The sequence below is a fragment of the Oncorhynchus clarkii genome, chromosome 19, assembly GCF_045791955.1.
Source record: "Oncorhynchus clarkii lewisi isolate Uvic-CL-2024 chromosome 19, UVic_Ocla_1.0, whole genome shotgun sequence".
Lineage (NCBI taxonomy): Eukaryota > Metazoa > Chordata > Actinopteri > Salmoniformes > Salmonidae > Oncorhynchus > Oncorhynchus clarkii.
Window position 1 is genome coordinate 57,945,709 of NC_092165.1, and position 288,358 is coordinate 58,234,066.

General features: G+C 41.7%; 1 protein-coding gene across 1 annotated transcript; it reads left to right on the forward strand.

The window, feature by feature from the left end:
* The first annotated feature begins 182,619 nt into the window (after positions 1-182,619).
* On the forward strand, positions 182,620-188,394 carry LOC139375425 (retinol dehydrogenase 14a). Its single transcript, XM_071117202.1, has 2 exons — positions 182,620-183,404; positions 187,521-188,394. Exons 1-2 carry the CDS (start codon positions 183,165-183,167, stop codon positions 188,136-188,138), a joined length of 858 nt encoding a protein of 285 aa, XP_070973303.1. The 5' UTR covers positions 182,620-183,164; the 3' UTR covers positions 188,139-188,394.
* The last annotated feature ends 99,964 nt before the right edge of the window (positions 188,395-288,358 follow it).

Sequence of the window (288,358 nt, forward strand, 5' to 3'; positions counted from 1 at the left end):
ATCGACCACGATAAACCCGCCAGGTGATGAGATATGAACAAGATGAGAGATTATGCGCTTGGATTCAATTAATGAATTCCTACAGTCCTACATAAAATAATGTTCCTTGTATAAGACACGATCAGTCAGTAAAATGAACTCACAAATGAAATGGCTAAGGATTTCATCCAATTTTATGCTATGGCAAGGGAATCAAGGATGCAAAAGACAATATGAAAAACATGTTGAAATACCTTTTAAGTATATTGTCTTCCAAATGATTTTGAACAAGTCAGTAACCAAGCGCTTTATGATGATATCCACAGTGGAACGAAACACACACAGTGAGGTTTCAGCTCTGGATCTTTTACAAGATTGCTGCCGACGGGCATTCTCTAATTGTGTCCTTTGGCTCCTCAGTTCCACATTGTCCTGCCATGCTTTGTCGAGGTCGAACTGGATTGGCCAATAACTCTCCTCTCCTCCTGCTGAGGATATCATGAGAAATATAATGGAGGAAAAAGGCTTTCCAGGGTCCATGGTTGAAGAACACTGCAAAACTTGCAATTCTTCTCATACCCATTTGTGGGTTGTTCCTGCCAAACTGTTCTAATTTTCTTGGCGTTCAGGCTTACCAAGCTAAAGGGCCATGCAATGGTGACTTTGGATACTTCCGAAGCCATTTTGGTTCCTAATGGCCTTTCTGGCGTGGAAAACCGGAGCGTTACGCCTTCACTCAAACTTCCTCTGGGAGCTCGTGGGTTGGTAGTTGATTAGTTTAAAGTTATGTAAATGCTGCTTTAATTATAACTCAAGATTACGGTATCGCTCTAACATTGCTTGCATGACTCCACATTTCACTGCCCTAGCATTACAACGTTTTCCGTTCCCTACTGTGTGTGATAACTCAGCCATGTAGTTTATCATAACGCAGGATTGGTTGAAATGATGTCATTGCAACCTGAAGCTGGTTGAAATGACGTCGATATGTGACCATTTCAATAACTTTTGCCTGCTGGATAGATTATTTGTTAAAATAACAATAGGTCAAACTTAATGCAAATCTGGGAGCAATAAGAAAGAGTAGAGCAGCATCGGAGAGAAATGCCACGTAAAGCTACAGGTGCAGTCCTGTTGTTAGTGTAGCAACTGTAGTCATACCACTTGACTAAATCAAACTTTGCCTGCTCAAAAACATAAACTTAATGGCTTCCGTATGTTAATTGGTTTGAACCTCCGGGACACCGTAGTCTGCACCTGGTGGACCCATTGAAAGTAGCACTAATGGTACTGGGAACATGTTCCGTAGATGATTTAAACAACAGATCTGTACTGAGGTCCTTGCAGACATCAGAAGTGTTCACTGAAAGGTTTCATCAACCTTTCCTCTTTCTGTTCTTCCCAAAATGACACAACGGGTCAAAGGTGCTCTTAGAATAGAAACATGGGATCATGTGTTTTTGTATATGTGTGTGTGTGTGTGTGTGTGTGTGTGTGTGTGTGTGTGTGTGTGTGTGTGTGTGTGTGTGTGCGTGCGTCCGTGCGTGTGCGTGTGTGTGTGCGTGCGTATGTGCGTGTGTGTGTGTGTGTGTGCGTTCGTGCGTGCGTGCGTGTGCGTGTGTGTGTGCGTGCGTATGTGCGTGTGTGTGTGTGTGTGTGTGTGTGCGTGCGTGCGTGTGTGAATGCATGACGGTGTGTGTGTGTGTGTGCATGTTCAAGTTGTTGGTGGGTTAATGCGACTGTGATGTGGGAACATTTCAATAATATTACTGTTCCCTTTTTCTGACCAATGTTTAGGGAGACATGTTAGACCCGCAAGGAGAATTCTCCAAGTTCAATATGTCACGTAAACTCAGTTTCATATGGGATTGCTATAAAAATAGATCATGTCACAAGGAGGAATGTAAACTCTAACAGGGGAGCAAATTAGCCGCCCGCAAATTATTGCTAAGAGTATGAAGTTTTCCACCAAAAGTCCCAGTCGAATACTTTTGCCAAGGGCATGGAATCAGAGTTACACATGTTTCTATTTTGAACAGACCGTAACCATGGTTATGTTATGCTTTCAGAGGATCTAGAGGAGAACAAGACTTGGCACTGTGTGATTGAACTCAACAGATCAGAAATGTCTTCCGCTTTCTTTTAGACACATTTAATAAGCAGGATATCTTAATTCAGTGTGTGTGTGTGTCCTAGGCGAAATTGCCACAGGGGATGGGGGAACATCGCCCACCCCCCTAATATTCAGAACAGGTCCACTCTTTCTACAGTTTTCAACAGAAATGGGGTGTGCCTTTGGTGGTTCATCGATGTGTCATTCTAATCATGTGCTCTGCGATGACGTAGCTAGTTCGTTAGCTAAGCGTGCCACTGAAGCTAGTTCGTTAGCTAAGCTAACCACTGAAGCTAGTTCGTTAGCTAAGCTAGCCACTAACTCTTCCAGTGTGTGTTGATGTCATTTCACAGGATTTGTTTTTAGACGGAAGCTGTAGAGATCTGTAAGAAATGGCACTTCTGTGACCAAACATCTTATTAATCTGTTTTTAGGTGTTTTTAAGCTTTTGGTGAATTGGGATGATGGTACATTGATTAGTTATACAGTTTAAAGGCGTCAATTTATTTTTGTTGCCCAAAATTTACCTTTAAAGTAACTATCCAGTGTTTCCAGATTTCTATGAAATGTGACCTATAATTAATTTAATTATTAAAAAATAAAAAATATTTGTATTAAAGTACAGTGGATTCAGAAAGTATTCAGACCCTTTGAATGTTTCTACATTTTGTGACATCACAGACTTATTCTAAAAAAATATATATTTTTAAAACCTCTACACATAATGCCTAGAAGGACAGCATCCCAGAGTTGCCTCTTCACTGTTGACGTTGAGGCTGGTGTTTTGCGTGTACTATTTAATGAAGATGCCTGTTGAGGACTTGCAAGGCAAACTCCAAGAGGGGCTGTCATGTACCCCGCGGGGGGTGGGGGGGCCTTTTGCCTTTTGGTAGGCCGTTATTGTAAATAATAATTTGTTCTTATCTGACTTGCCTAGTTAAATAAAGGTTAAATAAAAAATGAAATAAAAAATACATTTGGGACTGAAGTTGATGAGGATGTTGGGTCGGGCTAGTTTTGAATGGTGGCATTCTTTGGCGATCTTCAAAGTGTTGACCGTATGTGTGTCAATATGAAGGAATGAGACAGGACATCATTATTGTAAAAACAATTCAGGGGAATTCCTCTTGGTGAGACTAAACCAGAGTTTATTAACTGAAGGATGAAAGCATGTTTCAGTCAGGAAACGTGTAATTACATATGCTTTGGTAATCTCAGGAAACACTGTTGTATTGCATCTGGAACAAGCTTAACACAACCAGAGACCGGCATGCCAATCAATGGGTTAGGTTGTTGTGCAAAGCCAGATGCCTTTAAGCAAAGCAAGGAGGGCAATAACAAGGTCTGAGTACAGTGCTTTCAGAAAGTATTCATTCCCCTTGACTTATTCCACATTTTGTTGTGTTACGGTCTGAATTCAAAATTGATTAAATATCTTTTTTTTTTACCCAGCTACACACAATACCCCATGATGACAGTGAAAACATGTTTTTAGGCATTTTTCAATCTCTGTCAAATTGGTTGTTAATTATTGCTAGACAACAATTTTCAGGTATTTCCATAGATTTTTAAGTAGATTTAAGTCAAACCTGTAACTCAGCCACTCAGGAACATTCACTGTCTTCTTGGTAAGTAACTCCAGTGTAGATTTGGCCTTGTCTTTAAGGTTATTGTCCTGCTGAAAGGTGAATTAACCTCCCAGTATCTGGTGGAAGGCAGACTGAATCAAGTTTTCCTCTAGGATTTTGTCTGTACTTAGCTCCATTCTGTTTATTTTTCATCTTGAAAACACCCCACTCTTAACGATTAAATTCCCATAACATGATGCAGCAAACACTATGCCTGAAAATATGGAGAGTGGTCCTCAGTAATGTGTTGTATTGGATGGTGAAATCCTTGAGTGGTTTACTATCTTTCTGCCATCTGAGTTAGGAAGGACGCCTTTATCTTTGTAGGTACTGGGTGATACACCTTCCAAAGTGTAATTAATAACTTCACCAGGCTCAAAGGGATATTCAATGTCTGCTTTTTTTTTTACCCATCTACCAATAGGTGCCCTTCTTTGTGAGATATTGGAAAACCTTACTGGAGTTTGTCGTTGATCTGTAAAATTCACTGCTCGACTAAGGGACATTACAGATTATTATGTTAAACACTATCATTACACACGAGTGCATGCAACATAAGCACATTTTTACTCTTGAACTTATTTAGCCTTGCCATAACAAAGGGGTTGAATACATTATCTTTTCATTTCTAATTAGTTAGTAAACATTTTGAAAAGCAATTCAAATCAAATTTTATTAGTTACATTCGACGAATACAATTGTGTAGACCTTACAGTGAAATGCCTACTTATGAGCCCCTAACCGACAGTGCAGTTTAAAAAAAATACAGATAAGAATAAGAGATAAAAGTAACAAGTAATTAAAGAGGAGCAGTAGAAAATAACAATATATACACTTTGATATTATGGGGTATTGTGTGTAGGCCAGCGTAAATTCAGGCTTTAACATAAAAGCCAAGGGGTGTGAAAATGTTTGGATGTCACTGTACTTGTCACGTCCTGACCTTAGTTCCTTTTTTATGTCTCTGTTTCAGTTTGGTTAGGGCGTGAGTCGGGGTGGGCATTCTATGTGTTGTTCTATGTTTTTTGTATTTCTGTGTTTGGCCTGGTATGGTTCTCGATCAGAGGCAGCTGTAATATCGTTGTCTCTGATTGAGAGCCATGCTCAGGTAGCCTGTTTTCCGTTTCTGTGTTTGGCCTGGTATGGTTCTCGATCAGAGGCAGCTGTAATATCGTTGTCTCTGATTGAGAGCCATACTCAGGTAGCCTGTTTTCCGTTTCTGTGTTTGGCCTGGTATGGTTCTCGATCAGAGGCAGCTGTAATATCGTTGTCTCTGATTGAGAGCCATGCTCAGGTAGCCTGTTTTCCGTTTCTGTGTTTGGCCTGGTATGGTTCTCGATCAGAGGCAGCTGTAATATCGTTGTCTCTGATTGAGAGCCATGCTCAGGTAGCCTGTTTTCCGTTTCTGTGTTTGGCCTGGTATGGTTCTCGATCAGAGGCAGCTGTAATATCGTTGTCTCTGATTGAGAGCCATGCTCAGGTAGCCTGTTTTCCGTTTCTGTGTTTGCACCATACGGGAGACTGTTTCTGTGTTTGCACCATACGGGACTGTTTAGATTTTCATTTCTTTCCTGCACTTTGTTCTTTTGGTGTTTTCTCGTGTTCTGAGTTATTAAAGTTATTAAAGTTATTAAAGTTATTAAAGTTATCATGGACACGTACCACGCTGCGCTTTGGTCCGATCCTTCTTTATTCCTCATCGGAAGAGGAAGACAATCGTTACAGTACTGTATATGAGGTAGAACATTTTCTGGATCAATGTACGCTGTAGTCGCTGGCACACACCACACCCGCCCCTCGCCAGCCCGCACCTCCAGCCCACTCCCAGATAGCACATGAACATGTCATAAGCCATGGCAACAACAACAAAAATAAACTCTCAGGCTCATGGCAAAATGTGTAGAATAGTAGGACATGTGCTATAAAATATCAACAATTTCTCTCAGCCTCATGGCATATGTGTACCTAGAATTGCAGGAAGTTAGCTTTGGGGGTACGGCAGTATGTTGAGGTAAGTGGAATTTATCATCATTTTGTGTTTTATGTATGTGTGGAACAGGGATAATATGTTAAATGTGAATGCACTCAAACTCCCTTTAACAAATGTAAAGACTGGGAATAGTGGTCCCTATACAACGCCATGTGAAATAATCGAAGGGAGAGATATTGGGGGTGTTGTAGGTATCTGTCAAGCATGATTAATGTGGAGGTTTAGGGGCCCACTGCTCTGTCAATTTGTGAGTGGCAAAGGCAGAGATATTCCTTCCCCTGCTGTTCTGCTGCTGAAGCTGAATGGTTAGGATTGGTTGACATTGTGGTTAGGTGTGTGGCTTGGATGAGGGGCTGATCACACATGTAATGAAGACTGGGGAAAGCCTCTGGGAAACCACATAGACTAGAGGCTTCCGGAAGTGACCGCAGTCAGAGAGAGCCCACGAAAAGCTGTACCACCAAGAGTGTGTGGGAGAGAGCGAGAGGAGATTTTAAATAAAAACCAAGAGATCTTGAAATAGTGAGACATATTTCTTATTTTTATATCTTGTGTGTTTTTGTTCTACCTTGTTATTTTTACTGATACATTTGTTATTGATTATTGCATTGTTGGGGTTAGAGCTAGCAAGAAAGGCATTTCACTGTACTAGTGCTTGTGACATTAAAACTTGAAACATAAATTGAGCTCACAGTTTGTCCCCTTTGGATCATCCATCCATCCATCCATCCATCCTTCCTTCCTTCCTTCCTTCCTTCCTTCCTTCCTTCCTTCCTTCCTTCCTTCCTTCCTTCCTTCCTTCCTTCCTTCCTTCCTTCCTTCCTTCCTTCCTTCCTTCCATCCTTCCTTCCTTCCTTCCTTCCTTCCATCCATCCTTCCTTCTTTCAACCCTTCCTTCCTTCCATCCATCCATCCTTCCTTCCTTCCTTCCTTCCTTCCTTCCTTCCTTCCTTCCATCATCCATCCATCCTTCCTTCCTTCCTTCCTTCCTTCCTTCCATCCATCCTTCCTTCTTTCAACCCTTCCTTCCATCCTTTCATCCATCCATCCTTCCTTTCATCCTTTCATTCATCCATCCATCCTTCCTTTCATCCTTTCATTCATCCATCCTTCTTTCCATCCATCCACCCTTCCTTCCTTCCTTCCTTCCTTCCTTCCTTCCTTCCTTCCTTCCTTCCTTCCTTCCTTCCTTCCTTCCTTCCTTCCTTCCATACATCCTTCCTTCTTTCAACCCTTCCTTCCATCCTTTCATCCATCCATCCTTCCTTTCATTCTTTCATCCATCCATCCTTCTTTCCATCCACCCACCCACCCATCCATCCATCCATCCTCCCTTTAGGGTAGCCCAAAGGCTGGTTTCATCTTACCATTAAAAGGCATTGCATGCAGCCGGCTATAAACTCGTATATCCCATGGACCGGTTCATACATAAAATATTCTCCATTTAAGGGCGAGAAGTTGAAACATTTTTGAAAATAGGCATGTTTTCTTTATGAAACACAATTTCCCACCATCAAGCGAGAGGGGTTAATTTCAAGGAATGCTTGTCCCGGATGTTGCGTATCGTGTTCAGCCAATCAGGTTACAGCAGTCTGTTGTTTACCCCTGGCTGAACGCGGGGGCGCAACATCAGGAATTAACGTTATCTAGTATGGTACACCACTAGTATGGTGGTGGAAAATGGTGTTTCATAGAGAAAGTATGCATATTTGTATCTGTTTTCCGTCTTCACACCAGGCGGTGTCAGAGGAAATCCCCAGAAATTGACATTTACTTGACTAGCCTCCACATTGACTCTGTACCGGTACCCCCTGTATATAGCCTCCACATTGACTCTGTACCGTAATACCCTGTATATAGCCTCCACATTGACTCTGTACCGGTACCCCCTGTATATAGCCTCCACATTGACTCTGTACCAGTACCCCCTGTATATAGCCTCCACATTGACTCTGTACCGGTACCCCCTGTATATAGCCTCCACATTGACTCTGTACCGGTACCCCCTGTATATAGCCTCCACATTGACTCTGTACCGGTACCCCCTGTATATAGCCTCCACATTGACTCTGTACCGGTACCCCCTGTATATAGCCTCCACAGTGACTCTGTACCAGTACCCCCTGTATATAGCCTCCACATTGACTCTGTACCGGTACCCCCTGTATATAGCCTCCACATTGACTCTAGTACCGTACCAGTACCCCCTGTATATAGCCTCCACATTGACTCTGTACCAGTACCCCCTGTATATAGCCTCCACATTGACTCTGTACCGGTACCCCCTGTATATAGCCTCCACATTGACTCTGTACCGGTACCCCCTGTATATAGCCTCCACATTGACTCTGTACCGGTACCCCCTGTATATAGCCTCCACATTGACTCTGTACCGGTACCCCCTGTATATAGCCTCCACATTGACTCTGTTCCAGTACCCCCTGTATATAGCCTCCACATTGACTCTGTACCGTAACACCCTGTATATAGCCTCCACATTGACTCTGTACCAGTACCCCCTGTATATAGTCTCCACATTGACTCTGTACCGGTACCCCCTGTATATAGCCTCCACATTGACTCTGTACCGGTACCCCCTGTATATAGCCTCCACATTGACTCTGTACCGGTACCCCCTGTATATAGCCTCCACATTGACTCTGTACCGGTACCCCCTGTATATAGCCTCCACATTGACTCTGTACCGGTACCCCCTGTATATAGCCTCCACAGTGACTCTGTACCAGTACCCCCTGTATATAGCCTCCACATTGACTCTGTACCGGTACCCCCTGTATATAGCCTCCACATTGACTCTGTACCGGTACCCCCTGTATATAGCCTCCACATTGACTCTGTACCAGTACCCCCTGTATATAGCCTCCACATTGACTCTGTACCAGTACCCCCTGTATATAGCCTCCACATTGACTCTGTACCGGTACCCCCTGTATATAGCCTCCACATTGACTCTGTACCGGTACCCCCTGTATATAGCCTCCACATTGACTCTGTACCGGTACCCCCTGTATATAGCCTCCACATTGACTCTGTACCGGTACCCCCTGTATATAGCCTCCACATTGACTCTGTACCAGTACCCCCTGTATATAGCCTCCACATTGACTCTGTACCGTAACACCCTGTATATAGCCTCCACATTGACTCTGTACCAGTACACCCTGTATGTAGCCTCCACATTGTTATTTTATTGTGTTACTTTTCTTTTCTTTTTTACTTTAGTATATTTAGTAAATATTTATTGAACTGCATTGTTGCTTAAGGGCTTGTAAGTAAGCATTTCACGGAAACCTGTTGTATTCGGCGCATGTGATTTTTTTGTTGTTGATTTGATTTGATTTGATTAACTAGAGTTAAGGAGGAAATCGAAGCCTTTGCAGCCTGAATGGAGAATGTTTTATGTACGAACCGTTCCACGTGGGACACGAGCATATAGCCGTCTACATGTTCCCTTTCGACGGTAAGATGAAATGACTCAATATCGCCACCTGCTGGCCGTTGGGCTTCCTTTAGAGGCAAGCCAACAGTGTGATGGAGATGAAGTGAATGGAGGGTGATATGGTTGCTGGCAATAAACCGGTTAACCACAATTTTGTTTTTGAAGCCATGGGTAAACGTATATTTGCCAAAATAAAACCGTCCTATAGTGGTGTCAAAATTTTATTTTGCATAATTAAAAACTAAACAGAAATATTGTATGCAGCATAAACTTTAGTTTTAACCCATATCACTCTCAACATAATCACCACTTAGTTTATTGAGACGACGGAGAACACAGAGATAAAGTTTGTTCTGTCCATAAAAATATTTGGTCGTTCTCCCAAAGATCCTGTACTCTGTGCCAAAGTCCACTCATGTCGGCAGAGATGTCAGTAGACTGCACAGATGGATTCATTACAACAAGACAGTTGAAGCTTTCCAGACCAAGAAACAGGACCCAAATAGAAGGTTAGGAACTAATAAGGAGCAGTACATTTTAGAGGCTCGGATAAGCCTGAGTTTGTATTTAGCTTGATTGTTGGCCATCGCTGCATAATCCCGAAAATATTTAAAAGTGAATGTGGAGCCAGACAGAGCAATAATTAATTGCTTATGAAAACTTTTACCTGCCAAAGACCATAACAGAAACCTTTGTTAAATTAAGCATCATAATCTAGGAATTCCAAAACATAAAATATATCAGATTGAGCTACTTGACTCTGGTGGGGCCCTTTACTCATAAAGAAACCATTTGTTGGACTTGGACCGACGTTCCGTTTACTCTTGGCTGGTGCCCTGCTTCATACGGTGGTTAATTTGATTAAACTATGTTAACAAAAATAAACAGATTATCTATTTTTATGTACTCATTTCGTACCAATCTGTGTCTAACGGTCAAGGGTTTTTGATACAGAAACTTCATTGAATTACTTCATGATTGCACAGGAATTATTATAGATCTACTTATTTTTGACAATGGATCACCGAATGTCTTAGACGTCATATCCAGCAGAAGTAGTGATGTTTGAAGGGTAGGTGAAGAAGTGCTGTTGGCAAGCAGCGGTTTTTCCAGCTCCCTGAGTAGAAAAACTCCTGCCCTGCATAGCTGTTTTGAGAGATCAAAACCCTTGTCTGTCAGTAAGTTTGGATGTGGAACAACACAAACCTCCATAGATTGCTGAATTAAACAAACAAACCCACCCGTAACTTAACAAGAGATTTCAATGGGGAAAACATTTGGTATGCATACCATAAAAGACCATTACTCTTTCAGTGTCAGACAAGCACGGTTTCTCTAATATACTGTACGTGCCGAATCTAACTGTCAACTAGAACCGGGCTATTTCACAGAGAACTGTCAACTAGAACCGGGCTATTTCACAGTGAACTGTCAACTAGAACCGGGCTATTTCACAGTGAACTGGCAGCTAGAACCGGGCTATTTCACAGTGAACTGGCAGCTATAACCGGGCTATTTCACAGTGAACTGTCAACTAGAACCGGGCTATTTCACAGTGAACTGTCAACTAGAACCGGGCTATTTCACAGTGAACTGTCAACTAGAACCGGGCTATTTCACAGTGAACTGTCAACTAGAACCGGGCTATTTCACAGTGAACTGTCAACTAGAACCGGGCTATTTCACAGTGAACTGGCAGCTATAACCGGGCTATTTCACAGTGAACTGTCAACTAGAACCGGGCTATTTCACAGTGAACTGTCAACTACAACCGGGCTATTTCACAGTGAACTGTCAACTAGAACCGGGCTATTTCACAGTGAACTGGCAGCTAGAACCGGGCTATTTCACAGTGAACTGGCAGCTATAACCGGGCTATTTCACAGTGAACTGTCAACTAGAACCGGGCTATTTCACAGTGAACTGTCAACTAGAACCGGGCTATTTCACAGTGAACTGTCAACTAGAACCGGGCTATTTCACAGTGAACTGTCAACTAGAACCGGGCTATTTCACAGTGAACTGTCAACTAGAACCGGACTATTTCACAGTGAACTGTCAACTAGAACCGGGCTATTTCACAGTGAACTGGCAGCTATAACCGGGCTATTTCACAGTGAACTGTCAACTAGAACCGGGCTATTTCACAGTGAACTGTCAACTAGAACCGGGCTATTTCACAGTGAACTGTCAACTAGAACCGGGCTATTTCACAGTGAACTGTCAACTAGAACCGGACTATTTCACAGTGAACTGTCAACTAGAACCGGGCTATTTCACAGTGAACTGTCAACTAGAACCGGGCTATTTCACAGTGAACTGTCAACTAGAACCGGACTATTTCACAGTGAACTGTCAACTAGAACCGGGCTATTTCACAGTGAACTGTCAACTAGAACCGGACTATTTCACAGTGAACTGTCAACTAGAACCGGGCTATTTCACAGTGAACTGTCAACTAGAACCGGACTATTTCACAGTGAACTGTCAACTAGAACCGGGCTATTTCACAGTGAACTGTCAACTAGAACCGGGCTATTTCACAGTGAACTGTCAACTAGAACCGGGCTATTTCACAGTGAACTGTCAACTAGAACCGGGCTATTTCACAGTGAACTGTCAACTAGAACCGGGCTATTAAGGGTATATACTGTCAGCTATGACCAGGCTATTTCAAAGTATACTGTCAGCTATGACCAGACTATTTCAAAGTATACTGGCAGCTACAACCAGGCTATTTCGGGGTATACTGGCAGCTACAACCATGCTATTTCGGGGTATACTGGCAACTACAACCAGGCTATTTCGGGGTATACTGGCAGGAATTTGTTTCTGTGGAATACCATTATTAAGTAAAGTCCTCTTTTGCAACCCTTTCTCCTGCAAAAGCTGCCATTCTAAATAAAACTAAGGAGTTGCAAATGTAAAATAGCTGTCAATGGTAGCAACAGGCATAGACCGAGGCAGAGAACGGTAGCCGTATACAGTGCATTTTGGGAAGTATTCAAATCTCTTGACTTTTTCCACATTTTGATAGGTTACAGCCTATCCGTTTTTCCCCCTCATCAATCTACACACAATAACCTATAATGACTAAGCAAAAACATTTGTATTTCTTTGCTAATTTATATATATACAAAAAAATACATTTACATAAGTATTCATACCCTTTACTCAGTACTTTGTTTAAGCACCTTTGGCAGCAATTACAGCCTCGAGTCTTCTTGGGTATGAAGCTTGGCAAACCTGTATTTGGGGAGTTTCTCCTATTCTTCTCTGCAGATCCTCTCAAGCTCTGTCAGGTTGGATGGGAAGCGTTGCTGCACAGCTATTTTCAGGTCTCTCCAGAGATCGGGTTCAAATCCGGGCTCTGGCTGGGCCACTCCAGTACATTCAGAGACTTGTCCCGAAGCCACTCCTGCATTGTCTTGGCCGTGTGCTTAGGGTCCTTGTCCTGTTGGAAGGTGAAACTTCGCCCCAGTCCGAGGTCCTGAGCGCTCTGGAGCAGGTTTTCATCAATGATCTCTCTATACTTTGCTCCGTTCATCTTTGCCTTGATCCTGACTAGTCTCCCAGTCCCTGCCGCTGAACAACATCCCCACAGCATGATGCTGCCACCACCATGCTTCACCGTGGGGATGTTACCACCACCATGCTTCACCGTAAGGATGGTGCCAGGTTTCCTCCAGATGTGATGCTTGGCATTCAGGCCAAAGAGTTGAATCTTGGTTTCATCAGACCAGAGACTATTGTTTCTCATGGTCTGAGAGTCTTTAGGTGTTTTTTGGCAAACTCCATGCGGCTGTCATGTGCCTTTTACTGAGGAGTGGCTTCCAACTGGCCACTCTACCATAAATGCCTGATTTGTGGAGTGCTGCAGAGATGGTTGTCCTTCTGGAAGGTTCTCCCACTCTACCATAAATGCCTGATTGGTGGAGTGCTGCAGAGATCGTTGTCGTTCTGGAAGGTTCCCCCATCTCCACAGAGGAACTCTAGAGCTCTGTCAGACTGACCACCGGGTTCTTGGTCACATAGAGCAGACGCCCAGCTCTAGGAAGAGTCTTGGTGGTTCCGAACTTCTTTCATTTAAGAATGATGGAGGAAACTGTGTTTTTGGGGACTTTCAATGCTGCATAAATGTTTTGGTACCCTTCCCCAGATCTGTGCCTCGACTTAATCCTGTCTCGGAGCTGAACGGACAATTTCTTTGACCTCATGTCTTGGTTTTTGTTCTGACATGCATTGTCAACTGTGTGACCTTATATAGAAAGGTGTGTTCCTTTCCAAATCATGTCCAATCAATTGAATTTACCACAGGTGGACTCCAATCAAGTTGTATGTAGGATATCTCAAGAATGATCAATGGAAACAGTATGCACCTGAGCTCAATTTCGAATCTCATAGCAAAGGGTCTGAATACTTATGTAATTAAGGTATTTCTGTTTTAAATTTGTTATAAATTTGCAAACATTTCTAAAAACCTGTTTTTGCTTTGTCATTTAAGGGTATTGTGTGCAAAATGCTGAGTTTAAAAAAAAATCCATTATAGAAAAGGCTGTTAATCAACAAAATATGGAAAAAGTCAAGGGGTCTGAATAATATCCGAAGACACTTGTAGAGCGAGCTAATCATCATAACTAGATGAGTGGGGCAGTGTACTCCAGGTATAGCACTGCAGAAACAGTACCAAACAGTTCACTAGGAGTGCTATAAAGGTGTAATAGCACTTTTGTTTCTGGCCATGCTCATCTCTTCAGAATGCCAAATGTCAACTGAAATAAATACATGCCAAAGCCGTGTTTTTCGTGGGCCAATAGAGTTAATGCCATACGGGAAACACTGTTGCAGAAACTATCGGAACAGGACTGTACATACAGCAGCTGTCAAGCAGGAGTCTAACAGCGCTGAAGGACTCTGCCATGCTGGACTGATTATGTCCCCAACCTCATTTTTAGCATTGACTGACAGAGCTGGAGAGAGCTGTTTTCGGTGAGGTAACCCATTTTACACGCATGGATGCGTAAGTGTTTTGCAGTCTGTGGTAGTCCCTGTATTTTCCAGTAAAGGTTTTCAATGAATTTCAACGTTTTCTCTTTCAATCAGACCAAATGAGTTCCAAAATGCTGCACATCTGTAGTGAAGTTGTAACCCTGTGACTTCACCAAAGGAGAAAGAGGGTTTGTTCATTCAGGAACAGGGACAACAATGCAGACATACCACCTGTTTTTACAGTGTCCTGATGTAACCAGAATGACATGTCTATACGTGTGTATGTGTGTGTGTGTGTGCGTGCATGTGCATGTACGTGTGAGAGGAGTGATAGAGATGTCGCTGGTTGACAAGAGGGGAAATTTACCAAAATACATAGGATCATCTCATGTTTACACAGTCACCTCAATTCTAATGTGTCTTTTGACTCATCAGATCAGCTTTTTGCCAATAATTGGGCAAGAGATCAGAATTGGGCTGCCTGTGTAAACACAGTCTTACATATTATTTTTGGACAAGCCACAGTCACTGGGTTGCCACTTCAGTGGTTTCTTGACATAGAAACTTGCGTGACATACCACTTCAACCAGAAAAGTTCTCTAACTTAAATTTGCAGGAATAATTTACAACTCAAAATATCTGAGACATGAATGCATAATCAAACCAACTGCCAACTAGATTATGAAATATCTTAACAACAGTTGCAAAGTTATTGATGATAAAAAAAAAAAAATCCCCACAGATTTCCATTGGCTCTGCTTGACTCTCTCTATCTTCCAATGCTGTAACAGTTGTGGTAGTGGTGGTGGAAGTGGATGTGTAGGTGATGGGGGTAGTGGTGGAAGGCGTGGTGGATGTGGTAGAGGTGATGGTGGAGGTGATGGTGGTAGTGGTGGAGGTGATTGTGGTAGTAGTGGTGGTGGGTGTGGTGGTGGAGGTAGTGGTGAAAGGCGTGGTGGATGTGGTGGAGGTGATGGTGGAGGTGACGAGGGTAGTGGTGGTGGAGGTAGTGGTGGAGGTGGTGGAGGTGGTGATGGTGGGGGTGGAGGTGGTGATGGAGGTGGTGGGGGTGGTGGTGGTGGTGGTAGTGGAGGTGGTGATGGTGAGGGTGGAGGTGGTGATGGTGGAGGTGGAGGTGGTGGTGGAGGTGGTGGGGGTGTAGGTGGTGGTAGTGGAGGTGGTGATGGTGAAGGTGGTTGGGGTGGTGATGGTGATGGTGGTGGGGGTGTAGGTGGTGGGGGTAGTGGTGGTGGTAGTGGAGGTGGTGGTGGTGGGGGTGTAGGTGGTGGGGGTTGGGGTGTAGGTGGTGGGGGTAGTGGTGGTGGTAGTGGAGGTGGTGGTGGTGGGGGTGTAGGTGGTGGGGGTAGTGGTGGTGGTAGTGGAGGTGGTGGTGGTGGGGGTGTAGGTGGTGGGGGCTGGGGTGTAGGTGGTGGTAGTAGAGGTGGTGATGGTTAGGGTGGAGGTGGTGATGGTGGAGGTGGTTGGGGTGGTGGTGGTGGTGGGGGTGTAGGTGGTGGGGGTAGTGGTGGTGGTAGTGGAGGTGGTGATGGTTAGGGTGGAGGTGGTGATGGTGGAGGTGGTTGGGGTGGTGGTGGTGGGGGTGGATTAGAATGAAAGGAATGTTATGTGTGCCGAGGAATTTCTTCCTTTGTGGCAGCAGCAGCCAGCTGCCAATTTTTTAACAATGCATGCTGTCAGAGATGCATACTGTCAGAGATGCACTGTCAGAGATGTACTGTCAGAGATGCACTGTCAGAGATGCATACTGTCAGAGATGCATACTGTCAGAGATGCATACTGTCAGAGATGTACTGTCAGAGATGCATACTGTCAGAGATGTACTGTCAGAGATGCATACTGTCAGAGATGCATACTGTCAGAGATGCACTGTCAGAGATGCATACTGTCAGAGATGTACTGTCAGAGATGTACTGTCAGAGATGCATACTGTCAGAGATGCATACTGTCAGAGATGCACTGTCAGAGATGCATACTGTCAGAGATGCATACTGTCAGAGATGCATACTGTCAGAGATGTACTGTCAGAGATGCACTGTCAGAGATGCACTGTCAGAGATGCATACTGTCAGAGATGCACTGTCAGAGATGTACTGTCAGAGATGCATACTGTCAGAGATGCATACTGTCAGAGATGCACTGTCAGAGATGCATACTGTCAGAGATGCATACTGTCAGAGATGTACTGTCAGAGATGCATACTGTCAGAGATGCATACTGTCAGAGATGTACTGTCAGAGATGCATACTGTCAGAGATGCATACTGTCAGAGATGCACTGTCAGAGATGCATACTGTCAGAGATGTACTGTCAGAGATGCATACTGTCAGATATGTACTGTCAGAGATGTACTGTCAGAGATGCATACTGTCAGAGATGCATACTGTCAGAGATGCACTGTCAGAGATGCATACTGTCAGAGATGTACTGTCAGAGATGCATACTGTCAGAGATGCATACTGTCAGAGATGTACTGTCAGAGATGCATACTGTCAGAGATGCATACTGTCAGAGATGCACTGTCAGAGATGCATACTGTCAGAGATGTACTGTCAGAGATGCATACTGTCAGATATGTACTGTCAGAGATGCATACTGTCAGAGATGCATACTGTCAGAGATGTACTGTCAGAGATGCATACTGTCAGAGATGCATACTGTCAGAGATGTACTGTCAGAGATGCATACTGTCAGAGATGTACTGTCAGAGATGCATACTGTCAGAGATGCATACTGTCAGAGATGCATACTGTCAGAGATGCATACTGTCAGAGATGTACTGTCAGAGATGCACTGTCAGAGATGTACTGTCAGAGATGCATACTGTCAGAGATGCATACTGTCAGAGATGCACTGTCAGAGATGCATACTGTCAGAGATGCATACTGTCAGAGATGCATACTGTCAGAGATGCATACTGTCAGAGATGCACTGTCAGAGATGCATACTGTCAGAGATGTACTGTCAGAGATGCATACTGTCAGAGATGTACTGTCAGAGATGCATACTGTCAGAGATGTACTGTCAGAGATGCATACTGTCAGAGATGCATACTGTCAGAGATGCATACTGTCAGAGATGCATACTGTCAGAGATGTACTGTCAGAGATGCACTGTCAGAGATGTACTGTCAGAGATGCATACTGTCAGAGATGCATACTGTCAGAGATGCACTGTCAGAGATGCATACTGTCAGAGATGCATACTGTCAGAGATGCATACTGTCAGAGATGCATACTGTCAGAGATGCACTGTCAGAGATGCATACTGTCAGAGATGCATACTGTCAGAGATGCATACTGTCAGAGATGCATACTGTCAGAGATGCATACTGTCAGAGATGTACTGTCAGAGATGCATACTGTCAGAGATGTACTGTCAGAGATGTACTGTCAGAGATGTACTGTCAGAGATGTATACTGTCAGAGATGCATACTGTCAGAGATGTACTGTCAGAGATGTACTGTCAGAGATGCATACTGTCAGAGATGCATACTGTCAGAGATGTACTGTCAGAGATGTACTGTCAGAGATGTACTGTCAGAGATGTATACTGTCAGAGATGCATACTGTCAGAGATGCATACTGTCAGAGATGTACTGTCAGAGATGTACTGTCAGAGATGTATACTGTCAGAGATGCACTTGGAAAACACCTTCCATTCTTACTTGACTACTTTGGGATCGCTGTCTGCCACAAGCATGGACAACGTGGCTTTTGTCTTTGCAGCGTCAGCCATTCACGGTGCGCACGCGGTGTATAAAGGCTTTAAAGGGAAGAGCTAACCAAGAGATCCTAAATATCTAATGTATTCGAAAACAGTTTGGATGAAACTGAAAAGGAAGCTTTACTTTAAAAAAAAGTGAACAACACTTTTAAGTACCAGAACCCTGTTGGATACACTAGGCAAGTGAGCTGCTGACACAGACAGTAAGTTTATTTGACCTGTCAATCATTTTAGTCAAACAACATAGAGACACACCCTGATAAGAGCTACAGTTTATTTTTTCGAAATGAATACAAAAGGACTACTGTTTAGACTGTAGACAATTATTAGTACTGGCACTGGTGCCCACTACAGGTCCCAGAGTGGTGTGGCGGGAAAAACTATTCTGGGGCCTGTATCTTTTCCTGATCTGGTAACCTAACCAGGTAGAACTCTGGACCTCATACCGTATGATCTGATTCTTCTGTTATAAAAAAATGTGTTTTACGGGCTATGATGGGACCAGAGTATTTCTAATCAGGTCATGTGTCTCGTTTTTTTTTTATTCCTGGGGGAAAAAATCCTTGAGGAGGATGAAAACTCAAACTGCAGCAACCTTGTAGTTGTTCATATTAATTATGCTTTAAAGAACGGGTGTTTCTTATACACAGACACAGAGAAAGCAACATGATTGGACAATAAAACTCACAGGGCTCTTGCATCGTGTAGTCCTGTCTGTCGGGTGTGCCAAAATTGTAGCGTCATACCCAAGAAGACTCAAGGCTGTAATCACTGCCAAAGGTGCATCAACAAAGTACTAAGTAAAGGGTCTGAATACTTCTGAGAATGCCATTTTTTCCCGTGTTTTATTTGTAATACATTTGCAAAAATGTCTAAAAACCTTTTTTGGGGGGTTTTGGGGTTTTACTTGTAGATTCAAGATATAATTGAAACAATTTGTGAAGAAGGCTGTAAAGTAACAACATTTAGAAAAATTCAAGGGGATTGAATACATTCCGAATGAACTGTAGTTCCTTAACTGGCTAATTTGACCAAAAAATCTACCAAACAATTTCTCAATGACGAATTGAAGCTGTTGTGAACTCAATATTAGAAAGGTGTTCTTAATGTTTTGTGCACTTAGGAAGGACCTGGTACCAGAGTTTAATACCTAAAAGTGTTCATTTTGTACAGTGGGGATCCCCGTAAAAAAAGCAATAAAATAAATAGCAAAGTAAATAGTCCCCAATGAAACTCATGGTACGGAATTCAGGACAGCTGCATGTGACTGATGAGAAGTGCACGAGTGGAAACAGTCCAAAGAGCCTGTCACTCAGAGCTCAGTCTCTCACAAACACCAAAGAGCAAGCAATGCAGATGTGGAAGTACGCAGGTTAGGTAAAAACTCCCGTGAAAAGCCGGAACCTAGGAAGGGAACTAGGCTCTGAAGGGTGGCCAGTCCTCTGCTGGCTCTGCCCGATGGAGATTATAAGAGTACATTTCCAATAAGGCCAGATTGTTCTTCAAGATGTTCAAACTTTCATAGATGAACAGCAGGGTCAAATAAAAATCACAGGGGTTGTAGAGGGTTGTAGAGGGTTGTAGAGGGTTGTAGATGGTTGTAGAGGGTTGTAGAGGGTTGTAGAGGGTTGTAGATGGTTATAGAGGGTTGTAGAGGGTTGTAGAGGGTTGTAGAGGGTGCAACAGGTCACTTTCTCAGGAGTAGTTAGTTTTTCATAGCCGAGTATTCAGAGGTTGAGACTTCAGGTGCAGTAGAGAGAGAGAGAGAGAGAGAGAGAGAGAGAGAGAGAGAGAGAGAGAGAGAGAGAGAGAGAGAGAGAGATGAGAGGGAGATATATCATGTTAACGTGGCATAACTCGAAGCAAAAATGTGAAGAATTGCTGGAAATTCGCTTTTAGATTTGGAAATCCTTCTCTCCACCACCTAATGGTAAAATGTGTAGAATTGCAGGAAATGTACTTTCAAAAGTAAATTCTTTCTCTCCACTGTCAAGAGGGGGGGCAACTCAAATGTCTTTCCAGTGAGGTGTGGGACCTGTGACGATGTGGATTTATGCCCACTCGTCACAAACGCGCACGCGGTCTAATCTGCCATTAGGCCCTAGTTTAGAATAGTCTGTAAATAGTCTGTTTAATTTCACTTATGCATTTAGCCATTTCTCTCTAGAAGCATTACACTACACAAGACTATATTACTCTATATCTCCTGTGTTAGCAGTAAATGACTGTTTATAGGTCATGCCCATTTCGGTAGGAAAATGCTTGTAAGGAAAGGTATTTTTACATAATAATTAGGAGGAAGCCAGTTACATTTGTATACATGTTATGTGGTTATTTGTCATTGGACATGGGTATGACCCAGGGAGGGGCTTAGAGGATATAAGCATCTGTTTTGGGGTTTCTGGGTAGATTGAGTTTGGTGATAGAGTGGGGTACACCCCCAACAATGGAAGCTACAGGGCAAGCCTGGTTTTAGGCTTAGTGGAGTTTATTTTGTTTGAGAAGTAAGTTTATTGGCTACCTGTTTGTCTTGTAAATATTAATTTCATGGCTATCACTATTGAACACTGAAATGTGATAACACTGTATGTAAACCTTTTGCACCAGATCCATCTGCATCCTTCTGAATATCTGCCCTTAAGACTGCATCTCTAGCTGTCTCACAGTCTCAAATACCGATCGTCAGAATCTCTTGTTAAGTGTCAAGTTATATGGCTACGGTTTTTATTCATGTTTGATGAGTCATTTTATGTTTACTTTCAAAAAGGCTATTGTTTCAAAACCCTAAAAAGCTATAGTTTACATGTAATATTTTTAAATAGATTATGTCTATTTGTGCGGACCGCGGCCTACCAATTACATTATATTTTGGCCCTTAAGCTCTTGACAGCTGACACAAATATCTGTCGCCAGGTATTCTATAAGTCTTTGCTAGGTCAATCCCTGCCTTATCTCAGCTCAATGGTCACTATAGCAACACCCACTCGTAGCATGCGCTCCAGCAGGTATATTTCACTGGTCATCCCCAAAGCCAACACTTCCTTTGGCCGCCTTTCCTTCCAGTTCTCTGCTGCCATTGACTTGAACGATTGCAAAAATCGTCTTATAGTCTTATATCTCCCTCTCTAACTTTAAGCATCAGCTGTCAGACCAGTTTACTGATCACTGTATCACTCCAATCTGTAAATAACACACCTCATCCCCATATTATTACTCCATCTTGCTCTTTTGCACCCCAGTATCTCTACTTGCACATCATCATTCAGTATTAAGGCTAAATTGTAATTATTTTCACCTCTATTTATTTCCTACCTCCCTACTCTTCTACATTTGCACACACTGTAATTAGATTTTTCTATTTTTCTTTTGTGTTATTGAATGTACGTTTGTTCATCTGTAACTCTGTGTTGTTGTTTTTGTTGCACTGCTTTCCTTTATCTCGGGCCAGGTCACAGTTAAATAAAGGTGAAATAAAAAATAAATAAAAAATGTTATTTAGGTAATGTTGGTTTATACTGTACTGTATATACAAAGGTATGTGGACACCCCTTTAAATTAGTGGATTTGGCTATTTCAGCCACACCCATTTCTGACAGGTGTACAAAATTGAGCACACAGCCATGCAATCTCCATAGACAAACATTGGCATTAGAATGGTCTTACTGAAGAGCTCAGTGACTTTCAACGTGGCACAGTCATAGGATGCCACCTTTCCAACAAATCAGATTGTCAAATTTCTGCCCTGCTAGAGCTGCCCCGATCAAAGTGATGTTACTGAGAAGTGGAAACGTCTATCAGCAATAATGGCTCAGCTGCGAAGTGGTAGGGCACACAAGCTCACAGAACAGGACCGCCGATTGCTGAAGCAATGTCAGCACAAGAACTGTTAGTCGGGAGCTTCATGAAATGGGTTTCCCTGGCCGAGCAGCCACACACAAGCCTAAGATCACCGTGCACAATACCAAGCGTTGGCTAGAGTGGTGTAAAGCTCACCTCCATTGGAATCTGGAGCAGTGGAAATGTGTTCTCTGGACAGCAGTCCGTTCTCTAGCAGTCCGTCGGATGAATCTGGGTTTGGCGGATGCCAAAAGAACACTACCTGCCCGAATGTATAGTGCCAATTGTAAAGTTTGGAGGAGGATTAGGCCCCTTAGTTCCAGTGAAGGGAAAACTTAACGCTACAGCATACAATGACATTCTAGACGATTCTGTGCTTATAACTTTGTGGGAACCGTTTGGGGAAGGCCTTTTCCTGTTTCAGAGTGACAATGCCCCCCCGCTCAAAGTCGAGGTCCATACAGAAATGGTTTGTCGAGATCGGTGTGGAAGAACTTGACTGGCCTGCACAGAGCCCTGACCCTATCAAACACCTCTGGCATGAATTGGAACGCCGACTGTGATCCAGGCCTAATCGCCCAACATCAGTGCCCAACCTCACTAATGCTCTTGTGGCTGAATGGAAGAGAGTCCCTGCAGCAATGTTCCAACATCTAGTGGAAAGCCTTCCCAAAAGAGTGGAGGCTGTTGTAGCAACAAAGGGGGGACCAACTTCGTATTAATGCCTATGATTTTGGAATGAGATGGTCAACGAGCAGTTGTCCACGTACTTTTGGTCATGTAGTGTAACTGTTTATGTTATCTGTTACATCATTGTGCAATATGAGGGACATGGCGTAACGTCCAAGTGAAATGCTACCAAAACGTCTGTAAACTGCCTCTCTGGCAATGTGCCGTAATGCTCATGTAAACGCTCCGTGATAACCTTCTCTTCGATAGCCATTTAAATGCATGTCTGAATTAAATTCTTCAGATGATGTGAATACCTTAATGAATGCTGAAAATGTGACTCCCACCTCAGAAAAACACAGCTGGTTCGGGACAATACGTTTCGCTCTGCTGATGGCATTTCTATTGGCAGTGGAAAGTGCTTCATTGTCTCAGGGATTTGAGCAACAGGAAACAGTAGCTCAGAAGTATGGAAACAGATCAACGATAGTATCAGAGGCCTTCTTGGTGAGGAATGATAGGGATGAATACGTGTTAATGTAGGATCTGACAGTTTTGACATAAAAAAATGCACATTTAAAAAATTGCGCAGAATGAAGACTTGATTGAATGTGGAGAAATATAGATCGTCATGGTAATTCAATACATGTACAAGGGCAGTGTAGTCATTTAATTTTCTTTGGTGGATAATAGTTCTTTGTATAAACCCCAAAAATATATATGTTTTCTTGGATTCATTCATTCATTGGGCAGTCACTCACAACGGTTCCTATTTTCCCTTTTTGGAAAACACCCTGTACATGTTATAAACTCGAAGAGAGGGCGAACATGTTCAGTCGTGCGTATCTCTGTCAAGAGGCGAATACGAACCCAATAAAAAAAAAACATGGTTTTAAACTCCCTTGCATGGTGGTTGAACAAATCCCGATGTTTGTTATTGTAGAAGACTTGTCTTCGCCAGACATCCCCTTGTCAGGAGGTGCGGTCAGTTATTCGCAACGCTACAATCCACAAAGGTCTTCCCTTCTTCTTTCTACTGCTCTTGTTGACTCCACAATATGGGGTGTGTCTCCCCACTCGCTTGCCCTCGTTTACTCCGCCTTATGGGGGTGTGTCTTCCCTCTCATCTGCCCTCATTGACTCCGCCTTATGGGGTGTGTCTTCCCTAATGTCTGCCCTCGTTGACTTCGCCTTAGTGTCTTCCCACTCGCCTGCCCTCGTTGACTCCGCCTTATGGGGTGTGTCTTCCCACTCGCCTGCCCTCGTTGACTCCGCCTTATGGGGTGTGTCTTCCCTATCGTCTGCTCTCGTTGACTCCCCCTTGCGGCGAGTGTCTTCTCGCGTCTCGCCTCATTGACTCCCCCTTGTGTGGAGTGTGTGGTGAGACAGGATAGGACAGGTGCAAACAATATGGCCGACACCCCCAACCAACTCCACATACCTAGCATCATTTGAAGGATCGTTCAAGAAATTGAAATTTTGTCTTAAATGTATTTAGCTGTATTGGAGTCAACAGTGGGAAGGGCACGTGTTTCCAAGATGACGACACAGCCTCAGACTGGGTTTCCTGACGTTGTTTTCCCCTCAGGCAACAATGTGACATTCCGCTGTCACTTCCAGCCGGCTGTCTGTCAGGGAGAGTGTTTATTCAGTTCCACCTCTCACTGTGCTCAGATCAGGGCCCGTATTCACATAGTGTTTCAGAGTACAAGTGCTGATCTAGGATCAGGTCCAGGCCTCTTATTCATTAGGATTAAAAAGGCTAAATGAATCCTAGATCAGCACTCCTGCTATGAGAAGCTTCATGACTACAGGCCCAGGATAACATTCAAGTACTGATCCCTGACACCAACTGCCAAACATTTGTAATAAACCATATTTATTGTCAGAATCAAGCATGACTACCAACTGTGTGGCAATGACAGCTTGACTTGAAGAACCGGTAGCTCTTTCACAATGCAATTCTCTTATCCAGACATATTTGCATATGGGCTATGTAAACACTAACTGTACGTCAACTGCATGAAAAATTCCCTCCAGGCAGTTCAAACTTCCCTGAAAGACAGATAGCACAAACCTCCTTTGTTCATTAGCAGAGCAGAAGTTATATTGTGGTTAAGCTGTTTCGCACCAATGGAATGTCCTGTTGAGAGATCTCAATTGAAAAAAATCACACATTTTTTTCACTGCTGATGTTATTTTTAATTTCACAGGTATTGATGATGACTTGCTAATTAGAGTGGGCAAATAAATGTCTGAGTACAATTTTGGGGCCCGCAAGTTTTCACGAGATACATTCACATGAAAGAATGTTCTGTACTAATTACTAAGGATAAAGTTTTAAAGAGGCTATACAGAAGTTTTGTCTCTGTGCTCTTGAACGAAAGGGTTTTCAACAAAATGGACAGAAATATTGGACAGAATAGTGTCATTGGACAGAAAGGGTCCCATCCATAAATCCTCTCATCTTACCAATCACTGTATGTACAATTAGTACTTCCTTGAATTCTTGCGTGGCTGCATACCTTCTGAAAGTCAGTGTTGATCTTTCACCTGGACTTTTATTGTTAATATAGGTAATTATTTCATAGCAGTAATACTGGTGCAAAGCAACACTTAATGTCAGCCTATTGTCACCCCTCACCCCCTCCTGGACAAGGCTATGTCTTTATTAATGCATGCCTTGCGCCATGTGATCCTGATAATGAGGAGTCACACATAAAGTATTTGAGCCTGTCAGAGGAAATCATGCTGATTAAGACCATTATTGTTGCCGGCAACCCCCGCAGCCATTGGAAATGGCGTCTCCCACCCCAGCCGCTCAGCAGGCATACCCCGCACATCAGAGAGTAGTGAACTCATCCTCTCAACATGCCACCAAGAACGTGGCTGAGGACATTATTGTTACAAATAATATTGACTCAACTTTGTGTTCATCGGCTATAAAAGTAATGTCCAAGAGTGATGGGAGAATTGGAGTCATTAGATTAAACTTCAGATAAAAAAATAAAAAATTCTCAAAAGACAGCAGATTCACTGTAAATGCTCCTAACTGGTTTGGCCTTCGTGGGAGGTAGAAGACACTGATCTTAGTGCTCTTCTGATGAAAAATCCCCCTCCAGCTAAACATGGAAAATGCGTAATGGAGAATGCTATTTGTTTATGATATCTGAAACAGCAGGATAGGTGAAAGAGACATGACTGCCAATCAAATCTACTATCTACACTGAAATGTATCGTTCATAGAATGACATATCAATGGAGGAGGAGAGAGTAACATACCGTGTTAATAAGACACTGCTCCTCCCTCCATCCCTTCCAAAAATCCCACCGCATTTATCTTCTCCCATCGGTCCCTTGCCGCGCTGCATTCACGGCGTGACGCGCTTGGCCCTCGGATCCATGCTGCATACCTCAGGCCCTTGTCTAAACAGGAAAAGTAGTTTGAATCAGTACCCCTTTGTAGTGGATCATTTTTTTTAGGGCGGGCTGCCTTCCAACCCGTCTTGGTGTAACCACTCCACAGTGAGATGAAGAGAGGAAAGAGAGAGAGAGAGAGAGAGAGAGAGAGAGAGAGAGAGAGAGAGAGAGAGAGATAAAGAGAGAGAAAGAGAGAGAAAGAGAGAGAAACAGAGAGAGAGAGAGAGAGAGAGATAAAGAGAGAGAAACAGAGAGAGAGAGAGAAACAGAGAGAGAAACAGGGAGAGAGAGAGAGAGAGAAACAGAGAGAAACAGAGAGAGAAACAGAGAGAGAGAGAGAAACAGAGAGAGAGAAACAGAGAGAGAAACAGAGAGAGAGAGAGAGAGAGAAACAGAGAGAGAGAGAGAGAGAGAAACAGAGAGAGAGAGAGAGAGAGAGAAACAGAGAGAGAGAGAGAAACAGAGAGAGAGAGAGAAAAATAAAAAGCTGAGATTTAAAATTCATCCTCTGGAGCTTGATCTCCTGACTGCTGCGTGGTGTTCTGCTGTGTACAGTAGGGCCTGCCTTAGATCTCCCGCACACAGCTTCTGACAAAGGAAGACTCTCAGGGAACGTCCGGTAGTTCTATGGCAGGAGCCCCCTGTATTTTGACAAGGAAATTCCTTAATAGAAAGAGCCACTGTTGGGATGCTTCCATTGGAAATATACCACTGTGTATACAGTACCGTGTGCGAATGCTGCAGGGAGAGCCTGGAGAGCACTTATCATTTACACATACACTGAGTGTACAAAATATTAAGAATACCTTCCTACTATTGAAAGCATTATTTTGTGATAATGGCTTTGTTTCTATTACAGCGTATCGGATGACTGACATTCATATTCCATTCATCCAGTTCAATGTAACATCGATAGGTTTAGCCTACCACATGATACAAAAATGTTTGCTGTACCCATCACGAGGTTGCTACAACCTAGCCTATGAATTCAACGTAGGTGCCCACAGGTAGAGAGAAATATTTGAGATGACAGGCAGTGACACACTCTTGCCTACATCTAGCTGACCTAGGGTGTACTCATTAGTCTAACAGTTACAAACAAGAGTTTCTATTGGACAAATTCAGGTATGTTTATTCCTATTTCTTTCCATTTGCTCTGTTTAAGAAACGTTTTTCAACAGAATCAGTGGAATGAATACACCCCTGATCACAAGCAAACAGTTCACTTTCACAGCTACATACAAACAGCTTGTTGTATAATTCCTTCTCATCTCCTCCTCTTACCTTTTTCCTTCGCTTGTGGACTTCAAAGTTTTGTTTAGTGATCAATAATGACAAACCTCCTGGAATTGACAACTTAGATGGAAATCTACTGAGGATGGTAGCTGACTCTATAGCCACTCCTATCTGTCATATTTTTAATCTGAGCCCATAGGAAAGTCTTTGTCCTCGGGCCTGGAGGGAAGCCAAAGTAATTCCGCTACCCAAGAGTGGTAAAGCAGCCTTTACTGGTTCTAACAGCAGACCTATAAAAATAAAATTGTGTTTGACCAAATACAATGCTATTTCTCTGTAAACAAATTAACAAATTGACTTCCAGCATGATTATAAAGAAGGGCACTCAAAATGTACTGCACTGACACAAATTATTGGTTGAAAGAAATTGATAATAAGAAGATTGTGGGACCTGTAGTTAGATTTCAGTGCAGCCTTTGAAATTATTGACCATAACTTGTTGTTGAAAAAACGTAAGTGCTATGGCTTTTCAACCTCCGTATCGTGGATTCAGTGCAATCTCTCTAAAACAACTCAAAGGGCTTTCTTTAACCTTTTGAAGCTAGGGGGCACTATTTTTATGTTTGGAAAAATAACGTCCTATTTCTCAGGACCAGATGCTAGAATATGAATAGAATTGACAGATTAGGGTAGAGAAAACACTCTAAAGTTTCCAAAACTGTCAAAATATTGTCTGTAAGTATAACAGAACTGATATTGCAGGCGAAACCCTGAGGAAAATCCAATCAGGAAGTGCCTCTTATTTTGAAACCCTTCTGTTCCTATGCATGCCTATCCTCCATTTAAAGGGATATTAACCAGATTCCTTTTTCTGTGGCTTTCCTAAGGTGTCACCAGTCTTTAGACATAGTTTCAGGCTTTTATTTTGAAAAATGAGCGTGAAAGATCACATTGCGTAAGTGGATAGGTGGGGTCCCTCAGAGTGAGTTTTTGCGCTACAGAGTAAAGCAGCCATTGTTTCTCCCGCTGTTATTGAAAAACCTACACACTCGGTTGATATATTATCGAATATATATTTTAAAAACTACCTGAGGAATGATTATAAAAAACATTTGACATGTTTCTGTGGACATTATGGAGACTATTTGGAATTTCCGTCTGCGTTGTCGTGACCGCTCTTTCCTGTGGATTTCTGAACATAATGCGACAATTAAATGGAGGTATTTTGGGTATAAAAATAATCTTTATGGAACAAAAGGAACATTTGTTGTGTAACTGGAAGTCTCGTGAGTGAAAACATCCGAAGATCATCAAAGGTAAACGGTTAATTTGATTGCTTTTCTGATTTTCGTGACTAAGCTTCCTGATGCTAAGTGTACATAATGCTATGCTAGGCTATCGATAAATTTACACAAACGCTTGGATTGCTTTTGCTGTAAAGCATAATTTCAAAATCTGAGATGACAGGTGGATTAATAAAAGGCTAAACTGTGTTTTGCAATATTGCACTTGTGATTTCATGAATATGAATATTTTTTTGTGATATTATTTGACTGTTGCGCTATGCTATTCAGCGGTTGCCGACGAAAATGATCCTGCGACAGGGATGGGTAGCGTCAAGAAGTTCATGGAAGCGTCTCTAATGTCAGACATTTAAAGTGTGGTGTACCGCAGGGCAGCTCTTTAGGTCCTCTACTCTTTTCTATTTTTACCAATGACCTGCCTCTGGCATTAAACAAAGCATGTGTGTCCATGTATGCTGATGATTCAACCATATACACATCAGCAACCACAGCTAATTAACCTCTTGATCCTACTTGGGACGCAGACGTCTCAAGTAGGCACCTGGAAATGCCTGGAAATGCAAATGCGCTACGCTAAATGCTAAATGTACTCGTTAAAACTCAAACGTTCATTCAAATACACATGCAGGGTATTGAATTAAAGCTACACTCGTTGTGAATCTAGCCAACAAGTCAGATTTTTAAAATGCTTTTCGGCGAAAGCATGAGACGCTATTATCTGATAGCATGCAACACCCCAAAATGCCTGAAGGTGACATAAACAAAATAATTAGCGTAGCCGGCGCTACACAAAAACGCAGAAATAAAATATAAAACATTCATTACCTTTGATGATATTCTTTGTTGGCACTCCTATATGTCCCATAAACATCACAAATTGGTCTTTTTCCCGATTAAATCCGTCCATGAATGCCCAAAATATCCATTTGTATAGCCTTTCTGCATCAGGAAAAAGCTCTCTTCCAACACGCAACGTCATGTTTAAAAATTATATAAGTTGCCTATATTCTTTGACAAAACACTTCAACCTACTTTTATAACCCAACTTTAGGTATTTGTAAACGTTAATAAGCGATCAAATTGATCACTGGGCGATCTGTATTCAATAGCAGCTACTGAAGAAAACAGTGTCCATTTTTCAATCTTCCAAAATCGATTGAGGTAGGCTGGATGGAATCACGGATCTATTGGTAATGTCTCAAAGGATTTATGTCAATGAAAATGACGTTTTTGGCGACATCGTGTGGAAGCTGTAGGAATTGCATCCATGGTTTCCTTTAAACAACACATGAAAGGGGCGCATGGATACTTTTTTCAGCTTTTAGTGACCAGTTTTTCTTGCGCTTTTCGATGAAACACACGCTCTGTTATAGTCACAGCCGTGATTTAACCAGTTTTAGAAACTTCAGAGTGTTTTCTATCCACACATACTAATCATATGCATATACTATATTCCTGGCATGAGTAGCAGGACGCTGAAATGTTGCGCGATTTTTAACAGAATGTTTGAAAAAGGAGGGGGTAGGATGAAGCTGAAACCCTTAAGAAGGAGTTGCAGTCTGTTTTGGAATGGGTGGCCAGTAATAAGCTGGTCCTGAATATCTCTAAAACTAAGAGCATTGTATTTGGTACAAATCATTCCTTAAGTGCCAGACCTCAGCTGAATCTGGTAATGAATGGTGTGGCTGTTGAACATGTTGGCCCTTGAATGTCTTAGTACACCGAATGGAGATCTCTTCTTTGTCTACACCCATTCAGCATTAATAACCCTTTCTTAAGCCTTAGCCCCACCCATCTCTTTAAGGATTCACATGTTAGGCCATGTGCTAAACAGAGTGAGTATGGTAGAGTACTAAACAACCAAAGATCGTAAGACTAACGGCTGGTTTATACTACTACCGATATGTCTGTATACAGTTGTTGCAGTGACATCACTCTATTGTCGTCAGACATCAAACTTGTCGTTGTCGTAATGAAAAAGCATAAACACAAAAACAACAAGCTGCATGACGTCAGCAGCCTGGTGGTCCAAAATAACATAACTGGTGTATTTTAACAACAAGAAAACCATCCATTTAAATATGCATTTTGAATGTGTCATTCTTGAAAACCAGGCAACTAAAAGCAACTTTCTAAACAATGTTTTGGTTAGTTTCTAGCTTGTTAGCTAGCTAGCTAGCTAGAATTAAATTAACTGGCTAGCCAGTTCAAATAATGACCATATTATATAGCTGACAATGTCTTAACTTTGGCTAATTTGTATTCATTATTACAGAAAAAATAAACTCAAAACAAGATCATTATTTACAAGTCAAAGCTAATTACAGAAAATCGCGAATGGTTCTGAGTGAGACTAAATTTAAGTAGGGCATTCTACCGGAGAATTTTAGAACTTGAACACTGTCTTGCTGGTGTAACGCTATATCCTAATTTGACTTTGTTGCAGGTCGTGTTGTTCTTCACATTGCCGTATCTTGTAAACACACACTATGTCAAATAAAATCAATACTTATTTGTCATTTAATGCACAGAATACAGAAGGTGTAAACGGTACAGTGAAGTGGTTACTTGCATAGTGGATTATTTTGTTTGAAAATGTACCAAGCTAGCTAGCTGAACAATAAATTATAATTCCAACTTATAACATTACTACCCTGAATGAATATACAGTATACGGTAAAGCTAACCAACTAGGCTCAACGTTAGCTAGCTACCTAACATAAGGCTACAACTAGCAATGCAAATGGCTCTGAGATAAAAAAAAATAATAATAATGATATTACTACACAGATCATACATGTAACGTTAGCTAGCGAGCTAGCTTTTACTTGCAATGAAAACGGCTTTCTGACAAAATTAGAAACATGTAATATCTGAAAATGTAGCTAACTTGACTCTCTTACCCGTATACATGGATGAACGCTTCTCCCTCTCTGTCACGGATGCCATGGTTGCGCTTAGTTTTAAGATGTAATCCAGAGACAGGTGTTTTATACAATGTGTTCTCTTTTCGATTCCCTCTTTTCGATTCCATATTTGTAATCAAACGCCTGCGTTTACTCCATCTCCTTAGCTATCATACTCTGATTCCACCTGGCATTCCACTGATTTCAAAACTTGGTCCTCCAGAAAGTGGAGAGCATTAAAAACACTTATGCAGTTTTTTTGTGATATCTTTACAAAAAAGCTGCGTGAGAAAGGATAACAGGTAAGACAATCGACACGTACTGAGTAGCTAACGTTCTAGACAGAAGCATGGTACATGGCAGACCAATCCGAACTCATCGCTTGGCATGTCCAGCCCATCCATTATCTCAGCCAATCATAGCTAGCGGGAAGTTATCTGTGTTTTTCCATGGTTAAACCAACTAGGCTTGCATTTACAGATGGCATACCATTTTGTTAATCAGGCAGATGAAAGTTCACAGGTTCAACAAGGGATTTCTGCCTCCAAAAATTAATAACTACATTCAAATGTCTCTCCTGTGAAGTCCCCGGTATGACATACTCCTAGTTTCCTGAAACGAGTCACATTTGCTTATGAATGATTTCTGAAGTGTATATAGGTTCATAAAGTGTATATAAAGGCATCCTTTTTAGTACAGGAGAAGGGTCTGGTGAACAGGCCCTGACTCCAAACAATTCATATGAATATGAACCCAAAGCATCCAATATGGCCGCCCTAGCTGGTGGCAGCTGGGATTGTTTATGTCCCCAGTACGCTGATGATGAGAGAGTCGGATGTCTGAAACTGATTAGGGACATTTTATTATTCAATGAGTCACAATATTTTATTGATACAGTCTAGGGCTGACATTTGACTGTTTTATTAGGCCTCTGTTTGTGTCACTTCCACAGAGTTTGTGTCTTAGTCTGAAAAAAATGCCTGTCTTTGCCAACTCTGACCTGTAACTCCTTGCCTCTGCTACATGTTGGAGAGCTTCATGTGCTGCGTATCTGAACAGAACAACCCTTGTTTCTGATCAAAGCGGGAGCTTTCCTTTTTTAGGTGTTGGTGGTGGGGTGTTACCGTACATGTTGGTGTGACTCTTTTTGATGAACTATACTGAATCATAACAGATTTATGCTGCCTTTAACCGAATTGTCGAGCCGCTGAGCTACATCCATCCGTTACAAAAATGGAGGAACAATTTTAAAAGCGGCCACGAAATATAATAGTCCTATCGATCAGTAAACTTCTTTAGAGGAACACCTCACATATTCACAGCACACTGAAGAGTCACTGGCTAGTGGAAGCCAGTTGCAGGTTGCAGGTTTATTGCACAAGAACGATATGAAACAGGATGGGAATGCATCCGTAGTTTACAACCATACCCAGATGCCTCCCTCACTGTAACCAATTTGTCAGACTTTTTTCAAACTGATTATTGGCCATAAAATACGATTCTGGGTTATTTTTTAAATACATTCCAAATCCACAGCATTACAGGACAATGTTAAATAAAGGTTAAATAAAAATATAATACTTTTTTTTTAAAATGAATGTGATTTTAATGGATCTTCTTGTGGAATATGAGGATGGATTATAAATGAATCCTGGGTAAATACATTTTGTTGGTAATTACTGAGCAATAGAAACAGAGAGGACAGTTACAGCACAGTACAGTACAAAACATTTTTTTTTACTACCTCCACAGGAGGAACATTGCAGCCATAATTGTCTGTGATATTCAGTATTACATTATGTGGTCTATTATACAATGACTTGAACATCCCACAGTAACTATTTGATGAATCTTGCAGTAGAAGAATTAAGCAATAAGGCCCCTAGGGGGCACAACACAATGCGGAGTGCCTGGATACAGCCCTTAACCGTGGTATATTGGCCATATACCACAAACCCCAGAGATGTCTTATAGCTATTAGAAACTGGTGAACAACGTAACTAGAGCAGTAAAAATAAAAAAAAATGTCATACCCGTGGTACACTAGTCTGATATACCACGGCTGTCAGCCAATCAGCATTCAGTGCTTGAATCACCCAGTTTATAATATCAAATATTCCAACCTCATCTCCACGCAGTGGCCAAACTTTGTCCACAAATCAGCATTCAGCACCATGCAGTCATGGAGCATTATGAAAATGAATGCAGAACACCCAGGTACTGCAAACAGCTTCCTTGTTAGTATCTAATAAATCAGTTCCATTTCCATGCATATGTAATTAGGATATGACAGTGGTGTCCCAATTACCTAGCAAATCTCTTGAAATCAGAAGGTTGAAGAGAGAGTGTCCACACCCCATCTGGTAGAATATTGCTTATTCATTCGAATAGAAGACCTTGGTAAGCAGTGTGGGAACTAACAACTCTGCAAGTTCCCTCTGCTGCAATACTGGCACACCAGACCGCCGACAGCAGTCAAAGGGCGAAACTTACAAATTGTTTTGGAGGTACATTCATTTAAAAAAATATATATATTTCCACATTACAACTGCTGTAATTTCTTTGTTTGTTTTTGTTGGTGCATGATATGGTTCCCTCAAGATAAACTGGGGCCTGAAGGCCTTGTTAGGGGAGTTGGGGTTTGAGTGTCGAATTGTGTTTTCGGACGCCCTGCAGTGCCGCACAGTGAGTGTGGGTGTACCAATTGATGGTTGAACTTAAAGATTTCCACTCCCAGGCCTGTCCGAATCATTTGCCTTTTATTGTTGTCACTGTGGCAAAAGTGTAGTACAATAAGGTTTGCGATTATAATAATGCACATAAAGTGTACAAGAACATCCCCCTGCAGTACATTTACATGTTAGTCATTTAGCAGACAATCTTGTCCAGAGTGATTTTCAGTAGTGAATGCGTACATTTTTCATACTGTTCCCCCATGGGAATTGAACCCAAAAATCCTGCCATTGCAAGCGCCAGGCTCTACCCACTGTGCTTACACGAGACCTTGCCTGCTCCTAGGCTGGGTTGGTGTGTTCACTTCCAATGTTAACACTGTTATTGTTTTTTTGGTGGGAAGATTAAGAACAGGTGTACCATTTCAGAGACCTTCTCTCTGTCCAGGTATGACATCAGTGGTGCTTTGATTAACATTTAAGCAGACAGGAACTGTTGTGAAATGAACTTCCCTAAATGGTGGTTATAGAAATGGTGCTCTTGACATTCATTTTGGATGGCATGTGTTCTACTGTCAACCTGCGTTTCCATGGTGGGCTATCATCGTACACAATTTGCCTGCAGAGTTTGCTCTCAGGTGTTGGGGTATATTCCTTGATAACATACGCAAATCAGGGGAGCATTGAAATTACATTTATGAATTGACAAACATTTATTGAAAATAATAGACAATATCTTAATATATTGAATTTCAAATGAATTTCCTGAATTTCCTGATTGAAATAAGATTGCCCCTCCAACCCTGGGCTGTGGCTTATAGAACCATATTAGTATGTGTGCCTGTGAAAGTACAGATGGAAAAATCTATTTCCACAAGCCAACAGTCATGGTGCATGCAAATTACCTGGGAGTGGACACCTTTAAGTTCAACAATCAATTGGTACACCCACACCCACTTCCAACCCTAACAAGTTCACATGAAGTACCTCACATGAAATAGGAGAAAGTGATTCCGCGGGCTAACAGTATTTGTGCCCAGTTCCATGCAGAGTGCCCATGTTCTTTCTTGTTAACTCAGTTTAAGACTTTTTTTTCTCCCTTCATTTTTCCAGCAGTAATGTCCGTACCAGCCCTGAACAATGATTAATGCCATTATTAATAACATTTGTGATATTGCTGATTGTTTCTCCAGTTTGCTTCTACGTCGTTGGGCGGCTTCAATGCTGGGAAGCGATGTTTCTGCTCTGCTTTCCCCTCATTACGACCAAAGGTTAAGATCTAGAGGACCCTTCGTTATGACCAGAGGTTAAGACCTAGAGGACCCATTGTTTCTTTGAATTCCAAAGTGGTTACGTTTCTCCAGGTCCATACCCCATGCTTTTTCTCGAAATAGTGGCAGGGCCTGGGGTTTGTTATTGTTTCAACTGCTGATTGCCATTTTAAGACCTAGAGGACGCCAAGACAGCAAAGAAACGCTGACAGTGCAACCCTGAGGTTGGCTGAACCCCTGAAGGCTCATTATTTCCTGAGAGCCTATCCCCGGCATGTGATAGATGCCAGCAACAACGACATCGATTCTCCTGCCAGTTGAAAAGTAAAAAACAACGCCCTGTAGGCCCTTGATTTCATGGCCTTTCTAACCTTGTTTGAGTGAAATCCCTTTTCAAGGGACGCCGTTTTGAATGACTTGCCCTTGTTGAGTCACCCCAGATCAAAATGGCCAGGCGTCATTGGGGTGTGGATGGGCGAGTTGAACTCGCACTTCACTCTGTTCTTGATGTTTGAGTTTCAGTGGCAAAGAGTAAACAGTGTGCTTCACCAGCAACAAACTACTTGTGATCACTTACACTTGAGCTCAAAGGGAGAGATTGGACATATTGATCTGGTGACAGGAGTGTCTCTGGCTCCTCTTGGGAAGGTCAGGGGTCACAGTAAAGTAAGAAGGCCACAACATCAAAAAGAAGCAACATCAGTGTTATAATTTTCAGATAATACAACTTAATTGAACACATTTATTAAAAAGCCATTATAAGTCATTACAAAGGTGTACAACTGCCTATAAATACCTTAGAAGTCGTTAGAAAGCTCTTCAGCATTGTTATCTTCTTAATAATCAAAAACTTTTCTACTCCGTTTATTACTTGCTGCACACATGAACTCCATAGCAGCAACCGCACTTATGGAAGTACGCAGACAGCTGTGTGTCGCCAAATGCTTTAATTAAGAACCAGACGAGTTAACCGAAGGTTGTTGGCCCTAAATGTCCAAGTTTGGAACAGCAACAATAATAATCACGGTCATAAAACTAGGAGCTGAGTGGATTGAGAACGAAAGCTTCTGTTCCCTCTCATCTTTGTCTGGCATTTGTTGGCGGACGCTGAGAAAACGCATGCCGCCTCTAGACCGAGGGAGGACCGCATGTCTGCCTCCTGTCTTGTCGCTAGTGGATTGGAAACAGGGAGCAGGGAGGAAACAATCGCTGATTAGTGGTTCAGCGGGACTGATAACGGGGTGCTGTCTAGACGAGGGGGGACCCTGGGAGGAAGAGGAGGAGGAGAAGCAGCAGGTCAGCTTTGTAATTCCTACTCTCCCTCGTTCCCTCGCTCCCTACTTCACCTCGACTGACCAGGGCTGTGTTTCATTGCACAAGCCTGTTCCCTCCTCCCTTCTGGCCTTGTTGGATCCCCTTCATGGATTTGATGGAAATGAATCTCTGACAGGATGAGAATGTAACTGGACAATAGAGATAAGTTCTGAAGGACTCATACCTATCCAGTTGTGCTTCAGATTTGTGAAATGACTTGAACAACGGTTGCAACCGCAGCTCAGACCTCGTTTTCACGACTCCCCATGTACCTCCCGTTTTCTTATTGCCAAACTTGTGGATTGTAGAGAGGCATGGTGACAAAGGCTGTTGAAGTCAGTGCAGATGAGAAGCAGACAGTGGAGGTTACAGATGGAGACCAGCTCCTGATAAGCCAGTATAGAAAGTTGGAAACATTTACTGTAGACTTATTTTAACAGGGCCAGGGGAGGGAGGGAGGGAGGGAGGGAGGGAGTAGTGAAGTCCTAAGCCAGTGTCAGTGCTGGAATGAATTGATTAATTAAAGAAAAATGTGGGAATGCAACTAGAACGTGCTCTCTTCAAAACAACACTGAATAGAGGACGTTTTTCTAAAAGTATCAGTGGAACGCTTACAGGTCCCTCCCTATATGTCCTGCAACTCCCTAGATTATCTTATTTAGCATGGATTTCTAACCTCATCAGTCACCAAGCATCGCAGCCCATTGATAATGTCAACACAGACCACAAACAGTTTTACTATTAGCACTGATGATATATACAGTGGGGCAAAAAAGTATTTAGTCAGCCACCAATTGTGCATGTTCTCCCACTTAAAAAGATGAGAGAGGCCTGTAATGTTCATCATAGGTACACTTCAACTATGACAGACAAAATGAGAAAAAAAATCCAGAAAATCACATTGTAGGATTTTTTATGAATTTATTTGCAAATTATGGTGGAAAATAAGTATTTGGTCAATAACAAAAGATTACCTCAATACTTTGTTATATACCCTTTGTTGGCAATGACAGAGGTCAAACATTTTCTGTACGTCTTCACAAGGTTTTCACACACTGTTGCTGGTATTTTGGCCCATTCCTCCATGCAGATCTCCTCTAGAGCAGTGATGTTTTGGGGCTGTTGCTGGGCAACATGGACTTTCAACTCCCTCCAAAGATTTGGGGTTGAAAATGGGGTTGAGATCTGGAGACTGGCTAGGCCATTCCAGGACCTTGAAATGCTTTTTACGAAGCCACTCCTTCGTTGCCCGGGCGGTGTGTTTGGGATCATTGTCATGCTGAAAGACCCAGCCACGTTTCATCTTCAATGCCCTTGCTGATGGAAGGAGGTTTTCACTCAAAATCTCACGATACATGGTCCCATTCATTCTTTCCTTTACACAGATCAGTCGTCCTGGTCCCTTTGCAGAAAAACAGCCCCAAAGCTTTCCACCCCCATGCTTCACAGTAGGTATGGTGTTCTTTGGATGCAACTCAGCATTCTTTGTCCTCCAAACACGACGAGTTGAGTTTTTACCAAAAAGTTTTATTTTGGTTTCATCTGACCATAAAACATTCTCCCAATCTTCTTCTGGATCATCCAAATGCTCTCTAGCAAACTGCAGACGGGCCTGGACATGTACTGGCTTAAGCGGGGGGACACGTCTGGCACTGCAGGATTTGAGTCCCTGGCGGCGTAGTGTGTTACTGATGGTAGGCTTTGTTACTTTGGTCCCAGCTCTCTGCAGGTCATTCACTAGGTCCCCCCGTGTGGTTCTGTGATTTTTGCTCAGCGTTCTTGTGATCATTTTGACCCCACGGGGTGAGATCTTGCGTCCTGAGTTAGCTGAAGTTGGCTAGTTAGCAGACAAAAATGTTATCCAGCCTTGATAGAAACCATTTTGTTTAGAACTGATGACCAGTCCTTTTGCAGCAGCTATGCAAAAAATAATTAAGACTGTATGTATCTTTCATGTGGATAACCAAAGACAGAGAAAGTAGAGAGATTGAACTCATTGGAAGGCTTTGGTTTAAATCACCTTCCTTATCTTGTCACGTGACTCTGTTTTTAGATTGTGGGTAACTCAACACTTTTAGACTTTGTGATTTCACACGTATGCATGTTTGAAGAAAAAAAAAGTATATTTCTATATTAGCACATTGTTGTGTAATGAAATGGTGTAATGGATCATGATGAACGGACATCAAAACCGTCAGGCACATTGACATTCAATGAGGACAGCACCCATTCCCAGTTCATGATAGTCATTGGATGAGAATGCAGAATTCTTGAGTAGAACCTCCAGTTAGTGCTGGTGGTTTGAATACGGTGTTGCACAACACATGATTAAGTGTTTTTACAACAGGGGTAAAACTTTGGTTTTAGAAGTGGGGGTGACATAACTTGGCGTAGAGTCTGGGTGTCCTCCCATTTTTGGGGGGGTATCTTAAGCTTATTTCCTGCATTTCTACACAATCTAATATGGCCCATGGCCCTTCTAGCCGTCTCTATGTAGAACAACTAAAGTAAGGAAGAATGCCCACAGTCATCAAGCTAGGTAAGAGATCGATATTAAATATGTTTAAGTGGGTTGATAAGACTGAACTACTGTAGATACAGTGGGGCAAAAAAGTATTTAGTCAGCCACCAATTGTGCAAGTTCTCCCACTTAAAAAGATGTGAGAGGCCTGTAATTTTCATCATAGGTACACTTCAACTATGACAGACAAAATGAGAAGAAAAAAAATCCAGAAAGTCACATTGTAGGATTGGTGGCTGACTAAATACTTTTTTGCCCCACTGTATATGATAATTCAATAATCAATTTTGTGTTGCAACTTTAAACAATAGCCTAACAAATGAACAACTCTTACAAATAAAGTACAAAGACAACTTTTGATTGTTTTTATTAAGACATCATCTGTATCAAATTTCCACCCATCCGCCCAGCCAGGCTGAGCTGCCTGCACGCCAGGCTGAGCTGCCTGCACGCCAGGCTGAGCTGCCTGCACGCCAGGCTGAGCTGCCTGCAGGTCCGACCCCCACCGGCCTAGTCAATAACTCAACTCTTGTCCACAACACAACTTACTTCCCTTTTTTTTCTAAAGGGAAAGTTTTGGGAAACAAAAAGTTAATAAAAACACACCTACACATTAACACACAGAAACATTACACGCGCCATATAATTCACATCATAGGCTTAATAAAAAATCAAATCAAATCAAACTTTATTTGTCACATGCGCCGAATACAACACGTGTAGACTTCACCGTGAAAACCTTACTTACAAGCCCTTAATTAACCAACAGTGCAGTTTAAGAACAGTGCATTGGGGCGGCAGGTAGCCTAGTGGTTAGAGCATTGGGCCAGTAACCGAAAGGTTGATAAAATCGAATCCCTGAGCTGACAAGGTATAGATAGATCTGTCGTTCTGCCTCTGAACAAGGCAGTTAACCAACTGTTCCTAGGCCGTCATTGTAAATACGAATTTGTTCTTAAATGACTTGCCTGGTTAAGTAGAAGAAAATAATTACTAAGTAGACTAAAATAAAAAGTAACACAATAATGAGGCTATATACAGGGGGCACTGGTACTGAGTTAGTGTGGGGGTGAAGTGACTAAACATAGGTAACAAACAAACAGTGAGTAGCAGCAGTGTAAAAGGGGAGGGGGTCAATGTAATTTGTCCGGTGGTGATTTAATGAATTGTTCAGCAGTCTTATGGCTTGTGGGTAGAAGCTATTGAGGAGCCTTTTGATCCTAGACTTGGCGCTCCGGTACCGGTAGCAGAGAAAACAGTCTATAACTTGGGTGGCTGGAGTCTCTGACAATTTTATGGCCTTTCCTCTGACACAGCCTATTATATAGGTCCTGGATGACAGAAAGCTTGGCCCCAGTGATGTACTGGGCCGTTCGCACTACCCTCTGTAGCGCCTTACATTCAGATGCCGAGCAGTTGCCATACCATGCAGTGATGCAACCGGTAAGGATGCTCTCGATGGTGCAGCTGTAGATCCTTTTGAAGATCTGGGGACCCATGACAAATCTTTTCAGTCTTCTGAGGGGGAAAAGGTTTTGATGTGCCCTCGTCACAACCGTCTTGGTATGTTTGGACAATGATAGTTCGTTGGTCAAATCAAATCAAATGTATTTATATAGCCCTTCGTACATCAGCTGATATCTCAAAGTGCTGTACAGAAACCCAGCCTAAAACCCCAAACAGCAAGCAATGCAGGTGTAGAAGCACGGTGGCTAGGAAAAACTCCATAGAAAGGCCAAAACCTAGGAAGAAACCTAGAGAGGAACCAGGCTATGTGGGGTGGCCAGTCCTCTTCTGGCTGTGCCGGGTGGAGATTATAACAGAACATGGCCAAGATGTTCAAATGTTCATAAATGACCAGCATGGTCAAATAATAATAAGGCAGAACAGTTGAAACTGGAGCAGCAGCACGGTCAGGTGGACTGGGGACAGCAAGGAGTCATCATGTCAGGTAGTCCTGGGGCATGGTCCTAGGACTCAGGTCCTCCGAGAGAGAGAAAGAAAGAGAGAAGGAGAGAATTAGAGAACGCACACTTAGATTCACACAGGACGCCGAATAGGACAGGAGAAGTACTCCAGATATAACAAACTGACCCTAGCCCCCCGACACAAACTACTGCAGCATAAATACTGGAGGCTGAGACAGGAGCAGTTGGTGATGTGGACACCAAGGAACTTGAAACTCTCGAACCTCTAAAACTACAGCCCCGTCAATGTTAATGGGGGCCTGTTCAGGCCCACCCTTCCTGTAGTCCACGATCAGCTTTGGCTTGATCACATTGAGGGAGAGGTTGTTGTCCTGGCACCACACTGCCTGTTCTCTGACCTCCTCCCTATTTTTTGCCAGTTATCACTATTGTGTCAGCAAACTTAAGGATGGTGTTGGAGACGTGTTTGGCCATACAGTCATGGGTCAACAGGGAATACAGAAGGGGACTAAGTACAAACCCCTGAGGGGCCCCAGTGTTAACAATCAGCGTGGCAGACGTGCTGTTGCATACTCTCACCAAGTGGGGGATCCAGCTGCAGAGCGAGGTGGTTAGTCCCAGAGTCCTTAGCTTGGTGATGAGCTTCGTGGGCACTATGGTGTTCCTTTTGTTCAGGTGAGAAAGGGCAGTGTGGAGTGCGATTGTGATTGCGTCATCTGTGGATCTGTTGGGGCGGAATGCGAATTGGAGTGGGTCTAAGGTGTCCGGGAGGATGCGGTTGATGTGAGCCATGACCAGTCTTTCAAAGCATGTGAGTGCCACGCGCCGGTAATCATTTAGGCAGGTTACCTTTGCTTCCTTGGGCACAGGGACTATTGTGGTCTGCTTGAAATATGTAGGTATTACAGACTCGGTCAGGGAGAGGTTGAAAATGTCAGTGAAGACACTTGACAGTTGTTCCGCGTATACTTTGAGTGCATGTCCTGGTAATCCATCTTGCCTAGCGGCTTTGTGTATGTTGACTTGTTAAAAGGTTTTGTTCACATCGGCTACCGAGAGAGTTATCACACAGTCATCCAGAACAGCTGGTGCTCTCGTGCATGCTTCAGTGTTGCTTGCCTCGATGCGAGCATAAAAGGCATTTATCTCATCTGGTAGGTTCGCTTCACTGGGCAGCTCGCGTCTGGGTTTTCCTTTGTAATCCGTAATAGTTTTCAAGCCCTGCCACATCTGACAAGCATCAGAGCCAGTGCAGTAGGATTATATCTTAATCCTGTATTGATGCTTTGCTTGTATTATGGTTAGTCTAAGGGCATAGTGGGATTTCTTATAAGCGTCTGGATTAGTCTCCCGCTCTGTGAAAGCGGCAGCTCTATCCTTTAGCTCATTGCGGATGTTGCCTTTAATCCATGGCTTCTAGTTGGGATATGTACGTACAATCACTGTGGGGATGACGCCATCGATGCACTTATTGATGAAGCTGATGACTGAGGTGGTGTATTCCTCAATGCCATTGGATGAATCCCGGAACATATTCCAGTCTGTGCTAGCAAAACAGTCCTGTAGTGTAACATCCGCGTCATCTGACCACTTCCGTATTGAGTCACTGGTACTTCCTGCTTTAGTTTTTGCTTGTATGCAGGAATCAGGAGGATATAATTATGGTCAGATTTACCAAATGGAGGGCGGGGGAGAGCTTTGTGTGCATCTCTGTGTGTGGAGTAAAGGTGGTCTAGGATTTTTTTCCCCCCCTGGTTGCACATGCTGGTAAAGATTTGGTAAAACTGATTTAAGCTTGCCTGTATTAAAGTCCCCGGCCACTAGGAGTGCCGCTTCTGAGTGAGCATTTTCTTCTTTGCTTATGGCCTTATATAGTTGGTTGGGAGCGGTCTTAGTGCCAGCTTCATTTTGTGGTGGTGAATAGATGGCTACGAATAATACAGATGAGAATTCTCTTGGTATAAAGTGCTGTCTACAGCTTATCATAAGGTACTCTACCTCAGGCGAGCAATGCCTCGAGACTTCTTTAATATTTAACATTGCGCACCAGATGTTATTGACATAAAGACACCCCCCACCACCCCTCGTCTTACCAGAGGTAGCGTCTCTGTTCTGCTGGTGCATGGAAAATCCCGCTAGCTCTATATGGTCTGTATCTTCATTCAGCCACGTCTCGGTGAAACATAAGATGTTACAGTTTTTAATGTCCCTTTAGTAAGATAATCTTAATCGTAGATCATCAATTTTATTTTCCAATGATTGCACGTTAGCCAGAAGAATGGAAGACAGTGGGAGTTTACTCAATCGCCTCCAGGTCCTCAGAAAGATTCCCGATCTACGGCCCCTTTTCCGGCATCTTTTCTTCATGTAAAAGGCGTGGGATCTGGGCCTGTTCCAGTGAAAGCAGGATATCCTTCTCGTCGGACTCGTGAAAGGAAAAGGTTTCTTCCAGTCCGTGGTGAGTAATTGCTTTTTTGATGTCCAGAAGTTATTTTCGGTCATAAGAGACAGTAGCAGCAGCAATATGTACACAATAAGATATAAAAAAAGTTACACAAAATGTAAAAATAAATACATTAAATAGTACAATTGAATAGCACAATTGGCTGGTTACCTTTGCTTCCTTGGGCACAGGGACTATGGCGCCATCTTCAAGAACCATTAATAGTAATGTAGAGTAATAGTACTGTAGAGCTCAGTAATAGTAATAGTAATACTACTGTAGAGCTCTTTTTACTTGCACACAATGTAGCTGGGTCACTAATCCTGTCCCTAGGGGTCCACGACCCTGCAGCACCCCAACCAAACAAACCCCGCTCAGCTTTAGGATCTTAGTGAAACATTAATTATTGGTTTCAGGTGTGTTAGGCCAAGGCCAGAGTGACAATAGTACAGCAGACCCCTAGGGCCAGTACTGAGCAGCCCAGCAGCTAGGGATTGCCTAAATAGGTATCTCCCATGACGTTGGCATGTTTTCCTGCTCTTAATATTGTAGTAAATCAAATCTAGTGATACATAACTTGACATTTCTTCCATCCATTGTGGGAAGATAACCAACTTTCCAATTAATGGCAATGCATTTCTTAGCTACTATAAATTCTAGGTTACACAGTTTCTTCTCATAACAGTCTCCAGTATCAACATTTCCAAGCAAACTGTAGACATGCTGAGATAAAAGAACATACTCTTTGCCAAAATTCAGCAAGTCTTCACAAGACCAAAACATATGCAAATATGTTCCCTTTTGTGTTTTACACCTCCAACAGAGGAATTACATTTCTGAGTGCATGATATTCAGTTTCACTGGCATATATTATTTTCTATGGATTGTCTTAAAATGAAGTAATTTATGTCTTTGATTATTTGAACATGACTGGGCATTCTAACAGATCTGTATCCATTCATCATCAATAGCGTCTCCCAGGTCTTCCTCACATTTTTGTTTTACATGTTCTGTGTCACCGGAAAAATACTTTATCAGCAGTTGGGAAATTAACTTCAGAGGTCTGTCAGACTGACTTAAAATAGTTTCAATCTTTGAGGCGTCTTGCTTCTCCGGTGTTTACTGCACAGAGAGAATAAAGGGTTGTATCTGCAAAAGTTCACCACTGCGCTGTCACAGACTGGTCTTCCCTGGCTCTCTGACCCTGCCGTGAGACCTGTCACCATCTGATCCTGCTAAGACATGATGAGCATAGTGTTGTGTGCAGACTGTGCATCATGGCAGTGAAGCCTGTAGAGCTGTTTATATTGCGTCAATAAAAAGTAGGGAATTAGCTCAGATCAATAACTTTAAATTTGATATACTGACTTATAACTGCCATTGTGCCAGAAAAATATTAGAATATCGTTATTTGTTATCGTTTGGCCTCTGGTTTCATCGTTTGATTCGGGTCTAGTGTGATTGAGATAAATATAATAGCTACAGATAGTGAGCTAGCTCGATAATGTTAGCCAACTTATGGCTAGCTCTAGCTAATGGTACATCATCAAATTAACTTCTGTTGAAACCGGACAAAACAAAGGCTACAAATCATTTCCATACACACAAAAGCTTTTAGATACTGTTACCTGACAGATAGCTAGAGGCTAGCGTGAGCTGAACTGGCTGTGGTAGCTACTATTTAGCTAACTAGCTGCTAGTAGTTATTTTACTTCAGTCGAGAGAGGATGAAACATTAGCGAACATAATATGTCAGTTACACTACTAGCTTAGAACTGGGAATAAATACTTTTTTTTCTGTCAAACAGTAGTTACCTTGGCAGCTAGATCAGTCAACTAAAGAATAGCCAGTTTCTGCTCTGCATGCTTTTACAACTCGGAGAAAAAGCTCAACACAGACAGCAGTTGATCATCTCTCCTGTGCTGGTCCTATACTCCAGCCTTTCAGAAGCTTTGCCTTCACACAGCCTGTCCGCATGCTCTGGTGTACGTGTGGTCCTAAATCCACCCCACGGCTGAAACTGGAAAACAGCCTACCCAACTGTTCTGAGGAGTACACATGGTCCAAAAGCAAAGCGACGGGGTGGGGTGGGGGGGTTTATGACGTTTATGACATACAGCACATCTAACAGTTGATAGGGTTTGCCAATCGGAGTGGATGTAAACGCAGACCATACTTTCCCTTTGATTCATACCATATTGTGGAGCCTGACACATCAATGTAAATTGCAGATGGAGTGTCACTTAGATGTTCTTATATCGGTGCTTTGTGGTCCAACCCAGTACATGTACGTGAAATAGCTTACAAGACTATGACAAAAAAGACTTGTCCATGACCTATTTTTCCTCAGTGAAACTATGACCATAACGAGACGAGATGAAAAATACAATAACTAGGCCTACTGCCAATTACTTTTCATTTTAGAAATGTGACGAGACGAGAATTCCATGTGAGACTAATGGACTTTTCATTTGATATGAAGAGCTCATTTTCATCTGTTTTGTCCAATCATAAACATGCAGAATATTTCATGCAATCTTCTCATTGGCAGCAGAATTGACATAGTTCAGTTGCGGGTTCTGATTGAGATGATCTTCCCGACTCTGCCACACAGCTCCCAGGAGGTCACTTGTCAATCTTTTGAACTGATGTGAAGCCAGGACACTTGACTTGTAACTAACCTCAACTAGAAACTAGACTATTTTTGCTTGGATCACATCAGAAGCTCGATTTTCCCATGTACGCTGTTATTCATTCATCTGTGTTGCCGCTCTAGCACTGTGGTCAGCAAATGCGAGCTGCGGTTGCTTTTTTCCTATGTGTAAAACAAAAGCTATTTGTTTACTATTAGGAGTACAGTAATACCTCTGGCATTTTTGTAAAGCTCCAATTCTCCCTCCCCTGTTATTTACCCCCTTGACGGTTATGACGTGGAGAAAATCAGAACTGTAAATTGTTTAATCTGTAGCCTTAAATTGTTTAAGTCTTTATAGCCTATATGTTTTAATTATGGCTGGCATTGGTTACAATCTGCCACAATATCAATGTGGCCAGCTAAGGTATACAAGGGGGTTATGCACAGAATAAAAGTTAAAGGTGGCATAAATTTTCATTATTTAATTGAAAAATTATGTCACAGAATGGTTGTGACTAAAACAAAACTTAAATTGTCCAGAGTTTTAGTCGAATAAGACTTAAAGATACCTTGACTAAAACTAAATCTCAGGATGCTGAAGAAATCCGGCCTGTCCCCGAGGGCCCTCACAGTGTTCTACAGGAGCACCATCGAGAGCATTCTGTTGGGATGCATCACAGCCCGGTATGGCACCGCCATGGACCGCAAGGCGCTACAGAGGTTTGGACGCTCAGCCGAACGCACCGTTGGGTGCTCACTACCTGCACTCCAGGACATCTACAACACCAGGTGTCACAGGAAGGCCAAGAAGATCATCAGGGACAGCCACCCGAGCCATGGACATTTATTCTGCCTCCACCACAATGGACACTTATCATTGACACAGCTGTTAATATGTTTACTTTATCATTTCTATTTCTATTATCATTGTTTTATTTCACTTGTTCCTGCATCGTTGGAGCACGGAGCTCAAGAATTGTACTCTACCCTGTAATTACATCCGCAACCCTGTTCATGTGACTATAAATAACTTTTCATTTTCAAAACTGTGCACTCTCCTCAAACAATAGCATGTTATCCTTTCACTGTAATAGCTACTGTAAATTGGACATGATTTAAGCTTTCTGCCAATATCAGATATGTCTACGTCCTGGGAAATGTTCTTGTTACTTACAACCTCATGCTAATCATATTAGCCTACGTTAGCTCAACCGTCCTGCAGGGGACCCACCAATCCCGAAGAAGTTTTAAACTCTCTCTGATCTAAATCTAAAATAGATGCCAAAAGGAACACTGCTAGAATAATTGATTGATGATGCTGCGGAATGTTTTATATGCATTGTTTACCCATGGTAACCCTAACCCTAAACCATGGTAACCCTAAACCATGGTAACCCTAACCGTAAACCATGGTAACCCTAAACCATGGTAACCCTAACCGTAAACCATGGTAACCCTAAACCATGGTAACCCTAACCCTAAACCATGGTAACCCTAAACCATGGTAACCCTAAACCATGGTAACCCTAACCCTAAACCATGGTAACCCTAAACCATGGTAACCCTAAACTATGGTAAATTGTGAAATGTAGATGGGAGAAGCACGGCATGCCTACATCTTAGAGTGATTAGGAACATTCTCCTGTCAATGTAATGTTTCAATCACACTAGATCTAGATGTTTTCCATGGATGACTTACTAAGGCAGGGAGGGGTTTCAGTGTGACTTCAAAGTATTTTCAGGACATTGTGGTTGTAAAATGCCATTTTTCCCTTTGCTTTTAAGCCCTTTCATTATTTTTCATAACCCCCACACCCATACATTCTTTTGTTTTCCGTTATGGAACTATTTTGTGGATGGACTAGTCCTCTGTGCTTGCTTGAGTACTTCACCGCACCACAACAGAACACAGGAAGTCTTCCACCAAAAAGCCACTTTGCCTGGATTGGCTGGATGTTCATTGGTACTTTCCCCACCGCATAATCCAGATGGGGACTACTTACACGTTTAATGTTGAATGATTTAATACACTTTGAAAATGAAGTAATAGTAATGGTCACTTATGCCCTTTATGTCTATGTATTGAATATCAAGTATATAAAACAATTTTACAGTGCTGGATTAAAATGCATGCACTTATGTATGGACATTTGTTCTTACTGTGTCGGTGGTACAGTAGTCCATTGTGACTGCTGAAGACTTCTTCCTACCTTGACTAATCCATTCAAAAGCCATTGTGCTGTAAAGTGCACTGACACAACAAACCAATATCTAATACCTTCCAGCTTCTTGCCAATAACCTTATATTTTGGGCTATGTTCTTTAGGAATCGATGGTTATACGTACATCCACAACATCAATAAATAAAAAGACCATTTAAATAACATACTTTAATTTCTGCATTATTTGAAGTTGAAATTAGCAGTGTTGTGGAGTGGGCCTTTGAAGTTGTCTCAATGTTCAAAGTTCACATAATATAAAATAAGCGCATTACCCCACACACTGTTTGATTGCTCCCGAAGTTTCAGTCCGATTGAACTCCTCTTCCTCCCCTCTCCTCTTCCTATGGCATCTTTATGTGTACCCTGCATCAGAGGAGATTAGTTGGATGTGTGTACTCTACTTGTGAACATAGTTTCCATTATTCCACATTGTTGGCGGAGCCCTCCGCTCCCCTGCTTCGTAGGACAAGAGATGCTGGAGCCTCAGATCTGGAGATATCAGTGAGGCTTCAGGGACATTTCCACTGGTTGAGGTTAACCCCTAACTCAGACCATCACATCACTGTTTACCTTACATAACCAAGGACCAAGAAATAGCAAACAACTTTGCTCATTCAAACTATTTTCTTTTAAGTCCTCCTTATTGCAATCCTTGAGGAACAAGAGTTTAAAGAGCGACTACCCCCTAAAAAGCAACTTCTTGATTTTTGAAAACGATCTATGTGTCATTGATATGAGTCAGAAACATTTATTCTAGTGTCAACATTGACTATAAATAATTTTGGTCATAAAGTCAGTCTGATCCAAAACAGAGAATTTCAAGATAATAGGAAAATAATTATGTCTCGGAATGAACGGTACTGTAACAGAATGAAGGGTACTGTAACAGAATGAAGGGTACTGTAACAGAATGAAGTGTTCTGTAACAGAATGAAGGGTACTGTAACAGAATGAAGGGTTCCATAACAGAATGAAGGGTACTGTAACAGAATGAAGTGTTCTGTAACAGAATGAAGGGTACGGTAACAGAATGAAGGGTACTGTAACAGAATGAAGGGTTCCATAACAGAATGAAGGGTACTGTAACAGAATGAAGGGTTCCATAACAGAATGAAGGGTACCGTAACAGAATGAAGGGTTCCATAACATAATGAAGGGTTCCATAACAGAATGAAGGGTACCGTAACAGAATGAAGGGTTCCATAATAGAATGAAGGGTACCGTAACAGAATGAAGGGTTCCATAATAGAATGAAGGGTACTGTAACAGAATGGAGGTTTCCATAATAGAATGAAGGGTACGGTAACAGAATGAAGGGTACCGTAACAGAATGGAGGTTTCCATAATAGAATGAAGCGTTCCGTAACAGAATGAAGGGTACCGTAACAGAATGGAGGGTTCCATAATAGAATGAAGCGTTCCGTAACAGAATGAAGGGTACGGTAACAGAATGAAGCGTTCCGTAACAGAATGAAGGGTACGGTAACAGAATGAAGCGCTCCGTAACAGAATGAAGGGTACGGTAACAGAATGGAGTGTTCCATAATAGAATGAAGGGTACCGTAACAGAATGGAGGGTTCCATAATAGAATGAAGGGTACGGTAACAGAATGAAGGGTACCGTAACAGAATGAAGGGTACGGTAACAGAATGAAGGGTACGGTAACAGTATGAAGGGTACTGTAACAGAATGAAGGGTTCTGTAACAGAATGAAGGGTATGGTAACAGAATGAAGGGTACCGTAACAGAATGAAGGGTACCGTAACAGAATGGAGGGTTCCATAATAGAATGAAGGGTACCGTAACAGAATGAAGGGTACGGTAACAGAATGGAGGTTTCCATAATATAATTAAGGGTACGGTAACAGAATGAAGGGTACGGTAACAGAATGAAGGGTACGGTAACAGAATGAAGGGTACCGTAACAGAGTGAAGGGTACTGTAACAGAATGAAGGGTACGGTAACAGAATGAAGGGTACGGTAACAGAATGAAGGGTACGGTAACAGAATGAAGGGTACGGCAACAGAATGAAGGGTACGGTAACAGAATGAGGTGTTCAGCAACAGAATGAAGGGTACGGTAACAGAATGAAGGGTACGGTAACAGAATGGAGGGTACCGTAACAGTTTTCTTTGGGTTGGGCTTATTTCAATCCTGCCCACATGCCAACGACTGGCAACACCCAAGTAATCATCAATACGGAGCGCACCTGCAGGCGACCTAATCTTATATCCATGGTCATTTTGGTTTGACATTTGATATCCCTATGGGGCTAGTTAGTGACCATCATTAAATTACACAATGTACATGAGACAATGTTTTCAAATGTTAATAGCTCCAAATTTCAAGGACTTAAAAACCTCAAACCAACTATACATTGTGGAAATCCATGTACACACATTGAATGAATTTAATGAGACAACTAAAATATGTACAACATGAAAATGTCTCACTTACATTGTGACGGCCCATAACTAGCCCCAGATAGGCTATCCAAAGTCACACCAACTTTGTCACTGTTGCACACCAGCTGGCTGAAGCTAATTGGAGAAAGAAGTTAGCTGTTTTGACAGAGTGAAAGTAAAAACGCTTGTCTGTGTGTTAAGGGCGTGGGGCCAGTACAGCACAGCACAGCACAATAGTGTGTCTGATGGGGTGTGGGACAGCACAGCACAGCATAGCACAATAGTGTGTCTGATGGGGGCGTGGGACAGCACAGCACAGCACAGCACAATAGTGTGTCTGATGGGGGCGTGGGACAGCACAGCACAGCACAGCACTATAGTGTGTCTGATGGGGGCGTGGGACAGCACAGCACAGCACAGCACAATAGTGTGTCTGATGGGGCCGTGGGACAGCACAGCACAGCACAATAGTGTGTGTGTGACGGGGGCGTGGGGCCAACACAGCACAGCACAATAATGTGTGTGCATTTGTGATCGTCTGCAAGACCCTTCATGAAGAGGACATCAGGCTTCGGCACCCCGTCCACTCAGACCCTTCATGAAGTGGACATCAGACTTCGGCACCCCGTCCACTCAGTCCCTTCATGAAGTGGACATCAGACTTCGGCACCCCGTCCACTCAGTCCCTTCATGAAGTGGACATCAGACTTCGGCACCCCGTCCACTCAGGCCCTTCATGAAGTGGACATCAGGCTTCGACGGTGGTGGAACCTCGGCTCAATGCTCAGACAGGCATCACAGGTATTGTAGTGCTGTGGTGTGTGTGAACATTCTGCTTAGATAAGTATCAGCTGTGGTGTTTGGGCAGCTGCGTAAGACTCACAGCTGCAGTTAGAGGATGGACAGTAATATAGAGCCTATAGGGACTGATGTTAGAGGAGGGACAGTAATATAGAGTCTATAGGGACTGATGTTAGAGGAGGGACAATAATATAGAGTCTATAGGGATGATGTTAGAGGAGGGACAGTAATATAGAGTCTATAGGGACTGATGTTAGAGGAAGGACAGTAATATAGAGTCTATAGGGATGATTTTAGAGGAGGGACAGTAATATAGAGTCTATAGGGACTAATGTTAGAGGAGGGACAGTAATATAGAGTCTATAGGGACTGATGTTAGAGGATCGACAGTAATATAGAGTCTATAGGGAGTGATGTTAGAGGAGGGACAGTAATATAGAGCCTACAGGGACTGATGTTAGAGGAGGGACAGTAATATGGAGTCTACAGGGACTGATGTTAGAGGATCGACAGTAATATAGAGTCTATAGGGACTGATGTTAGAGGAGGGACAGTAATATAGAGTCTATAGGGACTGATGTTAGAGGAGGGACAGTAATATAGAGTCTATAGGGAATGATGTTAGAGGAGGGACAGTAATATAGAGCCTATAGGGACTGATGTTAGAGGAGGGACAGTAATATAGAGTCTATAGGGACTGATGTTAGAGGAGGGACAGTAATATAGAGTCTATAGGGACTGATGTTAGAGGAGGGGCAGTAATATAGAGTCTATAGGGACTGATGTTAGAGGAGGGACAGTAATATAGAGTCTATAGGGACTGATGTTAGAGGAGGGACAGTAATATAGAGTCTATAGGGACTGATGTTAGAGGAGGGACAGTAATATAGAGTATATATGGACTGATGTTAGAGGAGGGACAGTAATATAGAGTCTATAGGGACTGATGTTAGAGGTGTTATAGGGTCTATAGGGACTGATGTTAGAGGAGGGACAGTAATATAGAGTCTATAGGGACTGATGTTAGAGGAGGGACAGTAATATAGAGTATATAGGGACTGATGTTAGAGGAGGGACAGTAATATAGAGTCTATAGGGACTGATGTTAGAGGAGGCACAGTAATATAGAGTCTATAGGGACTGATGTTAGAGGAGGGACAGTAATATAGAGTCTATAGGGACTGATGTTAGAGGAGGGACAGTAATATAGAGTCTATAGGGACTGATGTTAGAGGAGGCACAGTAATATAGAGTCTATAGGGACTGATGTTAGAGGAGGGACAGTAATACAGGGTGTGTGTTTGTGTGTGTGTGCATGTGTGCGTGTTTGTGCGCGTGTGCGTGCGTGCGCGAGTGAGTGAGTGTGTATTCTGTGTTCTCTTAGAAAGTCTCCCTCATCTCACCAACATGTCTTCAGATCTCAGAACTCCCTTCTCTCTTTGTGAGACAGTCGCTCTAATGACACAACTGATTACAGTATGTTTGGCTTGAAATGGAGTAAACTTTGCCTCTATACTTTCTGAGAACAAACACAAAACTCCCTACTGGCTTCACCTTAAACATTTATTTTTATTTTTTAACCTTTATTTAACTAATCAAGTCAGTTAATACGAACAAATTCTTATTTTCAATGACGGCCTAGGAACAGACGGCCTAACTGCCTGTTCAGGGGCAGAACGACAGATTTTGTACCTTGTCAGCTCGGGGGTTTGAACTTGCAACTTTACTAACTTTCGGTTACTAGTCCAATGCTCTAACCACTAGGCTAACCTGCCTAGTGGACATACTATGAAAACACAGTTTGAACAATTCTTAACATTCTTTATTAAACACGTATACCTTGAACACATAAGAACATTAAACAGATTCACATATTACATATTATCTCCAAAACATATATAAATTGCATGCGCAGTGAGTCACTTTGCTGCACACAACATCTAATCTACGGGCCTATGGAAATGTTCACACATTTTTCAAATGTACTCTTTCAGTGGCTGAGCAGCTACTTGCCCATATCTTCAGCCCTCCGTGTGCAGAGCCAAATGGATTGTTTGTTTTAAGGTCATAATAAAGAGCCATTTTCAGATGTTTAACATTCCCTCATCCCACCAGAGCACTTGGTTTGGCCCCTTTCAAAAACAGAACCTACAATAAAATATGCAATCAGTTTTGCTTGGCTGCAAGCCCAAGGGCAGCCAGTTGGATGTGTTTTTGATATATTTTATTTTTACAGAAAGACCATTTTCCCCATTCCATGTGTTTAGAGAAATTACCACTAGGGGGAGGTGTAGCTGCTCTGCCTGCCTTAGTCTTGTCATCATCAGACTGTCATTTTCTGTGAACCCTTGTGTATAATGGGTTCATAGTGGCCTTCATCACGTTCACCCCTGTGTATAATGGATTCATAGTGCCCTTCATCACGTTCATATAGTGTTGTATGTGACTCCCTTTCAGCATTCATAGCAACTCGCCTAGTTAAATAAAGGTTAAATTAATCAAATAAAATAACTCATGTGCTCCTGTATAAAGTAGTAGCATTAATTTTAAGCAGGTGTGGAATTGGGATGGAGATCATTCTAGGAGCTTAACACTGTCTGATCTCCAGCCATTCAGCTCAAAATCATTTGAAACGTCCCCAACTAAAATGCATTCTTATAACCGCTCATGGCTTTGCATACATACGAAATAGGTTGTTTGAAGTAAATACACTGTACTTTTAAATTATCCATAATGCATTGCACCAGGGGTGTCAAACTCATTCCATGGAGGACCTAGTGTCTTCTGGTTTTTGGTTTTTCTCCTTTCAGTTAAGACCCAACCAGGTGAGGGGAGTTCCATACTTATTAGTGAACTTCATTAATCAATCAAGTACAAGGGACAAGCGAAAACCTGCAGAAATGAGTTTCTCCGTGAAATTAGTTTGACACATTGCATTACACACACGTGGGTCAGAGAAAGTGTTGATTTAATAGGTTAGGTTTATTTCCGCTCTGCTTTAAACTGATTAGTAATGTGTTCCTTCAATTTGATCAATTTGTTTTCATTTTCAATGAAATTCAATCCGATTTGTGCTTTGTCTGCAATGCATGCTGTAAAGAAATGTTCCCATGCCCGTGCAGAACACATTCACGATAAATGAGGCTGATGTTGGCTCAATCGGAAATTACATTTAAATATCACATATTTACATGTGAAAATCTGCAATCAGATTCCATCCCATTTGTGGTGTGCCACCACACTAACCACAAGGTGCTACTAATTAGAATCACAATGGTCTCAGACCAGAGAATGATCTGGCAAAGCTGTGTTATTTTTTTACCTACAACTCAAGTAAACAGGGATACATAGTCAGTTGTACAACTGAATGCATTCAACTGAAATGTGTCTTCCGAATTTAGACCCAACCCTTCTGAATCAGAGCGGTGCAGTGGGTCTGCTATAATCGACATCATCGGCACCTGGAGAACAGCGGGTTAACTGCCTTACTCAAGGGCAGAAAGGCAGAATTGTACCTTGTCAGCTCAGGGATTCGATCCCACAACCTTTCAGTTACTGGCCCAACCCTCCTACCCGTCAGGCTACCTGCCACCAGTGTTTAGTTATCTGTTGTCGTGGTGCTATATTTGATCTGTCGGCAGCTTTTTCCTCAGTCTGTTTACTGCGAGATAGATGAAGACATGTCCCAACACCTCATCCAGCCTAGGCACACATCAGGAGTTTCCCCCCGCTTCTTGTGTGCTCATTCTCAGCCTTCTCTCCTAATTTTCTCTCCCTCTCTCTTGTGTGTGTTTTTGGGGAACTGTGGTGGAGTTGTTGGCATTGGACTGGAGACCTGAGACAGGGTGTGTGGAAGCCTTTCGACGACGAGGCGCTGGACTGGAGTTACCGTGTGTGTGTGTGTGTGTGTGTGTGTGTGTGTGTGTGTGTGTGTGTGTGTGTGTGTGTGTGTGTGTGTGTGTGTGTGTGTGTGTGTGTGTGTGCGTGTGCGTGTGCGTGTGCGTGTGTGTGTGTGTGTGATGTGTGGCTACATTCACAGAGGTTCCCCTTACTGAGTCATTACTGGCCGTGCCCAGGAAATACAGGTCAGGCTGAAAAAAGGGCTGGAATTATCATGTTCTCACAGTGTCAGAGTGGAACTCCTAATGACATCATGTTCTCACAGTGTCAGAGTGGAACTCCTAATGACATCATGTTGTCAGAGTGGAACTCCTAATGACATCATGTTCTCACAGTGTCAGAGTGGAACTCCTAATGACATCATGTTCTCACAGTGTCAGAGTGGAACTCCTAATGACATCATGTTCTCACAGTGTCAGAGTGGAACTCCTAATGACATCATGTTCTCACAGTGTCAGAGTGGAACTCCTAATGACGTCATGTTCTCACAGTTTCAGAGTGGAACTCCTAATGACATCATGTTCTCACAGTGTCAGAGTGGAACTCCTAATGACATCATGTTCTCACAGTTTCAGAGTGGAACTCCTAATGACATGTTTTCACAGTGTTGCTGCCCATACAGTAAATGCTGATTGAAGCTTAGTGAGGGTGAGGGTATCCTACAATGTGCACCATACTGTATAAGTGCTTGTTGTTAAGAGTAGAGCTGGGGTGAGGTTAGGTTAGCTCAGGCCACATTGGGGACTTCTGCCTAGGGCTAATGCTACCGTCTGCTTCCCTAACAATTTGTTTCTGACCAAAGCCAAAGGAGCAAAAGATGTGAACTATCCAGGACACATAAAATGGTCATATGACCAACCATACATTGGTGTTACATGTTTGTAGAGCTCATAAAGTGCTCACTGAAAAGCCCTTTGCCTCTGTTGGAAAATACTGAGACAGACAGACAGACAGACAGACAGACAGACAGACAGACAGACAGACAGACAGACAGACAGACAGACAGACAGACAGACAGACAGACAGACAGACAGACAGACAGACAGAGACAGAATGACAGACAGACAGGGAAGAGAATAATGCCCATCCCCACTGTAAAGAGAGACCACCGTAGCAACCTCTCCAATTCAGCATCCCAAATCCTTCTCTTCAAAAGATTGACATAACAATTGCATTGAATGACATCATACATCATAATACAGCATGTGACTTTGTGCTGTTGTAGGTTCATGAAGTAACTTTTTCCAGACTTGTGAATCATCTAGGATGTTATTGGAAGACTGGGTCTACACATTGAATACACATTGGCATCTCAATAGATACTGTTACTAGTTGATGCATCGCTATCACCACCCCTCTGTAACTACCCCACTATAACTATCCCACTATAACTACCCCACTATAACTACCCCACTATAACTACCCCTCTAAATCTACCCCTCTAAATCTACCCCTCTAAATCTACCCCACTATCACCACCCCTCTGTAACTACCCCACTATAACTACCCCTCTAAATCTACCCCTCTAAATCTACCCCACCATAACTACCCCACTATACCTACCCCTCTATAACAACCCCTCTATAACTACCCCCCTATAACTACCTCTCTATAACTACCCCCCTATAACTACCCCACTATTTATACCCCAAAAAACTACCCCCCTGTAACTACCCCACTATAACTACCCCACTATAACTACCCCTCTAAATCTACCCCTCTAAATCTACCCCACTATAACTACCCCACTATACCTACCCCTCTATAACAACCCCTCTATAACTAACCCCCTATAACTACCTCTCTATAACTACCCCCCTATAACTACCCCACTATTTATACCCCAAAAAACTACCCCTCTGTAACTACCCCACTATAACTACCCCACTATAACTCCCCCACTATAACTCCCCCTCTATAACAACCACTCTAAATCTACCCCTCTATAACGACCCCACTATAATTACCCCTCTATATCTACCCCACTAGAACTACTCCACTATAACTAACCCTCTATAACTACCCCACTATTAATACCCATCTATAACTACCCCTCTATAACTACCCATCTATAACTACCCCTCTATAACTACCCATCTATAACTACCCCACTATAACTACTCCACTATAACTAGCCCTCTACAACTACCCCTCTATAACTACCCATCTATAACTACCCCACTATTAATACCCACCTATAACAACCCCACTAGAACTACTCCACTATAACTACCCCACTAGAACTACTCCACTATAACTACCCCTCTATAACTACCCCACTATTAATACCCCTCTATATCTACCCCACTAGAACTACTCCACTATAACTAACCCTCTATAACTACCCCACTATTAATACCCATCTATAACTACCCCTCTATAACTACCCATCTATAACTACCCCTCTATAACTACCCATCTATAACTACCCCACTATAACTACTCCACTATAACTAGCCCTCTACAACTACCCCTCTATAACTACCCATCTATAACTACCCCACTAGAACTACTCCACTATAACTACCCCACTAGAACTACTCCACTATAACTACCCCTCTATAACTACCCCACTATTAATACCCCTCTATAACTACCCCTCTATAACTACCCCTCTATAACTACCCCACTATTAATACCCCTCTATAACTACCCCACTAGAACTACTCCACTATAACTACCCCTCTATAACTACCCCTCTATAACTACCCCACTATTAATACCCCTCTATAACTACCCCTCTATAACTACTCCACTATAACTACCCATCTATAACTACCCCTCTATAACTACCCCACTATTAATACCCATCTATAACTACCCCTCTATACCTACCCATCTATAACTACCCCTCTATAACTACTCCACTATAACTACCCCTCTATAACTACCCCACTATTAATACCCATCTATAACTACCCCACTATTAATACCCATCTATAACTACCCCTCTATAACTACCCATCTATAACTACCCCTCTATAACTACCCATCTATAACTACTCCTCTATAACTACCCCTCTATAACTATTCCACTATAACCACCCATCTATAACTACCCCTCTATAACCACCCATCTATAACTACCCCTCTATACCTACCCATCTATAACTACCCCTCTATAACTACCCCTCTATACCTACCCATCTATAACTACCCCTCTATAACTACTCCACTATAACTACCCATCTATAACTACCCCACTATTAATACCCATCTATAACTACCCCTCTATAACTACCCATCTATAACTACCCCTCTATAACTACCCATCTATAACTACTCCTCTATAACTACCCCTCTATAACTATTCCACTATAACCACCCATCTATAACTACCCCTCTATAACTACCCCTCTATAACTACCCCTCTATAACTACCCCTCTATAACTACTCCACTATAACTACCCATCTATAACTACCCCTCTATAACTACCCCACTATTAATACCCATCTATAACTACCCCTCTATACCTACCCATCTATAACTACCCCTCTATAACTACTCCACTATAACTACCCCTCTATAACTACCCCACTATTAATACCCATCTATAACTACCCCACTATTAATACCCATCTATAACTACCCCTCTATAACTACCCATCTATAACTACCCCTCTATAACTACCCATCTATAACTACTCCTCTATAACTACCCCTCTATAACTATTCCACTATAACCACCCATCTATAACTACCCCTCTATAACTACCCATCTATAACTACCCCTCTATAACTACCCCTCTATAACTACCCATCTATAACTACCCCTCTATAACTACCCCACTATTAATACCCATCTATAACTACCCCACTATTAATACCCATCTATAACTACCCCTCTATAACTACTCCACTATAACTACCCCACTAGAACTACTCCACTCTAACTACCCCTCTATAACTGCCCCACTATTAATACCCATCTATAACTACCCCTCAATAACTACCCATCTATAACTACCCCTCTATAACTACCCCAATATAACTACACCACTTGATATACCCCTGATATAACTACCTTTCTATAACTACTCCACTATAACTACCCCACTAGAACTACTCCACTATAACTACCCCTCTATAATTACCCCTCTATAACAAAACCACTATAATGGGTAGATTACCCCTCTAAATCTACCCCACTTTAACTACCCCGCTTTAACTACCCCGCTATAACTACCCCACTGTATCTTCCCCTCTATAACTACCCCACTATAACTACCCCTCTATAACTTCCCCTCTATAACTACTCCTCTATAACTACCCCTCTATAACTACCCCACTTTAACTACCCTGCTATAACTACCCCACTCTATCTTCCCCTCTATAACTACCCCACTATAACTTCCCCTCTATAACTTCCCCTCTATAACTACCCCTCTATAACTACCCCTCTATAACTACCCCTCTATAACTACCCCACTATATATTCCCCATTATAACTACCCCTCTATATTTACCCCTATATAACTTCCCCTCTATAATTACCCCTCTATAACTACCCCTCTATAACTACCCCACTATATATTCCTCATTATAACTACCCCTCTATATTTACCCCTATATAACTTCCCCTCTATAATTACCCCTCTATAACTACCCCTCTATAAAAAGAACTTTATAAATACCCCGCTATAACTACCCCTCTATAACTTCCCCTCTATAAATACCCCTCTATATCTTACCCTCTATAACTACCCCTCTATAACTACCCCTCTATAACTTCCCGTCTATAATTACCCCTCTATAACTACCCCACTATAACTACCCCTCTATAACTACCCCACTATAACTACCCTCTATAACTACTCCACTATAACTACCCCTCTATAACTACCCCACTATAATTACCCCACTATATCGTCCCCTCTATAACTACCCCACTATAACTGCCCCACTATATCGTCCCCTCTATAACTACTCCACTATAACTACCCCTCTATATCTACCCCACTATAACTACCCCTCTATATCTACCCCATTATAACTACCCCTCTATATCTACCCCACTATAACTACCCCAGTATATCGCCCCCTCTATAACTACCCCACTATAACTACCCCTCTATATCTACCCCATTATAACTACCCCTCTATATCTACCCCATTATAACTACCCCTCTATAACTACCCCTCTATAACTACCCCACTATAACTACCCCACTATATATTCCCCATTATAACTACCCCTCTATAAATACCCCACTATAACTACCCCTCTATAACTACCCCTCTATATCTACCCCATTATAACTACCACTCTATAACTTCCCCTCTATAATTACCCCTCTATAACTACCCCTCTATATCTACCCCATTATAACTACCCCTCTATAACTACCCCTCTATAATTACCCCTCTATAACTACCCCTCTATATCTACCCCTCTATAACATCCCCACTCAACCCCAACGTATCCCAATGAAGTGTGCTGAGTTGCTGCTAGTGCAGAACAATATGGAGAGAAAAATGGGTTGAGGGGGATATTTTATTATTTTGGCATGAAACTGGCACAGGGATTATTGCTGCTGGCCGCTGGTTTTCATTAGGGTTTGAGGGGGGTAGGACAATGGCACAGGTTCATGTGTGTTTTTATTAGGCTCTATGTACCACTGTAGCCCAGACTAGCTCAGGGATGTGGTATGAGGAGAATCAACTCCAAGCCACTCTGTTCATCGTCAATCTCCTAGTTTACTATTCAGTGAAGCAGCAAATAGATACGCCCTATTCAAGTGTTAGGTGAAGTATTGCTGTGGGATTAGGTGAAGACTAGCGGTATCTGGGCGATATGTCTGTTTTGTGAACTAAAAATAGTATCCAGCTGGTTGTCTTGATTTTTTTTTTATTGACTCAACTTATTTTCGTTTTTTATAGTGTGGCATAGTCATGAGTCTCTCTAAGCAACTCTGCTTCCTGATTGGCCAATTCTTCACCAATACCTCTGAGAACAGCGTAATTAAAAACAGTTGTTTCATCGAGTCCATCATAGCTACTTTGTATTTTATTACAAGAAAAAAAAACTAAAACGAAATGCCTGTTAAGGACAAAGACAACATAAAATGTATGCCCGTCATACAATATTGTAGTAGCCATGCGATCAACTAAAAGCCTGGGGAGAACTAGTAACCAGTTGATTTTTATATTTTTATTAGCGTGTAATTATTAGCTTTACTCCGTTCCAAACATGTTTTTTCTTCCTATATGTTTTCATTGGTGCACAACCCCACCGTTCTCTTCAACTACATATTAGTTATTTGTGGCTGATGTCCCACCACTGTAAAATTGTATGGATTTTTTTTTATGGTATCGACTAGAACACATCAAATTGTACATATCTCACTGTACGTGTATGAAAAACACATCCAGTATACTATAAAGTAGATTTTTATGGATTGATGGAGAGGCTATTGTTAATAATATTGATTTGGATGGATTGATAACGGGGCTATTGTGAAGAATATTAATTTGGATGGATTGATGGGGGGCTATTGTAAAACATATTGTTTGGCCCCAAAGCACCATTCTCTTACTTTGATCCCAAAAGCAGGGTTCTCCTTACTGTGAGTCCCAAAGCAGCATTCCTCTACTGTGGGCCCCAAAGCAGCATTCCCCTTACTGTGAGCCCCAAAGCAGCATTCCCCTACTGTGACCCCCAAATCAGCATTCCCCTACTTTGAGCCCCAAAGCAGCATTCCCCTACTGTGAGCCCCAAATCAGCATTCCCCTACTGTGAGCTGCAAATCAGCATTCCCCTTACTGTGAGCCCCAAAGCAGCATTCCCCTACTGTGAGCCCCAAATCAGCATTCTCCTACTGTGAGCCCCAAAGCAGCATTCCCCTTACTGAGAGCCCCAAAACAGCATTCCCCTACTGTGAGCCCCAAATCATCATTCTCCTACTGTGAGCCCCAAAGCAGCATTTCTCTACTGTGAGCCCCAAAGCAGCACTCCCCTTACTGTGACCCCCCCAAAGCAGCATTCTCCTACTGTGAGGCTCCTGAGATTTGGTAATCCTTTGTCTTTTTCTTGTCCTAAAAGAATAAGCACTTGGTTTCTGGTGCCCCCACTTCATTGCAGCAAGGTGAATAATGTAGTTTATTATAGGACCCAACCTCATTGTGTATATCAAAGTAATACAGTTATCATCAAGTGTTAGTATTTGTCTCAGTGGGAGATTCTAGTTTGAGGACTGTTTCTAATAAAAAACAGACTATGAGATTATGTTTACCTCGTTATACAAAACAGACCTTAACATGAGCATGTGGGGACAATAAAACCAAATGCATAGTAAAGTAGAGGATTTTTGACCAATGCATAAAAAGTCACTGAGCAAGCATTTAATTAACATTTCTTTAAAGTTGATGTAGGACTTAATAATCACACACACACACACACACACACACACACACACACACACAGTGAGACACACAGTGAGATTACAAACACCCTAAACTATGTAATAGTCATTTTAATGATGCATTTCTTAAATAGATCTGAGAATAAATCAGTCTCAAGTGACAAGCTCAGTGAGAGATTTATCGTTTTGAAACACCCATTCACATGGGTCAGAAGGAACTAAGTGCTGAGTGTTGTAGACAAAAAAAAAGGTTATAAAATACTGTTGTGTTTTCGATCCATCAAATTGAAGGGGTAGCATACAAAAATATTTTTACAACCTTGGGAAACATTTATAATGATATAACATCTGGGGTTCTCTTATTTGGCCAACCATTAATATGATCAAATCTTGACACATTTGAGTGCTTACATTCTATGTAGACAGAATAAAGGAGATGACTTCATGAGTACTGTGTCCATTTTAGGATAGACCAATCTTCAGACATGGAATCCTCCTCTATTCTTTTGGCTCTCAACCAAGCAGATTGTGGAAACTCACTCTTAGATGTCGGTTGACTTCGTATATAAAGTCAAATAAGAATATATTTGTCACATGTTTCGTAAACAACATTGTGTAGACTAACAGTGAAAAATAGAAAGATAATAGCACAGGGAATAAATCCACAATGAGTAATGATAACTTGCCTATATACACGGGGTACCAGTACCGAGTTGATGTGCATGGGGTACGAGGTAGATATGTTAATACAGTATAGTCAATGTTCCCTCTAAACTGCCATGCAGCTCCCCCAGGACTGAGCTTGTAAATATCAGCCCCAGAGAGAAGCACGAGATTGATCTTCACTTAACTTTCTAGAGCGGTGGTCACCAGCCAGTCGATTGCGATTGACTGGTCGATCTCCAGGACATTCCTATTCGATCGCCAAACATTTCGAAAAAAAAAAAAAAAAAGATAAAGCCTTGTGTTCCTTTTTGTATGTTTTGTTTTTTGTAGGCGGTAGGGGAGGTAGGGGAGGTAGGGGAGGTAGGGGAGGTAGGGGAGGTAGGGGAGGTAGGGGAGGTAGGGGAGGTAGGGGCGGTAGGGGAGGTAGGGGAGGTAGGGGAGGTAGGGGAGGTAGGGGAGGTAGGGGAGGTAGGGGCGGTAGGGGAGGTAGGGGAGGTAGGGGAGGTAGGGGAGGTAGGGGCGGTAGGGGAGGTAGGGGAGGTAGGGGAGGTAGGGGAGGTAGGGGAGGTAGGGGAGGTAGGGGCGGTAGGGGAGGTAGGGGAGGTAGGGGAGGTAGGGGAGGTAGGGGAGGTAGGGGAGGTAGGGGAGGTAGGGGCGGTAGGGGAGGTAGGGGAGGTAGGGGAGGTAGGGGAGGTAGGGGAGGTAGGGGCGGTAGGGGAGGTAGGGGAGGTAGGGGAGGTAGGGGAGGTAGGGGAGGTAGGGGAGGTAGGGGCGGTAGGGGAGGTAGGGGAGGTAGGGGAGGTAGGGGAGGTAGGGGAGGTAGGGGCGGTAGGGGAGGTAGGGGAGGTAGGGGAGGTAGGGGAGGTAGGGGAGGTAGGGGAGGTAGGGGAGGTAGGGGCGGTAGGGGAGGTAGGGGAGGTAGGGGAGGTAGGGGAGGTAGGGGAGGTAGGGGAGGTAGGGGCGGTAGGGGAGGTAGGGGAGGTAGGGGAGGTAGGGGAGGTAGGGGCGGTAGGGGAGGTAGGGGAGGTAGGGGAGGTAGGGGAGGTAGGGGAGGTAGGGGAGGTAGGGGAGGTAGGGGCGGTAGGGGAGGTAGGGGAGGTAGGGGAGGTAGGGGAGGTAGGGGAGGTAGGGGCGGTAGGGGAGGTAGGGGAGGTAGGGGAGGTAGGGGAGGTAGGGGAGGTAGGGGAGGTAGGGGCGGTAGGGGAGGTAGGGGAGGTAGGGGAGGTAGGGGAGGTAGGGGAGGTAGGGGAGGTAGGGGCACCCGATTCAGCTGCCCTGCACACCGGGTGGGCAAACGGTTGGCATTTTGAACCGATTCATGTGTCTGAAGGTACAAACGTTTCCTTCCGGCGGTCAAATGTTGAAATACAATTTAAAAACTGTCCCAAACAACAATGCATTGACAGGGCAATTCAAACAAAGCCAATATGCGGTGATAATGTATTGGGCCTATAGCTTAATGCACAAACCTCATTGCTACAGTAATGTTTTTAATTGGTTAATGTTGCACAGGATTAGCCCCTTTCAATGAAACATGCCGAAACAAAACAAACTATGCAAGAGATTTTGTTGTAGGCGAGTAAGATTCTATTGCATTGCCACACACTACTTAGCCCGTACTCTACACAGACTGGTGCAGTCGTGAGTAGTGAGGTCAAAGTGAAAGCTGCATGAAGCCACGTGTGCACATTTTGTTCATATCCTTTGCTAGTTAGTGAGTCATTAGCCCAGTTATAGATAATGTGTAATCAATAATAGGGGAATGATAACTTCCTACAAGAGAATAAAACAAGCACATTTCTAGGTATCTTTGAAACGCGAGTCAGGTAAAGAGATTTTTTTTGTCTTAAAGGGGCAGTGTTGTATTCTGAGACAGGCTGTTACGGTTTTCGTCTGTCGAAGGAGAGGAGGACCAAAATGCAGTGTGGTTATCTTTATACATCTTTAATGAAGATGATAAAATGAACAATATACAAAACACAAGAAACGTGAAAAACAGAAACAGCCCTATCTGGTGCAAACAAACACAGAGACAGGAACATTCACCCACGAAACACTCAAAGAATATGGCTGCCTAAATATGGTTCCCAATCAGAGACAACGATAAACACCTGCCTCTGATTGAGAACCACTCTAGGCAACCATAGACTTACCTAGACTACTTCACTAACCACAATCCCATAACCTACAAAAAAACCCTAGACAAAACACACCACATAAATACCCATGTCACACCCTGGCCTGACCAAAATAAAGGAGAAAACACAAAGGTGCGGACTCCCGGCCACACACCTAAACCCATAGGGGAGGGTCTGGGTGGGCGTCTGACCACGGTTACTAGTCCTCTTACTCCGCGTCCTTAGATTGGCGACCCTCGCCGCCGACCTTGGCCTAGTAACCCTAACAAAGGGCCCCACTGGACTGAGGGGCAGACTGGCGGCTCTGGCGGATCCTGGCTGACTGGCGACTCTGGCTGCTCCATGCTGACTGGCAACTCTGGCTGCTCCATGCAGACGGGAGACTCTGGCTGCTCCATGCAGACGGGAGACTCTGGCTGCTCCATGCAGACGGGAGACTCTGGCTGCTCCATGCAGACGGGAGACTCTGGCTGCTCCATGCAGACGGGAGACTCTGGCGGCTCCATTCAGACGGGAGACTCTGGCGGCTCATGACAGACGGGAGACTCTGGCGGCTCATGACAGACGGGAGACTCTGGCGGCTCATGACAGACGGGAGACTCCGGCAGCGCTGGAGAAGAGGAAGGCTCTGGCAGCGCTGGACAGGCGAGGCGCACTGTAGGCCTGATGCGTGGTGCTGGCACTGGTGGTACTGGGCCGAGGACACATTGTGAATGTTGACAAGTTTAAAGGTCTTACTCACATCTCGGCGGCGAGGGTCGCCAAAACACTTCAGAGTGTTTTCTATCCAGTAGTAATAATACTATGCATATATTAGCATCTAGGACAGAGTAAGATGCAGTTCACTATGGGCACACAATTCATCCAAAGTGAAAATGCTGGCCCCTATCCCTAACCAGAAACAGGATTCACCTGAGCTGAATTTCGAGTCTCATAGCAAAGGGTCTGAATACTTATGTAAATAAAGTCTTTTTGTTTTTTATCTTTAAGAAATGAGCTAACATTTCTAAAAATCTGTTTTTGCTTTGACATTATCGGGGATTGTGTGTAGATTGATGAGGATTTTGTTTTTTATTTCATCCATTTTGGAATAAGGCTGTAATGTAACAAAACTTATAAGATGTCCAGCATGTTCAAAATGAACAGCAACAGGGTTTTTTGTCTCGCCTGTCCGTATATTGCTCCAGTGCTCACTGACCCGGGTCTTAAGGCTTCTGCAGGTTTTCCCTGTGTACGGCAGACCACAGGGACATTTCAACATGTAAACAAGATTGGTGGACATGCAGGTAATCACGCTGCTCCTTGGTCCACTTCCTTCAACAGCCGTGACAATTTGATCTTAAATGTTTGTCCTGTGCTGAGGTGGGGGATTGAGCACATTCATATGTGAAACTACATTGAGCACATTGGCCACATTTGTAATTTCCCTCCGGGACCTTGTACAAGAAAGCATTCCTTGAATTCAAATCAAATCAAATGCAATTTTATTAGTCACATGCACTGAATACAGTGAAATGCTTACTTACAAGCCCCTACCCAACAACAAAGTTTAAAAAATATGAATAACAATTATGAAATAAAAGGAACAATTATTATTGATAAAGCTTCCTGCTTTAATTTTTGCTTGTAACCAGGAATCAGGAGGATATAGAGTTGTGATCGGATTTACCAAATGGAGGGCGAGGGAGAGCTTTTGTACTCGTCTCTGTGTGTGGAGAACAGGTGATCTAGAATTTTTTTCCCTCTGGTTGCACATTTAACATGTTGATGGAAATTTGGTACAACTGATTTAAGTTTCCCTGCATTAAAGTCTCCGGCCTCTAGGAGCGCCGCCTCTGGATGAGCGGTTTCCTGTTTGCTTATTTCCTTATACAGCTTACTGAGTGCGGTCTAAGTGCCAGCATCTGTGGTGGTAGATAAACAGCCATGAAAAATATAGATGAAAATTCTCTAGGCAAGTAATGTAGCCTGCAATTTATCACAACATACTATTCTTCAGACGAGCAAAATCTAGAGACATCCTTAGATTTCGTGCACCAGCTGCGTATTCCTTCAAAGCTCAGTTGTCTTGAGTCTGCACAACTCTGCCAGGACCTAGGATCAAGAGAGACACTCAAGTGTTTTAGTACTATATCTCTTGACACAATTATGAAAATAATCATGGCCTCTAAACCTTCAAGCTGCATACTGGACCCTATTCCAACTAAACTACTGAAAGAGCTGCTTCCTGTGCTTGGCCCACCTATGTTGAACATAATAAACGGCTCTCTATCCACCTGATGTGTACCAAACTCACTAAAAGTGGCAGTAATAAAGCCGCTCTTGAAAAAGCCAAACCTTGACCCAGAAAATATAAAAAACTATCGGCCTATATCGAATCTTCCATTCCTCTCAACATTCTTTTAAAAGGCTGTTGCGCAGCAACTCACTGCCTTCCTGAAGACAAACAATGTATACGAAATGCTTCAGTCTGGTTTTAGACCCCATCATAGCACTGAGAATGCACTTGTGAAGGTGGTAAATTACCTTTTAATGGCATCAGACCGAGGCTTTGCATCTGTCCTTGTGCTCCTAGACCTTAGTGCTGCTTTTGATACCATCGATCACCACATTCTTTTGGAGAGATTGGAAACCCAAATTGGTCTACACGGACAAGTTCTGGCCTGGTTTAGATCTTATCTGTAGGAAAAGATATCAGTTTGTCTCTGTGAATGGTTTGTCCTCTGACATATCAACTGTACATTTCGGTGTTCCTCAAGGTTCCGTTTTAGGACCACTATTGTTTTCACTATATATTTGACCTCTTAGGGATGTCATTCGAAAACATAATGTTAACTTTCACTGCTATGCGGATGACACACAGCTGTACATTTCAATGAAACATGGTGAAGCCCCAAAATTGCCCTCGCTAGAAGCATGTGTTTCAGACATAAGGAAGTGGATGGCTGCAAACTTTCTACTTTTAAACTAGGACAAAACAGAGATGCTTGTTCTAGGTACCAAGAAACAAAGAGATCTTCTGTTGAATCTGATAATTCATCTTAATGGTTGTACAGTCGTCTCAAATAAAACTGTGAAGGACCTCGGCGTTACTCTGGACCCTGATCACTCTTTTGAAGAACATATCAAGACTGTTTCAAGGACAGCTTTTTTCCATCTACGTAACATTGCAAAAATCCGAAACTTTCTGTCCAAAAATGATGCTGAAAAAAGAACCCTTCATACATCAGCTAATATCTCAAAGTGCTGTACAGAAACCCAGCCTAAAACCTCAAACAGCAAGCGATGCAGGTGTAGAAGCACGGTGGCTAGGAAAAACTCCCTAGAAAGGCAAAAACCTAGGAAGAAACATAGAGAGGAACCAGGCTATGAGGGGTGGCCAGTCCTCTTCTGGCTGTGCCGGGTGGAGATTATAACAGAACATGGCCAAGATGTTCAAATGTTCATAAATGACCAGCATGGTCAAATAATAATAATCACAGTAGTGGTCGAGGGTTCAGCAAGTCAGCACCTCAGGAGTAAATGTCAGTTGGCTTTTCATAGCCGGTCATTAAGAGTATCTCTACCACTCCTGCTGTCTCTAGAGAGTTGCAAACAGCAAGTTTGGGACAGGTAGCACGTCCGGTGAACAGGTCAGGATTCCATAGCCGCAGGCAGAACAGTTGAAACTGGAGCAGCAGCATGGCCAGGTTGACTGGGGACAGTAAGGAGTCATCATGCCAGGTAGTCCTGAGGCATGGTCCTAGGGCTTAGGTCCTCCGAGAGAGAGAAAGAAAGAGAGAAAGAGAGAATTAGAGAGAGCATACTTAAATTCACACAGGACACCGGATAAGACAGGAGAAGTACTCCAGATATAACAAACTGATCCTAACCACCTGACACATAAACTACTGCAGCATAAATCCTGGAGGCTGAGACAGGAGGGGTCAGGAGACACTGTGGCCCCATCCGATGATACCCCCGGACAGGGCCAAACAGGAAGGATATAACCCCACCCACTTTGCCAAAACACAGCCCCCACACCACTTGAGGAATATCTTCAACCACCAACTTACCATCAAGGCACAAAGCGAGACCCAGATGCAGACACATTTGAGAGTCAATGTTTACAAAGTTTAGTAATCCAAAGGGGTAGGCAAGAGAATGGTTGTGGACAGGCAAAATGGTCAAAACCAGAGTCCAGGAGGTACAGAGTAGTAGACATGCTCTTGGTCAAGGCAGGCAGAATGGTCAGGCAGGCGGGTACAGAGTGGTAGACAGGCTCTTGGTCAAGGCAGGCAGAATGGTCAGGCAGGCAGAATGGTCAGGCAGGCGGGTACAGAGTCCAGAAACAGGCAAGCGTCAAAACAGGGATGACTAGAAAAAGGAGAACAGCAAAAGGAGTTCGGGAAAACCACGCTGGTTGACTTGACTAAAAAATACAAGATGAACTGGCACAGAGAGACAGGAAACACAGGGATAAATACACCGGGGAAAATAAGTGACACCTGGACGGGGTGGAGACAATCACAAGAACAGGTGAAACAGATCAGGGCGTTACACTTGCTTACATTTGTATACAATCAATTGTCTCTCTTTTATGCGTGGGAATACTTGGGAACTAGTATGTGGAGCTAATTTCCTGGTGTTTTCACAGTCTATTATGTCCAAAAAAGCTTTTTTTGGGGGGGGGGGGGGACCCTGCTTAATCCTAATGTGGACAGTGGTGCTTAACCTTCAGCACAGTTCATGTAAGAATAATCACAAAAACTGGTTGTAATGATTGGAAGTACAGTCTCATACACTTCACATATAGGCAGTAGTTACTAACTGTTGTCTGAATGCCTTTTTGTCAGCTTGGCTGTGCTTTGTCCCAAAGATATTACACATCTGGAACACATGGATGCTTCTGGTAAATGGTAAACTCAGTGATATGACGTAGAGGCACAAAGTAAACAATTTGTGCGTTAATTTCCGTAACAACTAAGAGCAGATACTCTACAGATACCGTGTGTGACTGTGTGAGAGCCAAGTCTTGCATTTAACTCATCGCAATGTATCTGCAGTGTTGCTCGTGGCAACGTTATTTCACATAGTCTACCCTTAAAATAACTTGTAGTGGGGGTTGATATGGCATCCTTGGTTCAATCTATTGTTACTACATGCCTGCATATGTTTTATTATTTTTATTGGATTACAAAGCATGTGGAATAGCTCAGACAATTAAGAGTAACTGATTCAACCAAGAGAACAGACATGTTTTTAGTTTCCCACTCGTTATAATCAGTCTACAACACGATGCAGACAGCGTCAGGAGCTTTGTTCAATAACATTACTTATCTGTCTTCCCAATAGCCTTTGTTCCTTTTGGAAAGGTTTCCAGGCCTTGTCATTTAACAAAGGCAGCGGTGATGAATGAGAGAGATAATGTGCATTAAACATGTCCAGTTCCTATGAAACTTTTTAAAAGTAGTCAAACAGGATAAACCCCTGCTCTTCATCAAGGCTATTCCTTCTGCAATGAGCCTTGTCGTGGTGGCTGGGTTGTCTCTCTCAGCCTTTCCCTGCTGTCCTTTCTCTGTGTGTGTGTGCGTGTGTGTGTGTATGTATGTGTGTCTCTTCTTCTGTCTCTCATTAGAGCATCGCTCTGGAACTTAATACACTTTTTTCCCCCTGGGAGACAGAGATTGTATAATTGTAGAACAGAGATTGTATAATTGTAGAACAGAGATTGTAGAATTGTAGAACAGAGATTGTATAATTGTAGAAAAGAGATTGTAGAATTGTAGAACAGAGATTGTAGAATTGAAGGACAGAGATTATATAATTGTAGAACAGAGATTGTAGAATTGTGGGACAGAGATTGTAGAATTGTAGAACAGAGATTACTGAAGCTTATTCCCAGTTATTTAAAAGAAAAACTACTTTTCATTACCAACATTTCTCAAGAGAATGGGGAGTGGTTATAAAAGTAGAGAATAGGGGAGGGGTTATAGTAGAGAATGGGGAGGGGTTATAAAAGTAGAGAATAGGGGAGGGGTTATAGTAGAGAATGGGGAGTGGTTATAAAAGTAGAGAATAGGGGAGGGGTTATAGTAGAGAATGGGGAGTGGTTATAAAAGTAGAGAATAGGGGAGGGGTTATAGTAGAGAATGGGGAGTGGTTATAAAAGTAGAGAATAGGGGAGGGGTTATAGTAGAGAATGGGGAGTGGTTATAAAAGTAGAGAATAGGGGAGGGGTTATAGTAGAGAATGGGGAGTGGTTATAAAAGTAGAGAATAGGGGAGGGGTTATAGTAGAGAATGGGGAGGGGTTATAAAAGTAGAGAATAGGGGAGGGGTTATAGTAGAGAATTGGGAGGGGTTATAAAAGTAGAGAATAGGGGAGGGGTTATAGAAGAGTATGGGGAGGGGTTATAGTAGAGAATGGGGAGGGGTTATAGTAGAGAATGGGGAGGGGTTATAAAAGTAGAGAATAGGGGAGGGGTTATAGAAGAGTATGGGGAGGGGTTATAGTAGAGAATGGGGAGGGGTTATAAAAGTAGAGAATAGGGGAGAGGTTATAGTAGAGTATGGGGAGGGGTTATAGTAGAGAATGGGGAGGGGTTATAGTAGAGAATGGGGAGGGGTTATAGTAGAGAATGGGGAGGGGTTATAGTAGAGAATGGGGAGGGGTTATAGTAGAGAATGGGGAGGGGTTATAAAAGTAGAGAATAGGGGAGAGGTTATAGTAGAGTATGGGGAGGGGTTATAGTAGAGAATGGGGAGGGGTTATAGTAGAGAATGGGGAGGGGTTATAAAAGTAGAGAATAGGGGAGGGGTTATAAAAGTAGAGAATAGCCTGAATGTATCTTCTTTACACTTTCAAGTGACCAACAATGAGAATGTGAAATTGAATCAGAGAAAAAAAATATTTGTGCAACCTGTGGTGCCCTAAAATGAAGATTAAAATATACTTCAAAATCCTGCTGAGACTGAGGCTGTCCTAAAATACATACTACAGTGAAGTGACAATCCTCACTTTGAATAAGACAAACCTCTTTTCAACAAAATAGTTATGCTGCATTCATGTGCTACTAGGAACTAGGAAACTTGGAAATATCCAATTAGAAAACTCGGTGTAAAAACATGCAACCTGAGTTCCCCAGTCTTATTTACTAATTGGAAGCTCATTTTGGGATTTGGAATGTTCAATTTATGACGCATCTGGCCGTTTTATGGCAAATTCTTCGTACAGTTTGAGTTTCCGATAATTCTGATTGCATACAAATGAAGCATAATGGTATCATTTCTGTATTCACAACAAATAATTTCACATCTTGCACTTCCCACTCTATCTAACAAACCAATGTAAGGTATTTCCTTGACTTCAGTGTGATTTGTTATACAACATGGAGAAAATCCCCTTGTCTGATTATGGTTCTTCAAGACAATTTTTTTCCAACACCGCAATAACTTAATTCCCCAGTTGCCAATAAATCTAAAACCCCTAAATAGTCAGGAAACAGTTGTGGTTAAAATGTTGACATTTTCATCGCAACCTCCCAAGTGCCACTTGTACAGATATCAAACGAGATTGTTCACCTCCAAAAGCAAACGCCTGCACACACACACCTTCCACAGGAGACATGTAAGGAAGAGTTATAGGGGATGACAACATCCATGAATCCATGATCGCTAAACCATATCGTGAGTCGGATCACAACGCCTATAGACCGCAACGCGGCCCTATGAAAGCGCTACGGTTGAAGTTGGGCATAAAGTCGATCAGCGGGGAGGATGGCCTGTGCAGTAAACGTCTTCTAACGTCCACCTGTCTTGTAACGTGGACAGTAAAAGACATCTTGGGGTGTGTTTCACAGACACGGAGTGGGCCAAACTTTCCAGATGTCTCGAGTTTGATTTTCTGATTTCTAGGTAAGGTGGTGAGCGAGCAAGAGGCTCACTTATCGACGAGTCCACATGCTCAGTCCGGGGGAAATGGCTGATGTCCAGGATCTTCTTCACCATATTAAGGTATATGAATTACACCTATAATCCTGGAACAAAAAGCACTTTCAATGAATAATCTCTATTGACAATGCTTTTTATTACAATACTCAGCTTAATCTGGGTCCAGGAAACCAGCCCTAAGATAATAACTTATATTATCTTGGAAAGTCCAGTGATCCATATGTCACTATGGATGTGGTTTGTTGGGAGGTGGATGAGCTAACATGGTGACGCAAATTGAGATTTCTTTGCTAAATTATCATTATGTCTGGTAGTGGTATCTCTGTCAAAATGCTTATAAGGCTTTGAGGATCAAGTCATGTGTGACAAGGTCTTTTAGTCTACATGTTGCATGAGTATAATTATGTTTAAAAAATATGTTTGAAAAATAAAACGTGTGCTATTATAAAAGTGTGTAATGATGTGGGGGGAGGGGGGGGGGAGCCCGGATTGTGAATCTGTCAACACCTTTTATATTTCACACTATTCACACTGTGCTCACCGTACGTTGCTCTCAGGGTCAAATATTGGGTGAACTACCACCACACACTTACCTCCTCAACTACAGATCAGCAATGTCTGGGAGGCAGAAACAACAAATGTTTCATGATGGGATATGGTTGCTATCAAAGGCATGCCCCCCCCCCCCCAACCAACTGACCTGTTTCATATTTGACCAGAGGAACAAACCGATTACTCAGTGAATGTGTGAATGGATGCGCTCCGGGGGAGATGAGGGTTCCCGTAACCGACTGATAAGACACGAGATTCAATCCATCCTGTTGAAACACGAGTTTCGACATGTAGTGGTGGTGTGGGTGTGATTTCTACTGCAATCTTGGAGGGATGTCGTCTTCTTTTCGGAATGAGTTTGTGCAATACTATTGGTTGTCTGGCGCCGTAACATCTTTAGAGGCTCGTCCGGGATGAGAACTGCATAGGCCAGAGTAACTATCTTAGATCAGTAGATCAGTACCTATAGCAAGAGGATGATGACCCCAACTTCGGTTCGGATAGGCAGGAATGGACCCCACTAACACTTTCTTCTCTTTGTCTTACATAGGACTAGCCGGCTCCTACTGTAGATTATAGAGAGATCATAGTAGGACCCTTCTGACATTGTTGGGGCCATAGAATATCTGTTGGCCTAATTCATAATCATCGTCGTCCTCATCATCACCGTCCTCGCCATCATCGTCCTCGTCATCATCGTCCTCGTCATCATTGTCCTGGTCATCATCGTCCTGGTCATCATCGTCCTCATCATCATCGTCCTCGTCATCATCATCCTCGTCATCATCGTCATCATCGTCCTGGTCATCATCGTCCTCATCATCATCGTCCTCGTCATCATCGTCCTCGTCATAATCGTCCTCATCATAATCGTCCTCGTTATCATCGTCCTCATCATCATCGCCCTCATCATCATCCTCTAAGCATTTTACTGTATGGTCTCTATTTTGATCATCATCATCATCATCATCATCAACATCATCATTATTATCATCAACCTTCCTCATCATCATCATCATCATCATCAACATCATTATCATTTTTATCATCAACCTTCATCATCATCATCATCATCATTAATGTTGTCATTATTATCATCACCATCATCATCACTGTCATTATTATCATCATCATCATCATTAATGTTGTCATCATTGTCATTATCATCGTCATCATCATCATCATCATCATTATCATTATTGCCTCACCATCATCATCTTAATTTTCATCATCATCATCATCAATACATTCATCCTTTCATGTAGGTGTTTCTCCAGAGACGTTCTAGTAATGGTCGAACTCAGACCATACACTGCCGAGACATTTGTCCTCATTTCATTCACTCCTCGCTGGAAAGTCCCGTTTTACAATTGTCCCTATAACGGAAAGCTTGGGGAAGTTCATGGTAGAAAAATAGTTACATAAGGGTGGGAAGCCGGTGTAAATCACTGACACTATGCTCGCAACTCATCAAACCAATCAAATGCCTTGTTTGGGCCGAGCAACAATAGTGATCACTAGACTAGTGTCGTAGGTGCAACAGTGGGTGAGGATGGCCGGAAAATCGACGATTAAAACCCCATCAAAACATGTTTATGTACTGTAAGTTGATTTTGTGTATAGACAAAACACAATGCAATTTTTAATTCAGGTTTTCTTCAATTTTCTATAATGTTGCAAACTATTGTAGCATACAGAACAACTCTCTGCAAAATGTGTCTTTCCCGGTCTTAAAAGCAACATAAACATAGGCACAGACACATGCATACACACACACGATAACATACGCACTATACACACACACGATAACATACGCACTATACACACACGTACACATGGATTTTGCGCTGTAGATATGTGGTAGTGGAGTATGGGCCTGAGGGCACACCACTTAGTGTGTTGTGAATTCTGTAATGAATGCATTGTAATGTATTTACAATTGTATAACTGCCTTGGCAGCAGCTAATGTGGATCCATAATAAATACTAATATAAAAATAAATACAAAACAGTGACTGACATAACACGTAGCACCAATGGGCATGTAGGGGGGGAGGGTTCTTGACATGTAACATCCAATCAAAATCACTCCCAGCGGACCATTCAAACCGTTTATGTAATACAAAATTCTTGAGACCTCCAAGAGAGGCGTGACAACGAAGTGATTTTTGAGGTATGGCAACGTGAGACTACCCTAATACCTAACGTTAGTGTTGGAACAGAGCTCTTACAGTACTTCTGGTTGGTGAAATTACATGCAAATGTATTACATTTGTAAAACATCTCAAATTCATTGCAGCTACACCTCTCTCTCACTTCCCAGAGGTATTGTCATGCCTCAAACGGGTATACCAGTTGTTCATACTGTTTTAAAAAGTACTGCATGTTACCTATACTGTATAAGGACTGATGTTCAGTGCTCATATTATTAAAGAATCTTAGAGTACGAGTACTGATCTCAGATCAGGTCTCCCCTGCTCACGTAGTCTTATTTATTACGGTCAAACTGATCCTAGAACAGTACTCCTACTCTGTGACGCTTTGTGAGTACAGGCCCAGAATTCCCGCTGTAGGAGAGAAAAATGCCTGTTTTAATGAATGACATCAGTGTTTCCCACGTGTAGCCTACTATTGGAAGAAAGTTCCTGACATCATAGAAAACGGAGGCCATAGAGGGGACAGGAGAAGCAGAAACAGTTGTATCCCCCCCCACCCCCCACCCCCCCCACACTCACCCCACACTTTTTCATCCCTACATTAGGTTATCACTCCAGTAAAAAAAAAACAAGTGTTTATGTTCTTGCACATGCACATTTATCGTGCAGGCTCACCGTCTCTGTTTGACTTCGCACACTGCGTAAAATGTCCCGTTGCTATATTTCAAAATGGCTCTCACCACAATAAAACTGGCTACAGTCTTTCGCCTGAGACATTCCATGTCCTGCTTTTCTTTGGCCGAGCTCGGGTTCTTAAAAGCTCCCCAGTTGGAGCTTTAGTTTAATGTGCTCCTGGATGCTTTTTAGCAGTGGAGCAGCATTTGAAGAACTGTTGCCCGGGATAATTCTGGAGTGTTCCCAGTGCACCTGTGTTTTCACTGCTGCCTCTCTTCTCTCTCTTCTCTCTCTTTTCTCCTCAAGGGCCAATGAGGTCATCACCTAAGACACGTTTGCATCATAAACAAACACGGAGACATGTTTAACTAATTAGACAGGACGTGAATGGAAGAGCCCCTTAATCATTAAGGTGTGTGTGTGTGAGTGTGTGTGTGTGTGTGTGTGTGTGTGTGTGTGTTTGTACGTGTGTGTGTGTGTGTGCGTGTGCGTGTGCGTGTGCGTGTGTGTGTGTGTGCGTGTGCGTGTGTGTGTGCGTGTGTGTGTGTGTACGTGTGCGTGTGCGTGTGCGTGTGTGTGTGTGTGTGTGTGTGTGTGTGTGTGTGTGTGTGTGTGCATTTTGAGACAGGATAGTACAATGGAATGGGTGTGTATCTACAGTATGTGTGTGTAGGAGGAGGGGGTGAGTGTGTGCGTGCGTGTGTGCGTGTGTGCGCACGTGTGTATTTTGAGACAGGGCAGTACGATTGAGTGGGTATCTCTACACTATGTTTGTGTAGGGGAAGGGGGTGCCTGCGTGTGTATGTAGGTGGGTGTGTGTGTGCGTGTGTTCTTGCGTGTGCGTTTTGAGACAGGGCAGTACGATGGCATAGGTGTGTATCGACAGTATGTGTGTGTAGGGGGAGGGGGAGGAGGTGAGTGCGTGCGTGCGTGCGTGCGTGCGTGTGTGTGTGTGTGTGCGTGCGTGTGCATTTTGAGACAGGGCAGTACAAAGGAATGGGTGTGTCTCTACAGTATGTGTTTGTGTGTGTGTAGGGGAAGGGGATGCGTGCGTGCGGGTGTGTGTGTGTGTGTGTGTGTGTATGTGGGTGGGTGTGTGTGTTCTTGTGTGTGCGTTTTGACACAAGGCAGTACATTGGCATGGGTGTGTATCTACAGTATGTGTGTGGAGGAGGGGGAGGGCATTAGCTAATCAGATTTTTTTCTCCTTCAAAGCAACATCCTAAACACAACAGCACAGTGTTGGATATGATGCCACCAAACTTTACTTCAATCTGTCTCATTGCTCCTACAGCCAGGTTCGCATTACTAACTCTTACATAGAGTCCTCATGCCACTTTCCTTCGCTTGAAATTACTGACGGCAGGTTTCTTCTCTGTATTGGAGTGTCCATAAGAAAAATTGCAAAAAAGGCAGTTTACAAATCACGTTTAGTTACAGTACTTTAATTACAGTACATTATATACAGTACTTTAGTTACAGTACATTAGTTACAGTACTTTAGTTACTGTACATTATATACAGTACTTTAATTACAGTACATTATATACAGTACTTTAGTTACAGTACATTAGTTACAGTACTTTAGTTACTGTACATTATATACAGTACTTTAATTACAGTACATTATATACAGTACTTTAGTTACAGTACTTTAGTTACAGTACATTATATACAGTACTTTAGTTATAGTACTTTAGTTACAGTACATTATATACAGTACTTTAGTTACTCTACATTATATATAGTACTTTAGTTACAGTACATTATATATAGTACTTTAGTTACTCTACATTATATAGAGTACTTTAGTTACAGTACATTATATACAGTACTTTAGTTATAGTACTTTAGTTACTGTACATTATATACAGTACTTTAGTTACAGTACATTATATACAGTACTTTAGTTATAGTACTTTAGTTACAGTACATTATATACAGTAATTTAGTTATAGTACTTTAGTTACAGTACATTATATACAGTACTTTAGTTACTCTACATTATATAGAGTACTTTAGTTACAGTACATTATATACAGTACTTTAGTTACTCTACATTATATAGAGTACTATAGTTACAGTACATTATATACAGTACTTTAGTTACAGTACTTTAGTTACAGTACATTATATACAGTACTTTAGTTACAGTACTTTAGTTACAGTACATTATATACCGTACTTTAGTTATAGTACTTTAGTTACAGTACATTATATACAGTAATTTAGTTATAGTACTTTAGTTACAGTACGTTATATACAGTACTTTAGTTATAGTACTTTAGTTACTGTACATTATATACAGTACTTTAGTTATAGTACTTTAGTTACAGTACTTTAGTTACAGTACATTATATACAGTACTTTAGTTACAGTACTTTAGTTACTGTGCATTATATACAGTACTTTAGTTACAGTACATTATATACAGTACTTTAGTTATAGTACTTTAGTTACAGTACTTTAGTTACAGTACTTTTATTACAGTATGTTATATACAGTCATTTAGTTATGGTACTTTAGTTACGGTACATTATATACAGCTCTTTAGTTACAGTACATTAGTTACAGTACATTATATACCGTACATTAGTTACTGTACTTTAGTTACAGTACTTTAGCTGCAGTACAGTATATACAGTACTTTAGTTACAGTACATTAGTTACAGTACTTTAGTTACAGTACATTAGTTACCGTACATTATTTACAGTACTTTAGTTACAATACATTATGTACAGTACTTTAGTTACAGTACTTTAGCTGCAGTACATTATTTACAGTACTTTAGTTACAGTACTTTAGTTACAGTACATTAGTTACAGTACTTTAGTTACAGTACTTTAGTTACATTACTTTAGTTACAGTACTTTAGTTACAGTACATTATTTACAGTACTTTAGTTACAGTACTTCAGATACAGTACTTTAGTTACAGTACTTCAGATACAGTACTTTAGTTACAGTACTTCAGATACAGTACTTTAGTTACAGTACATTAGGTACAGTACTTTAGTTACAGTACTTCAGATACAGTACTTTAGTTACAGTACTTCAGATACAGTACTTTAGTTACAGTACTTTAGTTACAGTACTTTAGTTACAGTACTTCAGATACAGTACTTTAGTTACAGTACTTCAGATACAGTACTTTAGTTACAGTACTTCAGATACAGTACTTTAGTTACAGTACATTAGTTACAGTACTTTAGTTACAGTACTTCAGATACAGTACTTTAGTTACAGTACTTCAGATACAGTACTTTAGTTACAGTACTTCAGATACAGTACTTTAGTTACAGTACTTTAGTTACAGTACTTTAGTTACAGTACTTCAGATACAGTACTTTAGTTACAGTACTTTAGTTACAGTACTTCAGTTACAGTACTTTAGTTACAGTACTTTAGTTACAGTACTTCAGATACAGTACTTTAGTTACAGTACTTCAGATACAGTACTTTAGTTACAGTACATTAGTTACAGTACTTTAGTTACAGTACTTTAGTTACAGTACTTTAGTTACAGTACTTCAGATACAGTACTTTAGTTACAGTACATTAGTTACAGTACTTCAGATACAGTACTTTAGTTACAGTACTTTAGTTACAGTACTTTAGTTACAGTACATTAGTTACAGTACTTTAGTTACAGTACTTTAGTTACAGTACTTTAGTTACAGTACTTCAGATACAGTACTTTAGTTACAGTGGCATGAGAAGATCACCTGCTTTGTTATTTAACCTCTTTCAAAACTAAAAAGGCTAAGCCGTTAAAACTCTAAAGAGGCTCAGCTGTTATGAGGGTTCATAATGATGAATAATAACAAGAAAAGTATTTAACACATCCAGGGAACATTTTTTATAAAATCTCGACCCACAGCATGCCTCCAAAAATGTTAGTATGAGCGATTTATATGTTTGTTTACTACACTTTCTCCAAGAATTACCATGGATTTTGTTGAAAATCCCCTACAGGTCATAACATAACAACCCTACAGATGGACATACTAGTCAGATACACATCCACAGCTCTATAATGGATCCTGGAAATACACTAGTTGGACATTCCTATTTTCTTTGTGGCTTTTCTTGCATTTGGATTCAGATTCATGTTGCATTCTGGTACGGTCGGTCGACATTTCCATGACTATATGCAGAGCTAAGTAAAAACACAGACAAAGCACCAAGACAAACATCCACCTTTGAGGTCATTGTTGCTCTTGGATTGTGTTCCGTGTCAGAAATGGTTTACGGGGATTATTAAGTGTTCTATAGAGTGAGCGGAGTGGCTTAGGGTTGTCTTGGTGAAGATTAATTTATCATCGCGTGGCCGTGCACTATACATCTAGAGCTAAATAGCCATCTACAAGTTAAGGTTCCCTTTCATTTAGAGTGACAGGGTGGAAAAGCAATGAGGTAGGTCATAATTATTATGGACTACATGGCTTATGTATTGGGAACTGAGTTTCATGTAACACTTGAGTCAGGAACCTGTTTATTGCGGCATTACTTTTTTGTCCCATTGTGGGATAAGCTACATCCAAATTCAATAAGTTGTGAGGGACGTGACTGAGATCTGATCAGCTGTGAAATTGAGGCTTAAGGTCATCAGAGTTGTTTTTTTATTTAGAAAAATAACCCTCTACCCTCTCGCTACCAAAATCCACAGTAGAAGCAACGACAGAACCGTGAAGGGAGAAAATAATCAAGAAAGTTGATACCCGAGGGTAGCGTGTTGGAATGGATGTTGTTCTTTCTGTGCATATCTGTATAAGAGACAGATGGGGCATTTTGTACTCCAGACATCTAGTACACATTATGGCATAATCTCAATTGAAAGTGCTATTCAATTCAAGAGTACATAGGCTTTATGAGGGTTTGGCAAACCAGCCCTAACGGTGTAAGACAAGGCTTCGGCCTACTGGGCAATGAGTCTCCGTAAGGGAGGGTAGAAAAACACAAGGAAGAATGAGGGGGTGTTTGATGATCACACAGAGAATAATGAAGACTGAGGTGATAGGTATGAACATAGGGAGTAAGGCCTTTAAACCCTGACTCAGGGTTCTTGGATAATGTAATAATTTTGTGGAAGAAACCACAGATATACACTAATGAATATCAGTAAGTGAATGATGTTAGGTGAGTGGTCAGCTGAATCACTTGGGGTGAAAGTTGAAGAGGTCAGTAAAAAGGTGCAACCAACAATCTCGCTCCAGATTCACTTTTTTTCATCTAGACAAAATTATTGACACCAGGGATGTTGGAGAAATGACCCTGGGAAAGTCTCAATAGTGTAAAAGTGCATTCCTCTCCTTCCTCTCTTTCCCTTTATCTGTAGTGAAAGACCTGGACAGGTGTAAGCAAATCCCCTGACAGTCTCCTTTATTGCCTTCCCAGGACTCCATTTGAGATCATTATAGATCAAGGACAGGGGACAAAATAGGGGGCAGCAATTCTAGACAATTGAAATGCACCCCTCGTCTCAGACGGGGAGACAGTTGTAGTTGTAATCCAGTACGGTTAAGAAAAGAGATAAGAAAGGTGAGTAGGAAAGGGAGGACATTGTAATGGAGAGAGACAGAAGAAGAGATGGAGTCCAGATGAACAGACATGCAGTGGTTAGAGGGCGTAGAGAACAAGAGACTCAAGTCATATTTATTACTAGCAACGTAATCATTTCTTTTATTAAAATGTAGGAATGAGATTTACATAATTGTACAGTTGGGATTTCATTGGATAGTAGGGGGTAGAGTAAGTACCCATAAGAGCCATCCTAATATAGGTTAACATTACCCATAAGAGCCATCCTAATATAGGTTAACATTACCCATAAGAACCATCTTAATACAGGTTAACATTACCCATAAGAACCATACTAACATAGGTTAACATTACCCATAGAGCCATGTTAATATAGGTTAACATTATCCATAACAGCCATCATAATATAGGTTAACATTACCCATAAGAACCATCTTAAATATGTTAACATTACCTATAAAGCCATCCTAATATAGGTTAATATTACCCATAAGAGCCATCCTAATGTAGGTTAACATTACCCATAAGAGGGATCTTAATATAGGTTAACATTTCGCATAAATCCATCTTAATATGGGTTAACATTACCCATAAATCCATCTTAATATGGGTTAACATTACCCATAGAGCCATCTTAATATTGGTTAACATTACCCATAAAGCCATATTAATATAGGTTTATTTGACCCGTAAGAGCCAGCTTATTATTGGTTATATTACCCAAAACAGTCAGCTTAAAATTAATACTAGCGTTTGAAACAGCAGAGATGGCAGATAGGTGGGATGGAAAACGGTCAACCATGGTAGGCTTCTTGTTCAATAGGTTTGTTCAAGGTTTGATATTATGCAGCATCTATGACTCATTTTGGCTACTTTAACCATGAGCAAACATTTCATAACTCAAAAATCACACTTAACCGATATTCTTTCACAACATCCATACACACACACACACGCACACACACACGCACACACACACACACACACACACACACACACAATGAATAAGCAATATAACTCTCTATTTCGGCTCCATCATAAACAAGTAGTAAAAATGTATTTTCCTCCTGGGGTGCGTGTGTGTGTGTGTGTGTGTGTGTGTGTGTGTGTGTGTGTGTGTGTGTGTGTGTGTGTGTGTTTTATACTGAGTGTGTAGTTAAAAGTGTGTCCTGCTCTTAAACGTCCTTTCCAGTTCTGAACAGGATTGAGGGCTCTCTCTGTGTGGTGGATGGTGTTCTCTCTGTGTGGTGGATGATGCGCTCACTGTGTGGGGATGATGCTCTCTCTGTGTAGTGGAGGATGCTCTCTCTGTGTGGTGGATGATGCTCTTTCTGTGTGGTGGATGATGCTCTCTTTGTGTGGTGGATGATGCTCTCTCTGTGTGGTGGATGATGCTCTCTCTGTGTGGTGGATGATGCATCCTCTGTGTGGTGGATGATGCTCTCTCTGTGTGCTGGATGATGCTCTCTCTGTGTGGTGAATGATGCCCTCCTTGTGTGGTGGATGATGCTCTAACTGTGTGATGGATGATAATATATGTGTGTGGTGGATGATGCCCAATGTGTGGTGGATGATGCTCTCACTGTGTGGGGATGATGCTCTCTGTTTGTGGTGGATGATGCTCTCACTGTGTGGTGGATGATGCCCTCTCTGTGTGGTGGATGATGCCCTCTCTGTGTGTTGGATGATGCTCTCTGTGTTTGGTGGATAAAACTCTCTCTGTGTGGTGGATGATGCTCTCTGTGTGTGGTGGATGATGCTCTCTGTGTGGTGGATGATGCACTCTGTGTGTGGTGGATGATGCTCTCTCTGTGTGGTGGATGATGCCCTCTGTGTGGTGGATAATGCTCGGTGTGTGGTGGATGATGCTCTCTGTGTTTGGTGGATGATACTCTCCATGTGTGGTGGATGATGCTCTCTGTATCTGTTGGATGATGCCCTATGTGTGGTGGATGATGATCTCTCTGCGTGGTAGATTATAATATCTGTGTGTTGTGGATGATGCTCTCAGTGTGTGGTGGATGATGTTCTCTGTGCGTGGTGGATTATGCCCTATGTGTGATTGATGATGCTCTCGCTGTGTTGTGGATGATGCTCTCGCTGTGTGGTGGATGATGCCCTATGTGTAAACGACACTGCCCTCTGTGTGTGGTGGATGATGCTCTCTGTGTGGTGGATGATGCTCTCTGTGTGTGGTGGATGATGCCCTATGTGTGGTGGATGATGCCCTCCGTGTGGTGGATGATGCTCTCTGTGTGGTGGATGATGCTCTCTGTGTGTGGTGGATTATGCCCTATGTGTGGTGGATGATGCCCTCTGTGTGGGGGATGTTGCTCTCTCTGTGGTGGATGATGCTCTTTGTGTGCTGAATGTGTGTGGTTGACACTCGGCAATCAGTGGCTCAGCACTCTGAGGACTGTCAAACCAGGTGATAAGTTAATTATCTGTGAGTGTGGATACTCAAGCGCACAGGCATCCAGAAATGAAGGACAGAAAGCATCTGCTCACCACCCTAGAGACTAATACAGAGAGAAAGCACCTGCCTACCACCCTAGAGACTGATACAGAGAGAAAGTCTCTACTCACCACCCTAGAGACTAATACAGAGAGAATGTCTCTGTTCACCACCCTAGAGACTAATACAGAGAGAAAGCCTCTGCTCACCACCCTAGAGACTAATACAGAGAGAAAGCCTCTGCTCACCACCCTAGAGACTAATACAGAGCGAAAGCCTCTGCTCACCACCCTAGAGACTAATACAGAGAGAAAGCCTCTGCTCACCACCCTAGAGACTAATACAGAGAGAAAGCCTCTGCGCACCACCCTAGAGACTAATACAGAGAGAAAGCCTCTGCTCACCACCCTAGAGACTAATACAGAGAGAAAGCCTCTGCTCACCACCCTAGAGACTAATACAGAGAGAAAGCCTCTGCTCACCACCCTAGAGACTAATACAGAGAGAAAGCCTCTGCTCACCACCCTAGAGACTAATACAGAGAGAAAGCCTCTGCTCACCACCCTAGAGACTAATACAGAGAGAAGGAAAGAGAGAGTAACTGGCCATACGTATGTAAAGTTATAAATAAAATGTAGCGAAGCTAAAAATGGTCAAAGCTCAGACTTAGTTGATGTGTACATGTGGGCTTCTTTAAGGTGAGATGGTGCATCTCCAGGGCTCCATTCACATTTCAAACAATGATGTCATGGTACCTTTCCCTTCCATGTTGGTCCTTATCCCAGCGCTATAACAGTTTTCACCATGGTGAAAGTCTACTGTATAAAGGAGTAACTCTTGTAAATACCGTACTATGCTGTAAACCAGACCCTGTAACTACCGTACTATGCTGTAAACCAGACCCTGTAAATACCGTACTATGCTGTACACCAGACCCTGTACTATGCTGTACACCAGACCCTGTAACTACCGTACTATGCTGTAAACCAGACCCTGTAACTACCGTACTATGCTGTACACCAGACCCTGTAAATACCGTACTATGCTGTAAACCAGACCCTGTAAATACCGTACTATGCTGTACACCAGACCCTGTAAATAACGTACTATGCTGTAAACCAGACCCTGTAAATACCGTACTATGCTGTAAACCAGACCCTGTAAATACCGTACTATGCTGTAAACCAGACCCTGTAACTACCATACTATGCTGTAAACCAGACCCTGTAAATACCGTACTATGCTGTAAACCAGACCCTGTAAATACCGTACTATGCTGTAAACCAGACCCTGTAACTACCATACTATGCTGTAAACCAGACCCTGTAACTACCGTACTATGCTGTAAACCAGACCCTGTAAATACTGTACTATGCTGTACACCAGACCCTGTAAATACTGTACTATGCTGTACACCAGACCCTGTAAATACTGTACTATTCTGTAAACCAGACCCTGTAAATACTGTACTATGCTGTACACCAGACCCTGTAAATACCGTACTATGCTGTAAACCAGACCCTGTAAATACTGTACTATGCTGTACACCAGACCCTGTAAATACCGTACTATGCTGTACACCAGACCCTGTACTATGCTGTAAACCAGACCCTGTAACTACCGTACTATGCTGTACACCAGACCCTGTAACTACCGTACTACGCTGTACACCAGACCCTGTAAATACCGTACTATGCTGTACACCAGACCCTGTAAATAACGTACTATGCTGTAAACCAGACCCTGTAACTACCGTACTATGCTGTAAACCAGACCCTGTAAATACTGTACTATGCTGTACACCAGACCCTGTAAATACTGTACTATGCTGTACACCAGACCCTGTAAATACTGTACTATTCTGTAAACCAGACCCTGTAAATACTGTACTATGCTGTACACCAGACCCTGTAAATACCGTACTATGCTGTAAACCAGACCCTGTAAATACTGTACTATGCTGTACACCAGACCCTGTAAATACCGTACTATGCTGTACACCAGACCCTGTACTATGCTGTAAACCAGACCCTGTAACTACCGTACTATGCTGTACACCAGACCCTGTAACTACCGTACTACGCTGTACACCAGACCCTGTAAATACCGTACTATGCTGTACACCAGACCCTGTAAATAACGTACTATGCTGTAAACCAGACCCTGTAAATACCGTACTATGCTGTAAACCAGACCCTGTAACTACCATACTATGCTGTAAACCAGACCCTGTAAATACCGTACTATGCTGTAAACCAGACCCTGTAACTACCATACTATGCTGTAAACCAGACCCTGTAACTACCGTACTATGCTGTAAACCAGACCCTGTAAATACTGTACTATGCTGTACACCAGACCCTGTAAATACTGTACTATGCTGTACACCAGACCCTGTAAATACTGTACTATTCTGTAAACCAGACCCTGTAAATACTGTACTATGCTGTACACCAGACCCTGTAAATACCGTACTATGCTGTAAACCAGACCCTGTAAATACTGTACTATGCTGTACACCAGACCCTGTAAATACCGTACTATGCTGTTCACCAGACCCTGTACTATGCTGTAAACCAGACCCTGTAACTACCGTACTATGCTGTACACCAGACCCTGTAACTACCGTACTACGCTGTACACCAGACCCTGTAAATACCGTACTATGCTGTACACCAGACCCTGTAAATAACGTACTATGCTGTAAACCAGACCCTGTAACTACCGTACTATGCTGTAAACCAGACCCTGTAAATACTGTACTATGCTGTACACCAGACCCTGTAAATACTGTACTATGCTGTACACCAGACCCTGTAAATACTGTACTATTCTGTAAACCAGACCCTGTAAATACTGTACTATGCTGTACACCAGACCCTGTAAATACCGTACTATGCTGTAAACCAGACCCTGTAAATACTGTACTATGCTGTACACCAGACCCTGTAAATACCGTACTATGCTGTACACCAGACCCTGTACTATGCTGTAAACCAGACCCTGTAACTACCGTACTATGCTGTACACCAGACCCTGTAACTACCGTACTACGCTGTACACCAGACCCTGTAAATACCGTACTATGCTGTACACCAGACCCTGTAAATAACGTACTATGCTGTAAACCAGACCCTGTAAATACCGTACTATGCTGTAAACCAGACCCTGTAAATACCGTACTATGCTGTAAACCAGACCCTGTAACTACCATACTATGCTGTAAACCAGACCCTGTAACTACCGTACTATGCTGTACACCAGACCCTGTAAATACCGTACTATGCTGTAAACCAGACCCTGTAACTACCATACTATGCTGTACACCAGACCCTGTAAATACTGTACTATGCTGTACACCAGACCCTGTAAATACTGTACTATTCTGTAAACCAGACCCTGTAAATACTGTACTATGCTGTACACCAGACCCTGTAAATACCGTACTATGCTGTAAACCAGACCCTGTAAATACTGTACTATGCTGTACACCAGACCCTGTAAATACCGTACTATGCTGTACACCAGACCCTGTACTATGCTGTAAACCAGACCCTGTAACTACCGTACTATGCTGTAAACCAGACCCTGTAAATACCGTACTATGCTGTACACCAGACCCTGTACTATGCTGTACACCAGACCCTGTAACTACCGTACTATGCTGTAAACCAGACCCTGTAACTACCGTACTATGCTGTACACCAGACCCTGTAAATACCGTACTATGCTGTAAACCAGACCCTGTAAATACCGTACTATGCTGTACACCAGACCCTGTAAATAACGTACTATGCTGTAAACCAGACCCTGTAAATACCGTACTATGCTGTAAACCAGACCCTGTAAATACCGTACTATGCTGTAAACCAGACCCTGTAACTACCATACTATGCTGTAAACCAGACCCTGTAAATACCGTACTATACTGTAAACCAGACCCTGTAAATACCGTACTATGCTGTAAACCAGACCCTGTAACTACCATACTATGCTGTAAACCAGACCCTGTAACTACCGTACTATGCTGTAAACCAGACCCTGTAAATACTGTACTATGCTGTACACCAGACCCTGTAAATACTGTACTATGCTGTACACCAGACCCTGTAAATACTGTACTATTCTGTAAACCAGACCCTGTAAATACTGTACTATGCTGTACACCAGACCCTGTAAATACCGTACTATGCTGTAAACCAGACCCTGTAAATACTGTACTATGCTGTACACCAGACCCTGTAAATACCATACTATGCTGTACACCAGACCCTGTACTATGCTGTAAACCAGACCCTGTAACTACCGTACTATGCTGTACACCAGACCCTGTAACTACCGTACTATGCTGTACACCAGACCCTGTAAATACCGTACTATGCTGTACACCAGACCCTGTAAATAACGTACTATGCTGTAAACCAGACCCTGTAAATACCGTACTATGCTGTAAACCAGACCCTGTAAATACCGTACTATGCTGTAAACCAGACCCTGTAACTACCATACTATGCTGTAAACCAGACCCTGTAAATGCCGTACTATGCTGTAAACCAGACCCTGTAAATACCGTACTATGCTGTAAACCAGACCCTGTAACTACCATACTATGCTGTACACCAGACCCTGTAAATACTGTACTATGCTGTACACCAGACCCTGTAAATACTGTACTATTCTGTAAACCAGACCCTGTAAATACTGTACTATGCTGTACACCAGACCCTGTAAATACCGTACTATGCTGTAAACCAGACCCTGTAAATACTGTACTATGCTGTACACCAGACCCTGTAAATACCGTACTATGCTGTACACCAGACCCTGTACTATGCTGTAAACCAGACCCTGTAACTACCGTACTATGCTGTACACCAGACCCTGTAACTACCGTACTATGCTGTACACCAGACCCTGTAAATACAGTACTATGCTGTACACCAGACCCTGTAACTACCGTACTATGCTGTACACCAGACCCTGTAAATACCGTACTATGCTGTAAACCAGACCCTGTAAATACCGTACTATGCTGTACACCAGACCCTGTAAATACCGTACTATGCTGTACACCAGACCCTGTAACTACCAAACTATGCTGTAAACCAGGCCCTGTAACTACCGTACTATGCTGTAAACCAGACCCTGTAACTACCATACTATGTTGTAAACCAGACCCTGTAACTACCGTACTATGCTGTAAACCAGACCCTGTAACTACCGTACTATGCTGTAAACCAGACCCTGTAAATACCGTACTATGCTGTAAACCAGACCCTGTAAATACCGTACTATGCTGTAAACCAGACCCTGTAAATACCGTACTATGCTGTAAACCAGACCCTGTAAATACCGTATTATGCTGTAAACCAGACCCTGTAACTACCGTACTATGCTGTACACCAGACCCTGTAAATACCGTACTATTCTGTACACCAGACCCTGTCAATACCGTACTATGCTGTAAACCAGACCCTGTAAATACCGTACTATGCTGTAAACCAGACCCTGTAAATACCGTACTATGCTGTACACCAGAACCAACTTTTTTGTTTTGTCTTTATTTAGTATGGTTAGGGTGTGAGTTGGGGTGGGCAGTCTATGTTTGTTTTTCTATGTTTTTCTATTTCTGTGTTTGGCCTGATATGGTTCTCAATCAGAGGCAGTTGTTTATCGTTGTCCCTGATTGAGAACAATATTTAGGTAGCCTGGGTTTCACTGTTGGTTGGTGGGTGTTTGTTTCCTGTGTCAGTGTTTGTGAAACACGGGACTGTTTCGGTTAGTTTATATTCACTTTATTGTTTTTGATTTTCATAGTGTTCAGTCTTTTCTATTAAAACATGGACACTCACCACGCTGCGTATTGGTCCGATGCCTGCTACACCTCTTCAGACGAAGAGGAGGAAATCTGCCGTTACAGAACCACCCACCAACAGAAGACCAAGCAGCGTGGTAATGGGCAGCAGCAACAGCGGCCGAAGATACAGGACTCATGGACTTGGGAGGAAATTCTAGACGGGAGAGAACCCTGGGCACAGCCAGGGGAATATCGCTGCCCCAAAGCAGAGCTGGAGGCAGCGAAGGCAGAGAGGCGCTGGTATGAGGAGGCAGCACGGCGGCGCGGTTGGAGGCCCGAGAGTGAGCCCCAAAAATGTCTTGGGCGGGGACACACAGGGAGTGTGGCGAAGCCAGGAAGGAGAGCTGCGCCAACTTCCTGTGCTTACCGGAGAGCGAGAGGGACCGGGCAGGCACCGTGTTATGCTGTGGAGCACACGGTGTCTCCGGTGCGGGTGCATAGCCCGGTGCGGTACATTCCAGCTCCTCGTATCGGCCGGGCTAGAGTGAGCATCGAGCCAAGTGCCATGAAGCCGGCTCTGCGCATCTGGTCTCCAGTGCGTCTCCTTGGGCCGGCGTACATGGCACCAGCCTTACGCATGGTGTCCCCGGTTTGCCAGCACAGCCCAGTGCGGCCTATTCCACCTCGCCGCACTGGTCGGGCTACGGGGAGCATTCAACCAGGCAAGGTTGGGCAGGCTCGGTGCTCAAGAGCTCCAGTGCGCCTGCACGGTCCGGTCTATCCAGTGCCATCTCCACGCACCAGCCCTCCGGTGGCAGCTCCCCGCACCAGGCTGTTTCTCCGTTTTCTGCCTACAGGGTCTCCCACCTGTCCAGCGCTGCCAGAGCCTCCCGTCTGCCCAGAGCTGCTAGAGTCTTCTTTCTGTCCTGAGCTGCTAGAGTCTCCCGTCTGCCCTGAGCTGCTAGAGTCTCCCGTCTGTCCTGAGCTGCTAGAGTCTCCTGTCTGTCCTGAGCTGCTAGAGCCTCCCATCTGTCCGGAGCTGCTAGAGCCGCCAGTCTGTCCTGGGCCATCAGTCAGCTAGGAGCTGCCAGAGCCGTCAGTCAGCCAGGAGCTGCCAGAGCCACCAGCCAGCCAGGAGCTGCCAGAGCCGCCAGCCAGCCAGGAGCTGCCAGAGCCGCCAGCCAGCCAGGAGCTGCCAGAGCCGCCAGCCAGCCAGGAGCTGCCAGAGCCGTCAGTCAGCCAGGATCCGCCAGAGCCGTCAGTCAGCCAGGCGATGCCAGAATCACCCTTCACTCGGGCGAGAGTCTCTAGTGTCCCCAGTCCAAGGTCGATGGCGAGCGTCGCTGCTTTAAAGAGGCCACGGCGGCTGGCGAAGAGGCGCACTAGAACTATGGTGAAGTGGGGTCCATGTCCCGTGCCAGAACCGCCACCGCGGTTCTGATAAGGTAGCCTGGGTTTCACTGTTGGTTGGTGGGTGTTTGTTTCCTGTGTCAGTGTTTGTGAAACACGGGACTGTTTCTGTTCGTTTATATTCACTTTATTGTTTTTGTATTTCATAGTGTTCAGTCTTTTCTATTAAAACATGGACACTCACCACGCTGCGTATTGGTCCGATCCCTGCTACACCTCTTCAGACGAAGAGGCGGAAATTGCCATTACACAACAAAGCTTCAGCCCATCCCTGTAAGCTCATTTCAGGGGAAACAACCATCAGGTCACTGAAGTTAGTGGCTGGGAGAAGACAGTGAAATGGGCCATGATTCACTCAATGTGGCGCCTTTCGTTGTGGCGATTTCCCCCCTAAATGACATGTAAAGAGCTGTTGATTTACGCAGCAGAAAAAGAGGGGGGGAAGAGAAGAAGAAGATGGAGAAGAGAAAAAGCTAAACTAGAGATTAGAACACTGCTATAGAACAGAGACCTTGTACATTGCTCCAGATCAGAGACTCAGAACATATACTTAGTACAGTTCTAAAGAACAGAGACTTTGAACACGTCTCCAGAACAGACTTAGAACAGTGCTCCTGAACAGAGACTTTAAACAGTCCTCCAGATCAGAACTGTTCTACAGAACAGAGACGTAGAACAGTGCTCCTGAACAGACTTTTAACAGTCCTCCAGATCAGAACTGTTCTACAGAACAGATACTTAGTGCAATGCTGCAGAACAGAGACTTAGAATACTTCTACAGAACATAGACAAAGAACAATGCAAAAGAACAAAGGCTTTGAAGAGATACTTTGAAAAGTGCTACAGAACATAGACTTAGAAGAGAACTCCAGGACAGAGACTTGAAACAATTTTCCAGAACAGTCTCAGATCAATGCTACAGAACAGAGACATAGAACCATGCTCCAAAACAGAGGCTTAGAACAGTACTACAGAACAGAGACTCAGAAAATAGACTTAGTACAGTGCTCCAGAACAGAGACTTAGGACAGTGCTCCAGAACAGAGACTTAGAACAGTACTACAGAACAGAGACTAAGTACAATGCTCCAGAACAGAGACTTAGTACAGAGACTTAGAGACTTAGTACAGAGACTTAGAACAGAGACTTAGTACAGTGCAACAGAACAAAGACTTAGAACAGTACTACAGCTCAGAGACTTAGTACAGAGACTTAGAACAGAGACTTAGTACAGTGCAACAGAACAGACTTAAAACAGTGCTACAGAACAGAGACTTGGTACAGAAACTTAGAACAGAGACTTATAACAGTGCTCCAGAACAGTGACGTAGAACAGTGCTCCAGAACAGTGACTTAGAACAAAGACTTAGAACAGAGACTTAGAACAGTGCTCCAGAACAGAGACTTAGGACAGTAACTTAGAACAGTGACAGAACAGTGGTCCAGAACAGTGACTTAGAACAGTGCTCCAGAACAGTGACTTAGAACAGTGCTCCAGAACAGAGACTTAGTACAGAGACTTAGAACAGAGACTTAGTACAGTGCAACAGAACAAAGACTTCATACAGTGTGACAGAACAGACTTAGAACAGTGCTCCAGAACATAGACTTAGAACAGTACTACAGCTCAGAGACTTAGTACAGAGACTTAGAACAGAGACTTAGAACAGAGACTTAGAACAGAGACTTAGAACAGAGACTTGGTACAGTGCAACAGAACAGACTTAGAACAGAGACTTAGTACAGTTTAACAGAACAGAGATTTAGAACAGAGACTTAGAACAGTGCTACAGAACAGAGACTTAGAAAATTGCTACAGAACAGAGACTTATAACAGTGCTCCAGAACAGTGACTTAGAACAGTGCTCCAGAACAGTGACTTACAACAATGCTCCAGAACAGTGACTTAGAACAGGGACTTAGAACAAAGACTTAGAACAGAGACTTAGAACAAAGACTTAGAACAGAGACTTAGAACAGTGACTTAGAACAGTGACAGAACAGAGACTTAGAAAACTGCTACAGAACAGAGAATTAGAACAGTGCTCCAGAAGAGAGACTTAGAACAGTGCTCCAGAACCGTGACTTAGAACAGTGACTTAGAACAAAGTCTTAGAACAGAGACTTAGAACAGTGCTACAGAACAGAGACTTAGAACAGGGACTTAGAACAGTGACAGAACAGTGGTCCAGAACAGTGACTTAGAACAGAGACTTAGAACAGTGACTTAGAACAGTGCTCCAGAACAGTGACTTAGAACAGTGACTTAGAACAATGACTTACAACAGTGCTCCAGAACAGTGACTTACAACAGTGCTCCAGAACAGTGACTTAGAACAGTGACTTAGAACAAAGACTTAGAACAGAGACTTAGAACAGTGCTCCAGAACAGAGACTTAGAAAACTGCTACAGAACAGAGACTTAGAACAGTGCTCCAGAACAGAGACTTAGAACAGAGACTGAGAACAGTGACAGAACAGTGCTCCAGAACAGAGACTTAGGACAGTGACTTAGAACAGTGACAGAACAGTGGTCCAGAACAGTGACTTAGGACAGTGACTTAGAACAGTGACAGAACAGTGGTCCAGAACATTGACTTGGAACAGTGCTCCAGAACAGTGACTTAGAACAGTGCTCCAGAACAGTGACTTAGAACAGTGCTCCAGAACAGTGACTTAGAACAGTGACTTAGAACAAAGACTTAGAACAGAGACTTAGAACAGTGCTCCAGAACAGAGACTTAGGACAGTGACTTAGAACAGTGACAGAACAGTGCTCCAGAACAGTGACTTAGAACAGTGACTTAGAACAAAGACTTAGAACAGAGACTTAGAACAGTGCTCCAGAACAGAGACTTAGAACAGTGACTTAGAACAAAGACTTAGAACAGAGACTTAGAACAGTGCTCCAGAACAGAGACTTAGAACAGTGACTTAGAACAGAGACTTAGAACAGAGACTTAGAACAGTGCTCCAGAACAGAGACTTAGAACAGTGACTTAGAACAAAGACTTAGAACAGAGACTTAGAACAGTGCTCCAGAACAGAGACTTAGGACAGTGACTTAGAACAGTGACAGAACAGTGGTCCAGAACAGTGACTTAGAACAGTGCTCCAGAACAGTGACTTAGAACAGTGCTCCAGAACAGTGACTTAGAACAGTGCTTCAGAACAGTGACCTAGAACAGAGACTTAGAACAGTGACTTAGAACAGCGCTCCAGAACAGTGACTTAGAACAGTGCTCCAGAACAGTGACTTAGAACAGTGCTCCAGAACTGAGACGTAGAACAGTGATCCAGAACAGTGACTTAGACCAGTGCTCCAGAACAGAACTGTGGCTCCTGTCTTCTTTGAGATGGACTGCTGCTGGAACCAGCGAACAGCCAAGGGTCAAGGTCTACTGTTATAGGATCCCTCTTTTTGGGATGTTTCTCTTAACAAAGTGGAACAGTGCCAAGGAATATACAGAGTTGCGTGAGGGGTGGTTGTTGGCGTGTGTGTGTGTGTGTGTGTGTGTGTGTGTGTGTGTGTGTGTGTGTGTGTGTGTGTGTTTGTTTCTGTGCGTCCATGTGTGTGTGTGTGTGTGTGTGTGTGTGTGTGTGTGTGTGTAGGGGGTGAGGTGCTCCCTTCCAGCCAGTCAGTGGACAATTTACAAGGGGCTTCTGTTTTGAAGATAGTTTCTTAGGAAACAGAATAATAGAGACAAGTACAGGAACCTGTCAAACTGTAAAGGGCACACTGAGCCAATGCAGGAAGTAGAAAGAAAAAGTGATATCTCGTTAAAATCATTTTTGTTTAGTTCTACCAAGATGTGGTATTTCTGCTTCCCAATGACATTGTTTAATGAGGTTGCTGGGAACTAAACTGTTTCTGGAAGTTGAAACACTTTAGATAGCTTCCTTATGGTCCTGTTTAACTTCAAACCACAGAGTTAGCCTTCGTTTAAGTGGTGTTTTGTGCAGGTTGGATAAGGTTATCTGTTGTAAGGGTTTGAGCAGGTTGGATAAGGTTACCTGTTGTAAGGGTTTGAGCAGGTTAGATAAGGTTACCTGTTGTAAGGGTTTGAGCAGGTTCGATAAGGTTACCTGTTGTAAGGTTTGAGCAGGTTCGATAAGGTTATCTGTTGTAAGTGTTTGAGCAGGTTGGATAAGGTTACCTGTTGTAAGGTTTGAGCAGGTTGGATAAGGTTACCTGTTGTAAGGGTTTGAGCAGGTTGGATAAGGTTACCTGTTGTAAGGTTTGTGCAGGTTGGATAAGGTTATCTGTTGTAAATGTTTGCAGGTTAGATAAGGTTACCTGTTGTAAGGTTTGAGCAGGTTGGATAAGGTTACCTGTTGTAAGGGTTTGAGCAGGTTGGATAAGGTTACCTGTTGAAAGGGTTTGAGCAGGTTAGATTGTTGTAAAGGTGGAAAGTAACTCATCCTGTAGATCTACATCACAACATAAAACAAAGTGGCAGTGCAAGGATAAGACATTTCAAAAAGCTAAAGATTTAAATGAACTTTTACAGATCAAAACGAGCCAATTTTGGCCTCTGTCGTTGGTGAATTTGTGAAATTATGAGGCTTCTTTGAGCCAGGTTTACCCCCAAACATCCATGGCTTAGCTCAACTTGCACTTTGGCTATAGCACGTTGCGCTTGTGAAGTGTTAAGATGGTCCCACTTGAGATAGCCATAGCTTCTTCTCTCCCGTCATCATTGGCCTCAGCACTGCATGAAGTGACATGTATATCGACCCTGGTAATGGAATGACTGGCTCAGCATGAGGAACATTGTTGGAAACCGATGAATCTGAGTGGGTTTGTGACTGTGTCATAATCACGTACAGTACCAGTCAAAAGTTTGGACACACCTACTCATTCCAGAGTTTTTCTTTATTTGACTAATTTCTGCATTGTAAAATAATAGTAAAGACATCAAAACTATGAAAAAACACATATCAAATCATGTAGTAACCAAAAAAGTGTTAAACAAATCAAAGTATGTGTAATATTTTAGATTCTTCAAAGTAGCCACCCTTTGCTTTGATGTCAGCTTTGCACACTCTTGGCATTCTCTCAACCGGTTTCACCTGGAATGCTTTTCCAACAGCCTTGAAGGAGTTCCCACATAGGCTGAGCACTTGTTGGCTGCTTTTCCTTCACTCTGCGGTTGAACTCATCCCAAACTATCTCAATTGGGTTGTGTTCGGGTGATTGTGGAGACCAGATCATCTGATGCAGCACTCCATCACTCTCCTTCTTCGTCAAATAGCCCTTAAACAGCCTGGAGGTGTGTTGGGTCATTGTCCTGTTGAAAAACAAATGATAGTCTCACTAAGCGCAAACCAGATGGGATTTCGTATCACCGCAGAATGCTGTGGTAGCCATGCTGGTTAAGTGTACCTTGAATTCTAAATAAATCACTTAGTGTCACGAGCAAAGCACCCCCACACCATAACACCTCCTTCTCCATGCTTCACGGTGGGAACTACACATTTGGAGATCATCCGTTCACCTACTCTGCATCTCACAAAGACAAGGCGGTTGGAACCAAAAATCTAAATATGGAATCCTCAGACCAAAGAACATTGCTTGTTTCTTGGCCCAAGTCTCTTCTTCTCATTGGTTTCCTTTAGTGGTGGTTTCTTTACAGAAATTCGATCATGAAAGCCCGATTCACGCAGTCTCCTCTGAACAGTTGATGTTGAGATGGGTCTGTTACTTGAACTCCGTGAAGCATTTATCTGGGCTGCAATCTGAGGTGCAGTTAATTCTAATGTACTTATCCCCTGCAGCAGAGGTAACTCTGGGTCTTCCTTTCCTGTAGCGGTCCTCGTGAGAGCCAGTTAATTCTAATGTACTTATCCTCTGCAGCAGAGGTAACTCTGGGTCTTCCTTTCCTGTAGCGGTCCTCGTGAGAGCCAGTTAATTCTAATGTACTTATCCTCTGCAGCAGAGGTAACTCTGGGTCTTCCTTTCCTGTAGCGGTCCTCGTGAGAGGCAGTTAAGTCTAATGAACTTATCCCCTGCAGCAGAGGTAACTCTGGGTCTTCCTTTCCTGTGGCGGTTCTCGTGAGAGCCAGTTTCATCAAAGCACTTAATGAAACTTTCAAAGTTCTTGAAATGTTCCGTATTGACTGACCATCATGTCTTAAAGTAATGATGGACTGTCGTTTCTCTTTTCTTATTTGAGCTGTTGTTGCCATAATACGGACATGGTCTTTTACCAAACAGGGTTATCTTCTGTATACCACCTTACCTTGTCACAAGACAACTGATTGGCTCAATCGCATTAAGAAGGAAAGAAATTCCACAAATGAACTTTTAACAAGGCACACCTGTTGATTGAAACGCATTCCAGGTGACTACCTCATGAAGCTGGTAGAGAATTCCAAGAGTGTGCAAAGCTGTCATCAATGCAAATGGTGGCTACTGTGAAAAATCTAACATGAAATATATTTTAATTTGTTTAGCACTTATTTCGTTACTACATGATTCCATATGTGTTATTTCATAGTTTTAATGTCTTCACTATTATTCTACAATGTAGAAAATAGTAAAAAAAATAATAATAAAGAAAAACCCTCGAATGAGTAGGTGTGCCCAAACTTTTTACTGGTATACAGTATATCATCAGGGGCATCGCAGCTCCATCTCCTGAATTGGGTTCCACACAATTCAAGGATTGTGTCCACATACTGTGAGGTAGTCTGAGCTGGCTAGTGTCATGGTTCTGCAAAGTCAATGATCAGATGGATCTGAAAGTCCTACTGCATGGTCTGCTGGGATGTTTTTCCATGTTGTGAGTCTTTGACGCCGACAACACAAGGGACATTATTCCACTTCTGACTCTGACATCACTGATATAAACGGCTGACTTTGACCTCAAATGGCAGCCTTAGGTTAGCAGCGCCAGTAGTAGCTCCATAGTTCAGTAATCACTGGGGATACTAAATAAACCCCATTTCACAGAGGTTTGGCTGTCTGTGTTTACTGGCTGCAGTACACCTTGTTTGCTTTCTGGGGCCTTTTGCACATCGTTTAAATACGATTAAGGACGGACTTTGAATGTGATGGTGTTTTTCTTTCTGTTTTTTTTATTTTTATATTGGATGAGGAACGAGTGTGAATGTGTTTTTGTGATTAACCAGATGGACAGTGATGCCCTCAGGGACACGCTAGCTTGGACTGCAGGTGGCAATACAGGGGCCACATCCCTGCTCTCATGCACGGTGCAACCTCAACACCAAACTGAAAATAACCAAACCAGAAAGCACCTATGTAAAACAGCCAGGAAGTAAGAACCACGTTTTCCATATATGGTAGTGATGTCATCCTTTAGTTTTGAAGAACTGATGCTTGTGTAGACAAGAAGGTACTTTTTTTAACCTATACACGGAAAATCGAGTTATATGTTGTGAGAGAGCACAAGACAACATCGTAAATTCAATTTGTTCTATCACAGTTTACAAGTGTGATAAAGAGCTGCAGTAAGCAGGATTTACCACAGTCACATTTGTCAAAGACATGGGTAATTTACCCACATTTTTCAAAGGTTAACGTGATTATTCCTTAGGCATAGGATTTACCATGTTATCCTGAGAAGATTGTTAGAGCTCAAAGATTCAAAATGGTGTATGTAAAACCTTGGCGTTTTCACCAAAAATAACACAAAGTGATGCTGCTTCCTTGTTAGGACGTAGGCCATTACAATACAGGGAAAATATCTATAGAGTTCCCACGTGCATGTAATCAACCATCAGAAACTAGGAAGGTCCGTTTTCCATTACCAAATTGAAGGGAGGCCATGAGAAGCCAGGCTTGGCCAAAACCAAAGGAATTAACTGTACAAAGGCAAACTTCATGGCACACTGACTTTCACTCAGAGCTGAGATCCCATTTGCACTCTTGCGCTCTCTCCTCTGTGCTAGTAACTTCTGTGTGGAACGAAATAGAAATGAATGAACTCCCAACTGGAGGAGCTTCAGACTTTGCCAAAGTCATAACAATACAAAATAATGGGACACCTACACAAAGACAGTGATGTTGCGTTTAAAAAGGAACTGCACACTGGTCAACTCACATCCTGTTTGTCAGTATGATGTCAGGACCACACATCCATCCAGGGAGGTCTACCATTTTTTTACTCAAATTCCAAGTGCTCCATTTGTTGTGTTAATTTGTTGGGTAGCTGCGGTCACAAACAGAAAACATCTGTGATTTCACAATCAAGAGGTAGAGCTACTGGCAGAACTACGGAGGAGCTAAGTGATTGTTGCAGATTTGTTTGGTAATTTTAAGGGAGATTGGTTGCCCCGTGTGGGTCCTGTGGTCTCAGGAATGGGTTTAAAAATAGTAATTTGCGGGAAAGGGAAGCCAAAGCATCAATGATGTAATGATGATGAGAATTACAGAGTTCTGGTTTGGGCCAGGGCCGAACTACCTATTTTTTCTATTTTTTGTATGATCTTTTTTGGGAGGCCCTGCATGCCCGTTCAGTAATCCTGGTTCGGCCTCTCTGAAAGCTTTACACCATCAAGCCAGGTTCCAACACAATCAAAAGGAAGAAGTAAAGGAAAATCTTTGGAATGTTATTTTCATGTGGTATTAATTTGACTATTACTCATATGAAATGGGGATACACTGTAGTAAGTCATGTTTGGGGACTCAAATGATGCCAAAGAAATATTAAGGGACAGATTTATCAATCTTTTCATCCCAAACTTCATATCAGATCAATTAAACCTTTATTGTGTAGCAGAACTACAGTAAAACATGAAACTCTTAACCTTAACCCTTAATTCATTCTCCTTCTGGTAGAATTTATTTGATCGTCTTTTATGTTTTATTATTTCCAGGAAACAAACAGGTGCTTGTGTTGAAACCAAAGGTCTTATTCCAAACTGTATGTAGCCAAATACAGGAACATGAACGAGCTTTAAATTGAACTCCAACCCTAACTTTGGGCCGGAGGTAACTTTGGGCCTGAGGTAACTTTGGGCCTGAGGTAACTTTGGGCCTGAGGTAACTTTGGGCCTGAGGTAACTTTGGGTCTGAGGTAACTTTGGGCCTGAGGTAACTTTGGGCCTGAGGTAACTTTGGGCATGAGGTAACTTTGGGCCGGAGGTAACTTTGGGCCTGAGGTAACTTTGGGCCTGAGGTAACTTTGGGCCTGAGGTAACTTTGGGCCTGAGGTAACTTTGGGCCGGAGGTAACTTTGGGCCTGAGGTAACTTTGGGCCTGAGGTAACTTTGGGCCTGAGGTAACTTTGGGCCTGAGGTAACTTTGGGCCGGAGGTAACTTTGGGCCTGAGGTAACTTTGGGCCTGAGGTAACTTTGGGCCGGAGGTGGAAATGTTTAACCGGAAACAAACTTTAAAAACCTTTTTCTGCCTCTCTCACCTTATATGGAGTGATTGGAGTAGTTGTACGCACTGAGGTCTGCGGTGTGTGGGCTTGTTTCATTTAACAGGGCCATGTTGAAAGAGTGCAATTAACACAGGCGGCCATTAAATACTTGAGCTGCTTCTGGATCCTGAAAACAAATCACCTCCTCCTTTCCTCCGAAATTGTTTCTGCATCACGTTTCCTCTGGCAATGAACAGCCCAGCTCAAAGCACATTACCGCTTACAATGTACAGCACCCTTACACCATGGAACAACTCTTTATGTCAAAATGAAAGATGATAATGCATAAATTAATAGCAACCACATGTTGACTCTCTACCTTTTGCCTTTCTCTCACTCACTCACTCTCTCCATCTCTCTTTCACTGCTCACATGTCGAATGTGCCAGAAAGGTTATATTACACTCTAATCAAATTAAACTTTGAAACAATAAACATGGAAGACTGGATATAAACTGGGAAATATTTTGGGGTTGGTGGGAAATCTCAACCCGGTTCAATATTTGGTAACATTTTACAAGGTTCCATTGACAGAGGGTTTTACAAGTTGTTTGTTGTTTGTCAATCTCTCTCTATCCCAGTCTGCTGTCCTCACTTGCTTCAAGATGTCCACCATTGTTCCTGTACCCAGGAAAGCAAAGGTAACTGAACTAAATTACTTTTGCCCCGTAGCACTCATTTCTGTCATTAAGAAGTGCTTTGAGAGGCTAGTTAAGGATCATACCATCTCTACCTTTCCTGACACCCTAGACCCACTTCAATTTGCTTATCACCCCCAATAGATCCACAGACGATGCAATCCCCATCGCACTGCAGACTGCCCTATCCAATCTGGACAAAAGGAATACCTGCAGTATGTAAGAATGCTGTTCATTGACTATAGCTCAGCCTTCAACACCATAGTACCCTCCAAGCTCATCATTAAGCTTGAGGCCCTGGGTCGGAACCCCGTCCTGTGAAACGGGTTCTGGACTGCCTGACGGGCCGCCCCCAGGTAGTGAAGGCTGATCCTAAACACAGGGGCCCCACAAGGATGCGTTCTCAGCCCCCTCCAGTACTACCTGTTCACCCATGACTGCGTGGCCCACGGACGACTCCAACTCAATCATCAGTTTGAACTGCATGTAGAACTCTGAGATATAATTGCGATGAGGCATATCTCTGGGGAAGGGTATAAAATGCTGGAATGGCTTCAGAACAAGAATGTGAAAGTCCTTGACTGGCCCAGCCAAAGCCCCGACTTGAATCCCATTGAAAATCTGTGCAAAAGACTTCAAGATTACAGGTTACAGCCGCTCCCCATCTAACTTAACAGAGACTGAGAAAATGAAGAATGGGAGAGAATCCTCAAATCCAGATGTGCAAAGCTGATGCAGACATACCCAAGACGACTCACAGCTATAATCACCGCCAAAGGTGCTTCTACAAAGTATTGACTCAGGGGTGTGAATACTTAAGTAAATTAGATTTCTGTATTTCATATTTTTTTTATACATTTGCTAACATTTCTAAAAACATATTTTCACTTTGCTATTATAAGGTATTGTGTGTAGAATAATTCAGAATCCATTTTGAATTCAGGCTGTAACACAACAAAATGTGGAAGAAGTCAAGGGGTATGAATACTTTCTGAAGGCATGGTACATTTGTCAGAGTTCAAACTTTGGGGCCATTACTGGAACGTGAACTGAAATTGGGATTTGAGTCAACAGAGGCCGATGACGGGAGAATTTCTTCCCAATTTGTTATTTCTATCCCAATACACACCCATTATTTATCCTTGGAAGATTCTGTTTCAAATAAGCTTTCTGCACTGTGAGACCCTGCACTGTAAATCACCAACCATTTTGTTTAGAGTGAAAACATGAGCGGAAATTCACAGCCAGCATCCAGAGAGATTGACATGCTCTTTGCTACTGCAAGGCCATAGACCCTCAGCCACTGCTTCTGGTCTGATGAAAAAAGTTTAAAGTTTCCTTTGCCGAGAATGGATTTATCATGTTGCACTTGAGGTCACTGTGTTGTTGTCGCAGATATCAAAGCCTTTGAATCATGTTTGCTGAGTATAAGAGGCAACCATGTTGAATAACTGTATGGCTGGAGTATATTGGAAAAGTGAGTGGCATGGGGATGAGGAGCTTTGGTGGCAATTTTCGTTAAGGTCAGGTTTGTTGTTTTGCAAAGAGCTAATATTTGTTTAGTGTTTACCTTCCTTTGATCAGATATAAACTCAGCAAAAAAAGAAACATCCCTTTTTCAGGAAACTGTCTTTCAAAGATAATTCATAAAAATCTAAATAACTTCACAAATCTTCATTGTAAAGGGTTTAAACACTGTTTCCCATGCTTGTTCAGTGAACCATAAACAATTAATGAACATGCACCTGTGAAACGGTCGTTAAGACACTAACAGCTTACAGACGGTAGGCAAGTAAGGTCACAGTTATGAAAACTTAGGACACTAAAGAGGCCTTTCTACTGACTCTGAAAAACACAAAGAGAGATGCCCGGGGTCCCTGCTCATCTGTTTGAACGTGCCTTGGGAATGCTGCAAGGAGGCATGAGGACTGCAGATGTGGCCAGGGAAATAAATTGCAATGTCCGTACTGTGAGACGCCTAAGACAGCGCTACAGGGAGACAGGACGGACAGTTGATCGTCCTCGCAGCGGCAGACCAGGTGTAACAACAGCTGCACAGGATCAGTACATCCGAACATCACACCTGCGGGACAGGTACAGCACGGCAAAAACAACTGCCCGAGTTACACCAGGAACACACAATCCCTCCATCAGTGCTCAGACTGTTCACAATAGGCTGAGAGAGGCTGAGAGAGGCTGGACTGAAGGCTTGTAGGCCTGTTGTAAGGCAGGTCCTCACTAGACATCACCTGAAACAACGTTGCGTATGGGCACAAACCCACCGTCGCTGGAACAGACAGGACTGGTCTGGGGCAAGGGGGGGCACAGCATCATCGGACTGAGATTGTTGCCATTGCAGGCAATCTCAACGCTGTGCGTTACAGGGAAGACATCCTCGTCCCTCATGTGGTACCCTTCCTGCAGGCTCATCCTGACATGACCCTCCAGCATGACAATGCCACCAATCATACTGCTCAATCTGTGCGTGATTTCCTGCAAGACAGGAATGTCAGTGTTCTGCCATGGCCAGCAAAGAGCCCGGATCTCAATCCAATCGAGCATGTCTGGGACCTGTTGGATCCAAGGGTGAGGGCTAGGGCCATTTCCCCCAGAAATGTCTGGGAACTTGCAGGTGCCTTGGTGGAAGATTGGGGTAACATCTCACAGCAAGAACAGACAAATCTGGTGCAGTCCATGAGGATGAGATGCACTGCAGTACTAAATGCAGCTGTCTGTTACTTTTGATTTTGACCCCCCCTTTGTTCAGGGACACATAATTTAATTTATGTTAGTCACATGTCTGCGGATCTTGTTCAGTTTATGTCTCAGTTGTTGAATCATGTTATGTTCATACAAATATTTACACATGTTAGGTTTGCTGAAAATAAACTCAGTTGACAGTGAGAGGACATTTCTTTTTTTTGCTGAGTTTAGTTACTGTCCACTTCTTGCTTCTTAAAACACATCTTAAGTGCTCTAAAAGTATTGCGTTAAATATTACCATATGTTGTGGCAACAAGAACAGCATGTGACAATACCGGTGAATAAAAGGAGGTTACAACTTCATAGATGGTTCATGATTGGTTATAGCTCAATGTGTACCTAAATACAGCAAATTGAAGAAATGGCACTGATTGGGGCACACTTTAAAATAAATCATTTTTGCAGGGAGACCTAAATGGGTTAAGTGTCCAGCCAGCATCAAATTGGAGTGCACTTTGTCCTATGGACCTACGTAACATGTATAGTATATAGTTATTCATTTTTCCCTTGGGAATGTGTGTGGAAATGAGAGAGGGCAATGTAAAAAGTCCTCCTCTGTAAAAATGGAGCTTTGCGTCAAAGAAAACTTGAACAGTAGTGTATTTTTTGAATTATTTCCCTATTACAGAGTGACATTGAAATTCTGGTTAAGGGTCACTGCAGGTCAATTTTCACAAACTAGCAATTTGCTGCATGGTACCCAGAATTACCTTGTGAAACGGCTAATTACGGCTATGAATGTAAGGAGCTATTTATTTAGAGAATCCCCTTCGGTGGCTAGAATCCATAGTATAGTGTGAATGTAAGGCGCTATTTATTTAGAGAATCCCCTTCGGTGGCTAGAATCCATAGTATAGTGTGAATGTAAGGCGCTATTTATTTAGAGAATCCCCTTCGGTGGCTAGAATCCATAGTATAGTGTGAATGTAAGGCGCTATTTATTTAGAGAATCCCCTTCAGTGGCTAGAATCCATAGTATAGTGTGAATGTAAGGCGCTATTTATTTAGAGAATCCCCTTCGGTGGCTAGAATCCATAGTATAGTGTGAATGTAAGGCGCTATTTATTTAGAGAATCCCCTTCGGTGGCTAGAATCCATAGTATAGTGTGAATGTAAGGCGCTATTTATTTAGAGAATCCCCTTCGGTGGCTAGAATCCATAGTATAGTGTGAATGTAAGGCGCTATTTATTTAGAGAATCCCCTTCGGTGGCTAGAATCCATAGTATAGTGTGAATGTAAGGCGCTATTTATTTAGAGAATCCCCTTCGGTGGCTAGAATCCATAGTATAGTGTGAATGTAAGGCGCTATTTATTTAGAGAATCCCCTTCGGTGGCTAGAATCCATAGTATAGTGTGAATGTAAGGCGCTATTTATTTAGAGAATCCCCTTCGGTGGCTAGAATCCATAGTATAGTGTGAATGTAAGGCGCTATTTATTTAGAGAATCCCCTTCGGTGGCTAGAATCCATAGTATAGTGTGAATGTAAGGCGCTATTTATTTAGAGAATCCCCTTCGGTGGCTAGAATCCATAGTATAGTGTGAATGTAAGGCGCTATTTATTTAGAGAATCCCCTTCGGTGGCTAGAATCCATAGTATAGTGTGAATGTAAGGCGCTATTTATTTAGAGAATCCCCTTCGGTGGCTAGAATCCATAGTATAGTGTGAATGTAAGGCGCTATTTATTTAGAGAATCCCCTTCGGTGGCTAGAATCCATAGTATAGTGTGAATGTAAGGCGCTATTTATTTAGAGAATCCCCTTCGGTGGCTAGAATCCATAGTATAGTGTGAATGTAAGGCGCTATTTATTTAGAGAATCCCCTTCGGTGGCTAGAATCCATAGTATAGTGTGAATGTAAGGCGCTATTTATTTAGAGAATCCCCTTCGGTGGCTAGAATCCATAGTATAGTGTGAATGTAAGGCGCTATTTATTTAGAGAATCCCCTTCGGTGGCTAGAATCCATAGTATAGTGTGAATGTAAGGCGCTATTTATTTAGAGAATCCCCTTCGGTGGCTAGAATCCATAGTATAGTGTGAATGTAAGGCGCTATTTATTTAGAGAATCCCCTTCGGTGGCTAGAATCCATAGTATAGTGTGAATGTAAGGCGCTATTTATTTAGAGAATCCCCTTCGGTGGCTAGAATCCATAGTATAGTGTGAATGTAAGGCGCTATTTATTTAGAGAATCCCCTTCGGTGGCTAGAATCCATAGTATAGTGTATAGCCCTGATTGAGCCCTGATTGAGTTAATGACTGTTATGCATCTTTTTTCATTTTTTTGTTGTTGCTATTTGGCACTTTTTTTAATCTGCTTACAATGTTGGAAGGGCTTAAAAAAAACATTCTGTCATTCAGAATGATGGGAAGATGCTGAAACATGGTGCTAAAAGTGATAGGAGATAATACTTTACTTATGAGAGATTAAAGGTGACAAATCGTTGGCTGACATACTTAGAATAACTACCTGTAGCCATTTTAGTTAAGAGCCTGTCCTAAGCATGTTTAGTGAAGAGCAGTATATTTTGATATTACTCATTGAGAACCTGCTGTGCCATCAAACTGCTTTTCCAGACAGAGCTAGCTAGCGTGTTTAATAGATTATTAAAGCTATTCTCTCTTGGCCATTTCATTTCATATTTTGAGGAGAATTTGCCCAGTCAAATAGTAAGGTAACGGAACACAAAATAAATTGTAACTTCAATTCAAATGAGACCATGTCTTACAGAAGGGAAATTGGACCTGTTTTAATGAGATTGATCCTAGATGTACTTAATAGCACTTATAGAACTCCCTATATTCTCGTTCCCTCCTCCACACACACATCGTAACTTCACCTTCCAGATATTGCCACATTTACAATTGTCCTTATTGGCTCATGCTCCAGTCGGCTCTCTCATTTCTTCTCCCCGTTCCCAATTATAACCCCATTATAATCATGGGCTTGTACTATGACAGACAGAGTCCAGTAACTTGTGTGGACTCCTTAGGGTCCCCTCACCTTGTGCTCTGTGTGGTGAATGGATTGCCACTGTGATTCACTGCAACAGATCAAAGACTTACGTTGCAGCTGTGCTGAATTCGTGAGCGAATCACACATTTGAAAGCTCGACTCGAGTCCCCAGACAAAAACATCCTATACAGGAGTTAATCATTTACATTGTACATGATCAAACTAACAATTGTTATCCCAATGTTGCTGCAAGCAAAGTTTGAAATGTTCTACCCTCTTGTGGCTTCGAGACTCTATTGACTAGAGACACCCACTAGCAGAGAGTAGTGCGTACGGCCCAGTACATCACCGGGGCCAAGCCGCCTGCCATCCAGGACCTCTATACCAGGTGGTGTCAGAGGAAGGCCCTAAAAATTGTCAAAGACTCCAGCCACCTTAGTTATAGACTGTTCACTCTGCTACAGCACGGCAAGCGGTACCGGAGCGCCAAGTCTCGGTGCCAACAGCTTCTACACCCAAGCCATAAGACTCCTGAACAACTAATCAAAATGGCTACACAGACTATTTGAATTGCCCCCCCCCCCCCCCCCTCTCTACACTGCTGCTCCTCTCTGTAATTATCTATGCATAGTCAATTTAATAACTCTACAGTGCATACTGTATTACCTCAATTACCTAGGCACCGGTGCTCCCGCACATTGACTCTGTACCAGTACCCCCTGTATATATACACGCTATTGTTATTTTACTGCTGCTCTTTAATTATTTGTTTTTCTTATCTCTTACTTTAAAAAAATAAAAAATTCTTAAAACTGCATTGTAAGTGCTTGTAAGTAATCATTTCACTGTAAGGTCTACCTGTTGCACGTGTGACAAATGACTTTGATTTGACTCTTGTCAGGAAGTGACATTTTGGTTCAGGCTAAAGGAACTAACAAGGTACTGTATGAGGTTGGTCCTGGTGAATAATGGGTAAATAAAGTGCGGCCTGACTCCATTGCAGCAGTTACAGTTGAAGTCTGAAGTTTACATACACTTAGGGTGGAGTCATTAAAGCTCATTTTTCAACCACTCTACAAATTTCTTTTAGCAAACTATAGTTTTGACAAGTCGGTTAGGACAACTACATTATCCATGACACAAGTAATTAAAAAAACAGGCAGATTTACAGGCAGATTATTTCACTTATAATTCACTGCATCACAATTCCAGTGGGTCAGAAGTTCACATACACTAAGTCGACTGTGCCTTTAAACAGCTTGGAAAATTCCAGAAAATGATGTCATGGCTTTAGAAGCTTCTGATAGGCTAATTGACATCATTTCAGTCAATTGGAACCTGCTGTGCCATCGAACTGCTTTTCCAGAGACATGTGGATGTATTTCAAGGCCTACCTTCAAACTCAGTGCCTCTTTGCTTGACATCATGGGAAAATCAAAAGAAATCATCCAAGACCTCCACAAGTCTGGTTCATCATTGGGAGCAATTTCCAAACGCCTGAAGGTACCACGTTCCTCTGTACAAACAATAGTACGCAAGTATAAACACCATGGGACCACCCAGCCATCATACCGCTCAGGAAGGAGACGAGTTCTGTCTCCTGGAGATGAACGTACTTTGGTGCGAAAAGTGCAAATGAATCCCAGAACAACAGCAAAGGACCTTGTGAAGATGCTTGAGGAAACAGGTACAAAAGTATCTATACCCACAGTAAAACGAGTCCAATATCGACATAACCCTGAAAGGCCACTTAGTAAACCGCTCCAAAACCGCCATAAAAAGTCAGATTACAGTTTGCAACTGCACATGGGGACAAAGATCGTACTTTTTGGAGAAATGTCCTAAGGTCTGATGAAACAAAAATCGAACTGTTAGGCCATATTGACCATCTTTATGTTTGGTGACCTTCGTTATGTTTTTTTTATTTTATTTTTTATTTTACCTTTATTTTACTAGGCAAGTCCGTTAAGAACAACTTCTTATTTTCAATGACGGCCTTTCAATGACGGATGTTTGGAGGGAAAAGGGAGATGCTTGCAAGCCGAAGAACACCATCCCAACCGTGAAGCACGGGGGTGGCAGCATCATGTGGTGGGGGGTGCTTTGCTGCAGGAGGGACTGGTGCACTTCACAAAATAGATGGCATCATGAGGGAGGAAAATTACATGGATATACGGAAGCAACATCTCAAGACATCAGTCAGAAAGTTAAAGTTTGGTAGCAAATGGGTCTTCCAAATGGACAATGACCCCAAGCATACTTCCAAAGTTGTGGTAAAATGGCTTAAGGACAACAAAGTCAAGGTATTGGGAGTGGCCATCACAAAGCCCTGACCTCAATCCTATAGAAAATGTGTGGGCAGAACTGAAAAACCGTGTGCGAGCAAGGAGGCCTACAAACCTGACTCAGTTACACCAGCTCTGTCAGGAGGAATGGGCCAAAATTCACCCAATTTATTGTGGGAAGCTTGTGGAAGGCTACCAAAAATGTTTGACCCAAGTTAAACAATTTAAAGGCAATGCTACCAAATACTAATTGAGCGTATGTTGACTTCTGTCCCAATGGGAATGTGATGAAAGAAATGGAAGCTAAAATAAATCATTCTCTCTACTATTATTCTGACATTTCACATTCTTAAAATAAAAGGGTGATCGTAACGGACCTAAGGCAGAACATTTTTACTAGGATAAATTTTCAGGAATAGTGAAAAACTTAGTTTAAATGTATTTGGCTAAGGTGTCTGTAAACTTCCGACTTTAACTGTATCACATGTTAATTAAGGATTGGCCCCTTTTTAAAAAAAATATTCACCTAGAATGACATACCCAAATCTAACTTCCTGTTGCTCAGGCCATGAAGCAAGCATATGCATATTCTTGGTACCATTTTAAAGGAAACACTTTGAAGTTTGCGCAATTGTTAAAGGAATGTCTGAGAATATAACACATTAGATCTGGTAAAAGATAATACAAAGAAAAAAACAACAGTTTTTTGTTCCGTCATCTTTGAAATGCAAGAGAAAGGCCATAACGTTTTTTCCAGCCCAGGTCCAATTTAGATTTTGGCCACTAGATGGCAGCAGTATATATGCAACCTTTTAGACTGATCCAATGAACCATTGCATTTCTGTTCAAAATGTTCAAGACTGCCCAAATGTGCCAAATTTGTTTATTAATAACTTTTCATGTTCAAACTGTGCACTATCCTCAAATAATAGCATGATATTCTTTCACTGTAATAGCTACTGTTAATTGGACAGTGCAGTTAGATTAACAAGATTGTAACTTCTTGGTCCTACTTGAGACGTCTGCGTCTCAAGTAGGCACCTGGAAATGCAAATGCGCTACGCTAAATGCTAAATGTACTCGTTAAAACTCAAACGTTCATTAAAATAGACATGTAGGGTATTGAATTAAAGCTACACTCGTTGTGAATCTAGCCAACAAGTCAGATTTTTAAAATGCTTTTCGGCGAAAGCATGAGAAGCTATTATCTGATAGCATGCACCCCCCAAAATACCAGCACGACACGTAAACAACAGATTTTGCGGTAGCCGGCGCTACCCAAAACGCAGAAATAAAATATAAAACATTCATTACCTTTGATGATATTCTTTGTTGGCACTCCTATATGTCCCATAAACATCACAAATTGGTATTTTTCCCGATTAAATCCGTCCATGAATGCCCAAAATATCCATTTGTATGGCCTTTCTGCATCACGAAAAAATCTCTCTTCCAAGACGCAACGTCATGTTTAAAAATTATATAAGTTGCCTATATTCTTTGACAAAAAACTTCAACCTACTTTTATAACCCAACTTTAGGTATTTGTAAACGTTAATAAGCGATCAAATTGATCACTGGGCGATCTGTATTCAATAGCAGCTACAAAAGAAAACAGTGTCCATTTTTCAATCTTCCAAAATCGATTGAGGTAGGCTGGATGGAATCAATGATCTATTCGTAATGCCTCAATGGATTTTTGTCAATGAAAATGACATCGTGGCGACATCGTGTGGAAGCTGTATGAATTGCATGCGTTTCCATATTAAATTTGGTTTCCTTTAAATAATCCATGAAAGGGGCGCATGGATACTTTTTTCAAATTTCAGTGAGCAGTTTTTCTTGCGCTTTTCGATGAAACACACGCTCTGTTATAGTCACAGCCGTGATTTAACCAGTTTTAGAAACTTCAGAGTGTTTTCTATCCACACATACTAATCATATGCATATACTATATTCCTGGCATGAGTAGCAGGACGCTGAAAAGTTGTGCGATTTTTAACAGAATGTTCGAAAAAGGAGGGGGTAGGATAAAGAGGTTGCTTGCTGCTAATATCAGATATGTCTATGTCCGGTGAAATGTTCTTGTTACTTACAATCTCATGCTAATCGTTTTAGCCTACATTAGCTCAACCTCAAAGGTGACCCACCAATCTTGAAGTAGTTAAGACAGGCCTTACAGTGGTTCTTCCTGTAAAAGTTGCGTCATACTCCAACACACCTTGCAGGCTGCCGCAAAATTCTATGGCACGTTATTTAATTGTCAGCCGCTGTTGCCATTTATGCTAGTTAGTGCTAGTTTGACCACCAGAGTGCATCTTTGAGATGCATTTGATAGTCTTCAATATTGGCTGTACTAGATAATTTAAAACCTTTTTTGTAAAAACAAAGTATATGGGATTGATTTTAAGAAATATAGCTTAATTAATTTGATTAATTTTATGGTGTTTCTATTCCAAGAAAAAAAAACGAAACCCTTAGGGTTTCCTTTACAAAAATATGGTTCTGTACAACATGACATCGGGAGTAGGCTACAGTACTAAGACTATGACATTTCCACACCCTAATTGTTGTCTAACCAATACCCAAACTGAGATTTCATAAAAATAAAAATCTCATTGACATATCAAGAGCAGTCCACATGCTTGTCTCAGAGCAGTATGAAATGGTGCTGAAATAGTTGACCACATGCGGGTTGGCTGTTGCTTCAAATCCTATAGCTTCTAACTTCAATATGCTTTCTGTTATTGTTGCTGTGTGTCATTCTTGTGCCTTATGAAGGTGTCATGGCAGAAAATCTCAAGTGTTGAACAGTAGGAAAAGATAACAGAAAACTCTTGATCACATGGGGCTTTTTCAGAAAAGCCCTAAAGGAACAAAATGTGTGGTCATATCTCAATGTTTTGGCAGGTTTGTGGAGACCTACAGTACATTATGAATGTCCCAGAGCCTACCAGGGCACCTTGGTTGATCTCATGTGTCCAGAAGGAATAATGGGATGGAGGCAGAACAGAATAATACAGTGAAACAGTTGTGTGTGTTTAATTAAAACAAATATATTTAGCACATAATCTATTGTCATTGTCGAAAAAGTAACGGCCAAACTATATTGGACACGTAGGCAAGCTGTAAGTGTTTTTGGTTCATGGCTCATAATTATGGCCGGAACGGAGTCGATGGAACAGCGTCAAACACCTGGAAACCATGTTTGAGTTATTTGATGCCATTTCACTATATCCACTCCAACCATTACCACGAGCCCATCCTCCCCAATTAAGGTGCCACCAACCTCCTGTGTTTTTGGGCACAGGTGAAACAGATCCACTGGAATGGGTCATTCCACGAATAGAGTGCCTCAGTCCCTCAGACATTGTTTGTGAACATTTTGATAAAACAGTCACACATCAACACTTTAACTAAACTAAACAGTAAAAAATCATTCAAATACCAGTATTTTTTATTAGTTTTCTCTGTAAAACCTGGAATGTCCCACATCACATTTGTGCTATTTCTGGGAAGAATTTAACTCGCTTAACCCCAGATCATTCTAAAACCCTAGTTATTTTGTTGCTTTGGGAAGTTAATGTTTGAAGATGTTTACTTATTCATTGTGATTAGTGATTCATTTACATTTGTCCTTCGGGTTTAAAGTCAACCATTGAAAAGGGGTAATTCGGGATTTTGGCAATGAGTCAGATGAATTTGTGTTTTTTTTTTTTTATGTCTCTGCGTGAAGTTTGAAGGAAGTTGCTACTTAGTGCTAACACAATTGCTAACTAGCGTTAGCAGATACCCACGGGTTTACAGTCATTGCACTAACCTTAGTTAGCATTGGCTCGCAAAACTTCCTCTTCAGATTTGAGACAGTTTGCTACAGCAGGAAAATAATCCTGCAGCAACAGGAAATGTGAATTATTTTGTGGATTATAATGAATGGGCATTTTTTTTGTAGGGGTTGTTACAACTTTAGAAGCCTTTTTAAACCTTGAATACACTACAAGTTTGTTTCCTCCCGAGTGGAGCTGTGATCTAAGCACTGCATCCCAGTGCTTGAGGTGTCACTACAAACACCCTGGTTTGATTCCAGGCTGTATCACAACCGCCTGTGATTGGGAGTTCCATAGGGCGGCGCACAATTGTCCCAGCATCGTCCGGGTTTTGCCGGTGTAGGCCAACATTGTAATTAAGAATTTGTTCTTAACTGACTTCCCTTGTTAAATAAATGTTAAATAAAAAAATAAATGGTGTTTCCTGCAGTGCAGAAAAATAATTCTGCAACAAAGTGATCAACTGAAAATCACACATCTGTAACATCCTTCATACTGGACACAGAAACATAAACATGTTATCCACAAGTTCATCTGACTCTGGAGAAGTAGATAACCAATTTACCGAAATACCGAAGTATCACTTTAACGTGAACTGATCTGTTATTTTAATAATGGTAGAAATATTCCTTTAAAATATTTTTTTTAAAGAAACATTGAACATCAAGAATTTAAATCATAGTGTAAAAACAGATGGGCAAGTTGTTCTCTTTCTGGTGTTTTGTGCTAAAACTGTGTGTCTTGTGCATAATATGTCAGGCCTGTTACCCATAGATATATAAGCTAGAAATGCTTTAACAAGTTCACATATTGTTGTTCAGCTTGTTTTCAATTTCCCCTCTCTGTTACACGCAACAATCTTCCATTCCCCCTGTCACAATGGTTAGTAACGGCTGATGTAGCCCTTTACCGCAGTCAATTACCAAAAGCTCCCCCTTTTGGCCTCATGGGTGTAATGTGTTTTTTTTTTACAACTAATCTGTCTTCTGTGATGTATATAATGTGTAATATTGGGATGAAACTCAAAATTTAACACGGATTTAGCCCACTGCAGTAAAATGTTTTAAGATGGAATTGTCAACACTGTTACATTCAAATCAGTCATGTTTATAGTCACTTTGAAATCATTTTTATTAATTTAACCTTTTGAGATGAGTTAGTTAAACAGGGGCTCTTTATTACGGAACGTTGAAATTAGGTTAAATAAAGAGTTATTTTGACAAAAATTACACCATCCTAATGGTACTGTATTCGTAGAATGACCCTAAGTAGTCAACTGCAGTAAACAATAGGCATTGTTACTCTCTCATCTAAATGTAACGTTTATCACACATGGTTGAACTGAATATCAACATGGACACCAGGACATAAAGCCAGGAATGTATTTAAAAGCTTTGGAGCAATATCAGAAATAAGCGTTGTATTCTGCACTTTGACATTATCCATAGCGAGAATTAAAACTTGAGAAAATGCATTGACTGCCACATGTGCAAATGTTTATTGCCGGTCTACCAATAATGTAGTCATAAAGCCTGTACCACCTACTAGCTTGAATAGTTGCACTGCATATATTTGTTTAACCATGTGTGATTAATTAATTATTTGACATGTAAAGCCAAATCAAATAGATTATTTAATTTGTTTGCTTTGGAAAGTTCCATGCTCAGGCCCATTTTTCAGGTGTTAATCAATGATGGGGTTTGTTGAAAAGGTAGCAGCTTCAGCTGACCTTTTGACCTGAGGGACAGATTAGCATTAAGTGGAATAGAGGCTGCCATGGTAACCTGGTGACGGGGGATAGGGGACACCAAACTGACCCAGAGGTTGTTTGTTATCTTCATCCTATCTCGCTGAGCAACGCAACATGGAGTGTTAAGAGAAAGTCAACCTCTACACTGTTGTGGGAAATCCTTAGTGGCTCCCAAACCGTGAAATGGTAGGAAAATGCTCTGAATGATCAAAGTTCAGAGTGTTGACAAAAGAAATGTAATGAATTATGTTCAATATGCAACATTATGAGTGTGTGTATATATGGATATAGCCACAGAACCTGACAGTCCGCCAAACCATATGTAAACCTGTCAAAAGTCAGGCAGTGACTGATCAGGAAGAATTGTATTCTGGGTATTTTCTCTCCACCTATATGTTTAGTTAACTAGTCACTGTGAGTGCTGAGAGCAATAAAGGGATGAGTAGTTCTGGTGGCAGAAGTGTTATTGTGCGAGTAATAAAATGGTGGTCCAGTTCCTTCATTGCTACTTAGGACATCTGGATGGGATCATTAGGATGCAGTGATGGTAGCCACTCTACCTCTTACCAGAACATGAGACTACACACAGATGTATTACAATGATGTTCTGGGCTCGTGTGGTTGTGAGAGAACACAATGTTGTGAGAGAACCCCGGGTGGTTGTCAGAGAACCTCGGGTGGTTGTGAGAGAACACAATTTTGTGAGAGAACACAATGTTGTGAGAGAACCTCGGGTGGTTATGAGAGAACCTCGGGTGATTGTGAGAGTACCCCGGGTGCTTGTGAAAGAACCTCGGGTGGTCTTGAGACATCCCCGGGTGGTTGTGAGAGAACCTCGGGTGGTTGTGAGAGATGCCCGGGTGTTTGTGAGAGAACCTTGGGTGGTTGTGAGAGATCCCCGGGTGGTTGTGAGAGAACCTCGGGTGGTTGTGAGAGACCCTCTGGTGGTTGTGAGAGAACCTCGGGAGGTTGTGAGACATCCCCGGGTGGTTGTGAGAGAACCTCGGGTGGTTGTGAGAGAACCTCGGGTGGTTGTGAGACATCCCCGGGTGGTTGTGAGAGAACCTCGGGTGGTTGTGAGAGATACCCGGGTGGTTGTGAGAGATGCCCGGGTGTTTGTGAGAGAACCTTGGGTGGTTGTGAGAGATCCCCGGGTGGTTGTGAGAGAACCTTGGGTGGTTGTGAGTGAACCCCGGGTGGTTGTGAGAGATGATGCTTTCTTGATAGGTCTGAATAAAGAGTCAAGCAGTTTTCATTCAGCAGCTTTTTTAGATTTAGTCTTAGTGTTAAAAATATTTTGTTGTCTTTTACATTTTTTTGCTTTTTCATCCTTTGTTAGTTTCAGTTATTAATGTTGACTAAATCTCTGGGCAATTTTAGTTTAGTTTTAGTCACAGTAAATTTTGTCAAATTCTTGTCAGTGCATTTTTGGGGGGAATTAATGTTTACCTCAAACTTCCATCATGTGCACATTCAGATAGAATTGTCCAGCTAGGACTACTATCCCCTCATATACAGTGTTTTCACTGAGAAAAAGAGAGAAAGATCATCAAGCTATCGTGATTTTAGGGAATATTCACCCTGTTAAAGGCACTACACACATGCATCACTACTTTAAAAAAAAAAAATATTTCACCTTTATTTAACCAGGTAGGCTAGTTGAGAACAAGTTCTCATTTGCAACTGCGACCTGGCCAAGATAAAGCATAGCAGTGTGAACAGACAACACAGAGTTACACATTATACACTACCCAGATAAGTTGAGTACTATCTTCTCATCTTTACAACATTGTTTTAAATTGAGAGCAGGGTAACATTTGTTTAGTAGCACTGTAATTACTAGGCTACATTAACAAAACTGAAATATAAAATATAAATAAATCAAACTGGATGGTCTTCAGAGATAGATGGGATGGATTGGTGTTAGCTGAAGGATTGGATTAAAAACAAATTAAAGATACAAATTGGAAAATAGATTGTGTCCGTAAAATGTATATAGTATGTATAAGCTGGATGGGTATACATACTATAGTAGGCTATCTGAATGCATTGGTTACAATCTGCCACAACAGCTACAGTACCTTCAGAAAGTATTCACACCCCTTGACTTTCTACACAACCAATGTTAGATTTATTTTCTTTCACTTTGACATTACAGTATTTTTTATGTATATTTTTTTTCTCACTTTTACCCCTTTTCTCCCCAATTTTGTGGTATCCAATTGGTAGTTATTTTGTTTGTTTATTTTTAATCTTCAATCAAATGTTGTGCGTTTGTGTGAGTGCTAGCTTTTCCAGTGATTTTGAGGACAAGATTCCGCTATCAATTTATTGTCCTGTTTTCTTGATTCCAGTGTTCATTTTGTCAACAATAAATATAAAGAAAAATATTACTCAATTACCTATTTTTCCTGTCGAAAAGAAATTGACAGCTGCAACACAGATGAATAACAGTGCTATTTATTTAACAAGTAGGTTAAGAACAAATTCTTAGTTACATTACGGTTTGGCCAAACCATAATGACAACAGGCCAATTGTGCGCCGCCCTACAGGACTCCCAATCACAGCTGGTTGTGATACAGCCTGGAATCGAACCAGGGCGAACCAGTGATGACTCTAGCACTGAGATGCAGTGCCTTAGACCACTGCGCCACTCGGGATCACATGGGAAAATAGCCAACATGAAAGTAAGAGTAAGAAACATTATTGTTTCCAGTTGAGGTCAGTTACAATTGAAGTGGGGCGGCAGGTAGCCTAGTGTTTAGAGCATTGGGCCAGTAACCGAAAAGTGGAAAATAATTCATAACAGTTATAGTTTTTTTCATGGCATGTCGTCCCATTATCGTCATTAGTTTCAACAGGAAAAATAGTTAACAAATAGTTAAAACAAAGTTAACACTGAAACCAAGAAAATGGGACAATAAAATGATAGGGGAATCTTGTCCCCAAAAGCCTTGCAAAATCCAGCACTCACACAAACGTCCAACATTTGATTTGTTTTCTGAATGCAATGACAATGATTATTTGTATCTGAGTTTTCTGTTGTTGCTCAACAAGTCCAATGCAATGCAGACACACTCCTCTTTCATTTTGTTTCTCTACAGTTTGCGGGGGGGGGGGGGGGGGGGGGGCAATCTAGATCTTTCAGAAGCCCAGGCATTTTTCATTTAGATAGCAGTGTTTTTCCATCTTGACTCCTCGCCCACCTTCCACTGGCTTTTGAAAGATAAATGTATACAGTATGGTTTCCCTTCATCAACAAATACAATAGATATTGTGTAAGAAGTTGGCGCACTTGAACAAAACAGTGAGCCATTTGGAGAGGACTACCCAGAAGGGACTGGACCGATGGAGACTTTGCATGAGAAACCAAAACTTGTTTTTGTTCTTTGCAAACAGACTGCATAAGCAGCATCTTCAGCAGCAGGAGCAGCCTTGGTTCAGAAAATAGAAAAATACAGGGCCTGTCTTAACCTTTGACCTCCACCACTCTGAAAACATCACAGGGGAGAGTGAACGCGGTCAGGTCAGGTCTGCCGTTCAACCTCTATAGGATAAGGTTGAGATCAAGATTCAATCATTTGTGCTAATGGAATGATCTATCTGTGGGTTCTGTCTTCAGGGGGTAGATGAGCTTTAATACTACAGATAGATTGTAGCTTCCATTAATGTAATTGTCTATCATTTCCGAACCTCTATATATATTTTTGTAAATATATATTCTGTATACACTAGCAGTCAAAAGTTTTAGAATACCTACTCATTCAAGGGTTTTTCTTTATTTATACTATTTTCTACGTTGTAGAATACTAGTGAAGACATTACAACTATGACAAAACACATATGGAATAATGTAGTAACCAAAAAAGTGTTAAACTAATCAAAATATATATTTTGTATTTGAGATTTTTCAAATAGCCACCTTTTGCCTTGATGACAGCTTTGACAACTCTTGGCATTCTCTCAACCAGCTTCACGAGGCAGTCACCTGGAATCCCTTTAAATTGACAGGTGTGCCTTCTTAAAAGTTAATTTGTGGAATGTCTTTCCTTCTTAACGCATTTGAGCCAATCAGTTGTGTTGTGACAAGGTAGGGGGGATTTACAGAAGATAGCCCTATTTGGTAAAAGACCAAGTCCATATTATGGCAAGAACATCTCAAATTAGCAAAGAAAAACGACAGTGTGACTACAAGTGCAGTCACAAAATCCATCAAGCGCTATGATGGAACTGGCTCTCATGAGGACCGCCACAGGAATGGAAGACCCAGAGTTACTTCTGCTGCAGAGGATAAGTTCATTGGAGTTAATAGCCTCAGAAAATGCAGCCCAAATAAATGCTTCACAGAGTTCAAGTAACAGACACATCTCAACATCAACTGTTCAGAGTGGACTGTGTGAATCAGGCCTTCATTGTGGAATTTCTGCAAAGAAACCACTACTAAAGTACACCAATAAGAAGAGGAGACTTGCTTGGGCCAAGAAACACGAGCAATAGACATTAGACCGGTGGACATTTGTCCTTTGATCTGGAGTCCAAATTGGAGATTTTTGGTTCCAACCGCCGTGTCTTTGTGAGACACGGTGTGGGTGAACGAACGCTCTCTGCATGTGTATTTCCCACCGTAAAGCATGGAGGAGGAGGTGGTGACACTATCTGTGATTTATTTAGAATTCAAGGCACACTTAACCAGCATGGCTACCACAGCATTCTGCAGTGATACGCCATCCCATCTGGTTTTGGCTTAGTGGGAGTATCATTTGTTTTTCAACAGGACAATGACACAACACACCTCCAGGCTGTGTAAGGGCTATTTGATGAAGAAGGAGAGTGATGGAGTGCTGCATCAGATGACCTGGCCTCTACAAACCCCAACCCCTCAACCATATTCAAATCAAATCAATTTATATAGCCCTTCTTACATCAGCTGATATCTCAAAGTGCTGTACAGAAACCCAGCCTAAAACCCCAAACAGCAAGCAATGCAGGTGTAGAAGCACGGTGGCTAGGAAAAACTCCCTAGAAAGGCAAAACCTAGGAAGAAACCTAGAGAGGAACCTTCTGGCTGTGCTGGGTGGAGATTATAACAGAACATGGCCAAGATGTTCAAATGTTCATAAATGACCAGCATGGTCAAATAATAATAATCTCAGTAGTTGTCGAGGGTACAACAAGTCAGTAAATGTCAGTTGGCTTTTCATAGCCGGTCATTGAGAGTATCTCTAACACTCTTGCAGTCTCTAGAGAGTTGAAAACAGCAGGTCTGGGACAGGTAGCACGTCCGGTGAACAGGTCAGGGTTCCATAACCGCAGGCAGAACAGTTGAAACTGGAGCAGCAGCATGGCCAGGTGGACTGGGGACAACAAGTAGTCCTCATGCCAGGTAGTCCTGAGGCATGGTTCTAGGGCTCAGGTCCTCTGAGAGAGAGAGAGAGAGAGAGAGAGAGAAAGAAAGAAAGAAAGAAAGAAAGAAAGAAAGAAAGAAAGAAAGAAAGAAAGAAAGAAAGAGAGAATTAGAGAGAATTAGAGAGAGAATACTTAAATTCACACAGGATACCGAATAAGACAGGAGAAGTACTCCAGATATAACAGACTGACCCTAGCCTCCCGACACATAAACTACTGCAGCAAAAATACTGGAGGCTGAGACAGGAGGGGTCAGGAGATACTGTGGCCGCATCCGATGATACCCACGGACAGGGCCAAACAGGCAGGATATAACCCCACCCACTTTGCCGAAGCACAGCCCCCACACCATTAGAGGAATATCTTCAACCACCAACTTACCATCCTGAGACAAGGCTGAGTATAGCCCACAAAGATCTCTGCAGACAGGTAGATCACGTCAGTGACTCAACACACTCAAGTGACGCACCCTTCCTAGGGACGGCTTGGAAGAGCACCAGTAAGCCAGTGACTCAGCCCCTGTAATAAGGTTTGAGGCAGAGAATCCCAGTGGAAAGAGGGGAACCGGTCATGCAGAGACTGCTCCAGAGCTTTTCCGTTCACCTTCACACTCCCGGGCCAGACTACACTCAATCATATGACCTACTGAAGAGATGAGTCTTCAGTAAAGACTTAAAGGTTGAGACCGAGTCCGCGTCTCTCACATGGGAAGGCAGACCATTCCATAAAAATTGAGCTCTATAGGAGAAAGCCCTGCCTCCAGCTGTTTGCTTAGAAATTATAGGGACAATTAGGAGGCCTGCGTCTTGTGACCGTAGCGTACGCGTAGGTATGTACAGCAGGACCAAATCGGAAAGATAGGTAGGAGCAAGCCCATGTAATGCTTTGAAGGTTAGCAGTAAAACCTTGAAATCAGCCCTTGCCTTGACAGAAAGCCAGTGTTGTGAGGCTAGCACTGGAGTAATATGATACATTCTTTTTGGTTCTAGTCAGGATTCTAGCAGCCGTATTTAGCACCAACTGAAGTTTATTTAGTGCTTTATCTGTGTAGCTGGAAAGTAGAGCATTGCAGTAGTCTAACCTAGAAGTAACAAAATAATGGATGAATTTTTCTGCATCATTTTTGGACAGAAAGTTTCTGATTTTTGCAATGTTACGTAGATAGAAAAAAGCTGTCCTTGAAACAGTCTTGATATGTTCGTCAAAAGAGAGATCAGGGTTCAGAGTAACGCCAAGGTCCTTCACAGTTTTATTTGAGACGAATGTACAACATCAAGATTAATTGTCAGATTCAACAGAAAATCTCTTTGTTTCTTGGGACCTAGAACAAGCATCTAGGATCTCTGTTTTGTCCGAGTTTAAAAGTAGAAAGTTTGCAGCCATCCACTTCCTTATGTCTGAAACACAGGCTTCTAGCGAGGGCAATTTTGGGGCTTCACCATGTTTCATTGAAATGTACAGCTGTGTGTCATCCGCATAGCAGTGAAAGTTAACATTATGTTTTCGAATGACATCCCAAGAGGTAAAATATATAGTGAAAACAATAGTGGTCCTAAAACGGAACCTTGAGGAACACCGAAATGTACAGTTGATTTGTCAGAGGACAAACCATTCACAGAGACAAACTGATATCTTTCCGACAGAAAAGATCTAAACCAGGCCAGAACTTGTCCATGTAGACCAATTTGGGTTTCCAATCTCTCCAAAAAATGTGGTGATCGATGGTATCAAAAGCAGCACTAAGGTCTAGGAGCACGAGGACAGATGCAGAGAATCGGTCTGACGTCATTAAAAGGTAATTTACCACCTTCACAAGTGCAGTCTCCGCGCTATGATTGGGCCTAAAACCAGACTGAAGCATTTTGTATACATTGTTTGTCTTCAGGAAGGCATTAAGTTGCAGTGCAAAAACTTTTTTTTTTTTAATTGAGAGTAATGGAAGATTCGATATAGGCAGATAGTTTTTTATATTTTCTGGGTCAAGGTTTGGCTTTTTCAAGAGAGGCTTTATTACTGCCACTTTTAGTGAGTTTGGATAGAGAGACGTTTATTATGTTCAACATAGGAGGGCCAAGCACAGGAAGCAGCTCTTTTAGTAGTTTGTTGGAATAGGGTCCAGTATGCAGCTTGAAGGTTTAGAGGTCATGATTATTTTCATCATTGTGTCAAGAGATATAGTACTAAAACACTTGAGTGTCTCTCTTGATCCTAGGTCTTGGCAGAGTTGTGCAGACTCAGGACAGATGAGCTTTGGAGGAATACGCAGATTTAAAGAGGAGTCCGTAATTTGCTTTCTAATGATCATGATCTTTTCAAAGAAATTCATTCATGAATTTATTACTGCTGAAGTAACAGCCATCCTCTCTTGGGAATGCTGCTTTTTCGTTAGCTTTGCGACAGTATCAAAAATAAATGTTGGATTGTTCTTATTTTCCTCAATTAAGTTGGAAAAATAGGATGATCGAGCAGCTTTGAAGGCTCTTCGATACTGTACGGTACTGTATTTCCAAGCTAGTCAGAAGACTTCCAGTTTTGTGTGGCGCCATTTCCGCTCCAATTTTCTGGAAGCTTGCTTCAGAGCTCGGGTATTTTCTGTATACCAGGGAGCTAGTTTCTTATGACAAACGTTTTTAGTTTTTAGGGGTCAAAACCCTCTGAGTCGATTACTTTTCCAATTGAATATTAAAGTCACCAAAAATTAGAATATTATCTGCTATGACTAAAAGGTCCGATAGGAATTCAGGGAACTAAGTGAGGAACGATGTATATGGCCCAGGAGGCCTGTAAACAGTAGTGTAACGGTCGTCGTATGAAGGAGAGGAGCAAAGCGCAGCGTGGTAAGTGTTCATCTTGATTTTTAATACGAATAGTGAACACTGAAACAAAAAAACAATAAAACAACAAATGAACAGTCCTGAACGGTGAAATAAAGCACAGAACAGAAAATAAACACCCACGAAACACAAGTGGGAAAAGGCTACCTAAGTATGATCCTCAATCAGAGACAACTAACGACACCTGCCTCTGATTGAGAACCATACCAGGCCAAACGCAAACACAACATAGAAAACGGAACATAGACAACCCACCCAACTCACGCCCTGACCATACTAAAACAAAGACATAAATAGAAGAACTAAGGTCAGAACGTGACAAGTAGCTATAAAAAGTGACTGAGTAGGCTGCATAGATTTCATGACTAGAAGCTCAAAAGACGAAAACGTCTGTTTTTTTTTGTAAATTGAAATTTGCTATCGTAAATGTTAGCAACACCTCCACCTTTGCGGGATGCACGGGGGATGTGGTCACTAGTGTAACCAGGAGGTGAGGCCTCATTTAACACAGTAAATTCATCAGGCTTAAGCCATGTTTCAGTCAGGCCAATCACATCAAGATTATGATCAGTGATTAGTTCATTGACTATAACTGCCTTTGAAGTGAGGGATCTAACATTAAGTCGCCCTATTCTGAGATGTAAGGTGTCACAATCTATTTCAATAATGGCAGGAATGGAGAAGGTCTTTATTCTAGTGAGATTGCTAAGGCGAACACCACCATGTTTAGTTATGTCCAACTTAGGTCGAGGCACAGACACAGTCTCAATGGGGATAGCTGAGCTGACTACACTGACTGTGCTAGTGGCAGACTCCACTAAGCTGGCAGGGTGGCTAACAGCCTGCTGCCTAGAGGAGTTAGAGCCCTGTCTAGCTAGGATGAGCACCCATCCAGCTAGGATGGAGTCCGTCACTCCTCAACAGGCCAGGCTTGGTCCTGTTTGTGGGTGAGTCCCAGAAAGAGGGCCAATTATATTCTATCTTTTGGGAGGGGCAGAAAACAGTTTTCAATCAGCAATTGAGTTGTGAGACTCTGCTGTAGAGCTCATCACTCCCCCTAACTGGGAGGGGGCCAGAGACAATTACTCGATGCCGACACATCTTTCTAGCTGATTTACAGGCTGAAGCTATGTTGCGCTTGGTGACTTCTGACTGTTTCATCCTAACATCATTGGTGCCAACGTGGATAACAATATCTCTATACTCTCTACACTCGCCAGTTTTAGCTTTAGCCAGCCCCATCTTCAGATTAGCCTTAACATTGGTAGCCCTGCCGCCTGGTAAACAGTGTATGATCGCTGGATGATTTGTTTTAAGTCTAATACTGCGGGTAATGGAGTCACCAATGACTAGGGTTTTCTATTTGTCAGAGCTAATGGTGGGAAGCTTCGGCATCTCAGACCCCGTAACGGGAGGAGGAGAGACCTGAGAAGGCTCGGCCTCTGACTCCAACTCGCTGCTTAATGGGGAGAACCGGTTGAAAGTTTCTGTCGGCTGAATGAGCGACACCGGTTGAGCATTCCTACAGCATTTCCCTCCAGAAGCCATGAGAAAGTTGTCCGGCTGCAGGGACCGTGCGAGGAGATTTTCACTAACGTTACTATCTGCTTAATGGTGGCACAGACACTGTTTCATCCTTTCCGACACTAAAATTACCCTTGCCTAACGATTGCGTCTGAAACTGGGCTTGTAGCACAGCTATCCTCGCCGTAAGTCGATCGTTCTCCTGTATATTATGAATACAGCGACTGCCATTAGAAGGCATCATGTTAATGTTACTACTTAGCTTCTGCTGTTGGAGGTCCTGACGAACCACGTCCAGATAAAGCATCATGTTAATGTTACTACTGAGCTTCGGCTGTTGGAGGTCCTGACGAACCACGTCCAGATAAAGCATCATGTTAATGTTACTACTGAGCTTCGGCTGTTGGAGGTCCTGACGAACCACGTCCAGATAAAGCATCATGTTAATGTTACTACTGAGCTTCTGCTGTTGGAGGTTCTGACGAACCACGTCCAGATACAGCATCATGTTAATGTTACTACTGAGCTTCTGCTGTTGGAGGTTCTGACGAACCACGTCCAGATACAGCATCATGTTAATGTTACTACTGGTTGGCTGTTGGAGGTCCTGACGAACCACGTCCAGATAAAACATCATGTTAATGTTACTACTGGTTGGCTGGTGGAGGTCCTGTAGAACCACGTCCAGATAAAGCATCATGTTAATGTTACTACTGAGCTTCGGCTGTTGGAGGTCCTGACGAACGACGTCCAGATAAAGCATCATGTTAATGTTACTACTGGTTGGCTGGTGGAGGTCCTGACGAACCACGTCCAGATAAAGCGTAAAGTTGTCAGGTAGCAAAGTAAGGTCGGCAACAAAACGCACAGCAACACGTAAACAAGTGTTGAAATGGTTTGGGATGAGTCGGACTGCAGAGTGAAGGAAAAGCAACCAACAAGTGCTCAGCATATGTGGGAACTCCTTCAAGACTGTTGGAAAAGCATTCCAGGTGAAGCTGTTTAAGAGAATACCAAGAGTTTGTTTTCAAAGCTGCCATCAAGGCAAAGGGTGGCTATTTAAACAATCTCAAATATAAAATATATTTTGATTTGTTTAACACTTTTTGGGGGGGGGGGTTACGACACGATTCCATATGTGTTACTTCATACTTCCCTTTTAGTCTACAATGTAGAAAATAGTTCAAATGAAGAAAAACCCTTGAATAAGTAGGTGTTCTAAAACCTTTGACGGGTAGTGTATGTACCTATCTTAAAAAGTATAGATTTGACTTTATTATGTTCCACTAACCCTACTACCCCTCCCCTAATTGGAGTAAACAAATGGACAACAACACCAAGGCTTCTACTTCCAGCTTATACATACTATATACATTTTACAGACACAATATATTTTACAAAAGTTATCTTTTGTTTGTTTTTAATCCTTCAGCTAACACCAACCCCTCCCATCTATCTCTGAAGACCATCCAGATTGATTTCTATTTTGGATTTCAGTTTTGTTAATGTAGCCTAGTAATTACAGTGCTACTAAACAAATGTTACCCTGCTATCAATTTAAAACAATGTTCTGTAAAGATGAGAAGATAGTACTCAACTTATCAGGGTAGTGATGCGTGTGTATTGTGTCTTTAAAAGGATGGATATTCCCTAAAATCATGTGTAGACAATAGCTTGATGATGATCTTTCTCTCAAACTCGCCTGGTATGTGTTATACATTATTTGTGCCGCCATGTGCACGCTGCTGCCCAGTAAACCAACCCATTTTTTCATAACAAAACCAACAGCATTTGTCGCCCACCCCATTGGGTGATAAATTCTTATCCTAACAGTAATTCAGTTTGACCCTGAGGTCCCTAATCTTTAAATACTCCTTCTTGCTAATTGAGTGTTCCTAATTTCATAAGTAAACAGAAACCCAAGTCATTGCAGCTGCCGTAGATTAGATGGTCAGTATCTGTCCAGTTGTGAAAAATAAACACTTAAATCTATGTCTAATCTCTCCAAGTTTACTTCTCGGGGGTTCCTGACCTGCCTTTTCAACATGTGCTCCATCATTGTGTTGAGCGGCCATGTTTGTTTTTACGGGAATACCGATGGATGGTGGACTCTGGTAGGTAATGGCCGATGGGTAACAGGGCAGTTTCCGTGTCCGAACGTTTGGAAAATAAAAAGGTCCTTGGCCTTTCAGAGTGGAATTCCATCAGTCTCTAAGTAAAAACAAACGTTTGAAGTTTTACACCAGAATTGTAATATCGGCAAATAGAATATACTCTGGGCAATTCCTTTCTTTGAAACTCATGTAACCCAGAGTGAAAGGCTAAATAAAAAATTAAATAAAAATGAAGCATCCAACAGAAGTCTGTGAGTCCTTTTCAATCTGTCAAACGTTCAAGCGTTTGTACACTACTTTGCCTATTTATCAAGTCAAAGAGCAAGTCAAAAGTTTCTCTCCAAGATGGATTGGCCCTAGAAGTTTCCTCTGATAGGAAGAAGGAGTACGCTATCTTAGAATGCCTGGTATTAGCCTGAAGAGTGGTTTGCCCCGGCTCAAGGGAATCACCTCGAAACAAATATTGCCTAGATTTCTTGCCAATGACAATGACAAGGGGAGGTCATACCTACCTGGGAATGATCCTGGATGACCCACTGAAGTTGATCACTACCTCAAAGCCTCAAAAGGTAGGCCTATATATCCGGCCCCAAATCCAATCAAATAGGAGGGGTCTTTTTTTTTTTTTTAAGATTACAAATTGCCCGAACATGACTCAGAGGAGATAAGGGTAATGGATGGGGCAATGTAAGCAGCCCTTCTGTTTGTTCTAGTGAAGGGAACCTGCGTCTACTCTTGAGTATACAAGGGCTCCACTTATGACCTGGGCCCCATAGTCGGGTCCTCGGCAGGGGGCTTTGATCTCACTTGGACTCCCTTGACTACTGCCCGTTGGGAAATGTGGATATATGGGCAAAGGGGGCCTGGTTAAGAACAAACATTGGTGGAAAGGATAGAAGATAGACAGACAAGCACGGGTGACATGGGTTTAGTTGTGTGGAGCTTGCCGAGGGGGTGGGTGTAGGAAACAGGGGGTTAGAAGTGCACCGAGGTGAGGGTGCTCGGTCGAACAAGTCAGCTCCAAAGGATATTTGAGGCTGTGATTAGTTAGTCTCCTTGTAAAAAAAAAAAAAAATGACCAGGGTGGGTATATATATGTATTTATGTGTGTGTGTGTGTGTGTGTGTGTGTGTGTGTGTGTGTGTGTGTGTGTGTGTATGTGCCTATTTGTCGGTCTATGTTTGCTCAAGAGAGTCGTTGATGCTGTTAGGAAAGAGAGTGAGCAGTTGATTATAGGTGTGGCCACAAGGCCATTCATTCACAACCAATCAAACATGTAATAGAACTCGTTCAACTGATAAACCCCTCCCCCTAAATTACCCCAAATTAGAAATGACAGCTATTTATCAATACACTATGTTAGGTGCATGAGGTTAAAGAGGTTGAGGTTGGTTGAGAAAAGAGATGTAAAATGTTTGACAAGGACTACAAGGATAATGTCCATACCATCAAATAGGAATATTGAGCAAGCCAAATCATTATGCAGTAACAATGCAATGTGGTGAATACTAAAGTTTTGTTTTCTTAACAAGTCCGTCACTCAACAACCCCCCTTTTCGCGCGCACACACACACACACACACACACACACACACGCACGCACGCACACACACACACTTCCTTATCTGTGTCTTTTGACACTTGCAAATCAATCATTCCCTTCATGGTCAACAGTCTTGATCATTGAAGTGCCAAGGGTTGAAACATGAAGCAAAACAAGGAGCGACTTGAGGAATCGCCTCTTTGTCCACTTACATAATCAGTCATACTCCAAGTCTGGCTGTTGAAGGCCGACCCTTTTCAACTGCAACCATATACAAAAAGATATGGGATTTACAGAGCTTCCCTCAGGCCCAGGGCAAAGAACTTAGGAGAATGATGTTGAGGGATACTTTTGGAAGTTCTTGAAACTTTCCTGTTCATGTTATGCACAGTGAAACATAGAATCCCTGAGATGGAGGGGAGAGTAGAACGTGTTAGAACTAGGACAATCTCTCTATCTCACTCTCTGTCGCTGTAAGGTTCTGCTTTTCTTTTCTTAGTCAACCTTGTGTTCTTTTTCTTTGTGTTCTGGAACGTAGCCCTGTTTCTTGGTGTTCTGGAACTTAGCCCTGTTTCTTGTGTTCTGGAACGTAGCCTCACACCCATACAAACAGAGAGAACTGAACTAAATAGGGAGCTGATGAGACCAGGTGAGAAACCAACACAGGTGAAATCAATGAACAAAAATGAAAGACAGAGCTACGTTCCAGAACACAAAGAAACAGGGCAACGTTCCAGAACACAAAGAAACAGGGCTATGTTCCAGAACACAAAGAAACAGGGCTACGTTCCAGAACACAAAGAAACAGGGATACGTTCCAGAACACAAAGAAACAGGGCTATGTTCCAGAACACAAAGAAACAGGGCTACGTTCCAGAACACAAAGAAACAGGGCTACGTTCCAGAACACAAAGAAACAGGGCTACGTTCCAGAACACAAAGAAACAGGGCTACTTTCCAGAACACAAAGAAACAGGGCTACGTTCCAGAACACAAAGAAACAAGGCTACGTTCCATAACACAAAGAAACAGGGATACGTTCCAGAACACAAAGAAACAGGGCAACGTTCCAGAACACAAAGAAACAGGGCTACGTTCCAGAACACAAAGAAACAGGGTTATGTTCCCAGAACACAAAGAAACAGGGCAACGTTCCAGAACACAAAGAAACAGGGCTACGTTCCAGAACACAAAGAAACAGGGTTATGTTCCCAGAACACAAAGAAACAGGGCAACGTTCCAGAACACAAAGAAACAGGGCTACGTTCCAGAACACAAAGAAACAGGGCTACGTTCCAGAACACAAAGAAACAGGGCTATGTTCCAGAACACAAAGAAACAGGGCTATGTTCCAGAACACAAAGAAACAGGGCTACGTTCCAGAACACAAAGAAACAGGGCTATGTTCCAGAACACAAAGAAACAGGGCTATGTTCCAGAACACAAAGAAACAGGGCTACGTTCCAGAACACAAAGAAACAGGGCTATGTTCCAGAACACAAAGAAACAGGGCTATGTTCCAGAACACAAAAAAACAGGGCTACGTTCCAGAACACAAAGAAACAGGGCTATGTTCCAGAACACAAAGAAACAGGGATACGTTCCAGAACACAAAGAAAAGAACACAAGGTTGACCAAGAAAAGCAGAACCGTACAGTCTCTCTCTCTCTCTCTCTCTCTCTCTCTCTCTCTCTCTCTCTCTCTCTCTCTCTCTCTCTCTCTCTCTCTCTCTCTCTCTCTCTCTCTCTCTCTCTCTCTCTCTCTCTCTCTCTCTCTCTCTCTGTCTGTCTGTCTCTATCTCTGTATCTCTCTCTGTGTATCTCTCTCTCTGTGTATCTCTCTCTCTGTATCTCTCTCTCTGTATCTCTCTCTCTCTCTGTATCTCTCTCTCTCTCTCTGTCTCTTTCCCTGTCTTTCTCTCTCTGTATCTCTCTCTCTGTATCTCTCTCTCTGTATCTCTGTATCTCTCTCTCTCTCTCTCTCTCGCTCCTTCTCTAATACACACACACTATTAGCTCATCTATTGTTTATATCTGGACCTTAAACCCATCCCACTGCCTGAGTGTTGCGTGAAGCAAGTTTCCCATTCCAGAAGCAAATGTTTAGGTCTAAAGAAAAAACGCCCAAATTAGGGGAATCAGTCAAAGAGTCATTTAGGCCTGTTAATGTTGGGTAATAGAAGCTGTGTACTAAGAAAGGGCATTCCTCGTCTGGTCGACTGAACCCTGCACTGAGTAATGTTTGGTGAGGAGAGTCCAGTCCCGCTGTAATGCGTTTTGCTCAGAGCCTCGAATTCGAACAACATGCCTGACAATTACGGCGAGTTGATTGCAGTCGCGGAGGCTGCCAAACAGTAATTTCCATTGTTAATAACCAAAAGAAAAGCGTTTATGTCTGATGCCTAAAACTGTTTTGCTTGTAGTGGCCCTTACCCATGCGTCCTATTTTATTATAATTAGCTGGAAAAACATCATATGGCCAGAGTTATCAAAGTGGAACAGTTTGGTCAACCCGTAACATATTATTTAAACTACATTTCGGAATACTAAATTGATACGAAATGATTTTGAGAGAAATGTTACACTGCAATGCTGGCTTCCAGAAAAACAAGCCAATGCAAACAACTTTCAAAGGTAAAAAATGTAAAGATGAGGGTTATATGTATATTACAGCGAGGGAGAAGGGGACTGGCAACGGCTTTAGCTATGCAATACTATGGGATTGTTCAGACATTCAAACAAAATGACTCAGACTAGATTGGAATTAAGTGGAGCACTGTAGCCAAACCCTTTTAAACCTATTACATAGAGCTAAAAGCATGCAGAAAAAAAACAGAAAAACATTAGGTTCTCATTTCATGAGAATATTCTGTTTATGACAAATTTTATTCATTTGAAATCAGTAGTCCCAAATGTATTCACTTCTCCATGCACAAGTCTATGCTGGCTATCATGTCTCTGACTAAAGCAACAAGATGCTTCTGTCATGAAACCTAGAGCTCCATACACTGTAAACGCCTAGGACTAAATTTTCATTTCTCTACTGTATGACATAGCTGGTCACACAATGCTGGCTACCATTGGGAAACTGTCTTTATCGTAAAACCATCCATAAATCCCATGCCATTACTTCTCTGCCTGGGATACAAGTGACTTGAGAACTAGCGAGGCGTAGTCAAACACAGGGAGAGATAAGTGAATGCTTTGTGACATGTTTATTGAAGGTTTAGGCCAGCGTCCAGTAACAGACCCTTTCATTTTGTCGTGCATGGAAATGCTTGAAGCACTTTGTGTCTGGTGGGGATTCACGCTTGGTGACTCTGTGGTCATTTGATATCCACAGTGGGTGGGTGGTGGATGGATAACTAAATCCTCAGCCTGAGCCCTGACAGTACAGGACTGTGAATACATTATGTTATTGATGTAATACAGTTTGTTGCGGCCCACATGCATTTGGAAAGTTGACATTGAATCCTTAGGTCAAATCTATTAGGTTACCTCTCAGGTTTGGATCTAGGATCAGCTCCTTCTCCCCCAAACCTATTCTAAATCCAAATGGAGGGAAACTTCAAAACTGACCTTGCTTTTACAGGCAACTTCATCGCACTCCAGATAGACCTGAATGTCGCCTCTAGAGTGATCTGGGTTTATGTTCAGAGGTCACCGTGAGTGTCCAAGTGGTTCTCCACCATCAATAACGCAAGCAGAGTCTCCCTGCCAGAGGATAAGGGCTAAAGGACAAGGGCTGGTGCCATTAAACAACTGTAAACAGACTTTAATGACGGAGACAGAGTGGGCCGCTACGCCTTTGGCTCCCAGCAGAAGCAACTATAGGAGGCTGGCTTCTATCACACTGACATGCCGAGAGCTTTTAAGTAAGCTGTAAAAATAATAAATATCCCCAAAGTGGCCGGCTCGAACCCCAGAATAAGTCAATATTGATTTCAAAACAAATACTCAAACGTCGGAGGCATTATTGGTAATTGCTTCATATCGAGTGTTGACTAGCGGCCGGCGCTGTCGGCAAAGCAGCCCAAGGTCCTTCAGGCCCATTTGGAGCTACTTTGTAGCCCGTCGTCTCAATCTCAACAGCCGCTTTTCAACCACCCACACTTAAGAAGATAGAGGTCACTCCTGGGCTGCCAAGATCCTCCGTGCCATGAGAGTCTGAAGAAGAAGAAGCTCAATTAGAAGTTAGAAACTCCTAACTGTACCAGCTGTCCTGACCAGCCAGCGTCGAAAAACCGCCCACCTGAAACAATACATTGATGTGTTTTCCTCAACTGCATGAGCAGCAGACTATTCCACGCATAAATAAGCCTGAGGCGAGGATGGGAACAATAGACAGGCTCATGTTACGCCGAGATGGGATATGCATCTTTTTTTCGAAATAGTTTATCTTTCGTATTTAATTTGTGTCTTTCTCCTTCGATTACTTGTCTAGAAACATATTGAAAACAATGAGGAAATGGGTATACTTCTCAATCCCCATAATAATATCTCTACTTCTCAGTCACCATAATAATGTGTCTACTCTTCAGTCCCCATAGTAATATGTCTACTTCTCAGTCCCCATAGTAATATGTCTACTCCTCAGTCCCATAGTAATATGTCTACTCCTCAGTCCCCATAGTAATAAGTCTTCTTCTCAGTCCCCATAATACTATGTCTACTTCTCAGTCCCCATAATACTGTCTACTTCTCAGTCCCCATAGTAACATGTCTACTTCTCAGTCCCCATAGTAACATGTCTACTTCTCAGTCCCCATAGTAATATGTCTACTACTCAGTCCCCATAATAATATGTCTTCTTCTCAGTCCCCATAATACTATGTCTACTTCTCAGTCCCCATAGTAACATGTCTACTTCTCAGTCCCCATAGTAATATGTCTACTACTCAGTCCCCATAATAATATGTCTTCTTCTCAGTCCCCATAATACTATGTCTACTTCTCAGTCCCCATAAAACTGTGTCTACTTCTCAGTCCCCATAATACTATGTCTTCTTCTCAGTCTCTATAATACTATGTCTACTTCTCAGTCCCCATAATACTATGTCTACTTCTCAGTCTCTATAATACTATGTATTCTTCTCAGTCCCCATAATACTATGTCTTCTTCTCAGTCTCTATAATACTATGTCTTCTTCTCAGTCTCTATAATACTATGTATTCTTCTCAGCGCCCTAATAGTCCCCACAAAAAGGTCCTAATCTTTAGTTTCATTATCTCTTCTTGTCTTCCTGTTGAAATGTTGTTTACTACAACCATCAGGTGTATACTATTGACATAGCTAGCTCCCTGTTGATGCTCTGCAGAGTAAATTATGTAATAATAATATTAATAGTAATATTAATAGTAATAATAATAATAGCAATAATAATAATAGTAATAGTAATAATAATTGTAATAATAATAGTAATAAATTAGTAATAATTATATGAATAATGCCATTAGTATTGATAATAGTAATAATAATAAGAGTAATAATACTAGTAATACTACCAGTAAAAATAATAATAGTAATAGTAATAACACAAGTAATACCACCAGCAACAATAATAATAGTAATAATAATAATAACAATAGTAATAATAATAGTAATAATAATAACAATAGTAATAATAACAATCATAATAATAGTAATAGTAATAATAACAATCATAATAATAGTAATAGTAATAATAACAATCATAATAATAGTAATAGTAATAATAACAATCATAATAATAGTAATAGTAATAATAACAATAGTAATAATAATAATAATAGCAATAATAAAAATGATACAAAATAATAACAATCATAATAATCGTAACAATAATCATAATAATAGTAGTAATAATAATAATAATAATAGTAATACTAAAAGCAATAATAATAGTTATAGTAATAATAATAATAATAATAGTAATACTACCAGTAATAATAATAATAGTAATAGTAATAATACCAGTAATAATAATAATAATAGTAATAGCAATAATACTTGTAATAATAATACTAGTAATAATAATAATACTTGTAATAATAATTATAATAATAATACTAACAATAGTAATAGCAATAGTAATAATAATAATAGCAGCAATAGTAACAATACTAGTAATAATACCAGCAATAATAATACTAGTACTAGTAATACAAATGAGCAAAAATGAGCAATAATAACAGTAATAATACTAGTAATACTGATATTAATATTGATAATAGTAATACTACTAGTAATACTACTAGTAACAATAATACTAAGAGTACTAGTAATACGACCAGTAATAATAGTACTAGTAATAATAATAGTAATACTACTAGTAAAAATAATAATAATATTAATAATACTACTACTAATAATAATAATAGTAATAGTAATAATACTAGTAACAATAATAATAGTAATAGTAATACTAATAACAATAATAATAGTAGTAATAATAATAGTAATACTACTTGCAATAATAATACTAATAGTAATAATACTACTATTAATACTAATAATAATAATAGTAATAATACTAGTAACAATAATAATAGAATTAGTAATACCAATAATAATAATAATAGTAATAATTTTAATACTAATAATAGTAGTAATACTACGACTAATAATAATACTAATAAGAATCATAATAATAATTGTGATAATAATACTAGCAATAATAATAGTAATAATAATAATAGTAATAACAATAATGGTAATACTACTAGTAATAATAATACTAATAATAGTAGTAATAGTAATATTAATAATAATAATAGTAATAATACTAGTAATAACAACAATAATCATAATAGTAATAGTAATAACACAGGTAATACTGCCAGTAATAATAATAATACTAGTAATAGTAATAATCATAATAAAAATAGTAATAATAATATTAATGATAGTAATGATAATAATAGCAACAGAAATAATAATACTGGTAATACTACCAGTAATAATACTGGGGGCAATAATAATAATACTAGTAATAATAATGTTAAGAGTAATAGTAATAATACTAGTAATAATAATAATAGTAATAGTACTGGCAATAATAATAATAATAATAATAATAATAATAATAATGGTAACAGTAATAATACTAGTATCATAATAATAGTAATAATAATAGCTATAGTAATAATACCAGTAATAATAATTATAATGATAATAATTCCAATAATAGCAATAATAATAATAATAATAGTAATAGTAATAATACTAGTATCATAATAATAGTAATAATAATAGCTATAGTAATAATACTAGAAATAATACCAGTAATAATAATAATACGAATAGTAATACTAGTACTAATAGCAGCAAAAGTAATAATACCAGTAATAATATTAGTAATAGTAATATGACTAGTAATAATACTACTTCCAATAATAATAGTAATAATAATAATAATAATAATAATAATAATGATGTCAGTGCACCAGATAGTCACAGAAAGTACGGCCTCTTGACATCATGTTCTCACATCTTGAAACACTGCTAGAGCCCTCTAGGGTCTAAGGAAGTAACTACAGTGGCCAGAAATGATCAAATCCTCAAGTTTTCCAGACCTCTTCCAGCATGTCCAGGTCTGAGTATGTACTCTTCCTCCAACCTCTCATATCACAGATTCAACCTTTATACTGACCCCTAACTATCTCCCCAGCCAGAGTCGAGCTATATGAGGCATTGTTTGTAACTACCTCCCCAGCTCGAACAGAGCCATATGCAGGCCCGTTTCTACCTACCTCCTCAGCCAGAGCAGAGCCATATGGGACCCAGTTTGTAGCACGCTAAATGTGTACAAAAATATTAATTTTGTGCCACAAAATACAGCATGTTACAAATAGCCCCATAGAGCCACAGGACATATGCATGTTGCATTATGTTTTGAGGCAACGGGGACATTCCTTGTTCTTTGTGGCGGGCCTTTGGTCCTCAATTACAACCAGCTGGCCACTCCTGTTTGACAGCACAGCGGCTATCTCCCACAGGATCTACTGATTATTTATTTATATGGAGTAATTCCAAAAGGAGAGCCTTTTGGAAGACGTCACTTTGGATTTTCTCTGGAGTCCGACTCTAGCCGAAAAATTGGGCGCTTTTGTTCAGTCGTTCCGACAGACAGACTTGGAAACAACTGTTGACAAGTTCAAAAATGTACTGAGGAAAAGGAGAGTGCCATGATTAAAGTTGCTAACACGTTACATTACGATGCTGAAGGACTTACGGTGTTAGTGAACAGCTATAAGAGCAAATGTTGTAAGTGGGCTGCACAGAACACGCTTAGGGACATGACTGGACTGGGTCAAGAGATGGGCAGAGAGTAGCAGAAGCTTCGTTGCTGTTGCCTGTACCATTCTTTATTCCAATACCCATCATCACTCAGTTGATGTACCAGAAATCACAGACATACAATAGCTGTTGGTTCATGACAACGTTATTCAGACATCGTAACAGAACTTTCAAATAAGTAGTAACAATATTTGTCTTTTGCCAGAGACAGATCTCTAGAGAATCGGTCACATATCAGTGCCAAATTGCTTATGTGTGATGGCATATTGTATAACACGTTTACTAAGGCATGCCGGACACTTCCCTCCTTGAAATTCACAGTTCTTCATATTTATGGAAGAATGAGTCAGTAAAATATAATGGAGTTCACATTCTTGTGCCTAGCAGACGTTGCTAGCAGACGTTGCTAGCAGACATTGCTAGCAGACATTGCTAGAAAATATTGCTAGCAGACGTTGCTAGCAGACGTTGTTAGCAGACTGAATTGATTGAACTCACACCTGCAGTAGTGGGATGGCCATTTGACCCCAACAATGAAATTTGAATATGAAACGTTACTCTAATCAAAAATGAAAGATGTTATCATGAAAATTATGCCATTTTTTTTTTGCAAATTACCGAGTTTGAAGTTCAACTGTGCTGAACAAAATAAAAATTTACTAATTTGAAGGTTAGATGTGTACGAGTGTTCGAGTCTAGTTGAGAACCATTTGGGGATTCTGCATAGCTCACCTCATTTGAAAGCACTTACAATGACGTCAATAACACAATTGACTGTTTCTATATCAATAACTTTTATACTGCTGGAAACCCTGCAACCAGGTTTTGAGGTTCGAACCCAAATTCTTCTTGCACTGCCAAACACATGCTCTCTTGCTGCAGATTCTGGATACTGGAGCCACTTCACAAAAGATATCCACAGGTAATTGTAATGTTGCTCAAAACCATATGTCACTACAGACTCTGCACAAATTCGCCTTGTTCATACATCTACTGGTCCATCATTGGACTGTGTGGAGCTCCGTATTCCCCCTGAAATTTCCTGTCCTTTTACCACAATAAAAAAACACGAAGGAGAACCATTTGTCTGAACCTGTTTATAGTCTCTTGTCTGTGTAATCTCTGACTGTGTAGTCTCTGTCTGTGTAGTCTCTGACTGTAAGCTCTGACCAAGGCGGGTATTGCCAGGCTGTCCCTTGGGGCCATAAAGTGAGCCCTTGGAGGCCCCCTGCCTCCCAAATCTCACCCCTCCTCCCCCAACCTGGCTCTGCATTGAGGTTTGGCCAACAGATGTGAAACAACCCATACCACCAGTCCCAATCCCAATAGCCCCAGTAAATTCCCCAGAGTGTGGCTTCTGGGTTGTGTGGCAGGAAGCAACTGCTTATTTGACCCTCTAATTAGCCCATCCTACATGGGAAACGAGCTGGTGAAGGTAGAGGCAGAAAACGAGAGAGAGAGAGAGAGCGATAGCAAAAGGCACAAACAAAGGATCCGTTTGGATTGTCTTGTGTGTTTTAAACAGTAGGTCTATGGGGAGGATGGGAAAAGCCATTGTTTGACTACTGTTTCTTTATCGTTTTTAGTCCAACTTTGTTTGTGCAGTATGTGTGTACTGTACACAGAAACTACACTGACAGTGCTCCTCAATCACGTCCAAAGAAGATTGAGGTTAAGGGTTTAACACACGAGACAATGCTAAGATAATCAAAATAAATAAAATCTGTTTTATAATTACAAAGCACAATGTCAGGTAATGAAATAAGTGAAATACTCAGAGATCTAGAAGAAAACACATTTTATATGTTTACATTTACAATGGCATTCCTGTTGCATGATCAGAATCCTCTGTGTAAAATGTCCCTCTAGCCAGCACAGTTTGATGGGTGGTCTATTGTCCTTGGCAGGTCTTCCCTGCGTCATTGAAGACAGTGAGGTTTCTGACCAAACTCTAATCAAAGCGCCAAGGAGCTGCAGCTGGTGTTCCATCTTGGTTTTTGTTGAGGTTTTCTGGCCTTTCTGACTCAGCTCCTGTTGATAGTTGGCAAGATCGTTCCTATCAAAGCCTCTGAACTCGCAGGCTGGTCTGAGAACAACTCAAGTTCTTCAACCTCTTATTTACCGAATTGAACGTCTCTTTTCTCTTTGTTTACTGTTTTCAAACCCCTTTTCTCCATGTGTTCTGGAGACTGAACTGAGAAGCACTTTGTGGACATTGGCACTTTCACGGTATCCATATTAGGACAGCCTCAGAGTCAATGACATCAACTCCTGTGTGACCGACGAGTCAGTGCGACAATGACAGCAATTTCGTTGGGACTCCTAACATGGACACCATACAGTTTGTCGTTATTTAGCTGTGGCCTATGCAAAGCAAGATGGGACACACAAGATCTGTTTATCTCTGTTTATTTGCTGGGGCTTTGGAGTTTCAAGCTGTGTTTGGAGCACATTTCAAAACAGCACATAGATCTGAAAAGAACACATTTGCTTACACTCCCAGTTTGGAAGAATGGACATGTCCTTTATGTGCTTTTTTTCTCTCTCTCTCTCTCCAGATTGAATGCAGATGTTTTCCTCATTTTTGGTCATATTTTCACTGTTCAACTGCACGTTTGAATAATTCTTTACACGTCTGGATGAGCTTACACACACTGACACGCTCTAAGTGGCTGTTTGTCACCGCTACTGGGAATTTGCTGGCTGTTGAATGAAAACGTTATTATTTATAAGTTATAATCACATACAGTTTATGCTTTTTATTTTTATTTGTTATTCTTCTGAAAAATAAAAAAAAACTTCCTTAAAGTACCTCTGCCAGCACTCCAGTTGTCTTCTACACTTGACCATCACGGAGGTCCCTGTTTATCTCGTAACACCTCCACCTCACCACTAATACAGAAGCATCTCTCTCCTCTCACCTAGTCTGTGGATAAGCCGATTAGAGGTTCCTTCCACAGAGGAATCCCAGAGAGGGATTTTCCTTGTCTGGGACAGCCACCAGAGCTGTTTTTTCCTAAACAGGCCTTTCAGCGCAGTAAGGATTTACATGGGGGCGCTTGTCATGATTTAGGAACGGAGGGAGCTCAGGCAGTGCTCTCCGGTGCTTTACTGTCGGGATGCAAAGAGAAATACCTACTTAATATTCCAGTTTTACCTTCTCCTCCATACTTTAAGTGGTGTGTGAGGGGGGTGCAGTCGAGGGGGGGGGGGGGGGATAGGAGAGTATGTGTGAAAATACCCATCGCCATGGCACATCAATCTTACACAAACATTCCGATCTGAGAGAGGATACTCACGAGAGTGAGAGAATCCCCCTTAGGAACGTCTGCAACAATAACAAATGAAGTACTAGCTGGCTACTCTGAGAGGTTAAAGCAGGGAGAGTTGAATATCCTCTGGCTGGAGCAGATGTTCCTTCCTTTCATGTTTAAGCATCAAACAACTCTTAAATGTAATACTAGTATTTCAACTGTGCACTAATTGTTATTATAAACTGGGTGGTTCGAGACCTGAATGCTGATTGGCTGATATATCAGACTGTATACCACCGGTATGACAAAACATTTATTTTTTACTTCTCTAATTACGTTGGTAACCAGTTTAAAATAACAATATGGCACCTCGGGGGCTTGTGATATATGGCCAACATATCACGGCTAAGGGCTATGTCCAGGCACTCCGCGCTGTGTCGTGCTTAAAAACAGCCCTTAGCCGTGGTATATTGGCCACATACCACACCCCCTTATACCTTATTGCTTAGTACTACTCCACTCATGGGTAACAGAGGTGGTTTGACGAACCACACTCTTGTGACAAGTAACCTTGCCTGCGATCTAAACACGTGCTCCCTGAGCTAGGATTTAGCTCAACAGGTTAACACAGTCGTGTAGCACGAGACCATCCCAGCCTCAAACCAAGACCGTCACATTGGTGCCATGACTCTGATTCGGTCAGTTCATGCCTATCAGCTGCTGGGGTCATTGTGGAGAGGAATAGGTCCAACAGGGTGAAATGTAACTTTCATGAATAACCTTACATGCTAAAAAGTGGCGCAGTGGTCTAAGGCACTGCATCTCAGTGCAAGAGGCGTCACTACAGTCCCTGGTTTGAAACCAGGCTGTATCACATCCGGCCGTGATTGGGAGTCCTATAGTGCGGCACACAATTGGCCCAGCGTCGTCCGGGTTTGGCCGGGGTAGGCCGTCATTGAAAATAAGAATTTGTTCTTAACTGACTTGCCTAGTTAAATAAAGGTTAAATAAAAAATAAAAACACGAGTCCTAAAGGCCTGTGTTAGCTCCCATGTTAAAAGCTCAGCAGGCTAGCACAGTCTTATGACGCACTGATGTCCCAGGTTCACCCTGTTGGTCATACTAACTCGGGAAAGTATGAAAAGGAATTGATGACGCAATGGCTTCTGGGAATGCTCGAGGAAAATGGGTGTAAACACAGCCAAGGAAAGACTGAGTTCCTCAGAGTTACAGCTGTGCTTCTTTTGAAAGGTTCCTTAGCTGCTGCATTATGGATTCTTTGACAAAGACTTACTAAGTATTTTAACAGTATTTTAACAGTACAAAGTTTTTTCTCAAGATGGGGTAGTAACAATGTTGCATTAACTTGTTGTAATACAGAAATAAGGGCTTTGTAATTGGAGAGTAATGGTCTTAATTTCACTTGTAATATATCAAAAAGAGCTCAATTTTATTAGCATAAGTATAAGCACAACTAAATGTAAAACTGTAATGTTTTTCTACTGTAAATGAGACTTACCAGACTTGTATTACAGTCTCACCTTCCCTCAAACTCTAGGAAAGGATGCCCTCAACTGGTGACAGAACAAGGCCAGACATTTTTTTTTGTTGATATTCTTGAATTCAAGGATGATGCCCCTTTGAGTGAAAAGTGTACATTGAGATGCAAAACGTGTTCCACTTAAAGTACAATGAAACTATATTGTTAAGTATATTATGGGATCCGACTGAGTACCCATATACTTAAAACCTAAAACTTGTGAAACACCCGTCTCTATAGTACAGGTTCCTTTTGACACTCAGACAGACCCACAAAATGGACCTGCTGTTTTTGGCTCAGGCTGAATGTTTGCATCAATCCATAATGCACAGCACATGGATACATGATGACGTTCACTGCTGGCACCCCCAGGACTGCGCCGTGCCCACTTGAGAGCCATTACACGCTACATTTGGAGGCCATTCACACTGCAGAGACATTTCACAAACCCCTGTTCAGGGCAACCACATTAAAAAGAGATACTCATTAAACGGCCATTACGAGTGCAACCACAAGCCTACGAAGTGCAAGAAAAAAGGCCCCGGGTGTCGTGCATTAACAGTGTTGTGGGAGGCTTCTGTACATAAATACCAAGGATAATGTGGCAGTGGAGCTTGAGCCACAATGTGCTGTCGAATATATTGTATGGTGTAATTGTTTGGTCATGGGTCATGTTCTTCTTCAGCCTGGCTGGCATCGTATTCTTACGTAGCCTACTGTATGCTGTTGGGGTAGTCGTTACCTTGGCTTGTCCAATGCTAGTTTCTAAGCAGAGGCAATGAACATTTAACGTTGAATACAATTTAGTTTTCGTTTGCTTTTCGTCATTTTAAAGGGTGCATTATGCAACAATTCCACCTGCAAAACAGTCAAGAATGCCAATCTACGCTGAGTGGACAACACATTAGGAACACCCGCTCTTTCCATGACATAGACTGACCAGGTGAAAGCTACGATCCCTAATTCATGTCACATGTTAAATCCACTTCAATCAGTGTAGATGAACGGGAGACAGATTCAATAAGAATTTTTAAGCCTTGAGACAATTGAGACATGGATTGTGGGACGTGTGCCATTTAGAGGGTGAATAGGCAAAACAAAATATTTAAGTTCCTTTGAACGGGGTATGGTAGTATGTGCAAGGCGGGTATGGTAGTGAGTGTGTCAAGAACTGCAACGCTGCTGGGTTTTTCACACTCAACAGTTTCCCGTGTGTATCAAGGATCGTCCACCATCCAAAGGACGTCCAGCCAACCGTACACAACTGCGGGAAGCATTAGAGTCAACATGGGACAGCATCCCTGTGGAACGCTTTCGACACCTTGTAGAGTCCATGATCTGATGAATTGAGGCTGTTCTGAGGACAAAAGGGGGCATGTCAATATTAGAAGATGTTCCTAATGTTTTGGACACTCGGTGTGTCTGTTGTATCTGTAGTTGTAAATGAATTAAATGATGTATATGTATTCAAAACATTAGTTGTTTTTAATGACGATTCATAAATGGAACTTAAAACTTCCTCAATCTCCTCAATCTCCTCATATCCCCCAACCCTGAGTGTCCTTGAGGCATCATAGACTCCCAACCCATCTGTGGTCAGGCTGATGTCCTTTCAAAGGAGCAAAGAAAATAATTAGGGCCCAGTTATTTAAGCCACTTCATGTGCCCATCAGGGGCAGACGCTGTGAAAACACAGCTGTGGCCTCAGAGTCCCGTGGAAGGGCAGTCTCTACCGTGCGGGGCCCTCCGCCACGTCGTTTTGACTCATGCAGTTTGTTTTATTTACTCTCAGATCACACGCTGTCCAGCCTCCATGACTTTGGGACATACAATTAACTCCCCAATATCCCTTCTAAGTCCCTTCTATCTGCAGATGTGAAGGAGTTTATTTGTATTCGGTTGGGCCTTGTTTTCCCCAGTTGTAAGGATGGAGTGTTTCTCAACAGCCGTCACGTGGCCCGTGTCATGCGTTTTTTTGTCCGTGTCATGCGTTTTTTCGTCCGTGTCACGCAGTGTTGCTCAGTGTGTCAGCTCACCCCTGCTGTTCTTTTTCTGCCCTGCACCACTGGTGTAACGTTCGGTCCCCACACACACTCGTTTCAACTATAATTATTATTTAGACATATCAATATTGATTTTCTATATCGGAGCCCATCACTGATTATTTAAGAATAAAGTAAGCTGGTTGAGTCTAAGGCTCAACTAGTTATGATCATGGTGAATGCAACAATAAAGGTTGTCTGTCTTTCCTGCGTGGGCCACATACACTGAGCATCTTGTCGGTAAGTGAAAGTCCATTTGGAATAGAGTGTGTACTACGCATTAAACCTCTTTGCGTGCCAAGGCTTACCCCAGTCAATTCCACATTTCAACGTTAACCAACAGTAGTTTTGAGGTAAGCAAGTCGGGTGCCTCTTCCACATGCTAACTAGTCGATCTTCAAAGACAGACGGACGTGAGCGGATGTTTGATGACTGAAGCGTAGATCCACAAACATTACGTCTCTACCCCCCCCTTCACCCACAACCCCCCCACCTTTGCCTCTGAGGGCCACCGTGTCACTTCCTCCTGGGAACTGGAAGTAATACGATCCCTTCAAGTTTACCCACCTGTCTCTTGGCCTCTGTTGTGCGCCCCGTGAGTTTGACCGCGCCAAGACAGAGACCCTGGCAAGGAGGCCAGGCCACGTTGATGTTGATTCAGCTTCCTCTCGTCCCAGCGCTCCCTCAGGAAGTTTTTGTAGCGGGAGGGGGGAAGTGAAAGGGGGGGAATGGTTATTGGGTTTGGGGTGGAGAGCTGGGGTTTTCTTATGCTGGCCAGGATTGTGTTCAGTAGGCACCATTTTAAGAAAATGGTCTAAAACAGATTGAAACAGGGAGGTACTATCTGAACTTGTCTAATAAGACATTTTCATTTTTCGTTGCACATTTGAAATATTTTGTGTGCCCTAATGTCTTCTGAAACACCAACCTACCACACTGACCATCTCAATCAATGAAGACCAACCTACCACATTGATCATACCCTCTATTGAAGACAAACCTACCACACTGACCATCTTTTCCAATGAAGACCAACCTACGATACTGACCATCCCCTCGAATGAAGACCAACCTACCAAACTGACCATACCCTCTATTAAAGACTACCCTACCACACTGACCATCCCTCCAATGAATACCAACCTACTACACTGACCATACCCTATATTGAAGACCAACCTACTATACTGACCATACCCTATATTGAAGACCAACCTACTACACTGACCATACCCTATATTGAAGACCATCCTTCCACACTGACCATCCCTCTAATGAAGACCAACCTACTACACTGGTCATACCCTATATTGAAGACCAACCTACTACACTGACCATACCCTATAATGAAGACCAACCTACTACACTGACAATCCCTCTAATGAAGACCAACCTACTACACTGACCATACCCTATAATGAAGACCAACCTACTACACTGACAATCCCTCTAATGAAGACCAACCTACTACACTGACCATACCCTATATTGAAGACCAACCTACCACACTGACCATCTCTCTAATGAAGACCAACCTACTACACTGACCATACCCTATATTGAAGACCAACCTACCACACTGACCATCCCTCTAATGAAGACCAACCTACTACACTGACCATACCCTATATTGAAGACCAACCTACTACACTGACCATACCCTATATTGAAGACCAACCTACTACACTGACCATACCCTATAATGAAGACCATCCTACTACACTGACCATACCCTATAATGAAGACCATCCTACCACACTGACAATCCCCTCCATGGAAATTAGCAGACGAGTGAGGACTGGAGCAGCTGAAATCATACACCCACACTTGTCCCACAGGACACGTATGTTTTAAACGATAATAGTACGACTATGCTTCCGAGAGCAAAGCTTAAGACAACATACACTCTTTGATGTCCACTGGGAGCTTGCCGATATGTGACCCCAAAATACTAAAATACTGGTGGTTCTTAAAGAAAAATCATGGAGATCGTAGTCATAGCTCAAATAAATCTTGTAATGAATAATGTGGACATGAACTCCTTGGATTCCTGTCATAATCAAAATATATTGATACAAAAGTATCCATATACTGTCCATATCAGACCTCTACCTTCTTAAGAACACTATCAACAAAGCAGGTCCTACAGGCCCTAGTTTTGTCGCACCTGGACTGTTCAGTCATGTGGTCAGATACCCCAAAGAGGAAAATGTCAATAGGCTCAGAACAGTGCAGCACGGCTGGCCCTTGGATGTACACAGAGAGCTAACATGAATAATATGCATGTCAATCTCTCCTGGCTCAAAGTGGAGGAGAGAATGACTTCATGACTTCTTGTGTTTGTGAGAGCACCGAGCTGTCTGTTTGAACTACTTGCACACAGCTCGGACATCCATGCATATCCCACAAGACATGCCACCAGAGGTCTCTTCACAGCCACCAAAGGTCTCTTCACAGCATACTGAATGTCAGTTATTCATTTGTTTACTGTAAAATAGCATTGTATCTGGTCAAACATATTTTTTTTCCAGAAGTTTACTAAGGGTTGGTAGTAGTCTGATTGGTCGGCTGTTTGAACCAATAAAAGGGTGCTTTGCTGTTCTTAGGTAACATAATGACTTGCTTCCCTCCAGGCCTGAGAGAACACACTTTCCTGTAGGTTTAGATAGAAGAGATGGCAAATAGGAGTGGCAATATACTCCACTATCATCCTCAGTCATTTTCCATCCAAGATGTCAGTCCTAGGTGGTTTGTCATTGTTGATAGACAACAATCATTTTTTCACCTTATCCATAGTCACATTATAGAATTCCAATAATTTGGTAAGTTATGCATGGATGTGTAGGTTCAGAGTTTGTGGTTAACATGTCATGCCTAAATTGGCTAATCTTGCCAATGAAACAATTATTAAAGTAGTATCATGGGTTTTGTGATGAATGAGCCAATGAAGAAGGGAGCCAAGTTTTTTTGTTTTTTTTGTCTAGAATTTCATTTTCTTAATTAAATTGGTGCATATGTATTAGTAACTGGAATAAGCAATGTCATAAATGTATCAAGTGCCGGGTCTGGTAACTCTTGATAAGGACGATGTAGTCATCTGAGGCTCAGTTGGTAGAGCATGGTGTTTACAGCACCAGGATAGTGGGTTTGATCCCCGGGACCTCCCATATGTAAAATGTATGCATGCATGACTGTAGGTCGCTTTGGATAAAAGCATCTGCTGAATGTCATATTATTATGATAGTTTCAGGTGCATCAGGACACGGGCACCATCACTGGTCACAAAATGAGGTCTCGAAACTCAGGTCTATTTAAAGATGTTGTTTATTATAATTCTCTTCTCTTGCATTTGCTGTAAGTTTAGACCCCAGGAAAAGTTGGATGCATTGCTTGTGCAGTGCACCACATTTTCATTCTCTGCATACCAATTATTTTAATTGCCTTCAGTAAATTCCCCACAATAAATTAAGTATAATTTTCTTAATGTAGCTCCATCTCGACCGCCTGTTTAAAGTTCCTTGTAATTTTGTCAACCTTTGTGTCTGGATTTGCAAGTTCACCTTCCACAAAAATATTTGTTATATAGAGTCTTCTTGGGTATGACGCTACAAGCTTGGCACACCTGTATTTGTGGAGATTTTATCCCATTATTCTCTGCAGATCCTCTCAAGCTCTGTCAGGTTGGATGGGGAGTGTTGCTGCACAGATATTTTCCTGTCACTCCTGAGCTATTAGATGGGGTTAGTGTCCGGGCTCTGGCTGGGACACTCAAGGACACTCAGAGACTTGTCCCGAAGCCACTCCTGCATTTTCTTGGCTGTGTGCTTAGGGTTGTTGTCCTGTTGGAAGGTGAACCTTAGCCCCAGTCTGAGGCCTTGAGTGCTCTGGAGCAGGTTTTCATCAAGGATCTCTCTGTACTTTGCTCCATTTATCTTGCCTCGATCCTGACTAGTCTTCCAGTCCCTGTCGCTGAAAAACATCCCCACAACATGATGCTGCCACCACCATGCTTCACTGTAGGGATGGTGCCAGGTTTCCTCCAGACGTGACGCTTGGCATTCAGGCCAAAGAGTTCAATCTTGGTTTCATCAGACCAGAGAATCTTGTTTCTCATGGTCTGAGAGTCCTTTAGGTGCCTTTTGGCAAACTCCAAGCGGGCTGTCGTGTGCCGTCTACTGAGGAGTGGTTTCCGTCTGGCCACTCTACCATAAAGGCCTGATTTGTGGAGTGCTGCAGAGATGATTGTCCTTCTGGAAAATTCTCCCATCTCCACAGAGGAGCTCTAGAGCTCTATCAGAGTGACCATCGGTTTCTTGGTCACCTCCCTGACCAAGGCCCTTCTCCCCAGATTGCTCAGTTTGGCCAGGCGGCCAGCTATAGGAAGTCTTCCAAAAGTTCCAAACTTGTTCCATTTAAAAACGATGGAGGGCACTGTGTCCTTGGGGACCTTCAATGCTGCATCATTTTTTTGGTACCCTTCCTCAGATCTGTACCTCGACAAAATTCTGTCTCGGAGCTCTACGGACAATTTCTTCAACCTCATGGCGACTGTCAACTGTAGGACCTTGTATAGACAGTCGGATGCCTGGCGCTGCTTTTACACTGTTTGCCTACATTACCCATCAACCCAGATAACAAAACTACACCTGTGATTTCACTGTCCCTGTAATAGTAACACGACGGCTATGACCTGGCCGTGACAGGGAGGTAAGGGTCTTGTATGTGTGAACAAATCCATTAAAACATGATGGTTGTTGGTAAACAGAGTTTAAACAGCAGTCACTGCTTCTAATATGAAACAGCTGCTGTTTCCAATCAGGGCTACAATTTCACGCACAACTAGACCCGATAGGCCTATGACGAGAGACGGTTCAGGCTCCCAAGTCTGTCTTCACACTGTGCTGATTGAGCCTGACATGGCCTCTGATGTCTCGCTTTTGGAAACGCGTTCGCTGATAACGCACATGAGGAAACCTCTCAGTTAATGCGCCTGCTCTGACTGACCTCAGGGGGAAAAACAAGTCTCCTCACGGTCTTGCCACATGGTTTTAATAATCCATCACTGATATAGGGCCATCTAATAACACTGTCTCACTGAAATATATGGTTACATGCAAAATGATTACTTACTGATTACACTTGTACAGATTTACGGGCGCTCATAGACGACACATTTACTTCAGCTGTTTTTACCGGGTTGGATGTCTTACCAACAGTGCCTCACCCTGAAAGTATTGGGGGAATATAGTGAGGTACTCTGATGCAAGATGTCAGTTGGTCTTATCATATGCTCTTAGCTGCTCGAGGCATGCCAATTTGGCTCAGGGTGCTCTTACAACATGGGAACGTGGACATAAATCCATTGAGAAGCTGCCACCTTTCATTTACTCTTGCTCAAGAGGAGTTTGATAAGAACATAGCATTGCCAATTGCTGTGTAACTTAAATGTACATCCCCATGAGGATTAGAGCAACAGGAGGAGTACATACAGTATTTTTGGTATGTAAAGTATACTTATTGAAAGAAACTCAATCAACTGTTGTACGGTGTCCATATTAGGAGAGCATCCAACGTCCATGGAAGTTGAGTCATTCAGATAAGCTAGATCAACTTTGAGTAAAACAAATACAGTACATTTGATCATATTAGGGCAAACAAAAACCTAAAATGTTCCCCCAAAATGTCATTTAGAGGTCACATGTTGAGTCCCATAAAACGTAATCTTGTTCAAATCAAATTATCTTGTGCTATCATTGCATACATTTTTTTTGTTATTAAAAGTTAAGGAAACTGGAGTGACCATGCCAAAGTCATGGTTTGTCATTTAAACTGAGAAATTAAGATTTACGATCACAAAAGGATCTACATGCTCAGAAAGTGGATTACGTACACGGAAAAAGGTTATTTGGTAGGCAGCGAGTCTTAGGACTGAGCAATATATTTTATCTTTCGTACTCATTTTCATTGCCTTCCCTCTGTGTTACTGTATTCTGTCAGATGCGTGACTACAAATGCCTTGTCTGGGAATATGTCAAACAATGTACCAACTGTAGGGGAAAGGTGAAATTGCACCCTTCCTGCCAGCTATTGAGACCTCCTTCGAAGAATCAGATACAGTAGGCCTTATCTCTTTCAAATTACATTGGGATGGGGGGGGGGACGGGGACGGGGACGGGGGGAGCTACAACGAAGCTGTTCTGCATAAATGCCTGCCTGAAAAAATTGTTGCCTTTGGTGTAAACTACCAAGGAGCCAGGTGGCATAATTGCAGCTTAACGGTTGCGTTTGAGTGACTCGAAACGTTCAGGGGTGCACACTGGAGTCGAAGGGGGGAAAAACTACTGAAATATCAGGCGATCTCCAAAAAGTCTGCAAGCAATTAAAAAAAAGTGGCTATTTTTTTTTATTTAGCAATTATGCTGATTTTATTTTTCTAAGGCTGCGAAATTGCATTTACCTAAAATAACGGCGGTGTGTGATGTCTTGGTGCTGTTATGTGTTTTGTTGTCGTTTTCTCAGGGCTGCCAAGCACTTTGTTTCCCTCGCAGGCAGCCAAGAAAATGAGGAACATTTGTGGTTAGTGTAACGCTACGGGTGTCCAAGTCAGGGGAGCCAACACCAAAATGTATCTCGCTGATTCATTTCCACGCACATGCTCTCTTTCCCTAATGTTTTATGGAAATGAATATAGTAGCAACCAGTCAGCACACACGATTGTTGGGCACTGCTGTAATAGGTTTCTTTATATATGACATTACGGTCTGTTATTAATGGTGTTTCCCCTTGAGTGTAACGTTCAAGAGGTACTCGCACTCAAAACCATGAAAACGAATAACCCAAGGAGACGCAAAAATAACATACTGAATTTAATCCATGCTCAAAAGAATACAAAAGGTTAAAGTGCAAGGTGCTATAAAAACAAATAAAATACCTGTGTTTTTTTGGTGACATGTCATACAATACCTTTTATGAGCTACCATCTCCAACCGGCCTCGTACTCAGACTTGATGCATCACCAACTCATGCCACTGGCGTCTGGCTGGGAGCAGATTTATATATAGATAATATACAGATGATATACAGTTTTTGCAAAATGTGTGACTTGTTATGCAAAATTTTACTCCTGAATTTATATAGGCTTACGATAACAAAGGGGTTGAATGCTTATTGACTCAAGACATTTTAGCTTTTTATTTTTCATAGATTTGTAACGATTTCTAAAAACTCTTTGACATTATGAGATATTGTGTGTAGGCCAGTGACAACAAAAATCTACATTTAATCTATTTTAAATTCAGGCTGGAGAACAAGAACATTTTTAAAAAATCAAGGGGTTCGATTACTTTTTGAGACACTGTATTACCTCGTGTGAAAATTCCTATCAAACTTTCAAAACAAGAGACAGTATTGCATAATTAAACAGTGATAGGCCAGCGTGCTGTGCCATGTGGAATTTGTCCAAAGCCTCAGGCTATGTTTAAAGATTGAGACATACCTACAATTCTGATAAAAACAGAGCCATCAAGGATCAATAAGTTCCTCTTTTAAACACTCATGACACTCATCGAATTTCAGATCTGGAATTTAGGGCCATATTCAATCCAATCTCATTTCGTCCACCATGCATGCTTTTAAAGGCAATGTTCGGAGATCACATTCACAGTAAACGCTGCATATGTCGGGTCAACTGGAAATTACTTTTAAATATCAATCGCGCTACACCGCGGAATTGAATCTAGGCCTTAAAATATGAGAAATATAGGGATCATCTTAATTATTTAGCTTCAATGTCCAGGGTGAGGGCAGTGTCATTGTATCATCAAGCACTAGTGGGGTGGTAGATAGCCTAGCGGTTAAGAGCTTTGGCCCAGTGGTTCAAATCCCTGAGCTGACTAGGTGAAAAATCTGTCGATGTGCCTTTGAGCAAGGCCCTTAATAACCCTGATTGACTGATTGCTCATGTAAATCACTCTGGATGAGTGTCTGCTAAATGACTAAAATATCAATGTAAAAAAATGTTAACAGAATTTGGGGGATTTATAAGCAGTAACAAAAATACTTTTTCCTCCATCTCTTTGCTTGTCATAATAATTTTGTTCTCTTTTTGTAGTGCATCCTAACTTATTTATCCTTACATGAGCAGGCTTAGCCACGGCTGGCAAACTACACAAACTGACATTCAACATGTTGTGCTGGCATCCCGTCTGTGTTGAACTAGAAGTTTTATTTGTGCAATATATCAAGGTTTAAATTTGTCGTAAAGAAGTGGGATTGATACGATGGCTCCCATGTTGTCACAGAGCAGCCAGAGGAAAAGACGTCACAGAGCTGGAGCTTGTCAATTCAATTTAGGAGGCTTAGCGTGAAGTTCAGAAGGTGAGCCACAGATGACTTTTCACCCCAGGCTGCTCCACTCTCACAGCCCCTCGTGTTTAATCCCCCTGCTTCAGTCTCTTGGCACATGATGTGGATGTTAGTCATGGATAAATCATGACTTAGTTGGTGGTACACGCTAAGAAAAAAAAGGTGCTACTGTGTATAGAACCTAAAATGGTTCTCTGGCTGTCCCCATAGGAGAACCCTTCGAAGAACCCTTTTTGGTTCCAGGTATAACCATTTTTGTGAAAACCATTTCCACAGAGGTTTTTACATGGAACCCTGTTTTTCTAAGAGTGTAGAACTGTCTCTAAAATGGTCTATGGTCATTTTTTTTTACAGAAATGTGTTCAAATTCCACTGTATCCTCTCCTCCACCCTAAGATGGCAGACAACTCTGTTGTGTGATTTTCACAGCAGTCTTAGCATGTTCTAAAGCAAGACTCATGGTGAATAATTAGTTCAGCTAACTTCATCTCTGACCAGCAATAATCATTAACAGTAGTCTCAGAAGTCAGATGAAATGATGTCATTAAGGATAGAGAAAGTCAACACTTGTATCTGTCTTGGGCCCTGGAAGACACAAACAAATCTGAATATTTTCAACAATCCGGGTCCATTCCAACTTGTTCCCTCCAAAAAATGATCTAAGGCACTGCATTGCAGTGCTATCTGCATTATTACTGATCCTGGTTTGATCCCAGGCTGTGTCGCAGGGAGACCCCATGAGGCTGTGCACAATTGGCTTCCGGGTTTACCGAGCATTGTGTCAAGAAGCAGTGCGGCTTGGCCGGCTCTTGACCTTCGCCTCTCCCGAGATGCAGCGATGGGACAAGACTGTAACTACCAATTGGATATCATGAAATTGGGTAGAGAAACGGGTAAAATACTGGTGTTGGGATCTGGGTGTTGGGTGTTGGGATCTGGGTGTTGGGTGTTGGGATCTGGGTGTTGGGTGTTGGGATCTGGGTGTTGGGTGTTGGGATCTGGGTGTTGGGTGTTGGGATCTGGGTTTTGGGTGTTGGGATCTACATATTGGGCAGCAATGATCAGCAATCATTGGCGTCGCTGTAATTGTAATCACTTTCATTTGAGGGTTTCTATTCCAGTACCTGGATTGTCTTTTTGAATTTGCTGCTTTGTCGCTGATGACGTGGACGTCGATTAATTAAGGCAGCCACCCGCACCTCTCTGATTCAGAGGGGTTGGGTTAAATGTTGAAGACACATTTCAGTTGAATGCACATTTCAGTTGTGCAACTGACTAGGTATCCCCCATTTTCCCTTTCAAGATCAATGTGGTGGTCAAACCAACCTGTGAGTGATTCGGGTGTTTCCGTGGTGTTCGTGACAAGTTTATTGTAAGAGCACCGGGAAAGACGAGCATTGCCCACTGCATCAAGGAGAATCTGGAGCATCACAAGGGATGCTACAGAGTAATGAAGCCACTTTGATGGCACTGTTGATGCATTTTCTCTATTTGAATTGTAACTTTAGTCCATTACAAATAGAAGCCACAATAGGTCCTTCCAGCAAATCTGAGGATCCTGGAAATACTGTTTTATTTGCAAAGCAGTGTGTCCTGGGTGGAGTTTTGATGCTTGCTTGTGAAGGAAGGGATGGAGGGAGAAAGGGATAGATATAATAATATGGAAGGATGGATGGACAAATATATAGATGGGTGTAGGCACAAAGGTATGCTAGATCAATTAATAAAGTTTGGGAGGTTGGAGGGTAGCCATGTTAACACAAACCTTAGCGAAACTGATGGCTGCTGTTTAGCCATAATCAGGATATTTTTGACTAATCTTTATTTGCAGATACTTTCTTCGTTCTTGATTTGTCTCTTATAGTACCACCTGTGCAGCTGCAGGTGGTACTCCAAAAACCAGAGAATATTCCAAAACATATTACATTCACTTTGTCTTATTATTAACAACAATTTAAATATACTGTATATTTTGATAGACCAGAGTATCAGCTATCACACCATGTAAAGGAACAACCAATTGTTGTATATTTCATTCATAAAATGCAACTAACTGAATACATGTTAACTCTGTCAGGCACAATAAAAGGTAATAAATTTGAACAATTATTATGCAACAAGTGTTCAAAGGCCTTGATTGTTTAATTCTAACATTAGATTATTCAAATATGTAATACAAATCTCCAAACTTTTGTTTTGTTTTATAGCACAACACTGACCACACTTGCAACAGGTTGAAAGGATTAGGTGTTATTTAACCTTTTTGGGATAGGGGGCAGCATTTTCACATTTGGATGAATAACGTACCCAGAGTGAACTGCCTCCTACTCTGTCCCAGATGCTAATGTATGCATGTTATTATTAGTATTGGATAGAAAACACTCTGATGTTTCTAAAACTGTTTGAATGATGTCTGTGACTACAACAGAACTCATATGGCAGGCGAAAACATGAGAAAAATCCAACCAGGAAGTGGGATATCTGAGGTTTGTAGTTAAAAAAAAAGAAGCTTTGGCTTGGCCTACCGAATACACAGTGTCCATGGAGTCAAGTTGCACTTCCTACGGCTTCCACTAGATGTCAACCGTCTTTAGAAACTGACTTTCAACCTTCGTCTCTCCCGAGCCCGTACGGGAGTTGTAGCGATGAGACAAGATAGTAGCTACTAAACAATTGGATACCACGAAATTGGGGAGAAAAAGGGTTCAAAAATAAAAATAAAAGATAAAAAAAATACCTCTGTTTGTTTGTCGCGTTATGTTCAGAAATCCACAGGAAAGAGCGATCACGACAACGCAGACAGAAATTCCAAATAGTCTTCATAATGTCCACAGAAACATGTCAAACGTTTTTTATAATCATTCCTCAGGTAGTTTTTAAAATATATATTCGATAATATATCAACCGAGTGTGTAGGTTTTTCAATAACAGCGGGAGAAACAATGGCTGCTTTACTCTGTAGCGCAAAAACTCACTCTGAGAGCCCCCACCTAATCCACTTACTCAATGTGATCTTTCACGCTCATTTTTCAAAATAAAACACTGAAACTATGTCTAACGACTGTTGACACCTTAGGGAAGCCACAGAAAAAGGAATCTGGTTGATATCCCTTTAAATGGAGGATAGGCATGCATAGGAACAGAAGGATTTCAAAATAAGAGGCACTTCCTGATTGGATTTTCCTCAGGGTTTCGCCTGCAATATCAGTTCTGTTATACTTACAGACAATATTTTGACAGTTTTGGAAACTTTAGAGTGTTTTCTATCCTAATCTGTCAATTATATGCACATTCTAGCATCTGATCCTGAGAAATAGGCCGTTTACTTTGGGAACGTTATTTTTCCAAACATAAAAATAGTGCCCCCTAGCTTCAAGAGTTTAACACCCCGGCCATCCCTCAATCTCACACAAATTATCGATGAACCTACCAGGTACAACCCCAAATCCGGAAACACGGGCACCCTCATAGATATCATCCTAAATAACTCGCCCTCCAAATACACATCTGCTGTTTTCAATCAAGATCTCAGCGATCACCCCCTTTTCACAGGGGGTGACACTCTAGACCCAAACTGCTACAGACCTATATCTATCCTACCCTGTCTTTCTAAGGTCTTCGAAAGCCAAGTTAGCAAACAGATTACCAACCATTTCGAATCCCACCGTACCTTCTCCGCTATGCAATCTGGTTTCAGAGCTGGTCATGGTGCACCTCAGCCACGCTCAAGGTACTAAACGACATCATAACCGCCATCGATAAGAGACATTACTGTGCAGCCGTATTCATCGACCTGGCCAAGGCTTTCGACTCTGTCCATCACGGCATTCTTATTGGCAGACTCAACAGCCTTGGTTTCTCAAATGATTGCCTCGCCTGGTTTACCAACTACTTCTCTGATAGAGTTCAGTGTGTCAAATCGGAGGGCCTGTTGTCTGGACCTCTGGCAGTCTCTATGGCGGTGCCACATGGTTCAATTCTCAGGCCGACTCTTTTCTCTGTATACATCAATGATGTCGCTCTTGCTGCTGCTGCATCTCTGATCCACCTCTACGCAGACGACACCATTCTGTATACTTCTGGCGTCTCTTTGGACACTGTGTTAACTAACCTCCAGACAAGCTTCAATGCCATACAACTCTCCTTCCGTGGCCTCCAACTGCTCTTAAATGCAAGTAAAACTAAATGCATGCTATTCAATCGATCACTGCCCGCACCTGCCCGCCCGTCCAGCATCACTACTCTGGACGGCTCTGACTTAGAATATGTGGACAACTACAAATACCTAGGTGTCTGGTTAGACTGCAAACTCTCCTTCCAGACTCACATTAAGCATCTCCAATCCAAAATTAAATCTAGAATTGGCTTCCTATGTCGCAACAAAGCATCCTTCACTCATGCTGCCAAACATACCCTCGTAAAACTGACCATCCTACCGATCTTTGACTTCGGCGATGTCATCTACAAAATAGCCTCCAACACTCTACTCAACAAATTGGATGCAGTCTATCACAGTGCCATCCGTTTTGTCACCAAAGCCATACACTACCCACCACTGCGACCTGTACACTCTCGTTGGTTGGCCCTCACTTCATACTCGTCGCCAAACCCACTGGCTACAGGTTATCAGGTTACAGGTTATCTACACGTTTCTGTTAGGTAAAGCCCCACCTTATCTCAGCTCCCTGGTCACCATAGCAGCACTCACTCGTAGCATGCGCTCCAGTAGGCTTACCTCACTGGTCACCCCCATGCCAATTCCTCCTTTGGTCGCCTTTCTTTACAGTTCTCTGCTGCCAATGACTGGAACGAACTGCAAAAATCACTGAAGCTGGAGACTCATATCTCCCTCACTAGCTTTAAGCACCAGTTGTCAGAGCAGCTCACAGATCACTGCACCTGTACATAGCCCATCTGTAAACAGCCCTTCTATCTACCTCATCCCCATACTGTATTTATTTATTTATCTTGCTCCTTTGCACCCCAGTATCTCTACTTGCACATTCATCTTCTGCACATCTACCATTCCAGTGTTTAATTGCTGTATTGTAATTACTTCGCCACCATGGCCTATTTATTGCCTTAACTCCCTTATCGTACCTCATTTGCACTCACTGTATATAGACTTTTTGTTTTATTTTTTCTACTGTATTTGTCACGTTCGTTATATGGAGGAGACCAAGGCGCAGTGTGATGTGAATACATGATACTTTAATGAAGACGAAGACCACTAAACAAACTATACAAAATAACAACACGAACATGCCGCTATAATATACTGAATGCAAACACAGGCAACTAGACATAGACAATAACCCATAACATAGACAATAACCCACGAATTACCCAAAGAATATGGCTGCCTAAATATGGTTCCCAATTGAGAACCAATCCAGGCAACCATAGACATACATAACACCTAGACCATGAAACACCCATAGACATACAAAACCCCTAGACAGGAACAAAAACACATACATCACCCATGTCACACCCTGACCTAAACAAAATGATAATGAAAACAAAAAATACTTATGGTCACGGCGTGACAGTATTATTGACTGTATGTTTTTGTTTATTCCATGTGTAACTCTGTGTTGTTGTATGTGTCGAATTGCTACGCTTTTCTTGGCCAGGTCGCAGTTGCAACTTGTTCTCAACTAGCCTACCTGGTTAAATAAAGGTGAAATAAAAATGAATAGTAAATATATTTTAGTAATCAAAGTTTTAAGAAAGATATTATTTAATGTCACAGAAGAAAATACATAAGAACGTTTTTCAGTTAATATCCATGATTGTTTTTAGCATTTAAAACACTTTGAAAGTGAGATCCTTAGCATTTCCAGCCCACATGGAAATTAATAATATTGAAAGTATTTTGAAAAATCCCCAAATAAATATTTTCCTCTAAATGTACATTTTAAACAAATAAAATACCTGTGTACATTTTAAATTCAAATAATGCAACAAAATAAAAAATATTTACAATAAAAAGTAAAGTTTCCAAAGGATTGTCCCGAATTTCAAGAATTTCTGAGCTAACCGTCTTTGTGAAGGGACCCGTTTCAGATTGTCAGTGATGTGCACACCAAGGAACTTAAAGCTAATGACCCTCTTCACTGCCGCCCCGTCGATGTGGATGCTCTCTCTGCCTCCTGTAGTCCACGTTCAGCTCCTTTATTTTGTTAATGTTGAGGGAGAAGATATTACCCTGGCACCATTCTACCAGGGCTCTCACCTCCCCCCTGTAGGCTGTCTCATCGTTGTTGGAAATCAGACACTGTTGTGTCGTCAGCTAACTTGATGATTAAGTTTGAGATGTGCGTGGCCACACAGTCATGGGTGAAAAGGGAGTACAGGAGGGGGCTGAGCACACACCCCTGTGGGGCCCCCGTGTTGATAATTAGCTTGGCAGATGTGTTGTTGCTTACCTTCCCCACTTGGGGTCGGCCCAGGAACCAGTTGCACAAGGAGGGGTTCAGAACTAGGGCCCTGAGCTTAGTGATGAAGTTGGAGGACACTATGGTGTTGAAGGCTGAGCTGTAGTTGATGAACAACATTCTTATATGAGTATTTATCTTGTCCAGGTGGGATAGGGCAGTGTGCAGAACAATGAAGATTGAGTCGTCCGTGCATCTGTTGGGGCGATGTGCAAATTGTAGTGGGTTTAGGGTGTCCGGTAAGGTTGAGGTGATATGATCCTTGACTAGCTTCTCAAAGCACTTCATGATGACAGAAGTGAGTAAAACGGGGTTGATAGTCATTTAGTTCAGTTACCTTCACTTTCTTGGGTACAGAAACAATGGTGGACATCTTGAAGCAAGTGGGGACAACAGACTGAGCTATGGAGAGATTGAATATGTCCGTAAACACTCCAGCCAGATGGTCTGCACATGTTCTGAGGACGAGGCATCAAAATACCAAAATTATGTGAGCAATTGTGAGAAATCCAACATAAAATGAGGAACAATGTTGGGATAAATACACACATGATGTCTGTGATGTCATCTCTCTTTTTTTTGGACTACACAAGCCCATGATACAAAAAAAGATTGTGATAAATCAACGCGCCACAGTTTACGACTGCACACAAGGATATTAACGCATTCGTTCGTCGTCTTCCTCTGATGAGGAGTCAGAGAAGGTCGGACCAATTTGCAGCGTGGTAAGTGTCCATTTTAATAAGACAAACTGAACACTACAAAAATACAAAATAACAAAGGGAAACAAACGAAACGGTCCCGTGTGGTAACAAACACTAACACGGAAAATAATCACCCACCACTCAAAAGTGAAACCAGGCTACCTAAATATGGTTCTCAATCAGGGACAACGATAAACAGCTGCCTCTGATTGAGAACCATACCAGGCCAAACACAGAAATCCCAAAACATGGAAAAGGGAACATAGACAACCCACCCAACTCACGCCCTGACCATACTAAAACAAAGACATAATAAAAGAACTAAGGTCAGAACGTGACAGCATAGTTGACAAGGCATTTGTGTACATGCAGTATGTGTTGTAGCCAACTTTGAGACCTCAACATTGGGGAAATGTTGTTTGTTTCTCATACAAGTAAAGTTTGGTTTTATTAGCTTTGCTTAAATCTCAAAGATGACTGGCAACATTGCTTGATTGATGACCAAAAGCTTTTCCATCTCAAAAAGCCTGGCAGCAATTTTATGTTTCTCCTGTGACCATCAATCGAGGACAGACAAACACAAATAGGGAAGCCTCAGAAATGCAGGAAGGAACTACGGGGTGTATTTAAGATGGCTCTGTGTGAATAACACCTTGAAGTAGTCCAACCAGACATCTGTGATGCATCAAGGCAAGAGATTCCCCTAGAAAAGCTCACTTGGGTCCAGACAGAGTCTCGCTGTTTGTTACCGACTAGAATATGGACATAATGTTGGCTTCCTCTGTCCACAGCCAGTTGGAAAAAGCAGAGTCTGTATGTGATGACATGGGGAACATCCAAGGTTGTGTTGAGTCACTGGAAAGCACCACCACCCTATCCTTTCAAACTGTTGCAGGTCAGTATTATCCATAGTGATTCCGGACTGGGGTGGTTTACACACAAGTGAGACCGGTTCTGATTGCACTGGGAAACACTCTATGGTACAGTGGACTGTTTGATTGAACCTGGACCCCAGTCTTCAACCCACACCTGTTTGATTGAACCTGGACAGTGTCTCCTGACCCCTCCTGTCTCAGCCTCCAGTATTTATGCTGCAGTAGTTTTATGTGTCGGGCTAGGGTCAGTCTGTTATATCTGGAGTACTTCTCCTGTCTTATCCGGTGTCCTGTGTGAATTTAAGTATGCTCTCTCTAATTCTCTCTTTCTTTCTTTCTCTCTTTCTTTCCTTCTCTCTCTCGGAGAGCCCTAGGACCATGCCTCAGGACTACCCGGCATGATGACTCCTTGCTGTCCCCAGTCCACCTGGCCGTGCTGCTGCTCCAGTTTCAACTGTTCTGCCTGCGTCTATGGAATTCTGACCTGTTAACCAGACATGCTACCTGTCCCAAACCTGCTGTTTTCAACTCTCTAGAGACAGCATGAGCAGTAGAGATACTCTCAATGATTGGCTATGAAAAGCCAACTGACATTTACTCCTGAGGTGCTGACCTGTTGCACCCTCGACAACTACTGTGATAATTATTATTTGACCATGCTGGTCATTTATGAACATTTGAACATCTTGGCCATGTTCTGTTATAATCTCCACCCGGCACAGCCAGAAGAGGACTGGCCACCCCACATAGCCTGGTTCCTCTCTAGGTTTCTTCCTAGGTTTTGGCCTTTCTAGGGAGTTTTTCCTAGCCACCGTGCTTCTACACCTGCAATGCTTTCTGTTTGGTGTTTTAGGCTGGGTTTCTGTACAGCACTTTGAGATATCAGCTGATGTAAATACATTTGATTTGATTTGACACCAGTCTTCAACCCACACCTGTTTGATTGAACCTGAACCCCAGTCAACACCATGCACCTGCAGGAGGCAGGAGGCATTCCCTGTGAGACGTCCTCTGAACGTAACGATATGATCATGTATTGGTAGGTTTTACAGCTCGTACAAGGCTAAATGACACGTTTCATCACCCTTTGTAACATTTCCTTATACATTTGCTTGTGAAGCATCTATGAAGGCCTTGTAAAGGGTTCATGAAGACGTGATAAAATGTGACCCGGTTCTCATGGTGCTGATAATGCCTCTGTCCCCCCCAGCACATTACCTTGGGTGGAAAGGGCTGTCACAGGTAGCTGATAGTGCTGATACAAGCAGTGGCCATGGTCGTGCAGCATGCCTTTGTTGTTATTATTTCCCTTAACATTTCTCCCTGTAACAACAAAAAAAAGACAACTTGAAGGTACGTTTTTTTGCTTTGTTAAAAATAACACTGGAAAGAATTTTACAAAAGGGCAATTATTCAACCAAACCATAATTAATCTTCATTGAAATGACTGGTTTAGGGAAAATACAAGGGCTGAATTTACACAAAGGCTTATTTTTTTGTACTCTGTTCTTTCTTAGAGGAAGCTGAAGGCACTCAATATCTTCAGCTCTCAATATCTGCAGCACTCAATATCTTCAGCACTCAATATCTTCAGCACTCAATATCTTCAGCACTCAATATCTTCAGCACTCAATATCTTCAGCACTCAATATTTTCAGCACTCAATATTTTCAGCACTCAATATCTTCAGCACTCAATATCTTCAGCACTCAATATCTTCAGCACTCAATATCTTCAGCACTCAATAGCACTCAGCTGAGGTAAAATTCCCACATAGGCCCAGAGATTAAGTCTGATGTTATTTGGAATGCTTCGTCACCAAGCATAATGATTAATGGCGGGATGAGGAACTCAATGGGGTAGCACTGGTCTCGAAATCCACCATGTGTGGACAGACATCAGTATTTTTTTACCCCTTTAATTCGCCATGTTTCTGGGTTAACTTGTTGGACTTCTCCGGTGCACTTCCATGGGATCTGAGTGAGGCATATTTCAGTTACACGTGTAACTTCTTCTACATACTCAAATCATACATTTTTTTTTTTTTGTAATTCAGCAAGTTTATTCAGCTTGTGGTCCACTTTGTTTGGTTTGGAGTCCTTAATCATTTTTTTCATAGCCATGCTTAAAGTCGAGTTCCCTCGCCAGTTCTTTGTTGCATTATTACCCACTGGAACCATATATACAATTATTTTTGAGAGAACCTCAAAATGATATTTTTAGGGTTGTAAAATTTCCGGTAACTTTATATAAAATTCCTAGAAATCCTGGTAGGAAGATTCCGAGATTCAGAAGTAAATTCCATGATCCTCCAACCGGACATTTTGGAAACAAATGAACATAAACCAAGTGTGTTCACGTTTACTGTATTTACATTGACTATGGTGGTATTGCATAACACACAGGTTGGGATCCATTTTATTTCAATGTCTATTCAAGAATTGAATTGGAAGCCAATTTAACATTTTAAGGTGCCATATATATCCATGTAAAAAAAAAAATTTCACCTTTATTTAACCAGGTAGGTCAGATGAGAACAAGTTTTCATTTACAACCGCGACCTGGCCAAGATAAAGCAAAGCAGTGTGACACAAACAACAACACAGAGTTACACATGGAATAAACAAACGTACAGTCAATAATAGGAAAAAAAGTATATATACAGTGTGTACAAGTGGCGTGAGGAGGTAAGGCAATGACCCAGTAATACCTGTAGTTAAACACTGTATCCACATGTAATGACCCATTAATACCTGTAGTTAAACACTGTATCCACATGTAATGACCCAGTGATACCTGTAGTTAAACACTGTATCCACATGTAATGACCCAGTGATACCTGTAGTTAAACACTGTATCCACATGTAATGACCCAGTAATACCTGTAGTTAAACACTGTATCCACATGTAATGACCCAGTAATACCTGTAGTTAAACACTGTATCCACATGTAATGACCCATTGATACCTGTAGTTATACACTGTATCCACATGCAATGACCCAGTAATACCTGTAGTTAAACACTGTATCCACATGTAATGACCCAGTAATACCTGTATTTAAACACTGTATCCAAATGTAATTACCCAGTAATACCTGTAGTTAAACACTGTATCCACATGTAATGACCCAGTAATACCTGTAGTTAAACACTGTATCCACATGTAATGACCCAGTAATACCTGTAGTTTAACACTGTATCCACATGTAATGACCCAGTAATACCTGTAGTTAAACACTGTATCCACATGTAATGACCCAGTAATACCTGTAGTTAATTAAACACTATATCCACTTGTAATTACCCAGTTTATTTATTGGTTGAAATAAAATTGACCTCAACCTAGATCTCATGTAAATTACATTAAGTATTTTAATCTCACTCGACCCATCGACTCCAAGTCCTCCAGCTGCAGATGAGGGACTTACTGCTGGACCTCCTTGTCATCCAAACAGCCAAGAGCCCCCCCCCCCTCCCTTTGATAAAACGGACCATGTTTATTATGGGACGAGGGGGAGAGAAAGGAGTCCGGGTCACGTCTGCTCTGCATGGCTAGCAGGTGGCTCTCCCAAACATGGCATAGCAACCAAACGAGGGAGGAGAGGGGAGCAGTGGAGGAATGAGAACTACAGTATCCACGCAAGAAAAGTGCCCAGAGAGAGAGAGAGAGAGTGAGAGTGAGTGAGTGTGTCAGAGAGAGAGAGAAAGAGTGAGTGAGTGTGTGATATAGAGTGAGACAGAGAGAGTGAGAGAGAGAGTTTTAGAGAGAGAGAGAGAGTGTGTTATAGAGAGAATGAGAGAGAGTGAGAGAAAGTGAGTGTGTGATAGCGAGAGTTTTAGCGAGAGAGAGATATAGTGTTATAGAGACAGAGAGAGAGAATGAGAGAGAGTGAGAGTAAGTGAGTGTGTGATAGAGTGAGAGTGAGAGTGAGAGTGAGAGTGAGAGAGAGAGTGAGTGAGAGAGTGAGAGAGTGAGTGAGTGAGAGAGTGAGTGAGTGAGTGAGTGAGTGAGAGAGTGAGAGAGTGAGTGAGTGAGTGAGTGAGTGAGTGAGTGAGTGAGTGAGTGAGTGAGTGATAGAGAGAGCGATGCTACCATAAGTAGGATCCCTGACCAGATGGTCACTGATTAGATTACAGGAAAGTACTTGTATTATTATCTGGGTAACTTCTTGTCTGAGGGGCAGGATGGTGCAAAGACTGCATTGTGGGTAAGTGCAGACTCTATAAGTAAAACCCCAAAAAGAAAATAAGGAAATGTCGCCCCTATGTGGTTTCAGTTTGACACAAGGATCTACACAATCCAAACTCATCCATCTTGGATCAAACTGGATCTGATTGGACAAGAAAAACATGATTTCCCCATTACTTTAACCAAACCAAGGCAGATGCATTCATGTTAAGCTCCAATTGACTGAGATATCATTCAGTATGTGCAGCTAGGACAGACAATTTCAAGTGTCAACTCTCACTTTCTCAGTTTGGAACATGCTGGCGTACAAACGAAATGCACCTCTGACAGTACACCTTGGAAGACAGGAAGACCACAATCTGATGGACCACAATTGATTGAACAGCAACATTGCCTCATCATGAGAACACAGTATCCTAGCGTGCTTACAAGGACAGGGAGAAGCTTTTTTTTTCTCACTACTCTGGTAGCAGTACACTGAGGTAACTTCACAAATCAGGATCCTTTTCTTACTGGAAACTGCTGCTCTAAGTTCTTTATAAATGTAGTCCTCACTCCATCATTCATTAACATGTAAATAATTAAGTAATACGCACACCAGATCATTACCACAAAAACTTTAATTGAAACCACAGTAAGTGAAAGAAAATAAATACAACATCCCTTTTCATCTTAAAAAAAAAAAAGGAGGGAAAACTAGACCCTTTTTCCCCTTCGATGTAAAGTGAACCAGTGCGGCTCGATGGCATATCGTCTTTCAAATGTACCCAAAGCTGAAAAAACAGGAGATGTTGACCTTGGAGACGTGGAGAGTGGTGGAATCACAGATTTACTATTACGTCAAGACGACTCGTCTCAAGCGAAAGGAGTATACTCACCGGTTAGTGTATTACAGTCACGCACTAACACACACTGGATTACCTACCAAGACAGGTGAATAACCCACCTGGTGCAAGGCCTCACCATTTACATGTTTGCAGTAGAACCGCAGGCACTGTCTCAAGTGCTCTGCAGTACCTCATGTCAAACTTAATTCCACAACCTGTCAGGAGATTGGTTGACCAACTGACTTCTTTAATTATTTGTTATTTTTCTATTTCCTTCTTTTTTTTCATTTTCGTAATTTTATTTATGTATTGTTTACTTCAGTTTATTTAGTAAATACTTTCTTTAACACTTATTCTTTCTTAAAACTGCATTGCTGGTTAAGGGCTTGTAGGTAAGCATTTCACTGTAAGGTCTACACCTGTAATATTTTGATTAGATTTTTACTCACAATGACAGACCACTGCACTGTATGCGTCAGACGTAGCATAGCAATGAGTCAGAGAGCATTCAGTTATTTTTAGTTCGAAAGGGGAGAAAAAAAAGGTCATCTGGTTGTCAGCCATTTTGGTTGTTACAGATGGTGAAAGGTGGCAGGCTGCCTACCATCCAGTCCCTGGACAATTATGACAATGTTTTAATGTCTGACTTTTTAGCAGACTAAAAGTGATAAATGTAGTTCATGGCTTCTCCTGCGGTCAGCAGTGCCAAGAAAGACAAGCAGGGAGAAGGTCAACACAGTTAGGCAAAGCAGCGCTGAGGGGGAGTCTGAAGGAGGTTAAGTGTCCCCCCTCACTCCCTCAATCCATATCTCCCTTATTGTTGCACACAATGATGAATGGCTCTGGAAGACATAATGGGAGCCCTTCGGTAAGCAACAGTTTGGACCACAGGGTTGGATATAGTGTTAGTACTCTCCTGAGCTTACACACAATACATACTCACATTTTCCCCCTGATTTGTCTCCATAGCCTATAAACCTGATTAACATCAGAATCAGAAGCGAGCAGGTAGGTATCTTAATTTTTAAAAACTGCAAGACTACATAAAATATAAACATATTTATTTGTTTAGCTTGACACCTCTCTATTCCACTGGCCTCTCAAACAGGTAGATAAATCTTCTGGGACAAAAAAACTTGGATCACCACTTATCATAAGAGTACACACATGCAACAACGTGGATCAAATTCTGCTGTGTGAGACGAGGACAAGGCAAACGAAACTTGACACCTCTCAAAAAAAAGTATGGTTGAAAGAATGTTTTTCTTCACACTCATTCTCTTTCCAAAGGTCTCTGCTCAGGTTTTCCGGTGGATGGGAAATCGGGTACAGGATCATGTCAAACATTTTTTTTCTCTGAAGAAAGGCATGAGGCGAATAGCCCAAAATTCAACCTACTGCCGGACGCAATTGGGAAGTGATTGAACCTGAAACCCATTTTCATATTAGTGTAATGACCATTATGGAAACAGGAAGCTAATTAGCCAATGGCGTTGCGAGTTGGTCCAACTTGGCAAAGCTTGGTTGCACTGCAATGCACGAGCTGGAAACGGAAAAGGTTATCTGACATCCAATTGAAATCTTTTCTTTGTACTTTTCAGCAACCTGTCATTGATTTATTTTACAGCTTCCCAGAAAGTTTACCATACACCATTACACCAGCTATTGCCAATGCCACATCATCAATAGAGCACAATATTTACATCATGGTGCTACAATTTACCTTCAGACTTAGGGCTTGATTCAATCAGATCCGCTTTAGCCAACATCCGCTATATAGCCTACAGTTTCTCGTTCTGAACTCCTAGCGGAAATGGGACGGGTGACAATAATAGCAAGAGCAGCTGCTGACCGATTTGATGCGCCAACCAGACTTCACCGGTTAATGCTTGATCTGACTGGCCTTAGAGAGGTCATACGGAGAGCAGGGTCAGTTGACCTACTCTGTCTTGGTGAGACCTACTACTTATCTTTTCATCTCCATGGATATATTCGCTTCTTGTTTTTGATCAGTAACACATGGGCGGTCTGGATGATGACGACTGAAGTTCCCTTCATTGTCCAGCCTGGTCCACAACGAGCTACAAACACACACACACACACACACACACACACACACACACACACACACACACACACACACACACACACACACACACACACACACACACACACACACACACACACGTTTGGGCTCGTAACAAGAAACCTGATGAAAACGTGAAGTGCTGAAACCCGAGCTACCTGAGCCAAGTCCCAAGGCAGTCCGTCAGAAGGCCGGTTGATGTATCGCTACGGTCGCATCGGTCATGGCGACTCGAGGAAATGGACGGACGTTTGCCCTGGGACGTCTTAGCAATGAGTGTTAACATCCAGAGTGGAGACAGGCCTATCACTCGTCTGCAGCCTCCACGCCCCAACATCAGCATCCATTAATCACAGCCAAGCCTTGGCCAGCGCTGGTGACACACCGGGACTAGAGTTGTCATTCAGGCCATACATTATGTCAGTTGAAGCTGTTTTTTATTAACAGCATGACTGATTGCTTTTTAATTGTTTTATTTTTCTCTTCATTTTTTCTGCTCATGTGGGAACAGATTGGACGGATCGTGGGAATGGCTGGACTCAAAGGCCGTTGCAAAGGTCAGAACGGAGACCTTGGAGAAGAGAGAAGAGAGCTGTCTTCTATTGCCGTTAATTTGTTTTAATTGAAAATAGAATGTTAATTTATTTTGTTTACTCAGGGGGATATCACAGACAGGTTCCAATGAAGTGTTCCTATGACATTTGGACTTGGACGGGTCTCAGTTGAACATCTGACCCATATCTTTACTTTAAATAAATAAACCAAATCAGGGTTTTGGACACTCTCCTCCAAGGTAAACGTAGTGATCTGCTGTCAACGGCGATTTGCGCTCTGGCAACAGTGTTTGTGGGTGAAGGATTGGATAAAGTGCGACCTTTGGCTTAACCCCAGTAGACAAACTGTGTCACCCCTTACTTGTCTTTTGAAGAAAAAACATTTTGTTTTTTTATCTATCCCAAGATCTAAACTGAATGGAAGGAGAGAGTACAACTCAGTGTAACCCATTTTTTTTAACAGCCAGATCACATAAATTATTTTACAAAATCTTTCCAAAACGATTAGAGAAGAAAATCATTAAATAAAATGAGAGAGAGTATCAACATGATTTATTTAATTCTCTGTCACTGGTTGTGTATTTGGAAATCACTAAGTCCAACTTGGACGGTGCATATCCAAATCTATCTGTAATGTGGCTATAAATGACCTTTACAGGGCTTCAGTAGGCGATGCTTCAATGACATGAGGGAATGCTTAAAAATGAGAAAAAAAAGCCCTGACTTCTAATTCTTTCTTACTTTTTTTTTTAAAGAGCGCTCTGTTTGAAACAACAAACACCACCGCATTCTATTGCCGTGGGTCAGTGCTGAGAACGGCCCTTCTCCTTGGGCTCAATACAAGCGACCATTTTTCATCTGCGGGCTCAGTCTGCAAGTAAAATAAACGGCAAGTGCTCGCCCGATCGCATGGATGGTGTTATACCAGGAAAGCAAATCAAGACTTGCTGACAGAAAACTGCCACCATTTTCATGTAAGTGATCCTCAGGTGTAGGGACGCCATGACATCATAACTCCTACGGGCCCTGAGATAAAGTGTAGCCAGCCTACTGCAGTTTGAGTGCTAGGCACAGTGTGTGTGTGTGTGTGTGTGTGTGTGTATATATATACCATATAAGACACAGAGAGAAAGAGAGAGTGGATACTGTGTTGAGAAGAAGAAAAATAAATCCTCTCACATTTAAACAGACATTTACTAGATGGTACAAGCTTAGTATTAACGTATTGCTGCCGGGTTAGATCCAATTTTGAAAGGACACCACATCAGGAGACCCAGTCCACCTCAGGAATGTCTCCAGTACCAAGTGGGGGAAGTGACAGTGTGAGTGACTGCAGACCTGGGAACATGCTGTACTTGGCCACTGAGGACCTCTAAAGTGTTTGGTTTATTTTCTTAAGAACTTGGACAGTGAAGGAAAAAAAAAGAGGCGGTGGGAATTGTTTAATTAAAAGGAAAACTGAAAGAGGGTAGTGAGTGAGGAAAGTATATACAGTGTCTGGTCTGGATGTGTGAGGCTACAGCTGCCTTCCACAGAGAGGGTTAGGGCCAACTGCAGTTGGAGCGAATGGACTGGCTTGTGTTTGATATATTCGATACCGTTCGGCTGATTCCGCTCCAGCCATTAACACGAGCCCGTCCTCCCCAATTAAGGTGCTACCAACCTCCTTTGTGTTAAGGGGATACCGGTTCATTTTCTTAGATAATTTTTTAACATTCATTGACTGACCAAGAAAATGTGGTTCTAATTATGCAAAGCAAACTATTTAGATAAACTGAAACCGAACCACAAATTGTAATAGTATTTTATATGTTAACATAATGTTAACATTACTATAATGAAGTTATTATATGATAACAATTATTTTTCAATAACAGATTTTTATTAATTTAAACCTTTTTTTCAAGTTGTTATACAGTGTTCATTTTCTTACAAGTATTTGCATACAATTAATTTTACTCCCGTCATCACAGGGTTAAGTCTTCTGGGACACCTTCAGAGCACCTCAGTGAATTGAATAGCTCTAGGGCACCGTGCCTGGCTTTTCCCTGGCAGCAACGACTGACACTTGTTGTATTCATCCATCAGCCTGTGGTATGAGGGAAATTAGCAACGACAAGAATTCAGAGATAGAGGCGGCTTATGACACTGACAGGGTGAAAGACTGGACAGTGGAAAAAAAGCTTTCTTTGACAGATTTTAAAAACAACCAAAGAGCCTCAACCTGCGAGTAGTTTATTTGTGTTCACATCACAGTATGAGGCAGTCAAACTAGGTCATTCCACACAAGTGACATTTTAACTCCTTTGCTTGTATGCTAGTATTCACAATATAAAATATGAAGAAAAAATAGAAATGGTGTCACCTGCAGACTGAACCGAAGAAGTCTCATCCTGTACATGATTTAATGTGGTAAAGGAAAGAAAAACTGAAAGAGGACGAGGGACTGGAGATGTTGAGCACCAGCAACAGCATGAAGACCAGCCCCTAATGCCTGGAGTGGCATTTCCTTTTGTGAAGGTATCGGGTCTGTCTTTCGTCTGTGATTATTTTTGTAAATAACGGGTACCATGTACAATACTGTCACACACAGTGCCCTGATGTGTTTTGTGTAAACACAGTGCCCTGTTGTGTTTTGTGTAAACACAGTGCCCTGATGTGTTTTGTGTAAACACAGTGCCCTGTTGTGTTTTGTGTAAACACAGTGCCCTGATGTGTTTTGTGTAAACACAGTGCCCTGATGTGTTTTGTGTAAACAAAGTGCCCTGATGTGATTTGTGTAAACACAGTGCCCTGTTGTGTTTTGTGTAAACACAGTGCCCTGATGTGTTTTGTGTAAACACAGTGCCCTGATGTGTTTTGTGTAAACACAGTGCCCTGTTGTGTTTTGTGTAAACACAGTGCCCTGTTGTGTTTTGTGTAAACACAGTGCCCTGTTGTGTTTTGTGTAAACACAGTGCCCTGATGTGTTTTGTGTAAACACAGTGCCCTGATGTGTTTTGTGTAAACAAAGTGCCCTGATGTGCTTTGTGTAAACACAGTGCCCTGATGTGTTTTGTGTATACGATAGTATACGTATACGATACGAAGTGTTGTGAAGCAATTGGGGCATGTCAGTGGTCCTAACATGGAGGGTCTTGCTTCAGCCAATCGCAATCAAGGATCAGAAACCCCTCATTTACAGTATATTCACACATGATTAGTCACTCCAGAGAACGCATTTCCACTTCTCCAGGGTCCAATTGCAGCGAGCTTTTACAACACTCCAGCCGACGCTTGGCATTGCGCATGGTAATTTTAGGATTGTATGCAGGTGATCGGCCGTGGAAACCCATTTCATGAAGCTTCCAATGAGCAGTTCTTGTGCTGATCAGAAGTGAGTGTTGCAAACCCATTTCATGAAGCTTCCAATGAGCAGTTCTTGTGCTGATCAGAAGTGAGTGTTGCAACCGAGGACAGATGATTTTCACTCGCTACTGCGCGCTTCAGCCCTCAGTGGTCACGTTCGGTGAGCCTGTGTGGCCTACCACTTCACGGCTGAGCCGTTGTTCCTCCTAGACGTTTCCAATGCACCTGTCAGCAAAGAGTTTGGCTGAAATAGCCGAATCTACTAATTTGAAGCAGTGTCCACATAAACTCAGCAGAAAAAGAAACGTCCTCTTTTCAAATCCAAATAACTTAATTTTAAAGGGTATAAACACTGCTTCCCATGCTTGTTCAATGAACCATAAACAATTAATGAACATGCACTAACAGCTTACAGATGGTAGGCAATTAAGGTCACAGTTATGAAAACTTAGGACACTAAAGAGGCCTTTCCACTGACTCTGAAAAACACCAAAATAAAGATGCCCAGGGTCCCTGCTCATCAACATGAACGTGCCTTAGGCATGCTGTAAGGAGGCATGAGGACTGTAGATGTGGCCAGGGCAATAAATTGCAATGTCCGTACTGTGAGACTCTTAAGACAGTGCTACAGGGAGACAGGACGGACAGCTGATCATCCTCGCAGTGGCAGACGATGTACTCTGGAGCGGGATCAATTTGGAGGTGGAGGGTCTGTCATGGTCTGGGGCGGTGTGTGTCAGCATCATCGGACTGAGTTTGTTGTCAACGCTGTGCGTTACAGGGAAGACATCCTCCTCCATCATGTGGTACACTTCCTGCAGGCTCATCCTGACATTACCCTCCAGCATGACAATGCCACCAGCAATACTGCTCGTTCTGTGCGTGATTTCCTGCAAGACAGGAATGTCAGTGTTCTGCCATGGCCAGAGAAGAGCCCGGATGTCAATCCCATTGAGCACGTCTGGGACCTGTTGGATCGGAGGGTGAGGTCTAGGGCCATTCCCCCCAGAAATTTCTGTGAATTTGCAGGTGCCGAGGTGGAATAGTGAGGTAACATCTCACAGCAAGAACTGTTAAATATTGTGCTGTCCATGAGGAGGAGATGCACTGCAGTACTTAATGCAGCTGGTGGCCACACCAGATACTGACTGTTAGTTTTGATTTTGACCCCCTCTTTGTTCAGGGACACATTATTACATTAGTCACATGTCTGTGGAACTTATGTCTCAGTTGTTGAATCTTATGTTCATACAAATATTTACACATGTTAAGTTTGCTGAGAATAAACGCAGTTGACAGTGAGAGGACTTTTTTTTTTTTTTGCTGAGTTTACATGCAGTACACTATATATACAAAAGTAACATTCATTTTTTTAAAGTATGCATCCTTTTAATGTAGACTGAAAAAATCTAAACCAATTTATCACATTGTGACAAAGCCCATCTGAACAAAAATCAAATTGAGATTAATTCCATAAACATTGTTTTGAATAAGGCCTTATTTCATACCAAATAGAACTATATTTATTATTTAATTTGTCTCCAGTAAGAGGTTTAATCTCTTCTTTCCTTGCTAAAGGAACCCACCTTTCCAACCTGAATGAGGAGAATCTAAATATGTGTTGATACTGTTGCAAGGCTAACTAAAATGCAACATTCCCCAAGTGAGGGTGGCCTTCACTCCAGCGGTGATGAATTCATGAACTTCGAGGAAAATATCATGATCATTAGAAAACAAATGGACTCCTCTTTGAAAATATGGATTTCTCCAAAACTCAGTTGTCCTGAAGCTGTAATCTAACATCTCCATGTTACCTCATTGATCCTCCGGAGGACCTTGAAGGACCCTACAAACTGGGGGGGCTCAGCTTCCGGCAGGGTAGGCAGAGCTGAAGGTTCCTATTCCAGAGCCAGCCATTGAGAGATACATGGCCCCCCACCTCCATAGGTTCACGCTCTGCCTCAGGAGAGCTAAAGGAGGGAGGCGAGTGGCGCGGTGGACATCGGCGCTCCCAAAGAAGGTTATCCAGATGGATGGCCAGCGAGACGAGAGTGTCCAAGGATAAGTTGTAATCTTGACATGCCAACACCGTCTGGACCTCCTTGCTCAGTCCAATGTGGAATAGACCATGGAGAGCCGGCTCATTCCATCCGCTGGATGCTGCCACAGTCCGAAAGATGAGGGCGTATTCCTCAGTGGTCTGACCACCCTGCTGGAATTGAAAAAGTTGCTTACCTCCCCTCTCGAGGATGGTCGAAAGACCGCCCTGAACCTCTCATAGGAACCCTACTCACCCTTTCTCCCAGACGGCTGTAGCGCACTCCAACACCCATCCGGTCAGCAGGGAAGTGACCACTCTGTTAATATCTAACTTGGATTCTGCATGGATTCTGCGATGCTGTTAGCTTTTAACAGCTATGACCGCTAATTCTTGTCCCGGAATCCCACTTAACCTCTCTGGGATATGGCCAAAAGCCAGGGTAAATGCAGAGTGCCAAATTCCAATAAATTACTATAAAAATCAACCTTACTTTAAATCACACATGCAAGATAGCAAATTAAAGCTTCCCTTGTTGTGAATCCAGCCAACATGTCAGATTTCAAAAAAGCTTTTCGGCGTAAGCAAATTATGCTATTATCTGAGGAAAGCACCTGCGTAAACAAATAGAGAAAAACATATTTCAACCTTGCAGGCACGACACAAAACGCAGAAATACAAATATAAATCATGCCTTACCTTTGACAAGCTTCTTTTGTTGGCACTCCAATATGTCCCATAAACATCACAAATGGTCCTTTTGTTCGATTAATTCCGTCAATATATATCCAAAATGTCCATTTATTTGGCGCGTTTGATCCAGAAAAACTGGTTCCAACTTGCTCAACATGACTACAAAATATCTCAAAAGTTACCTGTAAACTTTGCCAAAACATTTCAAACTACTTTTGTAATACAACTTTAGGTATTTTTTAACGTAAATAATCGATCAAATTGAAGACGGGATGATCTGTGTTCAATACAGGAGGAAAACAAACTGTAGCTAGCTTTCTGGTCACGCGCCTCTATCTAACAGTACACCTCAAGTGACCCTCGTTCAAGATGGCCGTACTTCTTCATTACACAAAGGAAAAACCTCAACCAATTTGTAAAAACTGTTGACATCCAGTGGAAGCGGTAGGAACTGCAAGAAGGTCCCTTAGAAATCTGGATTCCTTATGAACACTCATTGAAAAGAGAGTGACATCAAAAAAATAATATCTGAATGGTTTGTCCTCAGGGTTTCGCCTGCGAAATAAGTTCTGTTATACTCACAGACATGATTCAAACAGTTTTAGAAACTTCAGCATGTTTTCTATCCGAATCTACTAATGATATGCATATCTTATCTTCTGGGGATGAGTAGCAGGCAGTTGAATTTGGGCATGCATTTCATCCGGACGTGAAAATACTGCCCCCTGTAACCAATAAGTTAACTAACAGGTTAAAGCCAGCTTGAAAGAGCCACTAACCTAGCTAATCTTCTAACATTAGCCATCAAGCTAATGAAGTTAGTCCCAGATGAGTTTTCCAAGGGAGCCCTCTGTCTGTAGAAGTAAATGAATGTTTCCAGCGTTGTAGGAGCTATACCTATGACACTTTGTTACAGGACAAACTGGATCACTCAGCATTCCAATGAGGCAATTATAGGCTTGAGGTGGCTTCCTTGATCACACCAGTAGCCAGCCTACGTAAGAGATGCAGAGTGGAATGTTTACCTTTTCTACACCTGTGGCTGGACGGTGTTCGTGCATGTTGGATGCATCCCCGTCTTGTCGTTTTTTGTTATACGACTGGTCGGTCTGGCCCAGAGTTCGTTCGCCTGCCTCTCCTACCCCATCTGATAGCTGAGTCGAAAGGAGCACAGCAAGAGGAGTATGGCAATCAACGATAGTTGCATGTCATGAGCCGTGGAAGCAAAAGACAGCAGCCTCCCGTAAAGCAGTCTACACTTCCAACAAGAGGCCCGTAGTGGATACAAACAAATAGTTTGGCCGCCCTGGAGCCTGATCTTTCTGCACCGTCGCTGGGGGTACCTGTATCTGTGGCCGCTGTCCTTCCCCTATGATTTCGAAGTCGGCAACCTTACTTCCTGAGTCAGGAACCTTACACAAGGAGTCAGGAAGCAGGTGCAGATGGTGAGTTTAATAATAACGAACATGGATAGTACAAAACAAGCAACGCGTCTGGACATGAAAACTGAACCAATACTTCCTGAAAAGTGACACTAGGGAGTGCTAGATAAAGGGGGAGTAATCAGGTGTGCCTCATGATGAGACACAGTTGTGCAAAAGGAGGGTTTCCAAGTGTTTATTATGATGAGTTGCCAGGACTGGTGGTGAGTAAAACCGGCAAAACTATTGAAATATCTACTTCCTGCACTTGGTCCTCCTATGTTGAACATAATAAATGGCTCTCTATCCACCGGATGTGTACCAAACTCACTTAAAGTGGCGGTAATAAAGCTTCTCTTGAAAAAGCCAAACCTTGACCCAGAAAATGTCAAAAACGAACGGCGTATATCGAATCTCCCATTCCTCTCAAACATTTTAGAAAAAGCTGTTGCTCAGCATCTCACTGCCTTCCTGAAAACAAATGTTGTATCCATAATGCTCCAGTCTGGTTTTAGCCCCCATCATAGTACTAAGACTGCACTCGTGAAGGTGGTAAATTACCTTTTAATGGTGTCGGACCAAGGCTCTGCGTCTGTCCTCGTGCTCCTAGACCTTAGTGCTGCTTTCGACACCATTGATCACCACATTCTTTCGATTGGAAACCCTAATTGGTCTATGCAGACAAGTTCTCGCCTTTAGATCTTATCTGTCGGAAAAATATCAGTTAGTCTCTGTGGAAGTTTTGTCCTTTGACAAATCAACGGTAAGTTTGTGTTCCCCAAGGTTCCGTTCTAGGATCACAATTGTTTTCACTATATATGCTACCTCTTGGTGATGTTATTGGGAAATACAATGTCAACTTTCACTGCTATGCAGACGACACACAGCTGTACAATTCGATGAAACATGGTGAACCCCCTAAAATAGCCTACCCTGGAAGCCTGTGTTTCAGACACAAGAGAGTAGATTGCGGCAAAAGTTGTACTTTTCAAATCGGCCAAACAGAGATGCAATTTCTAGGTCCCGAGAAAAAAAGAGATATGCTATCCAATCTGACAATTAATCTCAATGGCTGCACAGTCGTCCCAAGTAAAACTGTGAATAACCTCTGCATTTCTCTGGACTCTGATCTTTTGACAAACATATAAAAAATATTTTAGCTTTCTCCATATTCTGAACATTGCAAAGTGCCTGGTTGGCCCATTCCGGGGGTACATTTGGACGGGGCCACATTTTGACCCTCTCTCTCTCTCTCTCTACCGCCCCTACTGTCTCGACCTCTGAATGCTCCGGTATAAAAAGCCAACTGACATTTACTCCTGAGGTGCTGACCCTCTATAACTAATGTGACTATTATTTGACCCTGCCGGTCATCTATGAACATTTAAACATCTTGAAGAACAATCTGGCCTTAATGGTCAGGTACTCTTTTTTTATTTTTTTTATTATTTATTTATTTTTTTTAAATTTTTTACCCCTTTTTCTCCCCAATTTCGTAGTATCCAATTGTTGTAGTAGCTACTATCTTGTCTCATCGCTACAACTCCCGTACAGGCTCGGGAGAGACGAAGGTTGAAAGTCATGCGTCCTCCGATACACAACCAACCAAGCCGCTGCTTCTTTAACACAGCGCACATCCAACCCGGAAGCCAGCCGCACCAATGCGCCGGAGGAAACACCGTGCACCTGGCCACCTTGGCTAGCGTACACTGCGCCCAGCCCGCCACAGGAGTCGCTGGTGCGCGATGAGACAAGGACACCCCTATCGACCAAGCCCTCCCTAACCCGGGCGACGCTAGGCCAATTGTGCGTCGCCCCACGGACCTCCCGGTCGCGGCCGGTTACGACAGAGCCTGGGCGCGAACCCAGGACTCTGATGGCACAGCTGGCGCTGCAGTACAGCGCCCTTAACCACTGCGCCACCCGGGAGGCCGGTCAGGTACTCTTATAATCAGGCACAGCCAGAAGAGGACTGGCCTGACCTCAGAGCCTGTTTCCTTTCTTTGTTTCTTCCTAGGTTCCTACCTTACTAGGGAGTTTTTCCTATCTACCATGCTTCTACATCTGCATTGCTGCTCTTTCAGGTTTTAAGCTGTGCTGTCTGTATAAGTACTTGTAAAAAGTGCTTTATAAATACATTTAATTTATTGATGACTCTTAACAGTCATCTGCGGGGAGCTCTATCCGGAGAGCGAGAAGCTTGTTTGACATCATTCTGATGACTAATAACCTTGCCCAGGTTGGAGTAAGCCTCATCAACAGCATCAGTCACTATGGTAAGGCCAAGGACTCCTGTAGTGAGTTTCCTGAATGCCTCGTGGCCTACATGGAACGTTACAATCAATCAACTCACCAACGATATGAAGTGGAATTAAAAAGCAAAAGATTGAGCACACACACAAATGACATGTTTTGTGAGTATTGATAACATGCATGTCTTGGAGATCTATTGTCCTTATCTTCAGATTTAACAATTGAGAGGTTCTGCCTGACTGGTGGGGAAGTAACCCAATTGGCTAAAAGGCCTATATGAGCAATCTTAACCTTTCAAAAGGATTCAGAGAAGGTTCAGAAAACCACTGAGGGAGGTAAGACTGAATAATGGCAATATGCAAAACTATAAGGGCACAAGGTCAGACCCAGATGGTTTGAGTCATTAATATATATATTAATATATTAATATATATATATATATATATATATATATATATATATATATATATATATATATATATATATATATATATATATATATACATACATATATATATATATATATATATATATATATATATATATTCACAAAATGTTATCCAACATTTAAAAATACTTATCAACATTCAGTTGATTGACAGGGATTGCAGCAGCCAAAATGTTTGCCTATGACAGAGAAAACAAACTGACTGATGGGGAATCCACCCTGGACTTTACACTTTTTTTTATCATGAGAAGGAGTTTGAGAACAAGCCTCTTGCCCAGAGCATTTTATCCAATAGACAGTGGTTCTGATCGGGGTTCTGAACAGGGTTCTGAATGTTTTTTCCCCATTTGTAAAGAATGTAGGCCATGCAATGTACTATATATTTTCATATATGAACAAGGAAGTGACAGTTTAAATTAGCAAGCAAAAAGTAAAACAGCCACATATGACATGGTAAAGCCAGTATCAGTATCTACAGGGTCCACTGAAATGCTTCTTGGAGGCTTTGCCGAAACTTCAATGCAAGTTCACGCCAAGGACCAACGTATCAACTGCCCCATCCGTAGGTATCTGGTGACAGCTCGCCGGTGCTGCTAGCTCTGTGTGACGAGTGTAGATTGCCTCTGCATTGATCAGTTTACATATGTATGACTAAAGTATCAGGGTTGGTGTTGAACTTTTATTATCTGACAGGAAAAACTTCCATAAACAAACGCTGTGCTTCCCTAATATGCCAAACTCCTCTCTTCCACATGGGTACAGTAGACAGGACACAAGATAACAATAATATCATGAATGACATCCTACAATATAATGTAAATCCAATGTACAGTATGAAATAGACATCTACAGTATAGCCTATGAGCCTGGGCTTGTCGACTTTCTCAATGACAGCCGGGCGTTACGTACAGTAACGTAAACTTGCGAACATAGCAGAAGGTCAAATATTGTCAAAACACATGACATACCTGATAATCCCGGGATAAAGTTGCATAAACAAGTACATACACAGTACCAGTCAAACGTTTCTATACACCTACACATTCAAGGGTTTTTCTTTATTTTTACTATTTTCTACATTGTAGAATAATAGTGAAGACATCAAAACTATGACAAAACACATATGGAGTCATGTAGTAACCAAAAAAAGTATTAAACAAATTAAAATATATTTTATATTTGAGATTCTTCAAAGTAGCCTCCATTTGCCTTGATGACAGCTTTGCACACTCATCCCCTGAGCCGCGTCCACTCGTATCCACTCATCCCTAGCCGCGTCCACTCGTCCACTCGCATCCACTCATCCCTAGCCGCGTCCACTCGTCCACTCGCATCCACTCATCCCTAGCCGCGTCCACTCGTCCACTCGCATCCACTCATCCCCTAGCCGCGTCCACTCGTCCACTCGCATCCACTCATCCCTAGCCGCGTCCACTCGTCCACTCGCATCCACTCATCCCCTAGCCGCGTCCACTCGTCCACTCGCATCCACTCATCCCCTAGCCGCGTCCACTCGTCCACTCGCATCCACTCATCCCCTAGCCGCGTCCTCAGAGCTTGCGCAGACCAGCTGGCTGCAGTATTATGCACATATTCAATCTCTCCCTATCCCAGTCTGCTGTCCCCACAGCAGAAACCAAAAGGTATCTGAACTAAATTACTATCGCCCCTTAGCACTCACTCACTTCTGTCATCATGAAGTGCTTTGAGAGACTAGTCAAGGATCACCTCTACCTTACCTGACACTAGACCCACTTCAATTTACTTCCCTCCCCAATAGATCCACAGACAATTCAATCACCATCACACTGCACACTACCCTATCCGATCTGGACAACAGGAATGCCTATGTAAGAATGCTGTTTATAGACTACAACTCAGCATGGATAGGGGAGACGCTAGCGTCTCAACTGGCCAATTGCCAGAGGAAATGCAGAGCGTAAGATTCAAATAAAATGCTATAAAATTCAAACTTTCATTAAATCACACATGTAAGATACTCAATTAAAGCTACACTCGTTGTGAATCCAGCCAACATGTCAGATTTTAAAAATGCTTTTTGGCGAAAGCATAAGAAGCTATTATCTGATAGCGTGCACCCATCTGCACCAGCAGTAAACAAAGGAGCTAGCATAGCAGGCGCTACACAAAACGCTGGAATAAAATATAAAATATGCATTACCTTTGACGAGCTTGTTTTGTTGGCACTCCAATATGTCCAATAAACATCACAATTGGTCCTTTTGTTCGATTAATTCCGTCCATATATATCGAAAATGTCCATTTATAAAGCGCGTATGATTCAGAAAAAGACAGCTTACAAAAACGCAACGTCACTACAAAATATTTCAAAAGTTGCCTATAAACTTTGCCAAAATATTTCAAACTACTTTTGTAATACAACGTTAGTTATTTTTAAACGTTAATAATCAATCAAATTGTAGACGGGACAATCTGTATTCAATACAGGAACCAAAAACAAACCAGCACTGCTGTTCACGTCTTGCGCAACTCACAAAAGTGTCCCCAGTTCCGAGTTGGCCTACTTCTTCATAGAACAAAGGAATAACCTCAACCATATTCCAAAGACTGGTGACATCGTGTGGAAGCGGTAGGAACTGAAAATGGGTATCTATTAAATATCCAATGGCAAAGACAATATAGTGAACAGAGAGGGGGGGAAATAAAAAATCTGAATAGTTAGTCCTCTGGGTTTTGCCTGCTACATAAGTTCTGTTATACTCACAGACATGATTCAAACAGTTTTAGAAATTTCTGAGTGTTTTCTATCAAAATCTATGAATAATATGCATATCTTATATTCTTGGCATGAGTAGCAGGAAGTTGAAATTGGGCATGCTATTTATCCAAAAGTGAAAATTCTGCCCCCTAGCTTTAAGAGGTTATTAACACCATAGCACCCTCCAAGCTCACCATTAAGCTCCAGGCCCTGGGTCTGATCCCCACCCTGTGCAACTGGGTCCTGGACTTCCTGACGGGCTTCCGCAGGTGGTGAAGGTAGGAACTAACACCATCGCTTTGCTGATCCTCAACACTGGGGCCCCACAAGGATACGTGCTCAGCCCCATCCTGTACTCCCTATTCACCCATGACTGCGTGGCCTTGCACGCCTCAATCATCAAGTTTGCAGACGACACCACAGTAGTAGGCCTAGTTACCAACAATGAGGATACACCCTACAGGGAGGAGGCGAGGGCCCTGGGAGTGTGGTGCATGGAAAATAACCTCTCAACCAACGTCAGCAAAACAAAGCAGCTGATTGTGGATTTCAGGAAACAGCAGAGAAAGTCAACCCCCCCCCCAGGTGGAAAGCTTCAAGTTCCTTGGTGTACACATCACTGACAAATAGAAATGTTCCACACAGAGCCTCTTTGGCTTGGCACCTAAAACACTCACAAACATTTTCCGAGGCACAATTGAGAGTATCCTGTCAGGCTGTCTCACCACCTGGTACAGCAACTGCACCGCCGCAACCACAGGGCTCTCCAGAGGGTGGTGCGGTCTGCCTAACACATCACTGGGGTCAAACTACCAGGACACCTATAGCAACCAATGTCACAGGAAGGTCAAAAAGATCATCAAGGACAATCAACCACTCGAGCCACTGCCTGTTCACCCCACTATCATCCAGAAGGTAAGGTCAGTACAGGTGCATCAAAGCTGGGACCGAGAGACTGAAAAACAGCTTCGATCTCAAGGCCATCAGACTGTTAAATAGCCATTACTAACACAGAGACTGCTGCCCTTGAAATCACTGGCCACTTTAATAATGGGACACTAGTCACTTTACTAATGTTTACATATTTTGCATTACTCATCTCATATGTATATACTGTATTCTATCCTATGCTACTGTATCTTAGTCTATGCCCTCTGACATTGCTCATCCAAATATTTATATATTCTTAATTCCTTTACTTTAGATTTGTGTGTATTGTTGTGAAATATTTTAGATATTGCTTGTTAGATATTACTGCACTGTTGGAGCTAGAAACACAAGTATTTCGCTACACCCTCAATAACATCTTCTAAACACGTTTATGTGACAAATAAATTGAATTGATTGCTGACTTTTATTTTGAAAGAGGGACCTTTCGTGCACCACCGCTTGACGTTTGCTTTGCATTCTGGGTAATGTAGTGTTTAGTACAGTTGTTATGGACTTCCACAGAGGTTAGTTTCTCTTCTCTTCTTGATAAAGGTAGACATTGCAGTCATCGAATAGGAACTGTATAACATTTTCTAAAACCACAGGCACAACGTCGCGATATTTCCTGGAACGCTTCCTTAACAGACCAGGCAGGGGATTTAGGGTTTGAGAAGTCAATGAGAGAAGTGAAAAATGCTTCTAGTTAATTTTCTCGAAAGCTAAAGGCACATCCTAGATTGGAGCCAATGTCTTTTAACATGTTATTACTCCAACCTCGTGAAAGTGACAAACTGACAAGTTTTTTTTTATTCTAGTCAGAAAAACAACTATATATCGAAGTAGGGGCTTTGATTTTGACGGCCTGCACATGGGATGAATAGAAGACTGTTTGACCCGATGACGTGCTTCTACGCATTGAGCTGTACTTGCCAACGTCGCCTGTACAAGTGTGATCAGGTTGTTGTTTTTTTTTAATTGGAGAAGCACTTTTAGCCAATCTTTATACTGTACTGTATTTGACTGTATCCTTCCAAATTATGCGTGGAAAAACTATAATAGTGACTGGTGCCAACAGTGGCATAGGCAAAGCCACAACAGTTGAACTACTAAGGCGCGGGGCACGGGTGATCATGGCTTGCAGGGACATGAAGAGGACTGAGGAAGCAGCACAGGAGATTCGACTGGAGACTGGTCCAGATTCGGGAGAACTCCTCATCAAGTGCCTGGACCTCGCATCACTGAAATCGGTGCACAGTTTCTGCGAAGACATCATCAAGGTACTCTTATCAATTCAGACGTGTGAGATGACATCTGGTCAAGTTAGTTAACTGTTTTTAGCATAGCATACGTAGTTATTAATTTAGCTAGCTAACCAGCCAGGATTGATACTGCATATTTAGATAGCTTGCTGTAACGTTATAGCAGTGTATAACTAACGTTATATGGCTCTGCTTTTCTTGCACAAATTATTTTGCTCTTAGCCCAAAAGCTGCCAGCTACATGTAAACAAATCAAAGCTGTTAGCTAACTAGCTATTACAAATGTCACCTAGTCAGACCATTATTGTTGCGGCTGGCTGATAAGCGTTATTAGGTAAGTAAAGTTAAGCGCTGCACAGATCATTTTCGACCAACCATTAGTTGGCGATAATTCCTAAATTCCAGACTTGGAAGACAACACATGTCTAATAAACGTCCATGCTATTTTGCAAGGGGGTTCGCTTTGAAAAGGAGCCACCCTTTGCCTCGATGACATCTTTGCACACTCTTGGCATTCTCTCAACCAGCTTCACGAGGTAGTCACCTGGAATGCATTTCAATTAACAGGTGTGCATTGTTAAAAGTTAATTTGTGGAATTTATTTCCTTCTTAAATGCGTTTGAGCCAATCAGTTGTGTTGTGACAAGGTATACAGAAGATAGCCTTATTTGGTAAAGAGCAAGTCCATATTATGGCAAGAACAGCTCAAATAAACAAAGAGAAAAGACAGTTCATCGTTACTTTAAGACATGAGGGTCAGTCAATGTGGAAACATTTCAAGAACTTGAGAAGTTTGTTCAAGTACAGTTGCAAAAACCATCAAGCACTATGATGAAACTGTCTCTCATGAGGACTGCCACAGGAAAGGAAGACCCAGAGTTACCTCTGCTGCAGGGGATAAGTTCATTACAGTTAACTGTCTCTCATGAGGACTGCCACGGGAAAGGAAGACCCAGAGTTACCTCTGCTATGATGAAACTGGCTCTCATGAGGACCGCCACGGGAAAGGAAGACCCAGAGTTACCTCTGCTATGATGAAACTGGCTCTCATGAGGACCGCCACGGGAAAGGAAGACCCAGAGTTACCTCTGCTATGATGAAACTGGCTCTCATGAGGACTGCCACGGGAAAGGAAGACCCAGAGTTACCTCTGCTATGATGAAACTGGCTCTCATGAGGACTGCCACGGGAAAGGAAGACCCAGAGTTACCTCTGCTATGATGAAACTGGCTCTCATGAGGACCGCCACAGGAAAGGAAGACCCTGAGTTACCTCTCCTGCAGGGGATAAGTTCATTACAGTTACCAGCCTCAGAAATTCCAGCCCAAATAAGTGCTTCATAGTTCCAAGTAACAGACACACAGACACATCTCAACATCAACTGTTCAGAGGAGACTGCGTGAATCAGGCCTTCATGGTCGAATTGCTTCAAAGAAACCACTACTAAAGGTCGCCGATAAGAAGAAGACTTGCTTGGGCCAAGAAACACAAGCAATGGACATTAGACCAGTAGAAATCTGTCCTTTTGGTCTGATGAGTCCAAATTTGAGATGTTTGGTTCCATTCGCTGTGTCTTTGTGAGACGCAGTGTAGGTGAACGGATGGTCTCTGCATGTATGGTGCCCACCGTGAAGCATAGAGGAGGTGGTGTGGGGGTGCTTTGCTGGTGACACTAAGTGATTTTTTTAGAATTCAAGGCACACTTAACCAGCATGTCTACCACAGCATTCTGCAGCAGTACGCCATCCCATCTGGTTTGGGCTTAGTGGGACCATCATTTGTTTTTAAACAGGACAATGACCCAACACACCTCCAGGCTGTGTAAGGGCTATTTGACCAAGAAGGAGAGTGATGGAGTGCTGCATCAGATGACCTGGCCTCCACAATCAACCGACCTCAACCGTTTGGGATGAGTTGGACCGCAGAGTGAAGGAAAAGCAGCCAACAAGTGCTCAGCATATGTGGGAACTCCCTTCAAGGCTGTTGGAAAAGCATTCCAGGTGAAGCTGGTTGAGAGTATGCCAAGAGTGTGCAAAGCTGTCATCAAGGCAAAGGGTGACCTCTTTGAAGAATCTAAAATATATTTAGATTTGTTTTTTAACACTTTTTTTGCTTACTACATGATTTCATATTTGTTATTTCATAGTTTGAGGTCTTCACTATTATTTTTACAATGTACAACTTTTGACTGGTACTGTATTTAGCAGATGTTATTGCGTGTGTAGTGACATGCTTGTGTTCCTAGCTCCAACAGTGCAGTAATATCTACATTTCACAACAATACACAACAATCTAAAGGTAAAATAATGGAATTAAGAAATATCAATATTAGAACGAGCAATGTCAGTGGCATAAAATACAGTAGAATAGAATACAGTATATACATATGAAATTAGTAAAGTAGTATGTAAATGTTATTTAAAGTGGCTTGTGTTCCATTATTAAAGTGACCAGTGATTCCATGTATATAGGGCAGCAGCCTCGAAGGTGCAGGGTTGAGTAACCGGGTGGTAGCTGGCTGTCTGATGGCCTTGAGATAGAAGCTGTTTTTCAGTCTCTCGTCCAAGCTTTGAGGCACCTGTATTGCACTAGTCTTCTGGATGATAGCGGGTGAACAGGCTCGGGTGGTTGATGTCCTTGATGATCTTTTTGGCCTCCCTGTGTGCTGTAGGTCAATCTGTAAATATTTGTGAAGGTCTTGGGGTGCCAAGCCAAATATCTTCAGCCTCCTGAGTTTGAAGAGGCGCTGTTGTGCCCCCTTCACCACACTGTCTGTGTGGGTGGACCATTTCAGATCGCCAGTGATGTGTAGGAACTTGAAGCTTTCCACTTTCTCCGCTGCGGTCCCGTCAATGTGGATAGAGCCGTGCTCACTCTGCTTTTTCCTGAAGTCCACTATCAGCTCCTTCGTTTTGTTGACGGTTATTGTCCTGGCACCAGTCCGCCAGGGCCCTCACCTCCTCCCTGTAGGCTGTCTCGTCATTGTTGGTAATCAGGCCTACTATGGTTGTGTCGTCCAACAATGTGTACGCCGCCATCTTGTCTATTTCACATCTTCTCTCATTGATTGAGACAGGTGAGTGTCATGAACACTTTGGGCACCAACGTGATCCTTTTGTAACTGTCTTTGTTGCCATTTATGAATGTGTTTGCTATTCAATGCATTTCTATGAGCTACAGCAGTAAAAGACACATTTCTATATTTTATCAATTTTTTTACATTTTCTTTTATATACGTAAAGTGGGCCTAAAATTCTAAATCAAATAGCTAAATGATCTATGGTATGACCGTCTTAAAACAATTCCATATGTTAGCTTAGTCGGAAAAATGATCTGTGCTATGCTTACCTACCTAAGAACGCCTATTAGCCAGATGGAACATTTTATGGTCTGACTAGGTGACATTTTTAATAGCTACATGCTATCTTGTTTGCCCGAAGAGGAAGGGGTTAAACAGCTAGCAAGCTCTGCAACTGTTGCAGAGAGAAATAGAAGAAAGGGGCATAACAGGTACCATTTCACTGTACAATAACATTTGCATCACACTAGTCTTTACACACTAGAGTCTACTTTACACTCTTAGAAGAAAAAAAAGAAAGTGCTATCTAGAACCTAAAGTTGTTTTCTTTCGACTGTTCCCTTAGGTGAATAAAACATTTTTTGGTTCAAAGTAGAAACCATTTGGCTCCATGTAAAAACCCTTCCACGGAAAGGACCCAAAAATGCAAGAAGGGATCTCCTATGGGGACAGCCAAATAAACATTTTGGAAGAGTTTTGTCATTTGTCAAATCTGGGACTTAATGCCCATGCACTCATGTCATAAATAGCTAACTTACTTTAACTGTACCTATTAAATAAAGCAGTTGTTCCCAAACTTTTTCAGTTACTGTACAACCAACTGAATACCTCTGAAGTACATTTTTAATAGGTACAGCCTATGCTCTCATGACTCTTTTCAAATACCCCCTGTGGATAGGCCAAGTACCCCCAGGGTCCTAGCACCCCAGGTTGGGAACCACTGGAATAAAACATCAACCCATCTGTAAACACGTCATAAACATGACATTACAGCAACATGGAGCATTATTAAAGCTTGTAACCAATCTTATTTTTATTTCTATGTTTTCCAACAGGAAGAGCCCAGGATTGACGTGCTGATCAACAATGCAGGGATCTACCAGTGCCCTTATACCAGGACGGAGGATGGCTTCGAGATGCAGTTCGGGGTGAACCACCTCGGCCACTTCCTCCTCACCCACCTCCTCCTGGACCTCCTGAAGCGCTCTGCGCCCAGCCGCGTGGTTGTGGTCTCCTCCAAACTCTACAAGTACGGCGAGATCGACTTTGACGACCTGGATAGCGAACGGCGCTATGACAAGGCCTTTGCCTATGGCCGAAGCAAGCTAGCCAACCTCCTCTTCACCTGCGAGTTGGCCCGCCGCCTCGAGGGGACGGGGGTGGCGGTCAATGCATTGACCCCGGGGATAGTGAGGACTAACCTGGGCAGGCATGTCAATATCCCCCTCCTGGCCAAGCCCCTGTGGGAGTTGGCATCCAGGGCCTTCTTCAAGAGCCCAGAGGAGGGGGCGCAGACCTCGGTCTACCTGGCCTGCTCGCCCGACGTGGAGGAGGTCCAGGGGAAGTGCTTTGCGGACTGCCAGGAGCAGAAACTTCTGCCCAAGGCTACGGACCAAGAGGTGGCCAGGAAACTTTGGGATATTAGTGAAGTCATGGTGGGCATAACCATGTGATAAAAAACGTCAACCTTTCACTCCCACCAATTTGAACGCAAAGAGAGGACTTTGGACCTCTCAAAAAAGGTGAAGTGAACTAGCAAAAGGCAAGGGCAGTGTGAATGCAAAGAAAATAGTTTTTTTTTGCTTCGTACTGCAGAGAACTGTGGGATGCCTGTTGCTATGCATTGTGATTATATTGCCTTGACACAATTATTTTTCACTGGTATGTTGTTATACCATGCCGGCAATTATATTAAACTCTAAGTGAAGGGAGATTGTTGCAAGTGACTTTAATAAGGATTCATAGCTTTCACCTGGTCAATCTGTTATTTTCACTCTGTGTATAATGATGTGTATAGACAGTATATGAATAGAAAAGGTGTGTATAGACAGTAGTTATATAGGATGGTGTGTACAGACAGTAGTTACATAGGATGGTGTATAGACAGTATGGACAGTAGTTATATAGGATGGTGTGTACAGACAGTATGGACAGTAGTTATATAGGATGGTGTGAATAGACAGTAGTTTTATAGGATGGTGTATAGACAGTATGGACAGTAGTTATATAGAATGGTGTGTATAGACAGTAGTTATATAGGATGGTGTGTATAGACAGTAGTTATATGGATGGTGTGTATAGACAGTATAGACAGTAGTTATAAGGATGGTGTGTATAGACAGTATGGACAGTAGTTATATAGGATGGTGTGTATAGACCGTAGTTTTATAGGATGGTGTATAGACAGTATGGACAGTAGTTATATAGAATGGTGTGTATAGACAGTAGTTATATAGGATGGTGTGTATAGACAGTATAGACAGTAGTTATATAGGATGGTGTGTATAGACAGTAGTTGTATAGGATGGTGTGTATAGACAGTATGGACAGTAAATTAATAGAACATGTATGTACAGCAGTAGATATATATAGGATGAGCCATAACTAGAATGAGGTATATACATTAACGTTCAAAAGTTTGGGGTGACTTAGAAATGTCCTTTTTTTTTAAAGAAAAGCACATTTTTTGTCCATTTAAAATAACATCAAATTGATCAGAAATACAGTGTAGACATTGTTAGTGTTGTAAATGACTATTGTAGCTGGAAACGGCATATTTTGTATGGGATATCTATATAGGCGTACAGAGGCCCATTATCAGCAACCATCACTCCTGTGTTTTAATGGCACGTTGTTAGCTAATCAAAGTTGATCATTTTAATAGGCTAATTAGAAAACCCTTTTGCAATTGTGTTAGCACAGCTGAAAACTGTTCTGATTAAAGAAGCAATACAACTGGCCTTCTTTAGACTAGTTGAGTATCTGGAGGAGCATCAGCATTTGTGGGTTCGATTACAGGCTCAAAATGGCTAGAAACAAATAACTTTCTTCTGAAACTTGTCAGTCTATTTTTGTTCTGAGAAATGAAGACTGTTCCATGTGAGAAATTGCCAATAAACTGAAGATCTGGTACAGCGCTGTGTACTACTCCCTTCACAGAACAGCGCAAACTGTCTCTAATCAGACTAGAAAGAGGAGTGGGAGGCCCCGGTGCACAACTGAGCAAGAGGACAAGTACATTAGAGTGTCTAGTTTGAGAAACCGATGCCTCAAGTCCTCAACACCAGTCTCAATGTCAGCAGTGAAGAGGTGACTCCGGGATGCTGGCCTTGTAGGCAGAGTTGCAAAGAAAAAGCCATATCTCAGACTGGCCAATAAAAATAAAAGATTAAGATGGGCAAAAGAACACAGACACTTGCCAGAGGAACTCTGCCTAGAAGGCCAGCATCCCAGAGTCGCCTCTTCACTGTTGACGTTGAGGACTTGAGGCATCTGTTTCTCAAACTAGACACTCTAATGTACTTGTCCTCTTGCTCAGTTGTGCACCGGGGCCTCCCACTCAACAAGTCTAATGAAGGCCAGTTGTATTACTTCTTTAATCAGCACAACAGTTTTCAGCTGTGCTAACATAATTGCAAAATTATTTTCTAATGATCAGTTAGCCTTTTAAAATTATAAACTTGGATTAGCTAACAGAACTTACCATTGGAACACAGGAGTGACGATTGCTGATAATGGGCCTCTGTATACCTATGTAGATATTCCATGAAAAATCTGCTGTTTCCAGCTACAATAGTCATTTACAACATTAACAATGCCTTCACTGTATTTCTGATCAATTTGATGTTAACGGACAAAAAAAAAGTGCTTTTCTTTCAAAAACAAGGACATTTTTAAGTGACCCCAAACTTTTGAACGGCAGTGGTCCTATGAAGTGGTTGAAACAGTATGTAAACATTATTAAAGTGACCAGTGTTCAATGCTCTATGTACATGAAACACACGGTATTAACTGAAACTTACCATCACAACATGAAACCATATACTATGACATGCTACATTTGTACTTATAGAGAACTCTTGATGCAGTACTATCACTGATTATCAGTGAATTTTGAGATGGGTTTTTGTGATCAGCCTAATTCTTATGTATTAAAACTATGCTAATATGAATGGACTTGAATTATCCTACTGCACAATGTACCTAATGTAGCCTAATACACAATATACCAGTCATTAAAACAAATATATATATATATATATTTAACCTTTTATTTAACTAGTCAAGTCAGTTAAGAACAAATTCGTATTTACAATGACGGCTTACACCGGCCAACCCCGAGACGATGCTGGGCCACTTGTGCACCGCCCTATGGGACTCCCAATCACGGCTGGCTGTTATACTGCCCGGAATCAAACCAGGGTGTCTGTAGTGACGCCTCAAACCCTGAGATGCAGTGCCTTAGACCGCTGCGCCACTCGTGGGAGCCCAATCATGTCATGCCAAATGATCCCGTTTTTAATTCACGGTAACCGTCTCATGATGAATACAGGTTATGCCACTTCTGTAATGTAGCCTCCTATATCAATGATTGGTTTTCAAACCTTGTGACACACTGACTACATCTACTAGCTGACCGTGAATCAATTATTGACTTGCATATCATAGCATATCAGGTAAATTCTTCCGCACCGATCTTGACAAACCATATCTGTATGGACCTCACTTTGTGCACGGGGGCATTGTCATGCTGAAACAGGAAAGGGCCTTCCTCAAGCTGTTGCCACAAAGTTAGAAGCACAGAATCGTCTAGAATGTTATTGTTGTTTTTCTGTCTCCATTTCAAACGGCTCTGTGCTTAATGGAGGTAGTGATGAGCCGAATGTAAATAACTCCCACGCTGCTTTGCCCCAATGTAGCCTTTTCACGTTACAGGTGGTTAACATACAAACTCAATAAAGTTAATGATTTATTGTTTTAATGTCTTTTTTAAAAAATATTTATGCTTTTTACAGCAGGTAGGGGAGAAATTGCACAGATGTTTTGGTGGTGTGCGTCACCTTCAGTGTGTTTTGGATAGTTTTCCTCATAGTGCCGAAGTACAAGGGTCCATTATTGTACGCGCATAATTAAATAAACCTTATGGACTGGCTTCATTTACAGACTCACTTCGAAGAAAAATAGGTCCTAAATCGGTGCCATTTTGGAAGCCAGTTAGGCCCTAATCAGCCATGCTAGTTGCTTGTCCTGTATACAGTATTTTATAATGCACAGTAATTACTCAGGAATGTTTTCTCTCTATATTAAAATTGTAGATTAACCGCTTCTCTCCAAATGAAATGGTAGCAAGACCCCCAGATTTATAATGCATTTCCCACCTGCAATTTCCATTAGGGGCATTTTCTGGATCATTTAGAAGGAGCACCGACAAGCCTGAAAACAAGTTGGAAATCCAAGGGTAGAGCAGAGTTTATCCGATCCATCTTTATCGCTGAGAAAAAGGTCTCAGGCCATTTCTCATTGAAGATAAATCTTGTTTGTTTAACAAATAAAGAAAATAAGCCTAATTCTGGAACATAGTGCCTTTTAATGATGCATACCGCATTGGTGCCTCACAAGTGGGAGGCAATCTATGCTGCCAAGTATTGCAATTCCTTATTGTGTGACTTACAGTAAGCCAACATAAAGTTAGTTAGCCAAACCCCTTTTCCAATCAACAAATAAAATCTGTTACTACCTTTTAAAGAGGCACTATGCAGAAATCACTCTGCCATTTCCTGATTGCAAGAATTGTTTTTTTCCTAATTTCAGCTTGTGAGAAAACAAGCAAGTATAATGCAGAGAATCGTTGTATCATCTGAAGTGCTGTGAAATATCTTTTCCATAACTAAACATATATTTTCAGCTGTTTGAAGCTGGTGTACAAAACCGAAAGTAAAAGATACAAAAAATTAAACTTAAAAACTGGGAAGCATAGAAATAGCGCAGTTAGAACAGATTACTGTTTCTTAGAATTGATTTCAATGAAAATGACAGATCTATAACTGACATTTCTATGTGAATTTTGTTGCGTTCCCCCCAAAAATTTACATATTGCATCTTTTAAATACATTACAACTTTTGTGAAAGGCAGACTCAATTTAATCGATTGCTGGACACCTCAATGTAATGTATGGTAAACAGTCTAATGCGTGTTTGAATGTCCTCTTTATCATGTAGCGCTACACTGGGGGCAGGTAAAGCCTGTATTCCTGCATTTCCATTGGTTAAATTTGTGTATGAAATGCTGTTATGTGTACGTATGCAATACAGCAACTGAAAATAAATGCATGTCATTTCCTTTTTTGGGGGGGGGGGACTTTTCTGGTGAGTAAATTTGAATCTCAAACTTAAGACTCACTTGTTATTCCCAGAATAGCACAACGTGTCATGTTCAGTTCTCCACCCATTACACTGACTCAATAAAAAAAAATGAATACAGTATATTAGCGTTGACATTATTAGGCTACAGACCTCATTTTAGTTATATCGTTCCACTGGTATTGAATTACAACCATAGTCTCTCTGTTATTTCGTTGTTCGCTACATCAATTATTTTTTATTCAGTCATGTATTTATGTTGGACTTGGCCCCAAAGATGAAAAAAAAATGCTATCTACTTTATTGCCTTGCTCATTTGTTTTACACAAAGTGAAAATAAATCGGAGTGCCTGTAAAATTTGAGAGAACATTTCTGAGGGATTGGGTTTTATTGACCTAGCCTAGCGTAACCAGTAGCTGGGAAACTGCTCGGGACGACACAGCTATTAAACTCGCCTCCCCTTCTGAAAACGGAGGCCTGCGGTTCTCAAGCCAAGTGGTTTGTTTATCCAAGATATCCAACAGGAAGGAAGATATAGGACGTTTTTTGACGTTCTATAATGAGGTGAAGTGCTCCAGTGCGAGTCGAAGTGACGACAGCAACTGGCCAAACGATAAGCAAATATAACATCTTCAGCGAAGTGCCAAGAAAATCCACAGATTCCGAATGCATCCCCTGAGTTAGCCGTTGCTGTTTAGACATACGATTCGGAACACAGTTCATTTTTCTCACAGTTTAAAGACATATCTGGGTCTCTGGCAAGTCTAAGAAAAACACGCAGTCGTCTTTTTACTTCTGTCATGTGCAACGTTATTCAATGATATGGGTGCTATTTCACACATGGCTGTGATTAAATGAGTGTACATCTATCATGGGGAAATGTGTAGATTTTCCAACGAAGGGAAGTCGAGCATTGCCTCATCAAGCTGATAGCTTGGGATGTACTAAAGCTGGGCATATATGGACCTGAAAGTGGTGCTATAGCAAAGGTACACCGTATTGGCCCAGAGCATCTGCATGTGGGCTCCCGAGTGGCGCAGCAGTCTACGGCACTGCATCTCAGTGCAAGAGGTGTCACTACAGTCGCCGGTTCGAATGTGGGTGATTGGTTTTGATATAGCTAATCAAGCAGTAGGTAGAGCAAGATGAAGGCACTGCAAGTCTCTGACATTTAATAGCAGTCGCAAATAAGTGTAATGAACCTCGTACAAATGTATGTTTTCTTTTCCCTCAAATTCCCTCTACTAATTCACCTTTTACCCAAAGGACACAGCGAATCCTTGTCATAGACATCCCCATCTACTGACAACGTAGACAAGTAAATATGTTTCACTAATGCTACTGGTGGGACTGAGCGAAGGATGGGAATTGTATGTAGACACCTAATTTGGAAAAACCAAACAGCATTTTACAAGAAACATTCCACCAGCAACTCATTTGTAACGCAACATGCTTCAATTGTTTCTCAAATTTGATCCCTGGAGGAACATTTTGGGGTGATTTACAAAGTGAATAAACATTTGCATCAGATGGACTCTTGGAAGGTACTCTATTTTAGTGTTCCAAGCCCTAATGGGAGAATCTACATCAATACCCGCATGACCTCCAACACAAACACTGGATAGTTAGACCTCAAACGGTGAAGACCATGCAAACACACAGGCTAAATCATGTAGAAACTGAAAGACTTATTGAGAAGCTGTAAGATATTTCTTAATATGTTCTCCATTGACCTTCATCCTTCATTTAGAATCTAGATGCAATATATTCACTGAGGTTTTCAGCAGGCTGTATACAGCACCAGGATGGTGGGTATGATCCTGGGACCACCCATACCTAAAATGTATGCACGCATCACTGTAATTCGCGTAGGATAAAACTGTCTGCTAAATGACAAATATGATTATTATTATTGTGTTGAAATGACATGAGGTTGATTAAGTTAGATAGCTAATGTATCACTCGTTAAATCTAATGAAACACATGTCTCATACAGGCCAAACATCACGTACACTGTATGACCAAAAGTATGTGGACACCTACTCGTCGAGCATCTCATTCCAAAATTATGGGCATTAATATGGAGTTGGTCACCCCTTTGCTGTTATAACAGCCTGCACTCTCTTCTGGGAAGGCTTTCCACTCAATGTTGGAACATTGCTGTGGGGGACTTGCTTTTCATTCAGCCACAAGAACGTTAGTGAGGTCAGGCATTGATGTTGGGTGATTAGGCCTGGCTCGCAGTCGGCGTTCCAATTCATCCCAAAGGTGTTTGGTGGGGTTGAGATCAGGGCTCTGTGCCCAGCCAGTCAAGTTCTTCCGCACCGATCTCGACAAACCATATCTGTATGGACCTCACTTTGTCATGCTGAAACAGGAAAGGGCCTTTCTCAAACTGTTTCCACAAAGTTAGAAGCGCAGAATCGTCTAGAATGTCATTGTATGCTGTAACGTTAAGATTTTCCTTCACTCGAGCTAAGGGGCCTAGCCAGAACTATGAAAAACAGTCCCAGAACATTATTCCTCCTCCACCAACTTTTACAGTTGGCGCTATGCATTCTGGCAGATAGCGTTCTCCTAGCATCCGCCAAACTCAGGTTCTTCTGTCGGACTGCCAGATGGTAAAGCTTGATTCATCACTCCAGGGAAATGCGTTTCCACTGCTCCAGAGTCCAATGGCGGCGAGCTTTACACCACTCCAGCCAACGCTTGGCATTGCGCATGGTGATCTTAGGCTTGTGTGCGGCTGCTTGGCTATGGAAAACCCATTTCATGAAGCTCCTGACTAACAGTTCTTGTGCTGAAGTTGCTTCCAGAGGCAGTTTGGAACTCGGTAGTGAGTGTTGCAACTGAGGACAGACCATTTTAACGTGCTACACGCTGCGGCATTCAGCTTGTGTGGTCTACCACTTTGCGGCTGAGCCGTTGTTGCTCCTAGACTTTTCCACTTCACAATAACAGCACTTACAGCTGACCAGGGCAGCTCTAGCAGGGCAGAAATTTGACGAACTGACTTGTTGGAAAGGTGGCATCCTATAACGGTGCCAAGTTAAAAGTCTCTGAGCTCTTCATTAAGGCCATTCTACTGCCAATGTTTGTCTATGGAGATTGCATGGATGTGTGCTCAATTGTATACTCTACACCTGTCAGCAATGGGTGTGGCTGAAATAGCCAAATCCACTCATTTGAAGGGGTGACCACATTGTTTTGTATGAATTGTGTTCAAAGAGGAATTTTGGTCCCTTACATAAAACATTATTAAAATACCTTTGTTCATACGGTTATTTATTGGGTGTATTTTGCTCGTGGTCAAAAAGTAAAACAAATACATTCATACTGGATAGTCCATAAACAACAGTCCTCATTTTAGTCAGCAAATGTAAACATACCTTCATTCCGCCCAGGGACTTCACGCTACGCATGAAATTCAGATCCTTTCCATTGCCTTCCTTTAGTGCTGCAATTATTGTGTCATGCAGGGTCAAAGTAGCTAATGACATGCTATTCGAGGCATTCGGTCTGGCAATGATAACTGCCAAAGGACCTACATTTGAGAGACTACTCCACTAACTATTGCCTCTCCGTAACACGAAGCAGGCCCCTTCATCAAAAAGTATGATGCTAGACATGATTGTTTCAGATACGAGAGTGCAGTCTGCAACCTAGTCATTATGAAAGGTACTGAAAATCTGTATGGAATGTGCGGACTGTAATGACTGCATATGGTTGCATACGGTTGCATTACACAACAAGAGGACAATAAAGATAAATGTGATAACCCTTAAACATTTAGCTGCATCGCCAGAAGGCAGGATCCCGCTCGTCATCAACACAATGTTTGTAGATAAAGTTGTCAGGTCAGAAGCACACATAACATTTATAAAACAGATATCCCACGTCTCATCTGATACAAGTGGCAATGATTGGATGATTAATGAGATACTGTAATGTCAGAGCAGCGGGTCTAAGCCCCTGCAACAGACATTGGGAGACCTTGCTGGCTGGCTTCTCTTCAGTGGTCTGACACTGGTTTGACCTTCATAGAGATGACCAAGAAAAATCCAATAAAACAACTTTTCCACGTGGCCCAGTTAACACCAGTAGTAACATATTGTGTCTTTCCCCATAAGTACAATCTGTTGATGTTTGCATTGTGGCAACTCATATCCCAAAATGCCGCATATTATCTACTTGCAAAATTCTGAGGCGGAGCGTCATTGTCTTTGTCGAATGCAGAGAATTTCTACCCGGTTAAGAAGCTTCAGTGAGTCCCTTAAAAACAGAAAAAAATGATCATGAGTCCAATTGTCCCGTGTTTATGAGTGGTACTCCTTTTTTGCATAGGGGGTATGTCATTACAGCCAAATAAAGTATTGGTGAACATTTTCTCTGAGGTTTATAGGACAAACACAGTAATGTGCATGTGCTCCCAGAAAACTATGACGATGGAGCAGTGTATGAATGACTTTTGTGTTAATATTCCCAAAAAACAACATATCTAATTCCTCACTCACCTGCACTTCCATTTTTGGAAGCCAGTGACGTGCATCTTGTAGCCGTCAGCCTCTGAGTCTCTCTGTTTTCCTCTAAGTCCTCCATGTCCACCCTACTTCCTTCTTAGTAAGGAGGTGGATGCTCTCCAGTCCTGAAGAATTGATGTTTCCTCATATTTCTATGAAGTAAAGTCTCACCCAGCCAGGACTCTCCAGACATAGCATGTTTCTATGAAGTAAAATCTCACCCAGCCAGGACTCTCCAGACATAGCATGTTTCTATGAAGTAAAGTCTCACCCAGCCAGGACTCTCCAGATGTTTCCAGAACCAGTTTTGTACTGGTCCCAGGGTCTGTAGAAGTTCACAGTGCCGTCCATTTTCCTCTGGCACACACACACACACACACACACACACACACACACACACACACACACACACACACACACACACACACACACACACACACACACACACACACACACACACACACACACACACACACACAGAGAGAGAGAGAGGAATTTCAATCAGTGTCCATGTCACACTAGGCCTGGACAGGTGACAGTGATGCAGATGGTGCAAATGGAACCCTCAGTTGAGACGTTGAACTTCGCCACTGTCCAAAATTTGAGAGTGGTTACATTTCTCCAGCCCCATCCCTCAGCCGTTTAACAAAACAGTGGTGGGGTGTTGCATTGTTATATTTCTAACTGCAAATTGCTCCTTTAAACTATAATTTTATCAAGTTTCAAACAAAACATCTATCTCCCAGTTTAATATTGAAGTACACATAAAAAATATATAATAAGAAAACAAATAAATGTAATGTCTTACCATCATTGTGAAGTCTGAAGGTTGTAGCTTCCAGTTCAAACTATTCAACAGAAGTATTAAATAAAACAAATTATTTTAAACAACTCAATAAATCTAAGAATGATCAAATTACTTGAGTAAACAGTACAACTCCAAAGTGTCACTGTCTTACCGCTAGGCTGCCTGCCGGTCTTACCGCTAGGCTGCCTGCCGGTCTTACCGCCAGGCTGCCTGCCGGTCTTGCCGCCAGGCTGCCTGCCGGTCTTGCCGCCAGGCTGCCTGCCGGTCTTGCCGCCAGGCTGCCTGCCGGTCTTGCCGCCAGGCTGCCTGCCGGTCTTGCCGCCAGGCTGCCTGCCGGTCTTGCCGCCAGGCTGCCTGCCGGTCTTGCCGCCAGGCTGCCTGCCGGTCTTACCGCTAGGCTGCCTGCCGGTCTTACCGCTAGGCTGTCTGCCTACCGCTAGGCTGTCTGCCGGTCTTACCGCTAGGCTGCCTGCCTTACCGCTAGGCTGCCGGTCTTACCGCTAGGCTGCCTGCCTTACCACTAGGCTGCCTGCCGGTCTTACCGCTAGGCTGTCTGCCTTACCACTAGGCTGCCTGCCAGTCTTACCGCTAGGCTTCCTGCCAAGTTTACCCAGATTACCGATGAGGAGAGTCTCAGTGTCCAGTGTCTGCAGGATCTCTTGGTTCAATCTCTCTCAGAGATTCGGGGAGACTTTTATACAGCCAGATAGAAATAATCATTTACATAATCCATGAGACAGGAGCTTTTCCCCCAACTTACTTGACAATCAGCCTTATTTCCGAAACAGTTGCCTAGATTAAAGTGAGTGCAAGAGACACATCCAAGACCGTTGTTGATTGTCATCTGTTCCTTTACAATACGTTGTTAGCATTGCTTAACTTGTGCCGGATCCTGCCGGAACAGGATACTGCCGGAACAGGATCCTGCCGGAAAATGATCCTGCCGGAAAAGGATCCTGCCGGAAAAGGATCCTGCCGGAAAAGGATCCTGCCGGAACAGGATCCTGCCGGAAAAGGATCCTGCCGGAAAAGGATCCTGCCGGAAAAGGATCCTGCCGGAACAGGATCCGGCATCTCTCAGTTTTGGACGGTTGCTTTCCGAAACGTTTTAAAATAGGGTCACACACTTCAATTCAACTTATATTGCAACAATATCACTTGAGAAGATCTGTATTTTACATTTGAATCCAGACTGCTTTACACAATTGTTTTGTGCAAGTTTTTATACTCAGCTGGGCAATTTAGATACCGATTAAAAGGAGAGGATGACTACCTGCACTTGCGGGCTTGATTTTTCTTTCATTCTATATCAATGCAATACATAGGCATTGCTATAGTAGAGGGGCTCCCGAGTGCCGCAGCGGTCTAAGGCACTGCATCTCATTGCTAGAGGCGTTACTACAGACCCTGGTTCGATCCCGAGCTGTATCACAACCGGCCGTGATCGGGTGCCCCATAGGGCCGGCGCACAATTGGCCCAGCATCGTCCTCGTTAGGGGAGGGTTTTCACCGGGGTAGGCCATCATTGCAAATAAGAATTTGTTCTTAATTAACTGAATTTGCCTACTTAAATAAAAGGTTAAATACACTTTTTAAAATTAAAATAGGCAAGGGAAAAAAAACAGTTGCTAAGGTTACAGTGTGACTCAACTCTACAGTGAAAACAAAAGTTTCCGGGTAAAAATAGCCTAACCGGTGTAAATAAACAGAACGTCTCGTGGCTCACTTTACTAAACCACATAATCATTGCATCAACATGGGAAAAATCGGTGCCTCACATCAAGCATGCGGTCCAACGGGTCGGTTTCTTTACTGTGTGTTCCTGCTCTCAGCCAGGTTTACAACACAGTTCATTTCTCAGCTGCTGAGTCACCCCTGAGTCACCCCACGCAACGACTAGGCGGTTTGGCGAAATTAGTGGCAGGCAAACTCTCCCGTCCATTGCTGATTTCAAGAAGTATACCGCAAACGATTGCATGTAGTGTTGGAAAAACGATGCATTTCAGTGCATTACAAGAGCACTGATTGCTTGAGGTTTCATCGTAGCAAAGGCTCATAGGGTATTCTGTAAAAGCCTTCTTTCAGATACCTCACACACACATAAGATTTCCCTGCTGTCTAAGATGGGTAGGAATGTTAGCTGTTATCTTCTCTTAGCATTCTGTCACATAAACATTATGGAAGCATGTACTAACCTCAAGATAGTTGTCTCTTGGTCGTGCTGTCAATGTCACATGCTCTGGTCCGGCTTCCTTTTCCATCGTGCCATTTATGTGCCAGTCCTAAATACTTCCTGGCCACAGGCCAAGCCAACCACAAGTACAAGGAAAACAGTGGCGTTATTTTTGCTTAGCCCAGAGTATCCTGTACATCCACCACTGTACAGAGCTCCACACAGAACCCCGCTATTCAACTTTTCAACTTCTCCCCATGTCCATAATGAATTATTCTACGCTGTCATAACTTTGGTGGTTTAATGTACCATTGCGATTTGTAATGATTACTAACACAAGGTTTCAAATGGAGTCATTGCTGAGTGATAAGACGGGTATTCGGATCAGTGGGGATATGTACGTAAAATACTCGGTCTACTGTTAATACTCTTGTCTACCTTTTAAATGCTATGGCAGTGTAGATTTAAGCTCGAATGCAAGGTTATTGATGGCATTGTTGCACATATGGGACATTTTGCAATGAATCATAGGGTAGGACTCAGTAATGAAAACATCGGCACAACAGAGTAAAATACCCATATATATATATATATATATATATATATATACAGTACGTTCTCACTCATCACATGAAAGTTCACTGAGTTGGATAAATATATGGATGTTGTGAAATGTAGTTACATTTATGGCCCGGGCTGGTGCCAATAACACAGGTTCTTCATGCTCGTTTTAGTGTAGTGTCATGGTGTGACTTAGACCATGTTAGGTGTTGAGTCTTCCATTTCTACTGCAAGGCTCATGGTTTGAGACATTTGACAGTCCTTGTTTTGCTATCCTGCCTCAACACTCAGTCAAACATGTTGAATGGTGCAGAATACCTACATTATATAGCCAGCTGGGCCTCAGTAATGTTGCCTTGCCTGGCCTCTTATTCTTTGGGGTGCAGAATGCTGGTGAATCCAGGTTTACATATTAGGTGATATTGACTCCCTACATTAGTGCCGTGACCCCAGTAGACAGCTCACGTTTCTAGGATTGGTGAGGAAAGGTGAAAAAAATGCACAAATAAACAAATCTTTCCTTGGATGGGGCGGCAGGGTAGCCTAGTGGTTAGAGCGTTGGACTAGTAACCAGAAGGTTGCAAGTTCAAATCCCCGAGCTGACAAAGTACAAATCTGTCGTTCTGCCCAAGGCAGTTAACCCACTGTTCCTAGGCCGTCATTGAAAGTTAGAATTTGTTCTTAACTGACTTGTCTAGTTAAATAAAGGTAAAATTAAAATAAAAAAATGTGCAGCAGACTCCAGGCGACATGGGTACGAATCTCGTCTCCCCTCTTCTTTCTGACTATCGCTGTCCATAAAACAATAAATACCCCAAAAATGTATGTTTAAAAATGTATCCTTGAATAGTCCCTTGAATATCCACACACATTCACAGTCATTTCATATTGAGTTTGCCTTCAAGGAATGGAATTTCGGTAGATTTATTCAGCAACACTCTTGCACACAACGCAGGTGGTGTGGAATCAGTGTAACCCCAAAAAGCCTCACATTCTCCTGAAGTGACACTGTTATTTATAGTCAACATAACCACTGGCATTCATCAATATGGCCTGCTTTGACACCCTAAAGTCGCCTTTGCAGTTATTTGCTGGGTTTTTCAATGGCTTTCTGGGTCAGTGCAGTTTGGAGTTAGATACGGTGAGTTATTTTGAGTTGCATATGGTGAGTTCATTTGAGATAGTTTGTCAATGGCTTCGTTGGTCAGTACAGTTTGAGCTACTTGCAGTGAGCATGTTGAAGAGCGTTCCAGTCCATGTAGCACAGAGTGTTGTGTTCTAGTGAAAGCCAGGACAGGAGCAGCAGTGAAGAGTCACGCGTGTCACTCAGCGCTCGTTAATCATCTGGAAGAGTTTACTGTAAAGTAGCAGGAGAGTTCAGGAGGAGCCCGGGTGCTCTACTGTAAAGTAGCAGGAGAGTTCAGGAGGAGCCCTGGTGCTCTACTGTAAAGTAGCAGGAGAGTTCAGGAGGAGCCCGGGTGCTCTACTGTAAAGTAGCAGGAGAGTTCAGGAGGAGCCCTGGTGCTCTACTGTAAAGTAGCAGGAGAGTTCAGGAGGAGCCCTGGTGCTCTACTGTAAAGTAGCAGGAGAGTTCAGGAGGAGCCCTGGTGCTCTACTGTAAAGTAGCAGGAGAGTTCAGGAGGAGCCCGGGTGCTCTACTGTAAAGTAGCAGGAGAGTTCAGGACGAGCCAGGGCGCTCTACTGTAAAGTAGTGGGAGAGTTCCGGAAGACCCAGGGCGCTCTACTGTAAAGTAGTGGGAGAGTTCCGGAAGACCCAAGGCGCTCTACTGTAAAGTAGCAGGAGAGTTCAGGACGAGCCAGGGCGCTCTACTGTAAAGTAGTGGGAGAGTTCCGGAAGACCCAGGGCGCTCTACTGTAAAGTAGTGGGAGAGTTCCGGAAGACCCAGGGCGCTCTACTGTAAAGTAGTGGGAGAGTTCCGGAAGACCCAGGGCGCTCTACTTTAAAGTAGTGGGAGAGTTCCGGAAGACACAGGGCGCTCTACTTTAAAGTAGCAGGAGAGTTCAGGACGAGCCAGGGCGCTCTACTTTAAAGTAGTGGGAGAGTTCCGGAAGACCCAGGGCGCTCTACTGTAAAGTAGCAGGAGAGTTCAGGAGGAGCCCTGGTGCTCTACTGTAAAGTAGCAGGAGAGTTCAGGAGGAGCCCTGGTGCTCTACTGTAAAGTAGCAGGAGAGTTCAGGAGGAGCCCTGGTGCTCTACTGTAAAGTAGCAGGAGAGTTCAGGAGGAGCCCGGGTGCTCTACTGTAAAGTAGCAGGAGAGTTCAGGACGAGCCAGGGCGCTCTACTGTAAAGTAGTGGGAGAGTTCCGGAAGACCCAGGGCGCTCTACTGTAAAGTAGTGGGAGAGTTCCGGAAGACCCAAGGCGCTCTACTGTAAAGTAGCAGGAGAGTTCAGGACGAGCCAGGGCGCTCTACTGTAAAGTAGTGGGAGAGTTCCGGAAGACCCAGGGCGCTCTACTGTAAAGTAGTGGGAGAGTTCCGGAAGACCCAGGGCGCTCTACTGTAAAGTAGTGGGAGAGTTCCGGAAGACCCAGGGCGCTCTACTTTAAAGTAGTGGGAGAGTTCCGGAAGACACAGGGCGCTCTACTTTAAAGTAGCAGGAGAGTTCAGGACGAGCCAGGGCGCTCTACTTTAAAGTAGTGGGAGAGTTCCGGAAGACCCAGGGCGCTCTACTGTAAAGTAGCAGGAGAGTTCAGGAGGAGCCCGCCTCTCTACTGTAAAGTAGAAGGACAGTTCAAGAGGAGCCCTGGGCGACCTACTGTAAAGTAAAAGGAGAGGTCAGGAGGAGTGGCGATCTACTGTAAAGGGGCAGGAGAGTTCAGGAATACCCAGGGCGCTCTACTGTAAAGTAGTGGGACAGTTCAGGAGGAGCCCTGGCACTAGGCCAGTGGGATTTGTTTGGTTTAACCAATTCATACAGTCAGGAGAAAAAAGGCCTTGGGCTCCTCACTCGCCTTTCCGCACAATTCTCAGTCGCGATCACTCTCCTGACCATCCTCCTCTCTCTTTCCTTATTTTCCCGTCAGGTTCATATACTCGTCCTCTCACACTCACCGGGTTCTTGTCTAACGTAAACACACACTTTTTGCAGATTCAACTTGTCTCAACTAAACTGTCTCTAATTTCTCAATGGCACATACGTACATGTTGTCTCTGATGCATGGATTTCCAGAGCTATTGCTTCCACCACTATGTGACTTAACCTCCCTGTTAGATCCATTGACAGACTTTGTGTTACTCCAGCTAACACATAACACTCTGAGAACCAGAGTGCTTGGTTAGAGCGTGGTTAGAGCGTGCTTTGCATTCTCAGCACATTTAAGAAACTGGACCATTTAAAAAAATAATATTTGTATTTCATTACTTTAACAGAACATTTCCTAAAAGTTGGATACATTGAATTGACATTTTGGTAATGTTCTAGGAAACGTTCTCCAACTGTTTTGATGTTGGAAATGTTCTCAAGAACGTTAAGAAGCAACCTTCTTCTGTGGGAATTTCAGTACTTCAACATAACGTTTCCTGCAGGTTTCTTCATAGTTCTATTTAAATTGCTGTTCTCAAATTGTTCCAAGAACGTAAAAGAAACAACGTTCTTCTGTGGGAATTTCAGTGCTTCAGCATACTGTAACATTTCTCACATGATCTATTTAAAGTCATGTTCTCAAATTGTTCCCAGAAAGTTAAGAAAACTCTCCATAAAAACCACAATAAAACTTTAATGTTCAGAGAAGGTTCTAAGAATGTTATTTAAAAACATCAACAAAACTCTCTCTAACCTCTCTATATGTTAAGTGTGTTCAGGTGTGTTGGCCGTGGCCACTAATTGACCACACCAAATCTTCATGAGTGCTTGTCTTTTGATATGGGGTTTGAATAGACCGAAATGAAAAGCTTTGTAGGCGTAAAAAAACAAACATGGCATTCTAACTCTGTCCTGGTGGTGCAGTGGATTAATTCCATGGATAGGAAACAGAAGATATAGGTTTGAATGCTGTGATGCTGTGATGCTGTGATGCTGTGTCACAATAAAAAAGTTATATGTTTGCTTGATTAATGTCGAAGGAAATTAATTTCCATGTATCCTATCTGTGCTGGGAGTTCAAAAAAGTTAACCCAAAACAAGCTAGCAGTGTTATTAAGTCTTATTGGAACATTCAGTGAACATTTTTAAGGAAGTTATTCAAAAATCTTAAAATAAACTATAATTTCTGGAGGTTTCATAAAACCTCACAGGAAACTTTCAAGGAACCAGAGTAAGACGTTCTCAGAACTTCCCTGCAACCTAAAAATAAACGTTCCAAGAACGCCAAAACTTTCACTTCTGTTCTCATAATGTTTTAAAAAAATTATGTTTTACCCGGTCAGGAAACGTATGGCTTCATTCCCACAACCAATGTGGAACAAAAAATATGTGTTCCCATAACTTCCAAGGAACCAAAATGTGCTAGCTGGGACTTTCCATTTCCTGACAATTCTCTCTCACTGATCATTTGGGGACTTATAGGGTACTATTATTGGCTAATAAACAGGGAGAAGTTAAACACACATTTTCTCAATTTAAAGTACATTATTGTTTTGTGTTAACCCCAATTCAGTTCTGATTGGCCTAAATGACAACATGTATCCATGCGGGACGCCACAATGCACCCTAACGTCCATATTGTAAACATGGCTTGACTCGACCACTGCATCCCATTTCGGCACAAAGTCGCAAGAAAATATCACAGCGAAGTTTGAACTCCACTAATTTCCTTCAAGGAGCAGTCTGACAAATGCTCCTTCTACACCCTCCATAGCAGTGTGCTCCGTTCTCTGTGATGAAACTCAGAGCCAAGCGGGGCGTCAGTAGGCCCTAGGCAGCCTTTAATCTCCGAGCTTGGGGACTGCAGTGAGGGGATGTGGAGATGTGTGTTTCTTCCCCCAGAGTGACGGCACAAAATGGACCCTGTCACGTAGTGACCCGCCTAAGGGACTGGAAACAGCTGACTCGTTGGGCTTTGGCTCGAGACGTTATTTATTGTTAATATCAGAGAAATGTATCCTGTCACGGTGGCCCCCGTCTCTTAAAGAGAGCTCCTGCTCAATGTCACAACCCTGTTAGTTGTCAGAGCCAAGCCAGACCACAATGCATCATGGGTTGCAGTGTGATTTTTTTTTCACTCCGAATGTTTCAGAGGTCTGTGGATTGTGGCTGCTGTTGTCCACGTGTAACGTCTTCCTCTTTTCTGTGTAATCCACCGTATGTGCAATCAAGTCGCGTTAATGTGATTGGTGACCCTGGAAATGGGGTATTGTCTCAGCAAATCAAATTCTGGCCTCAAAACAGAGTAAAGGAGAGTGATCTATCCAAAATGAGAAATTGTTGACTATAGCTGTGGAATATACTGTAGCTGTCCTTCATTGACATGAGTTATCTACATGACCTGCGTCCCCATCTGCCCAGGCAAGAAACTTCTACACAAAACAAAAAGACATCGGTGTGAGATTCAAGACGTGTATAGCGATATTGCAGGGAAATAATCATAAAAGTCAGTAAAACATAAAATGACTAAAGATTTAGTTGAACCTTTGGGGGCCAGAAAGAGGGCCATAATGGTAATTCGTCCATCAGCTATAGAAACCGAGCCCACAGACTCAAAGGCAATTAGGCAATCAGCCAGCAACCTTTTCTAATAGATGACCATTGAAATGATAGAGCTACACGGAATCATTAATTTCAAATTTCATTGTTCACTTGTTCCGGGAAGATTTACAGTGCTTACATTGGGTAAGACTTATTAACTTGCACAGCTGGATTTGATTGTGCTCAGTGCTGCAGTGCAGACCTCGGTTCAAATACTTTTTTGAAATCTTTCAAACACTTGGAGTGTTTGGTCCAGCCTGCCTGGATTGCCAGGTGGGCAGGGTTTGCAGTTTTGGGACTGTTCCGTCAGTTTATTAAGCCAGGCAACCACAACCAAGCACATATAATGTATTTGTAACTATTTCAAATAGTATTTGAAGACAGGTATGTTACAGTGTTCGGGTGAAGTGTCTCATAGCAGCCCCAACCGAGGGGACATAAAGGCAGGTGAGCCGGTGACCGATGCCCCACATTGCTGCTGGTAAGTGTACAGTAGTAAAAACGCCATGGAGAAGGGCCTTAAAACCAAAATCTAACCCTGACTCTGCTGCTGCCTGACAAATGTAGAGTCGTGGCTCCCTCTTCTGTCTGGAGAGAAAATGTACACTCGTTAGATACTGTATAATAAGAGAGAGAGAGAGAGAGAGAGAGAGAGAGAGAGATGCAGGGAGGGGGAAGGAGGGAGAGAGGGGGAAGAAGATAGATAACGCAGGGGGTAGAGAGATCCCACTGAGCCACAGCTGATTTTATGAAGCAGGACATCCACTCTCCTAGCATTAAAACACAGTAAATGATCTTTGTGTTTGCAAGACACTAAGTAGCAAGATGCTCTCATTCTCTGAAAAATAGGCTGATAGCTACCATTCAACAAATAAACCAAACGTTGCGTGAAACAGATTTGCACTAACAACCAGGGGCCATAACTAGCTGCAGTAACCATGCATGCTAAGTTTCTACAAAGACATTGGGCCATATGCAATCAAGTCCATTAACCAGAGGAGTTAGCAGGCTAACTAAGGCATTAACTTGGGTCAAGAAGAGGGCTCAGCCTTTTGCCAGGTAGGTAACTAAGGCAACAAGGTATCCAGGAGTTGTACAGCGCAAAACTTATTTCAGAATTATAGGAAACAAACATGCTTGAATCGAATCTGTTTGAAAAATTACAGTTGGTTTCACACATTTCAATTTGTCTCGAATTACTAAACAAATCCATTCTCACAGCGTAAGATTTTACCCAGGAACCATCTAGAGACTGGAGACTTCTATTACTCTACATTTGGAAAGAATAAATGCCTCATGGACGGCTGTCGAACTCTGGGTTTGTTACATATGCTTTTCTGTTACCCACCTGTCTTATCTTCTAGAAAGATGAATGGAGACTCTCAGCCTCGTACCCCCGGCGCTCCATGCACACCATTCAGAGCACTTAGGTCTCTCAGGAAAGAGAACTCTTAATAGTGGCCTCTCTCCGAAACAACGATTTATCAGTTGTAATGGGGGCTATGCGTTGAGGAAAATGTTGTTTACTATTCGTTCCCCAGAAGGAAGTGGATATAATATACACACGTTGTCAGGGGCTTCTGTAAACGGTTAGGGATGGGAGGGCCTGAAGGGGCCTAAGGGGGTGGGTGGGAGACAGGGGCGGTAGTGTTTGGATTTCAATGTGGCTATTTAGCCATGGGCAGACGTGAATATCGCCCGCCCACACACACATGCGGAACTTGGCACTGTCTCAAAGAGTATAACTGGTCCGTTACCATGTCCTTGCGACCTCTTCCTCTTTAGGGGAAGAGCTTGAGAAACCTTCAATTCTGATATTTTTGGAGACACACAAAAAAAAAAAGGTTTGAGATGTGATTGCAATGACGTGTGCATGCAACCTGAGTTATAGTGTTGATGGTGGTAATACAAGGCCATTTGACCCACACAAACACACACACACACACACACACACACACACACACACACACACACACACACACACACACACACACACACACACACACACACACACACAATACATGCACACTTATCTAAAAGGATCGAATTGCCAGTGTTAAGACGAAGCTCCCACCGGAAACCTCAGAGTTAAACATCTGAAAGCAGAGGTACAGTGTTATGCAATGAAGGTCTTTGAGTAGCCAGTCGCTGGCGTCCAACAGAGAGCCATGGTAGAGAGAAAACGAGTACTAAAGCCAGTCCCCTGCAGCTAAACATGCATGGCATTGAAGGAACAGCACTAACCAGATGGGTTTGTTTTTCATTTCATTTAGTCCTCTCTTCCAAGTGCTCTGTGTGACAGACTTGTGTCGACCATGAAATGTGTTATTGTCATATGTCAAACCTAGTAATGTTATGGAAAGAAATAGATCCACTTTTGTAGTGTGACTGAAAAATGGCTAATCGAGTTGTAAATAGTCATTTGCGTCAAGTCATGACAGTAACTTGTCATAGCGGTCACTTTTCTCAACAGTTGTGCTCTACCAAGCAAGTCAGATGTAATTGTAAAAAAAAAACACAGGTATATAGCGAAGCTCGAGGTGCATAATTATCAGGCTATAATTTATGCATGTGTTTCAGATTACTTGATATTCATCTTAAACGTGTTGCCAATTTGTTGCTTTTGTTGTGCTGACAAAACACCACTCACCTCCCTTTGAAAATACTTTTTTTTGTTGTCGTCTTTGATTCGCTCAAAACAGGAGAAAAAAAAAACAGACTCTCCACGGGGACACATCTTGAAAGTTAAACATTCCAACACTTCGCTCATAAGTACTCGTGGTTTACACAAATGTTGCTCACAGCAGGAAGTGGACGACTGGTTCACGGACCGGAGCACGGGACCTGATGACATGAGTTGAGCTTTTCCTTTGTCCTCATCAGATTCTAACCTCAAGCTTTCATGTCACTTCGATATTTTTATCTTATTTGTTCACATATTTAGTTTTTCTCTCTGTTGCTCACGACGATGGAATAGAATAAAAAACATTACTGCTGATGGTGAGTGTGTGTGTGTGTGTGTGTGTGTGTGTGTGTGTGTGTGTGCGTGCGTGCGTGCGTGTGTAAAGCAGGATTTCAGTATGTCAGCTGCATTACTTCGAATTCCCTTCCTCACAGGTTACACTGCAACCAGGAGAACGAAAATCTGAATGTGAGGGATGGAGACAGGGGACAAACACCATTGGCCGATGTTCTTGTTTTGTATGACCGTCAACATGCTGTGTACTTACACCTCCTTTCCCTATTTCCCAGCCTGGTCAAGCACCCTTCTACAGTGCATAGAAACAGCACAGGAAATGCAAGACATCTGTAGCCGAACGAGAAAACAGGCAGTGAATTTGTTCCCTTGCTGGTGTGTTCCTGACATGTGTATGGATGGTCCTCCGGGGGACCGTGTTCGGACAGGGGTATATGCAACCCCCCTGTTTGACATCCAGTGACGTCCAGTCACCCTATCTCCTCAAAAAACAACCAAATAATCTCCCTTCCTGCTTTTGATTGTGTGTGTATATATATATGAGGTACTGTTTGCTTCATGATGTGTTTACAGCGTGCACTGTATGTTGAATGATGTCTGCACTGCTGCCTTTAAGACCACAAGGGGCTTTAAGTCAGGGCCTGGCTGAGATCTATTAGTTGAGCTTGATGACAGAGGCTGACATTACTCAGTCGCTGTACAAGTACTGGGGCACACCCAGCCCTCAGCCCTCTCTTTGAAATCAACATTCCTGAGAGAAGTTTAGAAACACAAGAGCCAAAAGCACAACACACCACTCTACCCAGAGAGATGACAAATTCATTACCTAATTCTCCCCGCTTCAGATTTTCTCCAATGTGTGTGTGTGTTTCTCCAGAGATTCTGTGCCACTATTGGTCAATATGTAAAACGGGAGTCTGGAGTCACTCTGACCCGTTCTCATGACTCCACCGTGGTAAACCCGAAAAGGGACCGAGCTCCTAGCAGTGAGACCTGTTTCGTGCAGACAGATCCAATGTTGGCCAGTGGGTCTGGTGTTTTTTTCTCACCAAAATAATATGCCAGCTCTCATTGAGATGAATGGCAGTCAAGGATTTCAGGTGTGGCATATACCAGCTCAGGCGGGCCATTGCAGCAAAACAATTCTATTCCTGAAATGTATAAGCATCTAATCGCAGCTGAAATCAAATGTGTAGTCCAATATGTAATTATTTATTTAGATTTTATTATTCCTCCCGCCATCCTTGTGTACACAACACCAAACCACCATTGAAGGAAATTCCCCACACTGCCCCTAACGTCCTGTCATCATCATCCTCAACTATCAAGTAATGGTCAAATGTTAGAGGTCCTAGTGTTTTAATGGGCACTCAAGTGTGAAGCTCTGCGCTCCGCACCGGCAACTTCCTTCCAATATTTTTTGTAATTGTCCTTCGAGGTGGATGAGCTTTTGCAGAGCTTTTCCCATTGCTCTCCACCCAGGGGCACCGCGGCTGATCTTGTACCTCTCAACATTTTGTGTCTGATGGCGTTGATAGAAGGCAGAAGACACATTTCCATTCTAACAAAAATGGACAAAATAATCTATTCTAAACAACAAGACTGTGATGTAGCCCTCTCTACATGGCCACTGCGGGAATAGTCGAGCTGCCACAGCATGAAGCTGTTGAAACGGCAACATGGAAAATACACGGCTGCTCACAAGTGTTCCAGCCCTCCGCAACCAAAACAAAACAGCCAGAGAGTGGATCATCTGGACAGATGTCGGTACAGTTTCTGCCGCCAGCACTAGCTTACCATACTCCTTTATGATGATCTAGGTGACAGTTTTATAACTGTTTGTTCAGCTCCACAGAGCAAAGTGTTGTCAGACGGACGCCATTAGCCAGACTTGCTCTCTGAGGCGTTTTATTATGGTCTAATCTGCTTTCACACTCTCACAGACTGACTTTAACCGGAACACGTTTCTCTTGAGCCTCCTCAGACTTTCTGATGTGATTTCTCAGCAGCTTGAAAAATAAAGGACCAATTAACATTACGACATTGTCAAGGTAATTGATTAACTGTGTCCACTGAGGTGAAGTTGGATGTGTTCATTTTTTAACTCAAAACTATTTTTTTTTGCGTTTGCGTTAAGCACTTTACCTTTACACCTGATCTGTTACTATACAGATCCAATCAATTGAATTCTGTCTGTGTGCCTCTATAAACAAGGAAACCATAAAACATGTCGTCCCCCACTAATGATGCAGGGCCTTGGGTCAATCAGTGTACTTTTGTAAATTATGGATCTCAGTGGCAAGACGCATCATTCACCAAAGTTTCGTTAAATTCGGGCCAGTAGTGTCCGAGATATTGTGTGGGTTAGCTAAACTCACATCCCTGAGCATGTGTGCCAAATTTCATCACTATGAGGCAGGCAAATCAAGAGATATAGATGTGCCCGTTATAGCAGCACAATGTGGTCGATATTAATGTTTTTACATTCGTTGAGTATTGACAGAAACATGTGTACCAAGTTTTGTTACATTACCGATATCTTTGACTGATTTATATGCATTTATGTGCAATGCCACGCCCACGTGAATGTTTATTGGTTAACGGCGGACATATTTGAGGTAATAGTCTCAAAAATATGATGCTGAGAGACCATTGTCCATCTTTGCCACACGTTTCGTGCAGATCGGTGATTCGGTGCCTGAGGAGTATCGTTTTAAGTGTTTTTCACAAAAAAATGTATGTTTCCCTGAGGCAGATTTGTTCCCTATGAAGAGAGGAACCAATGTGCCGAATTTCATGACTTTAAATTAAATCGGGTGAAGGGTGTGACCTTTCAAAGTTAACATTTTCAATCTCTTGTTATAGACCGATCCATAGTCCCCTCCCCGATTTCATTGGCAGGTTTCTCCATTTGGCAGTACCTCGAACCGGCCTCATAACCACAGATCATGTGTATGGTGTTGTGTGGGCAAGCGTTTTGCTGATGTCAACGTTGTGAACAGATTGCCCCATGGTGGGGGTGGAGTTATGACATGGGGATTCATAAACTATGGGCAATGAACACAATTGCATTTTTATCGATGGCAATTTGAACGCACAGAGATACCATGATGAGATCCTGAGGCCCATTGTGAGGCCCATTTTCTATTTTACGGTATCTGTGAGATGCATATCAGATGCATGTCTGTATTCCCAATCATGTGAAATCCATAGATTAGGGCCTAATGAATATATTTTAGTGGACTGCTTAACCTGATATGAGCTGTAACTCAGGAAAATCTTTTTAAAAATTGTTGCATGTTGCGTTTATATTTTTTGTTCAGTGTAATACACAAAACTAAGTGTATTATACAGGTCCATCATGCAGTTCAGGTTGTCAGGCCTGCCTCCATCAATAGACCTTAACCATCAGGAAACATGAGTCCTGACGGTCCTTACTGCTCCAATTCGGCCGCAAAGGGAAGCTGCTTTCTTTTTTAAACATTTCTTCTTTGCATCTTGACCCTGCTGGAGCGCAGAGGGCAGGAAGGAATCGTCCCTCTCCTCCCCTGAGTGATTTACTCCCTATCCACTGAACCAGAACATCTCCACCATCAGTTGCTACATCCTCCCTCTGCCAAGCACTTAAACGACAAACATATGGACACGGCATCGCATTTCTCCATGGTTTTCACCAGCCACACTCAGGGTTTTTTATTTGGAACAGCCTGGCTGAGTTGACTTTCTACGAGGATTTGTTGTGAAAGAGAAATTTCGGGTCAACCTAATTTGGTCGTTGGCAGAGCTGGCCGTTCTGACGCCAAGGACTACTGTCGCAGCTGTACACAATAGGCTGCACTCGCTTTAGAAAGAGTAGGGTGCAATGAGAATTCTTGTGACCATCTGCCTATAATGGTAACGTCTTACTTCAGTCCATAAGCATGGTATGACAGCAAATATCACTCAATATCAAAATACAATCCCAGAATGATTGGAATTATGATGTCACATGTGGAAATGCTAAATCAATCACTGTACGTTGTTAACTTCATACTGAAACCTGCATGTTATACTGAGTTATAAAATGCATAGTTTGGGCCAGAGCATTGTGATTGGCCGAGAGGTATTTGAAGGCCTGATGGAATCTTAGCATCTGTTTTCATACTACTTCGTCCAAACTATCATGTGTGCCATGCTATTGGCTATATTTCTCGTGCTGAAGTATTGATGGAGCATTGAGAGAGAGAACAAGCTAGTCACAGCAGTAGGTTTAATATTTGGCCCAAAACAGACTTCATCGTGGCAAGCCTGTGTTTGACGTTTAAGACAGCCAAGAATACTTTTTTTTTTTTAAGTATAACTAACACCAAAAAGATTTCAAAACATATTATTGAATGCGTTGTCTGTTCTTCATTTCCCCGAATGCAACTTTTTTTTTCAGCAGTCACTCTGATTATCAGTGGAGCAGTCTCTGGTCAATGCAACCGTACCAAACCAAAACCAGACGTATGAGCCACAACATGTGGGCTTGGAAGAAACATTCTCAAGTTCATACAGCATTCAGCATCAGTGGAATGAAAATGAACCGAGAACGCTTTTCCTTTCAATCTCTTTGTCATATTTAAAAAGTGCAATATGTAAAAATCGCTACGCCATTTCCTGGTTGCTAAAATATTAGGCTAGTTCCCCTAATTGCTAGTTCCCCTAATTTCAGTGTATGTGTCAAAACAATTAATGTGTAGTGTAGAGAATCATTGTACCATCTTAACCCGCTGTGAAATATATTTTCAATGAGCAAAAAATATAGTATTTTCAGCTTTTTTGAAGCTGGTGTACAAAAACCGAAAGTAAAAGATGCAAAAACGATTCTTAAGAACGGGAAGCATAGAAATAGGACATATAGAACAGATCTACAGGTTATTAGATTTACAGATTACAGAATTACAGATCTATAACTGACATTTCGTCGGGTTGCCCAAAAAGTTACATAAATCAAATTCAATTGTGTTAGTCACATGCGCTGAATTCAACAGGTGTAGTAGACCTTACAGTGAAGGAAATGCTTACTTACAAGCCCCTAACCAACAATGTGTTTTCAAAAAAATACAGATAAGAATTAGAGATAAAAGTAACAAGCAATTAAAGAGCAGCAGTAAAATACAATAGCGAGACTATATACATGGGGTGCCGATACAGAGTGAGGTAGTATGTACATGTAGGTAGAGTTATTAAAGTGACTATGCATAGATGACAACAGAGAGTAGCAGTGGTGTAAAGAGGGAGGGGGGGGGGGGCAATGCAAATAGTCTGGGTAGCCATTTGACTAGATGTTCAGGAGTCTTATACGTAGTTTAGCTCATCTGGTAGGCTTGTGTCACTGGAAAATAAAAGAGAGCCGCACACTCTAGGAGCTCAGATGCAAAAATGTAAGGTTATACCCTGATGAAGACAGCTTGGCTGTCGAAACGTTGGTATTACATTTTTGCATCTGAGCTCCTAGAGTGTGCAGCTCTCTTTTATTTTCAAGTTTCTACTCCGCTAGCCAGCACCTCGTCTTAATAGGTGTGCGTTTCTTTTTCTTCTAGGCTTGTCTCAGCTGTGCTTCCCTCTGTAGTCCGTCATGGTTTGCAAGTCCTGCCACATCCGACGAGCGTCGGAAAGTAAGATTCCTTTAGTCAATTCCACTTTTACAAATGTATTTTGCAATTTGGGTAAACTATCACTTTACATGTGATATATAGACTGCAAGCATTTGGTCGCATTTTGCTATTGCTTTGACTTTGCTGTGCGAGTTGCATTTGTCATTGGTCGCATCAGTGCAAGCTGCAAAAACAAAAACGATCATTTCTTTTTTAAGCATGATTTTGTCGAACAGTACGTCTTTACCCTCCGTTTTACAAGCTGTTAATAATGAGCTGTGTGCAAAACATGTGTAGATAGTTCGCTCCAGTGCCATTAAGATACATTTAAAAAATAAAGTGCAAAATAGATCCCCCCCCCCCTCTCATCCAGTGCCTTAGTAGACGAACCAGAACATGATCATTCTAATTCTCAGCAAGAACCGGTGTGCGCGAGTCAATGACAGCCATTGACAAGTGAAAAAAGAACAACATGCACCTTTCGTAACGATTGGCTGGCATAGTTCACATGGGTCAGTTACAGAAAAGCGACAAATGTAATTTACTGTGCTTACTGAAAACAGTGTGGTCTATAGCAATATCTGGAAATATAACGTTTATGACTGTAAGCAACCCAGTTTGAAACTTGAGACCTTGAAGCTGCACGACAACAAGCACAGGCTGTGTAGGGCCAAGTTCACAACCCGAGAGGCTGCCCCCGTCGTAGAGGGCTTTCCGAGGCAGGACAGAGCCAACAGATTGAGCCAGGAAGCTAAGCTAATTGTTCAATTCAATACGGCCTATAACATCGCCAAGAAGGAGATGCCATTTTACTAAGTTTAAATTCGAGATAATCCTGCAGAAGAAAAACAATCTCCCTGTCAATACAACCTATGCAAATTATATTTCTTGCGCACAGTTCATTGGTGTCAACTGGACACATTAAAAGAGAAGACCGCTGCCGTAGTAGTTACTAGACATGAGTCATGAGGCTTAATATGGATTTCAAATATGTGGCCTCCCCTCCCTTCTTCTGTATCTGTCATGTCATTGGGCCTCCCTCTCTCCTCATTGGGCCTCCCTCCCTCCCTTCTTCTGTATCTGTCATGTCATTGGGCCTCCCTCTCTCCTCATTGGGCCTCCCTCTCTCCTCATTGGGCCTCCCCTCCATTCTCTGTCTGTGATGTCATTGGGCCTCCCCTCCCTTCTCTATGTCTGTCATGTCATTGGGCCTCCCTCTCTCCTCATTGGGCCTCCCTCCCTCCCCTCTCTAGATCTGTCATGTCATTGGGCCTCCCTCTCTCCTCATTGGGCCTCCCTCCTTCCTCATTGGGCCTCCCTCCCTCCCCTCTCTATATCTGTCATGTCATTGGGCCTCCCTCTCTCCTCATTGGGCCTCCCTCCCTCCCCTCTCTAGATCTGTCATGTCATTGGGCCTCCCTCCCTCCCCTCTCTATATCTGTCACGTCATTGGGCCTCCCTCTCTCTTCATTGGGCCTCCCCTCCCTCCCCTCTCTATATCTGTCATGTCATTGGGACTCCCTCCTTCCTCATTGGGCCTCCCTCCCTCCCTCCCCTCTCTAGATCTGTCATGTCATTGGGACTCCCTCCTTCCTCATTGGGGCCTCCCTCCCTCCCCTCTCTAGATCTGTCACGTCATTGGGCCTCCCTCTCTCCTCATTGGGCCTCCCCTCCCTCCCCTCTCTATATCTGTCATGTCATTGGGCCTCCCTCTCTCCTCATTGGGCCTCCCTCCCTCCCCTCTCTATGTCTGTCATGTCATTGGGACTCCCTCTCTCCTCATTGGGCCTCCCTCCCTCCCCTCTCTATGTCTGTCATGTCATTGGGACTCCCTCTCTCCTCATTGTGCCTCCCTCTCTCCTCATTGGGCCTCCCTCCCTCCCCTCTCTATGTCTGGCATGTCATTGGGACTCCCTCTCTCCTCATTGAGACTCCCTCTCTCCTCATTGTGCCTCCCTCTCTCCTCATTGGGCCTCCCCTCCCTCCCCTCTCTATATCTGTCATGTCATTGGGACTCCCTCCTTCCTCATTGGGCCTCCCTCCCTCCCCTCTCTATATCTGTCATGTCATTGGGACTCCCTCCTTCCTCATTGGGCCTTCCTCCCTCCCCTCTCTAGATCTGTCACGTCATTGGGCCTCCCTCTCTCCTCATTGGGCCTCCCCTCCCTCCCCTCTCTATATCTGTCATGTCATTGGGCCTCCCTCTCTCCTCATTGGGCCTCCCTCCCTCCCCTCTCTATGTCTGTCATGTCATTGGGACTCCCTCTCTCCTCATTGGGCCTCCCTCCCTCCCCTCTCTATGTCTGTCATGTCATTGGGACTCCCTCTCTCCTCATTGTGCCTCCCTCTCTCCTCATTGGGCCTCCCTCCCTCCCCTCTCTATGTCTGGCATGTCATTGGGACTCCCTCTCTCCTCATTGAGACTCCCTCTCTCCTCATTGTGCCTCCCTCTCTCCTCATTGGGCCTCCCTTCCTCCCCTCTCTATGTCTGTCATGTCATTGGGACTCCCTCTCTCCTCATTGTGCCTCCCTGCCCTCTTCTATATCGATCATGCCATTGGCAGCAGTAGAGCGATTGGTTTCGCTGACCGTAGACAAAATGCCACATCCACAAGACCAGTTAAGGACGGGTCAATAAAAGCGATGCGGTGACCTCCCCCTTCCATGAACAGAAAGCTTATTGAGCCGACGGAGTCCTGGTTGTTCGTCTTCATCATCTCATCAGATTGGAGTCAGAACGTGGCTCTGCCGTGGACACCTTCAACAAGCCCCATTGAACTACGCCGGGGTTGGGGAGCAGACACCTTCAACAAGCCCCATTGAACTACACCGGGGTTGGGGAGCAGACACCTTCAACAAGCCCCATTGAACTACGCCGGGGTTGGGGAGCAGACACCTTCAACAAGCCCCATTGAACTACGCCGGGGTTGGGGAGCAGACACCTTCAACAAGCCCCATTGAACTACGCCGGGGTTGGGGAGCAGACACTGAACTTGAACCGTAAAGGTTATATAAGCTTTTGACAACTGGGTATGACAAAAGATAAAGGGGTAATCTTGCTTGGGTCAGACGTTCACGTGTCGTTCATTGATGTCAATGGAGGACGCATGAAAGTTTGATCTCCATGGCAAACGCACAGATCTCAAGGTAGGATTCTGGACTTCTTTACTCCCTTTGAGATCTGAAAGGACTGAATCTTTAAGAATGTTATCAGACCATAATTGAACTTTTATTTCATTAAAAGGAACCTGAGGTACAGTATATCACACGGTACACAATGGTCACATTGGTTTATCATCTACAACTTCAAATGTTTTCTGAATTTCTTCTTCCCGAGAAACTTGACTTCCCCAACTTTTGCATTCTCTTCAAATGACTGTCTTTCTGCTACACACACACACACACACACACACACACACACACACACACACACACACACACACACACACACACACACACACACACAGGAGAGAGAGAGAGAGAGAGGCCGAGAGAGAGCATTTATGGTCAACAGCATTGCTTTCCAGTTTTCCAGTTTCATAAAGCCTTGAACTATCTTGGGGGGTCCACAATAGGTGTCCAAAACTGCTCATATGCAGCCGATCCAGGAAACATTTGGGAAAATACCCCCCACATACGTCACTGTGTGGAATTTGCAACGGTCGTTACATTCTCCAGTGACAACCAGATGAACGATGACATGGGGAGGAGGATAGAGAATTACATGATGTCAAATGAAAACGTGGAGATATAACTGGAGCTAATGATTGATGAGTAGTGGCTCAAGCTATTTCCCCCCAATTCGCTCAGCGTAAACCTTGGCAGGTTTTCACTGCGGTTTTTCACATTCGGCAATGTTAGTGGAGTTGTTAAACTGTGCAACACTGCCATCTAGCAGCCACACCGTTGGTTCACAAGGATGAGGAAGGCTCAGGATATAGGCTAAGCCTACATCGTAATGAAAAACAAGTTTATATATTGAAGTTTATTTGACAAAACGGTAGCATTAGACTCACCATCCCACTGTATGTATGTGATACATACAGTGGGACATGGAGGCAGTCTGCCTTTGAGACAACTCCCAGGTGTTAACAACTGTTCATTTGATTTATTTTGATGTAAACTATCCATTTAATCTCTTTAGTATTACACATTATGTGCCACCGAGCCTCTACTCAGGAAGACATTCGGCCCATAGCTCTCAACATGGTCTCCAACAGCACCTGGAAAACATCGTTTTTATAGGGTCTCTTCCCTACTTTCTTTTCCCCCTTTCATTTTTTTAAAACTAGAATGCTTCCAAAGAGGACCTCTCGCCAAACCCAAATATCTGAAAGCTAAGAACAGATTGTGTGTTGCCCACTAGGGATTTTCTCTCTCTCAGATAACTGTCCTAGCCAGCAGTTCATGATATGAAGTCAGCATTGGCAATGAGCCAAAAATGTCTGTACTGCGGCTGGGCTTCTTCACCTGACCTGCTACCCATGCACTGGCATCACTCACCCACTCCAGCTCCAAGAGAGTGGCGCACGCTGAGGCTGCAGGTCATGAGGATAGCATGCAGTCTTCTTCTGGGTTTTCTCTAATGGACTCCATAAGTCCAAAAGATTTTTAGAAACATTTAGGGGTAGGCTAGATGTGACGGTGAGGCACAACAGCTATATAATATAACTAATACAAGCTTCTGATTCTAGAACACCATGTGCACTAAGCACTACCTTTATTATTAGTAAACCTGATTCTAGAACACCATGTGCACTAAGCACTACCTTTATTATTAGTAAGCCTGATTCTAGAACACCATGTGCACTAAGCACTACCTTTATTATTAGTAAGCCTGATTCTAGAACACCATGTGCACTAAGCACTACCTTTATTATTAGTAAACCTGATTCTAGAACACCATGTGTACTGAGCACTACCTTTATTATTAGTAAAACCTGATTCTAGAACACCATGTGCACTAAGCACTACCTTTATTATTAGTAAACCTGATTCTAGAACACCATGTGCACTAAGCACTACCTTTATTATTAGTAAACTTGATTCTAGAACACCATGTACACTAAGCACTACCTTTATTATTAGTAAAACCTGATTCTAGAACACCATGTGCACTAAGCACTACCTTTATTATTAGTAAACCTGATTCTAGAACACCATGTGCACTAAGCACTACCTTTATTATTAGTAAACCTGATTCTAGAACACCATGTGCACTAAGCACTACCTTTATTATTAGTAAACATGATTCTTGAACACCATGTACACTAAGCACTACCTATACAATCAGTAAACCTGATTCTAGAACACCATGTGCACTAAGCACTACCTTTATTATTAGTAAACCTGATTCTAGAACACCATGTGCACTAAGCACTACCTTTATTATTAGTAAACCTGATTCTAGAACACCATGTGCACTAAGCACTACCTTTATTATTAGTAAACTTGATTCTAGAACACCATGTACACTAAGCACTACCTTTATTATTAGTAAAACCTGATTCTAGAACACCATGTGCACTAAGCACTACCTTTATTATTAGTAAACCTGATTCTAGAACACCATGTGCACTAAGCACTACCTTTATTATTAGTAAACCTGATTCTAGAACACCATGTGCACTAAGCACTACCTTTATTATTAGTAAACCTGATTCTAGAACACCATGTGCACTAAGCACTACCTTTATTATTAGTAAACTTGATTCTAGAACACCATGTACACTAAGCACTACCTTTATTATTAGTAAAACCTGATTCTAGAACACCATGTGCACTAAGCACTACCTTTATTATTAGTAAACCTGATTCTAGAACACCATGTGCACTAAGCACTACCTTTATTATTAGTAAACCTGATTCTAGAACACCATGTGCACTAAGCACTACCTTTATTATTAGTAAACCTGATTCTAGAACACCATGTGCACTAAGCACTACCTTTATTATTAGTAAAACCTGATTCTAGAACACCATGTGCACTAAGCACTACCTTTATTATTAGTAAACCTGATTCTAGAACACCATGTGCACTAAGCACTACCTTTATTATTAGTAAACTTGATTCTAGAACACCATGTACACTAAGCACTACCTATACAATCAGTAAACCTGATTCTAGAACACCATGTGTACTAAGCACTACCTATACAATCAGTAAACCTGATTCTAGAACACCATGTACACTAAGCACTACCTATACAATCAGTAAACCTGATTCTAGAACACCATGTGTACTAAGCACTACCTATACAATCAGTAAACCTGATTCTAGAACACCATGTACACTAAGCACTACCTATACAATCAGTGAACCTGATCTGCTAATATACAGACCCAGTCAATTGAATTGATACCGTGTTGCACTTAGATTTTTTTGTTTGCAGTAAATTGTCTATTTTTATGAAATAGTGACACTGGCCTGTGTGTCGTTACAAATGAGGGTGAACCGAAGTACACTAGATATTACAATCTCACAATGGAGATCATGCGCACAGTTCATCTCATGATCAAGCTTTTTCTAAGGCTTCATTCCATTCATTTTCACCAACCCCTCTAAACTGAAGATAAGTCAATTAAGGGGAGGGAAATGTTTGTCCAGCCCAGCCCTGCACGCCTCTCCCAAGAATCTAATTTCTAAATGATTCATGACCATCAGACCAGCCACTCAGCAAAACTACCTGACCAAGACAATTAAGACCCCACTGCATTATTTTCAACGGCTTGCTTCCTAAACAGCATCCTATTCCCTACATATGGTGCATTCGGAAATATTCAAACCTCTTGATTTATTTACATTTTGTTACGTTATAGCTTTGTTCTAAAAGTGATTTAAAAAAAAAAAAAGTTCCTCAATTAATCTACACACAATACCCCATAATGACAAAGGGAAAACAGGTTTATAGATTAAAAATAAAAACAGAAATACCTTATTTACATGAGTATTCAGACCCTTTGCTATGAGACTCGAAACTGAGCTCAAGTGATACTTGTTTCCATGTCCACCTGTAGTAAATTCAATTGTTGGACATAATTTGGAAAGGCACACACCAATCTATACAAGGTCCCAGTGCATGAGCTATGAGATCGAAGGAATTGTCCGTAGAACTCAGAGACAGGATGGTGTCGAGGCACAGATCTGCGGAAGGGTACCAACACATTTCTGCAGCATTGAAGGTCCCCAAGAACACAGTGGCCTTCATAATTATTAAATAGAAGTAGTTTGGAACAACCAAGACTCTTCCTAGAGATGGTCACCTGCCCAAACTGAACAATCAGGGGAGAAGGGCCTTGGTCAGGGAGGTGACCAAGAACGCAATGGTCAATCTGACAGAGCTCCAGAGTTCCATTGTGGAGATGGGAGAACCTTACAGAATGACAACCATCTCTGCAGCACTCCGCCAATCAGGCCTTTATGGTAGAGTGGCCAGACGGAAGCCACTCCTCAGTAAAGGCACATGATAGCCCACTTGGAGTTTGCCAAAAGGCACCTAAAGGACCTTCAGACCATGGGAAACAAGATTCTCTGGTCTGATGAAACCAAGATTTAACTCTTTGGCCTGAACGCCAAGCGTCACATCTGGAGGAAACCTGGTACCATCCCTACGGTGAAGCCACGTGGTGGCAACATCATGCTGTGGGGATATGTGGCAGGGACTGGAAGACTAGTCTCTGGAAAGCCGTAAAAATAGCTGTTCATCGACGCTCCCCATCCAACCTGACAGAGATTGAGAGGATCTGCAGAGAAGAATGGGAGAAACTCCCCAAATACAGGTGTGCCAAGCTTCTAACATCATACCCGAGAAAACCGAGGCTGTAATTGCTGCCAAAAGTGCTTCAACAAAGTACTGAGTAAAGGGTCTGAAAACTCATGTAAATTTGATATTTCATTATTTTTTATTTTTTTTATAAATCTGCAAAAATGTCTAAAAAAAACTGTTTTTGCTTTGTCATTGTGTGTAGATTGATGAGGGGAAAAAACTATTGAATCCATTTTAAAATAAGGCTGTAAAGGTCTGAATACTTTCTGAATGCACTGTAGGGCACCACTGTTGAACAGGGCCCACGTGGGAAGATATCTCTCTCTCTCTCTCTCTCTCTCTCTCTCTCTCTGAGAGGATCCCTACTGTTAGCATCTCCAGTCAAAGAGAATTGAATGTATGTCAAATAAATCTCCACTTCAGGGCACTCCACTTAAAAGATGAATAGTCGTTGAACGAGATCCATTTTCATTGCGCTGAACTAAGCCCATTCTGAGCTGGGGTAGTGAGACCGTTCAATGACACAAGGACACAGTGTTAGTCAACGAGGACTGAAGGGCCAATCCATTTAGCTTCTTGACCTACGTGTTAGGATCAATTGAATGTACAGTAACAACTCGAGCATTCATGAAAATGGTACAGCACTCGTAAAGCAAATGAGGTTCATCTATTGACCACTTCAGAAAGATTTGTGTCCATTGTAATAGAAAAACATATTACATTTGATTAGAGAACAGATATTTCTGTTAATAATTGGATGGACAAAAGTCAGAATATAACTCCACTGTAGATTATTAGAGATGCTATGCATTGTACTCGTGGTTTAGTATTATGAATTGCCTCTTGATACGGACCTATTAAAAGAACCACCTGCCTGCCACAGGATGACATCGTTAATCGGAGGACTCGTCTGTTCCTTCCTTTCCCTGGAAGTCCAAGCAACATACCGACTTCATGGAGGATACCATCCTCGGCAGCATCAGGCAGACAGCCCTATCGTGCCACGGCAAATGTTAAAGGGACACTGCGAGATTTTGGCATCAGGCAGCGTCCTCTCATGCAGCTAATGAAGGTGACTGGTCCAATTCATCTCATGGGACAATGTAATTAACAACCATTAACCATGTCCAACTATGTGAAATATCCCACACCTTTGCACCCCGTCTCTCCCCCTTGGGCCCTTTGGGAGGGTGCTAGAGTTTGACGAGAACATTACATCACCAGCCACTTCTCCCGTCCTCCCTTTCTCGACCCCCCCCCCCCTCCCTTTCTCGACACCCGAGGGTGGTGATGTGGATTGTGTGTGTAGTAGTTTTGACTTTACACGTTAAGCCATGCCGTTTGCACACTCATACTTTAGCCTCAGCTAGCACCCCCTCGGGTGTCTTGGGGTAAATCATAGATAAAAAAGGGGGGGGGTTGGCTAGCTAGAGATTTATAGAAGTGGTGGGCTGCGTTACAAAGTGGCCATCAGGTTAATGGAGGGGTTGGTGGGGAAGGGGCAAGGTCGAGGGGTGCCACTTCAACCTCCCTGGACGAGCTCAGCCAATAACTTTGAAACCACTGTTCCCCAGTTTCCTGAAATCCCCCGAAGCAGCTGATTGGTCAGAGAGCTGATGATTAGTGTCCTATGTTGGTTGTTGCTGAGAGAGAGCGAGATAAAGAGCTGATTTGATGTCCTGTCTTGGTTGTTGCTCAGAGACAGATTTTGTTTAGTATTGTGTAGCTGCTGCTTCTGAGGTATGTGTGTGCCAATGGGATGCAGTGGTTTTGATTATTGAAATTGTTTACTATTGTTTGTATTATTCTGTTTCATTTGTTCCTAGGTGGGAAGGGGGAGGCCCCTAGGGAGTGCTTAGGCAAGAGGCCTGCGGGCATACGTAACCCGTAGTATTTACTGTCTATATACACTAGGTAAGACCTGGGTGGACCACCCAGTATTTTGGATACCGTAACCAGGTGGTGCTAAGTTAGGTAAGTAGTGGGTAGGCAGGTAAGGTAGGAGAGGGGGCTTTGACATTTACTTTGGTTCCGTTCAGCCCCTTTTCCCAAAATTGACCGTGTGAAGGAAGAAATACATTCCCAGTAAACGGCAAATTCTCTGCCTTTGTCATCCTTACCCGCACCTACAGTCCCATACCTCTTTACCTCCACCTACAGTCCCATACCTCTTTACCTCCACCTACAGTCCCATACCTCTTTACCTCCACCTACAGTCCCATACCTCTTTACCTCCACCTACAGTCCCATACCTCTTTACCTCCACCTACAGTCCCATACCTCTTTACCTCCACCTACAGTCCCATACCTCTTTACCTACACCTACAGTCCCATACCTCTTTACCTCCACCTACAGTCCCATTCCTCTTTACCTCCACCTACAGTCCTATACTTCTTTCCCTCCACGGGGAGTTGAGTTGTAGCAGGGTGTTGCGTTCCCTCTTCCTAGAGGCGTACGTAACACCACCGAGACAATTACTAAAAAAAGTGGTGGGTCTGCCGTTTATCTGAAAAATGTATTACGGATAGTGCCTTTAAAGAAACATGTTGCTCTTGAGATAACGATGGGAAACCAGAACACAAGGAGTACTTTATATAATGATATTATCCAACGCGACTTAGTCATGCGTTCATAAATGTTTACTTATGAGTGTTCTCAGGAATCAAACCCACTATCTTGGCGTTGCAAGCACAGTGCTCTACCAACTGAGTTACAGAGGAGCACCTTTAAAAATCCACTTGGATGTGACTGTTCCTCTCAGTGTAACAATAAGCAGTAGGCTCTTGTACGTCGGGGTGACAACCCCTTAATGTGTCTTCCTCTCAGTGTAACAATAAGGCTATTGTACGTCGGGGTGATTAACCCCTGTGTCTTTAAGACGTGTCTGCAGCGCTGCTCAGCTTGCCTGAGTGGGTCTGTCTCCCGTTTCTGCGGCAACATCCTCCAGCTAGCCCCCATGGGAGATTGCCTCATAGTGGCACTTCTCTTCAGACCTGGGTTGAACTGGAATTTGAATTCTTGCAAGTAGTTTGAGCGTTTGCCAGAGCCTGCCTGGAGAGCCGGATAGGTGAGGGTTTCACACTTTTTTGGCCTACTGCATTGGTTCTAACACGCCAGGCACGCTCAATCAAGCGCAGCTACAGCAGTAGAAGGATTTCAGATACTATTTGAACCCAGGTCTCTTTCGATGAGAGGAGATCCACCTCCATTTCCTGATTGAATTTGAAGTTAATAGACCCTAAATACCAACACATCCATCTCGGGGAAAAGTGTGACGTATTCCATAGAAGATAAAAAGCTCTATATTGTACTGGCGAACAATGATGTAATGGGCCGAAGTAATTCACTCTCTAAGCCTTAGGGAGCGTAATCATATTTAGCTAATTAGTCTTTATCTAACCAGCTTCTAGCCTAAGGCATTGAAAGTGAATGGTCTAGTCAGGCGATTCATGGTTATCATAATCTCCCATCTTTATGCTCAGAGGCTTTGAAGTTACAGAAACGCGACTGATTCTCAATTTTCCCATGGATACTGATCATATCCCCGGGGTTTTGTGTGAGAGTGTCAGACTAGTGTGAATGTGTATATAGTGTGTTTGTATAGTCTTGTGAGTATGAATAGAGTCAATGCAAGATAGGTCAGTGCAGATAATCCGGGTAACCATTTAATTAACAATTTAAGCAGTCTTATGGCTATTTAACAGTTTTATCACTTGGAGGAAGAAGCTGTCTCGAAGCCTGTTGGTCCGAGAGCCGATGCTCCGGAACCATTTGCCAGATGGTAGCAGAGTGAACAGTCTATGGCCTACCACCATCAGCTTACTTGATGATGGTGTTGGAGTCGTGTGTGGCCACAAAGTCGTGGGTGAACAGGGAGTACAGGAGGGGACTAAGCACACACCCCTGAGGGGCCCCCGTGTTGAGGATCAGCGTGGTGGAGTTATTGTTGCCTACCCTCAGCACCTGGTGCAGTCCCGACAGGAAGTCCAGGATCCAGTTTTGGAGGGAGGAGTTTAGTCCCAGGGTCCACAGTTTGGTGATGTGCTTGGAAGGGACTATGGTGTTGAGCGCTGAGCTGTAGTCTATGAAAAGCATTCTCACATACAGTGCCTTGCGAAAGTATTCGGCCCCCTTGAACTTTGCAACCTTTTGCCACATTTCAGGCTTCAAACATAAAGATATAAAACTGTATTTTTTTGTGAAGAATCAACAACAAGTGGGACACAATCATGAAGTGGAACGACATTTATTGGATATTTCAAACTTTTTTAACAAATCAAAAACTGAAAAATTGGGCGTGCAAAATTATTCAGCCCCCTTAACTCTTAAGTCTACCCCTTCCTTTTTCGAACATTCTGTTAAAATCGCGCAACTTTTCAGCGTCCTGCTACTCATGCCAGGAATATAGTATATGCATATGATTAGTATATGTGGATAGAAAACACTCTGAAGTTTCTAAAACTGGTTAAATCACGGCTGTGACTATAACAGATCGTGTGTTTCATTGAAAAACGCAAGAAAAACTGCTCTCTGAAAGCTAAAAATAATTTCCATAAGTCACTTTCATGGTTTGTTAAAAGGGGACAAAATTTAATATCCACCTGCATGCAATTCATACAAATTCCACACGATGTCGCCATTGTCGTCATTTTCAATTGAATTTTTTGTTGGAAAATCCAACTATCTGGATTCCGTTTCTTCCGGTCTCCACCAGGATCTATTCAATGTGGACATTGGCAGCCATTGATTTGCTATTGAATATACATCGCCCTGTAATCATTTTGATAGATTATAAACGTTTACTAATACCTAAAGTTGGATTACAAAAGGATTTCGAAGTGTTTTGTGAAAGTTTATCGTCGACTTTTTTAATTTTAAAAAATGACGCAGCGTTTAAAAACTATGTTTTTTTCTGAATGACACAGCTTCCATAGAAAGCTATTTTGGGTATATATGGACCGATTTAAACGAAAAAAAGACCCAATAGTGATGTTTATGGGGCATATAGGAGTGCCAAGAAAGAAGCTCGTCAAAGGTAATGAATGTTTTATATTTTATTTCTGCGTTTTGTGCAGCGCCGGATAAGCAAAGTCTTTGTTTACGTCGCATTCAGGCATTTTGAGGTGTTGCATGCTATCAGATAATAGCTTCTCATGCTTTCGCCGAAAAGCATTTTAAAAATCTGACTTGTTGGCTAGGTTCACAACGAGTGTAGCTTTAATTCAATACCCTGCTTGTGAATTTTGATCAAGGTTTGAGTTTTAACGAGTACATTTAGCATTTAGCGTAGCACATTTGCATTTCCAGGTGCCTAGTTGAGACATATGCGTCTCAAGTAGAATCAAGAAGTTTTTAAGTTAATACTTTGTAGCGCCACCTTTTGCTGCGATTACAGCTGTAAGTCGCTTGGGGTATGTCTCTATCAGTTTTGCACATCGAGAGACTGAAATTTTTTCCCATTCCTCCTTGCAAAACAGCTCGAGCTCAGTGAGGTTGGATGGAGAGCATTTGTGAACAGCAGTTTTCAGTTCTTTCCACAGATTCTCGATTGGATTCAGGTCTGGACTTTGACTTGGCCATTCTAACACCTGGATATGTTTATTTTTGAGCCATTCCATTGTAGATTTTGCTTTATGTTTTGGATCATTGTCTTGTTGGAAGACAAATCTCCGTCCCAGTCTCAGGTCTTTTGCAGACTCCATCAGGTTTTCTTCCAGAATGGTCCTGTATTTGGCTCCATCCATCTTCCCATCAATTTTAACCATCTTCCCTGTCCCTGCTGAAGAAAAGCAGGCCCAAACCATGATGCTGCCACCACCATGTTTGACAGTGGGGATGGTGTGTTCAGCTGTGTTGCTTTTACGCCAAACATAATGTTTTGCATTGTTGCCAAAAAGTTCAATTTTGTTTTCATCTGACCAGAGCACCTTCTTCCACATGTTTGGTGTGTCTCCCAGGTGGCTTGTGGCAAACTTTAAACAACACTTTTTATGGATATCTTTAAGAAATGGCTTTCTTCTTGCCACTCTTCCATAAAGGCCAGATTTGTGCAATATACAACTGATTGTTGTCCTATGGACAGAGTCTCCTACCTCAGCTGTAGATCTCTGCAGTTCATCCAGAGTGATCATGGGCCTCTTGGCTGCATCTCTGATCAGTCTTCTCCTTGTATGAGCTGAAAGTTTAGAGGGACGGCCAGGTCTTGGTAGATTTGCAGTGGTCTGATACTCCTTCCATTTCAATATTATCGCTTGCACAGTGCTCCTTGGGATGTTTAAAGCTTGGGAAATCTTTTTGTATCCAAATCCGGCTTTAAACTTCTTCACAACAGTATCTCGGACCTGCCTGGCGTGTTCCTTGTTCTTCATGATGCTCTCTGCGCTTTTAACGGACCTCTGAGACTATCACGGTGCAGGTGCATTTATACGGAGACTTGATTACACACAGGTGGATTGTATTTATCATCATTGGATCATTCAGAGATCCTCACTGAACTTCTGGAGAGAGTTTGCTGCACTGAAAGTAAAGGGGCTGAATAATTTTGCACTCCCAATTTTTCAGTTTTTGATTTGTTAAAAAAGTTTGAAATATCCAATAAATGTCGTTCCACTTCATGATTATGTCCCACTTGTTGTTGATTCTTCACAAAAAAATACAGTTTTATATCTTTATGTTTGAAGCCTGAAATGTGGCAAAAGGTCGCAAAGTTCAAGGGGGCCGAATACTTTCGCAAGGCACTGTACAGTAGTTATTTCCCCTCATATTCAGGTGGGAGAGGGCAGTGTGGAGTGCATTAGAGATTCAGTCTCCTGTGGATCTGTTGGGGTGGTATGCGAATTGTAGTGTGTCCTGGGTGTCTGGGATGATGGTGTTGTGTGTCATGTCTGGGATGATGGTGTTGTGTGTCATGACCAGCGATAGTCAGGGCGATAGTCATTTAGGCAGGTTACCTTGGAGTTCTTGGAAACAGGGACAATGGTGGGCAGCTTGAAACATGTTGGGATTACAGACTGGGAAAAGAACGGATTGAAAATGTCAGTGAACACTTGCCAGCTGGTCTGCGCGTGCTTTGAGAACACGCCCTGGTATTCTGTCTAGTCTAACGGACTTTGCGAGTGTTGACTTGTTTAAACATTTTACTCACATCGGCCATGGAGAGCGAGAACACACAGTCATCCGGAACAACAACGGCTTTCACGCTAAAGACTCAGTGTTGCATTCCTCGAAGCGAGCACAAAAAGGCATTAAGCTCGTTTGTTAGTTCCGCATCGCTGGACATCTATCGGCTAGGTTTCCCGTTGTAATCCGTTATCGTCTGCAAACCCTGCCACATATGACGAGTGTCGGAGCCAGTGTAATATGATTCCACCTTTCTCCTATATTGTCCTTTTGCATGTTTGATGTCTCGTCAGAGGTCGTAGCGGACTTTCATTTATGCGTCCATTTTCGTGTCCCGTTTCTTTTAAGCAGTAGCTCTAGCCTTTAACCCGGCGTTGATATTGCCTATAATCCATCGTTTTTGGTTTGGATACATTTTTATAGTTCCTGTGGACGACGTTGTCTATGTACTTATTGATGAAGCCCTTGACTGATGTGATAAACTTCTCAATGCTACCGGATGAATCCCGGGAACAACAAGCAAAACAGTCTTGTAGCCTTGCGTCTTTTTCATCTGACCACTTCCGTATTGATCACTACACTGGTACTTCCCGTTTGAGCTTTTGTTTATAAACAGGGAGAGGGAGCAGGAGAATGGAGTCATGGTCAGATTTGCCAAAGGGAGGACTAGGGAGTGCCTTGCATGTGCTTCTACACCTGTGCTTCTACACCTGCATTGCTTGCTGTTTGGGGTTTTAGGCTGGGTTTCAGTACAGCACTTTGAGACATCAGCTGTAAGAAGGGCTTTATAAATACATTTAATTTGATTTCTGTGGGAATAAAATAATAAAAGTACGGTAGTGTTTTAGCTCCCCTAGTGGCGCAAGGAGACGTGTTGGTAAAAGTGAGCTAGAACGGTTTTAAATCTCCCTGCGTTATAAGTCTCCGCCCACCAGAAATGCTGCCTCAGGGTGAGTGATCTCTTGTTTGTTAATGGCCCCATACAGATCGTTGAATGCCAAAGTGGGTGTTTGCTTGGGGAGGGATGTATACAGCTGTGATGATTATGGATGAGAACTCTCTGGATCGATTAAAGGGTCTGAAGCCTACCAGGTGTTCTATCAGGTGAGCAAAAGCTTGAGATTTATTTTACACTGGAAACAGCACACTAGTTGTAGTTTATGAAGAAACACCCCCCCCCCCCCCCCCTCCCTTGGATTTCCACGGAGTTCAACGTACGTAGTCATCCAGCGACGTCTCTGCAAGACTTGCCTTGTTAAATAAAGGTTAAATATAAATAATACAAAGCTCATCCTTCTCATTCTCGAGTGACTGGACACTTGCCAATAGAACACCATGATGCCACCACGTCCCCTGCGTCTACGCCTGCAGCGTTTTGGTATTCAATGAAAGGAAGGAATGCGGTCCGGTATAAACAAGGTAACAGCTGAGACAGAGTTTAAGTTATATTTGAAGTTGAAATTGAGGTTAGTTACTGTGGTAATAGTATGAACGTTCTTTACTACAACAACAAAAAATATTGATAAACACGAGAGAAAAAAAAGTAACTAAATAGCAAAGTTGGGTTGTAAACTCGTAAGATGAATATGGGACAAGATAAAACACAGATATTGAAGTTTGGCCATTTACTCACTTTTCACAATACTGAGCTGACCTGGTTACACATCCACCATAGTTGTTGGAACCGTGCTGAAATGGACAATGTGAAATCCCCCAAAATCTGTGGATTTAGCCTGTCTAACCCTGTCCAACAGTCAGAATGCATTGCAGATATATACTAACTGTACAACATTTTTATTTGTTTTATTTTTTACCTTTATTTAACTAGGCAAATCAGTTAAGAACAAATTCTTATTTTCTATGACGGCCTAGGAACTATGGGTTAACTGCCTGTTCAGGGGCAGAACGACAGATTTGTACCTTGTCAGCTCGGGGGTTTGATCTTGCAACCTTCCGGTTACTAGTCCAACACTCTAACCACTAGGCTACCCTAATTTGAGTTGCACCCCTCAGAACAGCATCAATTCGTCGGGGCATCAATAAGGGATCTTAACTTTCACCTGGAATCACCTGGCCAGTCTGTCATGGAAAGAGTTCCTCGTGTTTTGTACCCTCAGTGAACAGGCTCAATATCACAGGAGACAGAACAATGAGATCACCTGCTCCTTAAAGGTCATCTAGCTTTTACGGTGACCCCGGGCCATACATCCGGACAGTGGTATGGGAGATAATGCCCTTGTAGAGGGGTAAGTCCATCCTTCACATACATGAGACAGGAGAGGACCTGGAACATGCATGATCAGTTGCCCTTACAGCATACAACTCATCACAAGGCTTAACCCCCTTACCCACGGTGGCAATGCCTGTAGCTCGTCATCTCTCCAAGTGAAGGCTGTTTTCTATCATAGGGGGATGTAGCCCCCCCCCCTTCTACTGTCTCCTAGTAACAAGTGTATTTGGGGAGCTCCAAGAGGTTGGACTTTCACATCATAGTCGAGTATATAAGCTCTCAAAAAAAGGAACATTGTTCACTTTGGTATAGAAGCATAAAAATTGGCACACTGGTGCCAATAAAGTTGGCACGAGCCACATCACCTCATTGTTTTTCGGGGATTTGCTATGTGTCCAAATCTTGAAAAATGAACCAGAGTGAGTATAAGTTAATGCTTAGCAGCTCGAGTTTCTCGCTGTATGCACTCTTACCCCCAAGTTTCAATTGAATGCAAAAAGTAACATGTCCAATAGACTAGTTGCAGTGTAAATGTACTGCTTTAGCGATGCCCCAGTTTAGTGCATATGTAAAGCATAGCTTTTCAACTCTCAGTCAATACAAAATGAAGGTACAGGAATCCCTTATTGTACTGTAAAATATGGACCTTGTTGTCTTAAGGGCACGAAATCAGCAGAAGACAAGCTTAAGCCTATTTAATATTATACACTACCATTCAAAAGTTTGGGGTCACTTCGAAATGTCCTTGTTTTTGAAAGAAAAGCAATTTTTTTGCCCATTTAAAATAACATAAAATTGATCAGAAATACAGTGAAGACATTGTTAATGTTGTAGCTGGAAACGGCAGATTTTTAATGGATTATCTACATATGAGGCCCATTATCAGAAAACATCACTCATGTGTTCCAATGGCACGTTGTGTTAGCTAATCCAAGTTTGCCATTTTAAAAGGCTAATTGATCATTAGAAGACATTTCTAAGTGACCATTTCTAAGTGACTTTTGAACGGTAGTGTATATACAGTGCATTCGGAAAGTATTCAGACCAATTGACTCTGACCACTTTTTTTTACGTTACAAAATAATTATATTCTAAGGATTTCATTTTTTCCACCTCATTAATCTATACACAATACCCCATAATCAGTGGGGACCTGTCATTCAGGGCTAAGCCCCACCTGTTTAGAGGCCCACATTTTTAGCAAAAAAGAAATTGGGGGGGGGGGGGGGGGGGCTTGCCTGTTTTCTATGTTATTTTGGCATTAATACATGTCACATATCAGTTTGCAAACAATGGACAAAAATGAAAATGTCATTGAGTTAATAAAGCTGCACACAAACATGGTCTCTTTTTCGTTTTCTTGAGTAAGGCAGCTCCAAAATGTTGATGTTTCAGCCTAGCTCAGTGCTTTCTGTGGTGGTGGGGCAAGCCAGCAGAAAATACAGAGCTTTGCGCTGTGATTGGCTCAGTGTTCTGTCACTCATGGGGAAACTACGTCACTGCGAAGTCACAGAGGAGACCTCAAGAATTCGAGCCCTTTGGGTATTGACATAGAGATAGATATTTTATAAGTGCCCATCCAAGAAGGCTCAAGGTCATTGGCCACAGATAAACTGTCGTCAATCACGTTATATCTACAGTAGCTTCAATTGGACTGATCATGTCAACAACATATTTTCAAAATCTTAGCTAGCAGTTATCGTCATGAATCAAGTCGATAATCTACTGGTAAATCCTTTTCAATCCTTGTCATATTAAGATGAATAATAAATAGATTTTAAAGATGGTTTGGAAAGAAGTGAGCACAACATGGTGAGTCCAAAAAATGTATTGTATGCTGCTGCATAAATGATGTAATATGCCAGGGAGATATGTATACTGTAGCTAAGAAAGTAATACTAGGTGTATGTTGTGTCGTAAGCTGTTAGTGTACAGGGAGAATACTGTAAGAACGGCCCATGTTCTGATTTCTGTCGCTGTACATTTCAAAAGTGCTGAACAAATAGATGTATTGACAACGTCTGTCCTAGCTCGTTCATTAATGTCTTAATCAAACTGATGGATAGTGTTGTGCTGTGCTGTGCTTTGCTGACATGCATACGTGAAAAAAAAATGTACATGCTAAAATCGCCACTGCCCATAATGACAGAGCAGAATTTTTTTGTTGTTGATGTTTGCAAATTTATAAAATATAAAAATGACATATATACCTTTTTACATAAGTATTTAGACCTTTTTGCTATTGAGACTCTAAATTGAGCTCAGGTGCATCCTGTTTCCATTGATCATTCTTGAGATGTTTCTACAACTTCATTGGAGTCCACCTGTGGTAAAATCAATTGATTGGACATGATTTGGAAAGGCACACACCTGTCTATATAGGGTCCCACAGAGAGAGAAAAACAATAAGCCATGAGGTCAAAGAAATTGGCTGTAAAGCTCCAAGACAGGGTTGTGTCAATGCACATATCTGGGGTACCAAAACATTTCTGCAGCATTGAAGGTCCCCAAGAACACAAGTGCCTCCATCATTCTTAAATGGAAGAAGTTTGGAACCACAAAGACTCTTCCTAGAGTTGGCCACTCGCCCAAACTGAGTAATCAGGGGAGAAGGGCCTTGGTCAGGGTGGAAACCAAGAACCCGATGGTCAATCTGACAGAGCTCCAGAGTTCCTCTGTGAAGATGGGAGAACCTTCCAGAACAACAACAATCTCTGCAGCACTCCACCGCACTACCAGGCCCACTCTAAAGGGCCTTTATGTTAGAGTGGCCAGACGGAAGCCACTCCTCAGTAAAAGGCACAACAGCCCGCTTGGAGTTTGCCAAAGGGCATCTAAAGGACTCTCAGACCATAAGAAACAAGATTATCTGGTCTGATGAAAATATTTACTCTTTTCACCATCCCTGCGCTGTTGAAGCTAGGAACACAAGCATTTCACTACACACACAATAACATCTGCTAAATATGTCTCTGTGACCAATAACATTTGATTTGATTTTTCAATGTCCTTGAGTGACCCAGCCAGAGCCTACGGTGAAGCATTGCGGTGGCAGCATCATGCTGTGGGGATGTTTTTCAGCGGCAAGGACTGGGAAACTAATCAGGATCGAGGGAAAGATGAACGGCATAAAGTACAGAAAGATCCTTGATGAAAACCTGTTCCAGAGCGCACAGGAACTCAGACTGGGGCAAAGGTTCACCATCAAACAGGACAACGACCCTAAGCACACAGCCAAGACAAACAAAGAGTGGCTTTGGGACAATTCTTGGTTACTCAACCCTGCACCTTAGAGGCTGCTGCCCTAAAGTATATACATAGACATGGAATCACTAGTCACTTTAATAATGTTTAAATACTGCTTTACTCATCTCATATGTATAAACTGTATTCTATTCTACTGTATTTAGTCAATGCCACTCCGACATTGCTTGTCCTAATGTATATTTATTATTTACATTATTTTACTTTTAGATTTGTGTGTATTGTTGTGAATTGTTAGATACTACTGCGCTGTTGGAGCTAGGAACACAAGCATTTAGTTAGATATTACTACATTGTTGGAGCTAGGAACACAAGCATTTCACTACACCCACAATAACATCTGCTAAATATGTGTACGTGACCAATAAAATTTGATTCGATTTTTCAATGTCCTTGAGTGGCTCAGCCAGAGCCCGGACTTGAACCCGATCGAACTTTCCCCATCCAACCTGACAGAGCTTGAGAGGATCAGTAGAGGAGAATGGGAGAAACTCCCCAAATACAGGTGTGTCAAGCTTGTAGCGTCATACCCAAGAAGACTCAAGGCTGTAATCACTGTCAAATATGCCTGAACAAAATACTGAGTAAAGGGTCTGAATAGTTATGTAAATGTAATATTTCAGTTTTATATTTTTTATAAATTAGCAAACATTTCTACAAACCAGGTTTTGCTCTGTCATTATGGGTTATTCTACTGTGTTTAGATTGATGAGGGGGAAAACGATTTCACGATTTCACCCATTTTATATTAAGGCTGTAACGTAACAAAATGTGGGGAAAGTCAAGGGGTTTGAATACTTTCCACTGTATATATCACTCCTCACTGCTCTACCTGATAGCTGATGTGTGGTGAGCGTTCTGGCACAAAATGGCAACAACAATAGAAAAATTAAGTAGCTCAATGAATAATACAAATAAATAATGGGCAGTTTAATTTAAAACATTTTATTTTTTTTATTTTTTTTTTAACAAATAGTTACATGGCCTATATGGAAATAACAAACATGATCCAAGCATATGATCCAAGCATATTTACCTGTAGGATGGAATAGGTTATAAGGCCTCTATGATTCATTTCATTTGGACAGTTCTACCACCTCAACATTGCCCATTTTAAACAGGATCTAGTTGCAGCTTCACTCCACAGGGGGGCACTGTGTCACTGTCAGAAGTTACGCGCTTCAGTCAGAAAAAACGTTCTCTCATCTCTTCTGTCTCAGCTACTGTTGCTAGACAGCCAGGCTAGCTACAGAAACAAAACAAACACTTTTCCTAATTTCATGAACTATATCAACATCCTTCTCTTAACATGTATGGACCCAGAACTTAATTGAGTATCTGACCAGTTATGCAAGACTAGTTCTGGGTTAGCCGAGAGTAGGTCAGGGGTCACCTGATAATGTCAAACATAATCATCATGGCTATCTGATGTGACTGGCATCTCTTAAAGCTACTCCACACTTGATTGTCCATGGAGAGGAAATTCCTCTCACAGACGGGAATAATAGGCCCTGAGCCAGTCCCCTGGGTGCTTCGGTCCCAGGCCGAGGGCCCCTAATGTCTGCCCGGGGGGCCTCTAGAGCCACCTTCACTAACCGCACACAGCCTCCCAAAGGCAGGATGGTAAGAGGACACAGGCAATGGAGATGGCAGAAGATGGACAGGAGTACTGAAACCATTTTCAACAATGACGATAAACTGAATGTATTCACGTGATGAATATTTACTTTTGTTTTCTTTTTTTTTTTTACAAGGCTTTCAGTTTTAGTTACCATACCTTCGGGGTTCTTTCAGTGATGGACATAGAGGAGCTCAAATAGAGTCACAAATATATCAGGACAGCATCTGAGATCCCCCACTACCACTTTGTTTTCAAGGATGATGGACACTCAGGAAGTAGATTGAAGGGCAGATCCAACTGAACCTGCCGTAATAGAGAAGCGGTCGATCATGACACCTAGGTGTTGAACCACCTTGGCCACTGAGGTGAGGCAACTACTGTATGTTGCACTTGAAGCAGGCAGGTTGGAGGTTGTGGCTGGATATTGATGTGTGTTTACCACTTCAAACTCATCCTCGTAAAAAAATATTGCCATAAAGCATTAGGATGAGCTGCAAAGAATTGATGCTCCTCAAAGTACAGTCCATCACTTGAACTTACTCCTCTCTATCCTCAATGTTCTGTGTCTGTATATGATCTCATACATCCTCATGAGAGCAATACTTTCGAAGCACATCAAAAATGGGAATATAGGAGTAGCTTTTTACTTTAAGGGCCACGGTTATCTCTAAACACACACTCATCGGGTTCTGACATGTTTACGTTTGATGTTGTAGTGTTCTTTCAGCATGTGCTGCAAGCATATAGCCATAGAGGCCTCCGCAAAGAAATCAGACAACTGTAGAACGGTACATTCTGAAATATTAAAGTCACTTTTTTTTCAGAAGATGACAAGAAATATGAAACAGAATTTTCTTCGAAAAAGCACAAATGTTACATCATCCACAATTTCCTGTTGTACCGAATGTTTTTCTCTGCATTTTAAACAAAAAATAATGAAGCTGAAAAAAGTTAATCTAAATTGATGTAATCATTCTGTCATATCGGGAGGACTGTGTGTGAGCATCTACAATTGTAACAACATGGTTTACATTAAACGTGACATCTGAAAGACTCATATTTGAAAAAGGTACACTGGTAGCCATCAAGGCCACAGAAGGCCAAAGAGAAGGGGACATCTTGGACACTGAGGTGAGGCTATATGGGGGGCTTGCAAACATACAGGTTGGAGGTTGTAGTCTGATATTGATGTGCAGTTCGACTCTTCCTTAAGTCTGGTCTTTTGATTGACAGTAGTGCTATGTAATGCATTTGCACAAGGGGGAACAGCTACAGTAGTTCAGGTTTGTACAGTGCCTTGCGAAAGTATTCGGCCCCCTTGAACTTTGCGACCTTTTGCCACATTTCAGGCTTCAAACATAAAGATATAAAACTGTATTTTTTTGTGAAGAATCAACAACAAGTGGGACACAATCATGAAGTGGAACGACATTTATTGGATATTTCAAAATTTTTTAACAAATCAAAAACTGAAAAATTGGACGTGCAAAATTATTCAGCCCCCTTAAGTTAATACTTTGTAGCGCCACCTTTTGCTGCGATTACAGCTGTACGTCGCTTGGGGTATGTCTCTATCAGTTTTGCACATCGAGAGACTGAATTTTTTTCCCATTCCTCCTTGCAAAACAGCTCGAGCTCAGTGAGGTTGGATGGAGAGCATTTGTGAACAGCAGTTTTCAGTTCTTTCCACAGATTCTCGATTGGATTCAGGTCTGGACTTTGACTTGGCCATTCTAACACCTGGATATGTTTATTTTTTAACCATTCCATTGTAGATTTTGCTTTATGTTTTGGATCATTGTCTTGTTGGAAGACAAATCTCCGTCCCAGTCTCAGGTCTTTTGCAGACTCCATCAGGTTTTCTTCCAGAATGGTCCTGTATTTGGCTCCATCCATCTTCCCATCAATTTTAACCATCTTCCCTGTCAATGATGAAGAAAAGCAGGCCCAAACCATGATGCTGCCACCACCATGTTTGACAGTGGGGTTGGTGTGTTCAGGCTGATGAGCTGTGTTGCTTTTACGCCAAACATAACGTTTTGCATTGTTGCCAAAAAGTTCAATTTTGGTTTCATCTGACCAGAGCACCTTCTTCCACATGTTTGGTGTGTCTCCCAGGTGGCTTGTGGCAAACTTTAAACAACACTTTTTATGGATATCTTTAAGAAATGGCTTTCTTCTTGCCACTCTTCCATAAAGGCCAGATTTGTGCAATATACAACTGATTGTTGTCCTATGGACAGAGTCTCCCACCTCAGCTGTAGATCTCTGCAGTTCATCGAGAGTGATCATGGGCCTCTTGGCTGCATCTCTGATCAGTCTTCTCCTTGTATGAGCTGAAAGTTTAGAGGGACGGCAGGTCTTGGTAGATTTGCAGTGGTCTGATACTCCTTCCATTTCAATATTATCGCTTGCACAGTGCTCCTTGGGATGTTTAAAGCTTGGGAAATCTTTTTGTATCCAAATCCGGCTTTAAACTTCTTCACAACAGTATATCGGACCTGCCTGGTGTGTGCCTTGTTCTTCAATATGCTCTCTGCGCTTTTAACGGACCTCTGAGACTATCACAATGCAGGTGCATTTATACGGAGACTTGATTACACACAGGTGGATTGTATTTATCATCATTAGTCATTTAGGTCAACATTGGATCATTCAGAGATCCTCACTAAACTTCTGGAGAGAGTTTGCTGCACTGAAAGTAAAGGGGCTGAATAATTTTGCACGCCCAATTTTTCAGTTTTTGATTTGTTAAAAAAGTTTGAAATATCCAATAAATGTCGTTCCACTTCATGATTGTGTCCCACTTGTTGTTGATTCTTCACAAAAAAATACAGTTTTATATCTTTATGTTTGAAGCCTGAAATGTGGCAAAAGGTCGCAAAGTTCAAGGGGGCCGAATACTTTCGCAAGGCACTGTATATACAGCCAATGATTAGAGTGGAGGGGGATGTCTTTCCTCTCAAATCTCCATTACATCCAATAACTCCATTATCAAGTTGGGTTTTCAAAACAAATTGCTTCCAACTTTACAAAGTATTGGTGACACAAAAGACAGGCCCACAAATTCCTGTAAAAGTTTGTCCTCATCTCTTTCCCCTTTACTTTGTCAAGTTTGTTGCGCCTTGTAAATCCTGACGTGACCTGACTATTTTTGTGAGACGTCCCAGAGAAATGAAAGTGAAATGGAATTGAACTTTATGTTCACATCCCTAAGCAGTTGGTGAACAATGAGGTGTCTGACAGTGAATCTCCTCCAGAAGAGATGTCCATCAGTACTCTCAGCTCAATTATTCTATCAGCCTTTTATTATCTTTCTAATCTTAATGACAAATGAGACAGGCAGATGCTCTGGTACAGTATGTCCAGGATGAGCCTTTCCCAGGCCGAGGCTATCACTGAGACAGCATTTAATGAGTCACGACGGTCTTATCAGAGGCTATTTCAATGGACATTATGAATGGATCTTTAGGGACCATTTAATGTATTTTATCTTAATTATATTGCATGAGATTATTTTGAAATAGGGTTTTTATTCACTTTTAAGCTCTTCGAAATAGCCTACCTCTGGAATTAAGGGAATTCGGCACCTAACTAAAACGATTCATGTGGAACAATAAAATGCACATTCATTTCAGGTCAGCGTTACTACGAAGATTTACAAGAATTTCTGTCATTTCATAATGTGAAATACTGTAATTCTGACATTCAGACTCCAGGCCAAATATACATTCAGACAAATATAATATGATTGTGATTTTAAAAAATCTATCCTGTTTGTGATCGGATCAGTCAGAGAATTTGATGATCTAGAGGGGACCATGGTCGGTGGTTGACTTATCTACTGTATGATCTGTGAAGAGGTGCGATTCTCAAAATCAGTTGCAGAGGTGAGTGTGCATTTAAACCAGCCTACTGCATTATTGAACACTTTAGTTCTGAGGGACAATGTAAACTGTTAAGGTGGCCTGTCCCTGACCTAAAACAAAACGATTGAAATTCATTTTTTTGGGTCAGACTATTCCTGAAATATGACTGACCGGCTCGATTCGGTCTTATGTAGCAACATTTTAAATTGTGTTTTTTTTTTACATTGGATAAAAGTAGACACGGAGCTATAAAATGGTATATCATACACTACAGTTGAGGAACATTGGCAAAGGAATTCTGCTTTGAAAGTTGCTAAAATTGTAACCTAAATTTTGAGAAAATGGCCCTTGAATGTTTTGTACACCTACTGGAAAGCTCTTCTTTGTCTACACCCATTCATCATCGTTCACACCCTCTTAAACCTTAGTCCAACCCATCTCTTTAGGGATTCAAATGTGAGGCTATGTACTAAACAACCAAAGATTTCAAGACCAAAGGCTGGTTTAGACAACAGGTCTGTTCATAAATTTAATCTGGAGTGTCAGAGTGTGCTCTGGGTATTCGTAAACTCAGAGCATTGTCAGATTGTCCATTCATAAATTCAGAGTGTTTCGGAGCGTTCAAAGCGCGCTGTGGATTCTCTGGCCAAGGAGTAGGGTTGATCATAGCGTTCTGACCTAACAACAGCGGTCAAGCACCCGAAGTAACTGGCTAACGTTGGCTAGCTTGCTAACTACTTCCAGACACAAATGTGACCCAATTCAGAAAATACGTATGTTGCAAGTCACGACTTCACAGGAGAGCCGTTTGAAAGTTTAAAAAATATGTTTTTATCAAAATGCATTTTTTTGGCAGAAATGCCTTTTCGATCATGTGAACTTTAATTTGCCTTAACCTCTCTGGCCAAAATCCAGTGAGATTGCAGAGCGCCAAGATACAACTAGTTTACATTGGTTTAAAGATTAACTTCTTGTGAATCCAACCACAGTGTCAGATTTCAATTATTTGAGAACATAGCCCAGTAGACAAATCATTACAAACAGTAACCAGCCAAGTAGAAGAGTTACACAAGTCAGAAATAGAGATAAAATGAATCACTTACCTTTGATGATCTTCATATGTTTTGTAACGGTCGTCGTATGAAGGAGAGTAGCAAAGCGCAGCGTGGTAAGTGTTCATCTTAATTTTTAATACGAATAGTGAACACTGAAACAAAAACAATAAAACGACAAACGAACAGTCCTGAACGGTGAAATAAAACACAGAACAGAAAATAAACACGCACAAAACACAATTGGGAAAAGGCTACCTAAGTATGATTCTCAATCAAGAGACAACTAACGTCACCTGCCTCTGATTGAGAGCCATACCAGGCTAAACGCAAACACAACATAGAAAACGGAACATAGAAAACCCACCCAACTCACACCCTGACCATACTAAAACAAAGACATAAATAAAAGAACTAAGGTCAGAACGTGACATGTTTGCACTCAGAAGACATTCATTTATTCAATAAATGTTCCTTTTGTTCGAGTCTAGCTAGCTACATTTTCAGATATTACACATTTTAAATTTTGACAGAAAGTGGTTTCATTTCAAGTGTACTGTTAGCTAGCTAACGTTAGCTGGCTGGGTTGCTAGCTAACATTATGTGTATGATATTATTCTTCGTATATCAGACACATTTGCTTGACTATTTATAGCCATAGAACCTGGTTGGTTAGCTACCTGGAGATTCATGGAGGGTAGTAACATCATGAGTCGTGATTATGGTCCGTTGTTTAGCTAGCTAGCTGGCTACACGTCTTATCAAAAGACTCCACTATGCAAGCATCCATTTCAATAGAATGTCACTGCAACTGTTGATAAGACGTACTAGCTGGTAAATTCCCTCTGGCTATCGACTCTGATTTCAGACCATGGGTAAGATAGTCCAGCTAGCTTAGGGTGACCAGACGTCCCTGTTTTCCTAGGACAGTCACCGTTTTTGGTGACCTGTCCCCAGCTGGAGCTGTCCCCGGAAATATTCCCATTTTTAACTGTGCGTTAAAAACAGAGAGCAAAGTGAAATAATATTTTACGTGGCAAGAAATACCAGGCAGCAGAGCCTACTGGTTGACGTCTCAATCGCGTTGTGCTTGTTTTGGCCAACAGAGGGGGCTGCTCGCTATAGCAGCTTCATTCACTCTTCTTATTCTACTAACTACTTGCTCTCACTAGTTTTAAGAGAAAACTGCTGTGGAAAACTCGGCTAGAAGCTAGCAAGTGTCAAGTGAATCCACAGCATCACAACAAATATATTTTCCAGCCAGGTAAGTTACAATCATTTGAGAAACTAGCTAGTGATGTTATAATGTCACAACTTATTATATAAATAGATGATCTGCTCTAAAAGGTTGTAAATAGGTTATGCCAGCTAACTTTAGCTATGTAGACAACAGATAGAGGAGGAAAGGTAAAGATATGATTACAGAGCCTGCCAATTTATTATTCCAAATAATGTTTGAGATCAAATACAAAAAGGAGGCAAGCAATGGGAATCTGTTAATAACCAAATTATTTTATCTAATAGTCTACTATTTAGTATTAAAGGTTGGAGAGGAAGGACAAGAGAGTGAGAAAGAAATGAAGGGAGTAAAAAGAGTGAAGTGGAAAGGTAAAGAGAAAGAAAATAAGAAAGAGAAGGAATACGAGTGAAGAAAAGAGGAGAGATTGGAGGAGAAGGAAAGTGGAAGAGAGAGATTGGAGGAGAAGGAAAGTGGAAGAGAGAGATTGGAGGAGAAGGAAAGTGGAAGAGAGAGATTGGAGGAGAAGGAAAGAGGAGGAGAGAGATTGGAGGAGAAGGAAAGTGGAAGAGAGAGATTGGAGGAGAAGGAAAGTGGAAGAGAGAGATTGGAGGAGAAGGAAAGTGGAAGAGAGAGATTGGAGGAGAAGGAAAGTGGAAGAGAGAGATTGGAGGAGAAGGAAAGTGGAAGAGAGAGATTGGAGGAGAAGGAAAGTGGAAGAGAGAGATTGGAGGAGAAGGAAAGTGGAAGAGAGAGATTGGAGGAGAAGGAAAGTGGAAGAGAGAGATTGGAGGAGAAGGAAAGTGGAAGAGAGAGATTGGAGGAGAAGGAAAGTGGAAGAGAGAGATTGGAGGAGAAGGAAAGTGGAAGAGAGAGATTGGAGGAGAAGGAAAGTGGAAGAGAGAGATTGGAGGAGAAGGAAAGTGGAAGAGAGAGATTGGAGGAGAAGGAAAGTGGAAGAGAGAGATTGGAGGAGAAGGAAAGTGGAAGAGAGAGATTGGAGGAGAAGGAAAGTGGAAGAGAGAGATTGGAGGAGAAGGAAAGTGGAAGAGAGAGATTGGAGGAGAAGGAAAGTGGAAGAGAGAGATTGGAGGAGAAGGAAAGTGGAAGAGAGAGATTGGAGGAGAAGGAAAGAGGAAGAGAGAGATTGGAGGAGAAGGAAAGTGGAAGAGAGAGATTGGAGGAGAAGGAAAGTGGAAGAGAGAGATTGGAGGAGAAGGAAAGTGGAAGAGAGAGATTGGAGGAGAAGGAAAGTGGAAGAGAGAGATTGGAGGAGAAGGAAAGAGGAGGAGAGAGATTGGAGGAGAAGGAAAGTGGAAGAGAGAGATTGGAGGAGAAGGAAAGTGGAAGAGAGAGATTGGAGGAGAAGGAAAGTGGAAGAGAGAGATTGGAGGAGAAGGAAAGTGGAAGAGAGAGATTGGAGGAGAAGGAAAGTGGAAGAGAGAGATTGGAGGAGAAGGAAAGTGGAAGAAAGAGAGATTGGAGGAGAAGGAAAGTGGAAGAGAGAGATTGGAGGAGAAGGAAAGTGGAAGAGAGAGATTGGAGGAGAAGGAAAGTGGAAGAGAGAGATTGGAGGAGAAGGAAAGAGGAAGAGAGAGATTGGAGGAGAAGGAAAGAGGAGGAGAGAGATTGGAAGAGAAGGAAAGAGGAGGAGAGAGATTGGAAGAGAAGGAAAGAGGAGGAGAGAGATTGGAAGAGAAGGAAAGAGGAGGAGAGAGATTGGAGGAGAAGGAAAGAGGAGGAGAGAGATTGGAGGAGAAGGAAAGAGGAGGAGAGAGATTGGAAGAGAAGAAAAGAGGAGGAGAAAGATTGAAGGAGAAGGAAAGAGGAGGAGAGAGATTGGAAGAGAAGGAAAGAGGAAGAGAGAGATTGGAGGAGAAGGAAAAGTTAAGAGAGTAAGAAGAGTGACACAAGGAGAGTGAAGAAGAGCAGACAGAGGAGGCACAATGGCTCTTTCCAAGAAACGGAAAAAGCCATTTTAATGACAACATGATGAAAGAATTTCCATGTATACGCTCAGGTCAAGACGATAGAATGGTTCTTCCTCTTTCAATTGGCAGCGGGGGAAGAAGGACGGCAGTGGTAGAGCATCTACAGACAAAAAATAAAGCATAAAGCCTGTCTGATTGGCCGTGTTGGTATGCCCTCTGTCACCACATTCTTCAAGAAGGTAGACACTTCCCAAGAAGAACATTATTTAGCTGTGCAGGAGGGTGTCTTTGTATACCACACTATAGAACACAATCATGGTTACAGATCTATGGACTGCACAGCACAACTGACACAGAAGCTTTATGGGCCAAAGTTTATATGTGCAAGGACAAAATGTGACGCCATAGTAAGTAACGTGTTAGCACCATGGGCACCTACTTTGGTAACACAGGACCTAGTCCAGGTTGAATTTGTGTCCCTGTCCATTGATGCGTTCAATCATCTAAAGAGTGTGCAAATCTATCATCAAGGCAAAGGGTGACTACTTTGAAGAATCTCAAATATACAATATATTTTGATTTGTTTAACACGTGTTATTTCATAGTTTTGATGTGTTCACTATTATTCTACAAATTAGAAAATAGTAAAAAATAAAGAAAAACCCTTGAATTAGTAGGTGTTCTAAAACTTTTGACCGATAGTGTATTTGCAATGAAATGCCAGAATTTTCTCCATCTCCTTAGCTATCATAGTCTAATTCCACTGATTTCAAAACTCGGTCCTCCAGAAAGTGGAGAGCAACACTTATGCAGTTCTACTACGTGATATCTTTTTTTTTTTAAAGCAGCGTAAGAAAGGGTTACCTAAACATACTGCCCAGCTCATGTTATAGACAGAAGCGTGATACATGGCAGACCTTTCCGAACTCATCTTTCTGCATGTCCAGCCCACTCATTATCTCAGCCAGTCATGACCTACCGGGAAGGTTGCTCACTTTTTCCATGGCTGAACCAACTAGTCTCTTAATTTAACAATTTTATTTGTATTTACAGATGGCATACATGTTTGTTATTAAGGCACATGAAAGTTCACATGTTCCAGAATGCATTTCTGCAAAAAAACAAAAAAACATTTTGTTTAAATAAAAATAAAAAGTTTACGTTCAAATGCCTCTCCTGTGAAGTATGAACGTGTAACATACAACCTAGTTTTCTGAAACGAGACACAAATATACGTTTTTTTTTTTGTCCCAAACAGGGTATGTGGTAGGAAGTCAAACTATTAAGGGATTCCAGAAGCACTGGTTCCCCTAAAAGAACAGGATGATAGTCTAAATTGAAAAGCGCTCTCTCAGCACATTCCTACAATGGCCCGTGCAGCAGAGATAAGTATCCCAAATAAACTATTGTAATACTTTTACTGTGAAATCCCTTTCTTTCACTGTAAACTGCAGCCACCCATTGATTTAAGCTTAAGCCTACAATAAATACATCAATCATGTCATTGAATAAATAATAAAAAAAATGGTGATAAACACAATTATCTACTGTTACAGTTTAATCTCCTGTGACATCTTTTAAGTCATCTTCTATTGTGTTGGCAGTTCTCACAGGGACCAATTCAGACTCCGGAAGATTTCCACAGACTAATTAGCATGCTTTTGATATTTGTGATGTGGGAGAGTGAACAGTTGTGGGGGGAGGGTATGTTTAATCCTGCAGAGCAGATACAAGTGCTCGACCACCTGTACCACAAAAGCCTTGTGAAGAGGCAGTAGAACACATACTGTTATATTTCCCTCTATTTCAAGAATTGTTCTTGCGGACAAAGGCCCCACCGTGAACCGTTGAAAAGCAGAGATACCACCAGAATTCCACCGGTCCCACCAAGGCGGACTCAACTTATTACCATGTTATTATTAGTTTAACAGGCAGAAGAGTACATGTCAACATAGTATTGATGGCTTTGACCATTGTTAAGAACCTACAGTAACTAGACATGTCCTTGACTTCTGGACAAGAGTTGTCTAGAAACTGATGTGGCTAAAGCTGATCCATGTATGGATGTTTGTCATGTTTGACATTTGTTGTATTGTGACTTTCCTGTGTGGATTTTCCTGTATCTGCAAGTCAGCAGGTAAACAAAGAGACCACTGCCTCCCCTTAAAGCCAGAGTGCTGTTCGTTCAGATTGTTCTTTCCTAAACTATGTATTGTGGCTGCTGTTGGGCTTAAACATAGACTCTAGATGCTGAACATTGAAATTGGACCGAACACATCGTTCCCTTAAAGGGGAAGTCTGCTGTTCCAACAATAAAGCCACTGATTTGGTCAATATTTGAAGGATGGGGCTGGAGGAATGTAACCAATTTCAAATGTGTAAAGTCATGAATGGTCAATGCTTGCATCCATAGCTATCAAAATTATAGTTTGAACCATGTTTGTGGTTATACCGTGTTTGTTTACAATTACATTGAATACAAACAAAGGAGTAAAACAATCTTCTATTTTGGGTTCTGATGGCGGTAAAACAAACATTAGGAAAACCTTCCTAATATTGAGTTGCACTTCACTTTTGTCCTGCGAACAGCCTCAATTCATCGGGGGCATGGACTGTACAAGGTGTCGAAAAGCATTCCACAGGGATGCTGGTCCATGTTGACTCCAATGCTTCCCACAGTTGTGTCCAGTTTGCTGGAAGTCCTTTGGATATTGGACTAATATTGATACACACGGGACGGCTGTTCCAAACTACGACAGGGCCTTGGTCGACCATTTCAGATGCAGTCTCAGGGAGGACGTCCGCAGGGAGCTGGCATGTCGGGACACCACCTGCACACTGGATGAGCTCATTGACTTGGCTATCCGTCTCGACAAAAACCCAGCACAAACCAACCCTGTTGAAGAAGAAGGATGGAGGTCTGCGTCCGTGCATTGATTATAGAGGTCTAAATTCCATCACAAAAGCACTTAAATCTTTTGTCTTGGACATTCACCCTCTGAATGGCACATACACAAAATGAATGTCTACATTGTCTCAAGGCTTAAAAATTCTTCTTTCACATGTCTCCTCCCCTTCATCTACACTGATTGAAGTGGATTTAACATGTGACATCAATTAGGGATCGTAGCTTTCACCTGGTCAGTCTATGTCAGTCTGGAAGTCCTTTGGATATTGGACTAATATTGATACACACGGGAAAACTACTGAGCGTGGAAAAACCCAGCACAAACCAACCCTGTTCAAAAGCACTTAAATCTTTTGTCTTGGACATTCACCCTCTGAATGGCACATACACAAAATGAATGTCTACATTGTCTCAAGGCTTAAAAATTCTTCTTTCACATGTCTCCTCCCCTTCATCTACACTGATTGAAGTGGATTTAACATGTGACATCAATTAGGGATCGTAGCTTTCACCTGGTCAGTCTATGTCATGGAAAGAGCAGGTTTTCTTACTGTTTGTATACTCAGTGTCATCTAAACACAATACCACATAATGACCAAGTGAAAACATGTTTTTAGAAATTGTTACAAATTTATTGAAAATGAAATACAGAAAAATATAATGTACTTCATTACCAATCATTATCAATCAGTACTTTGTAGAAGAACCTTCGACAGCAATTTCAGCTGTGAGTGTTTCTGGGTAAGTCTCCAAGAGCTTTCCACACCTGGATTGTGCAACATTTGCCCATTATTCTTTTCAAAATTCTTCAAGCTCTGTCCAATTGGTTGTTGATCATTGTTAGACAACAGTGGTGGTCAGTGCTGTCTATTATATTATGACAGACCAGCTAGATCAACTGTCTCTATTATATTATGACAGACCAGCTAGATCTACTGTCTCTATTATATTATGACAGACTAGCTAGATCTACTGTCTCTATTATAATATGACAGACCAGCTAGACCGACTGTCACTATTATATTATGACAGATCACCTAGATCTACTGTTTCTATTATCTTATGACAGATCAGCTAGATCTACTGTCTCTATTATCTTATGACAGATCAGCTAGATCTACTGTCTCTATTATCTTATGACAGATCAGCTAGATCTACTGTCTCTATTATAAAATGACAGACCAGCTAGATCTCCTGTCTCTATGTCTCTATTATATTATGACAGACCAGCTAGATCTACTGTTTCTATTATATTATGACAGACCAGCTTGATCTACTGTCTCTATTGTATTATGACAGATCAGCTAGATCTACTGTCTCTATTATATTATGACAGATCAGCTAGATCTACTGTCTCTAATATAAATAGACAGACCGGCTAGATCAACTGTCTCTATGATAATTTGACAGACCAGTTGGATCTACTGTCTCTATCATAATATGACAGACCAGCTAGATCTGTCTCTATTATACGATGACACACCAGCTAGATCTACTGTCTCTATGTCTCTATTATATTATGACAGACCAGCTAGATCTACAGTATCTATTATATTATGACAGACCAGCTAGATCTACTGTCTCTATTATAATATGACAGACCAGCTAGATCTCCTGTCTCTATCTCTCTATTATAATATGACAGACCAGCTAGATCTACTGTCTCTATTGTATTATGACAGACCAGCTAGATCTACTGTCTTTATTGTAATATGACAGACCAGCTAGATCTACTGCCGGCATTATTTTATGACAGACCAGCTAGATCTACTGTCTCTATGTCTCTATTATATTATGACAGACCAGCTAGATCTTCTGTATCTATTATATTATGACAGACCAGCTAGATCAACTGTCTCTTATATTATGACAGACCAGCTAGATCAACTGTCTCTTATATTATGACAGACCAGCTAGATCTACTGTCTCTATAATATTATGACAGACCAGCTAGATCTAATGTCTATTATATTATGACAGACCAGCTAGATCTACTGTCTCTATTGTAACATGACAGACCAGCTAGATCTACTGTCACTATTATAATATGACATACCAGCTAGATCTACTGTCTCTAATATAAATAGACAGACCAGCTAGATCAACTGTCTCTATGATAATATGACAGACCAGCTAGATCTGTCTCTATTATAATATGACACACCAGCTAGATCTACTGTCTCTATGTCTCTATTATATTATGACAGACCACCTAGATCTACTGTATCTATTATATTATGACAGACCAGCTAATTGTACTGTCTCTATTATATTATGACAAACCAGCTAGATCTACTGTTTCTATTATATTATGACAGATCAGCTAGATCTACAGTCTCTATGTCTCTATTATATTATGACAGACCAGCTAGAACTACTGTCTCTATTATATTATGACAGATCAGCTAGATCTACTGTCTCTAATATAAATAGACAGACCGGCTAGATCAACTGTCTCTATGATAATTTGACAGACCAGTTGGATCTACTGTCTCTATCATAATATGACAGACCAGCTAGATCTGTCTCTATTATACGATGACACACCAGCTAGATCTACTGTCTCTATGTCTCTATTATATTATGACAGACCAGCTAGATCTACTGTCTCTATTATATTATGACAGACCAGCTAGATCTACTGTCTCTATTATAATATGACAGACCAGCTAGATCTCCTGTCTCTATCTCTCTATTATAATATGACAGACCAGCTAGATCTACTGTCTCTATTGTATTATGACAGACCAGCTAGATCTACTGTCTTTATTGTAATATGACAGACCAGCTAGATCTACTGCCGCTATTATTTTATGACAGACCAGCTAGATCTACTGTCTCTATGTCTCTATTATATTATGACAGACCAGCTAGATCTTCTGTATCTATTATATTATGACAGACCAGCTAGATCAACTGTCTCTTATATTATGACAGACCAGCTAGATCAACTGTCTCTTATATTATGACAGACCAGCTAGATCAACTGTCTCTTATATTATGACAGACCAGCTAGATCTACTGTCTCTATAATATTATGACAGACCAGCTAGATCTAATGTCTATTATATTATGACAGACCAGCTAGATCTACTGTCTCTATTGTAACATGACAGACCAGCTAGATCTACTGTCACTATTATAATATGACATACCAGCTAGATCTACTGTCTCTAATATAAATAGACAGACCAGCTAGATCAACTGTCTCTATGATAATATGACAGACCAGCTAGATCTGTCTCTATTATAATATGACACACCAGCTAGATCTACTGTCTCTATGTCTCTATTATATTATGACAGACCACCTAGATCTACTGTATCTATTATATTATGACAGACCAGCTAATTGTACTGTCTCTATTATATTATGACAAACCAGCTAGATCTACTGTTTCTATTATATTATGACAGATCAGCTAGATCTACAGTCTCTATGTCTCTATTATATTATGACAGACCAGCTAGAACTACTGTCTCTATTGTATTATGACAGACCAGCTAGATCTACTGTCTCTATTATAATATGACAGACCAGCTAGATCTACTGTCTCTATTATAATATGACGGACCAGCTAGATCTACTGTCTCTATTATAATATGACGGACCAGCTAGATCTACTGTCTCTATTGTATTATGACAGACCAGCTAGATCTACTGTCTCTATTGTATTATGACAGATCAGCTAGATCTACTGTCTCTATTATATTATGACAGATCAGCTAGATCTACTGTCTCTAATATAAATAGACAGACCGGCTAGATCAACTGTCTCTATGATAATTTGACAGACCAGTTGGATCTACTGTCTCTAATATAAATAGACACCAGCTAGATCTACTGTCTCTATGTCTCTATTATATTATGACAGACCACCTAGATCTACTGTATCTATTATATTATGACAGACCAGCTAATTGTAGTGTCTCTATTATATTATGACAAACCAGCTAGATCTACTGTTTCTATTATATTATGACAGATCAGCTAGATCTACAGTCTCTATGTCTCTATTATATTATGACAGACCAGCTAGAACTACTGTCTCTATTGTATTATGACAGATCAGCTAGATCTACAGTCTCTATGTCTCTATTACATTATGACAGACCAGCTAGATCGACTGTCTCTATTATATTATGACAGACCAGCTACATCTACTGTCTCTATTTTATTATGACAGACTAGCTAGATCTACTGTCTCTATTATAACATGACGGACCAGTTAGACCGACTGTCACTATTATATTATGACAGACCAGCTAGATCTCCTGTCTCTATGTCTCTATTATATTATGACAGACCAGCTAGATCTACTGTTTCTATTATATTATGACAGACCAGCTTGATCTACTGTCTCTATTGTATTATGACAGATCAGCTAGATCTACTGTCTCTATTATATTATGACAGATCAGCTAGATCTACTGTCTCTAATATAAATAGACAGACCGGCTAGATCAACTGTCTCTTATATTATGACAGACCAGCTAGATCAACTGTCTCTTATATTATGACAGACCAGCTAGATCTACTGTCTCTATAATATTATGACAGACCAGCTAGATCTAATGTCTATTATATTATGACAGACCAGCTAGATCTACTGTCTCTATTGTAACATGACAGACCAGCTAGATCTACTGTCACTATTATAATATGACATACCAGCTAGATCTACTGTCTCTAATATAAATAGACAGACCAGCTAGATCAACTGTCTCTATGATAATATGACAGACCAGCTAGATCTGTCTCTATTATAATATGACACACCAGCTAGATCTACTGTCTCTATGTCTCTATTATATTATGACAGACCACCTAGATCTACTGTATCTATTATATTATGACAGACCAGCTAATTGTACTGTCTCTATTATATTATGACAAACCAGCTAGATCTACTGTTTCTATTATATTATGACAGATCAGCTAGATCTACAGTCTCTATGTCTCTATTATATTATGACAGACCAGCTAGAACTACTGTCTCTATTATATTATGACAGATCAGCTAGATCTACTGTCTCTAATATAAATAGACAGACCGGCTAGATCAACTGTCTCTATGATAATTTGACAGACCAGTTGGATCTACTGTCTCTATCATAATATGACAGACCAGCTAGATCTGTCTCTATTATACGATGACACACCAGCTAGATCTACTGTCTCTATGTCTCTATTATATTATGACAGACCAGCTAGATCTACTGTCTCTATTATATTATGACAGACCAGCTAGATCTACTGTCTCTATTATAATATGACAGACCAGCTAGATCTCCTGTCTCTATCTCTCTATTATAATATGACAGACCAGCTAGATCTACTGTCTCTATTGTATTATGACAGACCAGCTAGATCTACTGTCTTTATTGTAATATGACAGACCAGCTAGATCTACTGCCGCTATTATTTTATGACAGACCAGCTAGATCTACTGTCTCTATGTCTCTATTATATTATGACAGACCAGCTAGATCTTCTGTATCTATTATATTATGACAGACCAGCTAGATCAACTGTCTCTTATATTATGACAGACCAGCTAGATCAACTGTCTCTTATATTATGACAGACCAGCTAGATCAACTGTCTCTTATATTATGACAGACCAGCTAGATCTACTGTCTCTATAATATTATGACAGACCAGCTAGATCTAATGTCTATTATATTATGACAGACCAGCTAGATCTACTGTCTCTATTGTAACATGACAGACCAGCTAGATCTACTGTCACTATTATAATATGACATACCAGCTAGATCTACTGTCTCTAATATAAATAGACAGACCAGCTAGATCAACTGTCTCTATGATAATATGACAGACCAGCTAGATCTGTCTCTATTATAATATGACACACCAGCTAGATCTACTGTCTCTATGTCTCTATTATATTATGACAGACCACCTAGATCTACTGTATCTATTATATTATGACAGACCAGCTAATTGTACTGTCTCTATTATATTATGACAAACCAGCTAGATCTACTGTTTCTATTATATTATGACAGATCAGCTAGATCTACAGTCTCTATGTCTCTATTATATTATGACAGACCAGCTAGAACTACTGTCTCTATTGTATTATGACAGACCAGCTAGATCTACTGTCTCTATTATAATATGACAGACCAGCTAGATCTACTGTCTCTATTATAATATGACGGACCAGCTAGATCTACTGTCTCTATTATAATATGACGGACCAGCTAGATCTACTGTCTCTATTGTATTATGACAGACCAGCTAGATCTACTGTCTCTATTGTATTATGACAGATCAGCTAGATCTACTGTCTCTATTATATTATGACAGATCAGCTAGATCTACTGTCTCTAATATAAATAGACAGACCGGCTAGATCAACTGTCTCTATGATAATTTGACAGACCAGTTGGATCTACTGTCTCTAATATAAATAGACACCAGCTAGATCTACTGTCTCTATGTCTCTATTATATTATGACAGACCACCTAGATCTACTGTATCTATTATATTATGACAGACCAGCTAATTGTAGTGTCTCTATTATATTATGACAAACCAGCTAGATCTACTGTTTCTATTATATTATGACAGACCAGCTAGATCTACTGTCTCTATTGTAACATGACAGACCAGCTAGATCTACTGTCACTATTATAATATGACATACCAGCTAGATCTACTGTCTCTAATATAAATAGACAGACCAGCTAGATCAACTGTCTCTATGATAATATGACAGACCAGCTAGATCTGTCTCTATTATAATATGACACACCAGCTAGATCTACTGTCTCTATGTCTCTATTATATTATGACAGACCACCTAGATCTACTGTATCTATTATATTATGACAGACCAGCTAATTGTACTGTCTCTATTATATTATGACAAACCAGCTAGATCTACTGTTTCTATTATATTATGACAGATCAGCTAGATCTACAGTCTCTATGTCTCTATTATATTATGACAGACCAGCTAGAACTACTGTCTCTATTATATTATGACAGATCAGCTAGATCTACTGTCTCTAATATAAATAGACAGACCGGCTAGATCAACTGTCTCTATGATAATTTGACAGACCAGTTGGATCTACTGTCTCTATCATAATATGACAGACCAGCTAGATCTGTCTCTATTATACGATGACACACCAGCTAGATCTACTGTCTCTATGTCTCTATTATATTATGACAGACCAGCTAGATCTACTGTCTCTATTATATTATGACAGACCAGCTAGATCTACTGTCTCTATTATAATATGACAGACCAGCTAGATCTCCTGTCTCTATCTCTCTATTATAATATGACAGACCAGCTAGATCTACTGTCTCTATTGTATTATGACAGACCAGCTAGATCTACTGTCTTTATTGTAATATGACAGACCAGCTAGATCTACTGCCGCTATTATTTTATGACAGACCAGCTAGATCTACTGTCTCTATGTCTCTATTATATTATGACAGACCAGCTAGATCTTCTGTATCTATTATATTATGACAGACCAGCTAGATCAACTGTCTCTTATATTATGACAGACCAGCTAGATCAACTGTCTCTTATATTATGACAGACCAGCTAGATCAACTGTCTCTTATATTATGACAGACCAGCTAGATCTACTGTCTCTATAATATTATGACAGACCAGCTAGATCTAATGTCTATTATATTATGACAGACCAGCTAGATCTACTGTCTCTATTGTAACATGACAGACCAGCTAGATCTACTGTCACTATTATAATATGACATACCAGCTAGATCTACTGTCTCTAATATAAATAGACAGACCAGCTAGATCAACTGTCTCTATGATAATATGACAGACCAGCTAGATCTGTCTCTATTATAATATGACACACCAGCTAGATCTACTGTCTCTATGTCTCTATTATATTATGACAGACCACCTAGATCTACTGTATCTATTATATTATGACAGACCAGCTAATTGTACTGTCTCTATTATATTATGACAAACCAGCTAGATCTACTGTTTCTATTATATTATGACAGATCAGCTAGATCTACAGTCTCTATGTCTCTATTATATTATGACAGACCAGCTAGAACTACTGTCTCTATTGTATTATGACAGACCAGCTAGATCTACTGTCTCTATTATAATATGACAGACCAGCTAGATCTACTGTCTCTATTATAATATGACGGACCAGCTAGATCTACTGTCTCTATTATAATATGACGGACCAGCTAGATCTACTGTCTCTATTGTATTATGACAGACCAGCTAGATCTACTGTCTCTATTGTATTATGACAGATCAGCTAGATCTACTGTCTCTATTATATTATGACAGATCAGCTAGATCTACTGTCTCTAATATAAATAGACAGACCGGCTAGATCAACTGTCTCTATGATAATTTGACAGACCAGTTGGATCTACTGTCTCTAATATAAATAGACACCAGCTAGATCTACTGTCTCTATGTCTCTATTATATTATGACAGACCACCTAGATCTACTGTATCTATTATATTATGACAGACCAGCTAATTGTAGTGTCTCTATTATATTATGACAAACCAGCTAGATCTACTGTTTCTATTATATTATGACAGATCAGCTAGATCTACAGTCTCTATGTCTCTATTATATTATGACAGACCAGCTAGAACTACTGTCTCTATTGTATTATGACAGATCAGCTAGATCTACAGTCTCTATGTCTCTATTACATTATGACAGACCAGCTAGATCGACTGTCTCTATTATATTATGACAGACCAGCTACATCTACTGTCTCTATTTTATTATGACAGACCAGCTAGATCTACTGTCTCTATTATAACATGACGGACCAGTTAGACCGACTGTCACTATTATATTATGACAGACCAGCTAGATCTCCTGTCTCTATGTCTCTATTATATTATGACAGACCAGCTAGATCTACTGTTTCTATTATATTATGACAGACCAGCTTGATCTACTGTCTCTATTGTATTATGACAGATCAGCTAGATCTACTGTCTCTATTATATTATGACAGATCAGCTAGATCTACTGTCTCTAATATAAATAGACAGACCGGCTAGATCAACTGTCTCTTATATTATGACAGACCAGCTAGATCAACTGTCTCTTATATTATGACAGACCAGCTAGATCTACTGTCTCTATAATATTATGACAGACCAGCTAGATCTAATGTCTATTATATTATGACAGACCAGCTAGATCTACTGTCTCTATTGTAACATGACAGACCAGCTAGATCTACTGTCACTATTATAATATGACATACCAGCTAGATCTACTGTCTCTAATATAAATAGACAGACCAGCTAGATCAACTGTCTCTATGATAATATGACAGACCAGCTAGATCTGTCTCTATTATAATATGACACACCAGCTAGATCTACTGTCTCTATGTCTCTATTATATTATGACAGACCACCTAGATCTACTGTATCTATTATATTATGACAGACCAGCTAATTGTACTGTCTCTATTATATTATGACAAACCAGCTAGATCTACTGTTTCTATTATATTATGACAGATCAGCTAGATCTACAGTCTCTATGTCTCTATTATATTATGACAGACCAGCTAGAACTACTGTCTCTATTATATTATGACAGATCAGCTAGATCTACTGTCTCTAATATAAATAGACAGACCGGCTAGATCAACTGTCTCTATGATAATTTGACAGACCAGTTGGATCTACTGTCTCTATCATAATATGACAGACCAGCTAGATCTGTCTCTATTATACGATGACACACCAGCTAGATCTACTGTCTCTATGTCTCTATTATATTATGACAGACCAGCTAGATCTACTGTCTCTATTATATTATGACAGACCAGCTAGATCTACTGTCTCTATTATAATATGACAGACCAGCTAGATCTCCTGTCTCTATCTCTCTATTATAATATGACAGACCAGCTAGATCTACTGTCTCTATTGTATTATGACAGACCAGCTAGATCTACTGTCTTTATTGTAATATGACAGACCAGCTAGATCTACTGCCGCTATTATTTTATGACAGACCAGCTAGATCTACTGTCTCTATGTCTCTATTATATTATGACAGACCAGCTAGATCTTCTGTATCTATTATATTATGACAGACCAGCTAGATCAACTGTCTCTTATATTATGACAGACCAGCTAGATCAACTGTCTCTTATATTATGACAGACCAGCTAGATCAACTGTCTCTTATATTATGACAGACCAGCTAGATCTACTGTCTCTATAATATTATGACAGACCAGCTAGATCTAATGTCTATTATATTATGACAGACCAGCTAGATCTACTGTCTCTATTGTAACATGACAGACCAGCTAGATCTACTGTCACTATTATAATATGACATACCAGCTAGATCTACTGTCTCTAATATAAATAGACAGACCAGCTAGATCAACTGTCTCTATGATAATATGACAGACCAGCTAGATCTGTCTCTATTATAATATGACACACCAGCTAGATCTACTGTCTCTATGTCTCTATTATATTATGACAGACCACCTAGATCTACTGTATCTATTATATTATGACAGACCAGCTAATTGTACTGTCTCTATTATATTATGACAAACCAGCTAGATCTACTGTTTCTATTATATTATGACAGATCAGCTAGATCTACAGTCTCTATGTCTCTATTATATTATGACAGACCAGCTAGAACTACTGTCTCTATTGTATTATGACAGACCAGCTAGATCTACTGTCTCTATTATAATATGACAGACCAGCTAGATCTACTGTCTCTATTATAATATGACGGACCAGCTAGATCTACTGTCTCTATTATAATATGACGGACCAGCTAGATCTACTGTCTCTATTGTATTATGACAGACCAGCTAGATCTACTGTCTCTATTGTATTATGACAGATCAGCTAGATCTACTGTCTCTATTATATTATGACAGATCAGCTAGATCTACTGTCTCTAATATAAATAGACAGACCGGCTAGATCAACTGTCTCTATGATAATTTGACAGACCAGTTGGATCTACTGTCTCTAATATAAATAGACACCAGCTAGATCTACTGTCTCTATGTCTCTATTATATTATGACAGACCACCTAGATCTACTGTATCTATTATATTATGAAAGACCAGCTAATTGTAGTGTCTCTATTATATTATGACAAACCAGCTAGATCTACTGTTTCTATTATATTATGACAGATCAGCTAGATCTACAGTCTCTATGTCTCTATTATATTATGACAGACCAGCTAGAACTACTGTCTCTATTGTATTATGACAGATCAGCTAGATCTACTGTCTCTAATATAAATAGACAGACCGGCTAGATCAACTGTCTCTATTACATTATGACAGACCAGCTAGATCGACTGTCTCTATTATATTATGACAGACCAGCTACATCTACTGTCTCTATTTTATTATGACAGACCAGCTAGATCTACTGTCTCTATTATAACATGACGGACCAGTTAGACCGACTGTCACTATTATATTATGACAGACCAGCTAGATCTCCTGTCTCTATGTCTCTATTATATTATGACAGACCAGCTAGATCTACTGTTTCTATTATATTATGACAGACCAGCTTGATCTACTGTCTCTATTGTATTATGACAGATCAGCTAGATCTACTGTCTCTATTATATTATGACAGATCAGCTAGATCTACTGTCTCTAATATAAATAGACAGACCGGCTAGATCAACTGTCTCTATGATAATTTGACAGACCAGTTGGATCTACTGTCTCTAATAGAAATAGACAGACCGGCTAGATCAACTGTCTCTATGATAATTTGACAGACCAGCTAGATCTCCTGTCTCTATGTCTCTATTATATTATGACAGACCAGCTAGATCTACAGTATCTATATTATGACAGACCAGCTAGATCTACTGTCTCTATTATAATATGACAGACTAGCTAGATCTACTGTCTCTATTATAGTATGACAGACCAGCTAGATCTACTGTCTCTATTATATTATTACAGACCAGCTAGATCTACTGTCTCTAATATAAATAGACAGACCGGCTAGATCAACTGTCTCTATTACAATATGACAGACCAGCTAGATCAACTGTCTCTATTATATTATGACAGACCAGCTAGATCTACTGTCTCTATTGTAACATGACAGATCAGCTAGATCTACTGTCTCTATTATAATATGACAGACCAGCTAGATCTACTCTCTCTATTATATTATGACAGACCAGCTAGATCTACTGTCTCTATTATATTATTACAGACCAGCTAGATCTACTGTCTCTAATATAAATAGACAGACCGGCTAGATCAACTGTCTCTATTACATTATGACAGAACAGCTAGATCGACTGTCTCTATTATATTATGACAGACCAGCTAGATCTACTGTCTCTATTATAATATGACAGACCAGCTAGATCTACTGTCTCTATTGTAACATGACAGACCAGCTAGATCTACTGTATCTATTATATTATGACAGACCAGCTAGATCTACTGTCTCTATGATAATTTGACAGACCAGTTGGATCTACTGTCTCTATCATAATATGACAGACCAGCTAGATCTGTCTCTATTATAATATGACACACCAGCTAGATCTACTGTCTCTATGTCTCTATTATATTATGACAGACCAGCTAGATCTACTGTCTCTATTATTACATGACAGACCAGCTAGATCTACTGTCTCTATTATAATATGACAGACCAGCTAGATCTACTGTCACTATTATAATATGACATACCAGCTAGATCTACTGTCTCTAATATAAATAGACAGACCAGCTAGATCAACTGTCTCTATGATAATATGACAGACCAGCTAGATCTGTCTCTATTATAATATGACACACCAGCTAGATCTACTGTCTCTATGTCTCTATTATATTATGACAGACCACCTAGATCTACTGTATCTATTATATTATGACAGACCAGCTAATTGTACTGTCTCTATTATATTATGACAAACCAGCTAGATCTACTGTTTCTATTATATTATGACAGATCAGCTAGATCTACAGTCTCTATGTCTCTATTATATTATGACAGACCAGCTAGAACTACTGTCTCTATTGTATTATGACAGACCAGCTAGATCTACTGTCTCTATTATATTATGACAGACCAGCTAGATCTACTGTCTCTATTATAATATGACGGACCAGCTAGATCTACTGTCTCTATTATAATATGACGGACCAGCTAGATCTACTGTCTCTATTGTATTATGACAGACCAGCTAGATCTACTGTCTCTATTGTATTATGACAGATCAGCTAGATCTACTGTCTCTATTATATTATGACAGATCAGCTAGATCTACTGTCTCTAATATAAATAGACAGACCGGCTAGATCAACTGTCTCTATGATAATTTGACAGACCAGTTGGATCTACTGTCTCTAATATAAATAGACACCAGCTAGATCTACTGTCTCTATGTCTCTATTATATTATGACAGACCACCTAGATCTACTGTATCTATTATATTATGACAGACCAGCTAATTGTACTGTCTCTATTATATTATGACAAACCAGCTAGATCTACTGTTTCTATTATATTATGACAGATCAGCTAGATCTACAGTCTCTATGTCTCTATTATATTATGACAGACCAGCTAGAACTACTGTCTCTATTGTATTATGACAGATCAGCTAGATCTACTGTCTCTAATATAAATAGACAGACCGGCTAGATCAACTGTCTCTATTACATTATGACAGACCAGCTAGATCGACTGTCTCTATTATATTATGACAGACCAGCTACATCTACTGTCTCTATTTTATTATGACAGACCAGCTAGATCTACTGTCTCTATTATAACATGACGGACCAGTTAGACCGACTGTCACTATTATATTATGACAGACCAGCTAGATCTCCTGTCTCTATGTCTCTATTATATTATGACAGACCAGCTAGATCTACTGTTTCTATTATATTATGACAGACCAGCTTGATCTACTGTCTCTATTGTATTATGACAGATCAGCTAGATCTACTGTCTCTATTATATTATGACAGATCAGCTAGATCTACTGTCTCTAATATAAATAGACAGACCGGCTAGATCAACTGTCTCTATGATAATTTGACAGACCAGTTGGATCTACTGTCTCTAATATAAATAGACAGACCGGCTAGATCAACTGTCTCTATGATAATTTGACAGACCAGCTAGATCTCCTGTCTCTATGTCTCTATTATATTATGACAGACCAGCTAGATCTACAGTATCTATATTATGACAGACCAGCTAGATCTACTGTCTCTATTATAATATGACAGACTAGCTAGATCTACTGTCTCTATTATAGTATGACAGACCAGCTAGATCTACTGTCTCTATTATATTATTACAGACCAGCTAGATCTACTGTCTCTAATATAAATAGACAGACCGGCTAGATCAACTGTCTCTATTACAATATGACAGACCAGCTAGATCAACTGTCTCTATTATATTATGACAGACCAGCTAGATCTACTGTCTCTATTGTAACATGACAGACCAGCTAGATCTACTGTCTCTATTATAATATGACAGACCAGCTAGATCTACTCTCTCTATTATATTATGACAGACCAGCTAGATCTACTGTCTCTATTATATTATTACAGACCAGCTAGATCTACTGTCTCTAATATAAATAGACAGACCGGCTAGATCAACTGTCTCTATTACATTATGACAGAACAGCTAGATCGACTGTCTCTATTATATTATGACAGACCAGCTAGATCTACTGTCTCTATTATAATATGACAGACCAGCTAGATCTACTGTCTCTATTATAATATGACAGACCAGCTAGATCTACTGTCTCTATTGTAACATGACAGACCAGCTAGATCTACTGTATCTATTATATTATGACAGACCAGCTAGATCTACTGTCGCTATGATAATTTGACAGACCAGTTGGATCTACTGTCTCTATCATAATATGACAGACCAGCTAGATCTGTCTCTATTATAATATGACACACCAGCTAGATCTACTGTCTCTATGTCTCTATTATATTATGACAGACCAGCTAGATCTACTGTCTCTATTATTACATGACAGACCAGCTAGATCTACTGTCTCTATTATAATATGACAGACCAGCTAGATCTACTGTCTCTATTGTAACATGACAGACCAGCTAGATCTACTGTCTCTATTATATTATGACAAACCAGCTAGATCTGCTGTCTCTATTATATTATGACAGATCAGCTAGATCTACTGTCTCTATGATAATATGACAGACCAGTTGGATCTACTGTCTCTATTATAATATGACAGACCAGCTAGATCTACTGTCTCTATTATATTATGACAGACCAGTTGGATCTAATGTCTCTATCATAATATGACAGACCAGCTAGATCTGTCTCTATTATAATATGACACACCAGCTAGATCTACTGTCTCTATGTCTCTATTATATTATGATAGACCAGCTAGATCTACTGTATCTATTATATTATGACAGACCAGCTAATTGTACTGTCTCTATTATATTATGACAAACCAGCTAGATCTACTGTCTCTATTATATTATGACAGATCAGCTAGATCTACAGTCTCCTATGTCTCTATTATATTATGACAGACCAGCTAGATCTACTGTCTCTATTATATTATGACAAACCAGCTAGATCTACTGTCTCTATTATATTATGACAGATCAGCTAGATCTACAGTCTCTATGTCTCTATTATATTATGACAGACCAGCTAGATCTACTGTCTCTATTGTATTATGACAGACCAGCTAGATCTACTGTCTCTATTATAATATGACGGACCGGCTAGATCTACTGTCTCTATTATAATATGACGGACCAGCTAGATCTACTGTCTCTATTATAATATGACAGACCAGCTAGATCTACTGTCTCTATTGTAATATTACAGACCAGCTAGATCTTCTGTCTCTATTATAATATGACGGACCAGCTAGATCTACCGTCTCTATTATAATATGACAGACCAGCTAGATCTACTGTCTCTATTGTATTATGACAGACCAGCTAGATCTACTGTCTTTATTGTATTATGACAGACCAGCTAGATCGACTGTCTCTATTATATTATGACAGACCAGCTAGATCTACTGTCTCTATTGTAACATGACAGACCAGCTAGATCTACTGTCTCTATTATAAATAGACAGACCCGCTAGATCAACTGTCTCTATTACAATATGACAGACCAGCTAGATCGACTGTCTCTATTATATTATGACAGACCAGCTAGATCTACTGTCTCTATTGTAACATGACAGACCAGCTAGATCTACTGTCTCTATTATAATATGACAGACCAGCTAGATCTACTGTCTCTATTATATTATGACAGACCAGCTAGATCTACTGTCTCTATTATATTATTACAGACCAGCTAGATCTACTGTCTCTAATATAAATAGACAGACCGGCTAGATCAACTGTCTCTATTACATTATGACAGACCAGCTAGATCGACTGTCTCTATTATATTATGACAGACCAGCTAGATCTACTGTCTCTATTATAATATGACAGACCAGCTAGATCTACTGTCTCTATTGTATTATGACAGACCAGCTAGATCTACTGTCTTTATTGTATTATGACAGACCAGCTAGATCTACTGTCGCTATTATTTTATGGCAGACCAGCTAGATCTACTGTCTCTATGTCTCTATTAAAATATGACAGACCAGCTAGATCTACAGTCTCTATTATATTATGACAGACCAGCTAGATCTACTGTCTTTATTGTATTATGACAGACCAGCTAGATCTACTGTCTCTATTATATTATGACAGACCAGCTAGATCTAATGTCTCTATTATATTATGACAGACCAGTTGGATCTACTGTCTCTATCATAATATGACAGACCAGCTAGATCTACTGTCTCTATTGTATTATGACAGACCAGCTAGATCTTCTGTCTTTATTGTATTATGACAGACCAGCTAGATCTACTGTCTCTATTATATTATGACAGACCAGCTAGATCTATTGTCTATTATATTATGACAGACCAGCTAGATCTACTGTCTCTATTATATTATGACAGACCAGTTGGATTTACTGTCTCTATCATAATATGACAGACCAGCTAGATCTGTCTGTATTATAATATGACACACCAGCTAGATCTACTGTCTCTATTATATTATGACAGACCAGCAAGATCTACTGTCTCTATTATATTATGACAGACCAGCTAGATCTACTGTCTCTATTATAATATGACAGACCAGCTAGATCTACTGTCTCTATTGTAACATGACAGACCAGCTAGATCTACTGTCTCTATTATATTATGACAGACCAGCTAGATCTACTGTCTCTATTATATTATGACAGACCAGCTAGATCTACTGTCTCTATTATATTATGACAGACCAGCTAGATCTACTGTCTCTATTATATTATGACAGACCAGCTAGATCTACTCTCTCTATTATATTATGACAGACCAGCTAGATCTACTGTCTCTATTATATTATGAGAGACCAGCTAGATCTACTGTCTCTAATATAAATAGACAGACCGGATAGATCAACTGTCTCTATTACATTATGACAGACCAGCTAGATCTACTGTCTCTAATATATTATGACAGACCAGCTAGATCTACTGTCTCTATTATATTATGACAGACAAGCTACATCTACTGTCTCTATTATATTATGACAGACCAGCTAGATCTACTGTCTCTATTATATTATTACAGACCAGCTAGATCTACTGTCTCTAATATAAATAGACAGACCGGCTAGATCAGCTGTCTCTATTACATTATGACAGACCAGCTAGATCGACTGTCTCTATTATATTATGACAGACCAGCTAGATCTACTGTCTCTATTATATTATGACAGACCAGCTAGATCTACTGTCTCTATTATATTATGACAGACCAGCTAGATCTACTCTCTCTATTATATTATGACAGACCAGCTAGATCTACTGTCTCTATTATATTATGACAGACCAGCTAGATCTACTGTCTCTAATATAAATAGACAGACCGGCTAGATCAACTGTCTCTATTACATTATGACAGACCAGCTAGATCTACTGTCTCTAATATATTATGACAGACCAGCTAGATCTACTGTCTCTATTATATTATGACAGACGAGCTACATCTACTGTCTCTATTATATTATGACAGACCAGCTAGATCTACTGTCTCTATTAAATTATTACAGACCAGCTAGATCTACTGTCTCTAATATAAATAGACAGACCGGCTAGATCAACTGTCTCTATTACATTATGACAGACCAGCTAGATCGACTGTCTCTATTATATTATGACAGACCAGCTAGATCAACTGTCTCTATTACAATATGACAGACCAGCTAGATCGAGTGTCTCTATTATATTATGACAGACCAGCTAGATCTACTGTCTCTATTGTAACATGACAGACCAGCTAGATCTACTGTCTCTATTATAATATGACAGACCAGCTAGATCTACTGTCTCTATTATATTATGACAGATCAGCTAGATCTACTGTCTCTATTATATTATTACAGACCAGCTAGATCTACTGTCTCTAATATAAATAGACAGACCGGCTAGATCAACTGTCTCTATTACATTATGACAGACCAGCTAGATCGACTGTCTCTATTATATTATGACAGACCAGCTAGATCTACTGTCTCTATTATAATATGACAGACCAGCTAGATCTACTGTCTCTATTGTATTATGACAGACCAGCTAGATCTACTGTCTTTATTGTATTATGACAGACCAGCTAGATCTACTGTCGCTATTATTTTATGGCAGACCAGCTAGATCTACTGTCTCTATGTCTCTATTAAAATATGACAGACCAGCTAGATCTACAGTCTCTATTGTATTATGACAGACCAGCTAGATCTACTGTCTTTATTGTATTATGACAGACCAGCTAGATCTACTGTCTCTATTATATTATGACAGACCAGCTAGATCAAATGTCTCTATTATATTATGACAGACCAGTTGGATCTACTGTCTCTATCATAATATGACAGAGCAGCTAGATCTACTGTCTCTATTGTATTATGACAGACCAGCTAGATCTACTGTCTTTATTGTATTATGACAGACCAGCTAGATCTACTGTCTCTATTATATTATGACAGACCAGCTAGATCTAATGTCTATTATATTATGACAGACCAGCTAGATCTACTGTCTCTATTATATTATGACAGACCAGTTGGATTTACTGTCTCTATCATAATATGACAGACCAGCTAGATCTGTCTGTATTATAATATGACACACCAGCTAGATCTACTGTCTCTATTATATTATGACAGACCAGCAAGATCTACTGTCTCTATTATATTATGACAGACCAGCTAGATCTACTGTCTCTATTATAATATGACAGACCAGCTAGATCTACTGTCTCTATTGTAACATGACAGACCAGCTAGATCTACTGTCTCTATTATATTATGACAGACCAGCTAGATCTACTGTCTCTATTATATTATGACAGACCAGCTAGATCTACTGTCTCTATTATATTATGACAGACCAGCTAGATCTACTGTCTCTATTATATTATGAGAGACCAGCTAGATCTACTGTCTCTAATATAAATAGACAGACCGGATAGATCAACTGTCTCTATTACATTATGACAGACCAGCTAGATCTACTGTCTCTAATATATTATGACAGACCAGCTAGATCGACTGTCTCTATTATATTATGACAGACGAGCTACATCTACTGTCTCTATTATATTATGACAGACCAGCTAGATCTACTGTCTCTATTATATTATTACAGACCAGCTAGATCTACTGTCTCTAATATAAATAGACAGACCGGCTAGATCAGCTGTCTCTATTACATTATGACAGACCAGCTAGATCGACTGTCTCTATTATATTATGACAGACCAGCTAGATCTACTGTCTCTATTATATTATGACAGACCAGCTAGATCTACTGTCTCTATTATATTATGACAGACCAGCTAGATCTACTCTCTCTATTATATTATGACAGACCAGCTAGATCTACTGTCTCTATTATATTATGACAGACCAGCTAGATCTACTGTCTCTAATATAAATAGACAGACCGGCTAGATCAACTGTCTCTATTACATTATGACAGACCAGCTAGATCTACTGTCTCTAATATATTATGACAGACCAGCTAGATCTACTGTCTCTATTATATTATTACAGACCAGCTAGATCTACTGTCTCTATTATATTATGACAGACCAGCTAGATCTACTGTCTCTATTATATTATTACAGACCAGCTAGATCTACTGTCTCTGATAATTTTACAGACCAGTTGGATCTACTGTCTCTATCATAATATGACAGACCAGCTAGATCTGTCTCTATTATAATATGACACACCAGCTAGATCTACTGTCTCTATGTCTCTATTATATTATGACAGACCAGCTAGATCTACTGTCTCTATTATTACATGACAGACCAGCTAGATCTACTGTCTCTATTATAATATGACAGACCAGCTAGATCTACTGTCTCTATTGTAACATGACAGACCAGCTAGATCTACTGTCTCTATTATAATATGACAAACCAGCTAGATCTACTGTCTCTATTATATTATGACAGATCAGCTAGATCTACTGTCTCTATGATAATATGACAGACCAGTTGGATCTACTGTCTCTATTATAATATGACAGACCAGCTAGATCTACTGTCTCTATGTCTCTATTATATTATGACAGACCAGCTAGATCTACTGTCTCTATTGTATTATGACACACCAGCTAGATCTACTGTCTCTATATTATGACAGACCAGCAAGATCTACTGTCTCTATTATATTATGACAGACCAGGTAGATCTACTGTCTCTATTATATTATGACAGACCAGCTAGATTAGGGAGGATGCAATTTTTTTAATGAGCATGGCCTTATTTCTATTACAGCATATTGGATGACTGTCAATCATATTCCATTCAACCAGCTGAATGTAACATCTAAAGTTTATAACATAGGTGCACAGGTCGAGAGACAAATTGGAGTAATGAAGACAGTGACACATTCAATACCACCTTGCACACTCTTGCCTGGATCTAGCTGACCAAGGTTGTAATCATTAGTCCAAACTTTTGCAAACAATAGTTTCTATTGGATAAATTCAGGTAGGTTTATCCCAGTTTTGTTCCGTTTGCTTCCGTTTTAGAAACTTTTTTCAACAAAATCAGCAGAATGAATACACTCCTGATCACCCGCACACACAGTTCAATTTCATAGTCATCATTTTGGTTGTTGTATAATTACTTCTCGCATCTATGGGGTCTCCTCCTCTCACTTTTTCCCTTCGCTTGTGGACTTCAGTGTGCAACACACATCAGCTGTCTGTGACCAGGTGAAGGAACCTTCCCAAGCCAAACCACATGTCATAACTGCTAACCGCTACACACAGCCTACATCGTTGTCAGCATCTTAGCTAATGTCATAGTCAACAACCTGCTACAATTACGCAGTACAGTGTACAGCTAGCAGTTTAGCAGTTACACCGGCGGGCCCCAGTGGCAATAAATTAATAAAACCGAAAGCTTACCTTGACTTGGAAGAGTTCCAGTGTTGGATAGGCTTAAATAGCCTTCCTTTCTGTTTGAGCCGGGTGTTTGAGTAGGCTAAATTAGCCTTCCTTTCTGTTTGAGCCGGGTGTTTGAGTAGGCTAAATTAGCCTTCCTTTCTGTTTGAGCCGGGTGTTTGAGTAGGCTAAATTAGCCTTCCTTTCTGTTTGAGCCGGGTGTTTGAGTAGGCTAAATTAGCCTTCCTTTCTGTTTGAGCCGGGTGTTTGAGTAGGCTAAATTAGCTAGCTGCATTAGTTAACTAAGTAAGTGATAGTAAACAAAAAACAACGAAATATAGCCATTTGAACGAATATAGTTCTTTCTCCCTCTCTCTGCTGAGTCTCATTAATTTTTTGAAGAAATTAATCTGTTCGAAACTATTTAAAGTGAAACTGACAGCGTTTTAGAAAGATACAGATTTCAATAAAATTTTTCATTTACACCCCAGGACGAATGACACTTTTTTAAAACCATTTTCTCACAAGCGAGCAATTAGATATGGTCATTTTCACATTTTCAAAAATTCTTAAAGTGTTTGGGAATTACGTATACTAAGGCATTTGTGCAAATTATATAGCAATATAGAGTGGGAAATTAATAGACACTGCAGTAAATAAAGCCTAATAAAAACACATGTCTCGTCTGAGACCGGAGTCTACGCAGACAGGTGCGCCATAGCCAATCAGAGCCACAGTAGGCATTTATGCAAACAAGCCATTTTCCACACAGGCCTGCCATCATTAACCTATGACTGGACTGTGTGTTTACAGGTAGGTGCAATAGCGCAACTTTAAATCTTTATAGAGCATTCGCCAAAAGCCACCTGAATGGATTTCTGCAAATCTCAAAGCAGTCCTCTTACATTTGGGAACTTTACAGTCCTATTGATTAATTAAACAAACATGAACAGGGAGGTTCTCTCTCCCTCAGTTATACTCATCAACAACAACAAGATCAACTACTAATGCTAGCCAGAGCAAGATGAGCTAATGTCACGTTCTGACCTTTATTTCCTTTGTTTTGTATTTATTTAGTATGGTCAGGGCGTGAGTTGGGTGGGCAGTCTATGTTTGTTTTTCTATGTTTTGGGGCATTTCTATGTTTCGGCCTAGTATGGTTCTCAATCAGAGGCAGGTGTCATTAGTTGTCTCTGATTGAGAATCATACTTAGGTAGCCTGGGTTGCACTGTTTGTTTGTGGGTGAGTGTATGTTGATTGCTTCTTTGAGCGCAGTTTGCATTAGCGTCACGGTTGTTAGTTCGTTTATTGTTTTGTATAGGGTTTTCAGTGTTCAGTGTTTATCTGTAGTAAAATAAATGATGAACACATACCACGCCGCATTTTGGTCTTCCGATCCATCTCGCCTCTCCTCTTCACCGTGACAGCTAAATTCTAACTAATTAACATTAGATAAACCCTCACACTTTTTAAGCTAAAATCAAATCAAATCAAATCAAATCAAATCAAATTTTATTTGTCACATACACATGGTTAGCAGATGTTAATGCGAGTGTAGCGAAATGCTTGTGCTTCTAGTTCCGACAATGCAGTAATAACAAGTAATCTAACTAACAATTCCAAACTACTGTCTTGTACACAGTGTAAGGGGATAAAGAATATGTACATAAGGATATATGAATGAGTGATGGTACAGAGCAGCATAGGCAAGATACAGTAGATGGTATCGGGTACAGTATGTACAAATGAGATGAGTATGTAAACAAAGTGGCATAGTTGGCCATCAAAATCCCACTGATAAACGAAGGGGAATTGTAGATGACTTGCCTGATGATGTATTAGTTCTTGTTCCAAACAAGCATCCAAGCTAACTGGCAAAGTTGTAGTAGAGCTGGTTACGGTATTTATGTTATCTAGAGCGTTCTTGACCAACTATTGACTTTTTTTGCCTACGTTCACTGACACCGGTCATATTCAGCAGGTGTTGCTGAATATGTTCATCAGTTGTTCTGCGTTCTGGCAAACTCAGACGAGAGTGCTCTGAAATCAGAGTAAATAGCCAGAATGAATTTTCGAACACAAGAGATATGCTAACTGGATAACACATGTTCAAGTTCTTGCTAGCTAACCAAATGATGCCTGAATCCCTAGCTGTGTATAGCCACCAAAAACAATGAGGGGAAAAGGTCATTCACTCAACCACTCCTCAAATGACATGACATCCTCCCAGCAGCTCGCCAACGTTAGGCTTCGTGTTTTTAGGTTGCTACAAAAATAGATACGCTAGCCTATTAGCCCCATGATGACTGACTTGTGATCATTGCCCTTGCTATTTTGACCTCATTGATATTCCCAGCCTGAGTTACATTTGTCGGTATTTGTCCAAAATATTTAGTCATTGAAACTGAAACAGTACATCCCGAATGGAGGCAGCAAACAATGTACGAAGCCAACTGTGATTTACAACCTGATAGTAATATTTGTTGGATTACCAATAAATGTATTGGTGAATTATATTAATCATGCAGTGAACTGCATCCATCTATTCTGCTAACAATGCCTTAGTGTACATCATGGAATGTTGAGTCAAATTTAACCTCTTTTCAAAACCTCTTATTAAGTCGGTTTTGTAGCATAAATTGGGAATTTTATATTTTTTACTGATATTATGGTTGTCTGTTTCATAACTGCAAAGTATCGGCAAAGTAGTTAATAAAACGCTAGCATTCATTCTCATATCCTTTGATTGGGTGGGCAACATATAAATTCATACTGCAAGAGCTCTGAGCTCCGGAAGTCGTCATAATTGGATGGGGGTGGGAACCATGATAACTAACGTTTCACTAATTAATTGTGAAATTCACAGAGTTTTTATTTTTTTATTTTATTTCACCTTTATTTAACCAGGTAGGCAAGTTGAGAACAAGTTCTCATTTACAATTGCGACCTGGCAAGAGTAGGATGGTCCTCCATTGCTAAACAACAATTTTCAGGTCTTTCCATGAATCTTCAAGTAGATTTAAGTCAAAACTGTATCTCGACCACTCAGGAACATTGGTCTTCTTGCTAAGCAACTCCAGTGTAGATGTGGCCTTGTGTTGTATGTTATTGTTCTGCTGAAAGGTGAATTCATCTCCCAGTGTCTGGTGGAAACCAGACTGAACCAGGTTTTCATCTAGGATTTTTTATATTAATTCGTGAACATTTCTACAAACATAATTTCACATGGACATTAAGGGGTATTGTGTAGTAGGCCACTGACACAAAATCTAAATGTAATCCAATTTAAACTCATGCTGTAACAGAATAACATGTGGAAAAGTCAAAGGGTGTGAATACTTTCTGAAAGCACTTTATAATTAATTTAAAATCCCAAAATGTATGCAGTAATCGCAGATTGCTCCTTTATTAGATAAAAGCTACTGTGAATTTGAACGTCTGTTTCAGCATCTGTTTCATTAACATAAAATGCCTGTGATCTTAAAAGCCCTATTCGCATGGGACTAGTATTACTAGAACATCGACTATGTAATTATAACCCAGCATGTCCGTTTTTCCCGTGGACGATTTGGACGGGAATAGTTCTACAAACTGCCCCTGTAATATTTTTCAAAATTGACCGTTTTGACGGAAGCCAGGAGGCTATTCTAGGGGTTGAAGATATTTCAAATGTCTAGGGGATAGTCTAATATTGACCTAATGACCTTCAGTTCAAATGTCTAGGTTTAGTCTAATATTGACCTAATGACCTTCAGTTCAAATATCTAGGGATAGTCTAATATTGACCTAATGACCTTCAGTTCAAATGTCTAGGGATAGTCTAATATTGACCTAATGACCTTCAGTTCAAATATCTAGGGATAGTCTAATATTGACCTAATGACCTTCAGTTCAAATGTCTAGGGATAGTCTAATATTGACCTAATGACCTTCAGTTCAAATATCTAGGGATAGTCTAATATTGACCTAATGACCTTCAGTTCAAATGTCTAGGGATAGTCTAATATTGACCTAATGACCTTCAGTTCAAATATCTAGGGATAGTCTAATATTGACCTAATGACCTTCAGTTCAAATGTCTAGGGATAGTCTAATATTGACCTAATGACCTTCAAATCAAATGTATTTATATAGCCCTTCGTACATCAGCTGATATCTCAAAGTGCTATACAGAAACCCAGCCTAAAATCCCAAACAGCAAGCAATGCAGGTGTAGAAGCACGGTGGCTAGGAAAAACTCCCTAGAAAGGCAAAAACCTAGGAAGAAACCTAGAGAGGAACCAGGCTATGTGGGGTGGCCAGTCCTCTTCTGGCTGTGCCGGGTGGAGATTATAACAGAACATGGCCAAGATGTTCAAATGTTCATAAATGACCAGCATGGTCCAATAATAATAAGGCAGAACAGTTGAAACTGGAGCAGCAACACGGCCAGGTGGACTGGGGACAGCAAGGAGTCGTCATGTCAGGTAGTCCTGAGGCATGGTCCTAGGGCTCAGGATCTCCGAGAGAGAGAGAGAGAGAGAGAGAGAAAGAGAGAATTAGAGAGAGCACACTTAAATTCACACAGGACACCGAATAGGACAGGAGAAGTACTCCAGATATAACAAACTGACCCTAGCCCCCCGACACATCAACTACTGCAGCATAAATACCTTCAGTTCAAATGTCTAGGGATAGTCTAATGACCTTCAGTTCAAATGTCTAGGGATAGTCTAATGACCTTCAGTTCAAATGTCTAGGGATCGTCTAATATTGACCTAATGACATTCAGTTCAAATGTCTAGGGGATCGTCTAATATTGACCTAATGACCTTCAGTTCAAATGTCTAGGGATCGTCTAATATTGACCTAATGACCTTCAGTTCACATGTCTAGGGATAGCTTAATATTGACCTAATGACCTTCAGTTCAAATGTCTAGGGATCGTCTAATATTGACCTAATGACCTTCAGTTCAAATGTCTAGGGATAGCTTAATATTGACCTAATGACCTTCAGTTCAAATGTCTAGGGATAGCTTAATATTGACCTAATGACCTTCAGTTCAAATGTCTAGGGATCGTCTAATATTGACCTAATGACCTTCAGTTCAAATGTCTAGGGATAGTCTAATATTGGCCTGATGACCTTCAGTTCAAATGTCTAGGGATAGTCTAATATTGGCCTAATGACCTTCAGTTCAAATATCTAGGGATAGCTTAATATTGACCTAATGACCTTCAGTTCAAATGTCTAGGGATCGTCTAATATTGACCTAATGACCTTCAGTTCAAATGTCTAGGGATAGCTTAATATTGTCCTAATGACCTTCAGTTCTGAGAAAGGCTAAATAATAATGCATATCAGTAGGCACCATGAACTGTAACCTGCAGACATTTAATTACCTGACGGATTTGGCAATTTATCAATTCATTGGCACAATATCGTCCACTTCATGTATGTATGTCACTAGGAAAGTTCATATGTGGAAAAAACTGTTTATTAATCTGTAGGCTACGTGTATAGCAATTTGATTTAAGCATCAATTGTTTTTTACCCAGACTGAGTGTAGTACCTGCTTAACTCTGTAATATCCCTCAGAAAGCACAGCTATGACGATTCGCACGGGTTAAGAATTATCAGAGGACCTGGGAGTGTGCCTGAAAAACAGTAGGTTTTTACGGCTGGGATAATAACCTTCCTGCCAAGTAAAAATTACTGACATGGCAGATTCGGACAGGACTAAAATTACGAATGTGGTGATTTGTGCCCGTGCACATAATAACATTACCCGAGCTCCCCCAGTAAAACTTATCCTGTCCGAATAGGACTTTATTATCTTATAAACATCCTGGAATTAACCAAACCAACGGTTCCCCAATATTATAGTTCTCCAATGAACCTGATCAAGGTAGATTTACAGTAGGTTTGGTAAATGCATTACTACATCGTGGTCTCCACACTTATTAATACAAACAGTCCAAATAGCACAATGCTTTCATTTTGGTTTACAATTTGTTTTCCTCAAAGAGATTAAGGCAGTGATATTAATTTTTATTTGCTATTAGTTGGACTGTTTGGACATGGTGTGGTTATCTAGTAAAAACAATAGCACAATAGTGCCTTAGGAAAGCTGGGTATTGTGCACAGCTTTATTTATTAGGTATTCTAGAATGGTAGTTTTTCGATTTAAAGGAGTGAATGGGGAGCTATTGTAGCCTGATCTAACTCTCTTCTATTGCAGTCCGATCTATCTATCTTCTATTGTAGCCTGATCTAACGGTCTTCTAGTGTAGTCTGATCTAACTCTCTTCTATTGTAGTCTGATCTAACTCTCTTCTATTGTAGCCCGATCTAACCATCTTCTATTGTAGTTTGATCTATCTATCTTCTATTGTAGCCTGATCTAATTATCTTCTAGTGTAGCCTGATCTATCTTCTATTGTAGCCTGATCTATCTTCTATTGTAGCCCGATCTAACTATCTTCTAGTGTAGTCTGATCTAACTATCTTCTATTGCAGTCTGATCTAACTATCTTCTATTGTAGCCTGATCTAACTATCTTCTATTGTAGCCTGATCTAAACATCTTCTATCGTAGCCTGATCTAAATATCTTCTATTTCAAACTTCTTTCCTCACCACAAGAAAAGTCTCAGCAAATGAATTGTCATTTCGGCATTATCCATCTCTAACTCTACTGCAATCTCTACTGTGATCAGAGTTTCAATAGGGGTGGATGACCCTATACATCACAAGGGACCATTCTCCATCTACTTCTGGTTAGGTAGTTTCATTCCAGTTGTTTAAATGGATCCCTTTTGTGCGGGTGTGCTTTTGTTACGGGACGAGCAGATGGTTATTGGGAGGACAGCAGGTACTGAAGCAGAGGGAAGACACATTTCCCAGTCTATTATAATTGTTTTAACTGCCCTGTTAAAAATCCCCAAGCACCTGGCAACGAAAATGAAGAGAGCCCCATGGCTTCTATTTCTGATAAATCTCAATCTGATAGTCCAGTAGATACATTCCTTGAGATTATACAGAATTCATTGGTCATAACACAGTAGGAGTTTTAACAGACCTTGTGGCATTTTCATGCTGAAACAGGAAAGGGCCTTCCCCAAACTGTTGCCACAAAGTTGGAAGCACAGAATCATCTAGAATGTCATTGTATGCTGTAGCGTTAAGATTTCCCTTCACTGGAACTAAGGGGCCCAGTCTGAACCATGACAAACTGGTCTTCTCCTTATCACCATGACAGCCCGAACCATGACAAACTTTACAGTTGGCACTATTTATTGGGGCAGGTAGCATTTTCCTGGCATCCGCCAAACTCAGATTTGACTGCCAGATGGAAAATTGTAATGTATCACTCCAGAGAACTGTTCCATAGTCCAATGTCGGTGAGCTTTACACCACTCCAGCTGACACTTGGCATTGCGCATGGTGATCTTAGGCTCGGCCATAGAAACCCATCTCATGAAGTTCCAGATGAACAGTTCTTGTGCTGACGTTGCTTCCAGAAGCGATTTGGAACTCAGTAGTTAGTGTTGCAACCGAGGACAGACGCTTTTTAAGCGCTTCAGCACTCAGTGGTCCCATTCTGTGAGCTTGTGTTGCCTACCAGTTCACAGCTGAGCCGTTGTTACTCCTAGACGTTTCCACTTCACATTATTAACAGCATTTACAGTTGACTGGGTCAGCTCTAGCAGGGCAGAAATTTGACAAAATGACTTGTTGGAAAGGTGGCATCCTATGACGGTGCCACGTTGAAAGTCACTGAGCTTTCAACGTACAGCTATTCTGTGTAGCTCTTCAGTAAGGCCATTCTACTGCCAATGTTTGTCTATGGAGATTGCATGGCTGTGTGCTCAATTTTATACACCTGTCAGCAACGGGTGTGGCTGAAATAGTCAAATAAACTAATTTGAAGGGGTGACCACGTACTTTTGTATATATAGTGTATGTGCACTGTCACCCTAATGCACGTGTCAACCTCAGTTGTGTCTGCAGGTTTTTGTTCCTTCCTTGTACTTGATTGTTGAATTAAGGTCACAAATTAGTAAGGAACTCCCCTCGCCTGGTTGTCTAGGTCTTAATTGAAAATAAAAAACAAAAACCAGCAGACACTAGGTCCTCCATGGAATGAGTTTGACACCCCTGCCCTAATGTCAATATTCATAAAGCTGTCATGACATGATAGGATGACAAATATTTCATGAAGATAATTAATTATTCTTTATGCTAAGGGTTGATTTTCCCACACTGAAGTCGAATGTGTACACCTAAACATTGTTACAGGCTTTCGGTTCTCTCTCCATTTCGAGGTTGGTTAGCACGTTAGCATGTGAGGTGAGGCACGCACTGATTGAAGTCACCTCATTAATCAGGATGTGTTTCACCTGTGCGTTCCCAGCTTGTATTTAAGACCTGCTGTCCCAGTGCACCACTTGAAAAAACATATGTTAGGAGAGCTACTCCTCAGCACTTCTACTTTAGGTAGCCAACAAAACCTGAATCTGGTCTTCTCCTCTGTTTAGTTTGATCTGTATTCTGTGTAACTCCTGTGGGGTGTTTATATTAGTTTGTCTTTTCTAAAGGCAATTCTCGTGGGTATCCATGGTGGGTGTCTTTTAGGTCTTTTACACGTTGATCCAGAGCATCCTGAACATACTCAATGGGTAACCTGTCTGGTGAGTATGCAGACCATGGAAGAACTGGGACATTTTCAGCTTCCAGGAATTGTGTACAGATCCTTGCGACATGGGGCCGTGCATTACCGTACTGAAACATGAGTTGATATCAGCGGATGGATGGCATGACAATGGGCCTCAGGATCTCATCACGGTATCTCTGTGCATTCAAATTGCCATTGATAAAATGCAATTGTGTTTGTTGTCTGTAGCTTATGCCTGTCCATACCATAACCTCACCGCCACCATTGGGCAATCTGTTCACAACGTCCATATGACGCCATAGACGAGGTCTGAGGTTGTGTGGCCGGTTGGACGTACTGCCAAATTCTCTAAAACAATGTTGGAGGCGGCTTATGGTAGAGAAATTAACATTTCTCTGGCAACAGCTCTGGTGGAAGTTCTTGTAGTCCATTGATTGATTGTACAATCCCTTAAAACTAGAGACATCAGTGGCATTGTGTTGTGACAAATTTTAGAGTGCACCTGTGTAATGTCCATGCTGATTAATCAGTTTCTTGGTATCCCAAACCTGTCAGGTGAATAGGTTATCTTGACAAAAGAGAAATACTCACTAACAGGGATTAAACAAATTTGTGCACACATTTTGAGAGAAATAAGCATTTTGCGTGTATGGAACGTTTCTGGGATATTTTATTTCAGCTCATGAATCATGGGACCAACACTTTACATGTTGCGTTTTATATATTGGTTTGGTGTAGTTTCTTTGCCAACATCCAGTGGACGTCCCCATGGCTGTCTTTCAGAAACTGTTTGAAACCCCTTCTGTTTCGGTTGTCAGTGACTCATTTGTTTGTTCCCTTTTCTGTAAACCACAAATGTATATTATTTAAGAAAAAGGCTGCATTTGCATGTAAAGGTGAAAGTCATACATACTGAACAATAAAATTACTCTGCAGTTCAGCTCCTGTTTGGTATTGACCGGTAGTACAGGTTTGATTGAATGCCAGTTAAATCTAAAAGCTCTTCTTCCACCAATTCAGTGTAAATTTGAATTGAATCGGGCATTGGTTAGGTCTGCACCTCCTCCTGTTGATAAAACTCCTTATTGGAAAACAGACCCAGCTCAATATACGGTAAGTACCATGATGTTTTTTTCCCCAAAAAAACTTTGGCAAGAAATCAATGATGTTAAAACATTAAATCCTCCATTCCCTGGACACCGCTGTAGGTGAGAAACACAACTATTCTGAGACAGCAGAAGTTTTGGCCAATACATTTTTAATGCAGCTGCTCACCTCCGCTGAGAAACTCTCTGGAGAGTGAAGGCATTCTATTTTACGGACTGCTGCTCTCAGCTCCTACCTTTTTTGTTGTTCGTTTTTGATTTTGTTGAGGTCATTAGGAAGAACAACATGGCTATGAGGCAGAGGGCACTGTTGCTGTAGCTAATTTGGGGAATTGGTCCTCTTAGGCCCAGGTACCACAGTCTGAAATAAATGTTTTATCTAGTAACTTACTTTGAAGATTGGGTCTAAATTGGTGTTTGGTAGTCTATATTCAGTGTACTTGTCTTTAAATCAAATAAAAATGTATTTGTCACATGCGCCAAATACAACATGTATAGACTTTACAGTGAAACGCTTACTTACAAGCCCTTAACAATGCAGTTTTTAAGAAAAACAAAAATACAAAACCAAATAAAAGTAACAAATAATTAAATGGCAGCAGTAAAATAACAATAGAGAGGCTATATACAGGGGGTACTGGTACAGAGTCAATGTGGAGGCTATATACAGGGGGTACTGGTACAGAGTCAATGTGGAGGCTATATACAGGGGGTACTGGTACAGAGTCAATGTGCGGGGGCACCGGTTAGTCAAGTTAAGGTGAAATGTGCATGTAGGTAGAGTTAATTAAAGTGACTATGCATTGATAATAACAGAGAGTAGCAGCAGCGTAAAAGAGGGGGGGGGGGGGGCAATGCAATAATCTGGGAAGCCATTTGATTAGATGTTTAGGAGTCTTATGGCTTGTGGGTAGAAGCTGTTTTAGAAGCCTCTTGGACCAAGACTTGGCGCTCTGGTACCGCTTGCCGTGCGGTAGCAGAGAGAACCGTCTACGACTTGGGTGACTGGAGTCTTTGACAATTTTTGGGTCCTTCCTCTGACACCGCCTAGTATATAGGTCCAGGATGGCAGGAAGCTTTGCCCCAGTGATCTACTGGGCCGTACGCAGTACCCTTTGTAGCGCCTTACGGCCGAATGCCGAGCAGTTGCCATACCAAGCAGTGATGCAACTGCTCAGGATGCCCTCTGCGCAGCTATATAACTTTGAGGATCTTGGGACCCATTTCAGTCTCCTGAGGGGGAAAAGATGTTGTCATGTCCTATTCATGACTGTCTTGGTGTGTTTGGACAATGATAGTTTGTGGTGATGTGGACACCAAGGAACTTGAAACTCTCGACCCGCTCCACTACAGCCCCGTCGATGTTAATGGGGGCGTGTTCGGCCCTCCTTTTCCTGTAGTCCACGATCAGGTCCTTTGTCTTGCTCACATTTTGGGAGAGGTTGTTGTCCTGGCATCACACTGTAGTGTGGTGGAGCAAACAGGCCCCCGAGGGGGCGCCCCCAGTCTTGAGGATCTTCGTGGTAGATGTAAGGGTAGATGTAAGGGTAGTTGCCTACCCTTACCACCTGGGGGCGGCCCGTCAGGAAGTCCAGGATCCAGTTGCAGAGGGAAATGTTTATTTCCTGGGTCCTTAGCTTAGTGGTGAGCTTTGTGGGCACTATGGTGTTGAACGCTGAGCTGTAGTTGATGAACAGCATTCTCACATAGGGGTTCCTTTTGTCCTGGTGGGAAAGGGCAGTGTGGTGTGCACTTGAGATTGCATCATCTGTGGATCTGTTGGGGCGGTATGCGAATTGGAGTTAGTCTAGTGTTTCCGGGATGATGGTATTGATTTGAGCAATGACCAGCCTTTCAAAGCACTTCATCGCAACCCACGTGAGTGCTACGGGAAGGAAGTAATTTCAGCAGATTACCTTCGCTTTCTTGGGCACAGCGACTACGGATGTCTGCTTAAAACATGTAGGTAGTAGAGACTCGGTCAGGGAGAGGTTAAAAATGTTGGTCCGCGCATGCTTTGAGTACACGTCCTGGTAATCCATCTGGCCCCGCGCCTTGTGAATATTGACCTGTTTAAAGGTTTTGCTCACATCGAATACGGAGAGCGTTATCACACAGTCGTCCGGAACAGGTGGTGCTCTCATGCATGCGTCAGTGTTGTTTTCCTCGAAGCATGCATAACAGGCATTTAGCTCTTCTGGTAGGCTTGCGTCACTGAGCTGCTCACGGCTTTGTATCCCTTTGTAGCCCGTAATAGTTTGCAATCCCTGCCAAATCTGACTTACCTACATATTGGCAGCTTTCGTTGACCCCTTCGGCCTTCTAAATGGGCTTTTTGGCGGAGGGGGCCCACTGGGTTCCTCAGACACATGGCTGGTGTACAGTGTGGTACAGTTGAACAGTCCAGAGATGCCAACCATCAACAGTCAGATAAAGGAACATCTCAGAACATAATGATGCATCCCAAAACATCACTGTTTTACATTCATATACATGTGACCGACCGCCTCGATTCCGTCTCATGTAGCAACATTTTTACAAAGTTTATTTTTTACAGTAGATAAAAGTAGAGACCTAGAGCTAGAAAATTGTGTATCATACACTGCAGTTGAGGAACAATGGGAAAGTAATTCTGCTTTGAAAAATGATAAACTTATAGCTTTGTAATGGCCCTTGAAAGTTTTGGTAGACCTACTGGAGAGCTCTTCTTTGTCTACACCCATTCAGCATCGTTCACACCCTCTTAAGCTTTAGCCCCACCCATCTCTTTAAGGATTCACATGAAGCTATGTACTGAACATAGTGAGTAGTTTAGTAAACAACCAAAGATTTCAATAAGGAAAACCTCCAGGTAAAAATACCCTTTATCTAGTCCTTGGCCTATATCCAAATCTGACTTTGGTGCAGGTCATGTTCTTCACATTACAGTCTCTCATAAACACACGCTAAATGTAATAAAATCTAAATGTATTTGTCACATGCATATGATACAGAAGGTGTAAACGCTACAGTGAAATGGTTTCTTGCTTAACAGCAATATCAAAAACAGGAAGTGTCCAGATGAAAATATTTCATAATTATGAGATGACGTATACAGTACCTGACACACTGGTCTAACTTGATGGGTCATGTGAAGGAAATGCCATAACCAACCCCAGATACGTCTAGATAAGTGGTTGGGTCACTGTTGTTTAGACATGTACACATGTTCACGAAATACAATAGATGACTGTAATCACCCCCAGACACACTTGGCTAACTTGATGGGTCATATAATCAGTATTTTATTTAGGCATATAGTTAGCTAGCCAAACAATGAACCGGCATAATCCCAACTCCTACTACTACCAATACGAACATTGTCATCGCTCTAGTATGAATTTGCAGGTAGTTAAAGAGAGAACCAACTAGGTTCAATGTTCACTAGCTAACATTAGGCTATAACTGGTAATGCAAGTGGATTTCTGATTAGAATAATATTACTGCACAGCTCATACACGTAACGTTAGCTAGCGAGCCAGCAAGTTAACGTTCGCTACCTAGCGGAACAGTACACTTTTAACTTACAAAGAAAATTACTTTCTGACTAAATTAGAAATGTATAATATCTGGAAATGTAGCTAGGCTCTTACCCGTATACATGGTTGAATGCTTCCCATCTGACTGAAACCGTTTACCTCGGTTTTATTAGCAGCTACATCTTGTTTGGCCAGCGTTGTCAAGTCACTCCGGGTTCACACCGACCGTGGCGTGTGCAGAAAGTAGCCCATCACATTTCCCATTTGATCTGTCGATAGCGCCTGCTAGATTTCGGGCATCAATGTTGTTGAGAAAAGTAGCAAAACTTTTGTAGTTCTCGACGGCTAACGTTAAATCTTTCAAACACGGCATGGTAGAAAGGACATTCAACACATACTCAGCAGCTCACGTTATAGACAGAAGCATGCTACATGGGAGACCAATCAAAATTAATCTCCCGGCATGTCCAGCCCATACATTATCAGCCAATCATGACTAGCGGGAAGGTTCCTGACTTTTTCCGTGGCTAAACCAACTAGGCTTGTAATTTTAACAATTTTATTCATATTTACTGATGGAATACAAGTTTGATATTAAAACACATGAAAATTCACACGTTCCAGAAGGCATTTCTGCAACAAAAAAACAAACATATTTTGATTTTAAAAATCGAATTGTATTCAAATGCCTCTCCTGTAAAGTAATGACGTACGACATACGCCTAGTTTCCTGAAACGAGACACATGTGATGTCATATGCAACAATGGTCAGCTTCTTACATGGAATACATTTTGTTATGACACAGAGAGAACTGTTCAATGTCAGTGCAACTGACCAATTGCAACTTCAAGACTAACGGGTAGGTTATAGGTTATAAAGTTCCATTAACTTAAACAGACTGTGTAAATAAGTGGTTCGGGTTGGAGGAAAATACATACAACCAGTGTATCTTCAATGGTCAGCAATGGGAGCTGTTACTGTTGGATATGCATTAACCAGGTAGACACACAGGAAGAATATATGACTGCTGTGTTAATTTGTTAATGGAGTAATTTACAGGGTTACTAGGTTACCACACAGGTACATGTAACTACTTTTAATGATAGATCATACTCCACCTGGACCATTTTTTTTTTTTCAGTGTCTTCCATTTTTCTAGCTAAACCTGTTTTAAAATGCAAGACGTTTCATTTGATTCAATATAGCTACAGATCATGTAAAGACACTAATGGACATTTTATTTCACAGAATTGGTGTGCAACTCGGCAGTCCACTTCAGATTGCATCACTGTTTTATGTCCCATAATAATGAAAGAACACGGCTTCGGCAGTCCGCCCTGCTCTCTCTCTCATGTGTCTCAATAATTGCGAAAACCCCTAAAAAAATATATCTTAAAAAAACAAAATGAAGGAACAGGGAAGGATTTCTAGACATCAACCGGCTTGCATAGTGTTGATGTGGTACATTCAGGAGGAGACTGGAGACCGGTAGACGCAGTGTGGTTACTCTCTAACTAAAGGATTAATGCATTTGTCACACTGCATACTTTACCAACAATAATTATGAAGAAAAACTAGATCCACATCTCTCACGGTGTCATTAGTGGGTAGTAGCTCCTGCAATTCACACTGCTCCTTAACTCATCTCAATTGCAAACAAATCGCTAACCAAGCGCTGCTCCATGAAGTCAGATGTCAGGTAGCTAAATTAATCATTACTGCCTCCCTGGAATGTTTTTCACTTTGACTGTGGCTGGAGGACGACCTTACTGTGGCTGGAGGACGACCTTACTGTGGCTGGAGGACGACCTTACTGTGGCTGCAGGACGACCTTACTGTGGCTGCAGGACGACCTTACTGTGGCTGGAGGACGACCTTACTGTGGCTGGAGGACGACCTTACTGTGGCTGGAGGACGACCTTACTGTGGCTGGAGGACGACCTTACTGTGGCTGGAGGACGACCTTACTGTGGCTGGAGGACGACCTTACTGTGGCTGGAGGACGACCTTACTGTGGCTGGAGGACGACCTTACTGTGGCTGGAGGACGACCTTACTGTGGCTGGAGGACGACCTTACTGTGGCTGGAGGACGACCTTACTGTGGCTGCAGGCCGACCTTACTGTGGCTGGAGGACGACCTTACTGTGGCTGGAGGACGACCTTACTGTGGCTGGAGGACGACCTTACTGTGGCTGGAGGACGACCTTACTGTGGCTGGAGGACAACCTTACTGTGGCTGGAGGACAACCTTACTGTGGCTGGAGGACAACCTTACTGTGGCTGGAGGACAACCTTACTGTGGCTGGAGGACAACCTTACTGTGGCTGGAGGACAACCTTACTGTGGCTGGAGGACAACCTTACTGTGGCTGGAGGACAACCTTACTGTGGCTGGAGGACAACCCCCACCTATGTTTTAGACAAAGTTAGAAAATGAGCCAATAATTCATCTTCCTGCATCAACAAATGATAACTCCATGTTCCTTTTGTAGTCAGATTAATACACTGCTTCTTCAGAGAGAGAGGACAAACAGATTTGCACTGAAAAGGGACAAGCTTGCTTTAAAATAAATCCTGGGTAGCATGTTTTAAATGCCAATCCTAGGAAATAATAGGCTGGCTGCAAAGTAAAAATTGGCCATACCAATTAGGGTTAGCAGTGTGGTTAGGTGTAGGTTTAAAATCAGATTTTAGTAACCACTAGTGGTGCTCAGGTCAAATGTTTGTTAACTGGTGCCTGCATGCAATTGCTAATAACCCACCCGTAACCGCCCGTAACTATACATGATTAAGTGAAAATCTGAGGTCTGCACCCGGCTAACCCGCTAGGCAGGGTAGCCTAGTGGTTAGATCGTTGGACTAGTAACCGGAAGGTTGCAAGTTCAAACCCCCGAGCTGACAAAGTACAAATATGTTGTTCTGCCCCTGAAGAAGCAGTTAACCCACTGTTCCTAGGCTGTCATTGAAAATAAGAATTTGTTCTTAACTGACTTGCCTAGTTAAATAAAGGTAAAATATAAATAGAAAATGGGATGCTAGTCAGACTGCGGGAAGGATTTGAAGGGGTGCATTTTTTTTTGTTGCCTGATTTAGATACGTTTCTGTTTATAATTTCTGACATTTCAGTAGACTACTTTTTTGTCAATTTTTTTTATTTTTTTTTTATTTTACCTTTATTTAGCCAGGCAAGTCAGTTAAGAACAAATTCTTATTTTCAATGACGGCCTAGGAACAGTGGGTTAACTGCCTGTTCAGGGGCAGAACGACAGATTTGTACCTTGTCAGCTCGGGGGTTTGAACTCGCAACCTTAGATACATGCAGCTTCATAAAGGCCTATATGTTGCCCTAAAAGACTAAATACACCCTTGCACAGCAGAATAAGGTCATAAATCAATAGAATGATTGCTTCAATCTAGCTGACATCGCAACGGTTTCCCTGTCCTCTTTGCTTCTTTCATAGAGCAAAGACCTAAAAAGGTAAAAAAAATTGCGAAATTTCCAAACAATCAGTTGGACCAGTTATAAGGAAATAGAAAGCTGTGAAAACAGTTTGGCTTGGATACATATGTTATGGTCAAATAGCCTAGGCTACTATCAGCTTGTATGATGCTGATAAAGATGGCACCTCTACAGATAGTTATGAACTGCTCATTCACAATTCTCTCAAGATGATGAGAACTCAAAATCTAGCCTACATTTGGTGTAGCCTTTTACTACAAGAAATGCTTAATTCTGCTTGAGTTCATATTAAGGCTGAAGAGTCTATTGACGCAACCTGCGCGTCAATCTAAGTGACAAAATAAAAACAAATCCCTATTTAAAATCAGTCAGTTTAAGCTAGACATATCTGGGGCCTCATTTATCAGAAAGGCAGAAATCTGTGTGTAAACCATGCGTTGGTTCATTTCCATGCAAAATGTGAGATTTATAAAATATGAGTGTGCGTAAATGTACATTTTACAGCACAGCCATAACCATAGGCCTACGCACAGTGCCAAGTGGTGGAATAAGGTAGAATGGGAAAAATATATGTTGAAAATGTGTTAAATTGTGAAATGAATCATTTAAATTGTTTCCTTGTATTTGTAGCACAACCCTTGATGAGCCGATTGATACTGTTTTGGATGCAATCACCAGCAAAATCAATAGTTGCATCCATTTTCTCCATCGCACAACAAGTGGAAGTCAAGATGGGTTTCTTTGCCATCTATGGGTTCCCAAATACGATCAGAGCAATAGACGTCTACCACATCGCCATAAAATCACGATCCCAAAATGAGTTCAACTAGGCTTCCAATCACTTAATATGCAGGAGAAATGTGATGCTGCTGAATGTGGTGGCCAGGTGGAACACACAACTTGTTCATTCTGCCGAACAGCAATGTTGGCCTTCGCCTGCAGGTTGGAGCTCTTGGCGATGGCTTATTGGTGAGTGTTGCCTACACATTTGAAATGTATTTGCCATTGCTAAAGCAACTTGAATTGTCACAATTCTTTATTTTTGTTTATTTTTGTAGAAGACAGAGGTTATCCGCTAAAACCCTGACTGATGACTACCGTGACAAATCCATCTGTGAATGTGCTTGTCTTCTGATGGTGGCGCATTGCAATATCGACCTGAAAAAGGCTTGCCATATCGTAATGACTTGCAGTGTGCTCCAAAACATGGCGTCCCGCTATAGTAGGACAGACCTGACGACCCTACGACCTCTCCCACCTCCCAATGCATTGGCCGCAAGTCCATTTAGCATATAATTTAATTCTGTAAAGTAAGGAATTAATTAAAAAGTGCACACTTGATTGTAGTTTAATTTATTCGTCCAAGAGAACGTTTGATTTTCACACGTGACCAGTTTCTTTAGCGAATCCTTTGTGTTATTTAATAGAATTCAAATCACATTCAATGTATTGTTCCTTTAAAGGATGGAGTTATTGATGTCATCTTGTTTTTTTCATGACCGTGTCAGTCAGCACCCTTGGCTCCCTACTTGATGTGGCACTGGAATGAGTTGACTCCCCCTGGGTGGCACTGGCATGAGTTGACTCCCCCTGGGTGGCACTGGCATGTGTTGACTCCCCCTGGGTGGCACTGGCATGAGTTGACTCCCCCTGGGTGGCACTGGCACTGGATCTCTGCTAGTCACTCTGCAACAGACATTTTTAACTTGTCTTAATGGAATGCAAATCACATTCAATTTATTGTTCCTTTAAAGGATGGAGTTATTGATGTCATCTTGTTTTTTTCATGACCGTGTCAGTCAGCACCCTTGGCTCCCTACTTGATGTGGCACTGGAATGAGTTGACTCCCCCTGGGTGGCACTGGCATGAGTTGACTCCCCCTGGGTGGCACTGGCATGAGTT

Coding starts and splice junctions, on each gene's coding strand:
- LOC139375425 (XM_071117202.1), top strand. CDS start 183,165: ATGCGTGGAAAAACTATAATAGTGACTGGTGCCAACAGTGGCATAGGC. Junction 183,405..187,520: donor TCTGCGAAGACATCATCAAG/GTACTCTTATCA, acceptor GTTTTCCAACAG/GAAGAGCCCAGGATTGACGT.